The sequence below is a fragment of the Odocoileus virginianus genome, unplaced genomic scaffold, assembly GCF_023699985.2.
Source record: "Odocoileus virginianus isolate 20LAN1187 ecotype Illinois unplaced genomic scaffold, Ovbor_1.2 Unplaced_Scaffold_1, whole genome shotgun sequence".
NCBI classification, from domain to species: domain Eukaryota; kingdom Metazoa; phylum Chordata; class Mammalia; order Artiodactyla; family Cervidae; genus Odocoileus; species Odocoileus virginianus.
In genome coordinates this window covers 10,702,984-10,982,068 of record NW_027224263.1, presented here as the reverse complement: position 1 = coordinate 10,982,068, position 279,085 = coordinate 10,702,984, and the positions used below count along the sequence as shown (strand labels likewise).

General features: G+C 38.8%; 3 protein-coding genes, 1 long non-coding RNA gene, 2 other non-coding genes and 1 pseudogene across 8 annotated transcripts in view; 5 read left to right on the top strand and 2 right to left on the bottom strand.

The window, feature by feature from the left end:
• DOCK11 (dedicator of cytokinesis 11) overlaps window positions 1–2,476 on the bottom strand; it is a 214,143-nt gene extending 211,667 nt beyond the window's left edge. Inside the window, 1 exon segment of the mRNA XM_070462215.1 lies at window positions 2,275–2,476. Coding sequence (XP_070318316.1) covers window positions 2,275–2,376 — 102 coding nt within the window. The 5' untranslated portion in view covers window positions 2,377–2,476.
• Window positions 2,477–11,541: 9,065 nt separating this feature from the next.
• TRNAG-UCC (transfer RNA glycine (anticodon UCC)) lies at window positions 11,542–11,614 on the top strand. The gene has a single exon. It is a non-coding gene; the product is annotated as a tRNA-Gly (tRNA).
• Window positions 11,615–59,821: 48,207 nt separating this feature from the next.
• Window positions 59,822–146,789, bottom strand: WDR44 (WD repeat domain 44). Its single transcript, XM_020881539.2, has 20 exons — window positions 146,299–146,789; window positions 118,866–118,899; window positions 111,226–111,300; window positions 102,312–102,948; window positions 101,688–101,818; window positions 99,190–99,285; window positions 97,777–97,913; window positions 96,037–96,120; window positions 90,905–91,011; window positions 89,759–89,910; window positions 87,452–87,590; window positions 86,100–86,164; window positions 73,525–73,638; window positions 69,760–69,882; window positions 67,029–67,220; window positions 66,722–66,823; window positions 66,390–66,505; window positions 65,171–65,298; window positions 64,638–64,772; window positions 59,822–60,969 (listed from the first exon to the last, which is right to left on the bottom strand). Exons 1-20 carry the CDS (start codon window positions 146,373–146,375, stop codon window positions 60,875–60,877), a joined length of 2,739 nt encoding a protein of 912 aa, XP_020737198.1. The 5' UTR covers window positions 146,376–146,789; the 3' UTR covers window positions 59,822–60,874.
• Window positions 114,521–114,736, top strand: LOC110129876 (large ribosomal subunit protein eL39). Its single transcript, XM_020881540.2, has one exon. It carries the CDS (start codon window positions 114,566–114,568, stop codon window positions 114,719–114,721), a length of 156 nt encoding a protein of 51 aa, XP_020737199.1. The 5' UTR covers window positions 114,521–114,565; the 3' UTR covers window positions 114,722–114,736.
• On the top strand, window positions 145,598–199,761 carry LOC139033286 (uncharacterized). 3 transcript variants are annotated; one of them, XR_011485891.1, is made up of 7 exons: window positions 145,598–145,998; window positions 148,601–148,746; window positions 151,323–151,409; window positions 171,407–171,543; window positions 180,645–180,736; window positions 191,784–192,122; window positions 199,404–199,761. It is a non-coding gene; the product is annotated as an uncharacterized lncRNA (long non-coding RNA). The 3 variants fall into 3 exon arrangements; XR_011485890.1 differs by lacking the exon at window positions 171,407–171,543 and adding an exon at window positions 153,076–153,174; XR_011485892.1 differs by lacking the exon at window positions 171,407–171,543.
• Window positions 199,762–224,195: 24,434 nt separating this feature from the next.
• On the top strand, window positions 224,196–224,967 carry LOC110129884 (BCL2/adenovirus E1B 19 kDa protein-interacting protein 3-like pseudogene; annotated as a pseudogene).
• A 50,238-nt stretch (window positions 224,968–275,205) lies between these two features.
• LOC139033300 (U6 spliceosomal RNA) lies at window positions 275,206–275,312 on the top strand. The gene has a single exon (XR_011485914.1). It is a non-coding gene; the product is annotated as a U6 spliceosomal RNA (small nuclear RNA).
• Window positions 275,313–279,085: the final 3,773 nt, after the last annotated feature.

The window sequence follows — 279,085 nt, the reverse complement described above, 5'->3', positions numbered from 1 at the left end:
TTCATTAATATGCTATGAATAATCTATAATTGACTTATGTATATAATCTGGGCATCCTCCTGACAAACACATATGTACACCCAATCCAGGCTGAAACTAATGAAACAAATGAAAATAAAGTCATCCACATTCACTCATCATTTTAAGGCATCTAGGATTGTGTCTTGCACACAGTAAGGACTCAACAGATATAGATTTAGATTCCTAGAATCAGTTCTCCCCACCTCTCAAAATTTCAGTGTGGACTACATACCAAAGGAGTAAATAAATATTTCTGTGCCTTGCCTGTTAAAGTCTGTGGCCTTGGTCCCAAGTAACCTAGGTTGGCAGCATCTCTCATTGGAGGCTCCTCCCGCTAACAGCTTTTTGAGCTTTGCCAAAGAGTCAGTGGTTAGAAGGGACCTGTGTTACCCCAAATCTTTTTTCAAACCCGAAAACCTGAGCAAGAATGCTACTGTTAACTTTATGCTGCTGAGGGTGGCAGGTCAAATGCTGGTCAAATCCCAGTGGAGGTTTGCTGAGGCCCATTTATTCTCTTGAGACCATCTGTCCGCTTCACAGGGTGTGGTAGAGGGCCAGCCATCCTGCTTAAGTGAGATTTTTCTTTCTTCCTGAATTTAGAAAAGGGTTTCCTGTGCTAGGGAGATTGAATCACTTGTTAACAATCACCCGAGATAAGAGCCCTGGTACAAATTCCCTACACACAGCTTGCCTTCCAATCTTAACGGGCTGTGCTGACAATCGAGGTTCCAATCTGACCCCAACAGGACCTCATTCTACAATCAGTGAGACACACAATAAGCCAAGTCCATTAAAACAACATTAAAGGTCTGGGTTTTTAGCTCTGCTAAACAGCAGGATTAAACTTTCAAGGTTCCAGCCAGGATAAAGAGATTTCTTTAAAGTCACTTGGCTTTGCACAGTTGTAGCTATTAGGGATCAGATCTTTATCTCAAAGGTACATATTTTGCTTTTGATCCTCCTCCAGAACTCCCACTAATGTCAACTTTCTCCACAGTTGGGATCAGGTCCCTGGCCTCCTTTTTTCTTTTTTTTTTTTTGGCCTCCCTTTTATGTTGGTTTTATCACAGATACTACAAGATCAACAGAAAAATTACAAGGAAAAGCTGTGAAGTTCCCTTCCGATGATAAGTTGTTTTAACAAAAAGAAGCTCACTCTTAAATGGTGAAATTAAAACACAGCAGATAACTTGCTGTAAGGTAGAGGGACTGCAGAGAGACGAAAACGACCAACCAACCAAAGCAACAAAACAAACAGTAATTAACCAGTCTGATTATTTAGGTTTTGATCGCTGGTCCAGGAAATTGGAAACAAGCGTCTTGAAAACAGAAGGGACCCGTTAGTACCCGTCCGCTGAGCTCCAGAGTCTGACAACCCGAGGGTGCAACGGAAGGGTTCCCAAGGGGTCAGCGTGCTTTCCAACCCCCATCCCCCAGCCCTGAGCGGTGGGGCTCTGAGCCCAGGTTCTCCATCTCCGCACTAGCGCACACCATCTTCTCCTAAAACCCGTGGGGCCCATCTCCTCGCCTCTGGAGCACTCCCGAGTCCCTGGCCCTGCGGCTGCCGAGCCCGCGCCCACTCGCCCCGGAACCCCGTTGTCTCCAATCCGCTCCCTTCTGGGCGGCAGCGCCAGCGCCAGCAGCACCCCTTCTACACCCATCACCACCCTCTCCCCAGGAGCAGGAGGAAGTCGCTACGCTTCCTCTGTTCTAACCGCCCGCCAGAGCTTGGGCGCCCGGGGCTTTTTGGGTGGGGTTCTTTTTTTGTGTGTACACGGTGTGTGAGTGTGAGTGTGTGCGCGCGCGCGCGTGTGTGTGTGCAAAACGCTCATCGCATCCTTCCGCCTAGGCTGCCTCAGGTGCGGCCAGGAGGGAATCGAGATCTCGCCGCGCCCGGGTCGCAGGCTCTTTGTGCCGGGTCTCGGGGAGCGGGGTCCGCTCTCCAGCTCACGCTCCCCTCCCGGGCCCCGGTTCCGAGCCCCCGACGGCCCGTCGGCGTCCAGCCGGGCGCACGCCTCCTCCGCCGTGCGGGGCAGCCGGGCAACCGCGGCGCTGTCAGCGGGCGCCTGGGACTCGGACCCCCAGCGAGGGGTGACCGCGGCAAAAACTTACTGAAGCGGAGAAAGAAGCGCGGAGCGCACCGGGCGGCCACAGGCTGCGCCGTCCCCGTACCGGCCCCGCGCGCGCGCGGGGGGGAAGCCGCCCGGTCGTCCTCGCCTAGAGCGTGTCCCCCGGCACCCCTCGGTCACTCACCAGCACCACGGAGCTCCGCACGGCCTCCGACACGCTCTGACGGAGCTCGGCCGCCGTGCCAGGCTTGCTGAGCCGCTTGGTGAATTTGCGCACTTCGGCCATGGCAGCGGCGGGCAGGTCTCGGCGGGCGTGCTCAGTGCCCCGGGCCGGGGCGGCCGCGGCTGCTCCCCGTGTTTACACGCCGGCTGGCCGGCCACATCGCAGCTCGGCGGTGGCGCGGCCCCCGCGGCTCCGCCCCCCGCCCCCCGCGGCCCCGCCCTCCCTCGCTCGCTCGCAGCCCTGCCCCGCGGCAGCGGCCGCTCCCTCCCCTAGAGAGCCCGAGCTCCGCGCGCGAGCCGCGGGAGGAGGAGGGTGTGTCTGGCGGGGAAGGGTGCGCGGAGGGGGGGAGCGCGGGAGGGGGGCCCGGGGTCACGAGGGAAGAGGGGGGAAGTGGCAACCGCTCGGGCTCCGCCCGCAGCTGATGTTGCTAGTGCAGCCGCATCCGGGAGGGGAGATCTGGCTGCTTCATTTTTCATGTATATTTGGGGGGTGGCGGGGGCGGGGGGACACGGAAAGTCGCCAAGTGTGCAGTACGCTCTACTCCAGCGCGTCTTTCCCGCCCGTTAGGCTGCAGTGCCCGCAGAAGGGCTGGGGAACTCTATCCTCCCCCCCCACACCCCTCAAGCCCCCAGGGCAGGGGCGCCGGAGCGGCTGGGGGAGGACGTGGAGCGGCCGCCTATTGTGTGCTTCGCCCGGGAGGGATCGCGCCGATGTCAGAGGTCGAAGGAGGGAGAATGGTTTTCCGGCCGGAGCGATGTGCCTGAGTCACCTCCTGCTCACACCGTTTTCTTATCCATCGGTCCTCCTCACGTTTGAGCGAGGGGGGAAGGCAACCTCGGAGAGGAAAGTTACTGTAGCGAACCCACCCCCCCCCAGGGCAGGGAACAGCTGGGTGGTGGGGGCCTGAACCTCTGGCCGGGGCGCGGGGAGTGGGGGGGGGGATAGGAGGGTGGTATTGGGAAGGCAATTACCTGGAGTCCTGAGGATTCACTGATCTTCTAGAAGCATTTACACACCCTCCTATCACCTCTCCATTTCCCACTCCTTTCCTTATTCTCTTCACCTTCCAAGAAATTGTTTCCTAAGAACCAAAGAACATATTTTGAACCGAGATGTAAAATAAAGATGCTTAAGACAGAAATAAATCACAAGCTGGAATCAAGATTGCAGGGAGAAATACCAACAACCTCAGATGCAGATGGCACTGCCACTCTAGTGGCAGAAAGAGAAGAGGAACTAAAGAACCTCTTGATGAGGGTGAAAGAGGAGAGTGAAAAAGCTGGCTTAAAACTCAGCATTCAAAAAATGAAGATCATGGCATCCGGTTCCATCACTTCGTACCAAGTAAAGGGAAAAAAGTAGAAGCAGTGACAGATTTTATTTTCTTGGGCTCCAAAATCACTGTGGATGGTGACTACAGTCATGAAATTAAAAGATGCTTGCTCCTTGGGAAAAAAGCTTTAACAAAACTAGACATCGTATCACTTTGCCAACAAAGGTCCATATAGTCAAAGCTATGGTTTTCCCAGTAGTCATGTACAGATGTGAGAGTTGGACCATAAAGAAGGCTGAGCACTGAAGAATTGATGCTTTCAAACTGTGGTGCTGGAGAAGACTCTTGAGAGTCCCTTGGACAGCAAGGAGATCAAACCAGTCAATCCTAAAGGAAATCAACCTGAATATTCATTGGAAGGACTGAAGCTGAAGCTCCAATACTTCAGCCACCTGATGCGAAGAGTCAACTCATTTCTCATTGCAAAGAGTCACCTGATGCTGGGAAAGATTGAAGGCAAAAGGAAAAGGGGGTGGCAGAGGATGAGATGGTTAGATGGCATCACTGACTCAATGGACATGAATTTGAGCAAATTCCAGGAGATAGTGAAGGACAGGAGCCTGGCATGCTGCAGTCCGTGGGGTCACAAAGAGTCAGACACAACTTAGCAACTGAACAAGACAGAAATAAGGATGTGAATCTTGAAGTACTTGTGACCCTGTAAAGCCTCCTCAAGTGCAAAGTGAGGTTCTGCTAACTGCAGCAATTTTGTCTGGTTACTTAATGTGTTGAGAGTTTGCAAATGGCCAGTCATTTCTGTGGAGCCATGCAGCGCTTCTAAGTGGATCCTACTACCGCCATAAGGGCACAGTCCCCACTTTTCCCATCTTCAAAGACCAAGCAGTCACACCTACGTATAGGGCATGCATGGTTGATGGCTTCTGTGAGTCCAGGGAAGGCCAGATCTCTTAGCAGCATGTCTATTTCAGCAGCCATCACATTAGTCCCAATAAAGCATAAACAAAGTTTCCAGAGAGTTGGGACCTGGAAGTCCTTTAAAGGTAAAAGCCTTTTATCACTGATCTTGGCTTTGCATAGTGCATGTGTGTACAAAATTTGTTAATCACTGAATGTTGGTAGATCAGCCTGAATTCACGCCTCTGTTCCACGAGTACCTGTGTGTTCCATACTGTTGGTTACCTCCACAACAGCCATAACACTTTTTCCTTGCTAAGGGAGCCCAGATTTATTTCTGGTATCAGCAGAGCCACGGGGCTTAAGAAATGCAGACCCAGCTCCAGGTGATGAATTATGACTGGTTAAAAAGAAAATCATGATAACCTTACTCTCCTTTACCAGTTGTCGTTGTTCAGTCACTAAGTTGTGTCTGACCCTTTGACACTCCATGGACTCTAGCACATCAGGCTCCTCTGTCTTTTGCTAACTACCAGAGTTTGCTCAAACTCATGTCCATTGAGTTGATGCCATCCAACCATCTCATCTTCTGTCGTCCCTTCTCCTTCCTTCAATCCTTCCCAGTATCAGGGTCTTTTCTAATGAGTCAGCTCTTTGCATCAGGTGGCCAAAGTATTGGAGCTTCAGCTTCAGCCTCAGCCCTTCCAATGAATACTCAAGGTTGAATATTTATCCTTTACTAGAGTAATGGTCTTAGCTCCCATTCAGTCTGGGCCAATGGAATATAAAAGAGAAGTGTGAGAGGAAAGCTCCCACCTTTCTCCCCTGAGAAGATATCCCCTTTCTCCCTGAGAGGTATCTTTTCTGGCGATGCATCTGCTCTTGGCAGCCATTTTCCAACCACAAGGGAAGTCCAAGACCATCAAAGAGGAGCAGATCCAGAATCCAGACAGCATTGAATGGTTGAACCAAACTTACCTAGTACTGCCTACCTCTGAGAAAAGTAAATCTTTATGGTTTATGCAACCTTTAGTTGAAAATTCTCTTTCCTTCAGCCAAAAGCATTGTTACTACTACAGACTCTGTTGTAGCCATTAGAAGTATATATTGTAAAGTAATTAGCCTCAAACTAATAAAAATAATTGGGAAAAAAAGAAGTATACAGGGTTGAACAAGACAGGCAATGTTCTTCTGGTGTAGCTTACCTGCTAGTACTAGCAGATGACCATGTTAATTTCAGAAAGTGAAAAATACTATGTGGAAGATTAAGTTAAGATGATAGAATAGGGAGTAACTGGAGTTGAAGACCTACTTTATTTTGTTTATTAGCTTCTTATTTTGTATTGGGGTATAGCTGATTAGGGCTTTCCCGGTGGCTCAGACAGTAAAGAATCTGCCTGCAATGCCGGAGACCCAGGTTTGATCCCTGGGTTGGGAAGATCCCCTGGAGAAAGAAATGGCAACCCACTCCAGTATTCTTGTTTGGAGAATCTCGTGGACAGAGGAGCCTGGCAGGCTACAGTCCGTGGGGTCACAAAGAATTGGACACGACTAAGAGACACACTTTCACATAGCCATAAACAATGTTGTGATAGCTTTGGGTGACTAGCGAAGGGACTCAGCCATACATATACATGTATCCATTCTCCCCTCAAACTCCCCTTCCATCCAGGCTGCCACATAACATTGAGTAGAGTTCCCTGTGCTATACAGTAGGTCCTTGTTGGTTATCCATTTTAAATATAGTAGTGTGTACATGTCCATCCCAAACTCTCTCCATTTTAAATATAGCAGTGAATACCTGTCCATCCTGAACTCCCTAACGGTCCCTTCCCTCCCCCCGCCCCCAGCAACCATAAGTTCATTGTCTAAGTGAAGACCTACTTTAGAATAGATGGTCAAGGAGTCCTATTGGAGGAGGTAAAAATTGTTAGATTCTTGAAGGAAAAGAAGCAGCCAGTAGAGATCTAGAGGTAGAGCACTCCGGGTAGAAGGAATGACAGATACAAAGGCATGGAGATGGGGGCAGACTTAGTGTGTTCACAGCCAGAAGGCAAAAAAAGGCCAGCGTGGTTGAAGCATAGAAAGAAATGGTGTGGTAGGAGATGGAATCGGAGAAGTAGGCAATTTCTACAGAGCTTTGTGAGCCATGGAAAGCATATGTCACACGGATGGTATGCAAACACCATCTGGTCATTATGTAGGATCCTCACTTATTCTTAAGACTGTAGGTTTCACTCTCTTGCTTTAGGGCTTCTGTTTAATTACACAAACATTGAACATTGTACTATGCACTGAGAGAGGATGCCAGATGAATTAAATATACTGTCCATTCTCTTTAGGGGAAAAAAAAAGCCTTTTGGAGAATGTATTTATGATACAAGGAAGTATGTGATAAGGATCATACTCGATGTGAAAAGGAAGATCACAAGATCACATGTGATTAGGAGTATTGAAGGCTTTCTGTAGAAGTTAGACCTTGAGTTAGACCTTTGAGTTAGATGCTGAAGATGAATAGGATTTGGGCATGACTCAGTTCAGTTCAGTTCAGTCGCTCAGTCGTGTCCGACTCTGTGACCCCATGAATCGCAGCACGCCAGGCCTCCCTGTCCATCACAAACTCCTGGAGTTTACTCAAACTCATGCCCATTGAGTCAGTGATGCCATCCAGCCATCTCATCCTCTGTCGTCCCCTTCTCCTCCTGCCCCCAATCCCTCCCAGCATCAGGGTCTTTTTCAATGAGTCAACTCTTCGCATGAGGTGGCCAAAGTATTGGAGTTTCAGCTTCAGCATCAGTCCTTCCAATGAACACCCAGGACTTATCTCCTTCAGGATGGACTGGTTGGATCTCCTTGCAGTCCAAGAGACTCTCAAGAGTCTTCTCCAACACCATAGTTCAAAAGCATCAATTTTTTGGTGCTCAGCTTTCTTCACAGTCCAACTCTCACATCCATACATGCTGCTGCTAAGTCACTTCAGTCGTGTCCGACTCTGTGCGACCCCATAGACGGCAGCCCACCAGGCTTCCCTGTCCCTGGGATTCTTTAGGCAAGAACACTGGAGTGGGTTGCCATTTCCTTCTCCAATGCATGAAAGTGAATAGTGAAAGTGAAGTCACTCAGTCGTGTCCAACTCTTAGCGACCCTGTGGACCGCAGCCTACCAGGCTCCTCCGTCCATGGGATTTTCCAGGCAAGAGTACTGGAGTGGGGTGCCAGTGCCTTCTCCAATCCATACATGACCACTGGAAAAACCATAGCCTTGATCAGACGGACCTTTGTTGGCAAAGTAATGTCTCTGCTTTTTAATATGCTGTCTAGGTTGGTCATAACTTTCCTTCCAAGGAGTAAGCATCTTTTAATTCCATGGCTGCAGTCACCATCTACAGTGATCTTGGAGCCCAAAAAAAAAAACTCTGACACTGTTTCCACTGTTTCCCCATCTATTTGCCATGAAGTGATGGGACCAGATGCCATGATCTTAGTTTTCTGAATGTTAAGCTTTAAGCCAACTTTTTCACTCTCCTCTTTCACTTTCATCAAGAGGCTCTTTAGTTCTTCCTCACTTTCTGCCATAAGGGTGGTGTCATCTGCATATCTGAGGTGATTGATATTTCTCCCAGCAATCTTGATTCCAGCTTGTGCTTCCTCCAGCCCAGCATTTCTCATGATGTACTCTGCATATAAGTTAAATAAGCAGGGTGACAATATATAGCCTTGATGTACTCCTTTCCCGATTTGGAACCAGTCTGTTGTTCCATGTCCAGTTCTAACTGTTGCTTCCTGATCTGCATACAGATTTCTCAGGAGGCAGGTCAGGTGGTCTGGTATTCCCATCTCTTTCAGAATTTTCCACAGTTTGTGGTGATCCACACAGTCAAAGGCTTTGGCATAGTCAATAAAGCAGAAATAGATGTTTTTCTGGAACTCTCTTGCTTTTTTGATGATCCAGCGGATGTTGGCAATTTGATCTCTGGTTCCTCTGCCTTTTCTAAAACCAGCTTGAACATCTGGAAGTTCACGGTTCACATATTGCTGAAGCCTGGCTTGGAGAATTTTGAGCATTACTTTACTTAGCATGTGAGATGAGTGCAATTGTGCGGTAGTTTGAGCATTCTTTGGCATTGCCTTTCTTTGGGATTGGAATAAAAACTGACCTTTTCCAGTCCTGTGGCCACTGCTGAGTTTTCCAAATTTGCTGGCATATTGAGTGCAGCACTTTCACAGCATCATCTTTCAGGATTTGAAATAGCTCAACTGGAATTCCATCACATCCACTAGCTTTGTTCATAGTGATGCTTTCTAAGGCCCATTTGACTTCACATTCCAGGATGTCTGGCTCTAGGTGAGTGATCACACCATTGTGATTATCTGGGTCGTGAAGATCTTTTTTGTACAGTTCTTCTGTGTATTCTTGCCACCTTTTCTTAATATCTTCTGCTTCTGCTAGGTCCATACCATTTCTGCCCTTTATTGAGCCCATTTTTGCATGAAATGTTCCCTTTGGTATCTCTAATTTTCTTGAAGAGATCTCTAGTCTTCCCCATTCTGTTGTTTTCCTCTATTTCTTTGCATTGATCACTGAGGAAGGCTTTCTTTTTTATCTCTCCTGGCTCTTCTTTGGAACTCTGCATTCAAATGGGAATATCTTTCCTTTTCTCCTTTGCTTTTGGCTTCTCTTCTTTCACAGCTATTTGTAAGGCCTTCTCAGACAACCATTTTGCCTTTTTGCATTTCTTTTCCATGGGGATGGTCTTGATCCCTGTCTCCTGTACAATGTCACAAACCTCCATCCATAGTTCATCAGGCTCTCTGTCTATCAGATCTAGTCCCTTAAATCTATTTCTCACTTCCACTGTATATTCATAAGGGATTTGATTTAGGTCATACCTGAATGGTCTAGTGGTTTTCCCTACTTTCTTCAGTTTAAGTCTGAATTTGACAATAAGGAGTTCATGATCTGAGCCATGATCTGAGCCACAGTCAGCTCCCAGTCTTGTTTTTGCTGACTGTATAGAGCTTCTCCATCTTTGGCTGCAAAGAATATAATCAGTCTGATTTCGGTATTGACCATCTGGTGATGTGTCATGTGTAGAGAGTCTTCTCTTGTGTTGTTGGAAGAGGGTGTTTGCTATGACCAGTGCATTCTCTTGGCAAAACTCTATTAGCCTTTGCCCTGCTTCATTCCATACTACACTCTCGTAATAGGCTTCCCCAGTGGTTCAGTGGTAAAAGAATTTGTCTGCAGTGCAGGGAGACAATAGGAGATGTGGGTCTGACGTTGGGTCTGGAAACCCTGGGTTGGGAAGATCCCCTGGAGGAGGGCATGGCACCCCACTCCAACAGAGAAGCCTGGTAGGCTACAGTCCATAAGGTCGCAAAGAGTCAGACATGACAAGCAACTGAGCACACATGCACGCACACTCTCATAATAAAGGGAAATTGTAGAGGCAATCCTACAGCTTCCAGCAGAGCATTTTACTGGGTGATTTCCACATTTGTTAAGTATCTTTGATTTCATCACAAATTTACCTATCCTAATGTTTAATTTAATGTTAGTCCTATCCTAATTGAACTTGAGATTCAAGTATTAGAAATGCCATTGAGCCTTTTGACCTAGATGTTCCACTTCTATGAATCAGTGCCAAATAAAAACTCTCTCATGTGAACTGAGATACCTGCATAACATACGCATTGTATCAATGTTAATAATAGCCAAGTATTAGAAACTATCTAAATATCCATCCATAATGGACTACTTTATCCTCAATCCCTAGATCAGTGCTTCAGTTCAGTTCAGTCGCTCAGTCGTGTCCGACTCTTTGCGACCCCATGAATCGCAGCACGCCAGGCCTCCCTGTCCATCACCAACTCCCAGAGTTTACTCAAACTCATGTCCATTGAGTCGGTGATGCCATCCAGATCAGTGCTTAGGTGCTCAAAAAATATTTGTTGAGTGAATGAATGAATACATGGACATAACATGATTTATTCATACTAAGGAATTCTCTACAGCTATTTTTTTAAATGAGATGTATATGTATATATACACACACACACACACACATATATATATATATATATGTATATGTATATAGCATGCATGTTAAGTTGCTTCAGTTGTGCCCGACTCTTTACAACCCTAAGGAGCCCACTAGGCTCCTCTGTCCATGGGATTCTCCAGGCAAGAATACTGGAATGGGTTGCCATGCCCTCCTCCAGGGGATCTTCCTGACTGAGGGACTGAACCGGCGTTTCTTACGTCTCAAGCATTGCAGACAGGTTCTTCACCACTAGCGTCACCTGGGAAGCCCCATATATGTATGTGCATGCATGCTAAGTCACTTCAATCATGTCAGACTCTTTGTGACCCTATGGACTGCAGCTTGCCAGGCTCCTCTGTCCATGGGATTCTCCAGGCAAGAATACTGGAGTGGGTTGCCATGCCCTCCTCCAGGGGAATCTTCCCGACTCAGGGATTGAACCATGTCTCTCTTATGTCTCCTGCATTGGCAGGTGGGTTCTTTACCACTAGTGCCACCTTGGAAGCCCATATATGCATGTACTTACATGGAAAAACTTCAAAAGCAAGTTGCAGAACAATTCTAACTGTGAAAAAAAATTATATTTGTGTATGTATCTCTTTACCCCTATACATGAGACAGTGGGGGCCTCATGGTGGGGTCCTGGGAGTGGAGAGCAAGAGGAATTTAACATTTTATCACCTAAATGCTGCAGATTCTCAAATTTATATTTCTAGCTTCAACCACCAGACTTATATGTCCAATTCATCATCCCTATGTGGATATCTAATAGACACCTCAAATTAAGAATGCCCAAAGCCTAAGCCTAACTCCTATTCTTTCTCCACAAATCTACTTATTCTATAATTTCCTGTATCTCAGTGCATATGACAGTTCTTTTCTAGCTGCTCAAGCCAAAAACCTTAGAGTCATCCATCTCTTATTTCTTGCACAGCCTTCATCTAATCTAACAGTGAGTCCTGTTGACTCTGCCTTCAAAATACATTCAAGAGGGACTTCCCTGGCAGTCCAGTGGTTAGGACTCTGCACTTCCACTGCAGGGGGCATGGGTTCGATCCCTGGTCAGGGAACTAAGATCCTGCATGCCATAGTGGTATGGCTGAACAAACAAACACAAAAATACCTTCGAGATCCAAACACTTCTCACCATCTCTACCGATACCACACCCTAGTCTCAGCTACCAGCATCTCTTGCCTAGATTATCTCAGAGGCCTCTCGACTGACACCCCATCCCCCACCCCCGCTTTCCACTGTGCCCGGCTACAATCTATTTGTAAAATACCAGCCAATCTTTCTAATCAGTCCTTATGCCCTGCCCAGTTTGTACTTTGAGTGACCTGCAAGATCCAATGTATTAGTACTTTCTTGCCATGCAACAAATTACCTCCAAATTTAGCAGCTTAAAAGAACACACATTTATAATGTCACAGTTTCTGTGGATCAGAAATCTGAGCATGGCTCAGCTGGGTCACCTGGATGAGGATTTCTCACTAGGCTATGATCAGGGCATTGGTTGAGGTCTCACTCATCTCAAGGTTCAACTGGTGGGTTAAGATCTCCAGCTAAGGTGGCTCAGTGGTTGTTGGCAGGATCTGGATCCTCACAAGTTGCTTGGCTGAAGGCCTCAGTTCCTCACTGGCAGTTGGCCATAGGCTACCTTCAGCTGTTGTCCACATGGGCTTCTCCATAGGGCATTTAGAACATGGCACCTGGCTTCATCAAAGTGAGCTACTGAGAGAACGAGAGACTACCAGAAAGTGGAAGCTTCAGCCTTTAAGAACCTAATCTTGGAAGTGACACCCCTTCAGTTTTGCCATCTTCTATGCATTAGATTGGACATGACTGAGCGACTGAACTGAACTGAACTGAATTCATTAGATCCAGTCCCCAGCCAGGGGGAGGGTTAGGGTTACGCAAGGGTTTTTGCACCAGGAGGTGGGGGCCATCGCGGACCATGTCAGAAGCTGCCTGTCACAGACTACTACATATCCTTTCCCGTAACTCTCTGATCTCATCTCCTATTGACTCTCCCTCTTGTACTCTGTGCTGGAGCCACACAGGCATCCTTATGGTTTCTTGAAATGGCAGGCATTGCCCATCATCAGAACACTTGCTGTTCCCTCTCCCTGGAAGGCTCCTCACCACATAGCTTCATTGCTTTATTCCCTCACCTACTTTGGGTCGTGCCCAATGTCAGCTTCTATTAGGTCTTCCTTGACCTCTCTCCCTCCTAACTAAATTACCCTTCTTTACTTTTCTCCAAAGGGCATGTCACCATTTTATGTGCTGTATATGTATTTATGTAGTTATTCTGTTTAGCATCTGTCTTTCACACTAAAATTTAAGTTCCATGCATGCATGCTGTCACTTCAGTCATGTCCGAGTCTTTGTGACTCCATGGACTATAGCCCGCCAGGCTCCTCTGTCCATGGGATTCTGCAGGCAAGAATACTGAAGGGTTGTATTCAGGATGGGGTTGTCATGCCCTTCTCCAGGGGAATCTTTCCAGCCTGGAGAGGGAATCCACGTCTCCTGCAACTTCTGCATTGCAGGCAGATTCTTGACCCACTGAGCCACCTGGGAAGATCCAGGCTCTGTGAGGGCAGGACATTTTGTCTGCTTTGTTCACTATTCTGTCTTCAATGCTTAGGGCTGTGCTGTCCAATAGAAATAAGATGCAATTACATACGTAATTTTAAAGTAGCCACATTAAACTTCAGTAAAAAGAAAGTGGTGAAATCTATTAAGAGTGTATTTTCTTTGACCCAATATATCCAAAATGCTGTCATTTCAACATGAAATCAATATATAGGCAGACCTCGTTTTATTGCACTTTGCAGATACTGCGTTTTTAAGTCAATTGGCAGTTTGCATTAAAGGAATACGCTGTTGTTATTTTTCCAACATTTGTTCACTTCATGTCTCTGTGTCACGCTTGGGTAATTCTCACAATATTTCAAATTTTTTCTATTTGTTATGATGATCTGTAATCAGTATCTTTGATGTTACTGTTGCAAAAACATTACAACCTGCTCTGGGCTCAGATGATGGTTGGTATCTTTTGACTATAAATTACTTTTTAATTAAAGTGTGTACATTGTTTTAGACATAATGTTATGGCACACTATATATAAACAGCAGTATGGTATAAACATGACTTTTTTGCCCACACCAAGTGACATGTGGGATCTTAGCTCTCCCGCTAGGGATCGAACCCATCCATGTCCTTTGCATTGGGAGCATGGAGTCTTAACCACTGGACCACCGGGGAAGTCCCTAAACTTGACTTTTATATGCATTGGAAAACCAGAAAACTCAAGTGATATTTGCTTTATTGCAGTGGTCTGGAACAAAACCCACAATATCTCTAAGGCATGCCTGTAAAAATTGTTACTGAGATTTTTGTTTTTACTTTGTTTTATAGTAAGTCTTCAAAATCTAGGCTTTACCTTACATTGTTCAGATACTAAGTTTTCATCAGAAATCCATGACCTGTATTTAGATTCATAGCACTAGTTGAAAGAGTAGATTCACACATCCAAGTTGTTTAAAAGTTTTCCAGTAACTGTATCATATATTTAGTTTTATATATTTAAATATACATTAAGTAAAATTATAAATTCAGTTCTTCACTTGCACAAGCTTCATTCCATGTGTGGCTAGTGACTACTACATTGGACAAAACTGGCTTAGAACAGTGCCCAGTACATCAGGGTCACTCAATAATTAATTAAAATATGCAAATTTATTGTGTGAGGCTTTTCCAAAGAGAAGATATTCATGGTTAGTTAGATGAGACAAATAAAGCAAAATGAAAACAATCATGATGCCATGCCCACTTCTTTGTATTGAGGCATTTGTAGCAAGCACACTGTAATTGTGGAGAGCTGTAGAAACTCCAAAGCACATTTATAACCATTAGCTCTTGCAGTCCTCAACACAGTCTTGAGCGGTATATAGAGCCAAGACTGTTTTTCCCATTTTACAGATGAAGAAACTGAGAAAACTAAGTCCTATGTTATTTGGCAGAGCAAGAAAGAGAACCCGGGTCTTCTAGTTCTTTGCAGTACACCAGATAGTGTCAGGTAACCAGAATGGCCTTGAGAGGAACTCCATCTTACTTCATCTCATTATGGATCCATCATCCATGAATTTGTAGTGATGGTGTGTGATTGGATACAATAATACATGCAATATAGGGGTATCTGAAAATGTTAAGAGCCCTATTACAAGTATGAGACATTCTAAATTATATAAACGTTATTGTGTGTACACTGACAGCCTATTGCACCACTTGGAATAATAGGAGGTTTCTTATTCCTCGGTCAAAGCCACAAACCTCACCCTCTTTGTTACTTTTTCTGAATCCACCTCCTTCAAAGAGTGTAATAAAAATCTTCTACCCATAAATTGTTTGTGAATTTAAGGATAACCTTTTCCCCTACTGGAGGCTAATGATATGTCTCTGAAAATGCAAATGTAGGGGTCTTGAGTATTTCAAAGGTTGTAGAAAGTACTAGGTGTTACTTTGTACTGTAAATGCATGTTTCTGAATGGGAAACTCGTGAGAGACTGAATGGTCCAGGCTAGGGCAGGAAGATGAGGGTTTGACGCTGGGCAAGATGAGTGGAAACCATCTCTGGTACAGAGTTGAAAAGAGCAAAGGACGACTTTCAGAGGCCTTTAGGAGCAGATAGATTGTATCATAAAACTGCAGGGACTAGGATCAGAGCAGGGACAAGGATAGGGAAGGCAGACACTTGGAGCTGGAGCAGATTTTAGAAATCACCTAGTGACTAGATTCTAGTTCAAACTGCTTCTCTGTATAGGAGGCAAGACGGGGTTAAATTCAGACACAGGAAAAGAAACCACTTAGGAGAAGGGGCCACGTTACAGGCCAGAGAAAGCACCTGGCTTGACACCTAGTAGGAGTACAGTCAACATTTATCGAACAGAGACTTTGCTGGTGGTCCAATGGCCAAGACTCTGTACTCCTAATTCAGGGGGCTGGGTTTGATCCCTGGTCAGGGAACTAGATCCTGCATGCTGCAACTAAGACTCCAGCACAGCCAAATAAATAAATAAATACATTTTTTTTAAGTTTACTGAACAAAAAGAACCTTACTTCTGCTGATGCCAAAAATGGCTCTTCATGGTAATAAATGCAACCAAGCCTGGAGGGCACACTAAGGGGAGAGGAGAAGAGTGAACTTTTACTGAGCTCCTACCATATTCCAGGCATCATGATGATCACTGTGATCTGATCACCCTGGAGAATTCACAGGAACACAACAACCCAAATGGTCAGGGCCGGTGAGAGGGTCTATAATCAACATGAACAGAATAGCATAGTGGGTATGCAGTAGGGCACAAGAGTCTAATCGAACTAGTTCAACTTCTGGTTTTCTACTCTCTAGCAAAGTAAGCATAAGCAGCTCCCTTTCCCCCATCGGAAAAAATGGGAATAACAATTAGTATTTGACTTTCATGTTTATGGAAATTTAATGAAAGAAAGTGTCTGGCACACAGTAAGCCGTCAAATAAACACTGGTTGTCTGTGGCAGAAGTTATGTTTCCCAAAGATGCTAGAGCGTGATCTCCCATCCCATGTGCTCTTTTATATATATATATTATATATATATATATATATATAATATATATATATATATAGCTTATTTATTTTTTTATTTTTGTCTGTGCTGGGTCTTCATTGTTGCCCCAGGGTGTTCTCTAGTTGTGGTGTGAGGGCTTCTCATTGCGGTGGCTTCTCTTGTTGTGGAGCACAGGCTCTAGGGTGTGAGGGCTTCAGTAGTTGTGGCACATGGCTCAGTAGTTGCAGCTCCTGGGCTCTAGAGCACAGGCTCAATAGTTGTGGCCCACAGGCTTAGCTGCTCCAAGGCATGTGGGATTCCTGGACCAGGGATCAAACCCATGTCCCCTGCATTGGCAGGCAGATTCTTTACCACTGAGCCACCAGGGAAGCCCCAACATGCTCTTTTTACAACAGGACTTTGATGCTTTGGCCTCAAGGTGAGACCAGCTACATAATTTTATGGGCTCAGTGTGAACTGCAAATGCAGGGTCCCTTACTTGAAATGTATTCAAAATTTTACTTTTACACTTACAATGACAGGAGAACATTAAACCAAGCATGGGGTCCTTCTGAGGGTGGGGCCCTGTGAGACTGTCTGAATAGTACACCCATGAGGCCACAGGTCTGTGTTGCCTCTCCCAGAATTCCAGTGGGCTTGTGACCATGGCAGAATGACACAATGTGACTTCGGAGGAGAGATCATAAAAAGTGATACACTGTCTATCTGGTTCTTTGTTGATACCCTTTTGGAGCCCTGAGCTGACTTTATAAGCAATCTATCTGTCTCCAGGATACCATGCATGGAGGAAGCCTAGAATGACCCCTGTGGAGAGGTCACCTGGAGAGACCCTGAGGCTACATGAAGTGAAAAGAATGCCTGAGCAATCTCCTTCTACTATGGTGCCCCTGCAATTCCAGCTTCAATCACCATGGGGGACCACAATCACATGTGAAATTCAGCAAGAACCATCCAGCTGAGCCCTTCCTGAAATTCTTGACCCACGAAAACCATGAACAATAATAAAATAAGTGTTGTTTTTCTAAGTTACTAAGTTTTGGGGTGATGTGTTATGTAGCTATGGATAACTGGAACACTATCATTAAAACAAGGAATTAAAACAGCCAGTAACAGGAGCAGAAGTGATATAGCAGAATGAAAGGAACTGTGTCTGAATGTGTGAAACTTCTTTGGCTCCTGTCTCAATCAAACTAGCTTTAAGAGAATTTTGAGACAATAGGAAATATTTGAATCTGGACTGGGTATTAAATTATATTAAGGAATAATTGTTCATCTTGTTAGATATGACCTTAGCATGATGACTATGTTAAAAACAGTCTTCAGAGATTTGAGATGCATACTGAAGTATTTACAAATGAAATGACATGACCTGGGATTTACTTTAAAATGTTTCTGAAAGTGCCAAGATCATTCAATGGAGGAAAATGTAGTTTCTTAAGCAAATGGTGCTGGGACAATCAGATTTCCACATACATAAGAATAAATTTGGAACCTTTTTTCACTCCATAGATGAAAATTAACTCAAAATAGATCAATAATCTAGTTATAAGCAGTAAATCTGTAAAACTACTAGAAAAAAACATAGACATATATCTTTATGACCTTGAATTTGGTGATGGACTCTTGATTTGACACCAAAACCAAAAGCACCAGAAGAAGAAGATAGATAACTTGGACTTTATCAAAATTAAAAATGTTTGTGCATCAAAGTACATTATCAAGAAGGTGAAGAGTGGGAAAAAATATTTGAAAAATCATATGTCTTTTAAAATTTAGTATCCAGTATAAAGAAATCTCACAACTCAACAAGAAAGAGACAAAAACTCAATCAAAAAATGGGCAAAAGACTTGAACAAACATTCCTCCAAAAACATACAAATGGCCAAGTAATACATGAAAGGATGCTCAACATCATTGGTCATTGAAGATATGCAAATTAAAACCACAATGAGATACCACTTCCCATCCACTAGGATGACTATAATGAAAATAATAATATTAAAGAAAAAATAATAATAATAAAAAAGAGACTGAGCTGCTGAATCTACTAGCCCTGCACTTCAAACTTCTGGTAGTTCAAGACCATATGTATTCTCATTGGTTAAGTAACCTTTTTAGAAATTGGGGTATAGTTTCTTTACAATGTTGTGTTAGTTTCTGCTGTACAATGAAGTGAATCAGCCATATATATACATATATCCCCTCCCTCTTGGACCTCCCTCTCACCTTTGATTCTACCCCTCTAGGTCATCAGAACAGTATGAAAAGGCAAAAAGATAGGACACTGAAAGATGAACTCCCCAGGTCGGTAGGTGCCCAATATGCTACTGGAGAAGAGTGGAGAAATAACTCCAGAAAGAATGAAGAGACAGAGCCAAAGCAAAAACAGCACCCAGTTGTGGATGTGACTGGTGATGGAAGCAAGGTCCGATGCTGTAAAGAGCAATATTGCATAGGAACCTGAAATGTAAGGTCCATAAATCAAGGCAAATTGGAAATTGTCAAACAGGAGACGACAAGAATGAATGTCAACATTCTAGGAATCAGCGAACTAAAATGGACTGGAATGGCTGAATTTAACTCAGATGACCATTATATCTACTACTGTGGGCAAGAATCCCTTGGAAGAAATGGAGTAGCCATGATAGTCAACAAAAGAGTCTGGAATGCAGTACTTGGATGCAATCTCAAAAATGACAGAATGATCTCTGTTCATTTTCAAGGCAAACCATTCAATATCACAGTAATCCAAGTCTATGCCCCAACTAGTAATGCTGAAGAAGTTGAAGTTGAATGGTTCTATGAAGACCTACAAGACCTTCTAGAACTAACACCCAAAAAAGATATCCTTTTCATTATAGGGGACTGGAATGCAAAAGTAGGAAGTCAAGAAACACCTGGAGTAACAGGCAAATTTGGCCTTGGAGTACAGAATGAAGCAGGACAAAGGCTAAGAGTTTTGCCAAGAGAACACACTGGTCATAGCAAATACCCTCTTCCAATAACACAAGAGAAGACTCTACACATGGACATTACCAGATGGTCAACACCGAAATCAGATTGATTATATTCTTTGCAGCCAAAAATGGAGAAGCTCTATACAGTCAGCAAAAATAAGACCAGAAGCTGACTGTGGCTCAGATCATGAACTCCTTATTGCCAAATTCAGACTTAAATTGAAGAAAGTAGGGAAAACCACTAACCATTCAGGTATGACCTAAATCAAATCCCTTATGATTATACAGTGGAAGTGAGAAATAGATTCAAGGGATTAGATCTGATAGAGTGCCTGATGAACTATGGATGGAGGTTCGTGACATTGTACAGGAGACAGGGATCAAGACCATTCCCAAGAAAAAGAAATACAAAAAAGCAAATGGCTGTCTGAGGAGGCCTTACAAATAGCTGTGAAACAAGAGAGAAGTGAAAAGCAAAGGAGAAAAGGAAAGATATTCCCATTTGAATGCAGAGTTCCAAAGAATAGCAAGCAAAGATAAGAAAGCCTTCCTCAGTGATCAGTGCAAAGAAACAGAGGAAAACAATAGAATGGGAAAGAATGGGAAAGACTAGAGATCTCTTTAAGAAAATTAGAGATACCAAGGGAACATTTCATGCAAAGATGGGCTCAATAAAGGACAGAAATGGTATGGACCTAGCAGAAGCAGAAGATATTAAGAAGAGGTGGCAAGAATACACAGAAGAACTATACAAAAAAGATCTTCATGACCCAGATAATCACAATGGTGTGATCACTCACCTAGAACCAGACATCCTGGAATGTGAAGTCAAGTGGGCCTTAGGAAGCATCACTACAAACAAAGCTAGTGGAGGTGATGGAATTCCAGTTGAGCTATTTCAAATCCTAAAAGATGATGCTGTGAAAGTTCTGCACTCAATATGCCAGCAAATGTGGAAAACTCACCAGTGGCCACAGGACTGGAAAATGTCAGTTTTCATTCCAACCCCAAAGAAAGGCAATGACAAAAATGCTCAAACTACTGCACAATTGCACTCATCTCACATGCTAATAAAGTAATGCTCAAAATTCTCCAAGCCAGGCTTCAATAGTATGTGAACTGTGAACTTCCAGATGTTCAAGCTGGTTTTAGAAAAGGCAGAAGAACCAGAGATCAAATTGCCAACATCCGTTGGATTATCAAAAAAGCAAGAGAGTTCCAGAAAAACATCTGTTTCTGCTTTATTGACTATGCCAAAGCCTTTGATTGTGTGGATCACACAAACTGTGGAAAATTCTTCAAGAGATGGGAATACCAGACCACCTGACCTGAGAAATCTGTATGCAGATCAAGAAGCAACAGTTAGAACTGGACATGGAACAACAGACTGGTTCCAAATCAGGAAAGGAGTACGTCAAGGCTGTGTATTCTCACCCTGCTTATTTAACTTATATGCAGAGTACATCATGAGAAACACTGGGCTGGATGAAGCACAAGCTGGAATCAAAATTTCCAGGAGAAATATCAGTAACCTCAGATATGCAGATGACATCACCCTTATGGCAGAAAGTGAAGAAGAACTAAAGAGCCTCTTGATGAAAGTGAAAGAGGAGAGTGAAAAAGTTGGCTTAAAACTCAACATTCAGAAAACTAAGATCATGGCATCTGGTCCCATCAGTTCATGGCAAATAGATGGGGAAACAGTGGAAACAGTGACAGATTTTATTTTGGGGGGCTCCAAAATCACTGTAGCCATGAAATTAAAAGATGCTTACTCCTTGGAAGAAAAGTTATGACCAACCTAGACAGAATATTAAAAAGCAGAGACATTACTTTGCCAACAAAGGTCCTTAGTCAAGGGTATGGTTTTTCCAGTGGTCATGTATGATGTGAGAGTTGGATTATAAAGAAAGCTGAGCACTGAAAAATTGATGCTTTTGAACTGTGGTGCTGGAGAAGACTCTTGAGAGTCCCTTGGACAGCAAGGAGATATCCAACCAGTCCATCCTAAAGGAAATCAGTCCTGAATATTCATTGGAAGGACTGATGCTGAAGCTGAAACTCCAATACTTTGGCCACCTGATGCGAAGAGCTGACTCATTTGAAAAGACCCTGATGCTGGGAAAGATTGAAGGCAGGAGGAGAAGGGGATGACAGAGTATGAGATGGTTGGATGGCATCACTGACTCAATGGACATGAGTTTGAGTAAACTCTGGGAGTTGGTGATGAACAGGGAGGCCTGGCGTGCTGCAGTCCATGGGGTCGCAAAGAGTCGGACATGACTGCGCGACTGAACTGAACTGAGGTCATCAGAGATCACCAAGCTGAGTTCCCTGTGCTATACAGCAGATTCCCACTAGCTATCTATTGTACACGTGGTAGTGCATATATGTAAATCTCATAAATAAATAGAAGGAAGGGAGAGAGAAAGAGGCGGGGGGAGAAGAAAAAGCAACCATTGGCCAGGATGTGCAGAAATTGGAATACTCATACATTGCTTGTGGGAATATAAAATGGTGCAGCTGCCATAGAAAAACATTTTGGCGATTCTTTGGAAAGTTAAACATCGAATTACCATATGATCAAGCAATTTGTTTCCTAGGTATTGATATATATCCAAGAGAAATGAAAGCATATGTCCATACAGAAACTTTACATGAATGTTTATAGCAGCATTATTCATAATAGCCAAAAGGTGGAAACAGCCCAAATGTTCATCAGTAGATGAATGGGTAAGGAAATTTTGGCCTAGCATATAATGAAATATCTTCATCCATAAAAAGAAGTACTGATAAATGTTATAATTTGGATGAACCTTGAAAACATTATGCTAAGTGAAATAAGCCAGACACAAAAAGTCAAATATTATATGATTCTATTTACATGAAATACCCAGAAAAGGCAAATCCATAGAGACAGAAAGCAAATTAATGGGTGCCAGGGATTGGCGGAGGGGGAAATGGGGAGTAATTGCTTAATGGACGTAGAGTGTTCTTCTAGGATGATAAATAAGTTCTGAAACTAACAGAGAGATCGTAGTTGCACAGCATTTTGACTGCACTAAATGTCACTGAATTGTACATTTTAAAGTTATTAACTATAGAATATTATTCCAGTTTTAAAAAGAAGGAAATCCTGTCATGTAATCCACATGGATGAACCTTGAGGACATTATGCTAAGTGAAATAAGCCAGTCACAAAAGGACAAATACTGTATGATTCCACTTACATGAGATACCTAGAGCGGTCAAAATTGCAGGAACAGAAATAGAATGGTGGTTGCCAGAGCCTGGGGAGAGGAGGAAATGGGGAGTTGTTCAATGGGTATACAGTTTCAGTTTTAGTAGAAGAAAAAGTTCTAGAAGTCTGTTAAACAGCAGTGTGATTGTAGTTTACACTACTGATAAACACATTTAAAAATTATGAAGAGAGTAGATTTTTAAAAATAATTTTATTTATTTTTGGCTGTGCTGAATCTTTGTTGCTGCACAGGCTTTTCTCTAGTTGCAGAGAGCAGGGGCTACTCTCTAGTTGTGGTGTGCAGGCTTCTTATTGCAGTGGCTTCTCTTGTTGCAGAGCATGGGCTCTAGGGTGTGCGGGCTTCAGTAGTTGCAGTTCCTGGTCTCTAGAGCACAGGCTCAATATTTGTGGCACATGGGCTTAGCTGCTCTGAGGCATGTCGGATCTTCCTGGATCAGGGATCTAACCCGTGTCTCCTGCATCGGCAGGCAGGTTCCTATTCACTGAGCCACCAGGGAAGCCCAAGAGTAAATTTTATATTATGTGTTTTATCACAAATAATTTTTAAATAAAAAACTGGTTAGCTGTATGTTATTCAAATTTAACCTTAAAAAGTACTACAGCAAAAAAAAAAAAAAATGGAGGCGTGGTGGTAGATGAAACTAGTTTAGCAAAAAACTGATAATTGTTGAAGTGGGTTAAGGGTATCTGAAGATTCATTACACTGGTCTCTCTTCTTTTGTGTATGTTGTATATAAAATTTTCCATAATGAAAAGTCAAGAGAGAAATGGTGCTTGTAAAACTATATAATACATATTGTCCGGATTCAGGAATTTCTCTAAAGTTACTCTAAAAGTCTAGAGTAAATCATGCCCTGACAAACTGCCTATGTCTACTGATTTGGCATGGATCAGGTGGCAAAAAAATAGACTACCAAGAAAAACAGAAAGTGTTTGGAACGCTGATGCCTAAGGGAACACACTCATATAATTGTTCTTATGTGATAATCTGCCTTTTAAAATGGCGTGCTATGCCCAACAGCTACTAAAAGCCCATAAAAGATCACCAAGAGAAGGAAAACATGACAGTCTGAGAATTAATGCATAGGCAGCATTTATCAATTAAACATCTTACTAAAATGTATTGTCCTCATCCGTGACTACAGTTTCTGTGACACTCAGAATTATGTGTTAAACAAATGTACTGCCAGGGCTGCCATACTAAATATTGAACAATTCTAGAGAACTCCAACCACATCCTAGGCTATGTGAGTGGCACCCCCTAGGGACGTGGATGGACAACTTGTTCAGTCCCATGCAAGTGGTCCGATGCTGTATTAACTCATTCTCCTCACTCCCCAGGGATATTTTGGTTGGGAAAAAAGTTATAAACAAATAAACAAAATAAACAAAACCCAGAGTCTTGGAGTGCTTCAAATGAAGTCTTTTTTAAAAATCTGTTATATTTCTTTAATTCATATAAGTGCTACTTTGTGGTTTTTAAAAAATATTTTATTTATTACTTAGTTTGGCTGTGTCAGATCTTCATAGCTACTCACAGATGTCTCACCATCTGTGTGAGACACAGGTGTGGGATCTTAGTTCCTGGACCAGGGATTGAACCTGCGTCCCCTGCATTGGAAGGCCATCCTTAACCACTGGACCACACGGGAAGTCTCTCAAATGGAGTCTTAATCTAACAAAAACAAAGTTAGAATTTCTAATTACAAGTGAATAATGTCCATCTATAGATGAATGTATAAAGAAGATGTGGTACATATGTATGGAACACTACTCAGCCATAAAAAGGAATGAAATAATGCCATTTGCAGTGACATGGATGGACCTAGAGATTGTCATACTAAGTGAAGTAAGTCAGAAAGAGATAGACAACGTATATCACTTATATGTGAAATCTAAAGAATGATACAAATGAACTTATTTACAAAACAGGAACAGACTCACAGACATAGAAAACAAACTATGGTTACCAAAGGGGAAAGGTATAGGGGAGGGATAAACTGGGAGTTTGGGATTGACAAGTATACACTGCACTGTGTACTTAGTCGCTCAGTCATGTACACCTCTTTGCAGTCCCATGGCTCCTCTGTCCATGGGGATTCTCCAGGCAAGAATACTGGAGTGGGTTGCCATGCCCTCCTCCAGGGGATCTTCCCAACCCAGAGACTGAACCCAGGTCTCCTACATTGCAGGTGGATTCTTTACCAACTGAGCCACCAGGGAAGCCCTACACACTACTATATTTAAAATAAATAACCAACCGGGATGGGGAATACATGTAAATCCATGGCTAATTCATTTCAATGTATGACAAAAACCACTGCAATGTTGTAAAGTAATTAGCCTCCAACTAATAAAAATAAATGGAAAAAAAATAACCAACAAGGACCTACTGTATAGCACAGGGAACTCTGCTCAATATTCTGTAATAACCTAAATGGGAAAAGAATTTGAAAAAGAATAGATATATGTATTGTTGTTGTTCAGTCACTAAGTCATGTCCGAGTCTTTGCAACACCATGGACTGCAGCACACCAGGCCTCTCTTTCCCTCACTATCTCCTGGAGTTTGCCCAGGTTCATGACTATGAATACTGCCTTCTCGTGGTGAAGGGGCTTGTGTAACTCAGTGAAGCTATGGGCAAGTTAGACCTCTTACCTGAGAGAAGTTAGACCTCTCTCCTGATCCAGAGACTTGTATAATACATCCAAGTGTCTACTCAACCAACCCTACCTGAATTTAGTAGAGGTGTGTTAAAATTAATCTGCCCCAAATAAACCTTCTCATCTCGCCCTACAATTGTTCCAGAGGCTTACACATCTCAGTGAATGGCAACTCTGTGTTTCCAGTTGTTCAGGCCCAAAACCTTGGAGCCAACCCTACATTTGTCTCACACCCTACATCTAGTCCATCAGCATATTCTGCTGTCTCTACCTTCTCTGTATAAGATCATTTCTCACCATCTCTGCTGCCAATACTCTGGTCCAAAGGGCCATCCTCTCTTACTTAGGTGCTCCTTGGGTCTTCTTGCTCGCAGTTACCACTCCTTCAGTTTGTTCACAGCATGAGAGCCAGTACAGTGCTGTTCAAAGGAAAGTCAGACCACAGCAGTCTGCTCAAGACTCCACTGACCCCTCATTTCTTTTTTTTTTCCCCATTTATTTTTATTAGTTGGAGGCTAATTACTTTACAATATTGTAAATGTATGGTTTTTGCCATACATTGACATGAATCAGCCATGGATTTACATGTGTTCCCCATCCTGAACCCCCCTCCCACCTCCCTCCCCATCCCATCCCTCTGGGTCATCCAGTGCACCAGCCCCGAGCATTTGTCTCATGCATCCAACCTGGACTGGCGATCTGTTTCACACTTGATAATATACATGTTTCGATGCTGTTCTCTCAGATCATCCCACCCTCGCCTTCTCCCATAGAGTCCAAAAGTCTGTTCTATACATCTGTGTCTCTTTTTCTGTCTTGCATATAGGGTTATCGTTACCATCTTTCTAAATTCCATATATATGCGTTAGTATACTGTATTGGTGTTTATCTTTCTGGCTTACTTCACTCTGTATGATGGCCTCCAGTTTCATCCATCTAATTAGAACTGATTCAAATGAATTCTTTTTAATGGCTGAGTAATATTCCATTGTGTATATGTACCACAGCTTTCTTATCCATTTGTCTGCTGATGGGCATCTAGGTTGCTTCCATGTCCTGGCTATTATAAACAGTGCTGCAATGAACATTGGGGTACACGTGTCTCTTTCAGTTCTGGTTTCCTCGGTGTGTATGCCCAGGAGTGGAATTGCTGGGTCATATGACAGTTCTATTTCCAGTTTTTTAAGGAATCTCCACACTGTTCTCCATAGTGGCTGTACTAGTTTGCATTCCCACCAACAGTGTAAGAGGGTCCCCTTTTCTCCACACCCTCTCCAGCATTTATTGTTTGTAGACTTTTGGATAGCAGCCATTCTGACTGGCGTGTAATGGTACCTCATTGTGGTTCTGACCTCTCATTTCACTCAGTGAAAGCCAAAATCCTGAGAGGGGTTTATGCCCTCCAGGGACCATTCTGCCCTTCTCACTATCCTCATGTGGGAACTTCCGGTTTGGCTTTCCTGCTGTTTCTCAAACAAGCCAGGCAGGCTCCAGCCTCCAGTCATTTGCCCTTGCTGTCCCTTCTGTCTGGAATGCTGTTACCTCAGACATCTTGGAGGCTCCCTCTCTGCCCACTTTCAACCATTGCTCAAATGCCACCTTCTCAGTGAGACCTTCCCTAAACAACCTATCTAAGCTTGCAACCCAGCTCTGCCCTCAGACTCCCTATTTTTTCTCTTCCCTGTTCTATTTTCTTCCCAAAGCACCCTATTACCTATATATTTTCTTTAGTGTTGATCTTTTCCCAGCTCTGTGTTAGAAGAATTTTCGTCCTTTTTTTCTTTTTTTTTTAATCGCTTATATTCACAGCACCTAGAACAGTGCTTGGCACATAGCAGGTGCTCAATAAATATTTGTCAAATGACTGAATAATGTCAAACTCCTATTCAGCACAATTGTTTATAATATGAAAAAAGTATGTGATCAGAAGACACAGAAGTATTGTTCTCATTCTTAAGTATTGCTTTTTATACCACATTTTATAATAAAACTTGAAAACACAAGATATCTGAGCTTAATATATTTTGTTCTTTTATACATATATTTTTACAAGTCTTTGTGGAATTTGTTTCAATTTTGCTTCTGTTTTATGTTTTGTGTTTTTTGGCCTGAGGCATGTGGGATCTTAGCTCTCCAACCAGAGATCAAACCTGCACCCCTGCATTGGAAGGCAAAGTTTTAACCAGTGGGCCACCAGGGAAGTCCCTGTATTTTGTTCTTAATGAAATAAAAATAATTTAATCTTCTAAATGTGTTATCGTAAGTATTTTGGTGTCTTATAAAATGTATAAAGCCTATGAATCAAATTGTAATCATTTCTTAGGGCAATTAATCTCCCAGTAAAATGCTTTTGTTGTTTGATTTTCTACTTTAATTCAAATGAGCATTATCTTGAGCTCTTGGTGAAGTTCCAGTCACACATGATAATTTTAATTTTGGTCAAATACACTCGGGAAATGCTGCTTAGTCTATTATCTTGTGTGAAACTACTCCATCTCCTTGGTCCTTTACCAGATTTTCTGGACTGCTACCAGCTGGGTGACTTCAATGGTCTCTTGTTCTTCTGTTTTGCAAGTCAGCCTGAATCTCTCATCAAGTGCTTGCTGTAGCATTTGCTTTTCTGCTAGTATTAATAGTTAGAGAGCAATTTTTCCCTCTTAGAAAATTTATTTTTTTGTATCTAAGACTTAATGGCTATTGACTTTAGTTTCATATTTCTCATGAAATGGCTGGAAATGTCTAAAGGGTCTATATACACTGGACTTCTTGTTCTCCCCACATGAAAAGTTTTCAAGATTTTATTTTTCTGCAATTATGACTGTTAGTCCATTTGAAACTTTGGGTCTGGTGTCAGCCTAAATGTTAAATTCTTTCTTCATGTCCTCTTTGCAAAAGCTAAAAATTTGAACAAATATAATATATACATATAATTATGTATATATCATATTTGTGCATGTATTTATATTTTTGTTCATTATAACAAGTTTTTAATAATCTGTTAATTAGTATCATGAATAATTAAAATATAGTCCATACACACACACACACATACACATGGGCTTCCCTGATGGCTCAGTGTTTAAAGGATCTGCCTCCATGCAGGAGACACAGGAGACCCTTGTATATGTGTGAATATGTATATATATATATATATATATATATATACAAAGTCCGTGTATATACTTCCCATGCATATTTTTCTACTTTTGCTGTATATATGTATTTTATTCATAAACAGTATGTAGTATCTCCCCCTCTTTCATGGCCCATCTTCTAAAGTAAATAAGCTTCTTCCTTTTTTCTTAGCTACTTGCCACCTAGACTCTCATCTCTGCATGACACAATCTTCTCATCTGAAAGTAATCACCATATTCAAAAACTTTTCCTCAGTCCTGATTACCTGACTCCACAGTGTTCCTCATCCCCTCCCTCTTAAATCTCTTCCCTGACGGCCTGGAGTCTGTGACATGATGAAAAGGTGGAACTCAGGGCAAATATCCTGCTTTGGCACTTCCTATTTGCAGGCTAGTTTTCTTCCCAATCTCTGGCTTCACGAATCCTAAGTGCATTTTTAGCTGGACGTTCTGCTGTTTCGTAAGGTGAACATGTCTGAAATATACAGCTCCTTATCTTCCACACAACCTGTTTCCCTAGCTTCTCTCTTTCTGTCAATGACAGCATCACCAGACATAAAACCTGAGTCATCTCTGACTCCTTTCTTGACTTCACACCCACACTCTGTCAATCACCCAGCCTTGTTGATTCTTTTTTTTAATATTTGAATTTATGAAATCTTTCAAACACATAGAATGGAGCATAGAATAAACACGTATTTAACCACTGCTCAGTCCAGTTCAGTTCAGTCGCTCAGTCGTGTCCGACTCTTTACGACCCCATGGACTGCAGCATGCCAGGCCTCCCTATCCATCACCAACTCCCAGAGTTTACCCAAACTCATGTCCATTGAGTCGGTGATGCCATCCAACCATCTCATCCTCTGTTGTCCCCTTTTCCTCCCACCTTCAATCCCTCCCAGCATCAGGGTCTTTTCAAATGAGTCAGCTCTTCCCATCAAGTGGCCAGAGTATTGGAGTTTCAGCTTCAGCATCAGTCCTTCCAATGAATATTCAGGACTGATTTCCTTTAGGATGGACTGGCTGAATCTCCTTGCAGTCCAAGGGACTCTCAAGAGTCTTCTCCAACACCACAGTTCAAAAGCATCAATTCTTCGGTGCTCAGCTTTCTTTACAGTTCAACTCTAATCCATATATGACTACTGGAAAAGCCATAGCTTTGACTATATGGATATTTTTTGGCAAAGTAATGTCTCTGTTGTTTTAATATGTTGTCTAGGTTGGTCATAACTTTTCTTCCAAGGAGTAAGCGTCTTTTAATTTCATGGCTGCAGTCAACATCTGCAGTGATTTTGGAGCCCATGACATATATTAATATTTTTCCATATGGGCTTCAGAGGTTTTCTTTTTAAAGTTTTTTCTAGTTTTATTGAGATATAATTGACATATATCTCTGTATAAGTTTAATGTGTACAGCATAATGACTTGATGCATACTTATATTGTGGAATAATTACCACAATAAGTTATCATCTCATATAGTTACAAATGTAACTCATATAGTTACAAATCTTTTTCAGAATTTTTCAAGAAATAAGATATTATTAATATATTTCAGATCTACTTTATACCTCTCTCCTCAATCCTATTCCTCACTCCCTTACAAGTAACCACTACGTAAATTCCAGGTATAACTTCCCATTCAAGGCTTTATATTTTTACTACATATGCATTGGGGTTGCAAAGAGTTGGACATGACTGAGTGACTGAGCATACCCCTATGCATTTTTCCATTAATAATATATGGTATTTTGTGTATTTTAAAATTTTTACATATATAGTGTATTGTACATACAACTTGGCTTTGTAATTCAACATAATGATTTTGAGTGTTATCCATATTAATACAGTTATACCTAGTTCATTCCTTTGAACTGCTATACCCTATTCCAGTGTATGAATATACTACAATTTATTTACCCATTTTCCTTTTGACTTGTAGGTTATTTCCAATTTTTCAGCATCAAGAATGAAACTGGATGAGCATTCTTATACACGTTTCCTTGGGTACCTATGTAAAGTTTCTCTGGAGTCTGTATAGCCAAGACTGTCCTCACCTTTCCCTTAAACTAGCAAATTGTCCTTCCAAGTAGTGGTACAGTATTGCACAAGCTATTTATGAAAATTTCCTTTTCTCTTCATTCTCATTACTATTTGGAATTTTCAGACTTTCTCCCAAAAGCATTAACGTTCTGTTTTCATATTTGTGTTCAGTCGCTGGGTCATGTCCGACTCTTTACAACCCCATGAACTATAGCCCACCAGGCTCCTCTGTCCATGGAATTTTCCAGGCAAGAAAACTGGAGTGGGTTGTCCTTTCCTCCTTTAGGGGATCTTGCCCACCCAGGGATCAAACCTGTGTCTCTTGTGTATCCTGCATTGGCAAGTTGATTCTTTACCTTTGGTGCCACCTGGTTTTCATATTTGAGTGTTTCATTAGCCTGGGATTTAATTTTGTGAATGGTGTGTGGTAGTGATATTGTAAATCTCTTTCAGTCTGGACAGCCAATTGTTCTAGTATCATTTAGTAAACAGTCCATCCTCTCTGTTCTTATATTTCAATTCACTTCTGTCATATACCAGTTTTCCATATATGAATGAGTCTTTTCTGGTTTCTCTGTTCCAATCCATTGAACATCTTATCTATCCTTCTGCCAATAGCACAATGTCTTCATTGTTATGTCTTTATAATGTCATCAAATCTCATAAGGGAAATACTCTCATATTTTTCTTCAAAATGTGCTGGTTATTGGCACTTTTACATATGAATTAGAGAATCAACCTATAAAATTTCACATAAACACAAAAACCTCTGGGGATTTTTATTGGAATTGTATTGAACTTATAGATCAATTGGAGAAAATTGATCTCTTTATGATATTGAGTCTTCCTATTACTGAACTTGATATACTTCTTCTCTCTTTAGTAATGTCATCTTGTCCTATTGTGAGTATGATTATTTTTTTTCTTTTTACATTGATCTTTTATCGAGTAATCTTGCTGAATTCTTATATGAAATCGAACAGTTTGTGGATTATCTTAGATTTTCAATAAGTAGACAATCTTATCTTTTGCCAGTAAGAATAGCTTTGTCTTGTCCTTTACAATTCTTATGCTCCTTTTGTTTCTTTCTTATTGGATTGACTAGATTGTCCAGTATAATGCTGGATAGCAGGTGCAATTTCTACATCAATAAGAAGATGGTAACGATAACCCTATATGCAAGACAGAAAGAGAGACACAGATGTATAGAACAGACTTTTGGACTCTATGGGAGAAGGCGAGGGTGGGATGATCTGAGAGAACAGCATCGAAACATGCATATTATCAAGTGTGAAACAGATCGCCAGCCCAGGTTGGATGCATGAGACAAATGCTCAGGGCTGGTGCACTGGGATGACCCAGAGGGATGGGATGGGGAGGGAGGTAGGAGGGGGGGTTCAGGATGGGGAACACATGTAAATCCATGGCTGATTCATGTCAATGTATGGCAAAAACCACTACAATATTGTAAAGTAATTAGCCTCCAACTAATAAAAATAAATGAAAAAAAAAAAAGAATGCTTCAAAAGTATTATGAACATGGAGGATGATATAAAAGATTTTTGGTAGATACCCTTTATCAATTTAAGAATGTTTCCTTCTATTCCCTGGTAGCTCAGTCAGTAAAGAATCTGCCTGCAGTGCAGGAGACCAGGGTTCGATCCCTGGGTTGGGAAGATCCCCTGGAGAAGGAAATGGCAACCCACTCCAGTATTCTTGCCTGGAGAATCTCATGGACAGAGGAGCCTGGCAGGGCTACAGTCCATGGGGTCGCAAGAGTTGGACACGACTTAGTGACTAAACCACCACCACCAGCTTCTATTCCAAGCTCACTAAAATATTTGTGTATCACCTCTTTCTAAACAGAGATTAAATTGTGTATTGCCTCTTTGTAAACAGATTAAATCATTATTAACGACATTTTATTGTAATGGAGAGCTTATTTTAGAGGCAGATCAAAATTACGAGAGAAACTATTCATATTCTCTGACTCAGCTATCTGTGTCTACATAGAGGCAGACCATTTGGATCCCAAAGACATAAGCCCCTCATCATTGGAGTCACCTGAATGTTACGTGTAATTCTTAGGAGTCAAGAGAGAACTTTTGAATGTCTTAAGAATCCAAATGTGTATAATGGGGGAAGAGAAGAGTCCAAATGACATTCCTGCCATTACTTGTGGGTGCTGGCTTTTAGTCACAGGAATATGCTGAAAGGAAGGCATTGAAAGGGCTCAGTGCTGTCAGGTAATGAAAGAGAGAAACTGACTATACTGACAAAGTGTTTGAGAAAGAAACTCCCAGTATTTTTCAACAAATCCTACTAGGAAAATGGGTTAACTATTTAGAAAAAAGTCTATAATCATTCCCACTCCATGCGCATTGAAAAATTAAAAAAAAAATCAATCTGTAAAAAACTTGAAGAAAAGGTAAATGAATATTGGTCATCTAGATAGGGGAAATTATTCTATGTATGAGGGTGAAAGCAAGAGACTGGATCATGTAAAACTTCTGTAAATAAAGGGATCATGACTTACAAGATCAACAATAAACTAGGCACAGAAATAATATATTTATTGTATGAAGAACTGATTCTCTCTTTGATAAGAAACAGAAAGATTGATCTGTTCACAAAGTGGGAGATAAAAATAATGAAGGATTGAAATCCTGTTCAGCCTCACTAAAAATCAAAGAGAGGCAAATTTAAAACAATTGTTAAATATCATTTATTGGTTATCAAATCAGCAAACTTTTTCTTGAAGTGTGACTATTGGTAAGTTAGAAACTCCTGTTCATTGTTGGTGCTTGAGTTTGCTATAGCAATGTGACAGTGTGGTGGGTGTTAGAAATATGCACTCATGGCTGCCCATCATCTTTTGAACACCATTTCTTTTAGGGTTGCCAAATTTAGCAAAGAAAAATATAGGATGCCTGGTTAAGTTCAAATTTCAGATAAACAACAAATAATTTTTAATATAAGTATATTCCAAACATTTATGAGATACACTGGTTCTTAAAGATTATTTGGTTATCTGAAATTCACACTTAACCATCTTGTATTTTATCTGGCAACGTTCTATACTTGTGGGAATTCCAGGTTTATAAGGCCCATCTCATATTCTCTGTGTCCTTTGCAGTTAGCCTGCAAGCATATGACCTCAGCTTTCTTTCAGAAGACTTAAACTCTACAGTAAGGATGATAATTAAATCCAGCTCTGCATGGAGCTTTCATTCTTGCTGACATTGGTGATGAAAACTGGGGTTCTCAAATTAACAAAATTAGAAACGAAAATGGAGAGATCACAACAGACAACACTGAAATACAAAGGATCATAAGAGACTACTACCAGCAGCTCTATGCCAATAAAATGGACAACTTGGAAGAAATGGACAAGTTCTTAGAGAAGTATAGCTTTCCAAAACTGAATCAGGAAGAAATAGAAGATCTTAACAAACCCATCACAAGCAAGGAAATCGAAACTGTAATCAGAAATCTTCCAGCAAACAAAAGCCCAGGACCAGATGGCTTCACAGCTGAATTCTACCAAAAATTCAGGCAAGAGCTAACACCTATCTTACTCAAACTCTTCCAGAAAATTGCAGAAGAAGGTAAACTTCCAAACTCATTCTATGAGGCCACCATCACCCTAATTCCAAAACCAGACAAAGATGCCACCAAAAAAGAGAACTACAGGCCAATATCACTGATGAACATAGATGAAAAAATCCTTAACAAAATTCTAGCAAACAGAATCCAACAACATATTAAAAAAATCATACACCATGACCAAGTGGGCTTTATCCCAGGAATGCAAGGATTCTTTAATATCCGCAAATCAATCAATGTAATACACCACATTAACAAATTGAAAGATAAAAACCATATGATTATCTCAATAGACGCAGAAAAAGCCTTTGACAAAATTCAACATCCATTTATGATTAAAACTCTCCAGAAAGCAGGAATAGAAGGAACATACCTCAACATAATAAAAGCTATATACGACAAACCCACAGCAAGCATCATCCTCAATGGTGAAAAATTGAAAGCATTTCCCCTGAAATCAGGAACAAGACAAGGGTGCCCACTCTCACCACTACTATTCAACATAGTTTTGGAAGTGTTGGCCACAGCAATCAGGGCAGAAGAAGAAGTAAAAGGAATCCATATAGGAAAAGAAGAAGTGAAACTCTCGCTGTTTGCAGATGACATGATCCTCTACATAGAAAACCCTAAAGACTCCACCAGAAAATTACTAGAGCTAATCAATGAATACAGTAAAGTTGCAGGATATAAAATTATCACACAGAAATCTCTTGCATTCCTATACACTAACAATGAGAAAACAGAAAGAGAAATTAAGGAATCGATATCATTCACCATTGCAACAAAAAGAATAAAATCCTTAGGAGTATATCTACCTAAAGAAACAAAAGACCTATACATAGAAAACTATAAAACACTGATGAAAGAAATCAAAGAGGACACAAACAGATGGAGAAATATACCGTGTTCATGGATTGGAAGAATCAATATTGTCAAAATGGCTATTCTACCCAAAGCAATCTATAGATTCAATGCAATCCCTATCGAACTACCAACGGTATTTTTCACAGAACTAGAACAAATAATTTCACAATTTGTATGGAAATACAAAAAACCTCGAATAGCCAAAGTAACCTTGAGAAAGAAGAATGGAACTGGAGGAATCAACCTGCCTGACTTTGGACTATACTACAAAGCCACAGTCATCAAGACAGTATGGTACTGGCACAAAGACAGAAATATAGATCAATGGAACAGAATAGAAAGCCCAGAGATAAATCCACGAACCTATGGTCACCTTATCTTCGACAAAGGAGGCAAGGATATACAATGGAAAAAAGACAACCTCTTTAACAAGTGGTGCTGGGAAAACTGGTCAACCACCTGTAAAAGAATGAAACTAGAACACTTTCTAACACCATACACAAAAATAAACTCAAAATGGATTAAAGATCTAAATGTAAGACCAGAAACTATCAAACTCCTAGAGGAGAACATAGGCAAAACACTCTCCGACATAAATCACAGCAGGATCCTCTATGACCCACATCCCAGAATTTTAGAAACAAAAGCAAAAATAAACAAATGGGACCTAATGAAACTTAAAAGCTTTTGCACAACAAAGGAAACTATAAGCAAGGTGAAAAGACAGCCCTCAGATTGGGAGAAAATAATAGCAAATGAAGCAACAGACAAAGGATTAATCTCAAAAATATACAAGCAACTCCTCCAGCTCAACTCCAGAAAAATAAATGACCCAATCAAAAAATGGGCCAAAGAACTAAAGAGACATTTCTCCAAGGAAGACATACGGATGGCCAAAAAACACATGAAAAGATGCTCAACATCACTCATTATCAGAGAAATGCAAATCAAAACCACAATGAGGTACCATTATACACCAGTCAGGATGGCTGCTATCCAAAAGTCTACAAGCAATAAATGCTGGAGAGGGTGTGGAGAAAAGGGAACCCTCTTACACTGTTGGTGGGAATGCAAATTAGTACAGCCACTATGGAAAACAGTGTGGAGATTCCTTAAAAAGCTGGAAATAGATCTGCCATATGACCCAGCAATACCACTTCTAGGCATACACACTGAGGAAACCAGATCCGAAAGAGACACGTGCACCCCAATGTTCATCGCAGCACTGTTTATAATAGCCAGGTCATGGAAGCAACCTAGATGCCCATCAGCAGACGAATGGATGAGGAAGCTGTGGTACATATACACCATGGAATATTACTCAGCCATTAAAAAGAATTCATTTGAATCAGTTCTAATGAGATGGGTGAAACTGGAACCCATTATACAGAGAGAAGTAAGCCAGAAAGATAAAGACCATTACAGTATACTAACACATATATATGGAATTTAGAAAGATGGTAACGATAACCTTATATTCAAAAAAAGAAAAAGAGACTCAGATGTATAGAACAGACTTGTGGACTCTGTGGGAGAAGGCGAGGGCGGGATGTTTCAAGAGAACAGCATCGAAACATGTATATCTAGGGTGAAACAGATCACCAGCCCAGGTTGGATGCATGAGACAAGTGCTCAGGCCTGGTGCTCTGGGAAGACCCAGAGGGATGGGGTGGAGAGGGAGGTGGGAGGGGGGACCGGGATGGGGAATACATGTAAATCCATGGCTAATTCATTTCAATGTATGACAAAAACCACTGCAATGTTGTAAAGTAATTAGCCTCCAACAAATAAAAATAGATGGAAGAAAAAAAAAATTAAATAAAATAAAAAAAAATAAAACTTTTGTTGAAGTAAAAAAAAAAAAAGAAAAGTGGGGTTCTGGTTTGTTTGTTTGTTTGTTTTTTGGTGCTGGTGACAGTGCAGGGCAGTGGGATTTTTTATAGTGATGTTCAAGGCCACCACATACCTACAACTCTAAAATGTGCTATTTACTTAGATTACGATATCTTTTTCATCAAGCTTGTTCTGTGACCTGGTTTGAAGCGTCATTTCTGGCCATTTATCCTTGATTATTCAGTCCTCCCAACAATTCTGTGAACGACTCAATATCTTTTAATAAATTCATTTTCTGCTTAATCTTCCAGAGTCAGCTTCTGTTGCTTTCAACTAAGAAACCTGACTGACAGATAATATGTATCAAGAGCCTCAAAAATGTGCATATACCTGAGTGAAATCAGCCAGTCACAAAAGGACAGATACTGTGTAAGTCCATTTATATAGGTTCTTAGAGGAAGTATATTCATAGAAAAAGTAGGGTGTTTGCCAGGGGCTGGAGAGAGCAGGGAGTAGAGAGTTAGTGTTTAATAGGGACAAAGTATCAGTTTGGGAAGATGAAAAATTCCTGGAGATGTATGGTGGTGATGGTTACACAACAATGTGTATTACTTAATGCCACTGAACTGGATGCTTAAAAATGGGTAAAACGGTGTACTTTACGTTATGTATACTTTACCTTGATAAGGAAAACCCCTACAATAACCTAAGCCAGTATAAATATATCCAATATATATCTAATATATTATTAATATATCTAAATATATACAAAATATATGAAAACTCACATTCCTGCAGGGAAAAAACTGTGCATGTCCTTTGAGTCCCCATTCTAAGATGTTTACTTAAGTGCAGTCTATACTGTGGAAAAAATTTGTATACAAAAGTGTTTAGCCAAGTGTTATTGAAGAAAACTAAAACTTTGGAAACAATCTAAACCTCTAATATTAAGAGAATGATTGAGTAAATGATGGCATATTTAGATAGCAGGACACTCTGCAATCGTTAAATAGAATCATTTAAGGAATACTTAGGGTCATGGGAAAATGCTATCATAGTAAGTGACAAAATTCAAGATAAAATTTACATGTGTGGTATGATCACTATTGTGTTAAAAAAAAAAAGTGAGGAAAAATAGCTGGAAGAAAACAAGTCAAAATGGAACAAAAATGCAGCCTTGGGGCAGGGTCCTGGTTCCCCCTCAAGGGATATACATAACAATATCTTTGAGCTGTTTTGCAGATACTGAAACCCCCCAGGTGGGAGAAGTTAACTGTGTGCTGCCCACAAACACAGTCTTAGATCCCAAACCAGTTGGAACCAGACAGTTGATGATGCTGACTCTCACTTATCTCACCACCAACCAACCAGAAGAATGTCCTTGAGCTGATCACGCCCTCTTTGAATCGTTACCTCTACCCCCTCCAGGTTTGGACACATAGTTTAGAGGGCATTATCCCTCTGTGGCCCACTTTGCCTGGCAAAGCAACAAAACTATCCTTTTCTACTTCAAAAAAAAAAAAAAAAGAAAGAAAGAAAAAGAAAATTTGCCAACTTGAGGTTGCGCTGGGTCATCAGCTTATTTTTCCCCTTACTTTTAAAATACTTTTCCATTTGTTACACAAATGAATAAGAATTGCTTTTGTAACCATAAAAAAGAAGCCTTTTCTCTAAACTTATTGGACAACCTATACCCCACCAGGCAGGCTCATGTCCATTGTGCAAACACACTGGATGATTTCTTTTGGGGCAAGGACTTCGCAGGCCCAGGATTTTAGAGTGACATCTCAAGGCAGGGCATGAGGGCAGAAATGCAAAAGCACTCACTGCTTCTCTCAATACCATTCACAACAGAGCTCCTGGAAAAACACCCCAAGTGCCTCAAGTAATAGCTCACTTGTTGATTCTGATTGTTTGGTTTTTACATGCTTGGGATTCGCTTCTGGTATTCCTTTTGGGGAATGCCTCCTGTATAAGGTGGCAAAGTCCAGCCAGGCAGATCTAGAGATTATAATTTGATGGACAGCTCCAACATAAGGATAAAGAGGCCTGTTTCTCACACAGAGACAGGTGAGCCTAGGAAAGAGGGGGCAGGGTGGAGAAGGGGTCGTATGCAAAGCAACAAAGTGCATCTTCTCAAGTATCCATTTGACTGTGTGCTGTGCTGTGTTTAGTCACTCAGTGCTCAGTCGTGTCTGACTCTTCGCGACTTCATGGACTAGAGTGCACCAGGCTCCTCTGTCCATGGGATTTCCCAGGCAAGAATACTGGAGTGTGTTGCCATGCCTTCCTCCAGGGTCCATTTGGCTAGATCAGGAGTAATTTTAAATAGCATTTTTATATAACAACAAATGAATATATTATGGAGCTAAAAGCAAAAATTGCCTGGATTTTTAAAGTAAAACCCAATACTTCAATGAAATCTTATGCTCACAGCATTTATATGCCCCTGCACAGAACATTTCTGTGCACTGAGCCCTCAGGTGGGGTTTAACTGACAATAAGGCCCATTTTATTTAACAACTCCAGACTTATTCAACGTGACTAAGTAAATGCATGGTAAGCATTTCTTTTCTCCCCTCACAGCTTGTGCAAGTTTTTCCTCCTTTGCCTACTTGGTTTATGTCCTGGAGTTTTTGCACAAAGCTGGCTAACGTGTTATTTCTGTTCAACTTCATCTGAATCCAGTGTCCTCAGAGGGATGTTCTTTATCAAAGCTTCCAGATATGTTCCATGATTACAGAGTCAGCCCTGAAGTCCAGCTTGTAGGTTCCTCTTTTAGAATCTCTTAAACAAACCATTGTCCTTTTGTAATAGTTCCTTTCAAGTCTTAACAGAGATCTCTGTTCTCTCAAGTGATCGCAGGACATTTCTGACTGAATTGTGAAACACTCTGATATTCTAGAAAGAGAAATGGGTCATGTAAAAACTCTAATGGAACACACAGAGATCCATTTATTCATCTATTATTTCAATGACATTTATTAAGCATCTACTATGTACTAGGCACTGTTCTAGATGCTGGAGTTTCAACGATGAGCCAAATTTGACACCATCTTACCCAGTGCAAGAGAGAGATCTGAGTTAAATAAGCACAAATACATGGATACTTATGATAAGAATAAATAAACAGGCCTTCTCAGCCACCTCAACTCTGCTCTGGTGTGTGGACAAGGATGTCTAGAATACTGGCCCATTATTCTCATCTTTCCAACCTCCTTATTATAGAATTATACATCCACACCCTTTGCCATGCAACTTTGCAGTGCATTCCACCCAGTAGAGTAGATGGAGTATATTTCTTCATTCTATCTACTTTGGGTTTGAGCATGCGACCTACTTTGATCAAGGGTTCCATTTGGCCCATATTTGTGGGCCAAAGTGGTAGTGTATCAGTTCTGAGCAGAGACTTTACCATCTTACAGAAAAACTGGAATGAACATTTTGGCCAACCCAATACTTTTGCTTCCATCTTGTACTCTTGCCAGCCACTAAAAGATAACTGTCTACAGGTAGCTGCTCCTCTTTGGCTTGGATCCTGAAAGGACAAGCAGACCTTGGAGGCCAGGCTAGTCAATCCCAATAGAACAAAACCAGCCTACAGAACCATGAACAAGAGATAAAGATTTGTTGTTGTATCTGGAATTTGAACGGTTGTTATTGTAGCAAAACCTGACCGGTCATCAGGTTATGGATAGTTATTTGAGGACCTACTGTATACAAGGCTCTGGGCTAGGGGTTGTGTTTAAGAGGTTAGCAAACCCAGACACTCTTCTCATGAAAATCACAGATTACCCCTTTTGTTTGGCTGCCATATTTTTTTCTCATTATTTTTTATTTTCTCTTTAAAGTGGGGCCAGTAAAATATGCTAAAAATATGTCTGAAACCCCAATGTTACTGATCTGGTCTTGAGTTTCTACCTTCCACTAACCCCTCAACTTAACTGGGCTCCTAGAATGGAGGTATTATCATCACATTTTCATTTCCAATGACATGAAAAATCTGTCTCCCTTGGGGGGAAAAAAAAGGTTTCCTTTCCAGTGTCTGGGAATTGAAAAAGAGTGGAAACTACTCTTATTTTAAAATTCAGTCTTAGTGCTCGGGCCTGGTGCACTGGGAAGACCCAGAGGAATCGGGTGGAGAGGGAGGTGGGAGGGGGGATCGGGATGGGGAATATATGTAACTCCATGGCTGATTCATGTCAATGTATGACAAAACCCACTGCAATGTTGTAAAGTAATTAGCCTCCAACTAATAAAAATAAATGAAAAAAAGAAAAGTAAAAAAAAATAAAATTCTGTCTTAAAAATAATAAAATAAAATTCTGTCTTAAGTTATGAATATCTTTCCAGTAATTTAGTGCCTTTAAGGTGTTTCTTAGATGTAAGCAGAGTATGCCTTACCTGGCTGTTTTCTATCCAAAAGCATGCAAGGTAGAGGTTTCCTAAGCTTAGCTCTATGAGGAGAGATTCGTCAATCACAAAGCTTTGATAGGAATGATAGGGCCCCTGCTAAAAAGTGACAAATTCATTTAAAACTTACAGCAAAGGGGGGATTCCATGGTGGTCCAGCAGTTAGGACTTCACGCTTCCACTGCAGAGGGCTCAGGTTTGACCCCTGGTCGGGGAACTAAGATCCCACAAGCAAGGGATACCCAAAGTGTTATTTACATCATCCTATTTAACCTTCCCAACACTCATAGGGTTTAAGTCTTCATTGAAAGCATTACTGAGCACCTACTATGTGCCAGATATTATTCCAGACCCTTCTGGGCATATCATTAAACAAAATAGATAACAATCCCTGATTTTGGGGGCAATGAGGGAAGACAGAAAAGAAACTATTACAATATTAAATAAATTAATTAAATAATATTCTTCAGTTCAGTTCAGTTTCTCAGTTGTGTCTGACTCTTTGCGACCCCATGAACCACAGCACGCCAGGCCTCCCTGTCCATCACCAACTGCCGGAGTCCACCCAAACCCATGTCCATTGAGTTGGTGATGCCATCCAGCCATCTCATCCTCTGTTGTCCCCTTCTCCTCCTGCCCTCAATCTTTCCCAGCATCAAGGTCTTTTCCAATGAGTCGAGCTCTTTGCATCAGGTGGCCAAAGTATTGGAGTTTCAGCTTCAGCATCAGTCCTTCCAATGAACACCCAGAACTGATTTCCTTTAGGATGGACTGGTTGGATCTCCTTGCAGTCCAAGGGACTCTCAAGAGTCTTCTCCAACACCACAGTTCAAAAGCATCAATTCTTCAATGCTCAGCTTTCTTTATAGTCCAACTCTCACATCCATACATGACCACTGGAAAAACCATAGCCTTGACTAGACGGACCTTTGTTGGCAAAGTAATGTCTCTGCTTTTTAATATGCTATCTAGGTTGGTCATAACTTTCCTTCCAAGGAGTAAGTGTCTTTTAATTTCATGGCTGCAATCACCATCTGCAGTGATTTTGGAGCCCAGAAAAATAAAGTCAGCCACTGTTTCCCCATCTATTTGCCATGAAGTGATGGGACTGGATGCCATGATCTTAGTTTTTTGAATGTTGAATTTTAAGCCAGTTTTTTCACTCTCCTCTTTCACTTTCATCAAGAGGCTCTTTAGTTCTTCTTCACTTTCTGCCATAAGGGTGGTGTCATCTATCTGAGATTATTGATATTTCTCCCAGAAATCTTGACTCCAGCTTGTGCTTCATCCAGCCCAGCGTTTCTCATGATGTACTCTGCATGTAAGTTAAATAAGCAGGGTGACAATATACAGCCTTGATGTACTCTTTTCCTATTTGGAACCAGTCTGTTGTTCCATGTCCAGTTCTAACTGTTGCTTCCTGATCTGCATACAGATTTCTCAGGAGGCAGGTCAGGTGGTCTGGTATTCCCATCTCTTTCAGAATTTTCCACAGTTTGTTGTGATCCACACAGTCAAAGGCTTTGGCATAGTCAATAAAGCAGAAATAGATGTTTTTCTGAATCTCTCTTGCTTTTTCAATGATCCAGCGGATGTTGGCAACTTGATCTCTGGTTCCTCTGCCTTTTCTAAAACCAGCTTGAACATCTGGAAGTTCACGGTTCACATATTGCTGAAAGCCTGGCTTGGAGAATTTTGAGCATTACTTTACTAGCGTGTGAGATGAGTGCAACTGTGCGGTAGTTTGAGCATTCTTTGGCATTGCCTTTCTTTGGGATTGGAATAAAAACTGACCTTTTCCAGTCCTGTGGCCACTGCTGAATTTTCCAAATTTGCTGGCATATTGAGTGCAGCACTTTCACAGCATCATCTTTTAGGATTTTTTTTTTTTTCCATTTATTTTTATTAGTTGGAGGCTAATTACATCATTGCAGTGGTTTTTGTCATACATTGAAATGAATTAGCCATGGATTTACATGTACTCCTCATCCCGATCCCCCCTCCCACCTCCCTCTCCACCCGATCCCTCTGGGTCTTCCCAGTGCATCAGGCCTGAGCACTTGTCTCATGCACCCAACCTGGGCTGGTGATCTGTTTCACCCTAGATAATATACATGTTTCAATGCTGTTCTCTTGAAACATCCCACCCTCATCTTCTCCCAGAGTCCACAAGTCTGTTCTATACATCTGAGTCTCTTTTTCTGTTTTGCATATAGGGTTATCATTACCATCTTTCTAAATTCCATATATAATATGTGTTAGTATACTGTAATGGTCTTTATCTTTCTGGCTTACTTCGCTCTGTATAATGGGCTCCAGTTTCATCCATCTCATTAGAACTGATTCAAATGAATTCTTTTTAATGGCTGAGTAATATTCCATGGTGTATATGTACCACAGCTTCCTCATCCATTCGTCTGCTGATGGGCATCTAGGTTGCTTCCATGTCCTGGCTATTATAAACAGTGCTGCGATGAACATTGGGGTGCACGTGTCTCTTTCAGATCTGGTTTCCTCGGTCTGTATGCCCAGAAGTGGGATTGCTGGGTCATATGGCAGTTCTATTTCCAGCTTTTTAAGAAATCTCCACACTGTTTTCCATAGTGGTTGTACTAATTTGCATTCCCACCAACAGTGTAAGAGGGTTCCCTTTTCTCCACACCCTCTCCAGCATTTATTGCTTGTAGACTTTTGGATAGCAGCCATCCTGACTGGCGTGTAATGGTACCTCATTGTGGTTTTGATTTGCATTTCTCTGATAATGAGTGATGTTGAGCATCTTTTCATGTGTTTTTTTTGCCATCTGTATGTCTTCCTTGGAGAAATGTCTGTTGAGTTCTTTGGCCCATTTTTTGATTGGGTCATTTATTTTTCTGGAGTTGAGCTGGAGGAGTTGCTTGTATATTTTTGAGATTAATCCTTTGTCTGTTGCTTCATTTGCTATTATTTTCTCCCAATCTGAGGGCTGTCTTTTCACCTTGCTTATAGTTTCCTTTGTTGTGCAAAAGCTTTTAAGTTTCATTAGGTCCCATTTGTTTATTTTTGCTTTTGTTTCTAAAATTCTGGGATGTGGGTCATAGAGGATCCTGCTGTGATTTATGTCGGAGAGTGTTTTGCCTATGTTCTCCTCTAGGAGTTTGATAGTTTCTGGTCTTACATTTAGATTTTTAATCCATTTTGAGTTTATTTTTGTGTATGGTGTTAGAAAGTGTTCTAGTTTCATTCTTTTACAGGTGGTTGACCAGTTTTCCCAGCACCACTTGTTAAAGAGGTTGTCTTTTTTCCATTGTATATCCTTGCCTCCTTTGTCGAAGATAAGGTGACCATAGGTTCGTGGATTTACCTCTGGGCTTTCTATTCTGTTCCATTGATCTATATTTCTGTCTTTGTGCCAGTACCATACTGTCTTGATGACTGTGGCTTTGTACTATAGTCTGAAGTCAGGCAGGTTGATTCCTCCAGTTCCATTCTTCTTTCTCAAGGTTACTTTGGCTATTCCAGGTTTTTTGTATTTCCATACAAATTGTTAAATTATTTGTTCTAGTTCTGTGAAAAATACCGTTGGTAGTTTGATAGGGATTGCATGGAATCTAGAGATTGCTTTGGGTAGAATAGCCATTTTGACAATACTGATTCTTCCAATCCATGAACACGGTATATTTCTCCATCTGTTTGTGTCCTCTTTGATTTCTTTCATCAGTGTTTTATAGTTTTCTATGTATAGGTCTTTTGTTTCTTTCAGGATTTGAAATAGCTCAGTTGGAATTCCATCACCTCCACTAGCTTTGTTGGTAGTGATGCTTCCTAAGGCCCACTTGACTTCACATTCCAGGATGTCTGGCTCTAGGTGAGTGATCACACCATCGTGATTATCTGGGTTGTGAAGATCTTTTTTGTACAGTTTTTCTGTGTATTCTTGCCACCTCTTCTTAATATCTTCTGCTTCTGTTAGGTCCCTACCATTTCTGTCTTTTATTGAGCCCATCTTTGCATAAAATGTTCCCTTGATATCTCTAATTTTCTTGAAGAGATCTCTAGTCTTTCCCATTCTAGGATATCATAATTACTGTGTAAAAAGAAAAATATGACTAAGTACGATTATCTTCGTTGGGAATGAGTTACTAGTATCAGACGTGGGTTCAAATCTCAGCTCTACCACTTAATAGCTAGGTGATCTTGGTCAAGTTACTTAACTTCTCTGAGCCTTAGTTTTCTCATTTATGCAGGCAGGGTAAAACTTCCCCTGGAATACCATTTTGAGGACTGAGATCACGCAGGTATAATGCTTCGCACTTTGACCCATGGTAAACATCAAGGATTGGTAGCTGCCCCTGCTGAGAAGTCATGTATGTTGCCTGAGATCTGAAGGGCATGATCAGGATTTGCAACCTTATTTTTTAAGCTTGTAAATTGAGAAATAATTTCAAAATTACAGAAAAGTTGCAAGAATGGTACAGAGAATACCTCTGATTACTATTATAACACATGCTCTCTCTGTGTATATGCATTCATTTTTTCTGAACCATTTGAGAATATTACATAATTTATGACCAATTGAAAGTGTCAGTTGCTTAGTCATGCCCAACTCTTTGCAACCCCCTGGACTGTAGCCCATCAGGCTCCTTTGACCATGGGACTCTCCAGGCAAGAATACTGGAGTGGGCTGCCATTCCCTTTCTCCAGGGAGATCTTCTGACCCAGGGACTGAACCCAGGTCTGCCGCATTGCAAGCAGATTATTTACTTTCTGAGCCATCAGAAAAGTTTATGACCAATTATCCCTAAATATTTCAGCATGTATTTCATAAGAATAAGGATATTCTTTTATATGACCACAGTATAGTTATCAACTTCAGTAAATTTAATATTGTTACAATTTTATGTGATCTACCATCTTATTCCAATTTTGTCAATTGACCAATAATGTCCTTTATAGCATGATCCTCCCATACAGGTTCCAGTCTAAGATCATGTATATATTTAATGGTCATGTCTCTTTAATCAGGAGACATTTCCATAGACTTTGTCTTTTACGATATTGATATTCTCAAGGAGTACAGTCCTCACTCTCCTCTTTATTTTTTCAATATAATGTTCCTTATTTGAGATTTGTTTGACATTCAGGTGATGCATTCTCAACTGAAATACTACAGAGGCGATGCTGGGTCCTTCTCAGGGTGTCACACCTGGAGGCACCTTGGCGATGTTAATTTTATCACTTGGTCAAGATGTTATTAAATTTCCTCACTGTATAGTTTTTTTTTTTTACTATGAAATTAACAAGCAATCTGTGGGGTAATACTTTAAGACCATGCAACTATCCTACTGCTAATCAGTCATTGATGACTCTGACCAATACTTAACATGATGTTGATTTTCCAACTCAAGTACTCCTTTTGCCTTCACCATTGCATACTCTAAACAAGATCCCTTCGTGTCCTCAATTTGTATATGTATGTATGTGTTTCTATTTATTATTGATATGGACTCATGGCTTTCTATTTTTTCAGGGTTTCATATTTCATTACCATACTTATTTTGCTTCTCAAGTTGTCAGAGATTTGACCTATGGCCCTTTCAATCTGGTTCCTGTTCTTGTAACATACCCCCATCATTTATTTTGAGCACTTCCTTAATTTCTGGAATAACAGCATGTTCCAGGACCATCTTGTGCCTACCTTGTCTAGCCCTGAAATCAACCGTCTCTCCAAGTTCTGTGTAATAAGATCTTTTGATTATAGCGTGGGACTCTTTCTGTCACCCCACAGCTAGGTCAGCCCTGCAAAGACCATGGCTACATTTGGGGGATTTGCATGGAAAGGCGCATCTCTGGGGTACAGGATAATTCCCGGGGAGTTATGGGAAACAAAGTTGTCCAGAGTGTAGAATTTTTTGTGGTAAGCAAATGGAAATCAATGAAGGTTTCTAATCAAAATTCTTGATTGGAAATCCCAGTAAAAAGAATGGGGAAGGAGTGAGCTTGAAGACTGATCTAGTCAAGATTGAATTTCTTAGCTGGGGATAGACAGTATGAACACGGCAAGTATATACTTGATTTCCTTATATTGAATAAAAAGAAAATTATGTAAATTACTTCTCTCAAAATTTCTTCGTGTAATATAGGAGCACAATCGCTAAGAGAAACGAAACCACCAGAAATCCCAATTTCATTTTTGTCCATGTAACATGTTCCTTCTGCCACCTCTTTTTTTTTTTTTTTTTTTTTTTTTGAGCACCATCTCCTTTCTCTGGCTGCCCTCTAGTGGAAGTGAACTGAAATTACACAATGGCCTAAAACCAGATTGCTAAAGGGAAAATACACTGATGTATAAACCAAGAGAAATAGGTGAGATCACCAGTTAGAGCAGGAAGGACTTGAAATATCTTTGTGTTCAGTCCGTTATTCTGCAGGTAGGCATAATGAAGCCCAGGGAGGGGGGAAGCTACTTGTCCAAAGTCAGAAAGCTAATGAAACAGTCAGAATACAAGCTGATCCTGGAACACACCATCATTTCAAAGAAACCCTTGACAACTTTCCTATTACAAACAGCCTATTTGGATGTAGAAGAGTTTACTTAAATTTTGTAGTACTTTGCCATCCAATATATATTTTTCAGAGCTTCATTTTTAAGAACAAGAGGGGAGCAATCAGTAGTTATTCCATTATACAAAACACCCCAACCCATTCTCAATTTTCTGGTTTTTATTTTTAATGTTTATTTATTTGGCTGCATTCAGGTCTTAGTTGTGACATGTGGGATCTAGTTCCCTGATCAGGGATTGAACCTACGTCCCCTGCATTGCAAGGTGGATTCTCAACCACTGGACCACCAGGGAAGTCTCTCAATTTTCTTTTTTTTTAAATAGTAGCTTTTAAAAGATATATTTTATAAACCATAGAATTCATACCATAACTACTTGACAGCTACCATCATTCCTTTCAGATACATGTAGACAAGCTCTTCTTTCACAGTTGAAAATTACTTATTATTCCCTTTCTCCTTGAATATATAGTTCTGTTCCTCTTCTCCCAGATTTGTATCCTAATATAATCTATTTTCATTCTTGGAAATGTTTGTATTCATCATCCTGCCCTACTTCTTTGCAGCAATATACAGATACATATGTTAAACTTGTATTTTTCATTTCGTGTGACCAAGATGCTCTAAATATTACCACTTTTCTTCTTAATTGAGTTAGCCTTACATTTATATTGCTGTAAGTCTCGATGGCGGAGAAGACAATGGCACCCCACTCCAGTCCTCTTGCCTGGAAAATCCCATGGGCAGAGGAGCCTGATAGGCTGCAGTCCATGGGGTCGCTAAGAGTCGGACACGACTGAGTGACTTCCCTTTCACTTTTCACTCTCATGCATTGGAGAAGGAAATGGCACCCCACTCCAGTGTTCTTGCCTGGAGAATCCCAGGGACGGAGGAGCCTGGTAGGCTGCCGTCTATGGGGTCGCACAGTCGGACATGACTGAAGCGACTTAGCAGCAGCAGCAGCAGCAGTACATTTTGATTGGAAATACAGCTCTAAATGAGGTGTATGAGGCAATTTTTGATTAGTTCATATTTCTGTGGCTGACTAGTTCTTACCGCTAAAACAACACAGGGTTCAGCTTCACTTTTTTCCGATTTCCCTTTCCAATTATAGACCTAAGCATTGAGGAAGATTATTCACAAATTTAAGTAGATGAGAATTTTGTTATAATATTGCCATTCAATTCTCTGAACCCTTTTCAAGTATATTAAAAAATACTGATCTATTATCAAAGTGATTTTTTAATGGTTAGCTGACAATTAGGTATTCATACAATTTTGTTCGAAGCAAAGAGTTGGAAACCAACACTACCCTATTGTTGTAGTCACTTGTGTCCTCAGCCCCAATAATAGTATTTCGAATTGTCCCTCTCTTTGTCTCTATGGAGGTTTTTACACCCTGGGGCCATTCCTTAGAGTAACTTTTGAGATGGGTGAGAAGCATGGTTTTTATTGTTCTGCCAAGGGAGATACAGGTGATCATGAATGGGGGAGGCAGGAAAGGAGATTCTTCAGGTTGCTTCTTTCTCAGGCAGGTGGATTTTAGGAAATCTGAAAACATGAAAATGGAGAGTCTGGAAATTGATTCCTATAAAACTATCTTTGCTTATCTATGCCTACAAAACTACCTTTTCCTACAAAACTATTTATGCCTTGGAAAATCTTCATGTACCCTCAGGGGTATGTGTACTTATCTCTAACAGCTGCTCCAACCAAGGAGTTCTAAAATGTTAGTGCTTATCAGAATTGATGGTGAGTTTGTAAATATGCACATTCTGGAGCCAGATTCCCTTTGATCCTGATTCAGGAAGCCTGGGGAGGCCTGGACTCTGCATTCTAAGCATACCTCCTTCCCTCTCCTCATCTGAGGCAAGCTGTCTGTGCCTGAAAAATATTGGGTTAGAGTATAAGGTGCAGAGGACAGTTTTTGGCCGTGGGCTGTAGCATATACACATACCTTCATTTTCTTAGCTCAGGCTCTAGGGCAAGCCTCTGAATGAAGCTAAAGTAGCTGACTCGTGGGTTCTGTTTGGCCACACAGGCCCCACAAGAGTGAATAAACCAATAGCAATTCATGGATGTTGGTTACTGACAAAATTAATCTCCATAAAGCCTTGCTCCCTCCCTTTCCCCTACCACCTACTTGCTCCTGCCTCACTGGGCAGATGGCAGATTTTCTTAAGATTGGTCATGTGCCATGATTAATCCACAGGAAAAAGGAGGGTGGTGCATCTTTCAGGAATAGTTGCAGGCAGAGTATGCTGGTGCCAGCTTATAATACCTATGAGAGATCATTAAATTTGCAAGCCATGTATTAGACAAAGGTCGGAATTGTCAAAGCTATGGTTTTTCCAGTAGTCATATATGGACGTGAGAGTTGAACCATAAAGAAAGCTGAGTGCGAAGAATTGATGCTTTTGAATTGTGGTGTTGGAGAAGACTCTTGAGAGTCCCTTGGACAGCAAGGAGATCAAACCAGTCAATCCTAAAGGAAATCAGTCCTGAATATTCATTGGAAGGACTGATGCTGAAGCTGAAGCTCCAATACTTTGGCCACCTGATGTGACCAATCTTGTTAAAAGACCCTGATGTTGGGAAAGATTGAAGGCAGGAGGAGAAGGGGACGACAGAGGATGAGATGGTTGGATGGCATCACTGACTTGATGGGCATGAGTTTGAGCAAGCTCTGGGAGTTGGTGATGGACAGGGAAGTCTGGCATGCTGCAGTCCATGGGGTCACAAAGAGTCAGACACGACTGAGTGACTGAACTGAATTGAACTGATGTATTAGACAGTCATACTTAAAATTTAAATTACAAGATAAATTATAGTGAAGACAAAGGAAATAAGTACTCAAAAACTCATCACTTCCTAATTATTTTCCTATCTTTTACTATTTTTTTTTTTTTTTTGGTTGCCCCAGCCATGCAGGATCTTAGTTCCCTGACCAGGGATTGAACCTGTGCCCCCTGCAATGGAAGTGCAGAGTCTTAATTGCTGGACCACCAGGGAAGTCCCCCTTTTACTATAATTTTTGATCTTAAGGTTATTTACATCTATTAGCTGCATGGTAGGACTACTATATAAACATGCAATACCGTGTATCCCTTCTCAAGTCCACACTAGGTGATGTCACACTGGTAGCTTGAAATCAGCTATAGTGAGAGTATTGACATGGCAGAAATGGCAAATGCTAGAAATGGAGGCTTTATTTTAGAGAGCTGACTGTTAAAACATTTACCAGCACACCACCACTGGTTGTTGGCCTTGGGAAAATCCATGGCCACACTTGACCGCCTCTTGACCTTGACCAAGTGAGTTAGCTGCTTGAACATCTATTCCTAGCTCAGGGACTTTTAAAGTTGAGGGTGCAAAGCAGTCTCTTAGAAAGATGTGAAAAAAGATTCCTGCCTCTCGCCTACAAGAGGTTATTGTTCCGTGTGACCCAGGAGTGTGCATGGTTAACAAGCTCCCAGGTGCTTCTGAGGAAGGTGGACAAATCAGATATCCCACAATTTAAGTGTTGCCCTGCCAGACTGAAGGGAGAAGGCCTTGAAAAAGGAGAAACAAAATGTTCTGTTCTTGACATTAATGCTTGAGAGCGAAATGCTTTCATGTAATTGTTTACATTTATAAGATGAAAATAAATCCTTTCCCTAATGGAGACGCACAAAAGCTTGACTGACCAAATCCAGTCTCTAATGGATTATTCCTTTGATTTAGCAAATGCCCACATCAAGGTAAAAATAGAGCCAGTGAAGTCACACATAATTTTCAATCTCTCTTCTATTACTGTAGCCTTTTTCACAGCGGGCAACTCAAGTTGGACATTTGTTGAGCATCTCATACTTGTAAGGCCCTGTGATCAACTTTCATATACATTCTAAGGGTCAGTTCATAATAATCGACCATGAAGTGGAATCATTCTCTTGTGTACCTGTTTCAACTTGTTTCCTGGAAGTTTTAAGCCTTTCTACCACACTCCACTCCCATTGCCATCTGGATCTGTTCCAGCCTTTGGTGCTTCTGTAGTCTGTCTGCACTCCCCTCACCTCATACTTAGGGATTTGCTCTTGCCACATACAGAACTTCATGAAGATCTTTGTTTTTTACCTCATCCCAAACTCATCTTTTGGAAGACACTCCTGATTATGGATTGTGAATTAACAAAAGCAAGATTCGATTTAAGTTCTCTTTGATCATTATTATAATGCTCAGCTTTTTTAAAAAGCAGGTTAGTTCTGGTTTGCTGTGCTTTAGCAAACACTTTTTTCTGTAGCTAACTTAGGTTAGTTTCGCGGTTCACTAAAATTCATGTGAAATTTCTTTGGGGGTTCAGCAGATTGATATGGTTCCTTCTTGCTTTTTGGTTCCCTGTTTGGTCTGGTCCCAGGAGAGGAAAATTACTGCCATCTGCTCCAATATTCCTCCTCACTCTTCCCAGCTAGGAACAGTGAAAAATCTAAGGCCTTTTGTTCTCCTAGCAATTTTAAGTTATGCTTTTGGTCTTCTTATCCAGATAATGAATAATATGTACTGCAATATTTTATTTCTTAAAGTTTATTTATGTAATTTTTTGGCTGCGATGGGTTTTTGTTGCTGCATGCAGGCTTTCTCTAGTTGCAGTGAACAGGGGCTAGTCTTCATTGCAATGCACAGGCTTCTCATTGTGGGTGCTTCTCTTGTTGTGGAGCACAGGCTCTAGGCACGTGGGCTTCAGTAGTTGTAGCATGTCAGCTCAGTAGTTGTGGTACTCGGGTTTAGTTGTTCTGTGGTGTGTGGGATCTTCCCAAACCAAGGATGGAATCTGTGCCCTTGCATTGCAAGGCAGATTCATAACCACTGTACCACCAGGGAAGCCCCAGCACTGCAGTATTTTAAATGTTGAGTATCAGCTAGAGGATACAATATTTACTGATTCAGCTGATGGATGTATTTGGAGGAAAAACATTAGGGAAATACACTGATATGGGGCCTGATCAGTTGTAATTAGAAATTCTAGGTGTAGAACTCAGACTGTGCCATCCTGGTGCCACAGGTCAGAAGTTCTAATGCCAGCATGAACATAAAGACATTAACAACACAAAGCCACACCTGTCCTGGCAGTTGGGTGAGAGAGGTGATGGGCTTGGCTTTATCGAGGTTCCTAGTTGCCATAAAATGCAGCCAGCTCTTGGAGCAGTTGAATTTACTGCAGTGAAGCTCTCAGGGATGCTCTGACTTGGGACTACCAGTGCCCCCTTCTGGTAGTTTTGGTTATTGTTAGTATTGTACTGGGCTGTGAGCCATCAATTTATTGTCATAAACGTGGTCCTACATTCCATATGGGGCTTCCCAGATGGCACTAGTGGTAAAGAACCCACCTGCCAATGCAGGAGACCTAAGAGACGCAGGTTTGATCCCTGGGTCAGGAAGATCCCTTGGAGGAGGGCATGGCAACCCACTCCAGTATTCTTGCCTGGAAAATCCCATGGATAGAGGAGCCTGGTGGGTTACAGTCCATAGGGTTGCAAAGAGTCGGACATGACTGAACCGATTTAACACAACATTCCATATTCCAGAAGTAAGTAACCTTGGTATGGCCTCTAACGGTGACGAAGCTTGGAATACCTTAGACAAAAATGTGAGGCCCATAGCATTTGTTTTGGAGTCTTCTTGTCTCCCATATGTTTCCCTTTCTTCCTTCCTGGTACCTTCCAACATTTTCTAGAGCCCTGTTTTTCTTTATTCTCAACTATTAGTTAATGCCAAGTGATAAGGAAAATTAACTGATACCACCTTAACTAGTTATTTCTTCCCAGGGGAAAAAAACCTTCAAGACCCAAACAAATGAAGCTATACTAAAGGAAGTATACTAAAGGCAGAGGAGTTGATATACCTGGATGTGGTGACTGGCCTTGTAGACAGGTAGGGCAAGGTGAGCCAACTCTGTTACCCACCCTCCTTTCTCCTACTAGTCAATTCCATAACCAGGAATTCCATCTCCAGAAATGAGCTCCCTGAGTTGACTTCAACAGACTTCACATGGCTATGACTTTGCAGGTGACATAAACTGTGATTGCCTTGCATATCACAGGTTATCTAGCTCTCTGCTGAGGAAACAAGAAAGTGAGAGAATTCTTAGCTATACTGCCTCTGAAGGAATGCTGACCAGGCATATGGACCACCAGAGTTAGAAGGAATCTTAATCTAAATATCCTATTTTGTTAGGCTCTCAGAGAGCCTTTTCCTAATTTCCTAATTTCTCAGAGAGCCTAATTCCTTAGCTTTCCTGAAGTCACAAGGCCACCAGAACCAAGGCTACAAACCCAGGCTCCCAATTCCTTTGCAGAAGACTTTTACAATCTATGATACTGCTTATCCTTAGAAGTTCAAGTTTTATACTTCCATTTTAAGGATTTATCATCTTAAGTCAGTAATTAGAAATTCTGACAAAGATATCTGCCTCTATATCTTTACTATTATTCATAGTAATAAAATACAGACAGGTACACCCTCAGTATCCATACATTGCTTACATTGTGTCCCTGTGATAGAACATTTATGCACCATGAAAAAATATGGAAACTGTCCATGATGTGTAGTATGAACAGTATTCAAATTATCTTGTATAATTATATAAGCTTTTAAAAATATACATGCATAAAAATAAAGCTAAATATTCTAAAATATTAATATCTATTATCTCTGACTTACAGTATTATGGGTGATTATTTCTTAAACTTTTTGATATAAATCACGTTTTCTACAATGTGTAAGTATTAAAGTAAAATAAATATTTTAAATTAGAAAGGATTTCTTATGAATTTGTGTCAGTTTATAGATAAGGTATATAGCTACTGAAGCCTTTCTTCTACCTAAGCCTTGCTACTAGTCCCTGCCAGCAATCAACATATATAACCCAACTCTGCCCTCACAAATGCTTCTTTGAGGGTAGTAATTTACATGGAAATAATCCGTAAGTCATGGTTTCTCTATAAATTTTTGTTAAATCCTCCTAAGATTTAGGTTTCCCACAAAATTCAAAATTGAAAAATGTGTAATGGATCTGCCATTATTTATTCTCTACTGCTAATCTGAAGAGGCTTTATTAACAAAGGGCTTCCCTGGTGGCTCAGTTGGTAAAGAATCTGCCTACCCAATGCAGGAGACCCAGGTTCAATCCCTGGGTGGGAAGATCCCTGGAGAAGGAAATGACAACCCACTCCAGTGTTCTTGCCTGGAAAATCCCATGGACAGAGAAGCCTGGTGAGCTACAGTCTATGGGGTCACAAAGAGTTGGACATGACTTAGCGACTAAACCACCAATAGTGGAAAAAAGTTTCTATCGTATTAATGAAGAGTGCTCTGATTGTGACCTTTGAAGGAAAAGGCCATACCTTATTATCTTTTATTCTTTACAGTACCTCAGAGTAGGAACTCAGAAAATATGCAATAAAATGATTGAAATCATAATTGTAACACCTTCATGAATTTCTGAGATCCAAAGCATATTAGACTCCCTCAAGGTCTTGACACAGATTAAGCGCTGGACGTTTGTTGAATGAGTGCAACTCCAGTGGAGCAACAGGACAGACTGTAAAATTGCTTTAGGATAATGCTAAGAAATGGCAACCCACTCCAGTGTTCTTGCCTGGAGAATCCCAGGGATGGGGTCACAGAGTCGGACACGACTGAAGTGACTTAGCAGGAGCAGTAAGCATCTGAAAGCAAGGCAGGAAGTTGTCTACAAAAGAATGCCATTGTTTATTTACTAAATAAGTATGGCTATCTATATGATCAAATCTTAATAGAGAACAGATAATATAGACGAATCTAATTTTAAAAGGTGATGTTGAGTAGCGAAAAAAGGCACTGACCTAAGTAACTAAAAATGGTGTTGTGACCAGATATTATGACATAAAAGACAAAGGACTTTATGTAAAAACTGTATTGTAGTTGGTAAATGTTTCTCCTGGGGATATGGGTTAGCAATTCTGAAACTGCTGAACATGTTGTGATTGAACAAATAAGTAAATGGATAGTGAATGGTGGGAACCAGGTGGCTCACTCTTGGAGAAAGAGGTTATTCATAAGCAAGAGGAGGAAACTAGAATAATCTATGCACTAATGGATCACTCAGAGACATCAGCAAGGATTCAAATCCAATTTAATATTGAGATACATAGAAAATTTTATAGATGTGGATATCAACAGAGATTTGTATGCATGCATATATTTCTTTGCTCTGTCAGCTGAGATGACCGAAAAGAAACAACGCCCCAGTAGCAATGAGCACATCTATCACCCAGATCTTCATTTTTAATACCAGTCTCTAATAAAAGGAACCTGGATAAGTGGTTGATTACAGAACTTGAAACATATGAAATGAACCTGGAGCATGTTAGGAGTGACATAAAGAAAGGAAGTGCTCAAAAAAAAAAAAAGTCAAAGGGACATAGAAGCCAACTTGAAAGAACAAGTTGAAAGACAAAATAATGCAGTGTTGGACTACAACTCAAAGTATAAAATAATTACCTGTAAGTCCAAGCTGACACAAACAAATGTTTGAAAAAATAAATAGGTGAGAAGAGACCTATCTCTTGTACTAAGCAGTTCCAAATTAAGTTATACAGACACTTGCTTCTCAAGGAGGTGGGCCTTTACTCTTTCCCACCCCAAGAGTTTGGGCTGTGCTTAGTGATTCACTTCCAAAGAACAGATTTATGGAAAGTGAGAAAAAAGTAACTTTGTAGTAGAGAAACCTGACAAACACTCCTCAGCCAAGTGATAAAGTCATGCTGGTACTATATATGCCTGATGCAATGTAATGAAGGAACAATCCACCTCCGTGAGCTTCCTCCCTAGAGGCTACAGCCTGTTGAAATCATGAGAAAAATACCAGACAAACCCAACTGAGGGACATTGAACAAAATACTTAACCAGTACTCCTCAAAACTGCTGAAGTCATCAGAAGCACGGGCAGTATGAGAGAACATCATGGCTAAGAGCCAAAGGAGACCTGACAACCACATATAATGTCACATCCTGGATGGGATTCCTGAACAGAAAAAGGACATAGGTAAAAACTAGTGAAATCCAAATAAAGCATGGAGCTAACAGTAATGTACCAGTGTTGGTTCCTTAATGTGAAAAATGTGCCACTGTAATGTCAGATGCTAACCACAGGGGAAGTTGGTGCAGGGGTTATGTGAACTATGCAAACTTTTCTGAAAAATATAAAACTATTCTAAAATAAAGTTTATTTAAATTAAGGAAGCACAATAAGCCTAAATGAAAGGTATTCTGGACTGGATCTTGGAACTGAAAAAGGACACTAGTGAAAAACTGGTGCAATATGAATAAAGTTTACTTAATAGTATTGCAGCAGTGTGGATTTTAGTTTTGATGAATGTACCATGGTAATGTAAGATACTAACATTAAGGGAAACTGGGTAATAAGTACATGGGAACGCCATATTTCCTTTGGAACTTTTCTGTAAATCTAGTTATTCCAAAATAAAATTTAAAAAATGTAGTGCAGAGTAGCTGGACATACAAGCTAGCTCGATCTGCTTGGGCCAGCCTAGATAACCTGTAATCTACATGATGACATTTGATTTGTTGGGGAATCTGCAGTGGATCCCTCCCCTCTATTCCATACCACCCTTCACACTGGCCCTGCTGTATCAACCTGAATGCATTTCATGTGCATGGATCTACACCAGCCATGTGGTTGTGGTTAACGGGGGAAACCTGGGCTCCCCAAGACTAGATGACTTACATCTAGAGAACAAAAGAAAATAGAATGGACCAAGCTTAAGAACTGAAGGGAACAGGAAAGCAGTTGCGGGGAGGAGTCTGATAATCAGGAGTTAGTTGGAAACAGAAGACAGGTTAAGATTTTGGGGGAAATAGACAACGATTTTAGGCTGGGAGGAGGGGTGCCAGAGATCAGTGAAAATGTTGCCTTGGTTAGGTACTTCGTTTTTTCTGCCTTACCTCTGGCTTACTCATAAGGTCTTTTACCCACATTATCTTTGCTACTTGTACTATTAGATGAACAAAGACTGGCCTAAAAGTCAAGTGGCTGTCATGAGTTACTAGGAAGCAAAAAAAACCAGAGATTGGGAATAGGATGAGAAGGGGCATTCCTAGGGCTACAGCCACGAGACAGTTCCAAGTCTCTTGCTTGTTTCTGTGGCCACCTTCTCCATCAGACTGGGAGCTCTTCTGGCACACAGATGCTGTCTTATTCTTCTTTAGTCCCAGCAATGGTCTGTACATAGGAGATGTTCAATAAACATACGCTAATGCAGAAGCAAGGCAGGAAGCTAGAAACTAGTGAAACTGGGCATGATTTTCTTTTGAAAACTTATGGGGAAATATTAAATCCCAAACATATTTTTATCCTGAATCCCCATAATAAAGACTTTAAAAAATTCCAAAAACTTGATTTTTTAATATCAGTAAGGAGAGCCGGCTCTCAAAACTTGAAATTGGAATTTGGGGAATGGATATATTAATGTTATACATGTATTTCAAAGAATAAAAAGCAACTGCTTAGCTGTATAATGTGAAAGACCAGAGAAAATGGCATGCTAAATTATGTTGAGTCATTCATATTTTAATTCCAATTAATGTAAACAAGATAAAGGCAAGGGAAGGCTTGTTATGACTCTCCAAAGAGTTTTCAATGAAATGTGGCTTTAAACTTATTTAGGCAGCCACACTAACTCGGTGATGAAATTTTCACCAGAGAAAGTGAAAATGAGAAAATATGGTTACTTTTTTCAAAAGCTAGGTTTATTCACTTTAATAGATTGTCTGTTGCCCTAAGATAAGATTGTGCTTGACTTTTTTTAGTATTAAAATGTTCTCTCTTTTATGATGGTGGCTTCCCAGGTGGCTCAGTGGTAAAGAATCCACCTGCTAAGCAGGAGATGCAGGTTCGATCCCTGGGTTGGGAAGATCCACTGGAGAAGGAAATGGCAACCCACTCCAGTATTCTTGCCTGGAAAATTTCATGGACAGAGGAGCCTGACGGGTTACAGTCTATTGGGTCACAAGTCAGACATGACTTAGCAACTAAATAACAAATAAATGGTGGAAGTTTTTTAAAGTGTTGAGTTGACAAAAAAGGGCTGGTGCCCTATGTCAATCCTTAAAATACTATTCATCAAAAAAAAATGCATTCATCCATGAAATATCAGTATCTGAAAAGTGCTTCCACATCCTCCCCTCCATTTTTTTTGGTCTAGAAGTGTACTGAGGGATTCGGGAAATGCAGTGAGAAATGTATGTCTATTGAGTACTAGCTAGGTACCAAGTTTTACATATACATGATTTTCACTAAATCCTTATGATTTCAGTGAGATATTCTCATATTACAGATAAGGACATGGAAATTAATATAAAATAACATGCCCAAGGAAGGTGCTCACAGAGGAAACCAAATCTAAGTTTATCTAATTCTAGAATCTGTGCTCGTTCCAATAATACCACACCACTTAGTACAGTGAGTTTCTAATACAGCTCATTTTAGGGAAAAATACTGTTCAATTTTTCTTTACATACATTTTGATGCTACCTTTTCAAACTCACTTTCTGACTTGCAACTTTGCAGCATATTTATATAATGATAAACCAACATTTTAAAAATTAAATTTAGAAGTATCAGTATTATTCTCTTAAGCTTGCATCCCAACTATTTTGCCTTTGCCTTTTTTTTTTTTTGCCTTTGCCTTTTTGTTCAAGAAACCACATAAAACCCATCAGGAAATATTCATATGGCAACACCCCGATTATATGCAGTTGAAACATCCAGCACCACAGCAAGACTACGAGGCATCAGGCAGAAGTCAGTGAAACCCAAGCAGCCTCAGAGAGTTGAATACACTGAGTTCTCTGAGACACTAGACCAATTCCACTGCCATCCAGACCTTGAGACTAAGAAAGAGACTGGTTAGAAAGCCAATGGCATAACAACTTGATCTGTCAGGCAGAGTACAAGAAAGTGAGCAGAGAGGTGGGGAGAGGATAGTGAGGGAGGTGGGAGGAGAGGAAGGAGAAAGCATGTCGCTGGGAAGAGGAAGAAAGCAGCATAGAAATAAAACCAAGATAAACAATACAGAATGAACTAGAAAATCCAGGACACTCAAGACTATGCTGATTAATAAGGATATGATCATGGCTCCTCAGGTTCTCACTTACATACTGAAAACCACTGCAGTAAAGAATGTATAAGCATAGAGATGAACTGGTAGCACTGTTCATTTTAGAACTAGAATTAAAAACTATTTTTCTTAAAGGTATGTAACTAATGCATTATAATTTAGGAGTCCAAAACTTGATCTCTGCTTGCTAAAAATCAAATTATATAACAAGACTTTTATTTTCTTACATTTCTCAAGTTACTGAAGTCATTGGAAAATAAAATCACATGTTTAACAACTTTTGGCCACCAACTTTTAATAATACATATTTAATTTTCAGAAACATATGCTAACCATCAACAACATTATTAGGGTTCCATCAACCCCAGATGTTATTTCATTGGTACATTATATCAATATTTACAAAGGCTTCCAAATTTAACAACACAAAACAAAACAGCTTAATTTTTAAAACTACAATGCTTTAAAAAAATGTAAACAGTTTATTTTTACATTATTGTAAAAAAGAAGACTCACTCCTTAATGCGGCTTAATTTTTTTTAAGTGAGCAAAGCCTGGTGCTCATGGATAAAGAATGAAAAGAATTCTTTACATAGAAACATTGTGCTCCAGTGTGGCAAAAAAAAAATTATATATACACATACAAAGAAAAGAATCTTAAGTCCACAATTTAGACCACACACACACAAAAAAAATCGTCCCCAAATTGAGAAATTTATAAAAACCATTTACACATGGTTGTTGACCTACTGAAAACCTATATAACATTTTTAAAACAATAACTCAGTCAAAAGATACCACTTCTCTTAAAAATGAAATTTTGTGCAAAAGAAATTATTTAAGCTAGAAACAAGACACTCCTCCTCAATAAGAGGCCAAAAGAGCCACTGAAATAATTTAACTCTGTTAGATTTAGTGCATGTAACCAAAAGGCACACACATGTGATTAATATATTAATATATTTTCATGCAGAAACCTGTGCATGTTCACAATTATATAACAAAAACACAAACGTAACAAAATGTAAAGCCTAATGTTTGGCAATGTTATTCTAGCTACATTCCTTTCTAGTCTATCAATCCAGGGTTTACTAGATCATTAACACTGCCTCTCAAAAAATATATTATATTTGAACAATTTCCAATAAAAATAAAAAAAAGGATGTTAACCTGAAACACTATGATTTTTTTCAGTCCTGGTACATACAGAAACTTACTGATATGTTTATTTTAAATGTCATTTCAAATTAAGATACATTTTTCCTTTTGTTAATAAACACTTTGATTGCTCCAGTGAAGTCAGCAGAGAGTAGAACTTCTGTGTTGTCTGTCTTCATAATACCTTAAAAGCATAAAAAAAAGTTTTTCACTGATTTTAAAGGAATATGAAGTCTGCTGCCACAAGCCTGTCACATGCCCATGACCCTCCACCTCTGGGGTGGGAAGAACCTCTCCCCGCCTTTTCAATCTATTTCCTGGCTTGCTCCCGTAATCCTTTCATCCTCTCTGAGGCTCAATTCCACTTTACCTTGTCTTAGCTGCTCTTTTCCTGGCATAGGGAGATTATGGTCCCTTGGGGCCTGGATGCCTGGATTTAGTCCCAGGCAGCCAAGGCCTCTAAATTGTCTAATTCTTCATTTCATGGCAAGAGTGTGTGTGTGTTAGTCACTTAGTTGTGTCCAACTCTTTGCAACCCCATGGACTACAGCTCACCAGGCTCCTCTGTCCATGGGATTCTCCAGGCAAGAATACTGGAATGGGTTGCTGTGCCTTCCTCCAGGGGATCTTCCTGACCAGAGATTGAACCTGGGTCTCCTGCATTGCAGGCAGATTCTTTACTGTCTGGCCATCAGAGAAGCCCTCACAGCAAGAGGCTGGTGTATTATTCAGCCCCAGGACTGGAGTGTTGGCAAGATGGGATCAGCTGGGCAAGTCTTTTGCTAACAGGGTTCACTAATGAGATTGACAGTAAGGTTTACTGTACAGCAGACATACTGGAACTGCCATGAAATGCAGTACACATGATTGCTCTGTGAATGCTGACAACACCTTTTGCCTTTCCAGTCCATACTGAAGAACTATGTAGCTATGCTGAATGGCAAAAATGCTTACCTCTTATGTTTGCCGGTAAAAACATTTAACAAACAAAATTCAGTGTTAACGATTATGCACAGGCAAGAATTGTAGACTTAAGAAGTGCTGATTTGTAAGGAAGCAGATAATCCAAACTTTAAACGGACAGTTGTGTACAGGATGAGTTAGACAAAATGGTTTCACTTAGATTTGCTAAAAACATATGCTAAACCTTTGAACATTCCTAATACACTTTTCATTTATCTCAAAGTACCATCATGCAGCAGAAGCAGCAGCAAACAACTGACAGATATCAGAGAGGCTGGAGAAGAAAAGAAATCATCATATATATAAATATAAAAATGTTTTATAAGATACTATATAATGAAGATGATAATATCTATTACACGCCAGGCATTTTGCTAGACGCATGTGTTATCTTTAATTCTTATCACAACCTTGTTTCTTTTTTTAGTTTTCAGCTGTATCTTTTTAAAAATTGGAGTATAGTTGATTTAAAATATTGTGTTAGTTTCAGTTGTACAGAAAAGTGATTGAGACATTCATATACTTGGAGGTACATAAATATGTACATGAGCTTCCCACGTGGCGCTAGTGGTACAGGACCCGCCTGCCAATGCAGGTAGATGTAAGAGACATGGGTTCGACCCCTGGGTTGGGAAGATCCCCTGGAAGAAGGTATGGCAACCTACACCAGTGTTCTTGCCCAGAAAACCCCATGGACAGAGAAGCCTGGCAGGCTGCAGTCCATAGGGTCACACAGAGTCGGGCGCAACTAAAATGACTGAGCATGCACACACATATATGTACATATATATTTTTTCCATTATAGGTTGTTACAAGATATTGAATATGTTCCCTGTGCTATATAGTAAATGCTTGTTATATATATTTTATATAAGGTAGTGTGCATCTGTTAATCCCATACTCCTAATTTATCCCTCTCCTTTTCCTTTTTGGTAACTGTAAGTTTGTTTTCTATGTCTGTGAGTCTGTTTCTGTTTTGTAAGTTCATTTGTACTATTTTTTAGATTTCATATATAAATGATGTCATACTTATCTTTGTCTGTCTGACTTACTTCACTTAATATAATCATTAGGTCCATCCATGTTGCTGCAAGTGGCATTATTTCATTCTTTTTAATGGCTGAGTAATATTCCTGTGTGTGTGTGTGTGTGTGTGTGTGTGTGTGTACTGTACCTTTGATTTGCATTTCTCTAATAATTAGTGATATGTTGAACATCTTTCATGTGCCTGTTGGCCATCTATATGTCTTCTTTGAAGAAATGTCATTTAGGTCTTCTGTCCATATCAAAACCTTATCAATGAGGTATTATCACCATTTTAAACATGATGAAAATGGAAGCTTAAATAGTCAAATATGTCAGGAATAAAGAGAAGGGCAATCAGATATACTTTATGATCTCATACCCCAGGTTTGAGAGTGTTCTTAGAATATACCTACACAGGTAGAAAATAGCAAACACAAATCTGAGTATGATCCAAAGTTCTGCCTCTTTAGAAAGGACCCAGCGAAGTGGTAACTGAACAATGTTAATACAGTGCGGTTTTGAGAAGTCTAAAAAAAGCACTTTCCATTTTTCCTCAAATAGTTTAAAAAACTAGAATTTTCTGTGCAATATGTAGGGGAATGTACAGAGTGTAAAAAGGAATCATTGGACAAAAAGAAAAGAAAAAACCCAACCAAATGACTTAATTTAGAAGACAGAAACAGGATTTGACTGTGAGGGAAAAAAATGAAAAGAAATATTTCCAAACAGGCATTTAGTAAAGGTGTAATAATTCTGAGTTGGTTTATTTTTAAATCATGTAATTGAAAGAAGTGCTAGACTGAAGCTTGTCTCTGGTATCAAAATTTTGCTTCACAGACAGAAGAAATAGTGTATTTAGTGCAGTGTAGAGTACAAACAATACCACAAGGGAAACTGCTTGAGATTAAATAAACATGCTTGAGAACTTTTAAATATTCAAATAATTTTAGAAGCACTCTTGGTACACTGTATGTATTGCTGTGTCTTTATAACACTCTTCAAGACCTGGTGTAGTCTCTAAAGTGAGAAAACGCATTTACTAAAATATTCTGCAATCGAGTATAACAATACAAACTGTTTTTGTTAACAACTGGTCCAAATTCACATGGCTTTATCTTGTTCTTATGAATTCACAGGGGAAAAAAAAGAATTAACAGGAAAATCATTTTTATATAATTGGCACTCACTACTACTTGATGGTTTCTTTTCACTTCCTAATCTGAGCATTTTATATAACTGAAAAGACTCCTCATTATTAAAACCTTATTACAGGCTTGGAGATATTGGGTTGACCAAAAACTTCATTCAGGTTTTTCCACTGGATATGAGGGAAAAACCCAAACAAACTTTTTGGTCAACCCAAGAGCTATCTATGAGAAGCTATAAATTTGTGGCAAGAGAAAATAATACTGCTTTCATTTTGGTTTAACTCACTTATTCAGTAATTATTTATTAAGCATCTACCATATGCAGGCAAGCACTGGGCTAGGCACTGGCAATACAACAATAAATAAAATACATAAAATCTGTGTCCTCACAGAGATGATACTGTAGTAGAAGAGAAAGGTGATATATTTTGTATATATTTATGTCTTGTTTGCATTTCTCTAAAGAGAACAACTGTTCATAAAAAAATTACAACCTTTCAAAATTTTCATTTTTAATTCCCAGGTGAATTTAAGAGAAGTAAAACCTCCAAGAATTATGTTACCAAAACGTTCATAAATGAATATCTGTCAACCATTATGTTGTATACAAGAAATATTCTTCATATTAATGAAGACCTCATAATACTCATAGATCAATGAAGCTACTAAAGGCTGATCAGAGAGCATGAAGGACAAATAAAACACAGGTACCTACCAGAGGGCATGGTTTCCAACACTTCGGCATCTTCACCTTTTTCATTTCCTTCTGATTTTTCAGATTGCACATCCAAAGACAACATCAAACTTGGGTTTGGAGCAAAGATAGCTGATGTAACAACTGCATTATGTGCTGTAAAAAAAAAAAATCGACTTTAGGATAACTAGTAAGCTTGATTCTAAACATCAAGATAAAAAGTATAATATGCAAAAAATATAATAGTGTATGTTCTATACAAATATCTTTAGAAATGAACAGATAAGTAACTCAGAACTATTTAAAACTCAAAAATATTTTCTTAAAAAAAAAAACCCCAAAACCACATACAAGTTCTGAGATTCCATGACATCTCAAATTTTACACAAGTATAAGTTCTTCCTTGGTATAGAAAAGTCAAACAAAGCCAATACAAACTGAAAGCAGTTAAAACTGCCAAACTCTCTCTCTGAAATAATGCCTATACAAATTTACCTATAATATATCTTAACTTTATTTATTTAAAAGACACACCAAACTGGGCATTTACTTACCTTTAATACCTTCCCAAAAGTCATTACGATCTCTCCTGACTGAAGTAAACTTGCTTAAGTCATGGTAAGTACTCCAGATATAAACATACTTATCTTCTGAGCCACTAACAAGGTAATTAAAATCATGGCTAAATTTAGGGAAGAAAGAAAAAGAATCAAAGTTGTGGGGCTTTTTAGGGGTTTCTCTCTATCAGAGCTTCCTAGTTTGAAACACCTAAGAAAACATCCAAGAGAACTTGCTGAAATACAGACTCCTAAGCCTCACTTCAGAGGCCCTAAACATGTAGGGTTGATATGGGTGGCCAGTGGCATTCATACGTTTATCAAGGTTCTAGGTAACCGGTGCTGGGTTAACCCACACTGGGAGGAATGCCTGTTGCTGCTGCTTTGTCTCTAAGTCATGTACGACTCTGTGACACCAGGCCCGCCAGGCTCCTGCCGTCCATGGGATTCTCCAGGCAAGAATACTGGAGTGGGTTGCCATTTCCTTCTCCAGGGGATCTTCCCCACCAGGGATGGAACCTGTGTCTCCTGCATTGCAGGCAGATTCTTTACCACTGAACCACCAGGGAAGCCCGCAGGAGGAATGTCTACTTAAGAGATAAAAGAGAGAAGCTGAATACTTTACTAATTAAATTACTGGGTAATTACTGGGTAGCTCAAGAAAAACAGAGAACTGGTAAGAAAAGGACTGAAATAAAGAGGGCTATAAAGAAAGAAGAGGTAGGTATTTCAGGAGAGCCTGCAGACCCTAAATTAAAAGTTCAAATAATAATGACATATAAAGGTATAAATACAGGACATTGTACCTTAGGGTCTCAAAATGCTTTATTAGTTTCTGTACTTAAAAGGCCAAGGGTGAGTGGTGGTGGGATAAATCTCCTCTTAGAAAGCATACATGAAAGTACAAAAGCACAAATTCTGGAGCTGGGAGTCTTCTAATCCTGGCTCTGCTACTACCAGTGTGATTTAAGGCAAATTACTTAATTTTCTGGATGTTGCTTCCTCATCAGCAGAGGAGGAGCAATTCTAACTCTACCAAACAGGTGGATAAGGTAAGTTGTGTATGATTGATAAAATGAGATACCAGTTGTAAAAATCCAAAGTAACTAACATCATTATACATAAACATATAAACATAAGGTATAGATCAATGGAAAAATGGGAGTAGGGGAGAAATATTGTGATCTCTATGGGGAATTCCTCATTGCCAATTTACCTGAAACTTGCTTTGATCTGGCTGCTGCTGTTGACATAACCTTTATACTTCATGGACAGTGACAAATCTCTAAGATCATATAGTCTGATTCTGGAGTCATTTGAGGTTACCAGTATCTAAAAACAAATCAAAGGAAAAGTTAAAAATACCACCATTTAATCTGTGTTAAGGTACAACCAAAAAAGGGTGTTACACAAATATAGAATATACCTCAAAACTAGAAAAAGCAATATTCCATAAGAAAGGAAATATATTCTTAGCCAAGATATGAAGAACTTACTTTCAGGAGTCTATATATAGTGTGGAGAGAGATGGTTTTGAATACTTAGTACCTTATTTTCTCCAGGTAAAGGCTCAATGCCAGTAATTTTTCTTCCAACCTTGTTGCGCCCTCTAGTAGATCGGACATGTATCTGTGTGTGGTATTTCAAATGCTAAAAAACCACAATTTAAAAAGATCAGAATTAGAAGCTCAAAGATCATCTGAGCCAACTCACAGACAAACATGGTATTAATATTATTTGTCCCAATTTACAGATAAGGCAGTTAAAGTCCAGGGAGGATACACCAACTTATTCCAAACCACAAAAGGGTCTTCTAAGTATTCAAGTATGTAATTTATACAAGATAGTCATTTACCTCTGTATCATAGAAAATACACCTTCCATCATATGTTCCAATCACTGCATATTTGCCATTCTGACAGAAATTTGCAGCTGTGATCAATTTTGTTTGACCATCTACTTCATTCCACAAAGCCACTTTTTTGTCAGGTATGTTCCAAAGGCGGAGCTTTCCATCCAATGACCCACTTAGAAAATACCTGTCATCCTAAAAAGGTGGCAAAAGAGGAAGCTTTCATTTTACCACATGAAGAAAAACTAATCAGCAAAATCAATACATCAAGTCTATTAGAAATAAATGTTAAAATATGTAAGATTTTATTTTAAAAGTATTAAAGTAAGTATTTTATTCATTAAAAATAACAATTAGAAACCTCAATATTCATTTTTGAGAAATGAGGTTCTAATCATTTATCATATCCTTAAACTGCTTTTCCCAAGGAATAGATGTTAACAGACAATAGAGTAAATATCGTGTAGAAGTGTTTTGTGATCAAATAAGTGAGAAATTCTGGGTTCTCTGTTAATATGCGTTCTGAATCTTTCTGCAGGGGGTTGGCAGGGGGTCAGGTAGGGACACCTAGCAGGGCTAGCACATTCAAGGAACATGCTTTGGGAAACACTCCCTATAATGGTACATTTGCCCATACCTTCCTTGCGATACATGTAATACATGGATAAAAAAGTAACTAATGTTAGTTAGCTCACAGAACCAGTTAATTTTTGGAACTCCAACACCCTGTCAGCAGAGAATCGCGTCACTATTTAAATTCTTAACCAAATTTTCAATTTCAAACCAAGGATTCTCAAATGGGGGCAAACAGGCCCCAAAGGGGACATCTAGCAATGTCTGGAGATATTTCTGATTGTCACAATTTAGGGGGTGGGCGCTACTGACATCTAGTGGGAAGAGCCCAGAAATGCTGTTAAACATACTACAATGCATAAGACAGCCTTCCCTCTCTCTACAAAAAAGAATTATCCAACCCAAAATGCCTTTAGTGCCAAGGTTTAGAAACCTTGCTCTAAACCAGGCCTATCAAAAAGTTGCTCTAATTTTTGGTAACATAAGAATTAAAGATAAGATAAAATAATTAGGACACAAAAACATGAAACAGATTTTCTTTTCCATTCAAGATTATTATTCTTACCTACTTCTGAAGCCTGTCAAGGATAACCTTCATAGAATAGGTATTTTTACAGATATGGTATAGTAGGCTCAACTCAATGTATACCACTAGAAGTGCTGAACAAGTAAAAATACTTTATCTTGGTCTTACAATTCATTATATACACATATACACGTGTATATGTGTATCTCTATTTTGCTATTTCTTTTATAACCCTGCTTCCTTCCAAGTTACATTATTTGATACAGTTATATTTCCAAGGAAAATGTCAACATCACTGCATTCTTCCCTAGCCCCTCTCATAAACTCTCCAGGTAAGTAGAAGTTTTAGAAATAAGGCTTTTCGGTTTCTAAAATAAAACCAAATAAAGGTATAGGGAAATTGCTGACTAGAACAGAAACCTTAATGATAAAGTACTACATGGATAACTATCATCATCTAATACCCCTCTCTTTCCACTCTGATACATTATAGTTAAAATAGAAGTGGGGGATTTTGTTCACAGTTGCTGACAGGGGTAAATCCATTCTTCTGTTGCATCCTTAGGTGACAGGATGGGGGTATTTTTCAGAAAGAAGCCTTGAGAGCTTGATGGTCAAACTGATATGCTGTTAACACAGATTAAACATCTTTAATTTTCAAAAGTTCTTAATAAAGTACTTTATTAATGCCTATGTTATAAGCCTGCCCAGGGAGGGAAATTATATTGAGAGACAAAAGTCATTCTTCTTTCTTAATCTGAGGAAAGAGAGAAAGAAATGTGAATATAATTGAAAGTCTGCATTAAAAAAGACAATGGGTATTAACATATAGAGATGAGGACATGATTGGAAATGTAATCATATACACCAACATAGGGGAGGGAAAGTCAACGAAGGTCAGCTCAAGCCTTCCACTTATTTCAACCTAGCTGGTGAAGCAGTGCCAACACATGACATCCCTGTGCTTACAGCTGCAAAGAACTAAAACTTCTCTAGCCTTATGCATTTAGTGGATCTATCTTACAAGGGCATCAGATAGGTCTGGAGTCCATGATAGTAGACTTTTCTCTTTTAGTTGAAATCATATGAAATTCCTTCTGGAAGAAAGATATTACAGGATTTTCTACACTGAAAATGAGTTAAGAGGAGATCTCAAGATTCACAATGTTTCCAGATATGAAACAGGAATTCAGTCTATCTTGTAATGAATTTTGGTCTTTGCCACTTTCAACCTTTTCTTTGTCTCTTCCCTTCCTGACTCTCCTGCAACTAATTATTCCTGCCTATTTGCTTCCCTTTCTTATTTACCTGCTGTATTTTCTTCTTCCACCATCTCCAACCTCTTTCCTCTTTAATAGGGTATCTTATTTATTTATACCCTGCAGGTTTTATTAAAGACTTGGGATGACTTTTCACTAGTATATTGATATTTAGACTATAATATTTCCAGCTCTTCTAATGCAGATTAGTACAATATTTAGTTCCTTTCTTATTTCTAAAGCAGAATGAAACATTAAGTTGCTGTAAACTATATGGCTATTAATAATTGTTTTTTCCTGTAGTCCAGATATCCTCCAGAGAAAACTGGTTCCCTCACCTTCCTCATAGTATAACAAAAAACATGTAAACACTTACTCTTGGATGGAAAGCTATGGCAGTGACAAAATCTATATGCTGAAAACAGCAAAGGCATTCTCTTCTGGAAATGTGCCATAATCTGACTGTTTTATCCATTGAAGAAGAAAGCAGAAAGTAGTTCTATGGAGAAATTGACATTGATTATTTTATCATCATATAAAAAAATATTTACACCATAAAAGTGAACTTTTAGTTTTAGTACCTCAATAATTTTATTATTATTAGTACTGTTATATGCAGGATCAGACAGCACAAAAGATATCCAATTCACTTGGACAACCCCATTTTCCCCCCAAATAGTTAAATATCATATTTCTTTGATTCTAAGACTTTTTCACATTACATATTATGAAATGAGGATGAATCTTATGACTTCTATTGAAAGAAATTTGCAAGATGCCAAGAGAGGACCAGGGTGTGCCTTAGTCGTTGGAGTCTGCACCTACTGGAAGTTAGCATCACTTCGGTTATTTTCACATTGATAACACTAGTGAATTTTAACTTACATGAGTTCCCTAACTGTCACTTAACATGCCTTCAAAAAGATCACCGTCCAAAGCAGCATGGAAATGAAAAGTTATTGTGCACCTGTCACACCTCAGGCAAGAAAATTAGAGAATAGAAATTGTTAAATGTCTCAGAATTTTCAAAGCTAGAAGAGGGTAGTGTAACTGACTCAGGCATTATGATGGCTCATCACCAGAAACCAAACATCTATTTGTCAAAAGGTTCCAGCTGGCAGAAGCTCTTTAATTTCTAAACACAAATCTATTTGAGGGAAGAACTATGAGTTATGCTGAACGAGGAAACTCAAATGAAATCTTAGTATTCTTTGGCATGAGTAAAGGTGCTAAACAAATTGAAATAATGATGATATTTACTGAGTACTTACAATATGCTAAACATTGTTCTCAGCACTATACAGCAACCCTATGAGGTATGTACATTATTACCTGCTTTTGCAAATGAGAACACTGAGGTAGAGAGGTTACATAATTTGTCTAAGACTATACAGCTTGTCAGTGGCAGAGCTGCAATTTGAACCCGAGTAGTCTGGCTCTAGGTTAGGCTCTAACCACTATACTACTGTGCAGAGTGCTTATGAAAAATGAGATGCTTTGTTATTTGCTTAAAGTAATAAAGACTCTTTAATCTTTGAATGTAAAAAGACTAAGCACAAATATGGATTCAGATATGTTACTGTACTGATACATATATGCTATCTGGGCTAGTGTAAAAAACTGTATATTTTATGTGGTATACCTATTTTAAAATAAAGATATATCTTACAACTAAAAATAAAACTTTGACAAGAGAAAAAAAAGAAAAAAAATTTTAAAAAAGAAAAAAAGGAAAAAAAGAAAAAGAAAAAAAGAGAAAAGAAAAAATTTAAAAACCCAAAAATAAAAATATAAAATAAAACCAAAATAATAGAAAAAATAGAATTTTGAAAGACTTATAATAACTTTTGAAACATCTAATAACAGTTCTTTTTATTTTCAAGGTCCACTCAGTTCCAGAAGTTTTGAAGAGTATATACAGTTTGCTTTATATTTCCTGATATTTAATAACAAGTGTATAAAAACTAAATCTATGGTCTGCTGTTCATTAAAACTGAATTTATTCAATTCTTTCAACAGTCCATTGGTTTAAGTATACAAAAGAAATACTAAGACATCCCTGAAAGTGAAGATGTCAAAGACGTGTTAAGACTGGTTCTATCATGCTAAGAGATTTTTGTTCAATAAATACTTATTAACTAAACAAAATTAAACAGTTTTCTTGAACTAAGCATGGTCTTATGAGTCAGAAAAATTAGATTCAGATCTAGGTTCTACCCATAACTAGTTTTGTGATCTGGGATGGGTCAGAGGCCCAGTCTTCTAATCCACAATATGAAATAGCATCCACCTCACAGCACTAAGAAGATAAATGTTTAAAAAAAAAAAAAAAAAAGAAAAAGAACTAACAAGGTAATTCTTGCTACCTGGCACAAAATAAATTTTCAACAAACAGAAAACCCCCTATAAATATCAACTGTGCTAGATACTGAAAGAAACAACAGTAAAGAAAGTCAGACCCCTACTCTTGAGGGGCTTAGAATCTCATTGCCAATAAGACCTAGAAATGTACATACATAAACAGTTAAGTAAAAAGAAAGTTTAAGGGAAGAGCACACAGACAGATGAAGGCCTTAAGAACAAAACTGAGGTTTTCTGGAGAAGAAATTCTGCCTTAAGACTCCAGTATGACACCTGCTGTGCTTTCAAAGTCTGCCCTGCAGATTTTAAACTTGCTTGGCCCCACAACCGTGTGAGCCAATTCCTTAAAATAAACTTCCTGATGTATGCATTTCCTCTTGATTCTGTTAATCTGGAGAACCCTGACTGATACAGCGGTCAATGGAGAATTAATTTCTTCAGTTAGTTTTGCATTTCACAAAAAATACTGGCTTGCTTTAAGACAGTAAAATGAGGGTAGGGTTCCCAATTAGGTGCTTTGTACTTCTTATTCTAGATGAATATGATTATCAGATTTAAGGATACTTTAAACTTCCATCTTCTGACAACACAGATTTCATACAGGGTAGGGTGAAGGGGGAAGTACAAAGGCACAACTGGGGCTCAATTTAGAATTAGACTACCAGGTGAGGCCCAAGCTTTTCCAGGAGGTTAGAGAAAGATGTTATGAAATGCACCCATAATATCTACACAAATATGATAGGTGCAGCAATTCAGAAGTGGAGTGACTCGAAGCTGGAGCTCAGGGAAGCCTGACTCGCTAGTATGTGTGCACACTCAGTCATGTCCAACTCTTTGGAAGCCCACCAGGCTCCTCTGTCCATGAGATTTTCCAGGCAAGAATACTAGAGTGGGTTGCCATTCTCTTCTCCAGGGGATCTTCCTGACCCAGGGGTTGAACCCACATCTCCTGCATCGGCAGTCAAGATTCTTAATCACTGAGCCACCTGGGAATCCGACTTGCCAATACATACCAGTGGGATCTCTGTGATACGTGAAGTTCTCCTGACATAGTTAAAATATACGGGCATTAACAGTATCCTTGCTAGTATTTTGTTAACTCAGATGACTTTTCTTAACTTAAGGCTTTTAAATATTACTTTCCCCCACAAATTCTTAATATATATTGGATTCTGATTACTGACAAATTTTAATACAAGGGAAGTATATTGAATAATGTAAAAATTAAAAAAAAATTCCAAAAATGCTTTCATGTTTCAGATATCTTAAATGAAATTTAAAATATCTCTTAAAATTTTTGCAAACTTCTAAGATATTTGATTGGTGGCAAAATATCCCGCTACTCCTAAAATAATCTTGCTCTAAGGAAAAAAAGCATAAAATGAAGACTTACCATTGATTTGTAGAATATAATTGTTAAACCTAAACTAATAATTTCATGAAGGTAGCAGACTAGCTCCAAAACAGTCTTGATTGGCTAGGTCAGACTTCATCTTTGTAGTTGAAGTCATATGCATTTTGCTGAGGATAGTTATTTTGCAAAACTACTTTATAAAAGAAGCAAGAAGTATAAGTATATAGACAGATTCAGATAGAAGTAACATAAACATTTTCTTATTAGCCTAATCTATCATTTCTCTTTTTTAATTTCAATTAATTTGTAACTCCCACAAAGTAGTTACAGACCTTCAGACTTGATGGTGACAATCATACAAATAAAACATTTGTTCTTATCCTAAAAAGTTATGCAGAATACAAAATTCAAATAAGAATTTCTTACTTTAGACCAGGAAAGATCAAGCAGATCAGCAGTATGTCCTTTATATTTGCAAAACGGCCGTTGTCGAAATGGTGCATTTTTATCATCAGGGTCTTCATCAGTTCCACTGCATACCTATTTAGACATGAAAACAAATGTTAAAACTAGAAAAACAAATGCTTTATACTCTTTCCTCCCTATTTGTTTTCTCATCATTTTGTATGATGTTTGACTAAAATCTTGACCCATTAAAACCCAACTCCTCTTTATGTTGAATCTGCTACTTATTACTTCCTTACCTCCTTGTCCTAATAAACCAGGATCATCTCTAAAGACATTGTGCTACTGCAATCTTTCACTCTCTAAGCTCCCACTTTGTCTTTTTTTTTTTAGCATCTGTTCCTTTAGGAGAGGTGGGAGCAAATACCAGGGGATGATCATGGGCTCAATTAAGGACAGAAATGGTAGGGACCTAACAGAAGCAGAAGATATTAAGAAGAGGTGGCAAGAAGACACAGAAGAACTGTACAAAAAAGATCTTCACGACCCAGATAATCACCTTGGTGTGATCACTCACCTATAGCCAGACATCCTGGAATGTGAAGTCAAGTGGGCCTTAGGAAGCATCACTAAAGCTAGTGGAGGTGATGGAATTCCAGTTGAGCTATTTCAAATCCTGAAAGACAATGCTATGAAAGTGCTGCACTCAATATGCCAGCAAATTTGGAAAACTCAGCAGTGGCCACAGGACTGGAAAAGGTCAGTTTTCATTCCAATCCCAAAGAAAGGCAATGCCAAAGAATGCTCAAACTACTGCACAGCTGCACTCATCTCACACGCTAGGAAAGTAATGCTCACAATTCTCCAAGCCAGGCTTCAGCAATATGTGAACCGTGAACTTCCAGATGTTCAAGCTGGTTTTAGAAAAGGCAGAGGAACCAGAGATCAAATTGGCAACATCTGTTGGATCATCGAAAAAGCAAGAGAGTTCCAGAAAAACATTTATTTCTGCTTTACTAACTATGTCAAAGCCTTCGACTGTGTAGATCACAATAAACTGTGGAAAATTCTGAAAGAGATGGGAATACCAGACCACCTGACCTGCCCCTTGAGAAACCTATATGCAGGTCAGGAAGCAACAGTTAGAACTGGACATGGAACAACAGACTGGTTCCAAGTAGGAAAAGGAATACGTCAAGGATGTATATACAGCCTTGTCACCTGTTTATTTAACTTACATGCAGAGTACATCATGAGAAACGCTGGGCTGGAGGAAGCACAAGCTGGAATCAAGATAGCTGGGAGAAATATCAATAACCTCATATATGCAGATGACACCACCCTTATGGCAGAAAGTGAAGAAGAACTAAAGAGCCTCTTGATGAAGGTGAAAGAGGAAAGTGGAAAAGTTGGCTTAAAACTCAACATTCAGAAAACTAAGATCATGGCATCCGGTCCCATCACTTCATGGCAAATAGATAGGGAAACAGTGGAAACAGTGGCTGACTTTATTTTTCTGGGCTCCAAAATCACTGCAGATGGTGATTGCAGCCATGAAATTAAAAGACACTTACTCCTTGGAAGGAAAGTTATGACCAATCTAGAGCAGCATATTAAAAAGCAGAGACATTACTTTGTCAACAAAGGTCTGTCTAGTCAAGGCTATGGTTTTTCCAGTGGTCATGTATGGATGTGAGAGTTGGACTATAAAGAAAGCTGAGCACCGAAGAATTGATGCTTTTGAATTGTGGTGTTGGAGAAGACTCTTGAGAGTCCCTTGGACTGCAAGGAGATCCAACCAGTCCATCCTAAAGGATATCAGTCCTGGGTGTTCACTGGAAGGACTGATGTTGAAGCTGAAACTCCAATACTCTGGCCACTTGATGCGAAGAGCTGACTCATTTGAAAAGACCCTGATGCTGGGAAAGATTGAGGGCAGGAGAAGGGGACGACAGAGGATGAGATGGCTGGATGGCATCACCGACTCAATGGACATGGGTTTGGGTGGAATCCAGGAGTTGGTGATGGAGAGGGAGGCCTGGCATGCTGCAGTTCATGAGGTCACAAAGAGTCAGACAGGACTGAGCGACTAAACTGAACTGATCATGATTGGTTTAAGCTAATTATGATGAGCTCACTCCCTTTTCCACTGATGAGTGGTTTAGGCATAAGCATATGCTAGAATTTTCATCAATAAAACATGAGGGCAGGTTGTTTGGGGATGAGGAAATAGGGAAGGCTTCTAGAAAGATTTCCTCACTCTTAAAAAGGAGTATTCTAAAGGGACCTTCCTCTTTTCTGCCTCTGAACACTGTTGTCTACATGTGACAGTAAGTCACCAAGACAGTAGCAGTCATCTTACTACCATGAGGGGACCAAGTTAAAGAGAACAACAGATAATGAATAGCAAAGCAGGAGGATGGAATGACTTTGTGTCTCTGATGACATAACTGAGCTGCTGAATTAACTAACTCTGGAGCTGCCTTACCTCCCGACTGGCTGCCTTATTGTTTAAGATATTTTCAGTTGAATTTCTGATATTTGAAGTCAAAAGCATACTGACAGGTAGAGGTGGGTAGAAAATAATGCCATGCATGTTTGCCATGCATTTATTTTACAATATGCTTTTGTATTCATTATCTGAATGAATCCTAACAACTCTGTGAGGTAGGTATTACCATTATGAAGATGAAGAAATTAAGAAAAAATTGAGGCTCAAAGATGTCAAAATAACATATTAAAGCCCACACAGCCACCTGTAAACAGCAGAACCAAAGCATCTTACAGAACCAAAGCATCTAACTGTAAGTCCAGAGGTTGGTCCTCATATGTTTTAGAGGATGTTGCTTGAGCAAAAATACAGAAGGTTAGCTAAGACTTGTATATTTAGGGAAGGGTAGGTAGAATGATGAGGAGGGAGAAAAACTTATATGGAAAAAAGCAGAGGATTGGGACAAAAAGGTACTTTGAGATCAGATCATAAAGACCCCTGGATTTGCAGTTTAAAATTTCAGACATTCTAAGGTAACGGAGAGCCAAGACAAGTTTCTGAAAAGAAAAAAATAACATGATCTGACTGGGACTTTAGAAAGAGAATGCTGGGTAATAACATAAAAGGTGGTTTGGAAAGAGAGTTGGGACAGGAAGAGCAGTCAGTAAGTTTAAGAGTAATGAGGGCTTAAATAAGATGGTGGCCATGAGGACAGAGAGAAACTACTCCTGTTAGCTGTTAACAATTTTACAGGTTATAAAAACATCTTCACATCCACTATGGAGAGAGACCAACAATATCAATGCCCTGACCCTTTGCCAAACACTCCTAATGCTGGATGACTACAGCTACTTCCTCTAATTTTACTGTCAGATTAGTGAGGACCATGGGAAGACACAAAACAAAACAGGCTTCTTGCCCTATTACATCAAATTCAACTTTATGTTTAATAATCCTTTTCATTTAATTAACTCCTTAGTGTATTGCCCCTAGCCATGATTCCAGGTCTCTTTTTTTCTCCTTACAACATCCATTTTCTTTCATGTATATCTGAATCACTTTGCTGTATACCTGAAACCTATCACAACACTGTTAATCAACTATACTCCAATATAAAGTTAAAAAAACATCCATTTTCTTCCCCTTGTATTCTACATATTTTTTTTATTTTTTCACTTATTTTTATTAGTTGGAGGCTAATTACAATATTGTAGTGGTTTTTGTCATACATTGACATGAATTAGCCATGGATTTACATGTATTCCCCATATTTTTAAAATACTTCATGTATTTTTTATTATAAAGTAATACATACTCAGTATAGACAAATCAGAAAGCATAGAAAGTAGAAAAACTAAATGATCTGAGAGAATAGTATTGAAACATATATATTATCAAGTGTGAAACAGATCGCCAGTCCAGGCTGGATACATGAGACAAGTGCTCAGGGCTGGTACACTGGGATGACCCAGAGGGATGGGATGGGGAGGGAGGTGGGAGGGGGGTTCAGGATGGGGAACACATGTAAATCCATGGCTGATTCATGTCAATGTATGGCAAAACCACTATAATATTGTAAAGTAACTAGTCTCCAAATAATAAAAATAAATGAAAAAAAAAAAGAATTACCAAATGAAATCTTATATATTTTATCTGTATCTCTCTGAATAGATATATATATATGTAGAGAGGCATTTTTATCTCTATGTAAATATAATGTATATATTAAACCTTATTATGACTATTTCAAATATACACAGTAGATAAAATAATATACAGTAAAATAAACTCCATGCATCCATCACCTTCTTTAATGATTATCAACATTTTATTCATCTTGTTTTATCAATTTTCCCACTTTTATGTATTTGCTTATATTTGCTGGAGCAGTAAAAGCAAGATCTAAACATTAGTCATTTTATCAGTAAATATTCTATATGGATATCTAACTAATAATCTCTCTTTTAAATATAACTACCATTACATTATCATACTTAAAAATACCATTTGTATCATCTAATATCTAATTTATATCTAAATATCCTGATTATATAAAAATGTCATTTTAAAGTTAGATTGCTTTGAAAATTTGTTAACCTTTTGATATTTATTAACAGTTACTATATACCAGGTATGGTATATAACTTGAATATATACCAAAATAATATTTCTTATCTAATTATAATCTATTCTCAGTATTTAAGTCAGAATAAGCCTTTTAAAATATGTCAGACTATGTCATTCTCTGTTCAAAAATTCTCTATCGGCTTCTTTCTCGGAGTAAAAGCCAAAGTCCTTGCAGTGGCCTACATATTATGGCTGCCCCATCTACACCTCCATGACTTCATTTTCTATTATTCTTCTCTTGCTCACTGGCTCCAACTACCCAGGCCTCAATGTTATTTACTGAACATACCAGAACTCCTGCCTTATCACTATTTCACATGCTACTGTTCCCTCTACCTGTAATGTTCTTCTCCTCCACATAGCCAGATAGATGATCCCTCTCTCACCTCCTTCAAGTTTTCCTCAAATGACAACTTCTCAATGAAGCTTTGCTTGTCCACTGTATTTACCTCCCATCACCCCATTTTTTTTTTCCCATGAAAATTTTCACCTTCTAATATATTACAGAATTTACTTGCTTTGTTTCTCTGTCTTTGACCACTAGAGTAAGTTTCATAAAAATAGATTTTTTGGTTTCTTTTATTCACTACTATATCCCCAGCCTTCATGGATCACAGCCTTGTCATGGCAAAGGGGCTTGCATAACTCAATGAAGCTCTGAGCCATGCTGTGCAGGGTCACCCAAGACAGATGGGTCACAGTGGAGAGTTCTGACAAAATGTGGTCCACTGGAGGAGGGAATGGCAAACCACTCCAGTGTTCTTGCTGTGAGAACCCCATTAACATAAACAGTATGAAAAGACAGATATGACACCGAAAGATGAGCGCCCCCCACCCCGGTCCCCTCAGGTCAGAAGGTGTCCAATATGCTACTGGGGAAGAGTGGAGGGCAATTACTAATAGCTCCAGAAAGAATGAAGTGGCTGGGCCAAAGTGGAAATGATGTTCAGTTGTGGATGTGCCTGGTGGTGAAAGTAAAATTCTATGCTGTAAAGAACAATAGTGTGTAAGAACCTAGAATGTTAGGTTCATGAATCAAGGTAAATTGGATGTGATCAAGCAGGAGACAGCAAGAGTGAACATCAATATCTTAGGAATCAGTGAACTAAAATGGATGGGAATGGGCAAATTTAATTCAGATGGCCATTATATCTACTACTGTAGGCAAGAATCCCTTAGAAGAAATGGAGTAGCCCTCATAGTCAACAAAGGAGTTTGAAATGCAGTATTTGGGTGCAATCTCAAAAATGACAGAATGATCTCAGTTCGTTTCTAAGGCAAACCATTCAACATCACAGTAATCCAAGTCTATGCCCCAACCACTGATGTTGAAGAAGCTGAAGTTGACCAGTTCTATGAAGACCTACAAGACCTTCTAGAACTAACATAAAAAAAAAAAAAATGTCCTTTTCATCATAGGGGATTGGAATGCAAAAGTAGGAAGTCAAGAGATACCTGGAGTAACAGGCAAGTTTGGCCTTGGAGTTGACAAAATGAAGCAGGGCAAAGGCTAACAGAGTTTTGTCAAGAGAACACACTGGTCATAGCAAACATCTCTTCCAACAACACAAGAGACAACTCTACACATGGACATCACCAAATGGTCAACACGATTGAAATCAGTCTGATTACACTCTTTGCAGCCAAAGATGGAGAAGCTCTATACAGTTAGCAAAAACAAGATTTGGAGCTGACCGTGGCTCAGATCATGAGCTCCTTATTGCAAAATTCAGGCTTAAATTGAAGAAAGTAGGGAAACCACTAGGCCATTCAGATATGATCTAAATCAAATCCCTTATGATTATACAGTGGAAGTGATGAATAGATTCAAGGGACTAGATCTGGTAGACAGAGTGCCTGAAGAACTATGGAACAGAGGTTCATAACACTGTACAGGAGGCAGTGACCAAAACCATCCCAAAGAAAAAGAAATGCAAGAAGGTAAAGTGGTTGTCTGAGGAGGCTTTACAGATAGCTGGGAGGTTAAAGGCAAGGGAGAAAAGGAAAAACATACCCAACTGAATGAAGCATTCCAGAGAATAGCAAAGAGAGATAACAGGCCTTTTTCAATGAAAGTGCAACGAAGTAGAGGAAAACAACAGAATGGGAAAGACTAGAGACCTCTTCAAGAAAACTGGAGATACCAAGGGAACATTTCATGCAAGGATGGGCACAATAAAAGATAAACGGTAAGGACCTAACAGAGGCAAAAGAGATTAAGAAGAGGTGGCAAGAATACACAGAACTATACAAAAAAGGTCTTAATGACCTGGATAACCATGATGGTGTGGTCACTCATCTAGAGCCAGACATCCTGGAGTGTGAAGTCAAGTGGGCCTTAGGAAGCATTACTATGAACAAAGCTAGTGGAGCTGATGGAATTCCAGCTGAGTTATTTAAAATCCTAAAAGATGATGCTGTTAAAAGTGTTGCATTCAAAATGCGAGCAAATTTGGAAAACTCGGCAATGGCCACAGGACTGGAAAAGGTCAATTTTCATTTCAATCCCAAAGAAGTGCAGTGCCAAACTACTGTACAATTGTGCTCATTTCACATGCTAGTAAGGTTATGCTCAAAATCCTTCAAGCTAGGCTTCAGCAGTATGTGAACCAAGAACTTCCAGATGTACAAGCTGGGTTTAGAAAAGGCAGAAGAACCAGAGATCAAATTGCCAACATTCACTGGATCATAGAGAAAGCAAGGGAATTCCAGAAAAACATCTGCTTCATTGACTATGTGAAAGCCTTTGACTGTGTGGATCACAACAAATTGTGGAAAATTCTTCAAGAGATGGGAATACCAGACCACCTTACCTGCCTCCTGAGAAACCTGTATGCAGGTCAAGAAGCAACAGTTAGAACTGGACATGGAACAACTGATTGGTTCCAAATTGGGAAAGGAGTATGACAAGGCTGTATATTGTCACCCTGCTTATTTAACTTATATGCAGAGTACATCATGTGAAATGCCAGGCTGGATGAATCACAAGCTTAGAATCAAGATTGCCAGGAGAAATATCAATAACCTCAGATATGCAGATGATACCACCCTTATGGCAGAAAGTGAAGAGGAACTAAAGAGCCTCTTGATGAAGGTGAAAGAGGAGAATGAAAAAGCTGGCTTAAAACTCAACATTCAAAAAACTAAGATCATGACATCTGGTCCCATCACTTCATGGCAAACAGAAGAGGAAAAAGTGGAAGCAGTGACAGATTTTATTTTCTTGGGTTCCAAAATCACTGCGGACAGTGACTGCAACCATGAAATTAAAAGATGCTTGCTCCTTGGAAGGAAAGCTATGACAAACCTAGACAGCATATTAAAAAGCAGAGACATCACTTTGCCAACAAAGGTCTGTATAGTCAAAGCTGTGGTTTTTCCAGTAGTCATGTACAGATGTGAGAGTTGGACTAAAGAAGGCTGAGCACCAAAGAATTAATGCTTTTGAATTGTGGTGTTAAGACTCTTGAGAGTCCCTTGGACAGCAAGGAGATCAAATCAGTCAATCCTAAAGAAATCAACCCTGAATATTCATTGGAAGGACTGATGCTGAAGCTGAAGCTCCAATACTTTGGCCACTTGATGCAAAGAGCTGACTCATTGGAAAAGAACTTGATGCTGGGAAAGACAGAAGACAAAAGAGGGCAGTAGGGGATGAGATGGTTAGATAGCACCAACTCAATGGACATGAATTTGAGCAAACTCTGGGAGATAGTGAAGGACAGGGGAGCCTGGTGTGCTGCAGTCCATGGGTTGCAAAGAGTCAGACACGACTTAGCAACTGAACAACAAAGACGCTCATTAAGTATTTGCTGACTAAATGAAGACACAGTACCAGACCTTCAGATGCCAACTAGTGGAGCATAATGGTTAAGAGCATTAGATCTAAAGACAGATCAGAAAAGTGAAAGTGTTAGTCTGAAGGACTAACATGTTGTTAGTCATGTCCAGCTCTTTTTGACCCCATGGAGTGTAGCTCTCCAAGTTCCTCTATCCATGTGATTCTCCAGGCAAGAATACTTGAGTGGGTAGCCATTCCCTACTCCAGGGGATCTTCCGACCCAGGGATTGAACCCAGATCTTCTCATTGCAGGCAGATTCTTTACAATCTGAGCCACCAGGGAAGCCCAAAAGACTGATTAGAGCTGGGTTCTAATTCTGGTACTGTATCTACCTAGTGTGTAAAACTGGTATATTACTCAATATCTCTAAGCCTTCTTTTCTTCATCTGTAAAACAGGGTTCTTAACAGTACTTCACAACAGTACCAGGATTGTTGTGAGGTGAAGACATAAAATGTACTTAGTGAAATACATGGCACAGAGTAAAGGCTCATAAAATGTTAGCTGGTGTTAGACAAATTGATATAGTATACAGTAAATGCTTTTAACAGAACTATGGGCAAAGTACCATGGGAACAGTGAGGGAGCACTGATTAAATTAGGTGAAGCAAGGAATGTTTCAGTGAGGAGAAAAGTCTTAAATGAATTTCCCAGGCAAAAGGAGAAAAGCATATGCAAATATATGGAATCAACAAAGGGTCTGACATTTTTGTTGGGGCATGAACAACCAAGTGGCTCAGAACATAAGGTTTGGGAGAGGGAAGGGTTGGAAATAACAGTGAGAGCTGAGGTCAGGCTGATCTCTGAAAGACTGAGTCATCTAAGGGATTTAGACTTAATTCTATAGGAAAAAAAGAGAGCCAAAAGGAGTGCTTAAACAGTAGAGTAACATGATCAGATTTGTTTTACAGGAATCTAATTCTGCTGGCAGTGCGGATCAAAGATTGGAATCTGGGAGAACAGCTATAATGGTCCAGGTAAGAGATAAAGGCCTGGATTGTAGCAGTGGAAACGAAAGGAATGGTCAGATTCCAAAGACATTTCTGAGACTAAGTGGACAGGATATGGTAAACGAGTAGACACTGAAAGAGATAAGAGAATGAAAAGTGATCACAGCTTCTAACTCAGGAGATGACATATTTATTAAACAATGACCTGATGTCAAATGACCATCAAAGGAATGATTTTCTCAGGAAAATGGTAATTCTGTTTTGGGCATATATTATCATTGTTGATATCTGTCTTCTTCCATGCATTGCTCGCTGGCATGAATTATCCATGGCAACTTTATATTTTCAGTGCCTAACACATTTTTGACACTTAATAACTGTTTGTTGACTGAACCAAATATAAACTAGTGTGCATTTTTAATAAAATACTGCATGTGCACAATTTCACAAAAATTTCGTCTCACTTTCTCACATTTAAGTCCTTTCATCCAAGTTTTAGACTCTAATGATTTTGAAGGAGATCAAATGTCACCCCAAAACATGCCCCTTTGCCTAAGGATTATTTTGAGCTGAAGGGAACTGAGAAGAAAGAGAGACAAGAAAAAACATCTGCCCTCCTCCTTTCTATCTGAAAGCAGAGCATAAAATGCCCTTTGTGAAGGTGTCTCCCCCTCACCTCACCCTTACCAGGAAGGAGAGAATCAATCTTATCTGCCTAAACAGAATCTTAGTAAATAACCGTTACCTTCCATTAGTTTCCTCAACAGATTTACCTTCTCACAATTTACTGCCCCTAAAAGACTAAACTCCTTTTTCTTTATCTTGTCACTTTTCCACTAACTTCTTGCTCTTTGTTAAAATGATACATAAGCTCCTGTGTATAACAAGCTTTTTGGGGTCTTCACTCTTTCCCTAGGAAGGCCTCTATATGCATACATAATAAACTGTTTCTCCTCTTAATCTGTCTTTTGTCAGATTATTTCATAGATCCCAGCCACAGAATGTAAGATGGTATAGGAAACTTTTTCCTCCCCTACAATCTATTCTCAAAAATTCTAAGCAGAAATTAAATGCTATAACACCCATATTGGTATTCCACTAATCAAACGCACCAAACACAAATAGATTTATCCATTTATCCATTGGATAGAATTTTTAAGTAATTTGACCTGTGAGTAAGAAAGAAAAAGTAACAGAATGTTTCTAACTGAGTTATAAAGGTAACTTATGGATGTTGATGTCATTAAAGATGGCTCAAAAGAGCAGAAGCAGGGTTGTGGGTAGATAATAATAAAAAACATTTTCATGAATGATCATTAATATCTAACCAGCTGCTCAAGCCAGACACATGGGAATCATCCTATGCTACTCATTTTTTGCCCCAGGTAGTGAGTTATCAATTCTTTCTTTTATATTTATCAAATTCAGCTCCTCTTTAAGGTGTCCAGACTCATTGCTATCATAATCTACCATAATTGAAGTACTCATTTCTTTATGAAGTTGAGAGCCTCTTAAACAGTCTCCCTGTCTCTAGCCTGGAACCTCCATCCAATCTGTCTTTTACACTGCTACCAGAATGCTCTTTCCAAAACAAAAATCTAAACATTTTAACTCTGCTTCTGATCTAAACCCCTCAAAGCCCATCCTTCCCCAGTACCTTGAGGATAAAGTTCATGTCTTGGTTTAACAAAAAGACACTTAACATCCCAATCCTGTCTACCTTTCCCACAACTCCCACACATGCAGCCTTTGGTCCAGCCAGGCAGTATCTTTAAAATGCCATGCTGTTTCAGCCTCCATGCTTTTGCACTTGCTATCTGCTCTGATACTCCCCTTCCTTCCTTGTCTTACATAATTGACTCCTCGTTCAAAAGCCTCCAGGGAGCTTTTCCTGACACCCTGATTCATAAGGCTAACTTGTATATTTGTGTAGTATCTTCGATAGAGTATTACCATCAAATACTGTAACTGCAGGCATATCTATTTCACTAGTCAGCAAGGTCCCTGAGGCCAGAAAATAAGTCTCCTTTGACTTTGCAGAATCTAGCAGTATGTGGAACATGTAACAGACACTCAAAAAACATCTGTTGAGGGAGTATAGTTAATTGATGTGCTTAAAGAACATGTAGGTGGAGAGAGCCTTTATATATTGTTATGTGAAAAGGGTAGCATGCACAATAAGATTTCACTGTTGTTTAAAAAACATAAAGCTCTTGAAAGAAAACAAGAATTTTGGAGCCAAAGCCAGTTGAGGATTGGAGGTAGTGAGTGAATATCTTAATTGAGAATGGACAAAGGACAAAACTCAAGAGAAACAGCAATACTTAAGGGGGTGGAAGAGGAAGAGACAGCAGGGGTACAGGCAGGGAACAAGGAAGAACAGAACCATGGAAAGCTGAGGGGAGTACGTTCAGAGTGAGGAAAACTAGTGTCAAATACTACAGAGCAAATGGAATCCCAGCAAAATACTACTGAGCAGGTGAACATTTTAGGTTCTCTTTGTTGATATCACCTTTGCCTCACTCAATACATCAGCACCACAGGGGACAGCTTAGAATAATATTTTGCATTCTGCTTTTTAGGTTTAAAACTGGTTATATTTAACTTTCCAGCTCTGAGACCAAATGAAAATCATTAAGATATTTTAAACTACCTGACACTGGGATAAAACATTTACTAAACCAAGAAGATGGAAAAATTAAGATATTTCAGTATCTTTTTTTCTTTTCTTAGTTACTTCTTATTCAGGTATCCATTACTTTTATTATTTTAAAAATATCTAGGGACTTCCCTGGTGGGCCAGTGGCTAAGACTCTGTGCTTCCACTGCAGGGGGCACAGGTTCAATCCCTGGTCAGGGAACTAAGATCTCACATGCTGTGTGGTATGGTCAAAAAATAGGAAAAAAATTTTAAATAAAATATCTCATGTGGATTTGAGGGGAGGGAATTTTTTTGGTTTAGATTTACATTAGTATGGTAGCTTGAGTAGTATTAGTTACTGTCTGACAACCTTTAACCATCACAATTTTTCATTTACTAATTCTAACAGAAGGAATTCTCATTTCTAATGCATCTCAATTTTAGGTGTTTTCATGAATCTGTAATATCTGATAAACAATAAGGTACTTTATGGTAAAAGAAAAATTATAGCATGTAACAATAGTAACCGTAAAATAATGAACATACCCCTGTATCTGTATCAGATTTTGATGAATTTAGACTTTCCTGAGAAGGTGATGGGGACACACGTCCTAAAATGACATAATAATTGTAAAAAGGCACGTATGTATATACAACTGTATACACACACACAGAGAAAACATCAATCACAAATAATACAGCAACACCTAATTAAAAGTCACAGAATGTATCATTCTAGAAAAATATATTTTTCTAAACAAGCGAAGCATTACCTCTTAGGCACCAAAGTATTTGTTTTTATTATTTTTATATAGCTCTTTATAAATTGGCTTAACCACATCTCCAATTTAATAAAATATTGTTATATCCTCATTATTCATTGTGAAGACATTCTTGTCAATCAGAACAATTAGCAACACGAACAATAAAGGGGCAAAAAGTGTCTGGGCTGGGTTAAATCTCAATGGCCACTGAAAATAGTCTTTCTGCTCTAGGCAGGACAATAAAAGAAATGTATAATAGACATAGCTTTACTTTCTGTCAACTCATTATCATCTCAAATTATGTTATTAGAACATATTGCAAACAACCTCATGGGGCTACTAAAGTATATGGGCCCCGCTGGCCAGTTTAGTGGCTCTCCCTAGATTTCCATGTTCCTCAAACTACTACTTCAACTATATTCTATACTCCTGCCCATGGTCACCTCTATTCTTCTTTTTCCCATATCTTAACTTCATGTATTCATCCTTGGATGATTGGATAGCAAGAGGTTTGTGGTGAAAATGTACTGCAGTTAAATAATAATGACAATAATTACAAGAAAAGAATCCTATAAACTTAAAGCTCCTAAAACATCAATTCTAAACACTTTGCTGCTAACATAATACAGAAATATTTTACATAGTTGTATTCGTGTGTACACACATCATATTCTGGGGTTTCTCTTTTCCATTTAACCTAGTTTCATAGACTCTTTGATGTACTGACAAATAACATTTACTTTCCATGGCTTTTGTTTCCTTAATCATTCTTTACTTATTAGATGTATGTATTATTCTTATTCTTTTTCTAGATTAATCACACATTTCATTTTAACCTAGGATAGAACTGAAAGTTACCAGGGGAAACCAAACAACCTTGTCCTCAATAGTTCATGAATTTAACTCTGCAGTATACCTGATAAGAAATAAAGTCAAAAACTTTGTGGTAGTTTTTTTCACTGGGTTTAGATGCTTTTTGCTGATGACTTCTGTCTTACTTTTAGGTTTGTGGCTTTTATGGAAAGTAGTGGTTGCTGCAAATGATTGCCAGATAAGAGGGCATTATTATACCTAAAATGTAAAAATGCCAGATGTCTCCAGATTTTTTAAACCCCACCAATAAAGGAAAAATACCTTCTGTATTGTATTTCATTCTCATATTGTTGAAATAGTCAAAAGCATTTTTTAAAGCCCATATTCTCACTACATTGTCTTGTCCAGCAGAGGCAAGTAATCTGCCACAGTGAGAAAATTTCATGGTCCACACAGCTCCCTGTGAAAACAAAGGAAGGTTCAAAGTTGAAAAACTGAGACATTATTTTTCAGCCAAAAAAAAATACTTATAAGTTGTATGCCAAATTGTACATACAGTAAAGTCCCTGCATATGAACAAATTCCATTCCAAAAGTGCCTTCATAAACCTAATTTGTTCTTAAGTCCAACAAAGTTAGCCTAGGTACCCAACTAACACAATCGGCTATATAGTACTGTAACAGACTTATGATACTTTCCAAACAAATAATACACAACACAAAAAATAAAGAAAACATTTTTAATCTTACAGTACAGTACCTTGAAAAGTACAGTAGTACCAGCTACATCACCACTGCTTTTATGCTTGCTTCCAGACATCCTGGGCTTGAAATAAAGATACTGTACTACTGTACTCTATACAGTACTGTACAGTAAAGTACACAAAAGCACAACCACTTGTAGAGGATGCATACATGTGACCATGTATGCCAGACACGTGAACTAACTTACGTGATTGGACATGTGAACGCTGGTTCGCATCTTTGAAAGTTCGCAGGTTGAAGGTTTATATGTAGGGGACTTATTGTATACTAAAATAATGCTCACATTACTAGCACCACTTAAAGCTAACAGTCCAGTGGTGCTATAATACCACAAAAGGGGCTTTTAGAAGACAGGGGAAAGACAGCTGAGCTGCAGTTTGCTATAATGTAAACTAACAACTTCAAGACCCATATATGGTCCACATATTAATGAAAATGGGAGATTTGAGGTAGCCAGAAACCTTCACTGCAAAAGTACAAATCCTAGTTTGTGGTCTTAGTCTCCTAGCTGAACATGACAGCAAGTGGGATAGGAGGGGGCACAGCCTTGAGAACAGCAATAACTCCTGACGAGGGCTGAGGGAAGAATAAGGTGCACCTTAGCAGTAACTCTCACAGCACTGGGCATTTGGAAATGTTGCAATGGTGTGGTCTCATTCTGTTTTTCTCCCCAGAAAAAAAAGTTTTGTAACATATTGCTAAAATTCCCAGACAGACAGTACTAAAAAGAATGGGGAGGTATGTGGGGGAAAGCATTAAAGAATGTGAATCCTTAAATTAGAAATGCCAAATCCCAAATAATCTTATAACCACTATTAAATTGATAACATACATCTATGCAGATCAAAAAGATCATCCAAGTTAGAGGTAACAATTTATTTATTGGAATATTCATTTCCACAAAATTCCCACAAAAATGTTAAGAAATTTGTCATTTGGAGCTTATTGCCATGAGATTTTAACTTAAAACTGGAAATACTGAAAGAGACTCAATACAGTACAAGGAAATTCATCAGATTCCTTAAGGAACTTACTATAAACAACTCAAGCTTTTTAAAAACTTTTATTTTACTGAAGTGTAGCTGATTTACAATGTTAATTTCTGCCATATAGCACAGTGATTCAGTTATAAATATAATACATATTTTTTCATATTCTTTTCCATTATAGTTTATCACAGGATATTGAATATAGTTCCCTATGCTCTACAACTCAAACGTTTTATGTGTAGATTATAAGCACCAAAGTAAATTCAAATCTGGTTGCCACCTGATATGTATAAGCCAACTTTTAGATTTAAAAATGTAAATAGATAAGGAGATCCCCTGGTCAAAGACTCACAGCATCACTTACCCAGTTCTGAGTTTATTACACTCTTCCTTGTGTTTCTAGCATTTTCAGGGGTAACTGTGATGTACTTTGTGAACTTGACATCTACTTTGGTACATTTTAAGACAACCTATACCTCTACCCTCTCTTTGCTCTTTCACTTCACAAAATATACCGAGCTTCTGAAACACTTGTATAAATTATTTAAAATATAACAGGGAACATTTTAAACATTGTTCAAAGTGACAGATCACCCTTAATTGCTTTTAAGTTTGGTACCTTTCTTTGGTAAAAGGAAGTTTACATAGCTTTCTTAATGATACAGGCCTAGAGTTTACTTATAAGTCACTTCTTGAACAACAATTCAGAGACGGACTCTGCATTACTTATTCATTAAATCATATTAATATCAATTCACTCTTCATGGCTCAGGCTAGCAAAACTATATACATAAGAAGACATCAGCTTTATAGAAGCCAAATTATTTCTCTCAATGAAAACAGAATCAATCCTAAAAAATGAAAAGGTTGCTTACCATATGTTCACCACTAAGATCTTGTACCACTTTGATCTGATCAAAATCGTAAGGTCCTTTGAAGCCATGTGCTGCTTTGAATTTAACTGGTCTTGTGTACGGCATTCCTTCATCATCACTTGATGAAGGATCATCTTGATCAGTATGAAAAACTGAATAGAAAAGCAATAGAAAGCATCACTAGCTAATGTAGATATTGCTACAGTCATATTATCATATCTACTGCTTACCAAGAATATTCATTAATTGGAAAAAGCAAAATCTGTCTACTACTAAATAGCATATTGATTCAGCAGCATGGAGTCTGGTAGTACCAGACTGCCTGGGTCCAAATTCCACTCTGTCATTTATTATCTATGTGACTATGGGCAAGGTATTCGACCTTTCTGTGCCTCAGTTTTCCATCTATAAAATGGGATAATAATGGTATCCCCACTGTACTCAGTCATGGGGGTTTCCCTGGTGGCTCAGTGGTAAAGAACCCACCTGCAATGCAGGAGACATGGGTTCAATCCCTGGGTCAGGAAGATCCCCTGGAGAAGGAAATGGCAACCCACTCCAGTATTCTTGCCTGGGAAAACCCATGGACAGAGGAGCCTGGTGGGCTACAGTCCACAGGGTCACAAAGAGTCAGATATGACTTAGTGACTAAACAACAACAATAATGGTACTTACTTCATAGACTTTTTAAGAGGAGTAAATGAGCTAATACAGGTGAAAGTGCTGAGAACAGTGTTTGGCACAGAATAAATGCTATATAAGTGCTTATTAAATAAAACAAATGAATACAGTTATAACAAGGGCACAGGAAGTTAAGGTACAGAAATTCAGGAAATTTACCTAATTTTGAGAATATTTATAAACACTAGTCTTACAAAACTAATTTACGACTGATTATTGAACAATCAACTCTTCCAAGTTGCCACAGTCGCAAAATATGTACAAATTCATGTTTAAGATAAGTAAATTTTTCTTTCCATTCATAAAGTTGATAGTGAGAGTAACATGATTTATTGAAATGCTAAGATAAAAGCTATAAAGATTTATTACTTTCAATAAAACAGAATGTTTCTTATAAACCTCAGGCTAAACTTAAATGACTACAAATCAATTAAATATTCAGTTGAAGGGTTCTATTTCCCTTACCTTCGTCTCTAACACTTTTAACTTTATTTACAGCACGTTCACCATATTCCTCAGCAAGGTGCTTCGCTCTCTTTACTGATTTTCCTAGGAACTTCTTTAGTTGAGTCCTTACCAAAAATGTAAAAAAAAAAAAAAAACCAACCCATATTACTTCTTATTAACTCAACTAACTGTAAAAGTTCAACAATTCACAGATAATCTCATGAGCTGTGACTGGTAAAGTGTATCATTTTGAAATAATTCCTTTTTTATATAAATAGTAGGTGTTTAACTCCCCAAATCCCTTGTTCTATGGAACAAATATACTCAAATCAATATGGCTACAAAGGAAATATAGGCAGTTCTCCCCAATGACAGTATCATATCCTCTACAGCATTATGTCACTAGAGGAAAACATAGGTATAACACTCTTTGGCATAAACTGCAGCACTATCTTTTTGGATCTAACTCCTGGAGCAGTGAAAATAAAAACAAAAAAAAGGGATCTAATTAAACTTAAAAGCTTTTGCACAGCAAAGGAAATCATAAACAAAACAAAAGACAACCCACAGAATGGGAGAAAATATTTGCAAATGAAGTGACCAACAAGGGATTAATCTCCAAAATAAAAAAAACAGCTCCTGCCAGCTGAACATCAAAAAAAAAACAAAAACCATACAATCCAATTAAAAATGAGCAGAAGATCTAAATAGACATTTCTCCAAAGAAGACATATAGATGGCCAAAAAAGCACATGAAAGATGCTCAACATCACTAATTATTAGAGAAATGCAAATCAAAACTACAATGAGGTATCACCTCACACCAGTCAGAATGGCCATCATCAAAAAGTCTACAAACAATAAATGCTGGAGAGGGTAGGGCAAAAACGGAAACCTCCCACATGTTGGTGGGAATATAAATTGGTAAAACCACTATGGAGAACAGTATGGAGATTCCTTAAAAAAAAAAAAAAAAAGAACTACCATGTGGTCCAGCAATCCCACTCCTCTGGGCATATATCTGGAGAAAAGCACACTTTGAAAAGATACATGTATCCCCAATGTACATTACTCACAATAGCCAAGACACGGAAGCAATCTAAATGTCCATCAACAGAGGAATGAATAAAGAAGATGTGGTACATATATACAATGGAATATTACTCAGCCATAAAAAGAATGAAATAATGCCATTTGTAGCAACATGGATGGACCTAGAGATTATCATACTAAGTGAAGTAAGTCAGACAAAGACAAATATCATATGATATCACTTACATGTGGAATCTAAAAAAATGATACAAATGAACTTATTTACAAAACAGAAACAGACTCACAGACATAGAAAACAAACTTACAGTTACCAAAGGGGAAAGGTGGAGGGGGGAGGGATAAATTAGGAGTTTGGGATTAACATATACATACTACTATATATAAAATAGATAATCAACAAGGATCTACTGTATAGCACAGGAACTCTACTCAATATTCTGTAATAACCTATATGGGAAAAGAATCTGAAAAAGAATGGATATATGTGTAACTGAATCACTTTGCTGTACACCAGTCAAGCTAATATGATATTGTAAGTCAACTATACTCCAATATAAAATAAAAATTAACTAAAGTTATTATAAAATATTGGCTATTTCCTCCATGCTGTACAATATATTCTTGTAGCTTATTTTATACATAGCAGTGTGTATCTCTTAATCCCCTACCCCTATCTTGCCTCTTCCTTTTTCCTGCTCCCCACTGGTAACCACTAGTTTATACCTGTGATACAGAGATTAAATAAATATGAGATTAAAAACAGATAAACCATTTTTATTTATTTTTTTTTAAACAGATAAACCACTTTTAAAATCACAATAAGGTCCCTGTTATTTATAACTGAAGTTATATTTTTCTGGTTAACTATAGGTTTACTACTACTATAAGCAAGAAAGCAGATATTTTAGCCAGTTTGTATGAGACCATCTCTAAAATACATACATTTGTGCCTTCTTCAATGGTACTTAATGCTCAATAAGTTTCTTTAATAAATAGGGTCAGTTACCATCTTTACTATTCTTTAATACACCTGATGCTGGGAGGGATTGGGGGCAGGAGGAGAAGGGGACGACAGATGGCTGGATGGCATCACCGACTCAATGGACATGAGTTTGAGCAAACTCCGGGAGTTGGTGATGGACAGGAAGGCCTGGCGTGCTGCGATTCATAGGAGTCACAAAGAGTCAGACATGACTGAGCAACTGAATTGAACTGAACTGAACTGAATACACCAAGGCTTCTCAAATGATTGCAAGTGGGCCATAATAATGGTTCCCCTCTCAGCCTTCAAGGCAACAGGGGAGGGCCCAGAGAAGCCAGAACCCTGGGTCAGTCTCTTCTGGCCATCAGCTGCCTCATCAGCTTACCCCAGGATTCAGTGCAAATAATACCATGTTCTGAACATGATGATGTGAGAAAAAGTTGAAAGCACTGCCATGTGGAATGGCTGAGCAATATGAGTCCTTTTTATCATTTTCCTGATTCTTCTCTTGCAATCAGAGTATTCTCTGACATTCTTATGTGCTAACTTCTATCTGTCACGGTTTGATGCTTCTATTTTGCTCTGAGATCAAATATCAGATGACCAGACTTTTTAAAATTATGTAAGAAGTAAGTATAAAGGTTTTCAATAAACCTGAGGAGCTTTTCTTTTTAAAAAATAATGAGCTTTACTGCATGGAGCACTCTTTCCTAAATGTCTATACGCCTCCTGAACAATTCTAATTATACGGTCCTTAATAGTTGCCACTGCTAGACAGCCAGGGTCCAGATGGCTGAGGTGTTATCATATACCTCCACTGTGGGCATACCTTTTCTAAAAAAATCTCAATGTTTTCTTTGCTATACTTTCCACATGAGGAAAAGATCAGACTTGAGTGGAGAACTCACTTTGGCCTTAGACTAAATTATTGCCAATTAAAGGACTTCCAGATGTACAAGCTAGATTAAGAAAAGGCAAAGGAACCAGAGATCAAATTGCCAAGATCCACTGGATCATAGAAAAAGCAAAAGAATTCCAGAAAAACATCTATTTCTGCTTCATTGACTACACTAAAGCCTTTGACTGTGTGGATCACAACAAATTGTGGAAAATTCTTAAAGAGATGGAAATACTAAACTACCTTACCTGTTTCCTGAGAAACCTACATGCAGGTCAAATGCAACAGTTAGAACTGGACATGGAACAAAGGACAGTTCAAAACTGGGAAACGAGTATGGCAAGGCTGTATATTATCACCCTGCTTATTTAACTTGCATGCAGAGTACATCATGAAAAATGCCTGCCAATCTGGATGAATCACAAGCTGGAATCAAAATTGCGAGGAGAAATATCGATAGTCTCAGATATGCAGATGACACCACCCTCATGGCAGAAAGTGAGGAAGAACTAAAGAGCCTCTTTGATGAAGGTGAAAGAGGAGAGTGAAAAAGTTGGCTTTAAACTCAACATTCAAAAAACGAAGATCACAGCATCCAGTCCCATCACTTCATGGCAAACAGATGGGGAAACAATGGAAACAGTGACAGACTTTATTTTCTTGGGCTCCAAAAATCACTGCAGACAGTGACTGCAGCCATGAAATTAAAAGACGCTTGCTCCTTGGAAGAAAAGCTGTGACAAACCTAGACAGCATATTAAAAAGCAGAGACATCATTTTGCTGACAAAGGTCCATATAGTCAAAGCTATGGTTTTTCCAGTAGTCACATATGGATGTGAGAGTTGGACCATAAAGAAGGCTGAGTGCCAAAGAACTGATGCTTTCCAACTGTGGTGCTGGAGAAGACTCTTGAGAGTCCCTTGGACAGCAAGGAGATCAAACCAGTCAATCCTAAAGGAAATCAGTCCTGAATATTCACTGGAAGGACTGATGCTGAAGCTGAAGCCACCAACTCATTTGAAAAGACCCTGATGCTGGGAAAGATTGAGGGCAGAAGAAGGGGTGACAGAGGATGAGATGGTTGGATGGCATCATTGACTCAATGGACATGAATCTGAGCAAACTCTGGGAGATAGTGAAGGACAGGGAAGCCTGGCATGCTGCAGTCCATGGGGTCGCAAAGAGTCAGACACAACTGAGTGACTGAACAACAAGGGACTTGTGTATAATCAAGGAAATCCTACATGTCTACCACTGTGCTAGATTTTTATACAGGGAAAAAGAATGGTATGATCAAAATCCTTTTGGAACATATTGTTGTTGTTCAGTCATTCAGTCACGTCTGACTCTTTGTGATCCCACGGACTGCAGCATGCCAGGCTTCCCTGTCTTTCACCATCTCCTGGAGCCTGCTCAAACTCATGTCCACTGAGTCGGTGATGCCATCCAAACATCTCATCCTCTGTCGTCCCCTTCTCCTGCCTTCAATCTTTCCCAGCATCAGGGTCTTTTCAGATGAGTCAGTTCTTCGCATCAGGTGGCCAAAGTACTGGAGCAGCTTCAGCATTAGTCCTTTCAATGAATATTCAGGATTGATTTCCTTTACAACTGACTGGTTTGTTCTCCTTACAGTCCAAAGAACTCTCAAGAATCTTCTTCAACACCACAGTTCAAAAGCATCAGTTCTTATGGTCTAGTTGTTTAACATGTATTTATTTTTTAAATCAGAAAACAACTTAAGATAATATAAATAGCAAATGTATGGTATATAGACTATGGCTGTCATTGAAATTGAGAACAGGAAAATCTTTACTATGAACTGGAGTGGTCAGGAAGAGTCTCATGTAGTTGAGTTTAGAAAGACAAGTAGGATCTGAAGCAATGATGTGAAATGGAAAAAGCAACTTCAAGAACAATCATGTTCTTCTACCAACACTTCTGGTACCTATCTACCATTAGAAAAATAATACAAGCATGAAGCAAAACGTATTGATCATTTACTGTATGTCAGATGCTATAAAAATGACCAAGACAGCCTCAAGGAACTCATAATCCATTGCCTGAGGGCAGGAAGTGGTGGTGGTAGATGGACAAACAAACTGGCCAGAGCATAGATTTAAAACAGTATGACAGTTCTCATATATAAAATACACACACACACACACACACACACATAGTAACAGAAGCCTGAAATGAAGAAATTGGATGTAACTCACGTTTTCTGTTTTAACCGTCCACCATCAGTATCTGTTTGTTGAGACTGTAACTTCTCTTCATCGTCTGACTGTGCTGCATCATTACTACAAGAAGAAGTCATTTTAAAAGAAGCCATTTCTCAAAACTTCTCAAAACTCTCTATGTATACTTACTATACAATTAACTAATCAGTGTTAAGAAAAAAAATGTTTACATGCTTTATGTTAAGTTTAATTTAAATGACCCTGAGAATTAAAAGACTTGAAAGATGGTACAATGCATAAAACATAAACAAATGCAATTCAGGAATTTATGAAAAAACTAACACAAAAAAGGCATTGTGCTGGGTAAAACATGCTGCACAGAAATGACAAATTAACTTGTAAATATCTTCCTCCTTACTTATCAGGCACATCATGTGAAAGCTTTGGTTTCACAGAAATTACTTCTTGGGTCTACATATTTCTCACAGTTAAGTCAATCATTTCACTCTAAAGACACTGTCTGACCCTAAAAAGACAATACAATTATTTATAAAATTTCTGATCCTTAAAGCAAGGCTTCAGAAGACCAGGTATTTATCCCACATAGCTTTTTAGCCTCTTATGTTTTAATATTCTCTCTAGAATAATAAAAATCATCTTAAAAGAAGACAAACCAAATACTATGATATTTAAGATATATCATGGAATCCGGTCCCATTACTTCATGGCAAATAGATGGGGAAACAGTGGAAACAGTGACTGACTTTATTTTTGGGGCTCCAAAATCACTGCATATGGTGACTGTAGCCATGAAATTAAAAGATGCTTACTCCTTGGAAGGAAAGTTATGACCAACCTAGACAGCATATTAAAAAGCAGAGACATTACTTTGCCAACAAAGGTCCATCTAGTCAAGGCTATGGTTTTTCCAGTGGTCACATATGGATGTGAGAGTTGGACTATAAAGAAAGCTGAGCACCGAAGAATTGATGCTTTTGAACTGTGGTGTTGGAGAAGACTCTTGAGAGTCCCTTGGACTGCAAGGAGATCCAACCAGTCCATCCTAAAGGAGATCAGTCCTGGGTGTTCATTGGAAAGACTGATGTTGAAGCTGAAACTCCAATACTTTGGCCACCTCATGCAAAGAGCTGACTCATTGGAAAAGACCCTGATGCTGGGAAAGATTGAAGGCAGAAGGAGAAGGGGACGACAGAGGATGAGATGGCTGGATGGCATCACTGACTCAATGGACATGAATTTGGGTAAACTCCGGGAGTTGGTGATGGACAGGGAGGCCTGGCATGCTGCAGTCCATGGGGTTGCAAAGAGTCAGACACAACTGAGCCACTGAACTGAACTGAACTGAACTAAGATATATATTTCCCCCCAAGTAACTGCACAGTTATAAGAAAGAACAAAGTTAAACGAAGAAAATGTGACACACATAGGAATATTATTCAGCCATTAAAAGGAAATCTAGCCATTTGTGACAATATGGGTAGACCTTGGGAACATAAAACTAAATGAAATAAATCAGACAGAAAAAGACAAATACTTTATGATATCACTTACATGTGGAATCTAAAAAAAAGAACTCATTTTTAAAAAGAGAGGACAAAGTTTAAGAATACATACATTAACTGACTATTTTAATTCTAACTTTAAAAAAAGAACACTGAATGAAACCAAATTAGGGACTCTCACAGTTCATAAACAGAACTCTTCACCACTTTGAATGAAATACTACAAATGATGAATAATAACATTAGGCCATACCTTACATATTCCTTAGTCCTTCTCATGATGTGTAGAGTGAGAGGATTAATACCCGTTGGCAGTTTCTCTTCTGCAAGACTCAAAGGTATTTCTTCTCCAGTATCTAGGTTCTTAATCATTACACTGGCTAAAATTTCCTGAAGTAAAAAATAACACCAAGAGTACCTATAATTTAATTATCTTTTTGAGTCCACAAAATCCTAAAAAATTTAAGCTAAGAACTCTCTAGATACATTCAGTACTGTGTGCAATAATTTTGTAAACATTTTTAGTGAGATACAATTCCCACACCACATAATGTACACATTTAATATATAATTCAACAGTTTTTAGTACACTCAGAAATGTACAATTACCACCATTATCTAAGTTTGGAACATTTCTGCCTCCCCCAAGAGAAACTCTATATCCATTAGCTGTCATGCCTTATTCCCTTTTCCTCCCAGTTCCTGGCAACCACTAATCTACTTTTTTCCTCTATGTAATTGCCTATTCTGGGCATTTCATTTAAATTATATTATATAGTATGTAGTCTTTTGTGATTGGCTTCTTCCAGTTAGCATCAAGCTTTCAAGGTTCATTCATGTTATGGCATGTAACAGAATCTCATTCCTTTTAATTGCCAAAAAATAGTCCACATGGATGATACACTACATTTTATTTATCAGACATTTGCATTGTTTCCACACTTTAGCTAGTTATGAACACCTATGTACATTTTTTGTGTGGACATATGTTTTCATTTCACTTTGCTGTATACATAGGAGTGGCATTGCTGGGTCATGGTAAGTCAATGTTTACTATTTTGAGGAACTACAAAACTGTTTTCCAAAGTACAATAATTTTTAAAAAATGTATTGTTTAAAAGAAACAGAAACTAAGATTTTGCTTCAAAGCTTCATTCTGAATAAATTAGCCATCAGATATATACTAAATTTTAAGTTAAGAATCAAGCATTGAGCTTGTATATACTGTACATCATCTAACATGTATAGAGACACATGTATATCATATCAAGTTCCTTTTAAGCCTACTTCCTATAAAACATAGGCCTTGGCTTTCAATACATTTATTCTACCATATAATTGTGTGAAAGGGCAAGTTTAAGTCAGAGTTAAAATTCCAGCACATTAAAAAAACAAAAACTAAGACAATCTTCAATTTTTATTTTTTCTTTTACAATATGATTTTTTACCTAATAGCAATAAACTTATTTTTTTGATCATAGTAAAATATATATAATACAAAATTTATCATTATAACCACTTTTAATTGTATAGTTCAGTGGCATCAACTACATTTACATTGCCATGCAACCACCATCACCATTCATCTCTGGAATTTTTTAATCTTCTCACTATGACCTTTATATTTTATATTTTCAAGAACAAACAAAAAAAAATTTAATTATACCTCATCAGTAAGCTCTCTCCCAGAGTTGGATCTAGGTCTCTGAGGGCCCATCACTTCACCTGCTATTGTCTGCCCATCAGGTGCTTTTCCATTTTCCTGAAATTATAATTTTATAAACAGAAAGTAGACTGAGTCAGTTTTTATAAATATTCAATTATTCATTACCACACACAGTTCTAAAGAATTCCATAATACAGATAATGGAGCCTACTGAAAATTTAAACAGAACATTCCATTTCAGTCTTTTATTATTCCCATCATGCTAAAAAACATTAGGTACCCAAAGTGTCGCTGCTCATGAAATAATGTCTGAGTAGTCTTGAAAGCAAATAAATGTTCTATTTGAACTTAGTCCAAAATCAGTTCTCTGCTAGTAAAATGTGCCATTAATCAGGACTATACACATGGATGTCTTGAGGGCAGGGGTTGGCAAACTTTTTCCTGTACAGCCAGATAGTAAAGATTTTAAGCTTTTTGCTTCACATATAGTGTCTGTTGAATATTCTTTTTTAAAAAAAACAATGCTTTAAAAATACAAAGACCATTTTTAGCTTGAGGACCCTATAAAATCAGGCCACTATTGACCTCTGCTCTAAGGCTATGAAAACACCATTGTGTCTTTTTGTGTGTATGCATTATTTTGAATTTTATTCCAAGTCCAGTGGCCACAGAATCCTTGATTTTCTAAAAAAAAAAAAATTAAACATTTTTATTTTATATTGAAGTATAGTTGATTAACAATGTTGTGTTAGTTTCAGGTGTATAGCAAAGTGATTCAGTTATACATATACACATAGCTCTTCTTTTTCTTTTTTTTTCATTTATTAGTTGGAGGCTAATTACTTTACAATACTGTAGTGGTTTTTGCCATACATTGACATGAATCAGCCATGGATTTACATGTGTTCCCCATCCTGAACCCCACCTCCCACCTCCCTTCCCATCCCATCCCTCTGGGTCACCCCAGTGCACCAGCCCTGAGCACTTGTCTCATGCATCCAACCTGGACTGGCGATCTGTTTCACACTTGATAATATACATGTTTCAATGCTATTCTCTCAGATCATCCCACCCTTGCCTTCTCCCACAGAGTCCAAAAGTCTGTTCTATACATCTGTGTCTCTTTTTCTGTCCTGCATATAGGGTTATCATTACCATCTTTTTAAATTCCATATATATGCATTAGTATACTGTATTGGTGTTTATCTTTCTGGCTTACTTCACTCTGTATAATGGGCTCCAGTTTCATCCATCTCATTAGAACTGATTCAAATGTATTCTTTTTAATGGCTGAGTAATATTCCATTGTGTATATGTACCATAGCTTTCTTATCCATTTGTCTGCTGATGGGCATTTACGTTGCTTCCATGTCCTGGCTATTATAAACAGTGTAGCTCTTCTTTTTCAAATTCTTTTCCCATTTAGGTTATTACAGAATATTGAGCAGAGTTCCCTGTGCTATACAGTAGGTCCTTGTTGATTATCTATTTTAAATATAGCAGTGTGTATATGTCAATTCCAAGCTCTCAATCTACCTCACCTGCTCACCCCCCCCCCCCCCCCCCCGGTAATCATAAGTTCAATTCTCTGAGTCTGTTTCTGTTCTGTAAATAAGTTCATTTGTATAATTTTTTAAGATTCTGCATATAAGCAATATCATATGATATTTGTCTTTCTCTATTTGATACTTCACTTAGTATAATATCTCCCAGTCTGCCAACCTGCCCCATCAGAGCTACCACGTAAGTAACCCTTGAATTCCAGAATTTTGCAGAGGCAGAAATTCATGTTATCAAGTTCTTTCTATATTGCCTCATATATGGATGTATAGTCTACTGTATGAAGGCTTTTTTTTTTCATGATTAGGAAAAGGAAATTGTAAAATATAAAAGTTCCCAATTTGACCACTATGTGTGCGTGTGTGTTAAGTCGCTTCAGTTGTGTACGACTCTCTGTAATCCTACACTCCTCTGTTCATGGGATTCTCCAGACAAGAATACTGGAGTGGGTTGCCATACCCTCCTCCAGGAGATCTTTCCCACCTAGGGATTGTAGGCTCATCCCTTATGTCTCCTGCATTGGCAGGCAGGTTCTTCACCACTAGAGCCACCTGGGAAGTCCTTTGACCATTATAGGTCAGATAAATGAAGATGGTAGTTGGTATTTTTAATAAATACTATATATAGCAGCATCTGTCACTTTTTGAACACACATACCAGGTACCTGGCATATTTTAGCTCATTTCAATCTTGCAATAAACCTTCAAGGAAGGTTTTCCCCTCATTTTATCAATGAGCCATTTCAGACTCAGATGTTAAAAAGGTTGCTAGAATCAGTCAGCTACTTAGTAGCAGAGCTGGACAAGGGATGTGGTAGCCAGGTTTTGGAGACAAGGAAATATTTGGCCTGGAGAAGAAAGAAGGTTCAACAATCAACAAACCAGTTAGTTGCAGAAAGTTGAGACAGCCTGTATCAAATATAACACATATTCACCAACCTGGGCAGTAACTATTTTATCTCCACTGGTAGCACTTGCCAAATCAAGAGAAGGCTGAGAATCTTTGACTGTACTCTCTGAAGCCATGTTCGTAGTTAGGAGAGTATCAGATGTAATACTCTCTTTGGGAACTGCAATAATAATAATATAATAATAACAACAACAACCAATACTTATATGACCTTATTCATAGCTTAAAAGTACTTAAACCTTTATCTGATTCTTAGAACAATCCTATGAGAAAAGTGGTTTCATTACTCTCTTTTTATATTAGGGGAAACCAGGGTTCAAATAAGTTATTTAAATTCCTCAAGGCTAAACACCTTATACATGAAGAGATCTGGGGCTTGAATTCAAATCCTAAGTCTCCAAATCCTCTGTTCTTTTCACTGTGCCACTCTGGCTCTCCAACGGTAACAGATTTGAAAGCCTGCTGAAATGTTTAATTACAATAATGCAACAATACCAATGTAAACATTTTGGCTTTCTGTTAGTAAAATACATTTTATAACTTGGTCATCAATGTGGTTAAATACAGCATAAATTGAAAAAAAAAATCAGAAAGGTCAAGTTTCAATTCCCCAAACTCCCCACAAAGATCCTTATTTCTCAATTAATACTTACCATCTAGATCAGGTGTCTTAAGAGCCTCAAACTCCAATTCACTCTTCTTTTTTCTTGGTGGTGGAGCAGGTCGAGATGGAGGTGGGGGCCTAGGAGGTGGGAAGTTAGCTGGAGGGGGTGGGCGTGCTGGAACAGGCTTCTTTGTACTAGCTACTATATCAGGTTCTGGAGTAAGCTGTCTTGGCGGTTTGGCAGGTGCAACTTCTTCCACTACGGCAAAATCTTTCATAGATAAGGAGTGCGAGGATACAGATTCTAGAACATCACTTTCTTTGACTTCCACTTCTTCCTTGTTCAACACTTCTGTTACAGTTTCAGGAATATTAAGCTGAGCAGTTGAACTTATTTCAGTTAACTTTGTGGTTTCATCTACTGGCTTCTCACATGTGTCATCAGAAGGAAAACACTGTTTTGATTCTAATTCAGTTTCTTCAGATACATCCTGACTCTCTGCCTTCTGAGAATCTTCCTGCAGTACTTGATCTATGGCTAACAGTCCAGGTATATTGCTAAGATCTCTTCCAGCTGTGACAGGACTGGCAATAGCCTGATCAGACTGTCCTTTTCCTTTGGAATCCAAAGAATCATCTTCAAGCTGTAGTACTTTCTGACTCTCCTCAATAATACTTTCAATAATCTGATGAAAGGTTAAAAAGCAGTTTAAAAAAACAGTGAAGTGATTTTCAAGAACATAATATTAGCTAATCATTTATATTTTACTTACTATGTGCCAGGCAATGTTCTTAACACTTCATGTATTTTAATCTTTATAACAACCTTATAAGATAGCACTCTTACTATCGTCAATATACAAATGAGGGAACTAAGTCACAGAGATTTATTCAAGGTTACAAAGCTAGTAAGTGATGAAACTGGTATAAATGTAGGGAGCTTGGTTCCAGAAACTGTACTCTTAATCATTATAACAAGGAATCCGTGTTAGTCTGTATAATCACAAAAGTTCAATCAACCCTGTAAAAAAAAAAGTTTAAACCTAAATTTACATTCAGATGCTTCATGTCATAGTTTATTTACATATTTATGCCAAGTTAGTTGCAGTAATAGCCTGCTGGTTTGAGTCTAGTTAACAAAACTATGAGAATGAAAACCACCTTGTACAAGAATTCAAGCTGTTTAGCTCTGAACTCAGGCCTGAACATGAAAAGCTAGCAGATCCAGAGAGATTAAAGTTCTTAAACAGGCTACATCTAACCCCCCGCTCTGCAAAGAAATGTCAGGAGCATCAACAGTTCAAATACCCAGCTCATCTTGCCTCTTTCCCCTTTTATGTCTTATCTATAGTTGAAAAATACAGGCAGGCTTTCTGTTACTTCTACAAACATTTACAAGAAAATGTATTTTCTACTCAGTCTTGTCATCATTAACACATTAAATCTCCCAGCCACTCACTTATCTTTCTACCACAGAGCCATAGATGACTTCTGCTTTCTCAATTCTTTGGCTCCAGAAAATTAACAGACTGTCTCATGAAACTATCCTGATGTGATTTACTACAAATTTGTGCCAAGTTGAACTGGACAGTATGACATTCAATAATATTCATCCCTGATTTTGCAGCATATTCTATATATGATTTTTTGTCAATCTTCACATTTTTATCCTAGATCTACCTCACTTTCACCAGAGAAATATTAACTAGACTCCAACTAATTTGTGAATTAGGTAGTTACTGAGCACTGAGTCCTTTAGCAGGAATGGAAGCCAGATTATAGTAGGTTCAAGAAGGAATAAGAGGTGAAGGGCATCCCGGGTGGTCTAGTGGTTGGGAGTCTGCCTGCCAATGCAGGGGACGCGTGGTTCAGTCCTTGGCCTGGGAGGATCCCATATGCCGTGGAGCAAGTGGGCCTGTGCAGTACACAACAACTACTGAGCTCACATGCCACAACCACTGAAGTCCACGCACCCTAGAGGCTGTGCTCCACAACAAGAGAAGCAACTGCAATGCGCATATAATGAAGAGTAGTTCCTGCTCTCCAGAACTAGAGAAAGCCAGTGTGCAGGGACAAAGATCCAGCACAACCAAAAACAAACAAATAAATCTTTTAAAAAAAGAGGTGAAGACACAGGGACAGCCAGTACAGTCTATGTTCTCAAAAAGCTTGGCTACACATGGAAGAGGGTTCAAGAAAGTGCTCCAGCATTTTTATAAGCTGAGGGGAAGGTGCCAAAGGAAAGGAAGATAAGTTCTGGAGAAGAGAAAGGGTCTGCTGTGTATTAGATCCAGTACACACATTTTCTAGTCAATCTTTACACAGCTTTTCTGAGGTAACTAGATTATCTCCCTTCTACAAAAGCAGCCCCACCCATCAGCAGAAAATTGGATTAAAGATTTACTGAGCATGGCCCTGCCCACCAGAGCAAGACCCAGTTTTCCCCACAGCCAGTCCCTCCCATCAGGAAGCTTGCACAAGCCTCTTATCCTCATCCATCAGAGGGCAGACAGAAGAAGCAAGAACTACAATCCCACAGCCTCCAGAACAAAAACAATCACAGAAAGCTAACCAAAATGATCACATGGATCACAGCCTTGTGTAACTCAATGAAGCTATGAGCCATGTGTGCAGGGCCACCCAAGACGGATGGGTCATGGTGGAGAGTTCTGACAAAACGTGGTCCACTGGAAAAGGGAATGGCAAACCACTTCAGTATTCTTGCCTCAAGAACCCCATGTACAGTATGAAGAGGCAAAAAGATATGACACTGAAAGATGAGCCCCTTATCATCAGGTCAGTGTCTAATATGCTACTAGATAAGGGTAGAGAAATAGCTCCAGAAAGAATGAAGAGGCTGAGCCAAAGCAGAAATGATGCCAGTTGTAGACGTGTGTTGTGATGAAAGTTACAGATTGATGTTGTCAAGAACAATATTGCATAGGAATCTGGAATGTTAGGTTCATGAATCAAGGTAAATTGGACATGGTCAAGCAGGAGATGGCAAGAGTAAACATCAACATTTTAGGAATCAGTGAACTAAAATGGATAGGAATGGGAGAATTTAACTCAGATGACCATTATATCTACTACTGTGAGCAAGAATCCCTTAGAAGAAATGGAGTAGCCCTCATAGTCAACAGAAAGAGTCAGAAATGCAGTACTTGGGTGCAATCTCAAAAACAACAGAATTATCTCTGTTTGTTTCCAAGGCAAATCATTCAATATCACAGTAATCCAAGTCTATGCCCCAACCACTAATGCTGAAGAAGCTGGCGATGAACTGTTCTATGATGACCCATAAGACCTTCTAGAACTAACACCAAAAAAAAAGATGTCCTTATCATCACAGGGGATAGGAACGCAGAAGTCAAGAGATACCTGGAGTAATAGGCAAGTTTGGCCTTGGAGTACAAAATGAAGCAGGGCAAAGGCTAACAGAGTTTTGTCAAGAGAACACATTGGTCATAACAAACACCCTTTTCCAACAACACAAGAGATGACTCTATACATGGACATCACCAGATGGTCAATACCAAAATCAGATTGATTATATTCTTTGCAGTCAAAGATGGAGAAGCTCTATACAGTCAGCAAAAATAAGACCTGGAGCTGACTGTGGCTCAGATCATGAGCTCCTTATTGCAAAATTCAGGCTTAAATTGAAGAAAGTAGAGAAAACCACTAGGCCATTCAGGTATGACCTAAATCAAATCCCTTATGATTATACAGTGGAGGTGACAAATAGATTCAAGGGATTAGATCTGGTAGACAGAGTGCCTGAAGAACTATGGATGGAGGTTTGTAACACTGTACAGGAGGTGGTGACCAAAACCATCCCAAAGAAAAAGAAATGCAAAGAAGCAAAGTGGTTGTCTGAGGAGGTCTTACAAATAGCTGAGAAAAGAAGAGAAGCAAAAGGCAAAGGAGAAAGGGAAAGATATACCCAACTGAATGCAGAGTTCCAGAGAACAGCAAGGAGAGATAAGAAAGCCTTCTTAAGTGAACAATGCAAAGAAACAGAGGAAAACAACAGAATGGGAAAGACTAGAGATCTCTTCAAGAAAACTGGAGATATCAAGGGAACATTTCATACAAAGATGGGCACAATAAAGGACAGAAACAGCAAGGATCTAACAGAACAAGAGACTGAGACGAGGTGGCAATAATACACAGAAGAACTATACAAAAAAGGTCTTAATGACCCAGATAACCACAGTGGTGTAGTCACTCACCTAGAGCCAGACATCCTGGAGTGTGAAGTCAAGTGGGCCTTAGGAAGCATCACTACAAACAAAGTTAGTGACTGTGATGGAACTCCAGCTGAACTATTTCAAATCCTAAAAGATGATACTGTTAAAGTGCGGCACTCAACATGTCAGCAAATTTGGAAAACTCATCAACGGCCACAGGACTGGAAAAGGCGTTTTCATTCTAATCCCAAAGAAAGGCGATACCAAAGAATGTTCAAACTACTGCACAATTGCACCCATTCCACATGTTAGCAAGGTAATGTTCAAAATCCTTAAACAGTATGTGAACCAAGAAATCTCAGATGTATGAGATGGATTTAGAAAAGGCAGAGGAACCAGAGATCAAATTGCCAACATCCATTGGATCATAGAAAAAGCAAGGGAATTCCAGAAAAACATCTACTTCTGTTTCATTGACTATGCTAAAGCCTTTGACTGTGTGGATCACAACAAACTGTGGAAAATTCTTCAAGAGATGGGAATATCAGACCACCTTACCTGCCTCCTGAGAAACCTATATGCAGGTCAAGAAGCAACAGTTAGAACCAGACATGGAACAATAGACTGGTTCAAAATTGGGAAAGGAGTATGTCAAGGCTGTTATATTGTCACCCTGCTTATTTAACTTACATGCAGAGTACATCATGAGAAATGCCAGGCTGGATGAATCACAAGCTGGAATCAAGACTGCCAGGAGAAATATCAACAACCTCAGATATGCAGATGATACCACTCTAATGGCAGAAAGTGAAGAGGAACTAAAGAGCCTCTTGATGAGGGTGAAAGAGAGTGAAAAAGCTGGCTTAAAACTCAACATTCAAAAAACTAAGATCATGGCATCTGGTCCCATCACTTCATGGCAAATAGATGGGGGAAAAGTGGAAACAGTGGCAAATTTTATTTTCTTGGGCTCCAAAATCACTGTGGATGGTGACTGCAGCCATGAAATTAAAAGACACTTGCTCCTTGGAAGAAAAGCTATGACAAACCTAGACAGAGACTTCATTTTGCTGACAAAGTTCTGCAGAGTCAAAGCTATGGTTTTCCAGTAGTCATGTATGGATGTGAGAATTGGACCATTTATGGCTGACTGTGGAAGAATTGATGCTTTCAAACTGTGGTGTTGGAGATGACTCTGGAGAGTCCCTTAGACTGTAATGAGATCAAACCAGTCAATCCTAAAGGAAATCAACCCTGGGTATTCATTGGAGGACTGATAAGTGAAGCTGAAGCTCTAATACTTTGGTCACCTGATGTGAAGAGCCAACTCACTGGAAAAGACCCTGATGCTGAGAAAGACTGAGGGTGGGAAGGAGAAGGGGGCAACAGATGAGATGGTTGAATGGCATCACTGACTCAATGGACATGAGTATGAGCAAATTACAGGAGACAGTGAAGGACAGGGAAGCCTGGCGTGCTGCAGCCCATGGGGTCACAAAGAGATGGACATGACTTAGCAACTGAACAACAACCATACAAAAGCAGGAATCTGAGACAGAGGCATTAAGAATTTCGCCCAAGGTCCCACAGCTAGTAAACTACAAAGTCAAAACTGAAATCCAGGTTTTTCTCCAAAAGTCCAGGGTTCTTTATACCATTCTACTTTGGACAGGAAAAAAAAGAATACTAAATTCTCAGGAATTACATGAAGAAGAGGTAAAAGATGAAAATTTGCAGAGAGGGAAATTCGAGATGATGGAAAGGAGTGAATTTAGGCTTCTTAGCCTCTGATGGGCTTCCCTGGTGGCTCAGCAGTAAATAATCCACCTGCAATGCAGGAGCTGCCAGTTCTATCCCTGGATTGGGAAGATCCCCTGGAGGAGGGCATGGCAACCCACTCCAGTATTCTTGCCTGGAGAATCCCCATGGACAGAGGAGCCTGGTGGGCTACAGTCCATAGGGTCGCAAAGAATCAGACATGACTGAAGCAACTTAGCATGCCACAGCACAGCCTCTGATACCCACATGCAATGGAAAGCAAGGTTATCTGCTAAAAGTGAGCAGACCCAAGTGGGCACCGTGAGATGAGGTGAATGTAAAGGTTTCAAATGATAACTATGCAAAGTGAAAAGGCCTACGCCATCAGAGGGGTTAAAAAAAGGTTGAAAGTCTTAAGCCTTCCCTCATCCCTTACCTGAAGACAATCTCTTCCTTTGCTGAACTCCTATCAGTCTTACTGTTCATTATAATGTGAACTAGAATATAATAAATGCAGAGTAGTACATGAGCTAACTCTGTATAAATATTTTCTCTACACCTGGAAAGCAAGGCCCATGTTTTCTACCTCTTGATATGCTCCCATAGCACCTATTTATAGTACCTAGCTCTGTTTTTTTCCCCCTGGGTTTCAGGAGGCAGAAGCAGGGAAAGAACAAGAGAACAGAGAGAATCAAAACTTTGTTTCCTATCACCTCTCTGCTTCAAAAAACTCATTCCTTTCGCAGCGACTGTAAAATAAAAACCAGATGTTTTAGCATAACATAAGAGGTATTCCAGTAATCTGGCCCTAAATTTGGTTTCTAGACTCATCATCAAACATTCCGCACATTCCGCATCTCCACGCCTTTGTTTATGCCTCTCCTTTTCCACCTCTGCCTGCCCAAATCTTATCCATCCATCAAGAACACCAGTTCAGATGCTACTTCCTCCTTCCCCATTCCTATCCTCAAGCAGAAAGGAAAGTCTCCCTTGTTTTTTTGTAACAGCTTGAGAGTTTATTTGAATACTTACTACATTCAGTTTTGTGTTGATCTAATTTATTCTACTAAAATGTAAATTACTGAGAACAGGGATTGTGTCCTGATCCAGCACATAACTCCATACCCTGTATCATTAATGTTGGATACTTAATTTACTTGAATGGCCTAGAACTTAAAAACTAATACCTAGAGTCTTAAGACTCACTCTATAGCCCTATGTGCATGCATTGTCAATCAGTCGTGTCTCTTTGCAGCCCCATGGACTGTAGCCTGCCAGGTTCCTCTGTTCATGGAATTCTCCAGGCAAGAATTATTGGAGCAGGTTTCTATTTCTTCCTCCAGGGGATCTTCCCAACCCAGGAATCAAACCCACATCTCCTGCATTAGCAGGCAGATTCTTTACCACTGAGCCAACTGGGAAGCCCTATTGCCCCATAGTGTTTACTATTTTTTCAGCTTCTAAACGCTCCTTAAAACGCCACTTTTGAGGGTGGTGGTAGTGGTTTAGTTGCTAAGCTGTGTCTGACTCTTGTGACCCCATGGACTGTAGCTTTTGAGGGTGGGGGGCTATTAACTATACTTTGTTATAGTCACTCAGTCGTGTTGTGTCTGCAATCTCATGGACTGTAGCCCACCAGACTCCTCTGACCATGGGGATTCTCCAGGCAAGAATACTGGAGTGGGTTGCCATTTCCTTCTCCAAGGGATCTTCCAAACCAGGGATCAAACTTGCATCTCCTGCACTGGCAGGCAGATTCTTTACCACTGAGCCACCTGGGAAGCCCTATTGCCCCATAGTGTTTACTACTTTTTCAGCTTTTAAACTCTCCTTAAAAAGTCACTTTTGGGGGTGGGGGGCTACTAACTATAGTTAGCTAGTTATAGTCACTCAGTTGTGTTGTATCTGACTCTTTGTAACTCCATGGACTGTAGCCCACCAGGCTCCTCTGACCATGGAATTCTCCAGGCAAGAATACTGGAGTGGGTTGCCATGCCCTTCTCCAGGAGATCTTCCCGACCCAGGGATCAAACCCAAGTCTCCTGCACTTGCAGGCAGATTCTTTACTGCTGAGCCACCAGGGAAGCCCAAAGGAAAAAGTAGGATCAATATTAAAATCTGTAGTCCATTAATTTTCTAAATTCCATAAGGGTATGACAATGAATCTTCAGGGGTGGTGATTTTGCCCAGTACCATTCCCCTAGACATTTGGTGATGTCTGGAGACATTTTGGTTGTCAAGATGGGTAGGGGTGGGTGGGGGTTGGGATCTGACATCCAATGAGTCAAAGCCAGGAATGCTGCTAAACATTCACAGAACAGTCTCCCTTTCCCTCCACAACAAACAATTATTCATCCCAAAGTGTTGCTGTTGAGAAACTCTGGGGTAGATGTGTCATCTCATTGGTCTCTGGCAATCTACTGACTAGAACAGTGCCTGGGGCACAGAAAACACTCAAAACTTATATAAATGAATGAACACACACCATTCTTTCTCCTTGGTTTTTATCCCAATACTGTTAACAACCCATTTTCAACATTTTTATCTTATACTCAATCTCTTTTAGTAAATCAAACTCTGAAGGTTCATATCATCAATTCCTTAAAAATTATCAAATGTATTACAAAAGTAATGACTTCCTGTAACCTCTAACTCCTCAAGACATCAGAATTTGCTGCACTAAGCTTTTCAATACCTTTACCTCTTGGTACTAACCTTAAGAGTAGCTATAGCTTACTTTAACAAAAATACAAGTATGAAAAATAAAAAAATATTATAAAACATTTTTCAAAATACTGATTCAAAGATAAATTACCAATTAGTTGGATTACAAAATGACTTCTAAAAAGTCTTATGTGCTTTCAATCAAATTCAACAGATTCAAGGAACATTTACTGAACATTCAGCATGTACAAGGTATTACGCTAAAATAATATAAAAAAACTTCCACTTTAAATATACAATATAAATATGACATCTGCTAAATTAATACTGACATTTTATCTTACCAACCTTTTTAGATACATCTTGTTTCAGTTCTTGTACAGTGGACTCATTTCCAACTTTGCATGCAGAGTTCTCTGTTTCCTATTTTCAAAAGAAAAGAACAAACCAAATGATGACATCTTTTTTTAAAACTCTGTTTAAAATGGGTACAAATTAGAAATTATAGCATTAATAAATCAACGGCCCATAAAGGGCTTAGATATTTGGGTACTGATAGATTCCCAGAGATTTTATGCCAATTGGGACAATTTAATTTTCATAAGAAGGTTACCAACCAGCAATTTTCTATTTTTCTACTGTAATAGGATATTTTCTTTTAAAGTGTACCTAACTTTTTAACAATAAAAAACTGTACAGTAATATAAGAACTACTAAGTACTTTTGCAGCTCAGAAAGATTACCAATTTAGGCAAAGGGTTGAATCAGAATTGTTATTTTTCCCAAAGTATTGCTCCATAAATATGGAAAATGTGGAAAACCATATTCAGAGAGATGTTTTCTTGGAACTCTATATGCTTTAGATAAAAGGAATCAAAATTTAACTGGTATTAAATGAAGTTCCCAAGATAGTAACAGATGAAGAAAATTAAACCCACCAAAAATACATATATATCTACGTATACATTCATATACACATACGTACATATATATATATATTTGAGAGGTTAAAGAAGGTAGAAATGGATGCTGCATTTCTGCTGGAAAAAAATTTGGGTAAAATAAGACAATCATACATTTGCAAATTGTAACACAGTATTCTTTTCCATCTTAAATTTTCTTTCCATTTATAAAAGTACAGAAATTTGAATGCTACTACTGACACTGAGAAAAAAATTTTCCTAATTCTTGGTGTCCATCACAGAGTTTGTCAGAAAGTCACTATACAACCATTTTTAACTGACCTAAGATATATAAGGATGTATGTACATATTAAGGTAGCAATTACAAAGTATCAGGATAGGCTCCAACAATCTCTCTACTCCAGAGATTATTATACTGCTAAAGATTTAATGTGCTAGATGTATTTCTGTAGGACTGTGGGATTTCCAATATCTTCAAGCTGAAAAGTTGTTTCATTGAATTCCTCTCAGCATTTGGGAAATACTACCAATCTTATATAGATTATTCTAGAGAAAAGTTGTTTTAGGGGATTTGAAGTATTAGATAAAATCTAATCTCTACCATAGTCCATGAGCACCTAATATGATCTGGATCCTGCCTGCATCTTTCACATTCAACATTCAGAAAACTAAGATCATGGCATCCAGTCCCATCACTTCATGGCAAATAGATGGGGAAACAATGGAAACAGTGACAGACTTTATTTTGGGGGGCTCCAAAATCACTGCAGATGGTGACTGCAGCCATGAAATTAAAAGACACTTGTTCCTTGGAAGAATAAGTTATGACCAACCTAGACAGCATATTAAAAAGCAGAGACATTACTTTGCCAACAAAGGTCCATCTAGTCAAAGCTATGGTTTTTCCAGTAGTCATGTATGGATGGCTTCCCTGGTGGCTCAGCTGGTAAAGAATCCGTCTGCAATGTGGGAGACCTGGGTTCAATCCCTGGGTTGGGAAGATCCCCTGGAGAAAGGAACAGCTGCCCACCCCAGTATTCTGGCCTGGAGAATTTCATGGACTATTCCATGGGATGGTAAAGAGTCAGACGCGACTGAGTGACTTTCACTTTCGCTTTCCTTTCACTTTCATGTATGGATGTGAGAGTTGGACTATAAAGAAACCTCAGCACCGAAGAATTGATGCTTTTGAACTGTGGTGTTGGAGAAGACTCTTGAGAGTCCCTTGGACTGCAAGGAAATCAGTCCTGAATATTCATTGGAAGGACTGATGCTGAAGCTGAAACTCCAATACTTTGGCCACCTGATGCGAAGAAACTGACTCATCTGAAAAGACCCTGATGCTGGGAAAGATTGAAGGCAGGAGGAGAAGGGGATGACAGAGGATGAGATGGTTGGATGACATCACTGACTCGATGGACATGAGTTTGAGCAGGCTCCAGGAGTTGGTGACGGACAGGGAAGCCTGGTGTACTGCAGTCCATGGGGTTGCAAAGACTGAGCAACTGAATTGAACTGAACTGCATCTTTCACAACTATATTGATCACCTCCCTTTCCCATCATAACCCCAGAATTATACTTTGGCCAACTGGATGGTTCCTTAACATCCTTAGTGTCATAGCTCAAGCGTTATTATATTATAAAAGTCTTCCTTGATCACTTTAAAATAGCCATGTTGACAAGATGAGAGCAAATTTTTGAAAGCTGATGATCGTTAAGAACAGTTCATGCATATTAGAGAAAAACCTTCAACTGTTCTACAAATTAACTGCATGCATGTGTTCCAAGTCCCTTCAGTTGTGTCTCACTCTTTGTGACCCCCTGGACTGTAGTCAGTCAGGCTCCTGTGTCCATGGGATTCCCCAGGCAAGAATACTGGAGTAGGTTGCCATGTCCTCCTCCAATTACCTTCTAATAACTGTTCATTATTAGTAGGGAAATCAGAAGCACTGTACTACCTTAATTCCATAGATATTTTCCCTAAGTTAACCTAAGAAAAATACATACCAATAATTCTTGTACCTCAATTTAATTTGATTTAATTAAGTACTTACAAAGATCACAGACCAAAACTGCCAAGCAGTGATTAGGTTTCTATTTTATTTGGCTTTAAAAACTCTCTTAGACTTTGAACTTTTGAAAGATATCAACTCCTATAAGGTAAACTGCTGCTAAGTCCTAGTTTTAAGGAGTGATACTGTACCTACCAGATGATCTAATCTCTAAAGAGGTTAACTAGATTTCTTAGTATAATCTGATTTGGTATATAGTCATCTATGATTCTCTCCATGGTAAGGTCTAAGGTCCAGGCCCTTCCCCCAGCACTTCAATCAGGCTGAGGACAAAGCAATGGAAGCCAAGCATGTGCCTGCAGACAACCAACATCAACTTAGCTAGACTTGAGACAGTCCTCAGTTATTACCTTCTTCTGGAGATGGGCTGCCCCATTACAAAAGCACAGTACCAACTAAATCCCGGTTCCCACCATCAGGCCATGTCTCTTAATTCCTATCAGAACCTAAGAAACATGCTTTCTTAAAAGGTATGGTTTTTCTATCCAATTTTCATTCAATTTCCAGCAATTCACACCATTGTTTCCCTCCATCTATATTTCCCTCCATCTATATTGGACTCTTTAATAGAGTCATTTGTACACTCCTCGTAGTATTGAGTTGTAAGATTTGAGCTTTTTAATTTTAAAAAGCACACCACCACTCTTTTCTCTTCTCCGCCATCCTATGTGCGGTTGAGGTCTGTCCTCACCATGTCTTCTCACAAGACTTTCAGGATCAAGCGATTCCTGGCCAAGAAGCAAAAGCAGAATCGTCCCATTCCTCAATGGATTCGAATGAAAACTGGCAATAAAATTAGGTACAACTCCAAGAGAAGACACTGGAGAAGAACCAAGCTGGGTCTATAAGAAGCCTCACATAAAAAGTGGCACACGTGTTAAGACCACTTATTTAAGCAGCCAAATCACAGTGAGAACATCACTACTGTAATGCTTGGCTCCTGATGTTTCTTATTTCCTCACTATCAGTCTGAGACCAGTAATAAATATGATATGTTACGTTGGAACTGTTATTGTATTAGATGGTTTGTGATGACGTACTGAATAAATACTCCTGTCAGGACACAGGGCTGTCCAATGAGAGAAATGTTCTCTAGCTACCAAGTACTTAGAAGTACTAGTAAGTACTAGAAGCTAGTAAATTAGGAACTGGCTTTTTTAAAGTTTTGTTGTCTTATTGTTCCCTATAAGTAGCAGCTCTTAAACCTACTGTTACAGGAAGTACACATATGTGTCATCCTTTTACCTGAACGCAGCACCTTTTTAAAATAAACTGTTGGGGGGGATGCCTTGCCACAAGACATGCAGGATCTTAGTTCCCCAACCAGGGATTGAACCCACTTGGTTGCCAGGAAAGTCCCATAAAAAGCATGTTTATATGCTATTCTATGATGTGAACCAGGGTTTGGCAAACTGGTCTCCCACCTGTTTTTGTATGGTCTGTGAACTAAAGTTATGCATTTTTAAATGGTTGAAAAAATAAAATATTTTCGACATTTAATAAATTCAAGTTTACCTACCAGGGAAAAAAAATAAAAATAAAAAGCATACCACCAAAGGACCTAGTTTCACAAATCATTTGTACAAAGGTGATCTATACTCAAAGAAATCTTCATTATTATCTACTAAAGAACATTAAGTTAAAAATGTTAGTTACTAAAAAATTCAGGTCACTTCTGTTTTAGTAGTGAGGAAGGGGAAGTTATTAACTGTGACTAAAGTGAAATTAAAAAAAAATGCTTGAGAGATGAGATTGCTGTTCTTTTTTCAGAGGAGAGGAAAAAAAAACCCAGGAAACTCAAATAGATGTCATATGCATCCATACATTCCTATCAACCCCATCTCTCCATCAGAGTCTTTTGCTTTAAAATTTTAAAGTCCAGATTAAAAAAATTTTTTTAATTTATTTTTAATTGGAGGATAATTGCTTTACAATGTTGTGTTGGTCTCTGCCATACATCAACATGAATCAGCCACAGTTATACATATATCCCCTCCCTCTTGACCCTCCCTCCCACTGCAGACCCCATCTCATCCCTCTAGGTTGTCATAGAGCACTAGTTTGAGCTCCCTGAGTCATATAGCAAATTCCCACTGGCTAACTTTTACATATGGTAGTATGTATGTTTCTATGCTACTCTCTCCATTTGTCCCACCCTCTCCTTCCCCTCTGTGTCCACAAGTCTGTTCTCTATGTCTGCGTCTCCACTGCTGCCCTGCAAATAGGTTCATCAGTACCATCTTTTCTAGATTCCACATACATGCATTAATATACAATATTTGTTTTTCTCTTTTTGACTTACTTCACTCTGTATAATAGGCTCTAGGTTCATCCAACTCATTAGAACTGACTCAAATGTGTTCCTTTTTATGGCTGAGGAATATTCCATAATATATATGTGCCACAGCTTATCCATTCACACGTCGATGGATATCTAGGTTGCTTCCATGTCCTAGCTATTGTAAATAGTGCTGCAGTGAACACTGGGGTACATGTGTCTTTTTCAATTATGGTTTTCTCAGGGTATATGCCCAGTAGTGGGATTGTTGGGTCATATGGTAGTTTTATTCCTAGTTTTTTAAGGAATCTCCATACTGTTTTTCATAGTGTAAAGGCCAGATTTCTTAACCTGACATTCAAGACTCATGGAAATATGGCCCCAATTTATTTTTCCAACATTCCACCACTGAAATGTTTACATTGGTCACACCAGTCTTTCAACACTCCCATCAAATTCTCTCCTTTGCATACTATTTAGTTCATACTATTACCGAACATATAATGCTTTCCCATTTTTTCTCTATCTACCTATGTAAATATCTCCCAATTTTCAAAGCCTAACACAAGTTCTATCTCCTCCCAAAAACTTTTCTCTGCTATTCCAGGTAACACTGCCCTCACCATTGTTCTATCTTCCCATTCCTCCTCCAAACTCCTTGTGTAGTACTTAAGATCTATTCAGTCTACAAATATCAATACCTCATCTATCATCCCTTCTTATATATAGCTCTCTTCTGTGAGCTTGTAAAGTCATCAAAAGCTGGGACTATATCAAACTTTTCTTTAGATTGCTTAAGATATCAACAGATATGCTGTTATACATAATAAGCACTCAATAACCCACGTACATCCACATCATAGGATATTACTCAACAACAAAAAGGAATAAACCACTGATACAGGCAACAACTTGGATGGATCAACTAAGCCAATCTCAAAAGGTTACATACTATATGATTCAATTTTTAGGACATTCTCAAGTGACAAAATTATAGAGATGGAAAACAGATTAGTGTCTGCCTAGGATTAGGGATACTGTGGGGGAGGTGGTGGGTATGACTTTATAAAGGAAGATCTCTGTGGTGATAAAATCTCATCTTGATTGTGGTGGTGGTTACACAAATATACACAAGTAACAAACTGACACAGAACTATACACTTACACTGTACTGATGTCAAATTCTTGGTTTTGATATACTATAATTAAGACATAACCACTAGGAAAAATAGGTGAAGGATAAACAGGACTTATCTGTACTATCTTTGCAGCTTTCTGTGACTCTATAATTATTTCAATATAAAAAGTAAAAAAAAAAAAAAAACCAAATATCTAACTTCATCTTTATTTACTAAATATGTACATTTTCTACCTAATTTTATTCAAGCTAAGGACAATCTATAATTACTGAGATAAAATAAATTCCCCAAACCTATTTGTGATAACCTAAAAACATCTTACAATCTAAATGGCTTTTAAAATCTACAAGAATAACCAGCAACAGTCTGTGGATAGGGGGACTGGGAAATGGAGGGTGAGGAATGGGAGGGAAGCTACAATTTCAACCATCTTATTTTCACACTGAGTGAACTTTAACCATGTCCATGTATTATTTTTTAAATGGTTTTATTAAATAGTTCATATAAAGGATTTTTATAAAATATAAGGACTAAAGAATTATGATATAACCTTTCTTAAGTACTCAGTTTAATAAAAAGAAGTCTTATTATTTGCTTTCAAGTCTCCTGTATATCCTTCTCCATTTCCATTATATTCTTTACCCCCTCAGAGATGACTGATATCCTAAACTCTGTGCTTATCATTTCTTGCTGTTCTTTAGTTTTACTCTGCTTATAACTCTAAACAATATATTCTTTAATTTTGCATGTTTTGAGACTTAATATAAATGGAATCTTACTGCACATATTTTTCTGTGACTTGTTTCCCCCCAACTCGACACCATGGTACTGAAATTCATCCATGTTATTGTATATAACTAATTCATTCATAACGACTGTATAGAATATTATATAGAATATGAATATGAATACAGAATATAGAATATGAATATCCCATAATTTATCAAAGATTATCAGTATCCAATATATATAAATAGAAGGTAGAGACAGTGGAACTGAAAAAAATATATGGCATGTTTGAGATTATACATACATGTGTACAGACATACACACAAACACCACCATACACAAACATACACATACAGTATATATTCTATTTGATGTAAATAGTTCTGTTTGGTGATATTCCTGTATTTAAAATGGTTCTCATTGGCATAATTTCTCAGTATTAAATTTCTTTGCTTGAATATAAGGCTAGGATTGATTTTTATATGTAGTTATGATACCCATACATGTGCCCATAATAAATATACAAGTGTTTTGGTTACTTTATAAAATACACACATACACAAATACAAGTGTTCCTTTATTCTAAAAATTATAAACCAAATAAAAATTAGTAGAAATCTACAAAAGACTTATAGTCCCTTTCTTACAGTACAGTATTTAACTAGGTTACTTCTAGAATACTTAATCACACCTCAAATAAGATACAATGATAATATTACTTAGCAAAAAATAAGTAGTAGAAAGCAAAAGCAGAAAATGAAGAATTACATAAAAAAGAGAAAAATGAATGAAAAGTGTATGCGATTTGTAGAAATACACTTATGACTTTCACAAACCACAACTTACCTTTAATGCTGAAGTCCCAACTTTTCCTGGATACCTGTTCAGAAATAAAAGCAAGAAGGTGTTGAATAGTGGCTATGAGAAGGGAAATCCTATACACTCATTAAAGGCAAGCCCATATTTTTAAAAACATTTATATATTTTGCCATTTAAAAAACTCTTCTGAAAATAAAATAAAAAACTCTTCTGTACATACAGAAGATGTAGAGAACATAAAAAAGTAAAGAAAATTAAAGTGACCCATAGTCTTACCACCAAGAGATTTGAGTTTGCATCTTTGGTTTTCCTAGATATATAACACTATAATTAGCATTAATGTGAATATAACTTTGTACTCTTCCACAAATTTCTTTAGAAGTGGAAATGCAGCTTAAAAGTATACATGCTTTTCAGCATTTGGAGAAACTCTCAAATTGCTCTCTAGAACAGCTGTGCCAATTTACACTCCCATTGCTCTTCATATCTGTTTCTTAATAACCTTGCCAAAAATGAGTGTTATTTTTTTTCATTTATTTTTATTAGTTGGAGGCTAATTACTTTACAATATTGTAGTGGTTTTTGTCATACATTGACATAAATCAGCCATGGATTTACAAGTATTCCCCATCCCGATCCCCCCCCCACCTCCCTCTCCACCTGATTCCTCTGGGTCTTCCCCATGCACCAGGCCCGAGCACTTGTCTCATGCATCCAGCCTGGGCTGGTGATCTGTTTCACCCTAGATAATATACATGTTTCGATGCTGTTCTCTCGAAACATCCCACCCTCGCTTTCTCCCACAGAGTCCAAAATTCTGTTCTGTACATCTGTGTCTCTTTTTCTGTTTTGCATATAGGGTTATTGTTACCATCTTTCTAAATTCCATATATATGTGTTAGTATACTGTAATGGTCTTTATCTTTCTGGCTTACTTCAGTCTGTATAACGGGCTCCAGTTTCATCCATCTCTTTAGAACTGATTCAAATGAATTCTTTTTAATGGCTGAGTAATATTCCATGGTGTATATGTACCACAGCTTCCTTATCCATTCATCTGCTGATGGGCACCTAGGTTGCTCCCATGTCCTGGCTATTATAAACAGTGCTGCGATGAACATTGGGGTGCATGTGTCTCTTTCAGATCTGGTTTCTTCAGTGTGTATGCCCAGAAGTGGGATTGCTGGGTCATATGGCAGTTCTATTTCCAGTTTTTTAAGAAATCTCCACACTGTTCTCCATAGTGGCTGTACTAGTTTGCATTCCCACCAACAGTGTAAGAGGGTTCCCTTTTCTCCACACCCCCTCCAGCATTTATTGCTTCTAGACTTTTGGATAGCAGCCATCCTGACTGGCATGTAATGGTACCTCATTGTGGTTTTGATTTGCATTTCTCTGATAATGAGTGATGTTGAGCATCTTTTCATGTGTTTGTTAGCCATCTGTATGTCTTCTTTGGAGAAATGTCTGTTTAGTTTGTTGGCCCATTTTTTGATTGGGTCATTTATTTTTCTGGAATTGAGCTGCAGGAGTTGCTCAAAAATGAGTGTTATTTTTAAATGTTTAGAAAATTCAATAGGCAAAAGTATATTTCACTGCAGTCTTAATTTGTGCTTCCTTGATTTATAGTGACGTGAAGTGAAGTGAAAGTCACTCAAATAAAAACCTGACACATTACTTTGGGGAAAAAAAAAAAGTCTCTTAGTTACGTCCTATTCTTTGTGACCCCACAGACTATACAGCCCATGGAATTCTCCAGGCCAGAATACTGGAGTGGGTAGCCTTTCCCTTCTCCAGGGGATCTTCCCAACCCAGGGATCAAACCCAGGTCTCCTGCATTGCAGGTGGATTCTTTACCAGCTGAGCCACAAAGGGAAGCCCAATGGATGAAAAGCTTCATATACATTAGACATTTACGTTACTTTTAAAGAGAGAGAAACCATTTTTGTTCATAGCTCTTTTTTGCTTTGCTTTTTACTACAACAAAACTCAATTCTTAAATACAGGCTACTTTAGATATGATAATTTTAAAAAGTAACTTTTCACTAATTATTTTCACCCCCCATGTTTTTCTTCAAATCGGAACAACTTGATACCTGCTTCAAAACATAAAAGAGTGACATACCCTTACAGCTGCTTATTATATTTCAGGGTTACACACTAAGAAGATTTTAAATCATAAATATTAATAAGCCATTTCTAAATTTTTTAAATGCAGTGATCACAGATGATACAATTTTGTGTAGAAAGGTGCCTTCAAGATCTATCTAGCCATAGAGCCTCTTTTTATAGGTAAAGAAACTGAGGAGCTGAGAAACTAAATGGCTTTCCCCAATGTCACACATTTAGTTAGGGGCAGAATCAAGAGAAGCATCAAGTCCTACTACCAAGCTTCTCATGTGCCAAATTGAGTAATCTTTGACCTCTAATTTAAAAAAAGTGTGATTAAAAAGTTACTTTTGCCACTCAATAGAAAATCAACCCCTTTATTCAATGAACATTTATGAAACACTTACTATATATCAGAGACTAAGGGAAGGAAGATGATTAAGACACAATCCTAGTTTAGGGGTTTTTTAGAGCTTGTTTTAAAAAAAAAGGTGGCTGTATAAAATAGTACCTGCCTATTGCAGAGCCTGGACAATATAATCTTAATAAAGGATAATTTCCAGGAACGAAAAAATTTTATCCCCAATTACTTGTTTTCCCTGGCAAACATATACTGCTCTGTAACAAAATCTTCTTTATCCAGAGGTGATTAGGACCAAGGCTATTCCAATTTTTAAATAAGGAATCAAGATTCTACACAAAGAATGTATAAAATAATACACGTGCAATCAAATCAATAACAAAAGGTTAAAAAGCAAAAACAAAAAACCTTGAAGAGGCTCAAATTCCCATGTAGCACATATTCTGAATTCCAACCAAGAAGAAAATCACCTGCCACAGAGGTATAGAGACAAGAGGAAGTAAGATTTTTTTTCAAAAAAGTTAAGCCCCATATGAGGTAGAGAAGGAAAGAAAAAGAAAATTTGCCTTCCTCATGACTTCCATTTTGAGAAATCTGATCAGGTTTTTTAGCTGTCAAAAAAAAAAAAATAGAATAGGGCACATTTTTCTCTCTTGTATGTAACTGGTTTCATAAAGAGCTCTAAGTTATAGATCAGTTGTTGACATACAAGGAAACAGTTCTGATTGGTTATGGTGGAGCTTTACATATAACTATGTACAAACCATAAAAAATAATTTATTACTTCCTTTTGAGAGCCAAGGGAATGTAGTGAAAAGAACATGTGCAGATAGATGTTGCTTGAATATTGTTTCTGCCGTTTACCTTATGTGTGATCTTGATCAATTCATTTAATTTCTCCAAGCCTCAATCTCCTCCTTTGGAAAAGGGTAAAACCATTTACACTTCATAGGATTAAGTGAGAGAGCACATGGGGCACACACAATAAGCTGTAGTTTCCTCAGCAGCTTTGAATTGCTCCATTGAAACTCACAAATAATGAGTGTCACCAAGTTTCTCCAAGGGACTTTGGCAGTCTGTCAGTAGTGAGCAGCCTGAGACCAATTTCTGGATACAGAAAAGATACCCTACAGCCCATAAAGCTCCAGCCTATTTAACAACAGGGAACATGAAAAACACCAGATTATACTGAGCTGGGGATTAAAATGGGATCCTGCTTGCATTTTGTGATGTCATTAAACAAAAAACTAATAAGAAAAGCCACTCATATTTGAAACATAATGTAAATATTAAAAGGTTGTTAAGGTTTTGGTAGGTAGTAAAATACTTTGTAGCTTCTTCCAGTCTGATTAAGCCTAAATTTGTTTTTAACAGGTAGTCTGTAAGACCAGAATTTTTTGTGATAAATTTTTTCATCCATTTATAGAACATTCAGTTCAGTTCAGTCACTCAGTCGTGTCCAACTCTGCGACCCCATGAATTGCAGCACGCCAGGCCTCCCTGTCTATCACCAACTCCCGGAGTTTACTCAAACTCATGTCCATCGAGTCAGTGATGCCATCCAGCCATCTCATCCTCTGTCGTCCCCTTCTCCTCCTGCCCCCAGTCCCTCCCAGCATCAGGGTCTTTTCCAATAGAACATTAGCACCTAGTAAAAACTGAAAGCATATTTATAATTTGCAAAGTTAGCTAAAATGATTTGTATCATGTGCCAAAATGTGAAAACAACAATTTATTTCACTATAAGAAACAGTAAATCATTATTTAGTATTCCCACATGAAAAATTCTTAATAGGGGCCTTGTAATAACAATTACACAATGGCCATCAGTTACTAAGCATGTGCCAAAAACTGTGCTAAGACTTGATTGCTTTAGCTTTAGTCCTCACAACTTTCCAATGAGGTATAAGTTATATATCTTCCCTATTTTATACAACAAAAAAACCCTGAAGCTTGGGTCAGATGGGGTAACTGCACTGCTAGTAAATAACTGGGCCAGAATTTGACCCTAGGCAGTCTGACTCTAGGGTCCACTGTCTCAACTACATTGCAATGTTGCCTTTTTTCTGTGTAAGGCCTTAAAGGATGAAAGTTATGAGAATATTCTAAGCAGTGCTGTGAATGAACACCAAAGTAAAGGTAATTAGCGTTGCTTCTTGGGTTGGACTAAACTAATTAAGTCAAAGGCTTGAATCCTGATCTGCCTTTAACAACTACAATTAACATCTAATTGATCTGGCACTGCTAGGAAATAAAATAATGAAATGTTCCATATAGAAAACTGCCAGAGAAATGAAGCTTCTCTTTTCAGTGCCAAACTTCTGAAAGTGTTTTAATTATTTTTGAATTTCAAATTTCAAAAGCAGCTTGTAAATAAGTACATTATAGGCTAAGCCTTGCCATTTCAGTAATCTTGCTCTAGAAAATACCTTCTTAAAGGATATACATTTTCCCTTTGCTATTGACTCAGAATAATTATGCTCAAATACTACACTATATGTTAATACAGTAATGCCACAGAGGATTTATGTGCCCTCACACTACAGGACCGTAGGCTACCATGCTTGGAATGTCTGGGTTTTATAGCTTTATATCTCCCTCCTCAGTGGAAGTGGTCACTTTATACAGTTGGCCATGTGCCTGCCTTTAAAAGCTCTCCTCCCCCTCCCCTTCTAGCTTTTGCTTTTAGTCTGGGAAACCGGGTTTTTAAAAATGTAATTGTAGTGGTAAAGAAAGAATCCAGATATTATGAGGATCTCCCCAGACAACCATTCAACTCTTCTTTGTAACTCAGTCTATACATTCAAAGTAGAGATAATATTATTATACTATTTCAGAGTGATTATGTGCCTAAAGGCAATTTATTCATGTTCGAGTTTGGGGACAAGAGAAATAAGGGACTAGATCAAGTAAATTTAGTTCTACTCTTGGCTTTCCCAACCAACTAGCTGCAAGACCTTTAAGCAAGGGTTTTTAGAATTCCATAATGTTAGGAAAGTTTATTTTGAGACCCTTCATTACTTTGGGAGTGAAGATGTAATTTTTATACCATGATTAATGATCTAAATTTTATACCCTCTGACTTCCCTTAAATTTGAGATACATCATAGAAAACATGGACATAATCCAGCACACACACACAGACATCCAGAAATGTCTGGTAAATATTGATACATCTAGTTAACTAAAAAATACTCCTTCAAAATTTTCTGTAGATACTAAATATTAGATTCCTCCTTATTTAAATGTTAAGGTTAGTAATTCTTCCCATAAAAAGCCCCAATTTTCCCATAAAAAAGTAAATACTTTTTATTACACCCCATACATATGGGAAATTTTTAAGAAAACCAAAGTAACAGGTAGATATATTTAAGTACTGGTAGTTTACCACACATTTAAACAAAACTTTTATAAACCAAAATGAGAACTTCAAAAGTTCAAAAGTTTTTACTATAGGTTATTTTTAAATCAAATATTTTTGATGCATTTAAATATATGATTAACAAAGCTTCATGGAAATAAGAAATGTGCTTCTTACAAAGCTGAACAAAAATATGACTTTAATGGGCGAAACTACCTTCATCACCTAATAGTATAAAAAGAATCTTCCAACATATTCTAATTACAAATGCAGTAAATCTTTGATTTTGCAGCACAGTTTCTGAAATTAAAGACAATGTCTATCAATTATACTATTAAACATGAAAACAAACAATTTCTGAAACAGCTCCAAAATAGAGTCTAAGTTAAAAAAATATTGGTATTCTACTAAACAAAAAAACAACAACAAAAAACCCACATGGCTTACAGATCAAATACTAATTTTTAGTGTAGCTTGCACTCAGGTTTGAATATAAAAACAATTTTAAGGTTAGCATTTCAGCAACTTATGATACAGATAGAATATTTTAATTCGTTATATCCTGTTTTCTGTAAAAAGTTAATTTCATGCATTCACTACATTGAGTTTATACTAATGAAGCTCATGTTTGAATATAAATCAATGTGTGACAGATGCTTTCTCCCATTCCTATCCATTTAGCATTTTAATTCTAGAGTTTTCCTTTTGCAGCTACAGTATTTGTGTTCAATACCAAACAGTAAGGATGTAACAGAAGCAGAAGAGATTAAGAAAAGGTGAAAAGAATACACAGAAGAACTATACAGAAAAGATCTTAATGACCTGGATAACTATGATGGGGTGGTTACTCACCTAGAGACAGAGACATGGAGTATGAAGTCAAGTAGGCCTTATGAAGCATTACTATGAACAAAGCTAGTGAAGGTAATAGAATTCCAGCTGAATTATTTAAAATCCTAAAAGATGACACTGTTGAAGTGCTGCACTCAATATGTCAGCAAATTCAGAAAACAGCAGTGGGCACAGAACTGGAAAAGGTCAGTTTTTCATCCAATCCCAAAGAAGGGCAATGCCAAAGAATGTTCAAACTACCATACAATTGCACTCATTTCACATGCTAGTAAGGTTATGCTCAAAATCCTTCAAGCTAGGCTTCAGCAGTATGTGAACTGAGAACTTCCAGATGTACAAGCTGGATTTAGAAAAGGCAGAGAAACCAGAGATCAAATTGCCAACATTCATTGGATCATAGAGAAAGCAAGGGAATTCCAGAAAAACATCTACTTCTGCTTCATTGACTCTTAGAGAGATAGGAATAGCAGACCACCTTATCTGTCTCCAGAGAAATCTGTATGCAGGTCAAGAAACAACTGTTAGAACTGGACATGGAACAACATACTGGGTCCAAATCAGGAAAGGAGTACGTCAAGGCTGTATATTGTCACTCTGCTTATTTAACTTATATGCAGAGAACATCATGCAAAATGCTGGGCTGGATGAAGCTCAAGCTGGAATCAAGATTTCTGGGAGAAATATCAATAACCTCAGATATGCAAATGATACCACTCTAATGGCAGAAAGTGAAGAGGAACTGAAGAGCCTCTTGAGGGCAAAAGAAGAAGGTGAAAAAGCTGGCTTAAAACTCAACATTTAAAGGCTTCTGCACAACAAAGGAAACTATAAGCAAGGTGAAAAGACAGCCTTCAGAATGGGAGAAAATAATAGCAAACGAAGCAACGGATGAAGAATTAATCTCAAAAATATACAAGCAACTCCTGCAGCTCAATTCCAGAAAAATAAAAGACCCAATCAAAAAGTGGGCCAAAGAACTAAACAGACATTTCTCCAAAGAAGACATACAGATGGCTAACAAACACATGAAAAGATGCTCAACATCACTCATTATCAGAGAAATGCAAATCAAAACCACAATGAGGTACCATTACACGCCAGTTCAGAATAGCTGCTATCCAAAAGTCTACAAGCAATAAATGCTGGAGAGGGTGTGGTGGGAATGCAAACTAGTACAGCCACTATGGAGAACAGTGTGGAGATTCCTTAAAAAACTGGAAATAGAACTGCCATATGACCCAGCAATCCCGCTGCTGGGCATACACACCGAGGAAACCAGATCTGAAAGAGACACATGTACCCCAATGTTCATCGCAGCACTGTTTATAATAGCCAGGACATGGAAGCAACCTAGATGTCCATCGGCAGACAAATGGATAAGAAAGCTGTGGTACATATACACAATGGAATATTGCTCAGCCATTAAAAAGAGTACATTTGAATCAGTTCTAAAGAGGTGGATGATTAGCCTCCAACCAATAAAAATAAATGGAAAAAAAATAAAATAGAACTAAAATAACTATAAAAAAAAAGAGGTGGATGAAACTGGAGCCTATTATACAGAGTGAAGTAAGCCAGAAAGAAAAACAATACAGTATACTAACGCATATATATGGAATTTAGAAAGATGGTAACAATAACCCTGTATGCGAGACAGCAAAAGAGACACAGATGTATTGAACAGTCTTTTGGACTCTGTGGGAGAGGGCAAGGGTGGGATGATATGGGAGAATGGCATTGAAACATGTAAATTATCATATGTGAAACGAATCGCCAGTCCAGGTTCAATGCATGATACAGGGTGCTCAGGGCTGGTGCACTGGGATGACCCAGAGGGATGGGATGGAAAGGGAGGTGAGAGGGGGGTTCAAGATGGGGAACACTTGTACATCCGTGGCGGATTCAAGTCAATGTATGGCAAAACTAATACAATATTGTAAAGCAAAATTAATTAATTAATTAATTAAAAAATAAAATAAAATTGACTGCAGCCATGAAATTAAAAGACGCTTGCTCCTTGGAAGGAAAGTTATGACAAACCTAGACAGTGTGTTAAAAAGCAGAGACATTACTTTGCCAACAAAGGTCCGTCTAGTCAAAGCTATGGTTTTTCCAGTAGTCATGTATGGATGTGAGAGTTGGACCATAAAGAAGGCTGAGTGCCAAAGAACTGATGCTTTCAAATTGTGGTGTTGGAGAAGACTCTTGAGAGTCCCTTGGACTGCAAGGAGATCAAACCAGTCAATCATAAAGGAAATCAGTCCTGAATATTTACTGGAAGGACTGATGCTGAAGCTCCAATACTTTGGTCACCTGATGCAAAGAGCTGACTCACTGGAAAAGACCCTGATGCTGGGAAAGATTGAAGGCAAAAGGAGAAGGGGTAGCAGAGGATGAGATGGTTAGATAGCATCACCAACTCAATGGACATGAATCTGAGCAAACTCTGGGAGATAGTGGAGGACAGAGGAGCCTGGCGTACTGCAGTCCACAGGGTTACAAAGAGTTGGAAATGAATTAGCAACTGAACAACCACCACCAATGCAGTTTAGTATCTACACAACATTATTTTTAAAATGTTACATGGCATCAAAACATTGCTCTGGTCATTTTGCAGAGCAGTATAGGAATTATTTTTTCTTTTATTAACTCTGACCTGATCCAGTGATAACTTTCAGACACCTTAGGTGAAATTTTATTAGAATAATAAGGTCATTACTTCCAAAGGTAGGTGCTAATCACTGGGATTTGGATCTGACGACAATAATTACAACTTATCTAAAAGCTGCTCACTAAGTTTCCATAGAAAGCAAAATGTCAAATCCTTTCAATAATAACTGCATTCAATTCAAAATATGCAAGCAATGCAATATTTTATTTATAACTCTCTTAGCTTGATTTTGTTGTTGTTTTTGAGTCACTAAGTTGTGTCCTACTCTTTGCAACTCGATGGACTGTATCCCCCTGGTTCGTCTGTTCATGGGATTTCCCAGGCAAGGATACTGGAGTGGGTTGCCATTTCCTTCTCTAAGGATCTTCCCGACTCAGGGATTGAACCCGTGTCTCCTGCATTGGCAGGTGGATTCCTTACTACTGAGCCACTGGGAAGCCTGAGCTTGATTTTGCAAATTGCTAATAAACCTGACTCTTTAATTTACTGATGGTGAGAACATCAGTGGGCTTCCCTCATAGCTCAGCTGGTAAAGAATCTGCCTGCAATGCAGGAGACCATGGTTCGTATTCATTCACTTAATAGAAACAAAATCAATCCATCAGAAAATGCATAGCAGGAGACTACATTTAAGGGATTTCGATACAACATAATAACTGTGAGTTTTCTGTCCCAGGTGTTAAAAGTGAGCATACTACCTATAGACATTACCCAGTGTTAAAAAGAAATTTACAGTAATTCTTTTCAAAGTCCTAAAGGGATTTTTTTTTTAAATCAGTAAAAATTTTTTCAGTGTTTGAAGGAAGACTCATTTAGACCACTGTCTCATTTCACATGTGAGGAAAACAAGGCTGAAGAAGGTTAAATTAATACCTTCATTCAACATTTACCTACTGCTTACCTCATACCAGCACAGTGCTAGACACTGGCTGGAAAATAGTGAACAAGGCAGACAAGGTCATGCCCTCCTAGAGCTACGCGAAGATGAGGGTCTGATTAGGACCCGGGTCTCTTTACTGATTCAAACAACACATGCAGCCTGTCAGTTTACCCTAAGAGGTCTAAAATCCCTTCCTACTTTCATATGGGCAGGTAGCCAGTCAAGTGAAACTGGTCATTTATCAAAGTCTTAATTATCTAGGAGTGCCACCACAAATTCTCCAGCGAAGGTTTGGGGGTTCCCAAAGACTGAAAGGGCACCATGACACCAACCTCAAAGTAGAAAGGCTGTAAGTTTAGCTACCCAGTAAAAGAACATGAACTGGAATCAGGACACCTGAGTTTTAGTTGTGAATCTGCCAGTAACAATGTATGTGACCATAAAAAAATATTTTGGGGCAGTTTTTCCAACCTTTAGTTATGGCTATTTCAAGCATGCACAAAACTGGGATAATACTATGAACCCACATGTATAAAATGTTGACCATGGTCAATAGTGATCAATATCAACATGCCTCCCTCCACTCCCTTGCCAGATTATTTTGAAGCACATCTCAGAAATTATTTAATCTTCATCCATAAAAATTTCAATACGTATCTAAAATATAACACTATTATCAAATTTAGCAATTCCTTATTATAAACAGTAAACATTCAGATTTCCCAGATCGTCTCAAATTTTTTTTTACAGTTGGTCCATTTCAATCAATATCCAAATAAGCTTCATGTGCCATAATCAGTTGCTATGTCTCTTTCAATCAGTAGGTTTCCTTTCATTTTTTTATTTCTTGCAGTTCACGTATTGAGGAACTAGGCTGTTCATCCTAAAGATGATTTTTCTCAGGCGGTGAAACTATTGTGAACGATACTATGATGGCTACATGCTATTATGCAGTTATCCAAAACCATAGAACCTACACCACCAAAACTAAACCATAAGGGAAACTTTGGACTTTAGGTGATTCTGATGTGTCAGTGGAGGTTCATCAGTTGTAACAAATGTACCACTCTGGCGAGGGAATGCTGATAATGGGAGAGACTATACATGTGTTGGGGGATGGGGTGTGTGGGAAATCTCTGTACCTTCCCCTCAGTTTTGCTGTGAATCTAAAACTGCTCTTTAAATAAGTCTTAAACAAACAAACAAAAACACTAGGTTGTTCATCCTGTAGAATTTCTCATTGTCTGAATTTTGTTGACTGCATCTCCACGGCGATATGTCGTAAGGAATATTTTAAAGGAGACCATACAGAAGAGATTGGAGGGATGGAATGGACACACATCCGAGGAAAAGTACAAAAACCTATAAGAACAGTATCAGAGAGACTGTTGCTCAGAATGTGAGAAGATTTAAAAAATACCAGAGACAGTTTTTTATTATTTTAATTTATATTAACAAGAATAACAAAAATAAACTGCAGTCTGCTTATACGTGGATAAATTATATAATGTAATAGGCTGGGCTTCCCTGGTGATTCAGACAGCAAAGAATCCACCTGCCAATGCAGGAGACGTGGGTTTGATCCCTGGGTCAGGAGGATTCCCTGGAGAAGGAAATGGCAGCCCACTGCCTGGAGAATCCCATGGACAGAGGAGTCTGGCAGGCTGTCAAATCATACACGATTTGACTGAATGTACATATGTGAAAAATATAGATTCTTTTTTTTTCCAATTAAAGATTGCTGATAGTCAAACCAGAAAGGGAAAAATAAATTATAGAATGAGGAAATTGAATTCCAAAGCATTCAAAGAGATAAAAATACCTGGCTACTCTAAATGAGTTCAGGTCTTCTATCCCAGACAAATTATATCTTAGCAAAAGCTGAGAATTTATAGAGTTCAATCTCTAAAACCTCTGAAGAATCAGAGTATGGAAGAGGATAGTAGGTAAAACTTTGGTAGTCAACACTGGAAAGCAAGTAGTGCTACAAACAGATTCACTTGATGTCAATGTCAAGCAAAATACTTAAACACATGATGAAATGGTTTAAGGGCCTTAGGTATAAGGAAAAGATACTCTTATTTAAGAATAAGCATTCACAGAAAGCCAAACATGCAAAATTAGCCTAATTTTCTTTTTTGATAGGGCTACTGGCCTAGAACATAAAGAGCATATTGTACACACAAAAAAAATCTGGATATTTTTGTATACAAATTTGTACTAAATTTTATAATTCTCTTAAGATACCTTTTAAACAACAAAGGGATGTAGGCTAGAATACACTTAGGTGGGTTTGTAACTGGCTAAACATTACTCAAGGTGTAAATGGATCAATGAAAAACCATTAGGAAGTATTAATTTTTATTGTGCTCTATCCTTGATATTCTATCCACTTGATGTTCTAATGTCTTACACGAAGAAACTGATGGCATATCTACCAAATTTACAGATGGCACAAAGTTGGAGGGCTTAGGGAATATACTAGCAGACAGTATCCAAAATATATTTCAACAGGTCAGAACCATCAGCCAAATCTTAACAGAATACAATGTAGTAGGGATAAATGCAAAATGCATGACTGGGGAGATGTGACTTAACAAATCACATGAAAACATTCAGGTACTTTTGTTGATTTCTCAGACAGAGTAAAGGCTGTGATGTGACTGCTGAAAGAGTCATAAAAGACTGCTATGACTTCAGCATACGACTGCTGAAAGAGCTAGTGTGATCTTAGGCTGAATTGCATGCATTCTAAGTCACTTCAGTCATGTCCGCCTCTTCACGACCCCATGGACTGTAGTCCTCCAGGTTCCTCTGTCCATGGGATTTTCCAGGCAAGAATACTGGAGTGGGTTGTCATTTCCTTCTCCAGGGGATCTTCCTGACCCAGGGATTGAACCTGCGTCTCTTATGTCTCCTGCATTGGCAGGCATAACAAAACTATTATGTCCTGAACAAGGCGGGGGGTAAATTCTACTCTACTTCCCACTAATAACAACACACTTTAGAATATCATGTGTCATTGGGATACCATATTTTAAAAGAAACACTGATAAAAGAGAACATATCCAAAAGAGAAACCAATTTGCTGAATGTTTCAGAAACTGAGTAGGATGATACAAAGTACTAAGGATGGCTAATCCAGAGAAGATAAGACAGAAACGACTGCCTCTTGACTTTTTTGACTTCGGTTTTATTTTGGAAAGTATAAGCAGTGAAACTTTGCATATAGGCTAATTTTCTTACTGAAGTCTGTCTTAATTTAACTTTTAAACTGTTATTCTATATTTGATATGTACAAGAGTATAATGTAGCTCGCACATGTAATTATGAAGCACAACCAATAAACTAAACTGTGACACATGAGGTTACCCGAGAATGAGAACAGCATCAAGATGAGAGCAGCACCGCGTGCCGGACTCCGATGCCTTTGTCTTAGAGGGAACCACTAGCCCAGACCTGACTTACTGTGCCCTTACTTCTTTTTAAAATGCCATGTATCTCTGAACAATATATTAAGTTTTGTTATTTCTGAGGCCTGTTTTCAGGAATGCACTTACAAAGACAAAAAGAGTTGGACTCTTAAAATTAACATTGCGAAAATCTTGGTATTCACATCAGAGTAAATAAAGGCGACCCTTGTCACTACATGCTCAGTTGTGTTTAAGTCTCACAACTGTGCCCATACCTACTGGTCTCCTCCTGCTTCTCCCCCACCTAGGGTTACCACATTTAGCAATGATAAATATAGGCAGCTAAGTTAAATCCAGTTTAAGTATGTTTATCTGAAATTGGGATTTAACTGGGAGGCCTGTATTTTATCTGGCAACTCTACCCTATCCCTAAATTAATTAGGTGGACAATTAATTCTATGCTCTGTTCGTGTGTGATAAAGGAACAAAGTGGGAGGATTTGTATGGCCAATGTCATTGTATAAATATTAATCTAAGTATTAAACAGCATTTACTGACTAAGGAAAAAAATAGAACATCTGTGAATTTAGTCAAAGCTCTTCCAGACAATGCATTCAGTAGACCTGCCCAAATGCAAATCTTGTATATACGCTATTATATACATTTATCAAAAACACTCTGTGAAGAATAGGAACGTGTATTATTAACAGCTTCATTATTTTGACTTGGATCAAATCCCTCAAAAAAACAAGATGGCTACTCTAACAAACTGATAAATCTCTTGATATGTAAATTGACTTATAACCATTATTTATAAAGATATATCATTTGAAACTGTCCTCATGTTAAAAATGAACTTAACCTATATAGGTCAAATAAAGATCAGCAGTCAACTTTCTGGATAAGTATCAATTAAAATTATGTTGTCATTAAAAAGGGATTAGGTTACTGTATTTACAAAGTCATTTTAAGGACAGGCTTCACTTTATAAAGGGGATATTAGAAATATTTTAGATATTTTTCAATATTTTTCAATCAAGAAAACTAATGAACCTTCTACGATATGAGGTAGAACCTGCTTTTCAAATCTGTCTCAACATCTTCCCACAACCTGAAGCACAAATAGCTCCTAGATTTGAATGGCAATCAATACGAGTGTGCGTTAAGAACACATACAGATTAGATTCCCCAAATAGAAGCCAGCTGCATTCCCTTCACTGTCTTACCGCAAAATCCGCATTTTGAAATCAGATATAGACATGGCTGACTACTGCAGGAGTCTAACTTGTTTTTCACAGCTTCAGCAAGTTGTTTCTCTCTAGGCAATCACTGGATCACCTTTTCCAATTTTTAAACTCAAATCTTCATCACTCATGCACTAAGGCTTTAGGATAATCAGTGCTTAAGTCCACTTTAAAAAAGAACATGGAATTTCTGTAATTTCAAAGAGGCAGATCCCATAAGCCATTCTACCTCTAGTTTCTCACCCTTTATCTATAGACAGATCCTTCTGCCTTTGGGGTTTGGTGTTTCTCTTACCTCTTACCTGAGAGTTATCTGAAAACAAAACAAAACAAAACCTGTAAGCCTGAGAATAGGGCGGAAGGAATGTGCAGACTAAACCTGGCACCTGCTTCAGAGTCAACTAAATAACTAGGAACTCAAAGACCCACTACACAAAATCTAAGAATGATCTCACATTTAACATCCCCATTTCTAGACTTCTGGATGAAATTGGGCAACACAGAAAAATGGTCTAACAAGGTCTTCTTTTCTTTTTCTGTCAGTAAAAGGACTCGTTTTTTATTTTAGGTTCTGAGGAAAAAAAGTAGTTGGCTCTGAAGAAGCCTCTTGTCAGGCTGCAAAATTCCTGACAGACTCTTAAGGAGGTTAAAAAGAGTAATGACACGGAAGGAAGGAGTATAGAGTGAGTCAGTGAAAATAAAGCTGGTGGCTTGGCAAACACTTTTCTTATAAGAAGGTGACTACCAAGGGCTTTGTGGAGAATTGCCCCATAGCTTGATTTTGTTTTTATCCACCTTTTTTGCCTTTGCCATCAGGAAAATATAAAAGTAGGATAAGCTTAAGCAGTACATCAACGAACTGAATCAAGCAGAGCAAAGAACAGCTCACCTGTACAAAGGCTTGGGATTCTAAGGTCCTTGAGGTGAAAAGGAGATAAGCATAGATAAGGCCCTAGCTAGCCATTAAAATAAGCAGGTAATTAAAGGGTTTTGATTTCCAAAGCCTAGCAAGCTGAAATACGAAGATCTGATGGCAAACTAAGACCAACACAAAAGTGCTCAGTCTAGACTAGTAATCGGAAAGGTTCTGGTGCTCACAAAACACTGACATGAGGATTTTCTTCCCACTTAGGCCAGGAAAGAGAAAAACAAAAACAAAGTAAAAATCAAAATAAAAAACAAAACCAAACTTCAAGTTGAACAAGAACAGTTCAAATTTAGAGAATAATATACTGGGTTTTATTTTTTTTTAAATCTTGCTCTAAGTGCATAGTTTTTAAAAATTTGTTCACTGGAATGAAAATGTATACACTGATGCATATACATCATTAATAAGTGTATTTATTAGTTACATTCTTATGGCAAATTTTACTAGATTATATGCTAAGCATAAAAGTCCCCATAGAAGGTTTTCCTTCATACATGGTAATACTGGCTTATTAACAAGATTAATAAAAAATGGAGAATATACTTATGACAGTTATCTAATAGGGAATTAACCAAATCCTCAAGATGTGAATTAATACTTTTAATATTCTTTGAAATGCCATTTTAAAGTACTATGAAAGTCAAGAAGCAGAATATGTCTAAAATACCTAATGATTATTTTATCACTGATATTAACAGAAAGAGATGGTGAGAAAGTGTGGCACAATGGTTCTATGTTTTCTGAAAGTGGGTTTTGTGGCAACATTTGTATGATCTATAATGAAATCAAAGGAAACTTTATAATGAAATATAATTCCAGCCATAGATAAAGTATTAACAAACTTGAAGTGGACCTTAAGCAACTAAATATTGTCTAAAATGACAAGCTGATTTTTCAAAACTGATTTATGTAATTTATGTAGTTTTATGTCATATTTCTGAAAGAACAGCTTGATAATCTATTTATTGATAAAATAACAGAATAATCACTTCTCTAGGCCTACTCAATAATTCTAAACTAAAAACATTCTATCCTGCACATTTACAACCATTCAATAAATACTCACATTCAAACAGTAACTCCAGGGTAGGGCAGCTATATCAACATTCCAAATTGTCAAACTGGGTTAGATAGAAGTCACATCTATTAATGATTTAAAATAATTTCTAGAAAATTGCAACAGAAACAGATGGCTAAATTTACGACTGTATGGAAAAAATCAATATTAATGCAATCGTGCTAAATCACTTTGTAACTTGGTTCTTAGAAAGTAAACAAGATTTTTGTCTACAGGCCACTTTACAGAAGCTTTATCAAGTTAATGTGTTAATATGATTTTTAAGTTATCTAAAACATTCATTGGTGTACTAATCTTTTTTTTTTTGGTATACTAATCTTAAAAAGTAAATGCCAGAGGGAGGTGGGAGGGGGGACCGGGATGGGGAATACATGTAAATCCATGGCTAATTCATTTCAATGTATGACAAAAACTACTGTAATGATGTAAAGTAATTAGCCTCCAACTAATAAAAATAAATGGAAAAAAAAAAAAGTAAATGCCAGTAACTTCTAAGGTCACCCCACATAAAAATTAAGAGCACTAAAGAACCTGTCACAACTCCCCTTTTTAAAAAATGTAAATAAATCAATTATATTATCAATGAACTGATTATTCAGACTTTGATATTCTTTTTCTCCTTCTGAGTTCACTAGTTATCACCAAAGATTGGCAGAGGAACAAAAAAAATCAAACTAAATCACACACAAAACATTACTGTCATCTCTGATAAAAGATTTGATGGGAAAGGAAGTTATAAACTAACGACTGAACTGAGGGTTTGGTGTAACTGGTAACATTTAATTATTCATATTCTCCCTCAATATTAGGAATAATAGAAAACTGGACATACTTCAGTAATTAAGCATTTTAGTTTATAAATTCTACTTTTATGATTTATCTGAATTTCTACTTCTGCATTCTTTAATGAAGATGTATTTAAAACTTGATAAAATATTCTAGAAAAATCTCAAATTACCTAGAATGCTTACCTATATAAAACAATCTGTAGGCCAAGTTTATTATTAAAAATATTACTCATCCTTATTTCCACTTTAAATAGTAATTACTGACAATGTAATTTTTCTAATTAGCTACTGGAATGCATTTTTCCCATTAATTTGATAGCCAAAATGTTTGACCAGCTGGAAAATATTAAAAACCACCATATGCATTCATTGTGACTGCTAGAAAACACCTCTTAAGAGGAAGGGGGCGGGGGCGGGGAGAAACATTGTGTTTCCAATTAGTGACTTGTAGCTAAAAATATGAACCAGAGTTATACTGCAAAAAAAGAAAAAAGGAAAAAAAATGTGGTCTAAACAACTAACAACAACCTACAAAACAATTACAGAAAAGAAAAATCTGAGATCAAGACTTTCTGATGAAGCATAGAAGTCCAAATCAGCAGTGTCTCACATCTTGAGGAGTTTTCCCTTAGAACATAGAAATATAGAAAGAACAAAGAACATACCCTTTGAAGTGTAGTAGCAGTGTCTGGGATTCCAGCTTTTTGAGGAGCAAGGTCATTTTCTGACCTAGCTACCATAGCATAATCAATTTCTTTAAAGCATAAAAAGAAAAGCATTTAAAATACTGCTTTTTGATGTTTTCAAGAGTGAATTATATATACCCAACTGGCAGGAGAATCAGCCTCATCATTTTAATAATTCACATTTAAAACATATCATCGAAAAATGTTTATAGCTTAGAAAAGTGAAGTGGGAGGGACCTAATGTTTTACATCTTCATTCAAAATCATCATCTAAGGGTCACAAACTAGTGAAATTCCACTTTTGCTAGCTGATCCCTGTTCACCCTGAGCTGTTTTTTATTTGCAAAATTAACATAATAACTGTCCTGTCTCACAAAAATTGTCCTATCTTACAGAATTGCAAGACAGTCAAAGAGATAATGTAAATAAAAATACTTTGAAAATTAATGTCCAACATTAATTGACAGTATGGCATTACCATTCTTAGCACGTTTAACAACATGCAGGACTATAATACTTCTTTATTATTGGGAATACATTCAATCCTGGGGGGGAAAAAAGTTGGTAACAAGAAATCGATATGATTGCAGGATAACTGGCAACACTTCCCAAGGCTTCACTGTTAACACAATATTTACTGAATACAGAATGTCCCCAAGTTACAAAGGTCCTATAAATCTAAACCATCGTCTTTGCCTTAGTCCCCTCCATTTCTTCCCTTCACTCTTACAGGAACCAGTGTGTATAGGAATGGGAAGTGGGAGTGAAGATTTGAGAGAAACTAGGAAGTTCAAAAGTACTGCTAGAAGAAATTGTGAAGGAAGTGGAAAACCACAGAGCATCCCTATTGCCACCTAGGATAGGTGATGCTTTTGAACTGTGGTGTTGGAGAAGACTCTTGAGAGTCCCTTTGACTGCAAGGAGATCAAACCAGTCAATCCTAAAGAAAATCAGTCCTGAATATTCATTGGAAGGACTGATGCTGAAGCTCCAATACTTTGGCCACCTGATACGAAGAGCCGACTCGTTGGAAAAGACCCTGATGCTGAGAAAGATTGAGGGCAGGAGGAAAGGGGACAACAGAGGATGAGATGGTTGGATGGCATCACCGACTCGATGGACATGAGTTTGAGCAAGCTCTGGGAGATGGTGAAGGACAGGGAAGCCTGGTGTGCTGCAGTCCATGGGGTCGCAAAGAGTCAGACACGACTGAGCGACTGAACAACAACAGCAACACATCAACTGCAGACGTCTCTCTACCCAGGAAAATATGGCAAAGGTTAAAAGTTAACAAACAGGAGCTTTGACCTGGGATACAATAGGTATAGCAAAGTTCACTTAAAGGAAAAAAGACTGATCTCGGGTAACTAGCTTTAATCTCTAAAGCCAATCCAATAAAGATAAAATGCCAATTGCATAATACTGACAAACCCACTCACTTTCACTCACAAAGGTATTAGTTTTATCAAGCTACCTATTCCTTCTGCTCACCTATCTTCCACTAATCCAGTGCTCCACTCTACCTGTGACACTAACCAATCCCACTTACCAATGCATCTGCTATAACCAATCTTTCCCTTATTCATCCCCAAAGACCCACCCATTCATTATATTTCATCCACCACTGATTCTTCTCAGTTGTTAAAGAAGAATAAATTATTACGCTGGGGAATCTCGGTACTAATGACCTTGAGGTAAGCTAGGAAGGAGAAAGCTAAGGGTGAATAGGGTGGAACTGGGGCTGAGTAGAAATGTTCAAACCACCTGTCATTTGAGTAGATAAGCATATTTTAAAAGAGTGATTTTTTTAAAACCACACAAATTGTTAATAGTACTGCTAATAACTAGAAAAATAATTTCCTCACTCTCCCAATTTAAATAAAGACGTTCAGAAACAAATTTAAAAGAGGACTATGGATATTAAGTTCATCCATGGCTAGTCTTTCCAGTTCAAGAGTGATCCAGAATGAACACTTTTACCTCTTCTCTTGAGCCTACTTAGTAACCAGGATGCCTGCTTCTGAGAAAATGGGTTTGAATACAGCTCTACATTCTATTTATTGGTTCTCTAAAGAGTTTGACCTGTGGTTCATAAGAATGCCCACGGTTCAGTGAGTTTGTACTGGAGCAGTCTATTACAATTAGTAGTGGTCAAGTACATTTTATACAAGTATGCCTGGCTCTGTACAGGCTGCCTACTGGAAAACATTAAAGTTTTCTGTCAGTAGTTTCCAAAATCTTTATGGTTCATCCTTGGCCTTTAAAAAAAAATTATTATCCTCCCCTCCCCCTTTATTTAAAAAATTTTAAGGATTAGGGTCCTGTGGATAAAGTAAAACCTTTTTGCTCTGTAGCCTATTTGTGCAATTAAAATAAAGTTCTCCTTGGGGCATCATCAGAATTTAGTAACCAGAGTTTTGAATAGGATAAACTAATCTTAAAAGGCTTTAAACTCTTAAACCATTCAAATAATTTAAAAATAAAAATTCAAGCCAGGAAATTTTAATTTAATCATTTCACAAACTCACAAGCTTACTACATAATATTCTAATTCAGAAAGATAAACATTTCTTGAAAAGTACACAAAGTATCTTAAGAGAAATTCTACTCTGATTTTTAAAAACACATTACTTATGTTATTGTTATATATTGAAACACATGCCAAAATTGGCTAAAGCATTAAAAGATTAACCACCTCAGTTAAACTGAAAGATTAATTAGGCATATTTAGAAAGACTAATCAGGCATATATTTATTATTACACCATATAATATTAACAAGCATGAGCACCAAAAACAAACATTAACATAAACATTATATAAACTACTATATGAACTACCAGTTAATATATCCTAAATATTTCTTCAACATTCTTATTTTTAGCAAGACAAACATGTTTGTAACTTAACTATTTTAGTTATTTGAATTCTGAGGTTTTTACGAGATTTTAAAAAATAGAACATAATAAAGATCCGTACAACTATTCAATCTTTACGTTTCTTTTCCCATTTATCAAAGGCTGCAAAAGAAAGATAACCTTTCCTACTAAACTTTTAAATTGTTTTCCCAAGTTAGAATGAAAAGTCCAAACATTCTTTCTACTATCTACAGAAATAATTTTAGGTAGAGGCCAGATTATTTATTTGTGAGTTGATGAACCAAGGTACTTTTAAGTCACTTCAGCTAGCTGGTGATGACATAGAGTCTAAAATCATATTTGTATATATTTCTTTTTTTTTTTCTTCAGGTTTTTTTTTTCATTTATTTTTATTAGTTGGAGGCTAAATACTTTACCATTTAAGAAATATATACAAATATGTATTTTATATATTTCTTAAATTTCAAGACCATTTCTTAAATGGTCACTCGATCTTGAAATTTATTCTAGCTGATATGACAAATGGATGGCCATTGGATGCCAGTGATGTAATGCATTCAATCTTCAAGACAATGACTAACAATGGAACTGATAAAATTAGTATGAGAGAAATATTGCCTAAACATGTTCCTGTTAAATTCTGTATGTTTAAAATGTTTGGAGACAAAAAGGTTTTGTGAACTTAAAACCAATTGACCCTAATGGAATGCCAAGCTGAAACTGTCAGACAGCTGCAGCTGGTAATAAAATGCTAAGATCTGAAGGGCTTTAGCAGAACCTGATTATATGGTAATCCTAGTATCTGAGAAGGCAAAAGAGCTAGAAAAATAACTGATAGGCTGGTTGCTATAGTAACCAAGATAAATTTGTATACGGACTGGGGAAAAACATTGGGGTTGCCATCAGGTACGAGGCCCACATTATGTCTTATGCAGTTTTTCCACAATTTTGAATCATGAGATGACAGACTAATACAAACGCTGCTCAGTCTGAAATAAGAGAACAGATAAGACTCCACTCTGAAGAGTAAGGAAAGCACCCAATTAAAGGTTTAGCTTGTTAGCAGAGTAATATCTGACAGCAAAGGTGGAACAAACCTTGTGAAAGTTTGTAGAAATTAGCTTAGCTATGGGTAGAAAACAAAAATGTAGGTTAATTATCAATTCAAGTTAAATATCAGTAGGGCATCATAAAGCACCTACAATTTTTATTACTTTAAATTTTGTTTGAGTTAATTCTTATAGACTATTAATCTCTCACAGAAAGGGCTGTTTAATTCACTGTGTAGGTGCGTATCTAAAACAATACTAAATACTGTGATTTGTCTGATCTCAGTTATCCATGTCCCAGTAAGCAGTCTGAGAACCTGGTCTCTCTCTCTTGGCTTGGGGGGCTACCTTCACCACCTACTCCCTCACCATCACCACCATCACCACCACCCTGTCGACCACCTACATACCCCAGGAAGTAATACCAGAATTGCAGGCCGAGTTTGAGGAGGAAACAGCCTCTTCAAGATGTTTGCCTGGCAAATTCACCTGACTTTGTCAAAATCTAAACAATGAACTGAAAAGAACACAAGGACTGTCATGTACTGTGAAGGTTATACAGGTCTCAAATAACAACAATTAGAAGTTACTTTTTGTTCTGTAGGACCATCACTGAACTGTCAACATCCTACAACTATCTAGGCTTTTAACATTTTTAAAGATCAAATTTTATCTACCCTATTTTTTGAAGTAGGTTATCCCAAGAACAGAATAAAGTTTTCAGTTTATAAGAGTTTGTACAGATTCAAATTGAGTCCCCAAACTGCAGTGCTGCTTCGGACTGTCCTACTTCCCTGAGTCACCAAACTGACAACTGGAGGCCACTAAATTTAGAGCCTGAATCCACTAATTAATATGTAAAAGGTCCCCTCCTACCTCTACATGATGGTACATGGTGTGACAAAAAAGCATATGTAAATATACTTCTATCAATCCACAAAGCCAATGGCAATCAAATATAATCCATAATTCATCTATGCTTCCAGCCCAACCCATGAACAGCCATTTTTAATAAGGCTGTTAAATAACAGTTTATTTTTAATAGGGCTGTTAAATAACCCATATCACACAAATAATTTTTAACTGAAATGCATCAATTTTCAATTCAGAGAGAAATGTTTCTGAAGTCTAAGTGAATAACTGAGTTTTCAACAAAGGCAGTTAGGCAACTTTTTATTTTTTAGACCAAACAACTCTTTGGGACAGTTTGATCTCAGTTCTTATGACTTAAAAATCAAGATTTGGGTTATTACTCCAATCTAAAATAACAGACTGCAACTGACTCTAAACTAACAAAACAAATAACCATCCCTGTTCTTATAATAGCTGTTCTGTCACCGTTTTTTCATCCAGACTTGGAGAAAATTAGTGGGCAAAAGTGAGGATCCTAGAACATTCCATGTTCTCTGACAGCAAGACATGAAAGAAACAGAATCATGGTAGATGTAGTTGACTACCTCAGGAGTCCCACTAACAGAGTATGTGCCAGAAACCTACAGCAGGGATAACTGCCAATACTTTCCTTCCTTCTACAGACAAGGCATCATGGTATAAATGAGGAATCAGGAGACTTGGGTTCTAGTTCTGAGTCTGCCGCTAATCAGCAATGTGTCACTTCCCCTCTCTGAGCATAGTTTCTCTTTCAGTTAAATGGAAGGGCTGGGCCAAATGATCTTCTGTCCCTTCCTACTCTAAAAATTTTACCATTTCTTCCAATAAAAAAATAAAGAATGCTCAAAACATCACGTTTGTTTTTACAACATGTTCTCAGTGCCAGCCTTTAGTATGTGTATGCATAATCCACACAAAATAGCACAAATATTCATTTCACATATAATTTATCCAGTAAATATCTAATTTCAAATCTACAGGTCTTAAATCATGTACTAAATACCATCAAGTCTGTTAAACTCTCCTCAAATTAAAGATGAGGAAATGAAATGACTCATAGTCCAGGGCCTTTTTGTACTATACCAAACTTCCTCCTCCCTTTCCTGCTTTATCAAAAGATAGCATGATAGCAAAAGATAATTCTAGACAGTGAAACTGATCTGGATTCAAGTCCTAACTTTGCCATTAGTCTGCTGTGGCACCTTGGACAAGCCACTTTCCTTTCTCTGGGCTTTGACTTTCACATTTTACATGAAGGAGTTAAACTAGATGTCCCTTCCAGCTGTAACATGCTATGATCTTATAACAGCCCTATATGACAAAACAAAATACACATTCTTGAAAGAGAAAGTGGGAATTTCTAGTCAAGAGAACTGAAGTTTGGGCTGCTAGTTTTAAATATATGCATCAGTTCAATTTAGCAAGTTGGTCCTAAAGCATTTGACTCAAGTATCTCTTGGAGGAAGTCACCTTGAATACACACACACACACACACACACACACACACACACACAGAGCACACACCCAGTATGGGGCAGCTATGATGTACTAGAAAAAAATACTGGAGTAGGAGTCCAAAGAAATGGTTTCAAATCCCAGCTGTCACTTACAAGCTGTGTCCCCTAGGCCAATTTATTAACCTCTCTGAGCCTAAGGTTCCTCATTAAAACGGAGAAAAGAATAAGGAAATCTGACCTAAAATATCAATCAAATAAAGCATTGTAACTGTGATGTATATGCAAAGCTGGACAAGTGGAGATGATCTGCCACTGTGGAAAAGTAGCTGCATTCAAATCAAGTCTTCCTATAAAAAACTGGACTGATTTTTAACTTTATTTATTAACTCTGATGCCAAAGAGTAGAATAACAAAGCTGAAGACACCATTGGAAAAGAAGAAAGAAATCAGTTTTAGGAAATGGATTGTTTATCTGGATTCTGCTAATTAACAAAACATATGAGATAACTCCCAACAGCCTACTCAGTTTACTACACTCTGGTGAAATGTTCTGTGTACTCTAGAACATGCAATGCAAGGAACATTTCTTAAAGTGCCCAAACCGGGTCGGTTAACCTCTTAGACTGCATATGGTGTAAATCTCCGAGTGTATCTCAAGGGAGAGAAGATACTTCTAATAACTGATATCTGATGATACCATATGTTTTCGCAAATCAAGATTTCTCACTCATTTCTAGGTTGTTAGTTACCCAGCCAAGTTTCCTCACAGTACCTTATGCAAATAACAAAAACTGTCACAAAGAACAGAGGGCAAGTTAATAATGCCAACCTTATGCAGTCCTCTCAGTACTGCTAGTTTTTTTCAGATTAAATTCTCCAGTTGAGTTTAATTTCCTTTGAAATCCCCTCAATAATGCAGGATGGAGCCTTGAAATTCACAGACTGACAGTAGTTTTACCCATAGAGCTCAACATCCTCAATATTTGGGCAGATTAGAGTTAAAATCAGAAGGCTGGGTCCTAAGAGATGTTTTTACTTTTCACCTAGCATATCAAAGGATCAAAGTGCTTGAGAAGTTTATTATCCCAGGAGGGAAGAAGTGACTAGCAATTCTATCAAATGACTCATTCAGTTTAGATAAGTTAAATAAATCCAAAGTTGTGCATACTTCCTCCCAAAGTAAGCACCCTGTGAAGTTAAATTTGCTAATTACAAGAAAGGAAGGAGAAGGGAATGAACACTGGAGTTCTTTCTGCCAGGTACTGGACTATTAGGCAGTTTACACAGGTCCTGATGTAGCTGCTCTTCACAATTAAATATTACATTCATTGAAAAGAAACAATATTCATACAGCTCTAAATTTATTAAATCATATGATTACTTTAAGGGGAATACCACGAAGGCAAAATTTAATTTCAGAGGACTCCAATATACTTGGAAATCCAAGTCAATTTTCTATCCTCTACCATCTAGCTGTGAATTTGTTTCATATATTGAACTTGAAGGAGATTCAATGCCATCTCAAGACTGGCCATTGCCACCTTCAAATCCCATACTAGTGATTTGAAGGTTGGTGGAAACACTCATTAATGACCTATCAACGTACATGTTCTCTGCTTTTGTTGCTGTAACTTTTGGGGTACATATTATATATATATGGGGTACATATTATATATTATATATGTATATGTATATATGGGGTACATATATATATAATACTTATTCAGTTTTAGAACGACTTCTAGAACGTACAAATAACATTAATTTGCATTAAGGTATTTCTTCCACGGGTAAGCTTGCAAATTGAAGGCAGCTGACTTCTGGAACCATATTAATGACTTTTACTGTAACATGACAAATTTTACCCATTTTCAAGTTCTTATAGCACGAAAATGTATTTCACTGCCTCTAGTGCCACACAAGACCAGTAGAAGAGTTCGGTGAACTCGCTTTAAACATTATTCCAACTTGGAAGCGTCGGGAGTGGGTCAGTAGAAGTCCCAGGCAAGCGAAGCATTCCAACTACTGTAGTTCCTACTCAGAATCTCCCTATTAATCACCACTAAAACATTTTGCAGAAATAGATAAAGAGCACAAAGCTGTGGCTCTCCTTCCAACCACAGATTACTCAGCACTTGTTTGTATCGCTGTAGTCGGTTGTACACATTTCTGTATGGCAACTCTCTCAAGACCGCAGTCTCGCTAATGGTAAAGGACCTCGTCTTCGATTTCCTCTGCCTCACGGCAAGGTGCTATTTTAATAAAACACCGTGGATCTAGAGTACATCAGCTAGAGGACTTTCCTAAGTAAACATCCAGTCTTCCCCTCCCCGCGCTCCGCTCCTTTTCTTTTTGTACAACCAAGAGACGGCAAAGAGGGAGAAGTAGAGACACCTCTGAATCGGATAGGTAAGTTAGCGGCAAAAGAAGAAGAAAACAACAACCAGCACTGCAATTTCTCCTGTTACCGCTCCTTTCATCTATGGCCCCCAAGGCCAAAACGGATGTTTCAAGGTAAGCTCTGAAACCCTCAAATACACATCTCCGGCTCTCGAGCTCATAAACTGTCCCACCTCGCAGAAAGCTGGACAAGAGAAAGAGGCTCCGAGAGAAGCCCGGGGGCCGTTTACCAGGGCCAAGAGGGGGGTTTGCCCGAGGTGGGCGATCGCCCTCCCCCGAACTCACTCTGAAGTAGCCAAGGGAGACGCAGAGGGGCTGCGGCGGCGGGACCTGGAAGGGGTGTAGGGGGGAAGGCACAGGGGAAGCCGGGAGACGGGGACGCCTGGCTTCTGGGCCAGGGCTCCGGTTACTTACCCGATAGGGTCGCCGCCCTCTAGGTGCACATCTTCAGGGGCGTCAAAGAATTCCTCCGTGTCGCTTTCCGACGCCATTTATAGGACACACCCGCGGGTGAGGGGGCCGGCGCCGCCTGGAGGGAGGGTGACTCTCGTCTCCTCCACGTCGTCCTCCACCCCGGCGAACCGTGGGGAGGTGGGTCCCGGGGAGGATGAGGAGGCAGCAGACGATCTGAAGAGAGGAGCTGGACAGGGGGCCGCCGGCAACTGCCGGACTGAGGCAATAACCAGCAGAGCGGCCGTCTGAGGAGGCGGCGGTGGACCCAGGGACTGTTGCTGCCGCCGCTCCCGGCGGTAGGTGTGTGAGGAGAGCGAAAGAGGCGGTGGCTCGCCTCAGTGGGGGAGGGCGGGCGCGCGGACGACTGCACCTCAGATATCTCCCGCAGCAGCAATTACAGCTGCTGGGAGAGCTAGTTGCCCGCAAAACACGGACGCGCACCTACCCTCGCGAGATTTCGGGAGGGGCCGGTGAGGCGTGGGCGGGGCGAAGAGGAGGCGGGGGCGGTTCCTGAGAGGCAGAGCTCAGATTTTTTGCACTCGAGAAGCCTATCAAAACGGCGCAAGCGCCGTTGAGGGCGTTCGGTGAGGGCCGGAAGTAGCGGAGAAGGGTGGGGATGCTTGTTCTGAGGGGAGGAGTCTAGAGCTTACGCTTGACCGGCGCGGTCCCCCGACTTTGTGGGAGCGCGCCCGATGTAGGTGGGGTCCGGCACAGTGTCCCATCCACTAACTCTGCAATTCTAAGGAGAGGCATTTTTAGAGGGGTGATTTGGAGTCTGCTTTTTTTCTGAGGAAATGGTGTCGGGATAAGTTGGCATTGTGGTTTAAATTTTCGTCGATTTAATTTATCCAAGCCCAGATTCCCAAACCCTAGGGAGTAGGCGGGTCCACCTCCTCTAGCGTTATGGGGCATAACCTGTGCTATTTAGTACAAGATCTCTAATTGAGATCTCTAGATAGGATCCTGCCGGCCTGAGGGTGGGGTCCAAGAGAGAGAGTGGGGAGTGTGCCAGTTCAATGGAATAATGATGAATTTGTTGCTGGAGCTGAGCCACTGTAGGGCCTCTGGTTACTTTCTCTTTACAGATACCTATTGTTGCCGACACTTAACGGGAGAGAAATTCTTACATACTGGCTAAAATGTGCATCAGTCAAATGGTAAATATATTGAGCAGATTCCGTTGCAAGGCTAAGAGCTTGTAACTTAACTCTCATCCTCTACTGCTCAGTGTCCAGTGATGAAAATAGAAAGGTGCTTATAAAAGACCAAGATGTTCTTTGTTAACGCGTCATTGACCATCAAAGTGATAATGCTGACTTTATATATAATCGGGAAGCACATATATTTTTCCAACTGCCGTAACAGGAAGACACTAAGCTGTTTGCACTACAATTGTTGCTCAAGATGGCGGCAGAAAAGCAACTGGGACCGGGGGCATGGCCTCAGAGAGGCTGGAATGGGACTCTAGATTCCTATGTGGAAAGCAACAGGGAAAAGATCTGGGGTTGTCTGGCGAGTTTGTGTAAAACCGAATGCGATATACTAAGTATTCCTTAACACCCTAGGGAGTTGAGGGAAAACGCTGCGTAATCAAATAGGGTAATATTTCTTGCAGCAAACCTTATGATTATTCATAAGGGGTAGATAAACACCAGTAAGTAGCCACCTTCAGTTCAGGTCAGCTACTACTGTCAGGTAAGTTTAGATTAGACTAAATTGACTGTCAAATAAGTCACTAAAAATACAAAACAAAAATGTTGGACTTCCAGAGCTTTTTGTGTTTAAGAAGTGCACATAAGGGATTTGTGGACCAATTATTAGCTTTTATGTGTTTTAAACATGCTAATTTTCTAGGTTTAAAAATATATCTCAAAGTACAAATTTTTTATTTTGTTGCTCACTATATGCGGCTTCCCAGGTGGTGCTAATGGTAAAGAACCCGCCTGCCAATGCAGGAGACCCAGGGTTCAATCCCTGAGTCAGGAAGATCCCTTGGAAGAGGGCATGGCAACCCACTCCAGTATTCTTGCCTGGAGAATCCCATGGACAGAGGAGCCTGGGGCTACAGTCCATAGGGCTGCACAAGAGTTGGACGTGACTGAAGCAACTTAGCATACAATCAGGAAAGATATGCTTTTTTTCCTTACAGATTATGGAAAGATATAAGTAAATAAACTACCTGAATTTATTTTCTTCCTGGCTATGTAATAGTTAATTTGCATTTGCTTTAAAAATTAAAACTTGGTGTCATGTTCTGATCTAGGTGCTGAGCATAATTCAAAGACGAGGAAGACAACTTACTTCCTGTTTCCCAGGAGCTCACAATCTAGTTTACAATGGAGGAAACTACAGTCTCCTAAATTGGTGTTTTTTCCATTATTTCTTACCACCTCTCTTGGACCTTTTAAGGTACCTTAAACATTATGTTTAGAAAAAGCTGAAATGAAATAGGAATGATAAGCCAATAACATTTTTAGAGCTGTTCAAGTTATCTATTTAAATGCTTTTATCAATTTTACGAGAAAGTGAATTTCTGGGAACATCAAAACAAATGTGTACCACCTATGATCATTTTAAAAGATGTCAAACGATGTATTTGTTTTGCCTTAAACATCTGTTCTTGAGTTTTAAGGCAGCAGATTTTAGGCTTAGTCCAAGGCTGTGGTTTTAAAGCTTTTCTCCTTATTAGAAATGAAACTCTTTAGTCAAACCTGATTTCATACAAGGGTCCACATATCATAAAAATAAAAACTATTTTATTTGAAGCAGAGATAATTCAGGTTCCTGCCTGCTTGGCCTTCCTTGAGTCTCAAGAGACTGCTGCAAGGCTCCATTAAAAAAAAGTGAAAACTATTGGTCCAAAGCAGGCGTTGCAAATTATGGTACCGGAACTCTGGACAAATCTGTCCTGCTGTCTGTTTTTGTAAAGAAGATTTTATTGGGACATAACCAGCCGTACTTGTTTATGTATTGTTTATGTCTGCTTTCAGAGCAGAGTTAAGTGGCTCATTTCCAATGACTATAAAAACTACACAGATCTAAGGCTGATGGGTTTAAGGAAACTTTTTATGCCTCCTTATCTGCACAGCATAAACCCACTTAGGGATTTCAAATGCTAAAGTCACAGCCAGTATATGGAAGAACTTGTCTGTGGTGTGAAATACCCGCTCTCTCCTCTTGTCAAGAATAATACAAAATGGCAGTATCTTTGGGGCCAATTTTGCTCCAACCCCAAGAGTAATTACCTAGAACATCAGTGATAAAACTGTAATGCATGTAGGCCTTTGCATAAACAAGAGCTAAAGGGAAAAACTTTTTTATGTACAAGGTTTGGTGATTTGAGATATAATATTTACATGAAAAGATTTAATATTACAATCACCATGAGAGTTTTTATGGATTTTAAAGTAGCAGAATCCATGGGAAAAATCATTCTGAAAATGGCCAAAACTTGTCAGGGCCAAGATTAAATTCTGTAATCATCAACTTTCAATCATCTGTTTGAAAAGTCAGTTGTGTTACAGATTATAATAACAAAATTTTTTAAATCTTTTGACTTTGAATTTTTATGCCTTTTTCAGGTCCATTCTACCTTATTTTTTAAAAGTCTTTATTGAATTTGTTACAATATTGCTTCTGTTTTATGTTTTTGACTGTGAGGCATGTGGGGTCTTAGCTCCCTGACCAGGGATTGAACCCGCATCCCCTGTATTGGCAGGCAAAGTCTTAATGCCACTGGACCACCAAGGAAGTTCCCATTTCACCTTCTTAATGATGGGTTATGTTAATATTAAAATGAATTTTCAATCTCTGAGCACACAGGAACTGAAAGTAGAGAGAGTCTAGAAATGTGTCAAGAGACACAGAGAAGCCAGACTGGAACTTAAAATGTGTTACTGATGTGTAATGAAATATTTTTTAGCTACATATTACTATTCAGGACCCTGGAAGAAAGCTAACTAGAATTATGTTAAACCAATAAAGGGAATTTATTCACTTACATAGTCAAGTACAGACTGCTCTAACACTTGTCTGTTCCTTTGTGACTAATGTATTAGAGAACAGTTTAAGTGTAAGAGGAATTTTGCATTTTCTTATGTGCAATTTTGTCAGCCAGAAACATCAGGTGAAAACAGAAAACTAAACCCAGATGAATCAAGTTGCAGAGGAGAACATGAAATACACACGTAGACCTCAGACATCTACCAGTTGCTTCACTTCTTTGTATCTTTTGAGTCATACCCATCCACATCTAGTGTTTCAGCATTCCACCTGATTTCAGATAACCATCCATCTGTCACCTCACAGTAACTCATAACTTGCAATCCTTCTGATACCCATTTCCACAAGCAAGCTTCGGGTCTTTTTCAAACTAAAGCACCATGTTCATTGTAGTATTTTTGTATTTCATCACCAGCTAGTGTGTAAAACTGTGCTACCATTTTCATTAAGTTCATATCTTTTTTGTATATGTGTCAGTGACAAAGTTTTTAAATCTTGTACTCCTAGTCCCATTTCCCCCATAAGCCCTGTGATTTTTACTGAACAACTTTGCATAGTGCAGTAATTTTGGGGAAAGCCTATATTGTATTATAGCAGCACTGACTGTAGTCCAGATGAAGTAGTTTCAGGCTACTGAAGTGGGATCCAGGGTCTAAGATATCTCAAAACTTTCTTTTTCATCTTTGCTTATCTCTGCTTCTTTTGTGCTTCGGCTTCAATTTTCCTGTCACAGACAGATTCCTTTTTGTTGTCAGCAAAGATGACTGTAGGCAATTGGTTTATACTGTCTTAATAATTCTCAATCCTAAAGGAAGTAAGACTCTCTCCTAGTGTTGATATATTAAATCTCAGGGCCTATGTTCTTTGGTCTTAGGAAACCCCTGTAGCTAAGGGAATAGAGACTGAGTTTTCAGGTATGGGTCAACTGATTCCCTGCCACACACCATGTAGGGAGAGACTGCTCTGATCATCTTTCTTCCTAGGACCACGTGGAGTGTGCAATGGATGTTTTTTCCAAGAAAGGGTTACTAGCAGACAAGAACAACGTGCTAACCACCAGTTGTTAAGGGGTAAGTCTCTATATTCATTGACATGACGGGAGCTGATAATGTATTAAATGAAAACAGATGTTATGAAATAATTGCATGAAGAATAATTCCATTTACAAAAGTTATTTATCTATGTATCTATATGTGTATATAGGCATAGAGAGTTCTGGAAGAGTGTTCCCAAATGATTAATGGTGATTGTCTTTGGTTGTTGATTAAAATAATAATGAAACTTAGGATTATTTGTACCTTTATAAAATGACTCAGTTTTCTACAGTGAATATGTGTTACTTTGTAAACGAGGGGAAAATATTAAAAGAAAATACATAACCAATCATATACAAGGTAGATTTACACATTAAATGAAAATCTGAGATTCATTTCCAATATAAGGTATTACTTGTGTCACACTTAGCTTCTGGAACAGTTTAATAAGTGCCACTAAGAAAATGAACTTGGAAAAAATACCCACAAAGAAAATATTGGAATGTAATTATTCTACTGGTAAAAATCATGTTTTCTACACTGCAGGCCTGACAAACAAAGAGAATGGTAATGATAATTTCTAAAGCAACTGTGAAATGATGCACTGATGTGGAGCTTCTAGAAGCAAAGTATAATGTTAGAGGTTCACTTCTAAATAATATGGACTAAGAATAATTTTGTTTTTCAAAAGAGTAAGCAGTAATATATGACCTAATCTAAAGAGAGAGAAACTTAAGACATATGAACTTTATGCTTCAAAAATTCACTCCAGGTCAAAATCTGAGGAAGAAATCTTTTATTTTTCTTTCATGGAAGAAAAAGAATATATGCATTCATACATATATACATATATATATATTTTTTAATTGGTGAAATAATCTGGTGGCAAACAATTACATAGATATATCAGTCAGGCTAATGTGTGCACATGTGTGTGTGCATGTACAGTTTGAGTTTACTATCTTATAGGAAATGAGCCATGTTAATGAGAGAAGTGTCTGAAATAGTAATATTACTACAAAACTTAAAGCAACTGGTTGATATTTCTTTTTTCCCATTTTTATGGTATTTATCTAAATAGAAACATCCCAACATTGGGGTTTATGGTAGGCAGAATTTTAAGCTAGACCTCCAAGACTGCCTCACTCCTATACACACATCTTCTCCCAGTTACTTAATTCAGTGCTAATCCAGCTGCTGTTGTGATGGGATTGTGCAGATGTAATTAAAGTTCCAAATCAGTTGACTTTAAGATAGAAAGATGATACTTGTGAATCTGACCTAATCACATGAGCCCCTTAAAAGCAGAGTTTTCTCTAACTAGTGGGAAAAGGAAGTCAGAGAAATACTCTCTGGCAGGCTTGGGAGAAAGCAGACATCTAAAAAAAAAGAAAGAAAGCAAACATCGATGCTATGTGCTGACGTTGGGGGCCAAGACATGCGAAATGTGGCCTCTAGGAATCAAGAGTAGCTCCCTGCTGACAGTAAGGAAATGGGAGCCTCAGTCCTCTGGCTGCAGGGTATGAATTCTGCTGATAACCTGAATGGGGTGGGAAGAGGACCCCAAACTCCATATGAGAAAGCAGCCTCGCTGACACCTTGATTTCAGCCCTGCTTGACCCTGAGCAGAGAGTCCAGCTACACTGTACCCAGACTTCTGATTTACAGAACTATAAGCTAACAAATTTGTCTATTTTTTTAGGCCATTCAGTTTGTGGTAATTTGTTATGAAACAGTAGAAAACTACTCCAGGGATAAATATCCTTATCTTCCCTCTGCCAGTTGAGAACCACGAATCTAGGTGGGTCCTGGAAAAACAAGTGTAACACATCAGTAGGTGCTGTTTGCTCTCTGAAGTCCTTGAATGCCCTTGGGAATAAATATCACCCTGGAAACGAACATTATGGTATGATATAACAGAAGAAAAAACAGTGAGTTCAGAAAAAAGAAAAAGCTGTAACATGAATTTAAAATATGAAAGAAGTATCTTGCTTCACATACACTCACACACAGTATACCTAAAATTCAACCCCATTTGTAAATATTCCCTAGAACCTCAGCAATCTTACTGCCCACGTGATGTTAGGGACTGTCTGGTTCCCTTTCTTCTGTGGTCTTTAACCACTGAGTGAACCTGCTTGCCTTTAGAATTTAACCTTAGTTTCAATGTTAATCTTACTACTGACCTTCCAGTACTTTTATCTGGCTTTACTGTGGTTGCTTGATTAGTCATTCACTCAACAGAGGGCTTGCTATGTGCTAGGCATTGTATTATTAGTAGGTTAACAGTGGTATAGTTTAGTCCTTCTGTGATGAGCTTTTCATCTCTGTCACCTAAACTTGAACTCTGACACATGTAACCCAGATGATCTGGGAATTGAGCTTCTAGTGGTCATTGCCCAGTCCCTGAATAATTAAATCCCTAGCTTTTCATTTATGGCTCTTGCCTATGTTCCTCATCTTTGAAGCCTAAACTTCTGGTTACCAGCCTTCTCCAGTCTGCCTTGACCATGATCTTCCAATACTCCCTGGTTAGTGCTAAGTTATGGGCTTGAAATCTTTTTGCCAGATCTTTTTTCCTACTTCAGTCATCCTATTCACCTGGGTCACATTGGCTGGCCATTCTGGTTGGTCAATATCTCTTCAATCTTTAGACCCAGCCTGTCCATATACATCTTGAAGTTGAGAAATAGTGGACATAATTTTAGTTTTTCAAAAGTTTAACAAAGTTTTATAACTGAAATGACTATTTTGTCAAAAGTAGGCAATTTGTTTAAAAATTAATCATGGAGCTGACCTCAGTCTTGGACAAAAGTCTGAAAGTTGTGATGTAAATAGAGGGGTGGGGGATGAAAAGGAAATAATCATTTGTTCTGTACCAGTGACCTGGCTGGCATTTTACATGTTATCTCAGTGATTCAATTCTCTAACCTTCCCCCACTGTGTGTTTTTTTTTTAATTTTTTATAGGAAGGGACCTGAAGCATGGTAGCAGGGTCAGAATTTGAACTTAGATGTACCTGGCCCTCAGATTTATGCTTTTCCTAGTATTCTGCATCAAAATGCATACTTTTCTCTTTTTTTCTTTTGGAGATTGCAGAATGGTCACGCTAGGATTTAGGATTAACAGAGCTCACCTACCACTTCAGACTCTGAAGGAAAGATCAGTGTTGACTATACGTAATCTTACTTCTGGTATTCTGAAAGATAAACCATAAGGCTTATTCAAGCAACTGTACTCAATCGCCTTTGCTCCTTTTGAAGGTGGCATGAATGGACACTAATTGTCTATCCAGGATTTCCATGTGGGCAAATGAAGGGTTGATATTAGCCTAATAAGTTTAGTGGAGTGAGTAAGTTCATTAAGGGTGGCCTGAATGTAAAGATTTGTATATTTCACTAACTTTGGAAAATGCTTAGCCATTCTCTCTTTCTTATTATTTTTAGTATTTCCTTCTAGGACTTCCATTAGATGCTTGTTGATCCTTCTCATTATATCCTCCATATATCTTTACCTGTCTTTCATATTTTCCCTTGTGTATATTATGATATTTATTTGTGAACATGTGTTCCTTGGAACTTTCTCTTTGGAGACTGAGACCTGGGTTTAAAGTGAATTCTTCTAGAGGAGAATTGCATTTGCTCCTACTAGTCACCTGGGAATATTGCCAGTCCACAACCTTTTTAAGCTAAATTTCTCATATGAGATGTTTTGGCCATAGATTTCTGGACCCATAGACTTCTGGACCCAGAGCTGCCTGGGGTTATGATGTCTGAAGGGAATTTCTCTCTGTCTGTCTCTTATACTCAGAGCCAAAACCAGCGCAAGCTCCTGTCTCTACCATCTGCCTCTGGGTGGTAGTTTTGCCCCCATTCATCCATTAAGAGCATCACCCTTTGGGAGTCTGACTGAAAGCAGAGAAGGAAAGCACCTGATCTAACTGCTAACCTTGCTTGTCTCCCAGGATTTGTCTTCTTTGTCCCTTGCACTTGACTGGCCCTTTAAAACTACTAGGAACCAGTAGCGATCCAAAGGTAGATACCATCTTCAGAGCTTCCTTTTTTATTCTGAATCAGTGCTGACATATCCTTACTGACTGATATTTTCCCACTATCTCAACCATCAGCCCTGAATTTAAAAGAATATATTCTATCATACCTGTCTATCATTATCTGTCTATATATCTATCTACTTATTTTAAGATGTGCTAAACTAGAGGTACTTCTTTGGCCATCTCTTCTGCCATATTACCTCAATTCAATTCTATTCCACAGAAAGATGTTTGGATAGGTGGATTAAGAGCTGTACAGTTATCATGGAGGCAGTCCTCCAGGCAAAAAGTAAAACTGATGATACAGAAGCTCTGCTTCTAGGTTTATATCAATTAGGCCATTGCTTAGTTCTGGTGGATGTGTTTTTACCAGATTTATCGTATCTTCAAAAAAATAAAGAAGTTTGAGGCCCTGGATCAGGTAGTGTGATATAATTACTTCTACCAGCAGCAGATCCTAAAGCAGACACTTTCTGGACTAGAGAATTGCAGAAAGTAGATCAAAAACTGGGTAGGAGGTGAGACTCCTTTCTTTCCAGAAGAGCATAAGGATAGCTAGTCTGCCTAGGAAGTATGGAGATTCAATTTATTTGAAACTGAGCTACTTTCTTACTGAGGAGCCATAACCTTTGTCTAAGAAGGGGTCAATCGTTTCTTTGATTGGAATCTAAGTCTTCCTCCTTTGACTATACATTGGTTAGTGAACAGCTATTCAATGTCCATCATTTTGGTTGAGGGATGAATGTTAGTGAGGCTAGTAACAGAAACCCATTTCCTCTGGCCATACACCATATGTGGGAAACTCAGAGTCTAAGTCATATTTCATACCACCCTGGGAAAAACTCTAGATCCCGTCAATTTCTGAGGATGCCCATTGTAAATCTAAAAGTCATTCTGTAGACCAAAGGATAGAAGGGAAGAAGTGATTAAGTAGTAATACCTGAGCTGATGCCACCCGAGGACTAAGGGTTGGGATGGTCGTGGAGAGTGTTTATGGTGTTATAAAGGAAGAGTTACATAGTGAGAGAAATAGGAGAACTTGTTTTCAGCTTAGATTCAAAACCATAAGTGGCTTTTCCAGCGAAATGTATTGAAAGTGCATCTCCTATTGTCTTACCTTGAAAAACACTGATTTAAAGAAATAAGGGAGTCCTACTATTCCAGAGAATATAGGTGCAGAATGCTGTTTAGCCTGGTAATTCTCAACCTGAATTTACTATCCTGTCCACAAAAATGAGTCTTGCCAAAAGCTCAGCCATCTTGGATAGAAAATCAGTTGATTTTCATATATCCCCTTGCCTCCTCACTGACTCTCTTTTGGAACAATCAGATTAGACATTTACTGAAAGTATTGCAGAATCTGGGATTTCACCAATGGCTCAGAGGTAAAGAATCTGCCTGCAATGCAGGAGATGCAGGTTCAATCCCTGGGTCGGGAAGATCCTCCAGAGGAGGAAATGGCAACTCACTCCAGGATTCTTGCCTGGAAAAAAATCCCATGGACAGAGGAGCCTAGTGGGCTACAGTCCATGGGGTCGCAGAGAGTAGGACATGACTGAATGACTAAACACACACCCATTGCCAATTCCAGTTAACTAATACACTAGGTAGTCAGCTATTCACTGAACACTTTGGAAGGATGTAAAGCTTAACATAGAAATCGTTTAATTTTCCATATTTAGAGCAAGTACACATGATTCCTAAGAAGCACCCTGAAGCTAGAATTGGATCTCCCAGGTCAGTCAGCATGGGAAAATAACTTGGCAGATAGACAGTGATCCTTGGATCCTAGAAGGAAAATATACACAATTCCTTAGAAAGGAGAATATGGAGATTGATATCAAAACCTGCCATAGACCCTTATAGTTTGTTTTATCTAAATATAGGTAGTAAATAAACAGGCAGAGGGTGTGTGTGTATGTGTGTGTATTGTGTATGAATGAGTAGGTATATGGTTCTTGTTAGGGTTCAGTTCAACTTCAGTTATTCTCAACAGATATTTTTGCTGTCTTTATAAAGCCCCAAGTTAAAGAACTCTACATACTGTTATAGGTATATGACCTGATGACCATGGTCAAGATTGTAACACCTAAAGTAAAGAAAGCTGGAAATTCCCTGGTGGTCCAGTGGTTAAGACTGTGTTTTTCACTGCCATTGGCATGGATTCATTACCTGGTTAGGGAACTAAGATTCTGCGAGCTGTGTGGTGTGGCCAAAATAAAATATATAAATAAAGTAAGTAAGGAAAGTTATGTAAGCAGCATGTCTTACTGTAATGGTTTTCAAACTATATACTCTTCTAGGGAGCTGCTTAAAATATAGATCCTGGAACTTCATCCTAGGCCTATTGAATTCTGATTTCTGGGAAGCCCCTGAAATTAGCATTTTAAGAAGCTTCCCTCAAGTGACTGCGATGCAGCTAGTCCTTAGATAACACCTTAAACAAGATCTATTTGAGGGAGTGTCACATTATATTTGCTTATTTGGTCATCAGACTGAGGATTCTAGCCATAAACACTCAGAGACATCTATAGAAAAAAATGCCTCCCTTCTTAAAAGTGACTGTGAAATTGAGGAAGGGAGGTCTAAAAGTGGGACTATTAAAGTATAAATGTAAGAATCTTAAGTATATGGAAATGTTTAATAGCAATTAATGTGTGTAGGGCAGTGCTTTTTTAAAAACAAAATTATTTTTGGCTGTGTTGGCTCTTCAGTGGGGTGTACAATCTTCTCTTTCTAGTTGTGGCCCTAGAGTACATGGGCTCAGTAGTTGCTACGCTCAGGCTTAGTTGCCCTGTGTCATGTGGGATCTTAGTTCCCTGACCAGGGATGAAACCTGTGTCCCCCACATTGCAAGGTGGATTCTCAACCACTGGACCACCAGAGAAATCTCCTGGGAGGTACTTTTGAAGAGGTGTATTGTTCAAGCCTGAATGAGGGAAAGATTGAACTACAGGAAGGTAAGGAAATGGAACCTCACATAGTGGGTGGGTGGTACCTAGGGGTAAACTTGTGAAGAACAAATCCAAAATCCAAAAGTATATGTTTTGGAAAGACAGAGAAGAAATGGAAAGTGTAGGATGGCCAGAGTCAAAAAGAAGCTCAAGAGCACTGGATACAGAATATATGATGAATGCCAGAAAGTACAGCAGCCGGGGAGAATCTGAAGAGAAGCAATAGAGAGAAATGGCAGACCACTCAGGATGCTCTAGTCCTGGGGATAGGGACCAGGAACAGTGTGGGAGCAGGGCTTCTGTCACAAGCCGGGAGGAAGAGATAGAAAGAGGACATCCTGGGAGCAGCCAGAGGGAAGCTAACCAAGTGGGTGATGAGAAGTGGTCAGGAAGTTAATGCTGTTTCAAGCTGAAGTCAAAACTCATGTCTGTTGAAGGCCAGATAACAAAGGACTTTAACTCCTTAAAGACCAAAAAGGAAGTTAAAGCTTATATTGTAATCTGGGTCTGGAAGGTGGAAGTAGGGAAAATTAATTAGAAAAACTAGACTTTGTGGTCGGGGTCTAGGGACTGTTCTCACTCCCCTGTTTTATAGGGAGTATTAGCAGTGAATACTGAAAGGACCTACTTACTGGTTCAACCTGTGCAAAGTTGAGCAACACTTTGTGAAAAAGTGAAAGTGTTAGTCGCTCAGTCATGTCTGACTCTTTGAGACCCATGGACTATAGTCCACCAGGCTCCTCTGTCCATGATATTTCCTAGGCAAGAATACTGGAGTGAGTTGCCATTTCCTTCTCCAGGGGATCTTTCTGACAGAGGGATCAAACCTGTGTCTCTTATATCTGCATTGGCAGGTGGGTTCTTTCCCACCTGAGCCATCAAGGAAGCCTGAGCAATACTTTGCCATCACCACAAATGTAAATAACTTTTCCTCAAATTTTCCTCTCAATGCTTTAAATTTACTTCTGTCTGAAATAGACCAAGAGAGTTGGTCAATAGAGAAAAAATGAGGAGCCCATTAGAGGCTGTCCAGATCCATTTCATCCTATCTGCAACCACAAACAAGATGCTTACTCTTTAAGTCCTGAAAATAGGAAGAATATTTGCCATTTTTATTGTCAGACAGTCCTCCTTAGGGGCTTCCCAAGTGGCTCAGTGGTAAAGAACCTGCCTGCCAATGCTGGAGATGTGGGAGACATCAATTCTGCTCTCTGCTTTCTCTATGGTCCAACTCTCACATCCACACATGACTACTGGAAAAACCATAGCTTTGACTAGATGGACCTTTGTTGACAAAGTAATGTCTCTACTTTTTAATATGCTGTCTAGGTTGGTCATAGCTTTTCTTCCAAGAAGCAAGCATCTTTTAATTTCATGGCTGCAGTCACCATCTACAGTGATTTTGGAGCCCAAGAAAATAAATCTGTCACTGTTTCCATTGTTTCCCCATCTATTTGCCATGAAATGATGGGACTGGATGCCATGATCTTAGTTTTTTGAATGTTGAATTTTAAGCCAGCTTTTTCACTCTCCTCTTTCACTTTCATCAAGAGGCTCTTTAGTTCCTCTTCACTTTCTGCTGTAAGAGTGGTGTCATCTGCATATCTGAGGTTATTGATATTTTTCCCGGCAATCTTGATTCCAGCTTGTGCTTCATCCAGCCCGGCATTTCACATGATGTACTCTGCATATAAGTTAAATAAGCAGGGTGACAATATACAGCCTTGACGTACTCCTTTCCCAATTTGGAACCAGTCCATTGTTCCATGTCCAGTTCTAACTGTTGCTTCTTGACCTGCATACAGATTTCTCAGGAGACAGGTAAGGTGGTCTGGTATTCCCATCTCTTGAAGAATTTTCCACAGTTTGTTGTGATCCACACAGTCAAAGGCTTTAGCATAGTCAATGAAGCAGAAGTAGGTGTTTTTCTGGAATTCTCTTGCTTTTTCTATGATCCAATGGATGTTGGCAATTTGATTTCTGGTTCCTCTGCCTTTTCTAAATCCAGCTTGAACATCTGGAAATTCTCGGTTCATACTGTTGAAGCCTCGCTTGGAGAATTTTGAGCATCACTTTGCTAGCGTGTGAGGTGAGTGCAATTGTGTGATAGTTTGAAAATTCTTTGCCATTGCCTTTCTTTGGGATGAAAACTGACCTTTTCTAGTCCTGTGGCCACTGCTGAGTTTTCCAAATTTGCTGGCATATTGAGTGCAGCACTTTCACAGCATCATCTTTTAGGGTTTGAAATAGCTCAACTGGAATTCCATCACCTCCACTAGCTTTATTTGTAGTGATGCTTCCTAAGGCCCACTTGACTTCACATTCCAGAATGTCTGGCTCTAGGTGAGTGATCACACCATCGTGGTTATCTGGGTCATTAAGATCTTTTTTGTATAGTTCTTCTGTGTATTCTTGCCACCTTTTCTTAATCTCTTCTGCTTCTGTTAGGTCCTTACCATTTCTGTCCTTTATTGTGCCCATCTTTGCATGAAATGTTCCCTTGGTATCTCTAATTTTCTTTTTTTTCCCATTTATTTTTATTAGTTGGAGGCTAATTACTTTACAATATTGTAGTGGTTTTTGCCATACATTGACATGAATCAGCCATGGATTTACATGTGTTCCCCATCCCCATCCCCCCTCCCGCCTCCCTCCCCATCCCATCCCTCTGGGTCTTCCCAGTGCACCAGCCCTGAGCACTTGTCTCATGCATCCAACCTGGGCTGGTGATCTGTTTCACTCTTGATAATATATTTGTTTCAATGCTGTTCTCTCTGAACATCCCACCCTCGCCTTCTCCCACAGAGTCCCAAAGTCTGTTCTGTACATCTGTGTCTCTTTTTCTGTTTTGCATATAGGGTTATCGTTACCATCTTTTTAAATTCCATATATATGCATTAGTATACTGTATTGGTCTTTATCTTTCTGGCTTACTTCACTCTGTATAATGGACTCCAGTTTCATCCATCTCATTAGAACTGATTCAAATGAATTCTTTTTAATGGCTGAGTAATATTCCATAGTGTATATGTACCACAGCTTCCTTATCCATTCGTCTGCTGATGGGCATCTAGGTTGCTTCCATGTCCTGGCTATTATAAACAGTGCTGCAATGAACATTGGGGTGCACGTGTCTCTTTCAGATCTGGTTTTCTCAGTGTGTATGCCCAGGGGTGGGATTGCTGGGTCATATGGCAGTCCTATTTCCAGTTTTTTAAGGAATCTCCACACTGTTCTCTATAGTGGCTGTACTAGTTTGCATTCCCACCTCTTCTTAATCTCTTCTGCTTCTGTTAGGTCCTTACCTTTTCTGTCCTTTATTGTGCCCATCTTTGCATGAAATGTTCCCTTGGTATCTCTAATTTTCTTGAAGAGATCTCTAGTCTTTCCCATTCTATTGTTTTCTTCTATTTCTTCACATTGATCACTTAGGAAGGCTTTCTTATCTCTCCTTGCTAGTCTTTGGAACTCTGCATTCAGATGAGTATATCTTTCCTTTTCTCCTTTGCCTTTTGCTTTCTCTTCTCAGCTATTTGTAAGGCCTCCTCAGACAACCATTTTGCCTTTTTGCATTTCTTTTTCTTGGGGATGCTCTTGGTCAAAGCCTCCTGTACAATGTCATGAATGTCTGTCCATAGTTCTTCAGGCACTCTGTCTATCAGATATAATCCCTTGAATCTATTTGTCACTTCCACTGTATAATCATAAGGGATTTGATTTAGGTCATACCTGAATGGTCTAGTGGTTTTCCCTACTTTCTTCAATTTAAGTCTGAATTTTGCAATAAAGAGTTCATGATCTGAGCTACAGTCAGCTCAACTCAGTTAGACCTTCACATTCCCTCATGGGCCAGAAATCTCCAAATTGTGTTTAGGCACTTGTACCCAGGATGAAGGTCCAAGTTGTTTGGTGTCTTCTTTACTGTGGAAGGACAACAACAGATGTCCTCTATTTCCATGGTCTCTGAACTCTCTCTCCTAATCACAGAAATATCTTCAAGTTTTGGGGTTGGGCTTGATGAGCTGTCCTCAGGACTTTTTAGCTAAGCAGCTGTTGATAAGAATGTGATGGTGTAATGGAGGCATCTAGGGAAGCTGCTGTGGGGATAAATTGTCCTTGGTCATAGGATTGAGTTCTATCTAAAAAAGAAAATTTTAGGTGGCTTCATTGTACGCTGTGTCTCCTACCAGGCCCCGGAATGCTGCTGCATGCCAATAGTAAATGTATCCCTACAAAATAGGGCTAGCTGAAATTATAAATAGCTTCTAAAGAGACTTATTAATTCTTCTATAATGTTTTTTAATAATCAATTAGTTTAGGAAGCTAAAATTACTATAGGTATATCTTTGAGCAGATTAAAGTAGTTGTTAGTAACAATCATGTTCTTTTACACTATTGGTGACAATATTTAGTCTAAATTGGCAATACAATTTTTATGTTCTTTTTTTGGGAGGGTGAAGTGGGTATTGTGTGGCATGCCAGATCTTAACTCCCCAGTCAAGTATTAAACCTTTGCCCCCTGCAATGGAAGTACAGAGTCTTAACTGCTGGACTGCCAGGGAAGCCCCAATTCCTATGTTCTTATAATGTAATACTTCCTCATATTTTTACAGAAGAGACTCATATGACACAAAAATATTAGTGGAAACTTGTATTTTTATATCATTGGGAGGGTTTATTCACTTGTTCCTTCATTTCTTCTCCGCAGGTACTAGGATTGTAAAATTGAATAAAACATAGCTTATTCCCTCAAAGACCTTAGAGTTTAGAAAGAAGGACAGATATACCTAAAACTGGTTGAAATACAGTGGCGTTTTAGAGATATGTGGTGGCAGTGGTTCTCAGTCTCGGTACATGTCAGAATCACCAGATGAGCTTTGACAAATCCTGATGTCCAGGCAGTTCCAGAGTGACTGTCTTTCCCTGAAAAGAGAAGGAAACTCCATAGCTGAATTTTGAAAGATGAGTAGCTTACCAAGTTATAAAGAGGAGGAAGGACATGGTAGACAGGAAATACACAGGTGGGGAAACTTCAAGATTGTAGACATCAAATCTTAGCATGCTAGAAAAAACAGGCTGAGAAAGATGTGTTTGGAGAAGTAGGCAAAGAGCTAGATCTTAAAGGGCCCTAAAGGGATATTTATACTTTATTATGTATGGAGCTGCTGAAGGGTTTTAAGCAGGGGACTGCCATGATCACAGTCAGCTTTGGGGTTTTGAAAGCTCATTCTGGTGGCAATGTTAAGGAAGGAGTAGACAACCCCAGACTGGGTCAGAGAGACCTGTTAGGAGGTTACTATAAAATTCCAAATGAGAAGTCCTATGGGTCTGGTCTAAGGCCATGGCAGTAGGGATGAAGTAGAAGAAATGGGGACTTCCCTGGTGGCTCAGTGGTAAAGAAATTGCCTGCAATGCAGGAGACTCGGGTTCGATCTCTGGGTTGGAAAGATCCCCTGGAGGAGGAAATGGCAACCCAGTCTAGTATTCTTGCCTGGGAAATCCCATGAACAGAGGATCCTGGCAGGCTACAGTCCTTGAGATTGTGAAGAGTTGGACACAATTTATTGACTAAAACAAAAGAAAACAAACAGAAGAAATGGATGTGAGAAATATTTAGGAGGTAAATCAGTTTGGAGCTTGGAGGGGACACATGGGAAAAGAAAGCGTGGGGTTGTGGAGTTTCTCATTATGTGCCTGGGAGAATCCATCTCCCAGAATAATGGAAATAAAAATAAACAAATGGGACCTACTTAAACTCAAAAGCTTTTGCACAGCAAAGGAAACAATAAACAAAATAAAAATGCAGCCTACAGATTGGAAGAAAATACTTGCAAACGATGTGATCTATAAGGGGTTAGTCTCCGAAATTTACAAACAGCATCAAAACAAACAACCCACTCAAAAAATGGGCAGAAGACCTGAATAGACATTTCTCCAAAGAGGACATACAGATGGCCAATAGGCACATGAAAAGATGTTCAGTATCGCTAGTTATTAGAGAAATGCAAATCAAACTACAATGAGATATCATCTCACACCAGTCAGAATGGCCATCATCAAAAAACCCACAAACAGTAAATGCTGGAGAGGGTGTGGAGAGGAGGGAACCCTCCTACAGTTGTTGGTGGGAATGTAAATTGGTACAGCCACTATGGAGAACAGTATGGAGGTTTTTCAAAAACCTTAAAATAGAGCTACCATGTGACCCTGCAATCCCACTCTTGGGCATATATCCAGAGAAAAACATGGCCCCAAAAGATACATGCACCCCAGTGTTCATTGCAGCACTGTTTACAATAGCCAAGACATGGAAGCAACCTAAATGTCCATCAACAGAGGAATGGATAAAGAAGATGTGGTACATACATACAATGGAATATTACTCAGCCATTAAAAAAATGAAATAATGCCATTTGCAGCAACATGGATGGACCTAGAGAGTGTCATACTGAGTGAAGTTAAGTCAGACAGAGAAGGAGAAATATCATATGACATCCCTTATATGTGGAATCTAAAAAGAAATGATACAAATGAACTTACTTACAAAACAGAAAGAGACTCACAGACTTAGAAAACAAACTTATGGTTGCCAGGGGAAGGGATAGTTAGGGACTTTGGGAAGGTCATGTACACACTGCTATATTTAAAATGGATAACCAACAAGGACCTACTGTATAGCACATGGAACTCTGCTCAATGTTATGTGCCAGCCTGGATGGGAGGGGGTTTGGGGGAGAATGGATACATGTATATGTATGGCTGAGTCCCTTTGCTATTCACCTGAAACTACCACAACATTGTTAATTGGCTATACCCCAACACAAAATAAAAAGTTTAAAGTTTGGGGGAAAAAAAAGAAAAACATCACGGACAGGAACAGAAGTCAGAGGGGAAGTCAGTTTGGGGAGGCATGTGTTTGATTTTAGTGTTGAGTTGAATGTGAGGTGGTGAATAATCATGAAGAAATTGCAAGGCTGCACTTGAATACACAGCACTGGACATTTGAAAAGTGATCAGAGCAAGTGATAGAAAGCTTAGATTCGTACTCATCAAAATGATAGGAACTGTGGGAGTAAATGGATTCTCTGAATTTTGAGTTTTGTTTCTTCCTTCTTTCTTCCTTACCTTACCTGACGGCCCTCTAGTGACAAAGAGCACACACTACATTTTTTTTAAGTGCCTCAACTCAGTTAATGTGATCATGAAAGGTATCTTCAGAACCCTGATTTGGTCAAAATATTATTGTATTACTATTTCAGTATGAGTGTATGGCAGCACATCTATGCAGCAGGGGCCTCGGGTCTCAGATTGAGCCTAAAGATGTCATTCGTTGTAATTCTGGGAGATTCAAGAGGATTTGAAATTGACCTCCCAGGAATCTAATTTCTATGAGGACTCAAGGAGGCTCCTGTCAAAGGCTTTATTCCAAAGCAGTGGTTATCACATCAGAATCACCTGGGGAGCTTAAAAAACCATCCCTTTGCCTACGATGCATCTCAGACCAATTAATCAGAACCTCTGAGGGTGGAACCTGGCGAGGCATCAGACTTCCTCGGGTAATTCTTTGCACAGCCAAGATGGAGAACTGTAGCTCTAGAAGATGAGAGCATAGAGATACACAGGATTGAGTCAAGGATACTGACAAATGAAACAGGGGAAGAGGGGTTCTGGGTACAACATGTTTCTATCAATCAAGTTGCCCCTGGATTCAGCCCCCAGGGAGTCATACCCATGGCTATCCCTGGATTGCCATACTTGAGATTAGGTCTAAAGAGCAGCAAAAGAGTAAAAGCTAAAATAACAGTGTCCTCTAAAACTCAGTAGGATAGTAAGAGCACAAGGGGTTACCAGCTTTGACAGCAACACTGGCAGTATTGGTTGTGGTGATTCCTTCATTCAGCAAAATTTTACTGAAAGCTATACTGTGTGCTAGGCACTAGTCTAGGTGCTAAGGGTACAGTGGCAAACAGGATTGACAAGGTCCTTTCTCTCTTGGATCATGGATTCTCATAGTTTTTTTGGTGGAAATGAGCTAAAAAAAAAAAGTGTCCGTTATTGAGAAATGGACTAACAAAAGAGGGTGCAGAATATTAAATGGAGTGATATGATAGAGAATGAGTGGGCATTTGTATTGGTAGGTCAGGGAAGGTTGCTCTCTGCAGAGGAGACATTTAAGGTAAAGTATGAATGACAAGGAGGAGGCAGCCACATAAAATGCAGGGGGATGAATATTCTAGGCACAGAGAACGGCAAGTATAATGACTTGAAGGCTTTCAAGAAGCTTGGCATGTTTGAGGAACAGAAAGGAGGCCAGTTTTCATTTATTTTTTATTTTTTGGCTGTGGTGTTTTCGTTGCTGCACACGGACTTTCTCTAGTTGCAGTGCTCGGGTTTCTCATTGTGGTGGCTTCTCTTGTTGCAGAGCACAGGCTCTAGGGTGCCTGGGCTTCAGTAGTTGCAGTACATGGGCTCAGTAGTTACGGCTTTAGAGCACAGGCTCAATAGTTGCGGGCTTAGTTGCTCCGTGGCATGTGGGATCTTCCCGGACCAGGGATTGAACCCATGTCCCTTGCATTGCAAAGTGGATTCTTAACCACTGGACAACCATGGAAGCCCGGGAGGCTGGTTTGATTGAGGAGAGAGTAGCACAAGATGAGGTTCTAGAGGTAGTCAGGGGTCAGATGATGTCCAGTGCAGTGAGTCATGGTTAAGAGTCTGAATTTTTATCTGAATGTGATGAAGAGTCACTGAATAGTTTTCAGCAGGGAAATGAGAAGACCTAATTTATATTTTAAATGATCATTCTTACTACTGTAGTGGAAAATGGATCATATTGATGTAAGAATGGAAACAGGGAGAGTACTTAGGGTGTTTGCAATAGCACAAGTATGATGGTGGCTTGGGCCAGGGTGATAACAGTGGAAGGCATATTTGAGATATGTTTTGGAGCTTGAATCCATTGGACTTATACATAAATAGGATGTGGGGGTAAGGGAAAGAGAGCTATCCAGGTGATGGTGATGGTGGCAGCACATTAGCAGAGGCATTGTTGAAGGCAGTAGCTCTGTTGGCAGTGGTATCTTCAGTGTCTCTGACAAACAGCATTGGCACCTTCAGCTCAGGCATCAGCTTACATGCCTTTCACAGGCATTGTTGGCATACTAGCCACTCTTGGTGGTGAAAGGAATGGAGACATCATTACTGGAGGAAAATGGCAGGCACCACATGGCAGCAAGCAGATTCATTTACAGAGCATATGTGAGATAGCCTCTGGGGACTTAATGCCAGAAATATTTGGGAAAAATTTAAGAAGAGTTATTTTTAACTTCCGCAGAGCAGATGGGAGTGAAGTCAGAGATATACTATTTTGTGATTGCGCTTGTGAGCCCATATTATCCATAAGCTGCTTTGACAAAAGTAATCTGGTTTACTTTAAGGGAAGTCCCAATCAAAGCTATACTAAATTAAACATTATCAAATATATTTTTGTAAACATTTCCCCACCAACTATGTAAGCATTAGCATTTTTATATTATAGTTGTGCAAGCAATCTTCAGGTACATGCTGATAAAGATTCAAACAATACAGAAGTTAAATGTTATGATTGCTAATCTTTCTCCAGCTGCCACCCAGTTACATTACCCAACAAGAGGTAACCATAATGAACAGTTTAGTGGTTTCTTTCAAAAAACTTTCTATGCTTATATATATATACACACATATATATATGCTTTTTGATATACTTTTTTTTTGCTTTTTGACATACTTTTATATACCATGTGTAAATTGTTAAAAAGCATATAGAAAAAAGAATATATAAGCAGACAAAAACATATAGACAAAGGCATATATATTTTAATATTTATTTATAATATATGTAAATACACATATAGAGTTTTTGATAAATTAAATCATTGATCTGCATATCGCTTTTCTGAAAATATAACTATAAACCAGAGGCATTTTTCTGTGTCAGTGAATCTTCTTTTTTCAACACATGCATATATTCCATTATATGATCCATTATGAGTATCTTGTGATATGTTTAATCTGTCCTCTATGGATGGGAATTTATTTTTATTTTTACATTTTTACTTTGTATACCTATCTAAGTGTGTCTGAAGACTAGGTCTCTAGAAGAGGGATTGCAGGGTTGAAGAATGCATTTAATATTTTGTTAGATGTATAACCAGATTGTCCTCTAAGAAGAATGTACATTCTCACCAATAGTATTTGAGAGGCTGTCTTCCTTACACCCTCACCAACACTGGATATCTATCATCAATCTTTTTTATCTTTGCCAACAAAGTGGGTGAGAATTGGCATTTTATTATTGTTTAATTTGTTGTTTCTCCAGTATTAGCAATATGAAATATTTTTCATCTGTTTAATATTTACAGTTTTTTCTATGAGTTATCTGTTGACAACAGATAATTCTTTACTGTTCTCTGATGTGTTATTTGTTTTTTTCTCACCAATTTGTAGGGACCCTTCATATATATTAAGTATTAATCCTTTCCTTACATAATAGAAAAACTTCCTTCCTACTCTGTTACTTGTTTTTTAACTTTGTTTCTTTTGTTGCACAGAAATTTAAAATTTTTTTGTAATCAAACCTGTAAATCTTTTGAATTTGGAGTTTGGAGTCTTGCTAAGAAAGGCCCTCCCAACTGAAGATTATGTAAAAATATTCTACTGTATTTTATTTTACTACATAATTTTTCTTTTGTGTTTTCTTTCTTTTTTCTACTTTATTATTACTTAAATATTTAAACTATTAAATACATATTATATATATGATGATAATTATATATATTACATTTTAAAAAACCATAGCCATAACAATAAAATAAACCTAGATATATGTCATCTGACTTAAGAATAGAACATCATCAATACCTTAGAAGGCCCCCGTGTGGATCCTCCTCACTTGTGTCCCCTTCCCTCACCACCAGAGATAATCACTATCTTGCTTTTTGTTTTAAACATTTGGTTTTTCCTATGTATATTAAACACATATGTGTAATGAATTTTGTTTAATTTTGAAAAATTGAGTAGTAAGCACTAATCTCACTGTATTAAGAATGGGCAATATTGCCATTATTAAATAAACTTCATAGGAAGTCTCTGGGGCATAGCCTGTCTTCAGCTTTCCTGAGAGTTTATAGGAATCCTTTCTAAGGGAATTCTTGGGCAAAATCTTATGTGAGTTTTGTTGTGTTACACAATGGTGTGCTAGAGCTAGCTTGTACTGGCTGATGATTACATTTTCAGGAAATTGATCTTATGTGGACAGCTTGAAATTGGCCCTAAGGAAAATATTTATATCATGAAAATTGACAGACTTTAAACTCAAAGCTTTTTCTTTTGTTTAAAAAATATTTTGGAGAGCCAGCAAACCACTTGTCCTAAGAAACACAGGACTCACAACAGAAAGGGTATTTGGCGATGATAGAATAGTATGGATCAGGTTTTGAACATTCTGCAAAAAGATGACCAGAGGGAATGGCTGCCCTATATTTTTAAAACTCACCATGGCTAATTCTCAGTTCTCAGGGTCAAAGCATTTAGACAATACTACAAAGCTACAGTATTCAAAACAGTATGGTATTGGCACTAAAAACAGACATAGATCAATGAAACAGAATAGAGAGCCCAGAAATAAACCCACACACCTACTGTCAATTAATCTTTGACAAAGGAGGCAAGAATATACAATGGGAAAAAGACAGTCTCTTCAGCAAATGGTGTTGGGAAAGTTGGACAGCCACATGTAAATCAATGAAGTTAGAACACTCCCTCACACCATAAACAAAAATAAACTCAAAATGGCTTAAAGAATTCAATATAAGACATGACACCGTAAAACTCCTAGAATAGGCGAAACATTCTCTGACATAAGTCATAGCAATATTTTCTTAGTATGCCAAAGCAATAGAAATAAAAGCAGAAATAAACAATGGGATCTAGTCAAACTTATAAGCTTTAACACAGTAAAAGAAACCATCAACACAATGAAATGACAACCCATGGACTGGGAGAAAATATTTGCAAACAATGCAACCAACAAGGGGTTAATTTCCAAAATATACAAACAGCTCATACAACTCAATAACAGAAAAACAGAACTACAATACCAGAAATCAAAGCTACAATGAGGTATCACCTCACACTGGTCAGAATGGCCATCATTAAAAAGTCTACAAATAATAAATGCTGGAGAGAGTGTGGAGAAAATGGTGGGAATGTATACTGATGGTGGGAACATAAATAGGTACAGCTGCTGTGGAGAACAGTATCAGTTCAGTTCAGTCACTCAGTTGTGTCCAACTCTTTGTGACCCCATGGACTGCAGCACGCTAGGCTTCCCTGTCCATCACCAACTCCTGGAGTTTACTCAAACTCATGTCCATTGAGTTGGTGATGCCATCCAACCATCTCATCCTCTGTCGTCCCCTTCTCCTCCCACCTTCAATCTTTCCCAGCATCAGGGTCTTTTCAGATGGGTCAGTTCTTCGCATCAGGTGGCCAAAGTATTGGAGTTTCAGCTTCAGCATCAGTCCTTCCAATGAATATTCAGGACTGATTTCCTTTAGGATGGACTGGTTGGATCACCTTGCTGTCCGAGGGACTCTCAAGAGTCTTCTATAACACCACAGAAAAAAAGTATCAATTCTTTGGCGCTCAGCTTTCTTTAGAGTCCAACTCTCACATCCATACGTGACTACTGGAAAAACCATACCTTTGACTAGATGGACCTTTGTTGGCAAAGTAATGTCTCTGCTTTTTAATATGCTGTCTAGGTTGGTCATAACTTTTCTTCTAAGGAGTAAGTGTCTTTTAATTTCATGGCTGCAGTCACCATCTGCAGTGATTTTGGAGCCCCCCAAAATAAAGTCTGTCACTGTTTCCATTGTTTCCCCATCTATTTGCCATGAAGTGATGGGACCAGATGCCATGATCTTAGTTTTCTGAATGTTGAGTTTTAAGCCAACTTTTTCACTCTCCTCTTTCACTTTCATCAAGAGGCTCTTTAGTTCCTCTTCGCTTTCTGCTGTAAGAGTGGTGTCATCTCCCCAATGTTCATCGCAGCACTGTTTGTAATAGCCAGGACATGGAAGCAACCTAGATGCCCATCAGCAGACGAATGGATAAGAAAGCTATGGTACATACACACAATGGAATATTACTCAGCCATTAAAAAGAATTCATTTGAATCAGTTCTAATGAGATGGATGAAACTGGAACCCATTATACAGAGTGAAGTAAGCCAGAAAGATAAACACCAATACAGTATACTAATGCATATATATGGAATTTTAAAAGATGGTAATGATAACCCTATATGCAAAACAGAAAAAGAGACACAGATGTACAGAACAGACTTTTGGACTCTGTGGGAGAAGGCGAGGGTGGGATGTTCTGAGAGAATAGCATTGAAACAAGTATACTATCAAGGGTGAAACAGATCACCAGCCCAGGTTGGATGCATGAGACAAGTGCTCAGGGCTGGTACACTGGGAAGACCCAGAGGGGTGGGATGAGGAGGGAGGCGGGAGGGGGGATTGGGATGGGGAACTCATGTAAATCCATGGCTGCTTCATGTCAATGTATGGCAAAAACCACTACAATATTGTAAAGTTTAAAAAGAAATGAAAAAAAAGAGTGGTGTCATCTGCATATCTGAGGTTATTGATATTTCTCCCGGCAATCTTGATTCCAGCTTGTGCTTCATCCAGCCCAGCGTTTCTCATGATGTACTCTGCATATAAGTTAAATAAGCAGGGTGACAATATACAGCCTTGACGTACTCCTTTCCCATTTGGAACCAGTCTGTTGTTCCATGTCCAGTTCTAACTGTTGCTTCTTGACCTGCATACAGATTTCTCAGGAGGCAGGTCAGGTGGTCTGGTATTCCCATCTCTTTTAAGAATTTTCCACAGTTTGTTGTGATCCACACAGTCAAAGGCTTTGGCATAGTCAATAAAGCAGAAGTAGATGTTTTTCTGGAACTCTCTTGCTTTTTTGATGATCCAACGGATGTTGGCAATTTGATCTCTGGTTCCTCTGCCTTTTCTAAATCCAGCTTGAACATCTGGAAGTTCATGGTTCACATACTGTTGAAGCCTGGCTTGGAGAATTTTGAGCATTACTTTGCTAGTGTGTGAGATGAGTGCAACTGTGCGGTAGTTTGAGCATTCTTTGGGATTGCCTTTCTTTGGGATTGGAATGAAAACTGACCTTTTCCAGTCCTGTGGCCACTGCTGAGTTTTCCAAATTTGCTGGCATATTGAGTGCAGCACTTTCACAGCATCATCTTTTAGGATTTGAAATAGCTCAACTGGAATTCCATCACCTCCACTAGCTTTGTTTGTAGTGATGCTTCCTAAGGCCCACTTGACTTCGCATTCCAGGATGTCTGGCTCTAGGTGAGTGATCACACCATCGTGGTTATCTGGTCATGAAGATCTTTTTTGTATAGTTCTTCTGTGTATTCTTGCCACCTTTTCTTAATCTCTTCTGCTTCTGTTAGGTCCTTACCATTTTCTGTCCTTTATTGTGCCCATCTTTGCTAAGATGTTCCCTTGGTATCTCTAATTTTCTTGAAGAGAAAATTCTTCAAGAGAGAAATTTTCTCAAAAGAGAAAATTCTTTTCTTTCCCATTCTATTGTTTTCCTCTATTTCTTTGCACTGATCACTGAGAAAGGCTTTCTTATCTCTCCTTGCTATTCTTTGGAACTCTGCATTCAGATGGGTCTATCTTTCTTTTCTCCTTTGCCTTTTGCTTCTCTTCTTTTCACAGCTATTTGTAAGGTCTCCTCAGACAACCATTTTGCCTTTTTGCATTTCTTTTTCTTGGGGATGGTCTTGATCACTGCCTCCTGTACAATGTCACAAACCTCTGTCCATAGTTCTTCAGGTGCTCTGTCTATCAGATCTAATCCCTTGAATCTATTTGTCACTTCCACTGTATAATCATAAGGGATTTGATTTAGGTCATACCTGAATGGTCTAGTGGTTTTCTTTACTTTCTTCAGTTTAAGTCTGAATTTGGCAATAAGGAGTTCATGATCTGAGCCACAGTCAGCTCCTGGTCTTGTTTTTGCTGACTGTATAGGAGCTTCTCCATCTTTGACTGCAAAGAATATAATCAATTTGATTTTGGTATTGACCATCTGGTGATTCCATGTGTAGGGAATCTTCTCTTGTGTTGTTGGAAGAGGGTATTTGCTATGACCCAATGTGTTCCCTTGGCAAAACTCTTATTAGACTTTGCCCTGCTTCATTCTGTGCTCCTAGGTCAAATTGGCCTGTTACTCCAGGTGTTTCTTGACTTCCTTCTTTTGCATTCCAGTCTCCTATAATGAAAAGGACATCTTTTTTTGGGTGTTAGTTCTAGAAGGTCTTGTAGGTCTTCACAGAACTGTTCAACTTCAACTTCTTCAGCATTACTGGTTGGGGCATAGACTTGGATTACTGTGATGTTGAATGGTTTGCCTTGGAAATGAACAGAGATCATTCTGTTGTTTTTGAGATTGCATCCAAGTACTGCATTTTGGACTCTTTTGTTGACTATGATGGCTACTCCATTTCTTCTAAGGGATTCTTGCCCACAGTAGTAGATATGATGGCCATCTGAGTTAAATTCACCCATTCCAGTCCATTTTAGTTTGCTGATTCCTAAAATGTTGATGTTTACTCTTGCCATCTCCTGTTTGACCACTTCCAATTTGCCTTGATTCATGGACCTAACATTCCAGGTTCCTATGCAATATTGCTCTTTACAGCATCAGACTTTACTTCCATCACCAGTCACATCCACAACTGGGTGTTGTTTTTGCTTTGGCTCCGTCTCTTCATTCTTTCTGGAGTTATTTCTCCACTGATCTCCAGTAGCATATTGGGCACCTACTGACCTGGGGAGTTCATCTTTCAGTGTCCTATCTTTTTGTCTTTTCATACTGTTCATGGGGTTCTCAAGGCAAGAATACTGAAGTGGTTGCCATTCCCTTCTCCAGTGGACCATGTTTTGTCAGAACTCTCCACCATGACCCGTCTGTCTTGGGTGGCCCTACATGGCATGGCTCATAGTTTCATTGAGTTAGACAAGGCTGTGGTCCATGTGATCAGATTGGTTAGTTTTCTGTGATTGTTTTCATTCTGTCTGCCCTCTGATGGAGAAGGATAAGAGGCTTATGGAAGCTTCCTGATGGGAGAGACTGACTGAGGGGGAAACTGGGTCTTGTTCTGATGGGCGGGGCCATGCTCAGTAAATCTTTAATCCAATTTTCTGTTGATGGGTGGGGCTGTGTTCCCTCCCTGTTGTTTGACCTGAGGCCAAACTATGGTGGAGGTAATGAAGATAATGGTGACCTCCTTCAAAAGGTCCCATGCATGCACTGCTACACTCAGTGCCCCCAACCCTGCAGCAGGCCACCACCGACCCACGCCTCCACCAGAGACTCCTGGACACTCACAGGCAAGTCTGGGTCAGTCTCTTGTGGGGTCACTGCTCCTTTCTCCTGGGTCCTGGTGCACACAAGGTTCTGTTTGTGCCCTCCAAGAGTCTGTTTCCCCAGTCCTGTGTAAGTTCTGGTGGTTCTGTGCAAGTTCTGGTGGCTCTATGGTGGGGTTAATGGCGACCTCCTCCAAGAGGGCTTATGCCATACCCAGGTCTACTGCACCCAGAGCCCCTGCCCCTGCAGCAGTCCACTGCTGACCCATACCTCCACAGGAGACACTCAAACACAGTTCTGTCTCAGTCTCTGTGGGGTCTCTGGGTCCTGGTGCACACAAGGTTTGTTTGAGCCCTCTGAGTGTCTCTGGCGGGTATCAGGGCTTCCCTGATAGCTCAGTTGGTAAAGAATCCGCCTGCAATGCAGGAGACCCTGGTTCGATTCCTGGGTCGGGAAGATCCACTGGAGAAGGGATAGGCTACCCACTCCAGTATTCTTGGGCTTCCCTTGTGGCTCAGCTGGTAAAGAATCCACCTGCAATGTGGGAGACCTGGGTTTGATCCCTGGGTTGGGAAGATCCCCTGGAGAAGGGAAAGGCTACCCACTCCAGTATTCTGGCCTGGAGAATTCCATGGACTGTATAGTCCATGGGGTCACAAAGAGTCAGAGAATAGTATGGAAGTTCCTTAAAAAACTAAAAGTAGGACTCTCATATGATGATCCAGCAATACTGTTCCTGGGCATATATCCAGAGAAAATTAACTCAAAAAGATATGCACCCCAGTGTTCATAGCAGCACTATTTACAATAGCCAAAACTTGGAAACACCTATGTCTATCAGCAGATGAATGGATAAAGATGTAGTATATCTATATATATAATGAAGTATTAGTCATAAAAAGACTGAAATAGTGCCATTTGCAGCAAGAAGGATGGACCTTAGAGATTATCATATGAAATGAAATAAGTCAGATAAAGACAAATATTATATGGTATCACTTATATGTGGAATCTAAAAAATAGTACAAATGAACTTATTTATAAAACAGACTTTGAAAACAAACTTATGGTTCCCAAAGGGAAATGGGGGGTAGAGATAAATTGGGAGTATGAAATTAATAGAAACACACCACCATATATAAAATAGATAAACAACAAGGACCTACTGTATAGCACAGGGAACTACATTCAATATCTTGTAGTAATCTATAATGGAAAGAATTAAAATGAATATATTTGCATATATATGTATAATGGAATCACTCTGCTGTACACCTGAAACTAACACTATTATAAATCACTATTATAAACACTATTTTTTTAAGATTTATTTATTATTTTTATTTATTGCTGCACTGTGAGGCATGTGGGATCTTAGTTCTCTGACCAGGGATCAAACCCACGCCCCCTGCATCCAGAAGGCAGATTCTTAACCACTGGACCACCAGGGAAGTCCCTATAAACACTATTATAAATCAACTATACTTCAAAAAAAAGAATAGGTCAAATCATAACATTTCTGTGTGCACACGCACATGTGTGTGTGTGTGTGTGTGTGTGTGTGTGCGCGCGTGTTGGGCATGGGGAGATGAGAATCTCAAGCATTATTTGAGCTCTTACCTGTTTGAAATGTCTTTACTCTTCACTTGATTTTTGGCTGAATATAGAATTTCAGTTTGGAAATAATTCTCCTTCAGAATTTTGAAGGCATTGTTCTATTGTCCTTGAATTGCCAGTTTTACATTGAGAGGTGATTCAGTGATAGTGATTACAGATTTAGGTTATGGCAGTGAAGTGGGCAGCTGAGGCAGCCTGGAGAAAAGCACCATTGGATGTGACGTAGATCAAGGAACTGATTGACTAGAGGGGGTTCAGTGATCATCCATGTGAATACCAAAGTCACCAAGAACAACAGCAGTAGATCTGGAGAGCAAGATTAAGACTGATGGCAAAGTCATCACTGTTGGGGCTAGATGACAGCAGCAAGGTGTGAAGCTGGTGATTTTTAAGCAGGAATGGATTAGAAATGGCTGTGAGAGCAGGGGCAACATGGAGGGCACTTTATCTCCAACTCTAGTGGTGTGATTTGTGTAAAACAGGTGCACCCTCCACTTGAGAGGGCTGTAGGGAAAGCAGTGTGCTCAGGGGAGTGTGAGGTTTTAGTGAGAACAGGAGGGTGAAGGGAACATTTTAAGGAAGAGACTGAGAATATGACAGAGCTTAAGACTGACACAAACGGAGTTCCAGAGGACACAGAAGAAGAACTAGGGAGGTTGTAAAAGATAGTGAGAGATTTGGTTATTTTAGAAAAGGAAGAGAGCTGTTATGAGAATTAACATAAAAGTTATAATAAAGGAGAGGTTTGGATTGGTGTGACAGAAGGAAATAGGGTATGTCAGGCACACTATACAATTACTGGATGTTGGGGTATGTAAATGTAAAATTCTAATATAAACTTGAATATGTAATTGACATTTTTATAGATTTTAATGTAGAGCTTTAATAGTCAATAACAATTTGCCTTCTGAAAAGCTCAAAGCAATTTATAATCACTGTCACCAGTAGGATTTAAGAGAGTCCACTTCTCCATACTTTCATCAGTGGCATTGCATGCATGCTAAGTTGCTTCAGTTGTGTCCGACTCTGTGCGACCCTATGGACAGCAGCCCACCAGGCTCCTCTGTCCACGGGATTCTCTAGGCAAGAATACTGGAGTGGGTTGCCATTTCCTCCTCCATCAGTGGCACTGGATATGCATTAACAAGTGTTTGATTGTTTTCATTTTTGCCAACCTGAGTAAAAAGAAAAGATCTCATTGTTTTTATTTGCGTAAATTGATTACTGGTGAGGTTGAACGTTTTGAAAATGTGTACTTCTTATCTTTGAATTGCCTGTTTATACCTATTTTTCAAAATTCTCTTCTCCTATTGATTTTTTGGAATTCTTTATCCTTTACATATATTAATCCTTTAATTTGTTAGTGTATTTTATCCAAATAGTACTTATTAGTATCTTATTAAAACACTTGATTTTTATTTATGCAGTCATTTGTTGTACAATTTTAAATTTATCTGCAGTCAGATCTATAATTTTTTCATTTTATAATTTCTGTGTTTTGTGAGTTGCTTAGAAAACTTTTCCTATTTCAGTGTTTTCATGAGTCTTGTTTTTTCTTCTATATTTTCTTTTAGATCTTCAATCCACCTGGAATTTTTTTTTAATTTTTAAAAGTTTATTTATTTTTAATTGGAGGATAATTGCTTTACAATGTTGTGTTGGTTTCTGCCATACAACAACATGAATCAGCCATAGGTATACATATGTCCTCTCTCTCTTGAATCTCCCTCCCACCTCCCACCCTGTCCCACCCCTGAAACTTATTTTTGTATGTGGTATAAGGTAGAGATTCTAATTCCACCCCCCCCAAAGAATAGAAAACTGTACTAACCTTATTTGCTGAATAATCATTTTCTTCCTCTCTGATTTGAAATTTCACTGTTACCACATACTAAATCCCCGTAAAAAAATAAAAATACAAAAATAAAAATAAATCCCCAGATGTGCATAATATGCTTTGAAATTGCATTCATCACTGTTCCTTTATATAAATTTTGCTTTCTTGTGAAGCAAGTCCATTATCATTATTCCTCTTTTTCAAAACTTTCTGGGATATGTTCTTCCAGAGGAATTTTGGAATTAACTTTTAACATTTCCAAACATTTCTTTATGTTTTTGATTAAAATTGTGTTAATTTATATATTAATTATAGAAAGAATTAGGTTTTTGATTCAAATTGTGTTAGATTTATATATTAATTTTAGGAAAAATTGTTTTATTTAGACTGCTTATTCTAAATAATACAAGTTCCTCCAGGAACTTGGTATATTTTTCCGTTTTTAAAAATTTTCTTTTATGTGCATCAGTGAAGTTTTATGATTTTCTTCATATAGATTTTACACATTTTTTCCTAAGTATTTTATAGTTTTGCTATTATTATGAATAGGTTTTTTTAAATTGTATTTTTGATTAATTATTTTCATTATATTGAAAGCAGTTGATTTTGTGTGTTCATCTTTTATCCTGGTGTCTATAATTTTATTGACTTTTATTCTTTCCCAGTTAGACCATCATATCATCAGCAAATAATGTCAGTATTTAGCACTCACTTCTTCTTCTTCTTCTTTGTTTTTTACTAAGACTAGTGTGGGGAAAATGGGTATCTTTTTCTTGTCACTTAATCCTGATAGCCTCAATGATAGATGAATGCTAAGTCTGCATCTCTTGCAGTTTAAATTCAGATTTGGGTTTGAAATGTTGGATAGATGTATTCTAATCATTCAGGTTCAAAATCTTAATCATCCTTGATTTTCTCCTTATGTCTTTCCTCTCTCCCACTATTTTGTTCAGAAAATTCTCTCAATTTGGTCTCTATTCATTGTTGTAACACACATCTCCTCCTCTCTATTCTTACTGTTACCTCCTTCCATCTAATTTACAAACTATTATTTAGGACCTTCAGTTTTTAAGTACAGGATATAGAGGTGCAAATGTAAATAACACAAAGTTCCTGCTCTTGAGTTCACAAGAAATGGATGATGGTTCTTAAACTTAACTAACTGTAATACAATGCAGTAGATGCTATAAGAACTTTTGGTTTTGTTGTTTGGTTGCTAAGTCATGTCCGACTCTTGCAACCCCATGAACTGTAGCCTGCCAGGCTCCTCTGTCCATGGGATTCTCCAGGCAAGAATACTGGAGTGGGTTGCCATTCCTTTCTCCAGGGGATCTTCCCGACTCAGGAATTGAACCAGGGTCTCCTGCATTGCAGGCATATTCTTTACCAACAGAACCGTGAGGGAAGTCTGTGGGCTTCCCTTGTGGCTCAGTTGGTAAAGAATCCGCCTGCAATGTGGGAGACCTGGGTTTGATCCCTGGGTTGGGAAGATCCCTGGAGAAGGGAAAGGCTACCCACTCCAGTATTCTGGCCTAGAGAATTCCATGGACTGTATAGTCCATGGGATCACAAAGAGTCAGACATGACTGAGTGACTATAAGAACTACACGTATACTAACTACAGTAGCCCAGAGGAGGAAATGATTATTTCTGCTTTATGCTAAATCAGAAAGGGTTGACATTTGAGCTGAATCCTGAAGAATAAGTATAAATTTTTTTTCAAGTGCAAAAGGAGAGGGAGAAGAGGCATTTCTGGTAGAGGAAATAGTATGAATATATGTTATATATTATTCAACAAGCATCTACTGAGTGTTGACTATGTGTCAAGCATTGTACTGGGTATGCAGCTTTGAGAAGCTCTTACTCTTGTAGGAGATACACAAATAATCACAATAAGAAATTATGGGGGATATAGGTTATTCATTTTTAGAACTGTCAGTTCACTCAATGAAGATTTCCTTTTGGCCAATAATTTGCAGATAGAAGCAATATATACACAATACTAAACAGTCTTAGCCAAATTTGACAAATTTCTCAAAATGTACTTATGACTGGGTTCGGACCAGATTTTTTTCTTCCTCAAGGCATTACTTCATTTCTGGATTGGGGCAGGGGGATTTGTTTAGCAATGAAATGACAGGACTGAGTTCATTTATTTGTTTATTTAACCAGCAATAATTTATTGAGGGCCTGTTGTGTACCACATATTGTTAGACTTTGGGGATACACAGAGAGATAAGAGAGAGCCCTTCCCTAAGAGAGTGCTGCCATCAAATGGGTTCAGTAGCACACTAAAATATAATTAAAAAACAGTGAATTAAAAACTGTAATAAATTTCATATTCTGTATTATAGGAGGATGTATGCAAGATATTTAACCCAGTCTTTGGGGAGAAGCTACCTGGGACCAGGGAAGATTTCCTGGAGGTGATGACACTTGAACTGAGGTTGGTTTTAATAACTTAGGAGCACGTTGATGTAGGGTAGGCAAGGCTAAAGGCAAAGGACAATAGGGATTTCAGTTGCCGGCATGTTGTGGCTGCAGCCAGGGACTAGGTAAAAGCCTGCTGTCTTCTTGAGAAGGTTTGTTGGTAGGGTTACTAGGGTGGAGGTGGAAAACTGGGGGAACTCCAGTGATTGGTTGATGCCCTTAATAATAGTTCAGGGGGGTTTCCACTCCAAGATAACTGATACTTTGTCCAGCATCCTGAAGATGTCTCAGCCAAAGGGAATTTGTCCTTTGCATGTCTAAGTTTTTTTAAAACAAACATCTCTAGGTTGGCTGAAGAATGTTACTGTGACAGCTAAGATGCAGGTAGTTCTACAGACTAGTGACACCCTGTACTGCTGAGACTCAAAGGACAGCCAGTGGCCGGGGGCCCAGCCTTGACTACCATGAGGACATCTTGGGAAGGAGAAGGGAGTGAAACTTTGAAAACTAGGCATTTACCCAAAGGAGATTATTTGAAATAGAAAAATATTATTTTTTAAACTTAATGAGTTACAGATATCTTTAATTGACAAATTTATATCTGTATGCCTCCTGTATCATCTGGAAGAATAAGGATATTAAAGAAACTTTAGATATAAAAAAATAAAGTGGCTACACATATTTGCTCAATATGAACTGTAAAGTATAAATTTCTTGTTCATATCCTTTAATCTAGTAGTTTATTCCAAAGAAATTATTTTAATGGGTCCAAACATATACACTCATATACACACATATACACAACTAAATGTTCATCACAGTATTGCCTTAAAAATTGAAAATTGAAAACAAGCTAAATGTTTCATCATCTGAGGAATGGTTACAGTATAATAAATCTACACAGTGAGTATTAATAAGCCTTAGTTTAGTAACTCTTCAGTCATTACAAAGAATAAGAGAAGTCAATGTGTATCAGGATGGGAAAGACATTTGAATCATATTGTTAGGAGATAAAGTCAGGATGAAGAATATTATATATAGGATAATCTCATTTATATAAAAGTGTATAGTGATCAGGGGCTTCCCTGGTGGCTCAGTGATGAAGAATCTGCTTGCCAATGCAGGAGACACAAGAGATGTGGGTTCAGTCCCTGGGTTGGGAAGATCCCCTGGAGAAGGGCATGGCAACCCACTCCAGTATTCTTGCCTGGAGAACTCCATGGACAGAGGAGCCTAGTGGGCTACAGTCCATGGGGTCACAGAAGAGTCAGACATGACTTAGCAACTAAACCACCACCACCACATATAGTGATCTATATTCTCATAGAAAGATACCCATATTCTACAGGAAAATTAAAAAGATTTTATCACTAAACATAGAGTGTGATCCCTTATTTGTTTAAACTGTATATAATATAAAACTTGTATGTGTGTATTTACACATACACACAGAAGAAGGTTTCCAAGTATTTACAGCAAATTGTTAGCAGTGATTATCAATGGATGGTGAGATTAAGTAAGAATTTCATTCTTATTTATATGTTTCTCTATTTCCTGATGCTTTCCCCCAGTGAGCTAATATTATTTTTATAATTAGAAAAATTAACATGTTTATTTCCTTTTGAAAACAAAAATGTATATATTTAGTGACATAAAAATGTTTTTAATGTATTAATATAGTGCATGCATGCATGCTTAGTCACTCAGTTGTGTACCAATCTTTGCGACTCCATGGATGGTAGCCCACCAGGCTCCCCTGTTCATGGGATTCTCCAGGCACAGAATACTGGAGTGGGTTGCCATGCCCTTCTCCAGGGGATCTTCCCAACCCAGGGATCAAACCCAGGTCTTGCATTGCAGGTGGCGGATACTTTACCACCTGAGCCACCAGGGAATAAAAGAACAGATTACTAAAAAGTTGTGATTTAACATTTGTTCTTATAGAAATGTTATAAAAATTAGTACATGTGCACATAAGTAGGATATATACCAAAATATCTAGAGTGGTTATCTATGGATCTTGGGATTAGCAACGATTTTTATATATTTTTATTTTTGATTAATCTATTTTCTAATTTTCCTCTAATATATTTCATGAAATTAAGGGGGAAAACCCCCCATAAAGTACCATCAAGTTCCAGCCTGCTTGAAGGAGAGCTAGAGTACCTAGTTGGTAGATTTGAGGTGGTTGATGTGTCTTGCGGGGAAAATGTGCTCATGCTGGACTAGCTGCCTGATGCAAGGCCCATTGCAAAATGAAAATGCTTCTTTTCAAAAGCAAGGGGAAAATTGCTGTTAAAGGTACTAAAATACAAAGCTTTTTTTCTTTGTTCCACATACCTTCTCTCCTCATGAACATGATCTATTGTCCCATTGGACTTCACTTACAAAACATAATTCAAAGATAAAATCATGAAGAATTTCAAGATGGTTCTGGATACAGTTGGCTAGGAACACCCATGAAACTGTGGCAGTGTCTTTTCCTATCAGCTGCAGAACAACTTGGAGTGCCATGCTTAGGATTCAGATCAGGCTTCTCTAGTCCAGGCTCCACTTTGCAAAGCTAATAGTTACTTTTCCAAAGTGTGTCTTTGGAATCCATTTCTATCTATCCTTATCTCCACTAAAGACTCATGTTTATTAGGGGTAGTGCTGACCCAACCAATTGTCCCTTTATTTGTGGGCTATGTGGTTTCCAAACAGTGACTGTGGTTCTGTTTTGAACAAAGGAACCTGGCCCATCAATGTTTAGTGAGAACTTTACCCAACTCTATCAACTTTTTCTTCCTTACTTTGGAGGTAGTTTCTAAGCTTTGACTTCAGCCTCATACAAAAGTCTATTCTGTCTTGCTGCCTTTTAACTCAGTACTCCTTACCCCAATTCTAGAGCATTCCCTGCTATTTCCTGACAGCAGGACTGGAGATTCCCCAGGTCCAAGCAGCTAGTGGCAGCTTTCCTGGTCTGCCATTCTGGCTCAATAAGATGGATGCAGGCTGAGTATGGAAAGGAGACAGAAATGAAAGGATCTTGAGTTGAGGAACCCTAGGGAGAGGATTCTGTAGAAAGAAATGGGATGGGGACAATAGAAAAGTGAAGAAATAGAACATAGTTTGAGGTAAGGGAAAGGTGGTTGAAAAAGAGGAGCAAGGACTCTAGAGGTCTGGAGAAATGTGGCAAGGTTTAATCTTGGGGATATATTAAAAATAAATGCCAAGCGAAGGATTCAAATTGTGGTATATTTAAAGTATTTACTTACATTTAAAGAACTGATGCTTTCAAATTGTGGTGCTGGAGAAGACTCTTGAGAGTCCCTTGGACAGCAAGAGATCAAACCAGTCAATCCTAAAGGAAATCAACCCTGAATATTCACTGGAAGGACTGATGCTGAAGCTGAAGCTCCAATACTTTGGTCACCTGATATGAAGAGCTGACTCACTGGAAAAGACCCTGATGCTGGGAAAGATTGAGGGCAGGAGGAGAAGAAGGGATTGAGATGAGATAATTGGATGGCGTCACCAACTCAAAGGACATGAATTTCAGCAGACTCAGGGAGATGGTGAAGGATAGGGAAGCCTTGTGTGCTGCAGTCCTTGGGGGCGCAAAGAGTCAGACAAAACTTAGCAACAGAACAACAACAACACATTTAAGAAGTTGTTTTTTCTTAACATGGACAATATTGTGCATGGACAATAATATTCTGAAATATTATTCAGAATAATTCCTGGGTTTATACAAAATAAGGGTTTATAGTATGTTACATAGGCACATATTGGAGATGAAACACAAGGTTAAACTTACATGATGAATATTTTTTTTTAAAGTTTTAATTGTGGTAAAATATGCGTAGCAAAATTTACCACCTTAACCAGTGTTATGTGTACAGTTCAGGCATGTTAAGTACATTCACATTCTTGTGCAACCAATCTCCAGAACTCTTCATCTTGTGAAACGGAAACTTTATACCCACTAAACAACAGCTCACCATTTCCCCCACCCCCACAAGTCCCTAATTAACCACCATCCTACTTTCTGTTTCTATGAATTTGACTACTTTAGATACCTCATATAAGTGGAGTCATATGGTATTTGTCTTCTGTAACTGGCTTATTTTATTTATCATAATGTCCTTAAGCTTAATCCATGCTGTAGTATGTGCCACAATTTCCTTCCTTTTTTTAAAGGCTGAATAATATGCCACTGTATGTATATAGGGTTTCCCTGGTGGCTCAGATAGTAAAGAATCTGCCTGCAATGCAGGAGACCCAGGTTTGATCCCTGATGGTTGGGAAGATTCCCTGGAGAAGAGAATGGCTACCCATTCCAGTATTCTTGCCTGGAGAGCTCCAGGGATGAAGGAACCTGGTGGGCTGTCACATTTTGTTTATTCATTTGTCTATCGATGGACATTTGGGTTGCTTCCATCTGCTGCTGTGAACATGGGTGTGTAAATACCTCTTTGAGACTCTGCTTTCAATTCTTTTAGATATATATCAAAGTGAGATTGCTAGATTATTTGGCAGTTTTAGTTTTAAATTTTTGAGAAATTTCCACATTGTTTTCCATAGTGGTTGCACCATTTTACAATACTGTAAACATGTACTATGGTTCCAGTTTCTCCACATCCTCACCAACATTTCTGTTTTTCTTATAGTAGCCATGCTAATGGATATGAGGTGACATTCATTCCAGTTTGCTGCTGAGTATTATTCCATAGTATGAGTGTAACACGATTTAGCTATCTACCTGTTGAAGGACATCTGAGTTATTTCTAGTTTTTGACTATTATGAATAAAACTGCTATAAACATTCTTGCATAGGTTTTTGTGTGAACATAACTTTTCATTTCCCTGGGATAGATGCCCGGGAGTGCAATTGCCGAGTCATATAATGGTTGCATGTTTAGTTTTTTCAGAAATTACCAAACTGTTTTCCAGAGCAGCTGTACCATTTTACATCCCCACCAGCAATGTCTGAATAATAGTCTTTTTACATCCTTGCTAGTATTTGGATGTTGCCATTATTTTTTATTTTTGCCCTTCTTATAGTAGTAATATCTCACCCTTTTGATTTTCATCTCCCTAGTGGCTAATGATTTTATTTTAAAAATTTATTTATCTACTTTTGGTTGAGCTGGGTCTTCGTTGCTGCTCAGGGGCTTTCTCTAGTTGCGGTGAGCGGGGACTAATCTTTGTTACAGTACTCAGGCTTCTCATTATGGTGGCTTCTCGTTGCTGAGCTCTAGATGCACGGGCTTCAGTAGTTACAGCATGCAGGCTCAGCAGTTGAGGCTTGCAAGGCCTAGAGCATCAGTAATTGTGGCACATGGGCTTAGTTGCTCTGCAGCATGTGGAATCTTCCTGGATCAGGGATTGAATCTGTGTCCCCTGAAGTGACAGGTGAATTCCTATCCACTGTATTACCAGGAAAATCCAGCTAATGACTTTTAACATATTTTCATGTACTTCTTTGTGATATGTTTATCCTCTTTGGTGAAATGCCTCTTCAATGTCTTTTGCCCATTTTTCTAATACTGTTGAGTTTTCAGAGTTTTTAAAAAAATCTATGCCGTATATTAGTCCTTTGGAATATCTTCTTCCATTCTGTAGCTTCTCTTTTCATGTTCTTAATTGGAACTTTCACAGGGCAAAAGGTTTTCATTTTGGTGAAGCCCAACTTACCAATTTTTTCTTTTATGGATCCTGCTTTTGATGTCAAATCTAAGAATGTCTTGCCTACCCCAGATTCCGATGATTTTCTCATAAAAGTTTTATAGTTTTATTTTTAAATACCTGATATATTTTTAGTTAATATTTGTATAAGGCATGAGACTTAGATTGAGTTTCATTTTTTGCTGATGGATGACCAGTTGCTCTATCATCATTTGTTAAAAAGTCTATGTTTCTTCCATTGGGTTGCCTTTGCACCTCTATCAAAACTCAGTTGGGCATATTTGTGTGGAGCTAGTTCTGGGTTCTCTATTTTATTTCATTGGTCTATGTGTTCTATCCCTCCACCAATATTACACAGTCCTGATTACTATAGCATTATAATAAGTTTTAAAATCATGTAGACTGATTCTCCCCACTTTACTCTTGTTCAAAGTTGTTTTAGCTATTCTAGTTACTTTGTTTTTCTATGTAATTATGGAATAATCTTGTTTAGATCTATAAGAAATTTTGTTTAGATTTTGATAAGTTAGGTAGGTTTAGTTGTTCAGTCATGTCCAACTCTTGCAACCCCATGGACTGTAGCCTGCCAGACTCTTCTGTCCATAGGATTTCACCAGGCAAGAATACTGGAGTGCATTGCCATTTCCTTCTACATTAAAACTGTATATCAGTTTGGGAGAGGTTTGACTTCTTTACTATGTTGAGTCTTCTAAGCCATGAACGTATGTTTAGATATGTAATTTATTTTATAAGCATTTTGTAATTTTTAGCATTTAAGTCCTATATATGTTTTGTTAGATTTGTTGTTAGTTAGTTGCTAAGTCGTGTCCGACTCTTTTGTGACCCTGTGGACTGTAGCCCACCAGGCTCCTCTGTCCATGAGATTTCCCAGGCAAGAATACTGGAGTGGATTGCCATTTCCTTCTCCAGGGGATCTTCTTGATCCAGGGATCAACCTGCATCTCCTGCACTGGCAGGCAAATTCTCTACTGCTGAGCCACTAGGGAAGCCCTTATTAGAATTACACCTACACGTTTAATTAATTTTTGAGCAATTGTAAATTGTATTTTATTTAAATTTTGTACTTTGGTGTAGATGTTTTCATTGCTATTAGATTGGTACAAGTTTAATTGCAGTTTTGGACCATGAATTTTAAATCATTATAACTAGGCTCAAACACATCTTTATTAATCAAAATAGGAACCATTACAATCAACACATTTTTTGCCAACAAGAAATAAATTTGCTTTTTCCTGTAGCATAAAAATCCATGTTTCGGGATTTGATTAACTCTTGGAAAGCATTTTTTGCCTCCTGCTGGTTGTGGAAGTATTTTCCCTGCAAAAAGTTGTCAAGATGCTTGAAGAAGTGGTAGTCAGTTGGCGAGAGGTCAGGTGAATATGGAGGATGAGGCAAAACTTTGTAGCCCAATTTGTTCAACTTTTGAAGCATTGGTTGTGTGACATGTGCAGTCAGGCATTGTTGTGGAGAAGAATTGGGCCCTTTCTGTTGACCAATGCTGGCTGCAGGCATTGCAGTTTTCAGTGCATCTCATCGATTTGCTGAACATACTTCTCAGATATAATGGTTTCACTGGGATTCAGAAAGCTGTAGTGGATCAGACAGGCAGCAGACCACCAAAGAGTAATGATGACCTTTTTTTTTTGGTGAAGTGTGGCTTTGGGAAGTGCTTTGAAGTTTCTTCTCAGTCCAACCACTGAGCTGGTCATCGCCATTGTCATATAAAATCCACTTTTCATCACACATCACAATCTGATTGAGAAATGGTTTGTTGTTGTTGCATAGAATAAGAGAAGATGACACTTCAAAATGATGATTTTTTTGATTTGTGGTCAGCTCATGAGGCACCCACTTATTGAGCTTTTTCACCTTTCCAATTTGCTTCAAATGCCAAATGACCATAGAATGGTTGACATTGAGTTCTTCTAGAACTTATTGTATATTAATATTATATAGAAATTCAGTGGATTTTTATGTATTTATCTTGTATACTTAAATTTTGCTGAACTTCTAAGGCTTCTATGGCAGATCCCTTGGAATCATGTTGTCTGCAAACAGGGACATTTTTATTTCCTCTTTTCCTATCTGTATACCTTTTATTTCTTTCTTTTTTTTTTTTTTTTTGTCTTATTGCACTGGCTAGAATTTCCAGCACCATGATAAGTAAGAGTGGTTCAGAGTAGATAACCTTGCCTTGTTCCTGATCTTAGGAGGAAACCATCTAGTTTCTTACCATTAAGTATGATGACAGCTGTAGGGTTTTTGTAGATTTCTTTATCAAGTTGAGGAAGTTCCTCTATATTCTTAGTTTTTCTGAGATTTTTTTCTTATGAATAGTGTTGGATTTTGTCAAATTCTTTTTCTGCATCTATTGATATAATTATGTGGTTTTTCTTCTTTAGTTTGTTTGTATGGATGATGTTTGACTGCTGCAGAGCAGTTGTTGTCTAAAAGTTTTCTGTCTTACTAGGCTATCCCTTTCCTAGTCTTTTAGATAGAGGGTGCAGTCTTTTCTAATGGATTTTTGTGTTTGTGCCCACTGTAGTTTTGGGGATGCCAGTTTACTCAGATTTAAGCCTTTTTTCTTTGGCTGAAAGAACTTTTAAGATGCATTTTGACTAAACAAACTATCTTTACTAATAAAATGAATATCTCTACCCTCTTCCAAATCAAAACAAGAACTTCAGAATGCTTTAATTCCACTGAAACCCCACACCTCTGCATTTGTACTTGTTACTGTTGTCCATTATTATACTTCCCCCTTATCCAAATCATATATTGTTAATATTATTTCATACAGCCAATGCTTGTTTGACTTTGACCATGTATTTTCTGATTTCCTTCCCAGTCATCTTTTCTTTAATATCAGCTCTTCCTTTTGGGTTCCTTTTTCTTCTTTCTTCAGTTTGTTGTTGTTTAGTTGCTAATTTGTGTCCAACTGTTTGTGACCCCATGGACTATATAACCCTCCAGGCTGCTATGTCCATAGGATTTTCCAGGCAAGAATGCTGAAGTGGGTTGCCATTTCCTTCTTTAGGCGATCTTCCCAACCCAGGGATAGAACCCATATCTCCTACATTTGCAGGCAGTTTCTTAAGTTTATTCATTAGAATTTCCTTTGGTGAAGGTCTTTTGGTAAAACTTCTAATGTTTTTTAATTTAAATTTTTTCTGTTATTTTAGCCACACTAGGTCTTTGTGGCAGTGTGTGGACTCTTCATTGTGGTGCATAGGCTGTCTCTAGTTGCAGTGCTCTGGCTTCCCTTGTTGCGGAGCACGGGCTCTAGAGTACGTGGGCTCAGTAGTTGTGGTGCACGGGCTTCTTTAGTTGTTGGGCAACGGGCTTAGTTGCCCCACAGCATGTGGGATCTTAGTTTCCCGACCAGGGATCAAACCCATGTGTCCCCTGCATTGGAAGGTAGATTCTTAATCACTGGACCACCAGGGAAGTCCCTCTAATTTTCATTTGTCTGAAAAGGTTTTTATTTTGCTGTATGTAGTTTTTTGATAGCTAGTTTTGCTGGTTACATAATTCCAAGTTGACAATTATTTTCTCTCAGCACTCTGAAAATATTATTTTATTTTCTTCTGGCTTTTATTGTTGCTTTTGAGATGCCTGCTGTCAGTTTTTTTTTTTATGATAATCTATCTTTTCTCTGAGGCTGATTTAAGTGTTTTTTTGTTTTTGATATTTGACAGCAATGTATTTAGATTTGTGTGAGGTAATAAAAAATATATATTGATCTCTGTCTCAATTCCTGGCACAGAGCTCCTGAATCCCTTGTAATTTCCTAAGTGATAAGAATACTAGAAGCACCTTTTGTTCTAATTCTGTCTTTGATGACATCCCTGACACAGGGCTCCTAAAACCCTGGTAAATTCTTAAGTGATCAGAGCACAGAGGAGCATCTTTCATTCTGCTGAGGTGATTCTGGGTGGGTTCTTGTATATGGCTCCTGCATGGGAGTGATCTCAGGAAGACCAAGCCATAATAAAAAATCTTAGGATTTTCAACTCCCTCCATATTCTCCAGAGAGGGAAGAAGGGCTGGCAATGGAGTTAATGATAGATCATGCCCATAAAATTTATGGAGGCCTCCATAAAATCTCAACAGTAGGGGGTTCAGAGAGCTCCAAGGTTGGTAAAACACATCCATACTGGGAGGATGACATATCCCAGCTCCACAGGAACAGATGTTCCCGCATTTAGGACCCTCCCAGACCTTGCCCTATGTATCTCTTTTGTCTGGCTGTTCATCTGTAGCCTTTATATCCTTTAATAAACTGGTAAATATAAGTGTTTCCCTGATTCTGTGAATTGCTATAGCTAATAAACAAGCCTAAGAAGGGGGGTTGTAGGAACCTCTGATTTGTATCAGTAACTAAATTGGATGGAAGTTGTGGGTAACCTGGAGACTTACTACTTATAATTGGCATCTGAAGTGGGGTAGGAGCAGTCTTGTGGGACTGAGCCCTTAACTTACGGAACTTGACACTATCTCCAGGTAGATAGTATTAGAATCGAGTTTGAAATTATAGGATATACAGCTGGTGTTACAGAGAATTGCTTGACGTCACATTTGGTGATTGGGGTGTCAGGAGTGAAGTGTTCTTTGTGAGTAGGGTGTCTATGTAAAGGAAAGGAGAAACAGGAGGGAAGAAAGAGGTTTTTCCCAACATGGGAGGTAGACTTAACTGAGGTTCAATAAGAAGGAAAAATCTTGAGTTTTCCTTTACAGTTTGGAATTTCTTTTTTTAAAAATCCTGTTTATGGTTTATGCTTTTAGAATTTGAGGCTTTATAACTTCCATAATTTCTGAAAATTTGTCTTTTTTTAATATCTCTTTGAATGTTCATTACTGACAACTGCAGAAACACCCAGGGCTGTTGAAGCATCAACATTTGATTAGTGTTCTGCTATCAACTTCTTTTCGTTTTTGACCTCTGGAGATTTACTCTTTTCTCTTGCGGGCTGAATTTTGTTACACATCAGAAAGATTAGATAAACCTACAGAGGGCTTTCCTCGTGATTCAGTGGTAAAGAACCTGCCTGCCAGTGCAGGAGACAGGAGTTTGATTCCTGGGTCAGGAAGATACCCTGGAGAAGGAAATGGCAACCCACTCCAGTATTCTTACCTGGGAAATCCCATGGACAGAGGAGTCTGGTAGGCTACAGTCCATGGGGTCACAAAGAATTGGACACAACTTAGTGGCTAAGCAGCAATAACAACAAAACCTACAGAATTTCTAGTTATTATGTAGCAGGAGATTTTTAAAAGAGACCTAGTCCCCCAGATTCCTGGAAATGAAATTTCACAAAGTTCTTTCCATCCCTTTATTTGTCTCTAAAATTGTATATGTGACTTTATTGTAGGTAACATTTAAGCGTTAAAATAAAGACCCTGATGCTGGGAAAGATTGAAGGCAGCAGGAGAAGGAGACGACAGAGGATGAGATGGTTGGATGATATCACCGACTCGATGGACATGAGTTTGAGCAAGCTCCAGGAGTTGGTGATGAACAGGGAAGCCTGGCATGCTGCAGTCCATGGGGTCACAAAGAGTCAGAGACGACTGAGCAACTGAACTGAACTGAACAGTGAGGGTTACAGTTGAAGACTATTCAGAATATGGGGCTGGAGGCCATTGACCTGCATGGTCCCATGAAGCTGAGCCATGAGGTTGAGGACTTCAGAGAGGTGGAAAGGAGTAAGGTGAGTAAAGTTTGCTTTCTGTCTTTTCTCTCTCTCTCTTTTTTTAACCTTTGCTAGCTGCCTAAGTATTGAGCACATTTTAAAAGGTTTTAGCCTCAATTTCATTATCTATCCATTGAGAATAATAGCTCCAATTCTGTAAGACTGTTGTAGAATTAAGTAACATGACATGTATAAAATATTTGGCTCAGTGCATGGCACAGAAGTATGTTCAAGGAAACCTAGTTCCTCTCTTTCTCATCAGTAACATCATTTTCTTTTTCCGGATCTCCATTTGCCAACCAGCACTTAGGCAAAATGGGACTAGAACTGAGTGGAAGAGATACTAGGCAGTGTTTGGCAAAGTAACAATGGAGGAAGTGTAACTAGGAGAAGAGGAAAGCCCCAGTGATATGGGAAAGAAAATGGAAATATTGACTTCCACCCCAATGACTCAGCCATTCATATATAATTTGGAAACATAGAATCAAAGACCACCTCCTTCTGCATCACCTGCAATAGTTTTGTCATTCTGTTTATAAACAATGTTTCAATCTCATGCAGTTGTAGCTTATCCATGATTCTTAGAAAAGAGGCATCAAAGGGAAAAAGGAGAGAATGGGAAAGAAGAGTATAGACTTAAATCACAACTAAGAAGAAATAGGATGTAATTCCTGTTGCTAAGAATAATGGAGTGTAGATTTGATGGTGTAAAAGTGCTTCTGGAATTTTATTAATTGGGAAAATATGTTTTCAAAGGAATAACTTGTCATCTGCAAATTACTGACTTTTAGTTTAGATAAAAGGCCCTAACCTAAGTAACAGACAAAATAAATGAAGACAAAATATATATCTATTTAGCATGATATGTGCTATAGTTTTAATACTCAGGATTAGAAGTAGAGTTTCAATCTCAATTCTTAATTTATGAGTTATCACTCTAGAGCTTATCACTCTAGGTGATAGAGTTAGATTTTATGGTAATTTATATAGGCTTGCTTCATGGTTTAATCTTAACTGTATATTACTGATCCTAATTCAAATGTCAGAGTCTTAGATTAAGAACCCAAAGAGGATTTAAATTATGGGCTTCTGATATATATATATGTATATATATATATATATATATATATATACACACATATATATATGTTATTCAAGGGAAACTTTGAGAGAAGAGCAATTATTTTGGAAACTATCAGACTGATGTGGGGAGCTGTATGTAATTCAGAGGAAGTCAGAATGTAGCTCAGATGGCTAGTTTATATCTTTTTAGTACATCACTCAAAAAAGTCAGGATCATTGTTTTAAAATCTGTATTTACTAATATGACTTCTTAACTATAAAACAATTATCTGAAATATCAGCATTAGGAGTATTAATATATTTAGTTAGAGTTGTGATCTGTTGAATATAGTATAGAATGAAGATTGTTATTCTTAACTGTGTGAGAACTGTTAATAATTTATTATGCAAAAGAGAGTTGAGTCTTAAGAGCATTGGACTAATGTGCTCCTAGTCCATGAACCTCTAGGCCTTTCCTGCCATATACCTTAGTCAAGCCTCAGGAAAAAAAAATTTTTTCCATTTCTCTTCCTAGCCCTTCTTTTAGCAAGGCACTCTGTCACTTTTCCTAAAGGTGTCAAAGCTGAATATTGGCGGGGCCAAGGGTGGAATTCCTTTGTAACCTAATTAAAAGCCATTTGCAGATACATAGACTAATTGACAGAGTCCAGCCTGAGTGGATAGGTGTCTTTTTCATCAGTGACTGATTTACAGAAACTGAAATCAAGAAATTCATTTAGTGTGATACAAACAGCAACCTCATTCTCTATGTTTAAATTGTTATTTTATTATTATTATTATTTTTAGTAAGTAAGTGTTAGTCGCTCAGTCGTGCCTGACTCTTTGTGACCCCATGGACTGCAGCCCACCAGGCTCCTCTGTCCATGAGATTTTCCAGGCAAGGATACTGGAGTGGGTTGCCATTTCCTTCTCCAGGGGATCTTCCCAACCCAGGGATCGAACCCGGGTCTCCTGCACTGCAGGCAGATTCTTTACTGACTGAGCTACAAGGGAAGCCCCTTTTATTATTTTTAAATAGTTATATATTTATTCATTTGATTGTGCTGAGTCTTATTTATGGTACACAGGATCTTGGATCTTCGTTGCTTTGTACCTTAGGGTGGCTGTCAGCCTTAAATGTGATAACACATGTAAGACATTTATCACAGTGTCTTGGTTTATAGTGAATACTCTGTCAGTCAGTTCAGTCACTCAGTCATGTCTGACTCTTTGCAATCCCATGAATCGCAGCACTCCAGGCCTCCCTGTCCATCACAAACTCCCGGAATTTACTCAAACTCATGTCCATCGAGTCGGTGATGCCATCCAGCCATCTCATCCTCTATTGTCCCCTTCTCCTCCTGCCCCCAATCCCTCCCAGCATCAGGGTCTTTTCCAGTGAGTCAACTCTTCGCATGAGGTGGCCAAAGTATTGGAGTTTCAGCTTCAGCATCAGTCCTTCCAGTGAACACCCAGGACTGATCTCCTTTAGGATGGACTGGTTGGATCTCCTTGCAGTCCAAGAGACTCTCAAGAGTCTTCTCCAACACCATAGTTCAAAAGCATCAATTTTTTGGCGCTCAGCTTTCTTCACAGTCCAACTCTCACATCCAAGTTAGCTATTATTGTTCTATGCTGGAGTGATAAATGACATCAAAGAGTTAATAAGCTAATATCTATGATCAGCATTTTGTTGATCTCAACAAACACTATTTTGATAAAATGACATACCTCAATAAGAACAGTACCACCATTTTAACCAGTAAGTTGGGAATAGTATGTGAAGTCATTCAGTCATGTCCGACTCTTTGCGACCCCATGGACTGTAGCCTACCAGGCTCCTCCATCCATGGAATTTTCCAGGCAAGAGTACTGGAGTGGGTTGCCATTTCCTTCTCCAGTGGATCTTCCCAACCCAGGGATCAAACCCAGGTCTCCCGCATTAGGCAGATGCTTTACTATCTGATAATTTAATTTATTAATCATTTTGTGGACATTAACCAGCTAGCTGCCAGTCAGTGGCATATCTGAACATACCCTACTTTGTGCATTGTTCTTCTTCTAACAAAACAATTCCTTTAATGAGCCATACAGACTCCATCAGAGAGGTCTGAAGGGGGGATGGTGCATCTAGGAAAATACTAGTAATGGTGCACAACTGAGCTTTCATAGTGGAACAATATGTGAGGCAGTATTAGCTAAGTAATCCTATTACCAGAATCTCTAGCATTCTACTGTTTTTTATTTAGTCATTCTATCTGTGACATTTTCAGTAAAACATGTTATTTATTATTTTAGTGTTAATCACATTTTCCTCTAAGATATATAATTGAAAATTCTATAGCATTTATTTTCTTGGGCTCCAAAATCACTGTGGACAGTGACTGCAGCCATGAAATTAAAAGACACTTGCTCCTTGGAAGAAAAGCTATGACAAACCTAGACAGTGTATTAAAAAGCAGAGACATCACTTTGCTGACAAAGGTCCATCTAGTCAAAGCTATGGTTTTTCCAGTAGTCATGTACAGATGTGAGAGTTGGACCATAAAGAAGGCTGAGCACCAAAGAATTGATGCTTTCAAACTGTGGTGTTGGAGAAGACTCTTGAGAGTCTCTTGGACAGCAAGGAGATCAAACCAGTCAATCCTAAAGGAAATCAACTCTGAATATTCATTGGAAGGACTGATGCTGAAGCTGAAGCTCCAATACTTTGGCCACCTGATGTGAAGAGCCAACTCACTGGGAAAGACCCTGATGCTGGGAAAGATTGAGGGCAGGAGGAGAAGGGGACAACAGAGGATGAAATGGTTGGATGGCATCACCAACTCGATGGACATGAGTTTGAGCAAGCTCTGGGAGTTGGTGATGGACAGGGAAGCCTGGTGTGCTGCAGTCCACGGGGTCACAAAGAGTTGGACACAACTGAGAGACTGAACAACAAAATAGCATTTATAATTTGCAATTTAAAAAAAATAACCAGGGAACAAAATTCTTTGCAGGGCAATGTGGCTCCTAATTTGGTAGGGCAAATCAGTGAAAAAAAAATGAATTCCTTGTTTACTGCTTTATAGTAAACCTTTCAGAAACTTAGCAAGTGTGTTCCGTTAGGATTACCTATATAAACATTTAATGCCATAGTGTGTCATTATAGAGGAAACCAGAAAATATATTCTTCTTCCAATACTTATAGCTTGTGTGTTGTAGCCAGAAATAGAGTAAGGGGTTGTTACGGAGAGTGCTTCTTTGGAAATTCCCGGAGGCATACATTTAGCTTCCTTCTCCCCAGGGCTAGAGACATCTGTCCTTTTGCCAGCTGCTCTGTTCAGTTGTCAGGGCTATTTTGGGCGGCAGTGGGTTGATTCCAGTGGGGAAACGGCTGTATATCTCTGCTTTTTGAAATGTCCTGTTCAAATGTATTATGAAAACCTTGGGGGTGGAAATCTTAGTCTTTCTGAAACAGCTTTTATTTGAATTCTGGGGAGTCGGCCAGGTTGTAAACCTGCAGAACTTAGTAAAGAAACCAATTGTTTATTAATTTTGAACACCTATCGTGAAAGGGGTGTCAGAGCAGCTTAGCCAACAAGGGAATGGTATGGACAATTTGCAGAAAACATTGGGAATCTCCAGATAATCTGATGGGTGAGGGGAGATTAGGGGGTGTGAGTGGAATGATAGATAGTACAGTCCATTGGATTGGTAGCTCATTACCGAGAGAGATTGATTAATGTGATTCTAGAGGGATCCCTGTTCTCACCAACAGGGCTCTACTTAAGCTCCATCATGTGTTAAACATTTTCATCAACAACCTAGATGGAAACAGAAAGCATGCTTGCCTCATTTAAGTATTTCATAAAGATGAATGCCATGCATTCAGAATCATGTTACAAAAAGAGCTTGGCCCACTGGGTTAAAATGATGAAATCTGGCAGGAATGCATTGACAGGTCTATACTTAGGAATGGCAGTGTATTATTAATTGGTAGAATAGTTATTCATACTTATATGTTATTATTTTTCCTTTTTTAATATCTGTATGATTTTGGGCAAGTGACTTAACCCTGTTTGAGTTTCAGTTTCCTCATCTGTAAATATATGCTCATGATAAAAAAACAAACAAAATCCAGTAGTGCAAAGAGATACACAATGACAAGGAAGTTTTCCAGACCTCCAGCTCCCCAGTCCCTTTCTCTATACATTAAAAAACAGAGATAGCATGTGTGTGTGTATGTAAAACTTCCTTTTTAAAAATTGCATAATATGTATAGTATTTTCTCCCATGATTTTCCCACTTAATGTATCTTGCAGGTAGTCTCAGCACATTATATAACTACACAATTTTCCCCCTGTGATTTATTTATCTAGCATACAGATTAAAAGCATAGATTCTGAAGCCACACTGCCTGGGTTCCATTCCCAGCTCTTCTACTTACTGGCTGTGTGACCTTGGGCAATTTACATAACCTTTCTGTGCCTGCAGGAAACACAGTACCTAGAACCTATTCTAGTTTTAGGAGTCAATGAAAATGTTTTAAATTTAATCTAAAATCAGAAGAAAAGTGATTATAAAACTAATGAATATATAATAATGAATCCAGGCTGGATTATATTTGTCACAGCAGTTGGAAAATATAATTGTCAACACTTTCTTATGGTGGAAGTGTCCCACAATAGCCAAAGTGCTCAGGGCCCATAGAAATCATAATGTGACCCTGTGTGCCTTGGTTTCATCATATTGTGAAATACAGATAAAAAGAGTGCTTATTGTGCAGTGTTGTTATGAAAAACATTTGAACTAATATTTGGGAAGTCAGTAGTGTTTAGCACATACTGATTTCTACATATTCATAAATAAATTGATAAGTTTAAAAAAATAGGTAAATTATGGATATAGTAAAAAAAAAAACTCAAGAAATATTTTAAAATGTATGTGATGAGGGAATTCCCTGGAAGTCTAGTGGTTAGGACTCCTTGCTTCCACTGTCCCAGAGCACAGGTTCAATCCCTGGTTGGGGAACTGAAATCCCATATGCCACATGGTGTGGCCAAACAATCAAAAATGTATGCAATGAAAAGCAAATCTCTTTCTAATCACTGATTCTCAGTATCCTTTCTCAGAAAAAGCCACTTTTAACATTTTTCATGTATCCTGTAGAGATTACTTGTATAATCATATAGTTTTTTAAAATTTATTTAAACTGTCTCCTATTTGATGGACATTTGGTTGTTTACAACCCTTGCTGTTGCAATCAATGCTGTAATAAATACCCCTGTACATATGTCATTTTGCAAATGTGGGAGTATAACAAGATAAATTCTCTGAAATAAAATTGCTGTATCAACTACTTTAAATTTGGATAGATACTGTTAAATTGATCTCTGTGCTGGTAGCACCAATGTACACTCTTATCAGAAATGTAAGGGTGCATGTTCTCTTGCACCTGCATCAAAAATTCTGTTATCCAACTTTTGGGTGCTTGATAATTTAGTAGGTGAAAATTATATCTCTTTGTAAGTGTGCATCTCTTTAATTAAGAGTGAACTTCAGTAATCTTGACATTCTAAAACCAATTACCTTTTTTTGTTGTTAACTCTGTCCATATTCTTTGCCTATTTTTCCATTGTTTTTTTCCCCCTTTTTGAGTTGTAGGAGCTCTTTATCAAGAAAACTAGGTCTGTTTTATGAATTGCCTATAATTATCCAGCTTGTCTTTTGACTTTTGTTATAGTGTTTTTCCCGTGCAGACCTCACAAATTTTTATGCATTTAAGTTTGTCAGTATTTTCTTTATGGCCTCTAGATTTTATGTCCTGTTTAGGAAAAGTCTTTTCTTCACTTTGGGATAATTAAAAAAAAAAACTCCCACTTTTTTTTGTCATTAAAAAAAATGTTTAAATCTTTGATCCATTTAGAATTATTTTGAGGTAAGGAGCAACCGATCCCATCACTTCATGGCAAATAGATGGGGGAAAAAATGGAAACAGTGATAGATTTTATTTTCTTGGGCTCCAAAATCACTGCAGACAGTGACTGCAGCCATGAAATTAAAAGATGCTTGCTCCTTGGAAGGAAAGCTATGACAAACCTAGACAACATATTAAAAAGCAGAGACATCACTTTGCCAACAAAGGTCTGTATAGTCAAAGCTATAGTTTTTCCAGTAGTCATTTACAGATGTGAGTTGGACCATAAAGAACACTGAGCGCCGAAGAATTGATGCTTTTGAACTGTTGTGTTGCAGAAGACTCTTGAGAGTCCCTTGGACTTCAAGGAGATCAAACAAGTCAATCCTAAAGGAAATCAATCCTGAATATTCATTGGAAGGACTGATGCTGAAGCTGAAGCTTTCTTAAAAACTAATTCTCTCTGCAATACCATAATGTTAAGCAAATATATACTAATCCCTAGTTTATTAAGAATATTTTAAATCAGCAGTGGATGTTGAATTTTGTCAAATGCCTTTTTGGAATGTGTGAAAATGATCATATTCTTTTTCTCCCTTGATCTGTCAACATAGTGAATTATACTGATGGATTTCCTAACATTAGTTTCCCCCCCAGAAATAAATCAACTTGGTCACTGGTGTGTTATTCTTTCAATGGGCTAATATTGTTTTTTTATATTTTGTATAGTATTTTTGCATTGAGATTCATAAGTGAGATTGAGCTCAAGCTTTCTTAAAATTTGAAGAAGATACTTTGGATTCTTTTCTATGCTATTAAACAGGTGAAATAACTTGGAGTTATTCAGTATTTATAGATTTGATAGAATTTATCGGAGATTTCTTGGCTTCATACATTGGACAACATTTTCAATTTCTTTTATAGTAATTGGTTTGTTTTCATTCTGTTCAAAGAGTTAATTTTGGTGATTCCTAGGAAATAGGCCATTGACTCAAGTTTTCAAGTCGATCTGTAGAGTTGAGTAAACTACTGTACAATAATTCTTTTTACTTCATCCATCTGTGGTTGCTTTTCTATTTTCAATTTTGTAACTTTTCTCTTTATTTGTATAAAATGGCTTTTTAAAAATGTCCTTCATGATATAATTCACATTACAATTCACCCATTTAAAGTGTACACTTTAGTAGGTTTAGTATGTTCACAGAGATCTACACCCAGCACCACAATCCATTTTAGGACACATTCTACATTTTCAGAAGAAACTTTGTGGCCATTAGTAGTCATTTCTAATTTCCCTCCAAGACCCTTAGGCCTAGGCAGTCACTTATCTCTTTCTATCTGTATAGATTTTCCTAATCTGGACATTTCATATAAATGGAATCATATGTATGTGGTCTTTTGTGACTGACTTATTTCACTTAGCATGTTTTCAAGGGTCATCCATGTTATTATAAAGTAAAATTTAAAATATAGATATATAGTGGTTTTACAATTTTTCTTATGAGTTTACTATTCTGTATTAATTAGCTGGGGCTGCCACAACAAAATATGACTTATTGGGTGGTATTTTAAACAATAGGAATTTATTTTCTCATAAATCTGGAAGATCAAGAATTTCAAGATAAAGGGTCAGCAGGATTGGTTTCTTCTGAGCATCTCTCCTTAGCTTGTACATATCCATCTTCTGTTGTTGTTAGTTGCTAAGTAATGTCTGACTCTTTGTGACCCCATGGACTGCAGCATGCCAGGCTTCCCTATCCTTCACCATCTCCCGGAGCTTGCTCAAACTCATATCCATTGAGTCGGTGATGCCATCCAACCATCTCATCCTCCATCACCCCCTTCTTTTCCTGCCACCTTCTGGCTGTATCTTAATATGGTCATTCTGTGTCTGTGTTCTAATCTCTTCTTATAAAGACACCAGTTACACAGGATTATGGTTTACCCTAATGACCTCATTTTAACTTAATTACCTCATTAAAGGCCCTATCTCATTCCTTAAAAAACTGGAAATAGAACTGCCATATGACCCAGCAATCCCACTCCTGGGCATACACACCGAGGAAACCAGATCTGAAAGAGACATGTGTACCCCAATGTTCATCACAGCACTGTTTATAATAGCCAGGACATGGAAGCAACCTAGATGCCCATCAGCAGACGAATGGATAAGAAAGCTGTGGTACATATACACAATGGAATATTACTCAGCCATTAAAAAGAATACATTTGAACCAGTTCTAATGAGATGGATGAAACTGGAGCCCATTATACAGAGTGAAGTAAGCCAGAAAGATAAAGACCATTACAGTATACTAACGCATATATATGGAATTTAGAAAGATGGTAACGATAACCCTATATGCAAGACAAAAAAAGAGACACAGATGTATAGAATAGACTTTTGGACTCTGTGGGAGAAGGCGAGGGTGGGATGATCTGAGAGAATGGCATTGAAACATGTATATTATCAAGTGTGAAACAGATCGCCAGTCCAGGTTGGATGCATGAGACAAGTGCTCAGGGCTGGTGCACTGGGATGACCCAGAGGGATGGGATGGGGAAGGAGGTGGGAGGGGGGTTCAGGATGGGGAACACATGTAAATCCATGGCTGATTCATGTCAATATATGGCAAAAACCACTACAATATTGTAAAGTAATTAGCCTCCAACTAATAAAAATTTTTTAAAAAATGAACTTAAAAAAAAAATAAAGGCCTTATCTCAAAACACAGTCTCATTCTGAATTACTGGGGATTAGGGTTTCAAAATATTAGTTTTGACAGGACACAATTTAGTGCATAACACTATCTTAAAGAAAAAAATCAAGTCTGTATAGCCTAGCCTGTTTCTATATCTATTTTTGATCAGTTTGACCTAAGTCAGTCAAAATGCTCAGTTTCTGTGTGTGTGTGCAAAATCTCACTGTCTTAAAAAATAATTTAAAAATCATTTTTTCTCATTATGAAATTAATATATGTACACTATATGAGATTCAAATGCTATAGAAATATGTAAACTGAAAAGTGAAAGTCTTCTTTAGCTTCCACTGTCACTAGTTTACAGCTTATTCCTCTAATTTTTTTCCTGACATACTGATACCAACTGTGAAAATAGATCATATTCAACATAGCATTTAAAAAAATTTTTATTGGAGTATAGTTGACTTACAATATTGTGTTAGTTTCAGGTATAGAGCAAAGTGAATCAGTCCAACTCTTTGCAACCCCATGAACTGCAGTATGCCAGGCTTCCCTATCCTTCACTGTCTCCCAGAGTTTGCTCAGACTCATGTCTATTGAGTTGATGATGCCATCCAACCATCTTATCTTCTGTTGTCCCCTTCTCCTCCTGCCCTCAATCTTTCCCAGCATCAGGGTCTTTTCCAGTGAGTCAGCTCTTTGCATCAGGTGGCCAAAGTATTGGAGCTTCAGCTTCAGCATCAGTCCTTCCAATGAATATTCAGGGATGATTTCCTTTAGGACTGACTGGTTTGATCTTGCAATCCAAGGGACTCTCAAGAGTCTTCTCCAACACCACAGTTCAAAAGCATCTATTCTTCGGTGCTCAGCATTCTTTATGGTCCAACTCTCACATCCGTATATGACTACTGGAAAAACCATAGCTTTGACCATACAGACCTTTGTTGACAAAGTGATGTCTCTGCTTTTTAATATGCTGTCTAAGGTTTGTCATAACTTTTCTTCCAAGGAGCAAACATCTTTTAATTTCATGGCTGCAGTCACCATCCATAGTGATTTTGGAGCCTAAGAAAATAAAATCTGTCACTGCTTCCACTTTTTCCCCTTCTATTTGCCATGAAATGATGGGACTGGATGCCATGATCTTAGTTTTTTAATGTTGAGTTTCAAGCCAGCTTTTTCACTCTCCTCTTTCACCCTCATCAAGAAGCTCTTTAGTTCCTCTTCACTTTCAGTTATACATATACATATATGTACTCTTTTTTTTAGATTCTTTTCCCATATAGTTCATTCCAGAGTATTGAGTCAAGTTTCCCATGCTATACAGTAGGTCCTTATTAGTTATCTGTGTTTATATGTAGCAGTGTGCAACACAGCATTTTACAGAATAGTTTTTTTTCACTTAATATCCATGCACATCTTCCCATGGTGGTACTGATGAATCTGTCATTAACACGCACACACACGTGTGTGTGTGTGTGTGTGTGTGTGTGTGTATAGCATTTTGTTGTGTTCATATAATGATTTATTTAAATACGTCTCTATTGTTGAACATTTGGATTGGTATCAACTTTTAGTTATTGCACAAATCATGAACAATAGTGCAATGAATATCCTTATACATTCATCTTTGTACTCTTACAGGATTCTGCAGAATAATTTTCTAGAATCTGAAAAACTATATTCAAAGATTATGAACATTTGTTCATAGCACTTTTTGACCTAGAGGCAATTCCTGTAGGAGGTGGAGGATGTTGGCAGAGACTACATTTCCTCTAGGAGAATCAAAAAGGTGTTTAGAGGTCCATGGTGAACCCTGTTCTGTCTGGTCTTTTTGAGGGGCCCATTTTGGGTAATTTCCACATCCATTTTTGGGAAATGCTGATATAAAATTATATTTTAAACTTTGGCCACTAGGCTTAAAATTTTTTTAAAAGAGAAGTGTACTTCCTTGAAAACCTATATATTTAACATTGCATTGTTTGATGGACGTTCTTTTTTTTTTTCCTTTTTAGTCTTCCAGCAACTAGCATATGACTCATTTCCATCTCAGTCATAGGATTATGAATTATGATTATGGCAATACTCCTTCTCCATTAAAGATAATGTACCCACTCGTGGGTACATTTTATAAAACATGTTCACAATGATGTTGCCACATAATGCTGGAAGAGTACAATTATTCTATATCTCTGTTATGTATGATATATATTGTTTAAAATATGTTCACATAGCTTACATCTCAGAACTCTGATTCATGTTTAAAATTAGCCTTCACACACAATATACATGTAGTCATATATTCATTCATGATCTATGCTAAGGTTTTTATCCTTGCAAATATACAATAAGTATATTAAATATGTGCATACTTGCAAACCAATGTATAGTAAATGATACCTGCCACTAGCATAAGACACAGGCAAGAGTACTATTCCAGTCTCTCATTACATTTTGTTTTTTTCTTTTCCTGTTACCATGCCAGCAATCTAACAGTTTTGTTGTCACTGTAAACTCCCTAGATTAGCCTTCTACTTCAAATCACCCAAGCCAGCATTATCCAATTACAGCCTAAGAATGGGCTAATCTTCCAGGCCAGCTGCCACAGGATGACATAGGCATCCCTTTCCTCGAAATTATAACATCTTATTCTTTTGTTTTTGCTCATTGCAGTAATGGAATTGCTGAGCAAGAATACACGAAAATATCTACATTTTGCATTGATTTGTTAATCATTTCTCCCAGCATTTCAGCACAATGAAGCATAACACTCCATTCAGAGAAGGCTTGCTTGAAAACAGCATTTTCTGTAGTATTCTTTTTCTTTTGTTTTAGTTCTCGTTGCATTGAGTTTTCCTAATGAAGACTAAAGGTGTGTTCAAATTCCCTTGATTGCTTTTTTTATTGTTTCTACTTTAAAAAATATTTCCACTGCTTACAGTAGTAATATCTGCTTATTGTAAAACAAAACAAAATAAACAATTGCAGTATATAACAGATAGTGAAAGTAGGTTGCAATCCTCTCCTCTAGAGACACTCTGAAGAGTTAAGCATATATTTTTTGCATGCTTCTTCCAACATATGTTATTTTAATTATTCATAAATATATACATATGAATGATTTTTAAACCATTTTAAAAAATTGAAGTATAGTTGATTTAGAATGTATTGTTAGCTTCAGGTATACAGCAAAGTGATTCAGAGATCGAATCTGCGTCTCCTAAATTGGCAAGCAGATTCTCTACCACTGAGCCACCTGGGAAGCCTGTATATGTTATTCCCAAAGTCCTAATTTATCTGTCTCCTCTCCGCTACTACCCCCTTTTGTAACCATAAGTTTTTTTTTTTACATATGTGTTTTTTTTTATGCCTTGCTCTTCTTTTTAAACCTATTTTTTAAGGTAGGAATTATTTCTAGCATAAAGACAAGAATAAATAATTAAATAATGAATGCCTGGGCACCCACCACCCACCTTCATAAAATCTTGATATTATGTTTTACTATGAAAAAGCATTTATAAAATAGAAATAAAAATGTAAAGAGTTGAGAGACCCTATATATCTATCCTTTCTTGATTTCATTCTCCTTTTTTTACAGAGATAATTGCTATCACAAATTTTGAATATATCATTTAAGTACCCAGAACAATAAGCAGTATTGTTTTCTGGGCTTTTAAAACTTCATATGAATTGTATTATTTTATATATATTATATATACTATATATATATGAATATATATTTTTTTGAAACTTGCTTCATTTCACTTAGTTTAGGTTCTGCTTACCAACAGTTTTTTTTTTCTTGCTTCTTTTATTCTTTCCACCTCCACTTTCCAACCTTCTGGTGGATTATTAAGTTTTCCTTGTTCCCTTTATTTCTTCTTCTGGTTTAAAAGCTACTATTATATTTTTGTCTCTTTAAGATATTTCAGCATTTTATGATGCATACTTAAATATACTTTTTAAAATAAAGTAAACAAATTATTATGTCTTTCTTACTATTAATACCACAAGGATCTTACTACACAATACCCTCTTCATTTACTATTTCCCCTATACTGTTACTGTTTCAACTACTTTCCCACGCATGCGTAGCCTCCTCCACTGTCAACATCTCCAACCAGAGTGGCATACTGTTACAACGGATGGACTTATACTGATGCCTCATAATCACCCAAAGTTCATAGTTTATCAGTACATTTGGGTTCACTCTTGGTGTTGTTCTGCGCTTTTGGCAAAATGCATAATGACATGTATCCATCATTATAGTATCATACAGAATATCTGTTTCACTGCCTTAGAAATTGTTCATGCTCTAACTGTTCATCCCACTCTCTCCCCCAACACCTGGAAATCACCGATCTTTTTACTGTCTCCGTAATTTTGCCTTTTCCAGAATGTCACATGGTTGGAAAGGTACAGTATGTTTCCTTTTCAGGTAAGCTTTCACTTAATGAATTTAAGGCTTATCTGTCTTTTCATGGCTTGTTATCTTTTTTTTTAAAGTGGTGAGTAATTTTTCATTGTCTGAATGTATGACAGTTTATCCATTCAACTACTGAAGGATATCTTGGCTACTTAAAAGTTTTAGCAATTATAAACAAAGCAGCTATAAACATCTGTGTGCAGGTTTGTGTGTGTGTAAGCTTTTGACTCCTTTGGGTAAATACTAAAGAGCACAACTGTTGGATCATTTGGTAAGAGTATGTTTAATTTTGTAGGAAACTGCCAAAAATTTTTACAAAGTACTATAGCTTTTTGCATTCCCACCAGCAATGAATGAGAATTCTTATTGCTCCATGTTCTAGCCAGCATTTAGTATTGTCAGTATTTTGGATTTTGACCCATTCTAAAGGTGTATAGTGAAATCTCATTGTTGTTTTAATTTGCAGTTCCCTAAGATATATGATGGGCTTCCCTGGTGGCCTATACAGTAAAGAATCTGCCTGTAATGCAGGAGGCCTGGGTTCGATCCCTGGGTTGGGAAGATCCCCTGGAGAAGGGAATGACAACTCACTCCAGTATTCTTGCCTGGAGAATCCCATGGACAGAGGAGCCTGGCAGGCTACTGTCCATGGGGTCGCAAAGAGTCAGACATGACATTACACTTTCACTTTCAAGATATATGGTATTGAGCATCTTTTCATATGATTATTTGGATATATATGGTACATCTTTGTTCCATTACTTTTTACCTATATGTATCCTTTTCTTGTTATTAATTTTATTTTAATTTTTTTGCCTGCACTGGGTCTTCTTGCTGCATGTGAGCTTTCTCTACTTGCAATGAGTGAGGGCCACTCTCTAGTTGCAGTGTGAAGGCATCTCATTGCAGTGGCTTCTTTTTGCAGAGCACAGCCTCTAGGCATGTGGGCTTCAGTAGTTGTGGCACACGGGCTTAGTTGCTCCATGGCATGTGGGATCTTCCCAGACCAGGGATGGAACCTGTGTCCCCTGCATTGGCAGGTGGATTCCTAACCACTGGACCACCAGGGAAATTCCCTGTATGTATCTTTATATGTAAAGTGGGTTTCTTGTAGACAACATATACTTAGGTCTTGTTTTTTATTCCCTTTCTGCCTTTTATTAATTATTTTGTCTTTAGACACTGATATTTAGGGTGATTATTGATATAGTTGGATTAATATCGACCATATTTATTCATGTTTCTCTTTTTCCCTGTCCTTGTTTTTGTCTCCTACATTTTATATGCCTTCTGTGGTTCTGAGAATTTTATATGATTCTGTTTTCTCTTCTTTTTTAGCATATTAGTTATACTTTCTTTATATTTTTCTTAGATATTTTCTTTTATAGTTTTTTTTATATTATCCTAGAGTTTGCAGTATACTTTTACAACTAATCCAAGTTCACTTTCAAATAATACTATACCACTTCATGGGTAATATGAGTACTTTCCAATAGCAAAATAATTAATTTCTAATTAGTAGGTTTTTAGTAATATGGTGGTAGGTGTAGGGGGATGACAAGTGTTCTATGGAACTATGATTAGGTCTCAGGCTTCTGGTGAGCCTGTATTATGGGCTGTGAACTTCACAAGCACTTCACAGTTTTGTTCCCCCTTAAGTGGTACAGGATGTCTAGAGTCAGCTGGAGTCCCATTGCTTTGAGCACTAAAATTTGGGGTTATTTACTAGGGCACTGCCAATAATAAAAGGATGACTATTTCCTAGATTGCCCGTTTCTTTTTTTTTAAAAAAATTTATTTATTTTACTTTACAACATTGTATTGGTTTTGCCATACATTGACTTGAATCCGCCATGGGTTTACATGTTTTCCCCATCCTGAACCCCCTCCCAACTCCCTCCCCATCCCATCCCTCTGGGTCATCCCAGTGCACCAGCCCCAAGCATCCTGTATCATGCATCGAACCTGGACTGGTGATTCGTTTCACATATGATAATTTACATGTTTCAATGCCATTCTCCCATATCATCCCACCCTCGCCCTCTCCCACAGAGTCCAAAAGACTGTTCAATATATCTGTGTCTCTTGCCCTTCATGAAGCTCTCATTTTAGAATCGAATTACAAGATTTTTTTTTCAAAATTCTCTTTAAAGGCTCATATAACTTTCACAGGTCTAGCCCTGGGGGTGGGGGTGGGAGTGGAAAGAGGGTGTTAATTAGCTATATCTCTAGTTCTGACAAAAGCTAGTATGAAACCTAGCTTGATATGTATATGGAACCTATACATATTGTTTTCCTTCCCCTGGATTGGTTAGACTCTTATTATCCAAGACTCCAGTAAGTTATGTGCTGGTGCTGAGTTGCTTCAGTTGTGTCCAACTCTGTGTGACCCCATGGACTGTAGCCCACCAGGCTCTCTGTCCATGGGATTTTCCAGGCACTGGAGAGGGTAGCCATTCCCTGCTCTAGCAGATCTTCCCAACCCAGGGATTGAACTTGTGTCTCTTGCATCTCCTGCATTGGCAGGCAGGTTCTTTACCACCAGTGCCACCTGGGAAGCCCTATGTGCTGGTGAAATAGTTTATTTTGAACGCAGGCCTTGTTAAGAACAGAGTTACCTTGGTATATTTCAAATGGTTACTTTTCTCCTCCTTCTCTAAGTCCTGGAGGATTTTTCTGAGATATTCACTGTGAGAACCTGCTAAAGTTTCTGGAAGTAAAACTCACAAAGTGTGGGGACTCCCCCTATGACCAGGCCCCTCTGGATTTTTAACTCTTAGACTAGTCCACACTTAGATTAGTGAAGTCGCTCAGTCGTGTCCGACTCTTTGCGACCCCATGGACTGTAGCCCACCAGGCTCCTCCATCCATGGAATTTTCTAGGCAAGAGTACTGGAGTGGGTTGCCATTTCCTTCTCCAGGGGATCTTCCCGACCCAGGGATCGAACCCGGGTCTCTTGCATTGCGGGCAGATGCTTTACCGTCTGAGCCACCAGGGCATAGCCTCCAGCAATTTGTCAGTTATAGTACAGGTTTTTATTCCCTGGCAATAGTTCCCATGGAGGTTTCTGCTTATAGGTTCTTGCCCCAGTAAGTTGTGATTCTCTGTATTCGCCTATTAGTCTCTAATTTGGGGGCAGCAGTTCGGCCTGTGACCTCATTTCTCTGATGGATCTAAAAGAGTTGCTGATTTTTTAGTTTGGTCAGCATTTTACTTAGAATGGAGTGATGCCTTCCAAGTTCCTTATGTGCCTGACTGGAAACTGGAAGTGTCTCATCCCATTTTAACATGGGATTATTTATCTTGATTATTCAGTAGAAGAGTTATCCATATATTATGGCTTTAAGTTCTAGTTTATTTTTTATTTTGTGGTTCTTTTAGCCTTGTAAATTGGTTTCTTTATTTGGGGATGGTCAAATTTATAATTCTTTTATGTTATGGCTTCATGTTTGGGGCCATGTTTAGAAAGACCTTTCCAACTTAAAAATATGAAAAATAATCACCCACATTTTCTTCTTGTACACATATTTTTTTATTTTTTATTATTTTTTAAATAAAATTTATTTATTTTAATTGGAGGCTAATTACTTTATAATATTGTAGTGGTTTTGCCATACATTGACATGAATCCACCTCGGGTGTACATGTGTTCCACATCTTGAACCCCCCTTCCACCTCCCTCCCTATCCCATCCCTCTGGATCATCCCAGTGCACCAGCCCTGAGCACCCTGTCTCATGCATTGAACCTGGACTGGCGATCCTTTTCACATATGATAATATACATGTTTCAATGCCATTCTCCCAAATCATCCCACCCTCGCCCTCTCCCACAGAGTCCAAAAGACTGTTCTATACATCTGTGTCTCTTTTGCTGTCTTGCATATAGGGTTATCATTACCATCTTTCTAAATTCCATATATATGTGTTAGTATACTGTATTGGTGTTTTCCTTTCTGGCTTACTTCACTCTGTATAATAGGCTCCAGTTTCATCCACCTCATTAGAACTGATTCAAATGTATTCTTTTTAATGGCTGAGTAATATTCCATTGTGTATATATACCACAGCTTTCTTTTTTAAAATTTTTTTTCCATTTATTTTTATTAGTTGGAGGCTAATTACTTTACAATATTGTAGTGGTTTTTGCCATACATTGACATGAATCAGCCATGGATTTACATGTGCTCCCCATCCCGATCCCCCCTCCCACCTCCCTCTCCATCCCATCCCTCTGGGTCTTCCCAGTGCACCAGCCCTGAGCACTTGTCTCATGCATCCAACCTGGGCTGGTGATCTGTTTCACCCTTGATAGTATACTTGTTTCAATGCTGTTCTCTCTGAACATCCCACCCTCGCCTTCTCCCACAGAGTCCAAAAGTCTGTTCTGTACATCTGTGTCTCTTTTTCTGTTTTGCATATAGGGTTATCATTACCATCTTTTTAAATTCCATATATATGTGTTAGTATACTGTATTGGTCTTTATCTTTCTGGCTTACTTCACTCTGTATAATGGGCTCCACTTTCATCCATCTCATTAGAACTGATTCAAATGTATTTACTTTTTAATGGCTGAGTAATATTCCATTGTATATATGTACCATAGCTTCCTTATCCATTCGTCTGCTGATGGGCATCTAGGTTGCTTCCATGTCCTGGCTATTATAAACAGTGCTGCGATGAACATTGGGGTGCACGTGTCTCTTTCAGTTCTGGTTTCCTCGGTGTGTATGCCCAGGAGTGGGATTGCTGGGTCATATGGCAGTTCTATTTCCAGTTTTTTAAGGAATCTCCACACTGTTCTCTATAGTGGCTGTACTAGTTTGCATTCCCACCAACAGTGTAAGAGGTTTCCCTTTTCTCCACACCATCTCCAGCATTTATTGCTTGTAGACTTTTGGATAGCAGCCATTCTGACTGGCGTGTAATGGTACCTCATTGAGGTTTTGATTTGCATTTCTCTGATAATGAGTGATGCTGAGCATCTTTTCATGTGTTTGTTAACCATCTGTATGTCTTCTTTGGAGAAATGTCTGTTTAGATCTTTGGCCCATTTTTTGAATTGGGTCATTTATTTTTCTGGAATTGAGCTGCAGGAGTTGCTTGTATATTTTTGAGATTAATCCTTTGTCTGTTTCTTCATTTGCTATTATTTCCTCCCATTCTGAAGGCTGTCTTTTCACCTTGCTTATAGTTTCCTTTGTTGTGCAAAAGCTTTTAAGTTTCATTAGGTCCCATTTGTTTATTTTTGCTTTTATTTCCAATATTCTGGGAGGTGGGCCATAGAGGATCTTGCTGTGATTTATGTCGGAGAGTGTTTTGCCTATGTTCTCCTCTAGGAGTTTTATAGTTTCTGGTCTTACGTTTAGATCTTTAATCCATTTTGAGTTTATTTTTGTGTATGGTGTTAGAAAGTGTTCTAGTTTCATTCTTTTACAAGTGGATGACCAGTTTTCCCAGCACCACTTGTTAAAGAGGTTGTCTTTTTTCCATTGTATATTCTTGCCTCCTTTAACGTGTCCGTATGTACGTGGATTTATCTCTGGGCTTTCTATTTTGTTCCATTAATCTATATTTCTGTCTTTGTACCACAGCTTTCTTATCCATTCATCTGCTGATGGACATCTAGGTTGTTTCCATGTCCTGGCTATTATAAACAGTGCTGCGATGAACACTGGGGTACACATGTCTCTTTCAGTTCTGGTTTCCTCGGTGTGTATGCCCAGCAGTGGGATATCTCCAATTGATATCTCCAATTTTCTTGAAGAGATCTCTAGTGTTTCCCATTCTATTATTTTCCTCCATTTCTTTGCATTGTTCACTTAGGAAGGCTTTCTTATCTCTCCTTGGTATTCTCTAGAACTCTGCATTCATTCATTTGGGTATATCTTTCCCTTTTTTGCTTGCCTTTTGTGTCTCTTCTTTTCTCAGCTATTTGTAAAGCCTCCTCAGACAACCACTTTGCCTTCTTGCATTTCTTTTTCTTTGGGATGGTTTTGGTCACTGCCTCCTGTACAATGTTATGAACCTCTGTCCATAGTTCTTCAGGCACTCTGTCTACCAGATCTAATCCCTTGAATCTATTTGTCACCTCCACTGTATAATCATAAGGGATTTGATTTAGGTCATACCTGAATGGCCAGCCTAGTGGTTTTCCCTGCTTTCTTCAAGCCTGAATTTTGCTATTTAGAGCTGATGATCTGAGCCAGTCGGCTCCAGATCTTATTTTTCCTGACTGATAGACCTTCCCCATTTTATAGGCTTGGCTATAGGCTTGATTATAGGCTGCAAAGACTATAATCAATCTGATATCAGTATTGACCATCTAGTGATGTCCATGTATAGAATCGTCTCTTGTGTTGTTGGAAGAGGGTGTTTGCTATGACCGTCCTTCCTTTATTCCTTTAATAGAATATATTGATGTACTCAAAAGTTTTTGTATTTTCAATGGCATGTCATGTTATTCTTCAAATAGCAGTCAGTGACTTCCATTGTGAAATCTAATGGAACTTTTTTTTTCCATTTATTTTTATTAGTTGGAGGCTAATTACTTTACAACATTGCAGTGGTTTTTGTCATACATTGAAATGAATTAGCCATGGATTTACATGTATTCCCCATCCCAGTCCCCCCTCCCACCTCCCTCTCCACCCGATCCCTCTGGGTCTAATGGAACTTTTACTTCTTATGGCACTTATTTTGTATTGTAGTCATCTGTGGAAATGGGAGAAGGGACTGTATTTTTTTCCCCTCAACTGCTAGCACTAAGCATAGTCTGGCCCCTCAGTACATTTTTTTAGTTGATGAAAAACAAAGATCAAAGAATTATTAAGAAACATCTGATCTTACTTTGCCCATTCTGACATCACCTATTATTTTGACTTTGTTTTGGTCACCCCAAAATGAAAGTCAAAAGACTGAGTTTCTTTTTTTTACAGGACACAAGCACATGAAATGGAAAGTTGCTTACCATGAGACAGAGGTATATGGTTTATCCACCACTCAAGTTATTTGTGACATCAGTTAGTTGACCTAAAAATTTCAAGCATTGAAAACTGTCAGCAACCTGAGATCAAAATGCACCACTGACCTCTTAGAGGCAGGATACATTTATATGCAGCCCATCTTGAAGAAATCTCATAAAACTGATAAGAAACAGATCCACTAGGGCTCAATGTTCAGAGATGCACCTTCCCTTACATTTAAGAAGAATAAAGTTTAAACTATTGGCTTGGCCAAAAAGTTCATTTGGGATTGTTCCATCTGATGTTATGGAAGAATGCATGCAATTTTTTTTGCCAGCCCAATAGTTGATAATATGAATTAGCATGGACAAAAAAAAATCATAGGTCATGCTTTGGATTTTGATATGCTCTCTAATCTTCTATTAATTTAATGAGTTTCTGATCATCCAAGACTCCATTTTCATAACTCTTTATTTTAAATAGCATTTGATTACAGACTTCTTTTGTTGGATTGGGCACAGCCTTATTCTATTGTGCAGTGTTGGGAAATGTGCTTGCTGATCCTAGGTTTTTAAAATTTGAATTGAAATTATTTCTATCCATATCCAGGTGTTATTAAACTGAATCTCATACTAATTTGTTACAGATAATATGAAGTATCTCTTAGGCTTTTGGATACCTTGTATAGTGTATACATTACAGCTGAAGTTAAAAAAAATGTGTTCCATTTAGTTTTGGTGTATTATGGGTATTTCTTTCCTAATTCTAATCATGTTCTCAGTCTTACTCGGTTTATTGAATTGATTTCCCTATTACTGTTAAAATAAAAGCTTATAATCTTGGCGGTGAGATTATCTATCACTCTTCCTTTGTACCACTACATGTTATATTTTTATTACAGTTACTTCAGTGGTAGGATTCAAATGAGAAAGTTATATATAGGGACAAACGAGTACAATTTCTTTCCTTGTTTAAGTAACTAAAGCTGGAGTTGATCGGCCAAAGATCATTACACACAGTTTTCATACTAGCTTTTGTCAGATCTAGAGATACAGCTAATTAACACCCTCTTCCCTACCCCCAACCCCCGGGCTAGACCTGTGAAAGCTATATGAACCTTTAAAGAGAATTTTGAAAAAAATCTTATAATTCGATTCTAAAATAAGAGCCTAATGAAGGGCAATTTGCAAAACAAGAAATGGGCAATCTAGGAAGTAGTCATCCTTTTATTATTGGCGGTGCCCTAGTAAATAACCCCAAATTTTAGTGCTCAAAGCAATGCGGACACTTTAGACACTTATGTTGAAGTGGCAAAGGACCTCTCTTTGAACATTTAAACCATCAAAAGAGTGACCTGTAGTGATACTGGTTTCATTACTAGTCATTGTGATGTTCTGAACTTATTCCAAATATGGCCATTGGTCCTCCAATGCTGGCTCAAGTTTCCCCCATTTAGATTTGATTTGACAAGGGATTAAATGTGAAGAGATGAGGCTGGTGTGGTTGACAGAGCTTGACTGATTACCTCATTTCTGGATTCCTGAAACATGCTTCTAATAGATTTCCATGCTTCCAGTGTTCCTCCTTAGTCAATTTTCCCTACTACTACTCTCATTCTACCAGAATCCACAACATAGCTTTTGTTTTCATCCTCTTGCTTTCCTGCTTAGAAACTTCACAGACTCCCCACTTTCTGTAAATTTGAGTCCCTAGTTCATAATCTGATATTCAAGGCCCTTCATCATCTTGCCTAACCACCCATTTCATGCACATGTTCTTGAGTGTCCACCATTGGGCCAGAACACCTGGGTCAGAACATTGCCAGAGCAGAGCAGAATTTTAACTGGGAAGTACCAAAACCATGACCTGGGATTCAACTATGTGTATCCAGTTCCAAGACAAACTTACAGACAAAGACTATTTGAAGTCTCTGTATGGAAGACTGAAGAGAGATAGAATGGGGTGGAAGGTGTGTGTCAGGCTGGGAAGGGAAGTTCAGAAAATAGTAACTGAACTAAAACTTTGATATTAATTATTGGCAACACATTTTATGTAGTGTGTGCTGTGTGCTCAGTTGGGTCTGTCTCTTTGTGACCCATGGACTGTAGCCCACCAGGCTTCTCTGTTCACAGGATATCCCAGACAAGAATGTTAGAGTGGGATGCCATTTCCTCCTCCAGTGGATCTTCCTGACCCAGAGATTGAACCCATGTCTCCTGCATCTCCTGCATTGGTAGGTGGATTCTTTGCCACTGAGCTACCTGGGAAGCCAATGATAGTAATTATTGGCAACACATTTTATGTAGCACCTAGTACCTATTGGTAGGAATAGGTAGAGCATGTTTTTTTGTCTTTTTAAATTAATTTTTATTGGAGTATAGTTGCTTTACAGTGTTGTGTTAGTTTCTGTGCTGTGCTAAGTCACTTCAGTCGTGACCGACTATTTGTGAACCCAAGAGCTGTAGCCCACCAGGCTCCTCTGTCCATGGGATTCTTTCCAGGCAAGAATATAAGAGTGGGTTGCCATGCCCTCCTCCAGGGGATCTTCCCAACCCAGGGATCGAACCCACGTCTCTTAAGTCTCCTGTATTGGCAGGCGGGCTCTGTACAGCAAAATGAATCAATCACACATATTCATATATCCCCTCCCTTTTGGCCTTCCTTCCTATTCAGGTCACCACAGTGCATTAAGTAGTAGGTAGAGCATGTTAAAGGAACCACATTGAGCGAGTCACTACTCCTTATCATCCCTCGTCTGCAACCGCCCCCCCCCCCCAATGCCCTGTGCTGCAGAGTGTGCAGGATGTTGCTCCTTGGGCTCTACCTCTGCTCAGGTCCAGATACTTCAACTGACCTTAGTAGTGGCAGGAAGAGTATCAGAGTTTTGGATAGGAACAATTGTGGTTTGGTGGATATAGGCAGCTACTTGGCAGGCATTTCCAAAATGAGTGTGGAGGGAGAGGTCTGGCTGGAGATGAACTGGGAAGTTACCCACATGTGCTTGTAATCCAGGGAATGGGTGATATCCTCCATGGGGAATGTGTGGGATAATAGGAGAAAAGAACTCTGGGGAATACCAACACTTAAGGGCTGGATAGAGGCTGAGAGAAAAAGAGGCCAGCAAGAGCAATAGGAGAAGTGGCCAATAACAGTGGTGTGGTGACTGGACTGAGAATGTGTTTCAGTAAGGAGGGAGGCATCCACAGATCCAACTGTTACAGAGAAACTAAGATAGATGTGGCTGGACTTGTGTCTACCAGATATGGCCATACAGAGGTCAATGGCAGCCTCGGAGAAGGTGTTTGGGTAGAGTGATGAGATCAGTGCAAGTGGTGAGCAAGTTGACAGAGGAAATCTGGATTATTCGTTTCAGGTATTTTCCAGAGAAGGAAGTGGCTAGAAGCCTGTGCGAGGCAAAGGAAGGATCTTTAAAGGAAAGGAAAGCCCTAAGCAGGTATATTGGTAGAGGGCGATGGATCAGAGGAGTGAAAGAATTGAAGGTTAAAAAAAAACCCAAAAACCCCAGGGTAGGTGGGCTGGAGGAGATAGGAGGGATGGAAATTTGAGCACAGGGTGGGTGGGGAGGCTGGGGGGCCTGGAGGGGTAGGCAATAGCCATGTCCCTTCCTCTGGCCAGAAGAAAGAGTGGGTTACAATTACAGGAAAGTTTGCACAGTGAAAGGAAATCGAGACTGGGCACATCTATCAGCCACCTCTTCCTCACCAGTTCAGATCCCCTGGGCCTGATTGTCTCAGGGGCCTTTGGCTATTGCTTGGTTTCAGCCCATTCTCTCGATGGGCTCAGACACACCGACAAGGTGCAACCCCGCAGCTTCTTAGCTCTGGGCCGTGGCACTTTTCCTGCAGACACCGAGGCTTAAGACAGGGCGGGACTGCCTGGGGCGCCCATGCATGGTGTAGCCTGGAAGAGCCTGGAAATGTGGAGGAGTTCATGCAGCCCAGGGGTGCAAACTTTTGACAAAGAAAACCTTTATATTGACTCTCTCATTCCTTTGTGCTAAGTTGCTTTAGTTGTGTCTGACTCTTGAGACCCCATGCACTGTAGCCCACCAGGCTCCTCTGTCCATGGGATTCTCTCCAGGCAAGAATATTGAAGTGGGTTGCCATGCCCTCCTCCAGGGATCTTCCTGACCCAGGGATTGAACCCACATCTCTTATGTCTCCTGCATTGGCAGGAAATTCTTTACCACTAGCACCACCCAGGAAGCCTCCCTGGGAGTGCTAATAACTTACGAGGCTGAGTCTTATGGTTTCTGTCTGTCAGAATGGCTGAATTTTAGCACTTTCTTATGATTCAGTCAAATAGCACATAAACCATTGTTCTGCCTTTTGGGGACCTCAGTTAAGAAACACTTAATGGTCTTATCAAAGTAGGAGGTATAGTCACCTACTGAATAGGAGCTATCATTTTGTTTTTTTAAAGGTCATGTTTAAGCATTTTTATATTCTATTTTTTGGCCATGCCATGTGGCATGCAGGATCTTAGTTCCATGACCAGGGATTGAACCCATGCCCTCTGCAGTGGAAGCATGGTGTCTTAACCACTGGACCACCAGGGAAGTTCCATAAGCTCTTATTAATAACTCTCATCTATTCAGCAATTCGTGGGTATCAGGCAGTATGTTAATTGTTTTACATACATAATCTTATTAAGATATAAAGTAGGTATTATTTTTCCCATTTTACTCATGATGAAACCAAGACAAAAAGAATTTAAATAACTTGTTCATGACCATACAGCTAGTAAATGGTGGAACCAGATATCAAGTCTGTCTGGATTCTAAGCCTGCAATCTCTTTACAGCATTATGTTGTCTTGCCTGATATAAATGTGATAGAGCATTACAGGAAGACTGTTAAAAGGGATAGACTAGAAGTTGTGAGGGCTCAGCTGGATTTAAAATTATGAGTTCATAGTGGCTCAAATATATATAGTGGTACAGGGTTTCCCTTGTAGCTCAGATGGTAAAGAATCTGCCTGCAGTGCAGGAGACCCAGGTTCAATCCCTGGGTTGGGAAGATCCCCTGGAGAAGGAAATGGCAACCCACTCCAGTATTCTTGCCTGGAGAATTCCACATAGACAGAGGAGCCTGGCGGGCTACAGTCCATGGGGTCGCAAAGAGTCAGACATGACTGAGCGACTAACACAGATAGACAGTGTTCTCCAGCTGTGTTCAGCCATTTGGCCATAGGATCAGAGAAGTCTGGTAATTAAATTTATTCAGAAATGGTGTATGGTTTTGATAGTGAACAATGTACAGTGGAAAGAAAAGGGAGCAAGGGGATTGAGGATATAAGAGAGTGCAGTGACTGACCATGGCATCCAGACTGGGTAAGCGAAAAGTGAGGCTCAGTGGAGGCAAACTAATAGGGAGGCAATGGAGGGGTTGTGAGCTTAAAGATCAGATTTATTGGGGAACAAAGAGTTGGAAAGTCTGCAGGATAAGAGTTGTGGGGAGAGTGGCAAATTGGTTTGAAGGTATTAAAGGTGGAGTGAAAATCATTGGGAATGAGGAAGTCAAGGCACTCTGAGGCCATGGCAGTGTATTGATCATCCTTATGGTCAAGTCTGGCCTTGCTGCCTGTTTTGTCAATAAAGTTTTATTAGAACACAACCATGTCTATTTGTTTGCATATTGTTGATGGCTGCTTTCAAGCTACAACAGTAGAGGCAGGTAATTGCAAAAGAGCCAGTATATCCTACAAAGCCTAAAATATTTACTGTATGGTACTTAAAAATGTTCGGTGACCATGGTTTCGAAAATGCAATGGGGGAGTAAGGTAAATGGTGACATAGCTCTCCCTAACCCTCACCTTTACCCCGCATGTAGGCTATGGAAGAGAATACAGCCTTGAGATGGCTTTATGGGACATGGTGCTGTAGGTGGGGAACTACCTTTCAATTAGCTCAGGGAAAAAGTGGACACATAAGAGTGGATTTTGTTTACCATGGAATTAGAGTTCCAGACTGTGCAGTGGAAATGTTGGGAGAGAGAAGAGGAGTTAAGAAATTGGATAGAAAAAGGAGAAAGAGAGGATTGGCATTGAGATAACTGTTGGATTGTTGACGTCTAGCCAGAGCTTATAATTTGGGTGGTGCCCAAGGATCACAGGCATAAAAAGGGAAGGAGGAATTTACCCAAGGTTCTCATTTGGGTCAGGCTGAGCTATTTCCAGATTGCCTCTAGTTTAGCGAGGAATTCCAAATTCCAAAGGCAAGCTGCCCATGGCATGGTGGCTTCCAGGACAGCCTTAGGCCTCTCTAATTTCCTTGTTTTGGCAGTCTGAGAGAAATGTCATCTGGTAATTTTTGAGTATAGAATAAAATCCTGTTTTTCCCCTAATGGAATATTCATGGATTTTGCTTTCTGTCAGTGGAATTAGAAAGATTGTAAACTTACTTTTTGGTTATCTAGTCAGAGAATGTGCATGCTGATAACTTTTGTTTTAAAGTAGTAAATTAAATATAAGTTAAATTATAAAATTAAATGATAAATTAAAGTAGTGAATTAAATATTAAAATATATCTTAAAGTTTAAAAATGTATATCTATATATATAGAAGGCATTTCTAGGTCAGAGTCATCTCCTTTCTCTTTTCTATCTTGAATAGTGTTCAGAACCATAAGTTCCATCAAGGCAGGGACCATATTTGGCTTTTTCATTGTTGTGTCCTTATAGCTTAGGAATAGTAAAAGCTCAATAAATTTTTGTTAGGTAAATAATAAATGGTTTTTCCCTTAATGGAATATGACTTAGGTGTTAATGCTGAAAATATTAGAAAATACCATTTATGATTTTCCATGAAACCCAGTGCTTGCTCAAACTGCACAGAAAAAATCTATAGATTCTACCAGGTTTTAAAAAAGTACCACAGGAGACCATTTTTAAAGAAATAAATGCTTTAGGAAAAATTCTGATTTGAGTTATATTAGCACTGGTAAATTTTTAGGTATGTATCCTTTAAAAAATGTTATAGTATAGTTGATTTACAGTGTGTTAATTTCTGCTGTACACCAAAGTGATTCAGTTATACATGTATATATTATTTCCCATTGTGTTTTATCACAGGATATTAAATATAGTCTCCTGTGCCCTATAGTAGGACCTTGTTGTTTATGGAAATATGTCATTTTCAACATGATTTTAAATGAATGATGTTTGAGGGGCCTGAGGTAAAATAGGGGGAAGAGACAGAAAATCTAAGTTCTCAGTGTCTCAGTCCTTTGGGGCTGCTATAATAGAAAAATCATAGACTGGGTGGCTTAAACAACAAACATTTATTTCTCACAGTCTGGGGGCTGGCAAGTCCAAGATCAGGTGCTGGAAGATTCAATATCTTCTGGGGACCTGCTTCCAGGTCCATAGATAGCCAACCTCTGGCTGTGTCTTCACACAGTGGAAGGGGCAAAGAGCTCCCGAGAGTGCATTTTATAAGTGCGCTAATCTGATTCATGAGGGCTCCACCCTTATGACCTAAGTACCTCCCAAAGTCCCCACTTCCTAATACCATCACATGGGAGACTAGGTTTCGACATGTGAATTTTGGAGGGATGTAAACGTTCAGTGTTTAGCTCTCTACTGCAATACTTTATACTTAAAATCACAAATAGAATCATTGTCAAAGTTGGGAAGGAACACAGGAGATAAACCAAAGATTTACAAATCTGGACCACCATGAGAGGAATAGAAATTGAACCAGGGATCTTGTCTTGCCTTCATGTATGAATATTTTGAGAAAGAATGGGTAAGAGCATGGCTTCAAGTTGTCTATTTTGAGAGAGACCTTACTGAATTTGAGCTTTAGAAAGAGGCAGTATGGCATGGTGGTTTAGAATCTGGGCTAGTGAGTCTTGGCTCTACCACTTAGTAGCTGTGTGGCCTTGAGAAATTTATGTACCTTCTCTAGGCCTCAGTTTCTTCATCTGGATAGTGGAGTTTATAATAGTACCTCTCTTATAGGGTTGTGTGAGTATTAAATTAGTGTATATATATATATATTGGAGAAGGGCATGGCAGCCCACTCCAGTATTCTTGCCTGGAGAATCCCATGGACAGAGGAGCCTGGTGGGCTACAGTCCCATGGGGTCACAAAGAGTTGAACATGACTGAAGCGACTTAGCGCATATATATATATATAATATTTATTATATATTTATAGTAAATGAAATTTAATATAATAAACATATATTTAATATTTAATAAATATTTGATATTTATTATATAAATTATATTATAAAATATAAATATTTGTATATTTAAAAAATTTTTTTAATTAACAAAATTTTATAAAAACTAAAAAACATTTTATAAATATACAATATATAAATATATTATTGTATATATATTTATTAATATGTATAATAAAATATTTAATAAATATTTAATATGATAGTGTATATTTATTATATGTTTATCAGTCAGTTCATTTCAGTTCAGTCACTCAGTCGTGTCTGACTCTTTGCAACCCCATGAATCGCAGCATGCCAGGCCTCCCTGTCCATCACAAACTCCCGGAGTTTACTCAAACTCATGCCCATCGAGTTGGTGATGCCATCCAGCCATCTCATCCTCTGTCGTCCCCCTTCTCCTCCTGCCCCCAATCCCTCCCAGCATCAGGGTCTTTTCCAATGAGTCAACTCTTCGCATGAGGTGGCCAAAGTATTGGAGTTTCAGCTTCAGCATCAGTCCTTCCAATGAACACCCAGGACTGATCTCCTTCAGGATGGACTGGTTGGATCTCCTTGCAGTCCAAGGGACTCTCAAGAGTCTTCTCCAACACCACAGTTCAAAAGCATCAATTTTTTGGTGCTCAGCTTTCTTCACAGTCCAACTCTCACATCCATACATGACCACTGGAAAAACCATAGCCTTGACCAGACGGACCTTTGTTGGCAAAGTAATGTCTCTGCTTTTTAATATGCTATCTAGGTTGGTCATAACTTTCCTCCCAAGGAGTAAGCGTCTTTTTAATTTCATGGCTGCAATCACCATCTGCAGTGATTTTGGAGCCCCCCAAAATATGTTTATAATATATCACATATATTACACACACACACACACACACACACACACACACACACACACACATATATATATATGCCATAATCTGGTTCATAATAGGAACTCAAGAATCATTAGTTATGATGATAATGTTTGGTATCAAGTAAAAAGGACTCTTGTTTTACCAATTTAGTACCCAGTTCAATAGCCGAGTGAAAGATTTTGCTTAATTTTTACTTAGCCTTGGCCATTTTGGCACTTTGAGCATATCATGGAAGAGGATTTACAATTTGTTGAGGGAGTGGTCTGTATTTTTTAATCCTTTTCCCCTTTGAGTTTCTAAGTGAAGCGAAGTGAAAGTCGTTCAGTCCGAGTCTTTGCGACCCCATGGACTATACAGTCCCTGGAATTCTCTAGGCCAGAATACTGGAGTGGGTAGCCTATCCCTTCTCCAGCGGATCTTCCCAACCCAGGAATGGAACCAGGGTCTCCTGCATTGCAGGGGGATTCTTTACCAACTGAGCTATCAGGGAAGCCCCTCTTGAGTTTCTAGAACAATTCTAAAAATCGTGGCCTTTTCTTGGTGTACTTCAAAACAGTACCATAAGGTGGAGCTCTTCCCTTACTCTAGAATCACGAATGCCTTGAATAAGACTTGACTATATAGAGAGTAATGAAAGCAGCTTAAAATTATGGTCTTGGTACACTAAAAGTAGTCCTGTATTTTAAAAGAATAACATTGTAAAAAGTTCAAGCTTTAACTATCTCACAATAGACAAGTACTTGCTTCTAGAAAAATCAAAACATCTATTTGAAGATTTTAGATTTGAATCAGAGACATGAGAAATTCTAAAATATTAGGCAATCTAAAATGAAATGCATAATATAAAGCACTTTACATAGTGAATGCTTAATGTATGTGAGTGTGTTACATATCTCAATCTCCTAAAGACTGTTAAAAGGTCTCAAATTGATGTCTGAATGTGCTTGTTTTTGGAAGGACTGGGTAAATCCAGGTCAGTTGTCTGAAATCATTTGCTTTCATATTGCAGGTGTCTATCCCAGGTGTCTAGCATGGCTGTAGGCCTTCAGTGCTGATGAGGATGATGGATCCACCTATACACCTTGTGACCAGCACATGGTGAGAGATAGAATGCCAAGTATTCTCACCCTGTTTATGACAAAAGTTCTGGATCCTCATGCATTGTCAAGCAAACCAAATCTAATCACAGGGAATATCAGCGGCTGGTACCACTTAGATGAATGGGGTTCCTCAGGGCTTAATCAGGAAATTCTTAGTTGAGTCAGAGAGGGTATCAACTGGGTAGTGGGACTGTGAATTTTTTGTATATATGCCAGTGCAGGAGATGCAAGAGACCTGGGTTCAATCCCTGGGTTGGGGAGATCCCCTGGAGGAGGAAATGGCAACCCACTCCAGTATTCTTGCTTAGGAAGTCCCATGAGGAGAGGAGCCTGGCATGCTACAGTCATGGGGTTGCAAAGAGTCAGGCACAACTGAGGACACACACAGTAGGTTTATCCTAGCTTTCCTTCCAAGGAGCAAGCGTCTTTTAATTTTATGGCTGCAGTCACCATCCACAGTGATTTTGGAGTCCAGGGAAATAAAGTCTGTCACTGTTTCCACTTTTTCCCCTTCTATTTGTCATGAAGTGATGGGACCAGATGCTGTGATCTTGGTTTTTGAATGTTGAGTTTCAACCAGCATTGTTACTCTCCTCTTTTACCCTCATCAAGAAGCTCTTTAGTTCCATATATATATTCTGATATGAATTGAAAATCTTTTATAACCAATCTCAATTGGCTGATATTTTAGAAAAATTCTTGGTGTTGATGCCGGGAATCGGAGATGGTCTTTGCTGCGGGGTCGCAGCTCTTCCAGCCACCTGACAATGTCGTCTCAGTAGAACAGCTGCCGCCCCCGCACAACAGCAATAACTGTGAGGAAGGTGAACGGTGAACGGTCTTTGCCACCACCTGCTGGCCTCAACAGTTCCTGGGTGGAGCTGCCCATGAACAGCAGCAATGGCAATGAGAAGAATGGGGGGTTAGAGTTTGTACCCTCCTCATCCTCCATCCACAATGGAGACATGGAGAAGATTCTTTTGGATGCACAGCATGAATCCAGACAGAGCAGTTCAAGAGGCAGTTCTCACTGCGACAGCCCTTCCCCACAAGAAGATGGGCAGATCATGTTTGATGTGGAAATGCACACAAGCAAGGACCATAGCTCTCAGTCAGAAGAAGTTGCAGAAGGAGAAGAAAGAAGTGGATGCTCTGAAGAAAAGTGTAGACTGGGTGTCCGATTGGTCCAGTAGACCTGAAAACATTCCACCCAAGGAGTTCCACTTCAGGCACCCTAAACGTTCCGTCTCCTTAAGCATGAGGAAAAGTGGAGCCATGAAGAAAGGGGGCATCTTCTCCGCAGAGTTTCTTAAGGTGTTCATTCCATCTCTCTTCCTCTCCCATGTTCTGGCTTTGGGGCTAGGCATCTACATTGGAAAACGACTGAGCACGCCTTCTGCCAGCACCTACTAAGGGAAGAGAAGAGTCCCTGGGCCAGCGTGTGACTTGTGAAGTGGTGTCTTGTCACAGTAGTTTATTTGAACTTGAGACCATTGTAAGCATGACCCAACCTCCACCCTCTTTTTACATATCCAAGTTCCAGTAACTCTCAAATCCAGTATTTTATTCCAACTCTGTTGAGGCATTTTACTAATAACCTCATTCCCCTTTTGGCCTGTAAAACACTTTAGAATTTCCTAATAAGAGTTTACTGTCATTTAGAAATTTGCAAGGGCTTCTTTTCCACAAACGCCACCAGCAGATTGTAATTTTGTCAAGAATGCCATTGTCTCCGTCTCAGTACCACCAGGCCTAGAACTGTACCCTTCATGGTATAAATCTTACTCTTGCAAGATAACTCCCACCTGTCTCTTCAAATGAGACCAGGTTGCAAATGATATGAAAGCTTTGTTGTTTTGTTTTCCAAGACAAAGGCAAGCTTGAATTTATAGTTATGAAAAAAGAAAACAAAAACAAATAAAACAGACAAAATACAACACAAGGGAAAAAAATATCCTGGGCAATAAAAAGTTATTTTAAACCAAAAAGAAAGAAAAAGAAAAATTCTTTACAATGAATGTATAGTATTTTCGTAATCAAAATAAAGTAAGCCAATCTCATTCTGGAAGAATGAACAAACAAAATAAACAAAGGTGAAAACTAGATGAGATCCAAAGCTCTGGTCTCGGAGGGGAGCCCATAGTATCACCAAAACTAAAATATGGACTAAATATGAGTGTTAACATTGGGGTATGGAGCCAAGAGTCCAGGTTCTACGTGATGAGAACAAACATAAATTGATTTGACAACAATGCATATAGTGGCGGTGGGTGATTCTGAATAAGTGCTTAGAGAGAAAGGAATCCACCCCTTTAGGATGAGCAAGGCCAAGCCTTCCCAAGGTTATCTGGGTGCCTGACAAGTTCTGTCATGTGCGTGAGGTGAGAGACAAGCTCCATGACTTGGGTCCTGGTTCATTACCCCTGAATTGTGGTTGGGAGGCCAGTAGAGTTAGCCTTCTACATCCTAACTGTGTATTGAAAATGTTTTGGGGAAAAAAATTCCAGAAAGTTCCAAAAAGCAAAATTTGAATTTACCATGCACTGGCAACTATTTACATAGCATTTACATTGTATTGTATATTATACTTAATCTAGAGATGATTTAAAGCATACAAGAGAATGTGCATAAGTTATATGCAAATACTATGCCATTTTATATAAGGGACTTGAGCATCCATTTGGTGGGGATGGGTTTGTCCTGGATCCAATCCCCACACAAGCTGAGGACATCTGTACTCAGTTTCCTGGTCTGAGGTTGTTGGGGTGGCTCAGGGTTGGGGAGTGGCAGGTTAGGTCTTGATGGGCCAAATGCAGGCCCCTTCCTTTTCTTGGATTACTGGACCATTCTCAACAGATGACACTCTAGAGTTATAAATGGATCGGCAACACTCCTGTCCTGGCATGCAGTGTTATATTCATGAAATATAACAGCTGGGAAGGCTGCATAGTGCTCCAGTGGGAAACTGGTTGGTGAAGAAGTATCACTTTGGTTAAAGGAGAACCTGAGAATATTCATCTGCCTCCTCAAGCCCAGACCAGCTGTGAGTCCTGTTAGTTTTGCCTTAAGTAAAGCTACTTGGTCTCATCACTGCCTTTTTCCTCACAGTGCTTTTGTCCCAGGAATAAGGAAAATGGTGCTTCTTCCATATTCTCCAGGTGCTTGATGGAAAGTGCTGGAGGCTGCCAAACCTACTGGAGTTCCTCCTTTTCCTCTGTGTGTGTGTGTGTGTGTGTGTGTGTGTATGAGAGAGAGAAAAAGAGGGAGAGAAAGAAAGAGTAATAAACACAAAAGTCAAAGGAGCCAGCAAAATTGATATGTAGGCCAGAAAGCCAAGATTCAAAAAGTTACTATGAATGAGACACCATGATTTATGGGATTAGAGGCAGCTATCAAAGCTGAAGTACACATTTAGGAATCTAAAGTTAAGGAAACAAGAGAAAATTTGTGGGGAACAATCTCAATGACCAGGAATCTAAAGGACAAATACTAGCAATTGTTATTTTAGACATCTGTTTTTGGTGTTAGTTATATGAACATATACCCCTTTGTTAATTAGTTGTATCTTTATAGCTGTGTTATATTAGGCAATTACTTGACCTGTTTGTTTTCCCATCCCCTGGAGAAGGAAATGGCAACCCACTCCAGTATTCTTGCCTGGAAAATCCCATGGAGGAGGAGCCTGGTAGGCTACAGTCCACGGGGTCGCAAAGAGTCAGACACGACTGAGCTACTTCACTTTCACTAATATTTTACAAGAAATGGAGTGTCATCAGATAAAAGAATTGACCATAAGGGTAGATCCATCATTTTGCCTTTCTCACCATTGAAAAGTGCCTCTGTGTATGCATCGGAAAAGAAAGATATTAAGGTCCCAGCTTGTTTTTCTGTTTAGATGAGAAATATCATGTCTTTGTGTAATTGGCTTTGTTTTGAAACACAGATTTTTTTCAGGCCAGATTTTTTCTCTGACCCAATTTTTCCCTCTCTTCTGTCACTTGGCTTACTTAAAATATGAAACTGGGAATCAGGCACTTGAGGCCTCATGATGACTGTGTCACTGATTTGGTATGTGATCTTGGCCAACATACTTAACAAATGAGGCACAGAAAGGTTAAATGGGGTTCGAAGGACTGTAAATACTGACCTGCCTCATTATGATATTGTTTAGGTCTAGGTTTTTTTAACCAAAAACCAAAGCAAAACAATTTAAAGCAAAGCACACAAGTTTTTTCTACATTTTTTTCTACTCCCTGTCCCTTTCTTACTCCCTGCTCCCCTCCTTCCTCATATCTGTTGATTGAGTCCAGAGTAGAGATGGTCCCTTTTCAGGATGTCTCTCATCCCTCTTTGTCTGGACTGTTAAGCAGTCCAGCAGCATCTTTTGGGTGTGCTTTTGGGTGTTTGGTCTTTGCACATGGGGAGAGAGTTCTATTTGGGGAAACATAAAAATTTGTTTTGAATCATATGGCCCATGAAGATCAATACTGGGTATGTTGAGGGATCTAGGCTTTTCTGGGTGCCTGATGTCCTCTGCTAGCGATCAGAAGTTGTTTTGTGGAGTTTGCTCAGCGTTCAAATGATCTTTCGATGAATTTGTGGGGGAGAAAGTGGTCTCCCTGTCCTATTCCTCCGCCATCTTAGCTCCTCCTGGGATCTAGGCTTAAGCTCCATCCATGATTAACTGTGCACTCAGGCCCCATTTGAGGGGTAACAGAAGGGAAAGCTGGGGTCACCAATCTGTCTGGGAAAAACAAGCTTACTTGCTAGAAAGCGCAATAGAGGACTTTGTGCTTAAAGCCATCTGAGAAACCCTATGACCATGAGCATCAATTTGTTCTTGACCCTATCAAAGGCTCAGTGGTAAAGAACCCAATTGCCAATGCAGGAGATATGGGTTCAATTCCTGGGTCAGGAAGATCCTCTGGAGGAGGAAATGGTAACCCACTATCCAGTATTCTTGCCTGTGAAATCCCATGGACAGAGGAACTGGTGGGCTACAGTCCATGGGGTTGCAAAAGTTGGACATGACTTAGCGACTAAACAACAGTCAATAAAATAACTACCAAGTTATTTGCCTACTGTATAGCTCATATGTATATCATGTATATTAGATTAAAAATGATAAGGACAGTCATGTATTTTAATTTCTTGGAAATATAATTTCAAAGCATAATCATAATAAAACAGGGCTTTATAACATCTCTTTGAGGATCTGGTGATATAGACTGTGATTCCTGCTATTGCAGTCTGTAATAGTCAGGACTCCAAATGGCTCTTTTCTAATTCTCATTTATATGTTTGCATGTGTGCATGCTAAGTTGCTTCAGTTGTGTCTGACTCTTTGCAATCCCATGGACTATAGCCTGCCAGGCTCCTCTGTCCATGGGATTCTCCAGGCAAGAATACTGGAGTGGGTTGCCATGCCCTCCTCCAGGGGATCTTCCATGACCCAGGGATCAAACCTGCATCTCTATGTCTCCTGCATTGGCAGGCAGGTTTTTTACCACTAGTGCCACTTTGGAAACCCCAATTTCTATGTGTAGCTATAACCAAATCTGCTAGTAGGACTATATTAGTATCTTCTGAATTGTACCAAATGGGTAAACTATTTTAAAATGCTTCTGGGTTCAATTCCTGGATTGGGAAGATTCCCCTGGAGAAGGAAATGGCAACCCACTCCAGTATTCTTGCCAGCAACAACTTAGAATGCATAAATCTACACTAGAGTATATTGGTTCAGTTGCAAATAAAAGAGTAATTCCTCTCTCAACCATATATTCTGGAAAACTTGCCCTTCTTGACACCTTTTCCTTTCCTTTGCTCTCCTTCTCAATCTTATGACTTTTTTTTTTTTTTTCTGGCGGCACCATGCAGTTTGTAGGATCTTAGTTCCCAGACCAGGGATCAAACCTGAGTCGTTGTCAGTGAGAGCATGAGTCCTAACCACTGGACAACCAGGGAATTTCCTCTCCTTTTCAGTCTTATAGATTTCACCTTCTGTGGTAGACCTTGCCAATTACCTCCCAAATCCATTCTTCCTTTTTTTTTTTTAAATAAGAGAAACTGGACTTTTGTTGGACACGTGTTCATTCAGTTTTCCTTGTATGTGTCCATGTGACTAAGTTCTGGCTGATGAGGTAAATGTGGGTGTGTTGTGTCATTTCAGGAAGTCTTCTTGAAAAGGTAGAGATCACACATTTCTTCTCTTCTTCCTCCAGCACACAGTCTGGAACAGGGATGTTATGGCTAGAATTCTAGCATTCATTTTCATACTCCTGGCAGAATGTATACACCTAGGAGTCTTGATTCCTGAAGATTTCATGGTGCTATCATACTAGTCCTGGCCTGCTTACTTCTGAAGTTCTTATTTAAGCCACCCTTGTTTTGTGGTGGTATGCACAGAAGAAATAGTTTTCAGGACAAAGATAATTGGTTTGATTTGGGGTATGTGAAACAGAAGCTTTGGCAGGTCACTCAGGGAGAAATGTACAAGAGTCAGGGCTGTGGAGAGATGATAGGACTGAAAGAAACTATGTAGCTTTCTTTGCTTCTGTTCTGCTATCTGGTATAGATGTTAAAATTCAGAGGAAATAGCATTAGTTCCGTAGAGCTACTTTGGAAAATGTTGGCTTATACTACAAGGCCAGTGAGCATGTAACTGGTCTTCCAGTCACTCCCAGTTCTTACCTTTTGAAAGCATTTTATACATTTTTTCCAAGGAACTTCTTTTTTAAAAAAAATTAGTGGTTTTTTTTTTTTTGGCCACACTGAATGGTGTGTGGAATCTTAGTTCCCTGACCAAGGATTGAATCCATACCCCCTGCATTGGAAGCATGGAGTCTTAACCCCTGGACCACCAGGGAAGTCCTCCAGGGTAACTTCTTGAAACCATTTTGACCTGTTCCTACTGACTAGAGTTTGATTTTCTTATGGTGACACTCACGGCCCTCCACAATCTGGACTGAATCTACTCTTCCAATTTGCTTTCATTGTGTCTTTTCATGCAACCCAAGCTTTTGTCAGACTAATGTTGACAGTCTGTCCAAATAGACTCTCTGTCCTATTTATGCTCCACAGTTTTCTTTATTATGCCTTTGTGCACACTCGGGATCATCTGTAGCCCATTTTGGTATGAAGTAGAAAAAGATGTCTCTTCCTCAGACCCTTACTTCCATCTGTCAAAAAAGTGTTGTTGTGTACTGATTGGTAGAAAATGACATTTCCCTGTGATCTAGTAGAAAATTTTTGTAATAAATGTACAAATCACTCACCTTTGAAGTAACAAGAAAGTTATTAAAATACGAACATTTTCAACTAATAGGGATGTTAACAAGGTGGACAGTGCCCTCTTAGGTGTAGCACTTTTGCAGCACGCAGACTGAAGAACCATGAGGGAGGCCCTACTTATATTATTCCCTCCACCTGAAATTCTACCCACCACCATCTTTGCATGTCCAAGGGCTATTCAAATGCCACTATCACAAAGCTTTTCCTGATTCTTCAAGGTGAAAATAAATCTCCTCTCATCCTGAATACCAGAGAAGGCAATGGCAATCCACTCCAGTACTCTTGCCTGGAAAATCCCATGGATGGAGGAGCCTGGTAGGCTGTAGTCCATGGGGTCGCTAAGAGTCGGACACGACTGAGCAACTTCACTTTCACTTTTCACTTTCATGCATTGGAGAAGGAAATGGCAACCCACTCCAGTGTTCTTGCCTGGAGAATCCCAGGGACCGGGGAGCCTGGTGGGCTGCCGTCTATGGGGTTGCAGAGTCAGACATGACTGAAGCGACTTAGCAGCAGCAGCAGCATCCTGAAAACGCAGTATATTTTATCTGGACCTCTCTTAGGGTATTTATCACTTTCTAATAGTATTCTGTTTATGTTGGTGTCTCCTCACTCTACTAGACTTAATGCTCTTTGGGGACAGGATGCATTTATGATTTATTTTATTTTATTTTATTTTTCATTTATTTTTGTTAGTTGGAGGCTAATTACTTTACAATATTGTAGTGGGTTTTGTCATACATTGACATGAATTAGCCATGGATTTACATGTATTCCCCATCCCGATCCCCCCCTCCCACCTCCCTCTCCACCCGATCCCTCTGGGTCTTCCCAGTGCACCAGGTCCGAGCACTTGTCTCATGCAAGGATTTATTTTAACTTCATAATACTTGGCAGAGTACCTTATACTTAGGGTTACCATATGTCTCAATTTGCTTGGCCAATCCGGTTTATATCTAGTGCTCTGACATAGCATTAATAGTGATCCCCTTTCATATTCAAAATGTCCCAGTTAGATTGACAAATTGTATAGTCACTCTGCATGCATGCTGAGTAGCTTCAGTCATGTCCAACTCTTTGCCACGCTATGGACTGCAGCCCAAAGGGCTCTGTCCCATGGGATTCTCCAGGCAAGAATACTGGAGTGGGTCGCCATTTCCTCCTCCAGGGGATCTTCCCAACTCAGGGATCGAACCCACATGTCCTATGACTCCTGTATTGCAGGCAGATTCTTTACCGCTGAACCGCCAGGGAAGCCCAAAGTTACTCTACGTATGTGGTATACATTCAGTAAGTAATTAATGAATGAAGACATGAATAAATGACAGTGATTAAGGAGCCATTCACATAGAGAAGATAAGTGAATATGTGCAATTGGTAAGTTCATCAAAACAGAGAGAATACGAAAGATAAGGGCCAAGGACAGGGCCAATGTGGAATGTTTACATTGAAGGCATAGAGGAAGAGTCAACCAAGGATTCAAAGCAAAAGAAGTTGGGACTTCCCTGGTAGTCCAGTGGCTAAGACTCCACACTCTCAATGCAGGAGAGCTGAGTTTGATCCCTGGTCAAGGCAATAGATCCCATGTGCTGCAAATAACACCATATATATTTAAAAAGGAGTAAAATAGGAGGAAAATCAGGGTCATGTAACAGAAGCCAGAAAGAGAGTTTTAGGAGGGATGAAGTGGTCAGCATTGGTAAAAAGTTGTGGCTAGATCAAGCAAGGTGAATTTTTAAAAAGTCAGCCAATCTGCCAGTTATTAGGCCATTGCTGACTTTCAATACAGCAGTTTCGATAGAGTGTCGTTGAAGTGGGGTGGAAGCTTGGTTGTAAGGAGTTAGTGGTGAGAAAGGAGTCAGTAAGCATTGACTACATTCAGTAGTTTGACTTGTGAAAGAAAGGTGATAGATAGGATGGTAACTTGTGTCCAAGTCAGAGGAGCCCTGAGTGGGTTTATAGACCGTGGGGAAGGAGCCATTAAAATAGTTGATGGAACAGTTTCTTCCTGGAGTGGAGAGGGAATGAGATCAAGTGTCCAAATAGATGGCATAGCCTAGGCAATAAAAAAAAAGAAAAATGTGGTTTTCTTTGAGACTCGAGCATTGTGGTGCAGGCAAAAGCGCCACACATCATGCAGTTTGAAGAAAACGGGAATGAAGGAGCCTACATGGCCAGTCTTTGTGGTGAAGTGGGAGGTGAGATCATCTTTGAGAGGACGGACAGCTGGGGTAGGACTGGGGACTGGGGAGCAGTGGGAACAGTTTGGATTTTGAACAACTGTTCTAAGAAATTCTCGAGGGAGTCAACAAGAGGCCTGCCAAGCTGCAGTGCAAGCCCAGCTGAGGTTCAACTTCCCAGAGTGAGTGAGATAATTTATTTCCACCGAATCCAGAGAAAATGTATTTCTCAAGCTTATTATCAAAATAGGCTTTTTGTTTCCACCAGGAAGAGAATAAACGAAAACACGCTGGCAGTTTACAATGTGACAGAGGGTTATGAGCATTTAGTCTTTCCCAAAAGTCTGTTGTTGCTCAGCCATCTGGAAGACTTATAGCACCCCAAGTGAAAGCGAACACTCCTACAGGTTGTTTGTGGATGGTTAAGAACAGAGACCTAAAGTCAAGCATCTTCTATTTTCAGAGCTACTCTGGGATAAACCTTCAGTTGCTATGCCCAGTTCTGAGCAAAGGCAAACACTGACATTTCTGTGAGATGGAGCATGAAGTTGCAAATAGCCTCTGCAATAAAACCCACTTTAACCAGGCAAAACCTTTAAGCTTACAAGCGGCCTGTTAAATCTACCAAAGACCAAATGTCAGGAGTTGCCCTTTAAAGACCAAGTAAATGACCACAGTACTGGTGGCTTAAAATGAGAAAAGTTAAACATCTCACATGCCCACAGGTAATCTTTCCAAATGTCATTTCATCATATATTCATAGTTATTACCGTGTTCTTGAAGGAGGTTAGCATTTGGAGACAACTGTTTGGCCAAAGTGTTAGGTGTTATTTTCTTGAAAACAGAGTTTGCTTCCTTTGTTTCAGTGGGGAATCAAGGTGGCACTGGTCCAACAGCACAGCTGCCCAAGTGCATAAACAAGTGACTCCAATTCTTTTTCATCCACCTCTCTAACCAAAGTGTGCGATCTACGCATATGCACTTGACTAAGGCTACTTTCATGTTTGTGTTGCCAGGCTCTTCCAGAGACACGCATCTGAGAGGTGAGCAGTAAACCAGAATACAGGTCTTAAGACATCTATGCATAAGGCACCATAAGCGATTTCACTTAGATGCCTGTAAATTACTCACAGTTTCCCTCTTTTGTTTACTCAATGAAAGGATTGTTTATTAAGCACCACCTGCATTAAATTATATGAGTATTCGTTTCCTTTGGAAATAATTAGCTTGTTGTTTATGCATCATTTTCTTTTCTCACCAATTGTGGTACCATTTCAGGGGCACTATGCGGGGTGGGGGAGGGTAATAGCGTCTCTCCATCTCAAGAGAAGTATGGCTTTCTCACTTCAGCCTGAAAGAGTTCCCTTTACTAGCTCTGCCACATACTTCTTTTTTTTTTATTTTAATTGGAGGCTAATTACTTTACAATATTTTTTCCCAATTATTTTTACTAGTTGGAGGCTAATTACTTTACAATATTGTGGTGGTTTTTGCCATACATTCACATGAATCAGCCACGGGTGTACATGTGTTCCCCATCCTGAACCCCCTCCCACCTCCCTCCCCATCCCATCCCTCAGGGTCATCCCAGTGCACCAGCCCTGAGCACCCTGTCTCATGCATCCAACCTGGACTGGTGATCTATTTCACATATGATAATATACATGTTTCAATGCTGTTCTCTCAAATCATCCCACCCTCACCTTCTCCCACAGAGTCCAAAAGTCTGTTCTTTACATCTGTGTCTCTTTTGCTGTCTTGCATATAGGGTCATTGTTACCGTCTTTCTAAATTCCATATATATGTGTTAATATACTGTATTGGTGTTTTTCTTTCTGACTTACTTCGCTCTGTATAATAGGCTCCAGTTTCATCCATCTCATTAGAACTGATTCAAATGAATTCTTTTTAATGGCTGAGTAATATTCCATTGTGTATATGTACCACAGCTTTCTTATCCATTCGTCTGCCGATGGACATCTAGGTTGCTTCCATGTCCTGGCTATTGTAAACAGTGCTGTGATGAACACTGGGGTACACGTGTCTCTTTCAATTCTGGTTTCCTCAGTGTGTATGCCCAGCAGTGGGATTGCTGGGTCGTATGGCAGTTCTATTTCCAGTTTTTTAAGGAATCTCCACACTAATGGGGCCTAATTAAACTTAAAAGCTTTTGCACAACGAAGGAAACTATAAGCAAGGTGAAAAGGTAGCCTTCAGAATGGGAGAAAATAATAGCAAACAAAGCAACTGACAAAGAATTAATCTCAAAAATATACAAGCAACTCCTGCAGCTCAATACCAGAAAAATAAGCAACCCAATCAAAAAATGGGCCAAAGAACTAAACAGACATTTCTCCAAAGAAGACATACAGATGCCACATACTGCCACATGTGTGGCACAACTGCCAATTGGCAGTTGGATGGGGATGACAGAGCCTGTAGGCAAAGGAATCACCCTTTACTCCTAGAGAGCCCAGACACCTACTTAACCTCAATAACAGGAATTATGATTTTTATTACCAAGCATTTATTAAATGCCATGACTACCAATGGTGGTGCTAAATGTTCTTTCTGTTATTTCATGTGATTTTCACTACAGCCATGTGGAGTGATTAGAAAGGTTTTTTTTTTTTAGTGAGAAACTTGATATTCACAGAGGTTAAATGATTTCTGTCCCTCATCTAATATTCTCAGTGGTTAATTGGGGGAACACATTTTAAAGTTTTGGTATTTCAAAATCAAAAGTGCCCCTGAAGGCGTGTCTTTTTTCCTCATGAAAGGTTACTGAGCAAGTGCATGCTTCTCTCTATGGTGGACTCTCCTTTTTCTGCCTGTGGCTAGAACTGTCTTCATTTTGCGCCTTTTTTACATTCACTGACAAATTTGCTTTTCCTTAACTATTACTAGTGCATCTCTGAGTTCTCATAGAAGTGTAAAAGGACAAGTTTACAGTCTAAAACTATTGAGGCACTTTACACAAATGGCTGCTAAATTCCAGAAGCGCTCTGATTTAACCAGCTAGTAATTATAGACTTAGCTATGCCCTGGGCCTAATCACAGTTGCTGAAACATAACTTCCTACTGCATAAGCCTGATCAAAGATAATTAGAGACGAGCACAGGTGGTAAGTCTGTCGCCTGGGAGAAGAATTAGAGCTAGTTTCCACCATACAGTACCCAGAAAAATTTATACGCTGGCATGCTCCAGGCCAAACTCACAAGGGCCCCAAGTCTCTTCCTAAGCATCGAGCTGCTGCTGTCTCTGCCTTACTTTTTAATTTTAGTTCTGCCATCATCTATGCAGTGGAGGGCAGTACTCCTCAGTGGGTTAGGGTGAGCCAACAGGCAAAGACTGGAGGGGTACCTGACACATTCCCCATCAGCTTGCTCGATTCTCCCCGTGGCTGACTCAGTGCCTCCGGCATTCTCCAGGTTGTTTCTGGACCCCTGGCCATGTTATTGATACAGAGGATGTATTGACGTGATTGCTCCCCATGTGCTCCTGCTGGATTGTATTTACCCATGTAGGTTGTTAAGCTTTTAGATCTCTGCATCCATTTGGTAGTTCCAAATCCTAATAGATTTCCCATGGAATATGGACCTAACATGTAGTCTGATCTATGGAAAAAAAAAAAACTTTGCTGGAGGCATGAATTCTAATAGCAAATCTGTGAACTCTAGACCTACATGTGATTGGCATACAGAGACCTTAAAGTGATGCGAGACCAAGCATAACAAACCAGTGCCATTTCTAAAATTATACTCTTACTTACAAATTGTGGAAAATTAACAAATGTGGGGCCAAGTCATTTAAACAAAGGGCAGCCTTGGAAAAGACTCTGTGGAACCAAAAAGTCACAGTTCTGGAGCACACATCTGGTCCTCAACAATTGAAACACAGAGCACAGGTTTCTCTTCCTTCTGATTCCCCATTCATCCACTAGAGATGGTTTCATTTTTTATTTTCCTCCATTGTAATGTATTAAATGAAAAGAATAACCATATTTTACACCTATCACGAAATATCGATTTTATGCTGATTTATACTGACATAAAGCCAGACAAAATGCAAAGACTAAAAGGGCCACTTCAAGTCTAATAATCACAATTACCTCGATATGGGAAAGTGTCTGAATTTACATCCTCATAAGTATTGAGACAACACAAATACTGGGGCTAAGTGTATGCATTTTAATTATGATCAATCAAAAGGAGCATTAGGAGTCCAATTCAAGTGTTACTTTACACATAATAGAGAATACAAACGTGCTTGGAAATGAATATGAGAGAAAAAAAATGCGCTAAAGTGAAGAATTGCAATTCGATACATGTACATCAATTACATTTATTTTGCAAAAAGCAATGTTCACCTAAAAAATCTCATTTAGTTCTAGTTGCTTCTATTTCTAGATAATATGGATACTTAATTGCTGAGAAGATCGATTATTTAAACATTGGATTTAAATAATATTTATGAAAATCCCATTGGTAATAATTTGATTGTGCTTTTTGTGTATTTTATTCCCCAAGTTGCAGCCCTTTTCCTACTTCTTTACATATATTTTAAGTTTTATTATTGGAATATTAATGCATGTGCAAAAGGAAAAAAAATCAGAGCAGGATTTCAAACAGATATTTACATCTCCATGTTCATTGCAGCATTATTGACAGTAGCCAAGAGGTAGAAACAACCCAATATCCATGGATGGATGAATGGATAAACCATATATGGTAATACATGCAATGGAATATTATTCAGCCTTAAAAAAAAGAAGGAAATCCTGTCACATGCTACAACATGGATGAACCCTGAGGACATTATGCCAAGTAAAACAAGCCAGTCATAAAAAAGACAAATACTATATGATTTCACTCATGAGAAAGGAGAAGTAGTCAAACTCATAGATACAGAAGGTAAAATGATAGTTTCCAAGGGCTGGGGGGAAGGGAAAATGAATATGGAGTTTCAATTTTATAAGATGGAAAGTTGTAAGGATCTGTTGCACAACAAGGTGGATATACTTAACACTGCTGAACAATATACTTAAAAGCGGGTAAGATGGCAAATTTTATGTTTTTTTAACCACAATTAAAATTTTTTTTAAGTTTAAAAATGAATACTAATACTAGAGTAGAGTGTGCCTGTAATCCAATATGACTGGTGTCCTTATGAGAAAATGGTCATGTGAAGACACAGGCATCAAGAGTCTGTGTGAGGATGGAAGCAAACCAAGGAACACCAAGTTGTCAGGCAACCACCATCGGAAGCTAGGAAGAGGCAAGAAAGGATTCCACTACAGGTTTCAGAAGGAACATGGCCCTGCCAGGATCTTGATTTTGGATTTCTAGCTTTTGGAACTGTGAAATAAATCTCTATTGTTTTAAGCTACCCAGTTCATGGTAGTTTGTTACAGAAGTTCTAGGAAATTAATACAAGCGGGGGTGATGTCTTTTTGTTCACTGCTGTATGTTCAGCATCTAACCCAGGGTCTGGAACATAGTAAGTGCTCAGTAAATATATTTGTTGAATTTAAAAAGCACATACAAAAGTAGAATAGCAGTGGTGTGCTCATAAACATTTTAACATCCAACTCTTGGGGGAGGGAGCTGATTTGTGGCATGTGCTGATTTTCATGATGGAAATACTTCCACCATGGCCAATTTCAAGCTACCAATGTGATGTCAGCATTCTTGAAAATTAAAAAATAGGCTGTCCTGAGTAGGTCTTAGGCAGTTTCAGCACACCACTACTAGTACAATAAGCCCTCATTACTCACTATCTGCTTCAACAATTATCAACTCATGGCCAATCTTGTTTCATTTCTACACTCACCCATTTCTCTCCACTTATATAATTTCAAGGCAAATAATATTTTGATGAGTTAAATTTGACTAAAGAAAGTTCATCAGTGACATCTCATTATATGTCTCTAAAAGATAAGGACACTTAAAAAGAATCACAATATCATTATTGTACCTACGGTGTTATAGTTTCTTAATCTAATATCAGGTTATTGTTCATATATCCAGTTGCCTCATAAGTACCCCTTTCTTGCATTGCTTGTCTCAGGATTTAAAAGAGGACCATACAGTGCGATTATTTCCTAGGTGTCTTCATTGACTTAATTTGTAGGTTTCCTCTTTATTTCTTAATTTATTGTTACTTATTTGTTGAAGAAACTGAATCCTTTGCTCTGAAGAGTTTCCCACTGTGTGATTTTGTTGATTTTTTTTTTTTTTTATCAGAAAGCACCTAAGATCTGGTTCTCTCTTTTAGAGTATTAGCCACCCACCACTTAGATAAATACCTAGATATATTAACTCACTAAGGGTTGCAAAATGATGATGTCCTAACATTCATTCTTCATTTATTAGCTGGAATATTTTTATAGAGAATACAAGTCCCTTCTATCTACTCTTTGGTTATGCTGAGGTTCAGTGTTTATGGGAAAAGCTGGATAAAACACATGAATTCTTCCTTTTGTTCACCGTTTTTCAAAATAATGAATTGGTTTACTAGCATCCTTCAACAATGACCAGTTGTTTTTCCTTTAACCTAATCATGAACCCTTGGATTTAAATATATTTGATGGATTTCAGTCTACTGCAGCTAATATTTTCACTGACTGTAATTATCTCATCTTTGTAGATGGAGACCATTCAATCTGACAAGATCCCAGTAATCTTTTTTTGTCCTTGTTTTTTTAAATTGGAGTGTAGCTGCTTTTCAATGATCCTAGTAGTCTTAGATAGATGCCTTAGTGTCTAGTAGGACAAGTTGTTCCATTCTCAAGCTTCTAGACAGGATGTTAATGTCTTCTATCTTCTATCTTTTTACTTTGCTTATGTGTTTTTTTTTGACATGCAAGTTTTAAAGGTTTCTGTGTCATTAAATTTATCTTCCCTTTTTGCTTTTGGATTTTGAGTCATAGGAGAGATTTCCTCACTCTTGGGTTTTAGAGGAAATCACCAATATTTTCTGTACTGATAAATGTTTGCTTGCTTGCTTCATTTAAATTTCTGATTCAGTTGGAATTTATCTTGTTTACGGCATGAAGAATAGATCCAATTTTATCTTTTTTCCTTATGGCTCTCTAGTTATCCCAATATAATTTATTAGTAAGCCCAGTAGTCATGTACAGATGTGAGAGTTAGACCACAAGAAGGCTGAGCACCGAAGAACTGATGCTTTCGAGTTGTGGTGCTGGAGAAGACTCCTGAGAGTCCCTTGGACTGCAAGGAGATCAAACTAATCAATCCTAAAGGAAATCAACCCTGAATATTCATTGGAAAGACTGATGCTGAAGCTGAAGCTCCAGTATTTTGGTCACCTGATGTGAAGAGCAGACTCATTGGAAAAGATCCTGATGCTGGGAAAGATTGAAGGTAAAAGGAGAAGGGGGTGGCAGAGGATGAGATGGTTAGATAGCACCACTGACTCAGTGGACATGAATTTGAGCAAATTCTGGGAGATAGTGGAAGACAGAGGAGTCCGGCGTGCTGCATGGACACGAAGAGTGTCCATGAGGTCACAAAGAGTCAGACATAACTTGGCAAGTGAACAACAAAGCCCATGTTTTCCTCTCTGATTTGAAGATTTACCACTTTTATCTTAAACTAAATTTGCAAATGAAATTGGGTCTCTTTCTGGATTTTATATTCTGTGATTGGTCTATCTTATCATTCTATTTTATTTATAGAGGCTTTATAGTAGATTTTATTATCAGGTGAGTCTAGTGGCTCCTCTCAGGAGCTCTTATTTTTCAGGTGTTTTTTTTTTAATATTCTTACTTGTTTGTTCTTCCTGATTAACTTTGTAACTATTAATTACAGTTTTTTAATAAAGCATGTTTAACCATCTTACAAGCAACCTAACATTTTTTATTAGAAAAAGAAGGTAAAGTTATAACACACTTTCAGCTAAAGGGGTGAGAAAGAATTCATTTTAAATAAATAATTTCAATTTTTACATTGCAATCTCCAATCTATTTAGAATTTTTCCTGGTTTGTGGTGTGAGGAATGAATCCAATTTTATCTTCTGTTTGGAATATTGAAAGGCAAGGTAGGCTGTAGGAAAGAGGCTTCAAACAATTGCTGGAGATATGAGTCAACAGAATCATTGTGAAATTTCATTCACAGAAAACACAACTAGACTTACTACTGCTATACCACCGTTACACCACTGCTATTTATGCTCTGTCCTCTACCCTCATTGACAGGAAATACTGTTCAACAGGAAGCCCTATAATCTAGTCACTTCTGGAGGTCAAGCTGAATGTATATTACCAAGGCAGGGCATGTTGACCCAAAGACTTCTTGGTAGTACTTTTACTGTGTGGTAATGCATTGGATATGCATATCTCCTGCTTTCTGGAGATACTGAGTAATAGTTATCCATTGAATCTTTATTGGACAACTAAGACTACTTATATAAGAAAAGTGTTAATAAGCAGAATTGTACTAACAGAAAAAGAACAGTTCTGGAGAACAGAGTCCTGGGGCACACACAGTCTTGACTTGGGAGATTCCAGCTTCTATTAACATTTTGGGCAAAATCACTAGTCTTGCTGTATAAGCAAAAAATATACATACATGTACACAAGTTGCCCCTTCCAACCAGCAGCATCAAGTGATAAAATGTAAATCGTATTCCTTAATTTTCATCACCCTGGCCCTCACCTTTCTTTTAGATAAAGCATACCATCATCCCCAACTCCATACCAATATTGTGTTTGAGGCCCTCGCCAGAGAACTCCATCTTGAAATGACTCCTAGTCAGCTTGTGTCAAAGAATAGTTTAAGATATTTAAGAGCTAGCCACTAAAATGTTAAGCATACATTCCCTCAGGTTCTCTAAATACAGTTAGATAAAGTACCTGTGACCTGCTTTTGAGAGATAGTATTAAGAAATGGTCACACGAAGCAATTCTGTATCTTCCAGAGAATTATTTGTTGAAAATTATTGCAATACTCATTGTCTTTTAACTAGGAACTCTTAAGAAAACTGCCGTCTAGAATGTAGTACCAGGCAAAAGCTTGTTTCTATGAAAGAAGTGGAGTTGAGATACTAGGAGCTATACATTTTTTTTTTTTTTACTTGATTTGGCTGGTCTTGGTCTCAGGATGCTCAGAAGAAAACTGAATGCTCAATTATGGTCATTATTTCACCCCTGGTTCCTAGTAAATTCTCTTTTCCTATCTCTAGAGTTTTAATATATGTAATTTATATCTTTATTTTCACCACCTGTGGTGCCTAAATCCTTACATCTATTTATTTTACTCTACATTATATCAAATTCTTTAGAAGATGGGGCTTCCCAAGTGGTGCAGTCATAAAAAATTCGGCTGCCAATGCAAGAGACTCCAGAGATGTGGGTTCGATCCCTGGGTTGGGAAAATCCCTGAGGAAATGGCAACCCATTCCAGTAATCTTGCCTGGGAAAGCCCATGGACAGAGGAGCCTGGTGGGCTACAGTTCATGGGGTCGAAAAGAGTCAGATATGACTGAGCACACACAGCATGCAAGGCTATAAATAGGAAATAAATAAATGTAAAATAAACAAACCAGACCTCTTCTAGTGTGACATGAAATTTGAAAGAAAGTGAAAGTCCCTCAGTTGTGTCTGACTCTTTGCGACCCCATAGACTATACAGTTCATGGAATTCTCCAGGCCAGAATACTGGAGTGGGTAGCCCATTCCCTTCTCCAGGGGATCTTCCCAACCCAGGGATCAAACCCAGGTCTCCTGCATTGCAGGCAGATTCTTTACCACCTGAGCCACCAGCGAACCAATTATCACATGTATTTGGTACTTGACTGGACTGCTACTCTTAAAATCTTGACTTGGGCATCTCAATCTGCAGAAGGATATTTTTATGCTTACTCAATTTACAGGCTTCTAAATCTAGAATGGAGCAAAGACTTTTCCTGGTTTTGGTGGGGGGATTGAGTGGGGTGGTAGATTGTTGTTGCATCTTTAAACTTGGGCTCATGATCAACTTACCTTTGGTTATAGAAAATTTGTATGATGCAAGAAGACTGGGATCATGTCAGAGGGAATTGTTGAGTGTTCCTATAAGCAGCTTGCATCATGTATCATTCTAATGTGGCAAAGAGTTAGTATTGCAACCGGTGATTTTAAGCATCAAGAAAAAGATAGGAAAGGTGTGAAGGAGGTGAGAGCAAGGACACTGGCAGTAATAGTTAGCAGGTGGGAACAGATTAAGAGGAGAATTGAAGGCCCTAAGCAGAGTGCATGATAGAGTGACCCAGGTGTGAGAACTATATGCACTGAAGTAAGCAAGTAAAATAACAAAAGAGCATTAATAAACCCTATTCACATAGAGTACTCCCACCTTTCATATTCCAGCTCCAAACAACCTCCTCCTGAGTTAAGCATCTCCTCCTCTCTTTCCACAGGCATTTAGAAATAATCTCTTCTTTGTCTGACGTTGTGTAGCACATCATTCATACTGATTTTATAGCTCTTAGCACTTTTTACTGTGTTTGTGGGTTCCTGTCCTTCCCTCCTTGAGGGCAATTTGTTCATCTTTACTACTTAGATGCCTGGCTATGCTCCTGGGCTGTATATAGAGTTGTTAGCAGTTTGTTGAATAATGAATGTCACGATGAGTAACAGTGCAGACTGAATCCATATTGCCTGTTCAGTGTTGGTTGGTGTCTTAAACACTAATGGACCCGACTGTTGGCCTATAAAAAAGTTGGACAATTTGAAACCACAGCTGTCTCATTTAAACTGAACTTCATGGAGCCCCTTTGGTGTAGTTAAAGATCTCTTGATGCTTTGAAAGCGGTGACCTTTATGTGTTGGTGAGCATCAGGCTTTGGGGAAGGAATATGGCTTTCCAGGCCGATGTCCCATATTTTAACTAACTGGTATGCCAGGGACAGACTGAAATGCCTTTCTCCCCACCTTCATGATGACCTCACTTCAGAAGAGGTGACAACTTTTGTGTTGATTATAACTTTTCTAAAAACTCCGTTCAGTGAAAGCCTCCTGTCAGGCTTTTCTTACAATGGGACCAGTAACTTGGTCTTCCTGATTGTCACTCTCCACTTTTGCCGTGAACTCTGACTGTCTCTATGTGGCCACTCTGGTGGCTGTGGATGAGCCTAGTCCACATTTCTTTCTCCTTTGGTGGAAGACAATTGTCTTCTTTTTAACCCCCAGTGGTGCTTCATTGGAAAGGTACAGAAGTGGAGGGTTACATAGCTGTAGTCTTGTGAAAGGGGCTTCCTCAAGAGGCGAGTGATTGTCTCCTCACATGACATTCTTCCCCAGAATCACTGTTTCAAAAACAATAATGTTTTTGTTTTTGTCATAATATTTCTGGAGATCTTCAGAAACCCCTATTTCTCATACTGGGCTAGCCATCTGGACCTAAATGAAACTGACTCAGTCATGTGTGTTGCTGGCCTCTCCCTCAGCAGAACTTTATGCCCCTAGTCCCTCAAGCATTCAGGCCGTTTCTTTTGGCTTACCAAGATATGCTTGCAGGATAGGCTCTTGTGTAAGTTATTTCTTATTTGCATTAAGGTATCAAGTGTCATCTTTTTTCAAAATTATTTTCATACTGTCATCTCCATTTGTTTAGTAAAATAGCATCCCACTCCCTGCTTTTATTATCTTTTTCTTCAAATTCACATGTCAAGAAATAATTAGGGGAGAAATTGGGAGGTAGGTGGTAATTCTCTGGGTATCTTTGACATATTAATTTGGCTATTTCATATTCCATCTAAATGCCCTGTTAAGATCTAGAATAGGAGCCAGATTTCCTGAACCTCAAGATAATGTCCTATATACCTCATAAACTACTGGGTAAAAATGAAAGTTTTGGGATACTAAAGATAATATTCTCTTACAGAGCATTGCCTGCCCCCTCCAGAATGTCCTTATAATTTAATTGATCACTCTAAGCTGGACATTCATTCAAGACAAGCAGATGCTGCCATGTCACTGAAGAAGGGATTAAGCCTCTGCTGACATCTTTATTTTAAGACTTCTGACCTCCAGTAGTATAAGATAATAAATGTTCAGTGCTTTAAGCCACTGTTTGTGATGATTTGTTACAGAAACCAAAGAAAATTAATACAGAGCTCATGCTTTTGACTACTTGGCCTTGGTGTCTTGGTGGTGGTTTAGTCACTTCAGTCATGTCCAACTCTTTGTGACCCCAAGGACAATAACCTGCCAGGCTCCTTTGTCCATGGTGTCTTAGTGAAAGTGAAAGTTGCTCAGTCCTGTCCAACTCTTTGCAACTATACAGTCCATGGGATTCTTGGATGCCTACAAAAGGAGAACCTATGGCATACCGGTCCATCCTAAGGAAAAAAAAAAAGCCTTTCAGTGGTCCCAAACCTAACCACTAAGTATATATGTGTAGCTCAGACTTACCAGTGGGAGATACTTAGTTTTGTTTTCACCTTGAATTATGATCAAAAGCTCTTAAATCATCTTTAGAAAGTATAAGAGGGAGAAAGATTCACTTTACCCCAAAATGATCCTTTGAAAATAATAGTTACTGTGGTATCTGGTCTCCATCCACTAGATGTCAGGAGAGACAATGTCAAGGCTCCTACTGACTGCTTCAACTTTCTACTGGGGTAGCGTTCCTGATGAAACTGAAAAGCAAACAGTTGCAGAAATTATATAGTAATGGACATGTAAAATTCAGACAGGATACAATAATACTCTAAATTGTTGTTTTGTAATATGTACAGCAAAATATACTAGTCTGTGTTCTCATGATGCCAAATGAAATATTGCCAGCTCTTTTAAAGTGTTTGTGATAGCCCACAGAGGATTTCCTGGGCATTTCCCACTGGCCTGAGGCTTAACCTGTCCTTTTTGCCCTTTCAAACAGCACTTTACCTAGGAAGTTTCTTAGCAGCTTAGCACAAGGGAATTTTATTTATTGGTTTGTGTAAGGTAGATCATTTCGTGCCTCTGAGTGTTCAAGTGAGGGAAGGCATTATGTTTTTAGGAACACTTGATTTGCTTTTTCAGAAGATCTAAGCAATTTGTTCTAGATCCTGTCTGCTCTCTGTTCTCAAACTGACCAGCTTGGTTCTGACTGACTACAATTTTCTCTTTAAGTTCCACTTGTTTTGATTTGCTCCTGGGTCAGACGGGGTGGGTATAGTAAGAGGGCACAGAAAGGTTAGACACAAATAAAGATCAGAAATAAGAAAGGTTAAAGGCACTAATGTCAAATGATTTATCAGCATGGCAACTGGGGTCAAGAGAGCAGAAGCAAAAACACCAAAAAAAAAAAAAAATGTACAGCACTTCTTGCTGACTGTGTGTGTGTGTGTGTGTGTGCGCGCGCATGCACATGGGTTGGGTGGATTCCTAGGGTAAAAAACAAGTCACAGATTTGTCCATGGGATACCTGATCACAAATCACCCAAAAACTGCCTGTTGGTTATAGAAACAGCCTGAATCAATAAATTGGACCAGAGCTCCTAAGCGAGTTATGTCTATTCTAAATACAGTGGAAAGCTGACCTTTTTATTAATCAGTCCTGTTATTCCACCTCAGTGTCCCTAAAATCATGTGGTCTTTTCAGACCCTGGTGGCTCAGACAGTAAAGAATCTACCTGCAATGCAGGAAGACAGGAGACCCAGGTTGGATCCCTGGGTTGGGAAGATCCCCTGGCGAAGGAAATGGCAACCCACTCCAGTATTCTTGCCTGAAGAATTCCATGAGCCTGGTGAGCTACAGTCCATGGGGTCATAAAGAGTGGAACACAACAGAGGGACTAGCACTTTCACTTTCTTTCACCATACTTTTTAGGCCTTCTAATGATATAGTATAGTTTTTTAAGCTTTCTTTCTATTCATGAATCTTGCTGAATATTTCTTGTTTTGTATCTGTAAAACTTTCTGGATTTTCTTTCTTCTTAACTTATGCATGCTCTCAGATCATCTTTGTTTAACTGTCTTGAGTCATCTATGATAGCTTAACGTTCTCTTCCTATATTTTTCCTATATTCAGTATCAGTATGCTAAAGCTTTACATTCACCCAAAGCTTGTTGAAAGAGGGATATTTTGAGCTATTATCCCCCTATATCTACACTTTTAGTGCTCTTTTAACTTTTATTCATTGTAAACTAATTAATTTTTGAATAAGTAATACATGCATGTGGTGAAAACTCAAACACTAAAAAGACATAAATAAATATGTTTTTTGGGAAAAAAAAAAACTCAAAAAGTGAGAAGTTTTCCTCCCATCATAACCCCAGCCATTTCATACCCTTCCCCAGAAGCAATAACTACTACCAGTTTCTTGTTTATTCTCCAAAGGTATTCTAAGCATTTATACAATATACACAGTAACATACTTTACATACTCTTCTACACCCAACATTTTTCATTTAACATTATTTTAGAGGTAGTTAATATCACTGCATGTAGAAATGCTTGATTCACTGTTTGAATTAACCATAATTTATTGATTAACATCTAGGTGGTTTCCAATCTTCTTATTATAGTATTAGTCATTCAGTTGTGTCCAGCTCTTTTGCGACCCCGTGGACTGTGGCCCGCCAGGCGCCTCTGTCCATGGAATTCTATAGGCAAGAATACTGGAGTGGGTTGCCATTCCCTTCTCTGGGGGAATCTTCCCGACCCAAGGATCAAACCTGGGTCTCCCATGTTGCTGGCAGATTCTTTACCGTTTGAGCCACCAGGGAAGCCCCTTGCTATTATAAACATTGTTTTAATATGTATCTTTGTAGTCTTTCTTTTTTAATTTGTTTTTTAATTGAAGGATAATTGCTTTACAGAATTTTGTTGTTTTCTGTCAAACCTCAACATGAATCAGCCATAGGTATACATATATCCCCTCCCTTTTGAACCTCCCTCCCATCTCCCTCCCCATCCCACCCCTCTAGGTTGATACAGAGCCCCTGTTTGAGTTTCCTGAGCCATACAGCAAATTCCCATTGGCTATCTATTTTACATATGGTAATGTAAGTTTCCATGTTACTCTTTCCATACATCTCACCCTCTCCTCCCCTCTCCCTGTGTCCATAAGTCTATTTTCCAAGTCTGTTTCTCCATGTTGCCCTGTAAATAAGTTCTTCAGTACCATTCTTCTAGATTCCATATATATGTTAGAATACAATATTTATCTTTCTCTTTCTGACTCACTTCACTCTGTATAATAGGTTCTAGGTTCATCCACCTCATCAGAACTGACTCAAATGTGTTCCTTTTTATGGCTGAGTAATATTCCATTGTGTATATGTACCACAACTTCTTTATCCATTCATCTGTCGATGGACATCTAGGTTGCTTCCATGTTCTAGCTATTGTAAATAGTGCTGCAATGAACAATGGGATACATGTGTCTTTTTCAATTTTGGTTTCCTCAGGGTATATGCCTAGGAGTGGGATTGCTGGGTCATATGGTGGTTTTATCCCTAGTTTTTTAAGGAATCTCCATACTGTTCTTCCATAGTGGCTGTATCAATTTACATTCCCACCAACAGTGCAAGAGTGTTCCCTTTTCTCCACACCCTCTCCAGCATTTATTGTTTGTAGACTTTTTGATGATGGCCATTCTGACCTGTGTGAGGTGATATCTCATTGTAGTTTTGATTTGCATTTCTCTAATAATGAGTGATGTTGAGCATCTTTTCATGTGTTTGTTAGCCATCTGTATGTCTTCTTTGGAGAAATGTCTGTTTAGGTCTTTTCCACTTTTTGATTGGGTTGTTTGTTTTTCTGGCATTGAGTTGTACAAGCTGCTTGTATATTTTGGAAATTAATCCTTTGTCAGTTGTTTCATTTGCTATTGTTTTCTCCCATTCTGAGAATTGTCTTTTCACCTTGCTTATAGTTTCCTTTGCTGTGCAAAAGCTTTTAAGTTTAATCAGGTCCCACTTGTTTACTTTTGTTTTTATTTCCATTACTCTAGGAGATGGATCATAGAGGATTTTGCTTTGATTTATGTCATCAAGTGTTCTGCCTGTTTTCCTCTAAGAGTTTTACAGTTTCTGGTCTTACATTTAGGTCTTTAATCCATTTTGAGTTTATCTTTGTGTATGGTATTAGGAAGTGTTCTAATTTCATTCTTTTACATGTAGCTGTCCAGTTTTCCCAGCACCATTTATTGAAGAGGCTGTCTTTGCCCCATTGTATATTCTTGCCTCCTTTGTCAAAAATAAGGTGCCCATAGGTGCATGGGTTTATTTCTGGGTTTTCTATCTTGTTCCATTGGTCTATATTTCTGTTTTTGTGCCAGTACCATACTGTCTTGATGACTGTAGCTTTGTAGTATAATCTGAAGTCAGGAAGGTTGATTCCTCCAGCTCCATTCTTCTTTCTCAAGACTGCTTTGGCTATTCAGGGTCTTTTGTGTTTCCATATGAATTGTGAAACTTTTTGTTCTAGTTCTGTGAAAAATGTCATTGGTAATTTGATAGGATCACATTGAATCTGTAGGACTGCATTTGGTAGTATAGTCATTTTTACAATATTGATTCTTCCTACCCAGGAACATGGAATATCTCTCCATCTGTTTATGTCATCTTTGATTTCTTTCATTAGTGTCTTATACTTTTCTGTGTCTTTGTCTCCTTAGGTAAGTTTATTCCTAGATATTTAATTCTTTTTGTTGCAATGGTGAATGGGATTGATTCTTTAATTTCTCTTTCTGATTTTCATTGTTAGTATATAGAAATGCAAGTGATTTCTGTGTATTGATTTTGTATCCTGCAACTTTGCTAAATTCACTGATTAACTCTAGTAATTTTCTGATACTATCTTTAGGGTTTTCTATGTACAGTATCATGTCATCTGCAAACAGTGAGAGCTTTACTTCTTCTTTTCCAATCTGGATTCCTTTTATTTCTTTTTCTTCTCTGATTGCTGTAGCTAGGACTTCCAAAACTATGTTGAATAATAGTGGTGAAAGTGGACACCCTTGTCTTGTTCCTGATCTTAGGGGGAATGCTTTCAGTTTTTCACCATTGAGAATAATGTTTGCTGTAGGCTTATCATATATGGCCTTTACTATGTTGAGGTAGGTTCCTTCTATGCCCATTTTTTGAAGAGTTTTAATCATAAATGGGTGCTGAATTTTGTCAAAGGCTTTTTCTGCATCTATTGAGATTATCATATGATTTTTATCTTTCAATTTGTTAATACAGTGTATCACATTGATTGATTTGCATAAACTGAAGAATACTTACATTCTTGGAATAAACCCATCTTGATCATGGTGTATGAGCTTTTTGATGTGCTGCTGAATTCTGTTTGCTAAAATTTTGTTGAGGAGTTTTGCATCTATGTTCATCAGTGATACCTTCACCTTCTCCCAGAGTCCAAAAGTCTGTTCTTTAAAATATGCTTACTCTTGAAATATGAGTACTTTTGTTCTCTGTCTGAGCCTGTCCCATCTACATCTATTTTGAGGCTTAGATTAAAAGCTCTGGAGTAATAGAAACCATTTTTGTACAAATGGAAGTCTCATTTTTTGATGGGCATCTAGAAAATGCTCACTGATAATATCATGTTTTTCCTTTCATTATGTTAATTCTTGACTAGAAGTTAGGTGAAAGCATATTTAATATGGGACCAACTTCTATTTTCCATATAATGCTCCAAAAATGAATTTCAGAGCTATATGTCAGGTAACTAACTATTCAATGATATTTTGATACTGAATCACACCAAATCTTTATTTTCTGTGAACAATTTACTGTTAAGTATGTATTACTTAATGGGGTAATCATCTAATAATTACTTTAACCAACAGTACAAAGGGAATAGAGTAGGGAAAGATTTGATTTCTGGTGAGTAATAAAAGTCTTTGTGGAACAACTGCTATTTATAGGGCTGGATGGAATTTGACAGAGATAGAGGCAGGAAGGGCAAGACATTTCTGTCAAAGGGGATAAAATATGCTAAAATCTAGAAGTGGTAAGGTACCAGGTATGTTCACTGAATTGTCAGTCCAGTTTGGTTGGGGTGTGGGTTACATGAATAAAAATAGCAGGCAATTGGGTTTAAAAATTAACCTCGCAAATGCAAAGCTTAATGAAGGTTTTGAAAGACAGACTGAGGAGTTGCTACTTCTCTAGGCATTAGGATGATAAAAGGTTTTGACATTATGAAAAATGTTAAACATATACAGTAAATAGAACTATTGCTGATTCCTTATGTAGCCATCAGCCTACTGTAGCAGTTGTGATCTTTTAACTACTCTTGTTTCATCTACATGTCCCATTTTCACCATATAATTTTGAAGGAAATCCCAGATGTCCTATCCTTTCATATACAAATATTTCAGTATATGTCTCTAAAATATAAGGATTTTTTTACAAAAACATAATCATGATGTCAAGATATAACCACACCTAAGAGAACTGATGATACATATTTCCTTAGAATGATTAAAGAAAGGCATGCCATCACCAGTGCAGTGCTCAACCCAGAAAAAAAATCATGGTTGCTCCCCCAAGTATAAAATATTGTGTTATTTAATTGAATGAACTTGATGTTGTGTAGAGAGTTACCTAAATGCAGATAACAGAAATGAACCATTTTTTATGAGTGGTGAATGCGATAAGTCACTTCACTGACACAGAGTCATTTAAAGATTTTTTTTAAAAGCATGCAATTACATCAGAAGCAGAGCTTGGAAATGATGCTTCTCAGAAGGGAAAATGGCATCGTCAATTTTCATTAAAATCAAACCGACAAAATAATTTTCTCAACCTTTTAAAGTCTTTCATAGAAATAACAGAGCTTTCTTTCTTTCAGTCTTTGGTACCTTTGCCTGGAACTGCCCAAGAAAGAGAGTGATTTTTTTTTTAAAAGACTAAGGTTAAAGAGACATAATTAAAAGAAAAGAAAAAATTAAATAGCTCAGTGTCCCAATAAATTGTGTCCTCCTAAGGAAACTACATTATATTAGAATAGATTATTATCTGGGGGTTCATTGGGAAAGTGCTGCTATCATGGTGGAAATGCAATTACATTGTGTTGGATGTTGATGAAGAGAAGGCCATTGAAGCCCAAAAGCCTCCTTATTCCCCTGTGTGCCTTTATCCCTGTGACATTAGCCACCTGGAGCCCTGTTTGTTCAGTTGCCCATCTGATAAAATATCCAATCTCCTCATTTCCTGTGCGGTGGAAAATTATTTTATTCGGCAAGTGATTGAACCCTTCTTTGGAATGGAAATCACTGATGTGTTTGAGACAATGTATTTGGTGCAAAGCACAGACGAGTTCTTATATTCCTTTTTCTAGCAGACCTTGCCCAAAGCCTGCTGTGTTTTTTTTTTTTTTTAAAGACAATAGAAGTTCTAAATGGGTTAGGTAGAGCAGAGATTGCTTTAGAATGTAAATGGTTTCTTTATTTAACTTTATTTTCTGAAGACTTACTCTTCTTTAATGGGAGAAAGATGGGAGAGAGGGAAAAAAAAGCATCCCTTAGAACATCTCAGTTTTAAGTGTGATTCAGCCCTTCTGTGAGGTCACAAAGCCATTCAAATCTAAGGGGACAGTTGCACATTATAGCGCAATGCTGATGCTTGTGCTGAATGACTTTGCATTCAAGATGGTTAAAAATGGGATATGTGCACTCTAAGAAAATTTGCCCTTTCTTTGAAATATAGTAATCCCAATGAGAAATAGAGACTTCTGAGTGTAGGAGGCTGAACTCAGCATATATTTTATCTTTCCTCATTTTCTTGTTCTAACAGGCCTTGCTTTTGCTCTTTGTGTTGAATGGGTTATGGCTTGTTCTCTATTATTCTGTCGCTAACTTTCAGTTTATGCAAACTCAGTTCCTTTAGATGATAAGGCTCACTCATCCTTCTGCCTAGCATGGAGATGAGCAAAATTTGACCAGATCAGACTAAATAGATGTCAACTCTGGTCACAGCCCCTTTATCTATAGTTTGGACTTCCAGCAATTTAACTGGGCCTCTGGAAGATGGCCAGAACCTGGAAAGAAATAAAGAAGGCCTTTGAGAGTTGGAAAGAACTATCACAGAGGCCATGGACTTTACCCTGTAGGAGAAGCACCAGGAGAGGCAGGCAGATCCTTCTTTAATCAGTAACCTTATTTGGTACACAGTTCTAATAGACTTCAACACCTGGCCTGCTGGCCCACAGCAAATTAGATGAGAGGCTATTAGCAGCAGGTCCACTGAGAGCCAGAAGAAATAATAGCCAAAGCTTGGAATGCAAGGGAGGAGTAGAATTTTAAAAGACATATACAAATACCCCAAAAAGCTCAGCAGTCTGAGGCCATTGAATGAAAAGGAAAACAGCTGTGTGGGCCATCAAAGCCCCAAGCAGATCTTCTCCTTTAAGACTAGGAGCTATCTTTCCTCTCTGTCTATATGTGTTCCCAGCACTTAAGTCCATTAAGTTGTATAAGATAGATTCTATTCACTCTATTCTGATTAAGAAAGCAGGAAAAAAAATTTCATCCTTAAAAAATGTAATTAAAGGACACGTGAGTAAATCCCTGACCACAGGATTACTGGATCTTATGGTCTGTTTATATTTAACTTTATTAGAAACTGCTAAACTTTTCCGAAGTGACTGTACCATTTTGCATTGCCATCAGCAATGTTTCAGTTTCCATTGCTCTGAAGCCTCATCAGCATTTGGTATTATTATTAGGCTTTAGGCATTTTAATACTCTAATAGATACATAGTGGCATATTATTTTGGTTTTAATTTATATTTATCTAACCACTTATGATATGGAGTATCTTTTCATGTGCTTATTTGCTATCGGTATATCTCCTTTGGTGAAGTATTTGTTCAAATGTTTTGCTTTTTTAAGAATTGGGTTACTTTTTTCTCCTTATTATTGAATTTTCAGAGTTCTTTATACATTCTGGGTACAAACCTTTTATCAGATCAGTATTTACTCAAGTGAAGTGAAAGTTTATATTCACATAAAAACCTGTATATAAATGTTTCTAGTGGCTTTATTCATAATTGCTGAAAACTGGAAACAATCCAAATATCTTGCAACTGGTGAATAGTTAAAAAAAACTGTAGTACCTCTGTAAAATGGACTACTACTACTCAGCAATAAAAATGAGCAAACTCCTGATTCACACAACAATATGGATGAAACTCCAGTGCCTTATGTGAAGTAAAAGAAGTCGGGTTCAAATTGCTATATATTGTCTGATTCCACTTATGTGACAGTCTAGAAGAGGCCAAACTATAAGGTCAGAAAACAGATCAGTGGTTACCAGGAGCTGTGGGATGGGAACAGGGGTTGACTACAAAAGGGCAAGTAGGAAGGACATTTGAAAGGTGACAGAACTATTTTTTATTAACATATTGATTTTGTTGGTGCTTTGTCAACACTCATAGATCTAACATGACAGAATGTGAATTTTATTCTGTATAAATCATGCCTCAGATTTTAAAAAGGACAAAAGGAAGAATTGAAGGTATCAAAAGGAAGTAAGCTTTAAAGTCACTTGTTTGACTAAGTATGAATAGAATGCTAGATTTCTAATTTATATTCACTCAAAACTTTGATATAGTTCCATTTATTCTGGCATCTAGTATTACTGCTAAAAGTCTAGAAAGCTTATTATCTTAGTGATTTTTTTTTTTAATTTTCTTGAATGAGGCTTGAAACTTCTAATTCAATTCTGAGAATATGAAGAAATACTATGTCATTAAAAAAACCCAGGAAATTAACATGTGATACAGTATTATTAACTAAAGTACAGATTTTGTTCAAATTTCACAAAATTTTATGCTAGTGTCCATTATTTGTTTTCATACCTTATTCAAGATTCCACATTGTATTTAGTTGCATTGAGCAGCTTCAGCTGCATGCAACAAATTCTGATAAATTCTCTTTTCATTTTTATTCTGTTACAAATATTTTCTAATTTTCCTTGTTATGGCTTCTTAGATACACCCATCATTTAAAAGTGGACATTTAATTTCCAAAATACATGGGATTTTTAAAAGTATCTTTGATATTAATTTCTCATTTTGATATTAATTTCTCATTTAAATGCTTTCTTCTCTGCAATCACCCTCTGTGTTTTTTCAGTCTTTTAACTTTATTGAGGCTTTCAATGGCTAAGTCAAAGATCTCTCTTGGTAAATGTCACATTGCACTTGAAAATATGTGGGTTATTTTCAAATATCTTTTGATATTGATTTCTAACATAATTCCACAGTGATAAGAGAACAGACTCTGTATGATTTCAATACCTTTAGACCATGAAATTTTTGCACCTTGTTTTATGTCCCTGGATATGTTCCAGTGTCCTCCTGTTTATAGTCTATGGGAACTTGAATAGAATTTGTATCCTGCTGTTGTGTGAAAATTGTATAAAATCTTAATTATGTTGAATTGGTTCATAGTGCTTTTCAGGTCTACTATATCTTTCTACTTTTCTGTCTATTCATTCTATTAATTTTTGAGAGTTTAATCTGATACTTTAATATTGAAAATCCAACTAAAAATCTTAATTTATCTACTTAAAAAATAATTGTAATATATAGTGGAACTATATGTAACTTTGTTCTGTATTTTCCAAGTCTTCTGTAAATGTGTTATCATACTTTCATAATTTAAAAAATAAAAAAGAAATAGAAACTTGTGAAAGATACACTATGGCTACCTTTCAAGGGGCATTCAGTAAGCTAGAGTATTAAACTAGTCATTAGAATTCTATAAAATGTTTAATCCTGTTTTGAGGGGAACAAAAAATGTTAATTACTTGATTTGAACTTGCAGGGAATTGTAAATGCAGCAGCATCAGGCCTTTGTTTAGCAGTGAGTTATTCATGTGATAGAGACACAGTTATGGTGGAAGAAGGGAGGAGAGAAAACTGGTCATCAAAAATAATCATGGGCTTCTCTGATTTTTCCTTAGGTCATATGTATACAAACACAGACATGAATTACACTCTATTTTCCCCTTTTCTTTCTTATCCTCCTCTTCTTCCTAGACCCATCAGTCCATCCTTCACTTTGGAGCCACATCTCTGTGAACCAATAGCTCAGTCTCACAGTTTTACTTATTTCCTATGAATATTCCTACCTGTGTGAATTTGCTCATATTGGTCCCTTTGCCTAATATACCCTACCCCGGTGACTCCCCTAATCTCTGATAGGCAAAATATATCTTTCAAGATCCAACTCAAAACCTGCCTCCTGCATGATCAATCACCCCATTTATAAGTGAATTTTCCCTCTGTGTACTTAGTAGAGTGGCAGAGAATGCTTATTGCTTTGACTCCAAAGGCAGGAAGTAAAATAAAAGAACAAATATGTGCACATTACAGATGCTGGAGAAATGTTGAATGATGAATGCGGATCATTTGTTTGAAGCAGTAGAGTGTAGTGGTTAATAGCATGGAGGTGCCACTTTGCTTAAGTTTGAATATAAATACTACCAGCTCTGTGGTATACTGCAAGAATACACAGAAGAACTGTACAAAAAGATCTTCACAACCCAGATAATCATGATGGTGTGATCACTCACCTAGAACCAGACATCCTGGAATGTGAAGTCAAGTGGACCTTAGGAAGCATCACTACAAACAAAGCTAGTGGAGGTGATAGAATTCTAGTTGAGCTATTTCAAATCCTGAAAGATGATGCTGGGAAAGTGCTGCACTCAATATGCCAGCAAATATGGAAAAATCAGCAGTGGCCACAGGACTGGAAAAGGTCAGTTTTCATTCCAATCCCAAAGAATGGAAATGCCAAAGAATGCTCAAACTACCGCACAATTGTATTCATCTCACACGCTAGTAAAGTAATGCTCAAAATTCTCCAAGTCAGGCTTCAGCAACACGTGAACTGTGAACTTCCAGATGTTGAAGCTGGTTTTAGAAAAGGCAGAGGAACCAGAGATCAAATTGCCAACATCCGCTGGATCATCGAAAAAGCAAGAGAGTTCCAGAAAAACATCTGTTTCTGCTTTATTGACTATGCCAAAGCCTTTTGACTGTGTGGATCACAATAAACTGTGGAAAATTCTGAAAGAGATGGGAATACCAGACCACCTGACCCACCTCTTGAGAAACCTGTATGCAGGTCAGGAAGCAACAGTTAGAACTGGACATGGAACAGACTGGTTTCAAATAGGAAAAGGAGTACATCAGGGCTGTATATTGTCACCCTGCTTATTTAACTTATATTCAGAGTATATCATGAGAAACGTTGGGCTGGATGAAGCACAGGCTGGAATCAAGATTGCTGGGAGAAATATCAATAACCTCAGATATGCAGATGACACCACCCTTATGGCAGAAAATGAAGAGGAACTAAAAAGCCTCTTGATGAAAGTGAAAGAGGAGAGTGAAAAAGTTGGCTTAAACTCAACATTCAGAAAACTAAGATCATGGCATCCAGTCCCATCACTTCATGGGAAATAGATGGGGAAACAGTGGCTGACTTTATTTTGGGGGGTTCCAAAATCACTGCAGATGGTGATTGCAGCCAATGAAATTAAAAGATGCTTGCTCCTTGGAAGGAAAGTTATGACCAACCTAGACAGCATATTAAAAAGCAGAGACATTACTTTGCCAACAAAGGTCTGTCTAGTCAAGGCTATGATTTTTCCAGTAGTCATGTATGGATGTGAGAATTGGACTACAAAGAAGGCTGAGTGCTCAAGAATTGATATGTTTGAACTGTGGTGTTGGAGAAGACTCTTGAGAGTCCCTTGGACTGCAAGGAGATCCAACCAGTCCATCCTAAAGGAGATCAGTCTTGGGTGTTCATTGGAAGGACTGATGTTGAAGCTGAAACTCCAATACTTTGGCCACCTGATGCAAAGAGCTGACTCATTTGAAAAGACCCTGATGTTGGGAAAGATTGAGGGCAGGAGGAGAAGGGGACAGAGGATGAGATGGTTGGATGGCATCATCGACTCAATGGACATGAGTTTGGGCTGGCTCCTGGAGTTGGTGATGGACAGGGAGGCCTTGGCGTGCTACGTTTCAAGGGTTGCAAATAGTCCGACATGACTGAGCGCCTGAACTGAACTGAACTGAACTGAACTGAACTGAACTACCAGCTCTGTGGTATACTGGCTATATGGGGCAAATTAACCTTGAAGTCTCAATTTTCTTATCCATAAACTGGCATTAATAACAGCACCTACCTGGAGTTGTGAATTAATCCAGGTGGCTCAGAGGGTAAAGAATCTGCCTGCAACGCAGGAGACTCTGGATCAGTCCCTGAGTCGGGAAGATTCCCTGGAGGAGGGCATGGCATCCCACTCCAGTGTTCTTGCTGGAGAATCCCATGGACAGAGGAGCCAGGCGGGCTACAGTCCATGGGGTCGCAAAGAGCTGGACACGACTGAAACAACTGAGCACACAGGCACTGTGTTACGTAGCTGGCGTATCGGTAGCCCCATGTGAGTGTCGGTTTTATTATTTTGAAGGCAACCTTAGTACCTACAACTAATTCTAATCAGGCTAAATTGTCAATTCAAAGGATGTGTTGGTTTTCAAGGGGATATTGCCATTAGGAGATGTAGAAATATAAGATGGCATTTATATTCATCCCATCCAGGTGTGTCAGAAGGATCATCACCACTGGTTCCATTATGGATTCTGACCTAGTTGCTCAGTCATGTCCAACTCTTTGTGACCCCATGGACTGTAGCCGGCCAGGCTCCTCTGTCCATGGGGATTCTCCATGCAAGAATACTGGAGTGGGTTGCCATTTCCTTCTCCAGGGGATCTTCCTGACCCAGGGAATGAACCCGGGTCTCCAGCATTGCAGGCAGATTCTTTACCATCTGAGCCGTTAGGGAAGCCCAAGGATTCTAACCTAACTTGATGGCAATATATCATTGCAGCCCTTCATAATAGAACTTTAAAGGGGGTTGCACTGGTGAAGGCAGAGGCAGGGGTAAACCAGCTGCTATACCGATCTCTCTGAAGAGAGCCCTTAGAGCTGAACTGTTAAACTTGCAGCCATTTGATATTCTAGGCAGCTGCCTGACACTGAACTTTGGTGCCCCACAGTGTAATTAACAGGCATACACACAGCTGTCTTGTCAGACAGTTGGCCAGACTTGGCAGCGCCCGCTGCAGTGGCGGGGTAGTGGCAGGGAGCACCCAAGATATGTTCACCACCTTGGGCATGGAGTTTTCCCATCAGCTCCATAAATCACACTGCAGCTGCACCCTGAGCACTTCTCAAGGCAGTGTGCCTGTTAATTTCTTAGAGTGGACCACCTACATTCCTCAATTCATAATGGGTTTCCATTCTCTAGCTTATCCAACAACAATCCCACTAGCTTGAACGCCTCCTCGATGCTATCAGTGTCAGCTGTGACTGGCTCATTAGCTTTTTTTGTTTTTAATTCCCCTCTAAACCACACAAAGACAAGACTTTTCATCCCTGTTACCACAGGCCAGATAAATCTTGCTCGGGGAAGGAAGTGTAAGAGGAAGGGTGATGTCAGGAAAAAAGCACGGGACTTGGAATCAGGAGACCTCCCTTTTTCTTTTAGCTCATTAGTTATGTGACCTTGAGAAAGTTGTTTGTTCTCTCTGGAACTTTGTACCTTAATGTGTACAATTAAGAAAGTTAAGGTTAGAGAGGGCTTTCTGGGATATTTGTGGCTTTGGGTTTCCACTACCCTTAAACCGTTTCAGCAACTCTGGATCTTGAATGCAATGAAACCCTGTATAAGAATCTCAGAACTGTCCCTACCCTGAAACTGCTCCTTGCTAAATAACCAACTCTTTTGCAAACTAGGATTCATGTCTATGAAACTTCCAGTCTACTTTGCTTTCTAGCCTTTCTTAAGGGTGCTGCATAATCCTAACATGGGGCTGTATTCAGAATGCTCCAGCAGCTTTTGCTGAAACGTTCAAGAATGACCAGATCAATTCTAAGCCCAGTTTTGCTACTCCGTTTAGGGTATACTCCTACCCTGGTCTTGCTCATCTATGTTATGGTTTTGACTTTTTATCTGTGTCAGCCATCCGGCTTCTAGTTTGAGAAACACTCTATTGATTTTAGCTAGGCTCATTTAGCTCATTTCCCTTGTGGGGAAATGTTGTCTCACACTAGGGGCCTCCCCTAGAGCCAGAGGAACTGGCCCCTCCCTGACAGCCTCACTCAGTGACCTCTGCACATCCTTACCCAATTGAAATCAGGTTGGGAGTGCCTGAAAAGATCAACAGCCTTAGGGTGTGTGTGGTCAGAAGGCTGAGACTCAGTAGACTCTAGTACTGCTGATTTTGCCTTGGGGGGTGAGAGATGTTTGTGGGTAAGAGTCAATTATGTGCATCTCTCCCCAGCTGCATTCAGTCATACCTGAATTGATACCTGTATGTTGGCTAGGGTGGGAGTATTTTCAATCTGTTTTCTTTCTTTTGTTCAGATTAGATAATTTCTGTTGATCTGTCTTTTAAGATCATTGGCTCTTTCCTCTGTCATCTCCAATCCGCTATTGCTCCCTTGGAGTGAGTTTCTAATTTTGGTTATTGTGTTTTTCAATTCTAAACTTTACATTTTCTTCTTTGTCTTTCTTTTCTTTTTTTTTTTTTTTTGAGACTTTCCCTTTTTCCAGTTGTCTCAAAAATATTCATGGCTGCTTCCAAGACCATTTTTATAATAGCTGTTTCAAAGTTACTATCAGATAATTACATCTGTGTTATTTTGACGCTGGCATCTGTTGATTGTTTATTCTCGTGTGAATTGAAGTTTCCCTGGTTCTTTGTATGCCTAGGATTTTTGGATTGCATATTGGACATTTTGACTATTACAAAATGCTATGACAGATGTTAATATTTTAGCAATCAGCCTGGTTAGGTTTGGGATACAATTTCCAATCCACCTCTGTAGGCTAGTAGTTCCAATTTCAGTTTGATTTTCAAAGCCTTTGTATTGCTATTTGGATCTGTCCCAATTATGTAGCACCCAGTGGTCAGTGTAGGACCTCAACAATAATTTCTCTTGTGGTTCAGTTCTCAGAGTTTTTGGCATGGTCATTGAGTTAAAGGTGATTAGGATCGGATCCACACATGCTCCCCTAGTGGGTGAGCCCAGGAGCTTATAAAACAATCTCATGGGGTCACATTCCTGGGGTTTGCCCTCTATCTCCTCAATACTTTCTGGCTTCCAGGACTCTATTTTTGGTCTTCAAGACAGGAATTAGAGACTTTAGTTCTCCCTCTGCTATGCACATCTATACTTATGTCCACTTCCCAGGCCAAGCTGTAGGAACAGAGAAGAGCACAGCAACAAAAGAGGAATGGGAGTTTGCCCAAGGGGGTCAAGCTGTACTGATCAAAATCTATTTTGGTTCATGCAGGTTGCTCTGCCACCACTGCCCCTGGGTTGCTTGGGGTCTGGGCCATGAGATAGTCGAGAGAGATATAAGAAAACTACTTTGATCATCAGGAGTTTCTTTCCCTGGTCTTAAAGTCAGGATTAGAGTTTCTCCTACAACTTTCTATGTTCGTACTGATGCCTACTTTTGGGTTTTAGGCTATGTTGTGTTTAGCGTGGGGGATACCACAGGGGGACAATGGTTGGTAAACTTGCCGTCACTGGGATGATACTTCAGATTTTGGTTTCCTTCCTCAATCTGCCTGCTACTATTCACTTTTCCTGGCCCTCCCAGGTGGCTCAGTGGTCAAGAATCCACCTGCCAATGCAGGAGACGCAAGAGATGTGGGTTCAGTCCCTGGGTCAGGAAGATGCCCTGGAGGAGGAAATGGCAACCCACTCCAGTATTCTTGCCTGAAAAATTCCATGGACAGAGAAGCCTGGTGGGCTACAGTCCATGGGGTTGCAAAGAGTTGGACATGACTGAGCACACATGCACACATTTATTTTCAGCAACTTCAAATAGCTGCTTCATGAATGTGTCTAGGTTTTATAGCTGCATTAAGTGGGAGAGACAGGCTGGATTGCACTTACTCTTGCCTGCCTGGAGCTGAGGGCCCTTTGTTTTTTCCCTGAGATCCAGTGGTTAAACATTAGCACACTACCGGCTGATTGTACAAAATGCGACTCTAAGTAAGGTCACTCCTTATGCAATCTCTCACCTTTCAGACAGGCCTACCATTTTCTCTCTGTGTGACTCTGAACAATTAGTTACTCTGCCACTCTAGGCTTCAATATTCTCGTTGTAACTTGAGGATAATAATAGTATATGCCTCATTGGTTTGTCATGAAATAATGCAGTACCTGACATATAGTACATGCTCAATATTCTCATTTGTAACTTGAGGATAATAATAGTATATGCCTCATTGGTTTGTCATGAGATAATGTAGCACCTGGCATATAATACATGCTCAATAAATGGAAGTGATACCATTAAGAAATTAAGAAAGAACTTGTGTTTCCATCTCTTTCAGAAGAAGAGAGGTATGTATTTGGCCAGAAGCAAAACCTAGACATGGAGAGGCCTTCTAGCATAAAGGTTTAGAGCTTGGACTTTGGAGCCAGCAGGCAAGTCTCCAACTAAGCTCTTTACGAGCTCTGTGACATTGGGCAAGTCATTTCACCTTTCTGTGCCATCAGTAAAGTGAGTACAATGATAATGCATACTTTACAGAGTTATTGGAAGGATTAAAGGAGATAATACATGAAAAATTCTCATTAAATATTGGGCTTATTAATATTGTATCAACTGAATTTAGTGTCTACTGTGATATAAGCCCTGTAGGGCTATTTAATGGGTAGCTTATAGATGAAATGCCTATAGGCAATTTTATAAAGGTGTATGTGTGTGTGTATGCACATGCACAACACATATTGTGTATGTATAAACACAAATGAATTTCATGTCATATACTGTATTATATGTGTGAAAAGTGAAAGTGAAAGTGAAGTCATTCAGTCATGTCCGACTCTTTGCGACCCCATGGACTGTAGCCTACCAGGCTCCTCAGTCCATGGGATTTTCCAGGCAAGAATACTGGAGTGGGCTGCCATTTCCTTCTCCAGGGGATCTTCCCGACCACCAGGGATCAAACCCGGGTCTCCCGCATTGTAGGCAGATGCTTTACCGTCTGAGCTACCAGGGATACACATATAATATATATCTATGTATATATATACATAGATATATATATACACACACACAGAGTCATCTCTACAAACACACATACAATCATCTACATATTTATAAAATATCCATGAAATGGCCCTGTAGGGCCTAGCTCACAGTAGACTCTACATTCTCTCTCTCTCTCTCTCTCTCTCTCACACACACACACACACACGCATGTTATGGTGGCATTTTAGAACTTGCTGTCAGCCCTCCTTTCTCTTCCTAAGACATTTCCCAGTCACCTGGTCTCTGCAGGACCCTATTCTCTGTGTCTCCAGCATCTGCCACCTTTGGGGGGAGAGCGTGGTACAGTAGATAGAATTCTGCACTGGCAGTCCAGAAGAAACTGATGCCCAGTCCTGGATCTGACCTTCACTGCCTCGGAGTCATAGGGCAAGTCATATCACTGCTCCGAGTGTCATTTTCTGTCATCTGAATACAGGCCGGCTCGGGACGGCAGCCGCAGAGCTCAGCTAAGGCCACACGTGGAGCAGATGGAGACCAGCAAGAGCACATGGTGCCCCGGGGGCCCCGCTGGGGAGAGCGAAGCATTTAAGGAGCTGATCTCCAGCCAGTCTCCTTTGCTCTTCCTCCCTCAGGCTGATAAAAGCTCTGGAAAGATGCATTCTCTATGAGACATGGAGACTTGAGCCAGATCATTTTGGAGTACTTTTAGTTCCCAAATTGGGGGATTATCATGGGAGAGACTAGGTTTTAAAGCAGGTAGGGGAATATTGCTGAAACCGCTGCTGTCATGCTTGGGGGGTCCCAAGCAGGAAGAGAGAAAAATCTAGTCATTTAACGTTGTGGTTTTTGTTTCCTCATTTCTGAAAGGGGGATAATAATATCTCCTCTGCTAAGTGCTCAGGGCAGCTGTGAAGAGCAAAGGCAACGATGCTGTGGCTGTGGTCCTGGGAGCACTCTCAAGCAGAAATCAGCTGCATTCAGGCCCCATGTGGGAAAACGTGTTCCTTCCCTGGCCTTCCCATGCTGGGCACCAAAATCTAACTGCATCTGCCAGGTGGCATCCACGCAGTCCAGTCAACAGTCCTTGAAGACCCCAGAAAGGCTCTACCAAAAGAATTCAATGTAGGTAAGGATTACATAGAATTTAGTGTAATTTAAACTGAGGTGTAAAATTTCTATATCAAATTATAGGCTTCCCCGGTGGCTCAGTGGTAAAGAATGCCTGCAATGCAGGACAGGAGACACATGTTCGATCCCTGGGTCAGAAGATCCCCTGGAGAAGGGCATGGCAACCCACTCCAGTGTTCTTGCCTGGAGAATCCCACGGACAGAGGAGCCTGGTGGGCTACAGTCCATAGGGTTGCAAAGAGTCGGACACAACTGAAGCGACTTAGCATGCAGTGTTAATTTCCAGTTTCCTCTTCACTAAGGAATTGGGGGAAGCGTTTAGCTCAGTGTAGTTTCGAAACTGTTGAGGTTCTGGGTTTCTATACTATTCTCCTCGTCTAAGTCCTCCAGATCCTTTTCTTTGTGTCTTAGGCTATTTTGTCTCCTGCTGAGGTGCTCTGGGAAGAGTGCTTCCTTTGTATCAGGACCTTCAGGAATCGACGCAGGAAATTCACAATCACTTGGCAAATATTTATAAAGTGTTGAATCTACGTCATGTAATGCACTAAACTGGAGAGTGGGGACACAGAGTTTTAAAAATAAATTCCTATCCTTTAGAAACTCAGAGTTTGGAGCAGAGGAGCCAAACTATTCAAGAAGTGAGATAAGCACTCGGATAGTTTCATAGAGGAGGCCAGGGGAGCCTCACCCAGCATGGTTGAGGGTGTAGGTAGGGCTGGTTCAAGGAAGACTGCCATGTGAGCTGAGGGTCACAGGGGTAGTTGGAGCTTCCCTAGAGAAGGCGGTTGGAAGTAGGATTTTCCAGACAGAGGAAGTAGTGTGCATCAAGGCAATGGGGGCATAGGCAAGCATGGCATTTGTAGAGAGCTGCAATAGCTTGGTTGACTCAGGAAAAGGGATTAAGGGGTGGAGTGATGGGAGATGAGGCTGGAGAGATAGGCAGAGGCTGGATCAGGGAGGACCTTGGACACCATGCTGAAAGAAAGCTAGAAACCCGTGAAGGGTTTTAAGTAGGGAATCAACACAATTGGAGCTGTGTTTTTAAGAATACAGTATTGAAAGAGAATTCAAGATTCTCAAGCATGATGCAGGGAGACCAGTTAGGACATATGGCAGAAACCCAAAATTTCCAATATGACAGGCAGTTGAATTAAGGCAGTAGTAGTGCAGATAGAGATTCAAACTTGCCTCTGCTGAAGCAGTAGTAACTTGGGTCTAAAGGTGGTGGTGGCTAAATGCTCTAAAGGTCAAGGCATTTAAGGACTGGGGAAAAAGCCCTGGATCTGTCTCAAAGGAAGTCACTGGTACCAGGACCAAGAATTAGGATAGCAGGAAGTGATGATGGCAGTGCTTTCACGTGCAGAGTCCAAAAGAGCTTTAGCGGTACTGTATATTGAGGTCAAGTGCAGGTCAGTGGATATTTTTATGTTGCTTTGCTTGTATCAATATTAAAAACTAGTATTTGTGTCTTGTTTGGCCTATACAACATTCTAAGCATTTTGAGTAGACAATTAAAAACCAGGAGATTGGGACTTCCCTGGGGGTCCAGTGGTTAAGACACTGTGCTTCCAATGCAGGGGGTGCAGGTTCGATCCCTGGTTAGGAAACTAAGATCCCTCCTGCTGCGTGGTGTGCACCCCTGTCCCCCGCACCAAAAACAAACCAGGAGGTTTTCCATTTTGATAATCCAGATTTCTGGTTTCTCTGGAGAATCCAGAAGCTCTGGCTGCACTGGGCCTGCATTTGTTCATGGTCATGATCAGCTCAAGCTGAGTAGCTGCCTTTAGAGGTAGTACTGCTTTTCAATCTGCCATGAACCTGCCCTCACCCTCTCTCGTGGCCCAACTGGCCAGTATAAACTTTCAACTTGTGATCCCCAGGTTATCTCCGGCTTGGATTTAAAGGGAGATCAATGCAGCTGGATTGCTCATACAGGGCAGTCTTTATCTTCATACTGAAAAGAGGAGGCATTTCAAAAAAATCCAGTGACTAGACTTTTAAATGTTGTCTTGATAACAAACATATTAGGCTTTTAAAAAGATTCCTTAAGTGTGGAATCTTTTCAAAGGCCTTTTATGAAATATTTTTGTATTGCTCTGTATTGTGATTATTTACATGGATATCGTTCCCACATATCTTGTGATTCTGTGCCTTTTCCTTAATGGTGGGTGTGAAATTTTAAAAGGTGCTGAATATACACATTTGTTGAAAGGAACAAATGGGGGCAGGTAAGACTGCTCCTCCTTCTTACTGGGAGCACCAGATGAGACTATGTATGTAAAAATACATAGCACAAAGCCTAGCACATAGTACATGAGCAAATCAATTTTTCCTCCCTGTATAAAAAAGAGTTTAAGGATCAGACCTTTGGCAAAAGCTGGTTTCCTTCCTTCCTTCTTCCTCTTCTCTGGTATCTATGTTCCTCTGACCGTAATAGCAGGGCTCTTACATGCAATCTCTCCCACTCAGAATGGCACTTGTCTATATATTCAATTCATTGATTGTATATTATAAGCCTATGACGTATACAGCTCTGTAGTAGGGACTGCAGGGTTACCAGGGTCATTAGATCCAGTTCCTCCCACTTGCTCTTGCTTGGGAAGGGAAACTGGACATATAATCAAGGAGCTGAATATACACAAAGCAAACTGTTCTGTGTTCCACAAGAGATGACAGACAGAATGCCCCCACCATTTTTGAGGGAGTTTGGAGGAATCAGAAGAGGCTTCCTGAAGGAGGGGAGACCAAAGATGGCACTGAAAAGAAAAAGATTTCAGCACATGGAGGTGGACTGGCTGCAGAGGCAGCTCTCCACCTACAGGAAATGTTTCCCTTGGAATCGTGCCTGGTTGTCAAAGGCCTTTTGAAAGTCTAAATAAAGTAGACAGACTGGTTCCTTTCTTGCCAAGAAGTATATTTACCCTCTGAGAATTCTGTAGATGAGTGATGCAAAAGCAAACGAAAACCCCAAAGTATCACACTTAACTAGGTCATGATACCATGATAGTTGAACTATTGAACTGATATTTCTTTGCTTATAGCTGAAACTCATCCTGCAAATATTTAGTGAGCATCTATTATGTGCCAGGCACTGGCCCTGTTGCAAGATATTGGGACATGTTAAAGTGAATATGGTACAGGCTATGCCCTCAAAAAGCCTCTAATCTATTGAGACAGATATGAAAACTATGCAATGTGATAAGTAGTCTAAAAGGGGTCTGATCAGAGTGCTGTGAATGTGTAGAGGCGGCAATAATTAATTCTGTAGAGAAGATGAGGCAAAGTGTCACAAAAGAGGTGATTTTGTATGTGTGTGTGTGTGGGCCTTGATGAATAAGTAGGATTTCTCAAGATAGAGAAGGAGGAAAAGAAAGATTTAATATTAATCAGAGCCAAGAGCAATGAAATTTGTGATCCAGGTATTACTGTTTCCATTTTGCAGATGAGGAGACTGAGGCCTCAAGAGACTAATTGACTCATTTGAGGCCACACAGCTAATCAGTGTCTAGTCAGGGTCAGAGACAGGCTTTGAATTCAAGCCTCTGTGGCTCCACTATACCAAGCTGCCTTCATGAGGAAGAAGCTGGTGCCAGTGGGGATATGGAATGGTACGCTAGGCAGAAACAAAAGTTTTGCTGGAAATTGACACAATTTGGGTCAGTATGGTCTCACTTCAGCTGTGATAGTGATTGCCTGACTTGAGAGCGCTTTAGGAATGATTATCTTCTTTTAGACCTGTTTTTGAAATGGGGGTTGTTCAGTGACGTAACGTTCAGTTCAACAAGCACTTATTGACTGAACTGCAGCACAAGGGGTTTGGGGCCGTTTGACCATCTTCACGATCATTTGTACAGTGATAGATTGGAACGATTCTTAGAAGACTCTTTGTAGCCAAAGTCACCAGATGGATGATGCTATTTCCTGGTCCTTAGAGACAGAGAGACATGGCCTGAAAGTAAAGGTTGCAAGAACTTATTTTTCAAGATGTCACTCTCTTGAAAGTACAAAATGTTATCTATTTAATAGCCATTTAAAATCCTTTCTTCAATAAGGGATGGTTTAAGTAAATAGGTATCTATTTAAATATTAAGGTATTTAAATGGGTATCTAAATAAATATTCATGCATTTAAATAAATATTTATCTATACAGATATTTATTTATTTATTTAAATATATATCTGTACAGAGGATAGAAAAAGCATGTATCTATAAACCTGCACACATGCATATATGCATGTGTGCTGTGCTTAGTCACTGAGTCATGTCCAGCTCTTTGTGACCCCATGGACTGTAACCCTCCAGGCTCCTCTGTCCACGGGGATTCTCCAGGTAAGAATACTGGAGTGGGTTGCCATGCCCTCCTCCAGGGGAATCTTCCCAACCCAGGGATCAAACCCAGGTCTCCCGCATTGCAGGCAGATTCTTTACCATCTGAGCCACCAGGGATGCATATGTGAGTCCTAACTCATTAGAATTTATATAGTAGCTTAACTGATAAAAATGACCTAAAAACAAAGTCTCCTGTAGTAGTTCCCCACCCCTCTTAACAAAAACAAAAAATCTTCCCCCTTTTCTCCCTTGAGCAGACAAAATGTTTGACTCAGGACTGAAGAGGTTGTTAGTGAAGAGAAAAATGACAGAACCCTGCCTACTTTGCTGATGTGAAAAAACTTAGCAAATATTAGGAGACAGAAACCTCATGGCTACCAACAACAGCAGCATAGAGCATGCAGCTAAAGAATTTCCCTACATCTCTCCATGGGGTGATCTTGGCCAAAGAATACGAAGTTTCAGTAATGTAAGATGAATGAGTTATGGAGATTTAACATACAGCATGGTGACTATTGTTTAACTGTAGAATGACAGTTGTGTTAATTAGCTTGATTGTGGTCATCATTTCACAATATATGTATATATCAAACATTAAGTTGTACACCTTAAATGCATACAATTTTTTGTTGATTATACCTCAATAAGGCTCCCTTGGTGGCTTAGAGGGTAAAGCGTCCGCCTGCAATGCAGGAGACCCGGGTTCAATCCCTGAGTCAGGAAGATCCCCTGGAGAAGGAAATGGCAACCCACTCCAGTACTCTTGCCTGGAAAATCCCATGGACAGAGGAGCCCATGGGGTCGCAAAGAGTCGGACACGACTGAACGACTTCACTTCTTCATACCTTAATAAAGTTGAAAAAACTCCCACTGGTTAAAAGCTTTAAAGTGGTATGTGTATGCACACGTATGGACCTCCAAATTGTCAAGTCCTCTCAGTCCTTTATCTAAAATAATTTTAAACTGTATCCCCTCCTATTATTCTCTGTTTCTAACTGGTTTCGAATCTATTCTTGCATAGCTGTTCAAAACTGAACACTACTTTCTTCTTTCCAATTGTCTTTTAGAAAATAGATTTATTCTTTTTCTGATTAGATAACTTACATGTTTATTTTTCAAAGTGCAAAAATAAAGTACAGAAAAATACAAGAAATAAAAGTAAAACATCACCTGAAATCCCACCACCCTGAGGTAGCCAGTGTTATATGTTGGTTACCATCCTTTCATTCATCTCTCGTATGTATTTACATACAAATACAATTTTGGTCATTTGCATGTCACCCTCCACTGTACTAACAACCAGTACTAACAAAAGGATGTGTATATCCTTCATCTCCTTCTTCAGGTCCATACAACTATGTTAAAAATAAATGCTCATATATACACATAGGGGTTTAAAAACCATTATTCATTTTTGAAGAAGCGTCATATTATATACTTTCCTCTGCCTCTTGCTCTTCTTACCCAACAGTGGAATCTCCAAGTTTACTAGAACAGATTTAGTTAATTCCTCTGAATGTCTGCACAGTATTCCATGGTATGGATATATAATTTATTTACTTATTTCTCTGTTTAGGGGCATTCTTTTTGCTACTAGCTTTTTGCCATGGTAGAAACAATGCTGCTGTAAACATCCTTGTGTATGGATTTGTGTCAGTCACTTCAGTTCAGTCGCTCAGTCGTGTCTGACTCTTTGCGACCCATGGACTTTAGCATGCCAGGCTTCCCTGTCCATCACCTACTCCTGGAGCTTGCTCAAACTCATGTCCATCGAATCGGTGATGCCATCCTACCATCTCTTCATGGATTTGTGTAAATCTTCTTATACTGCTATTTTTAATTCTTTGAGATACATTCATACCAGTGGAATTGTTGGAACCAAAGGTATGTGTGGTTTTCATTTTTATAGATATTCCCAGATTGCTTTCCCAAAAAACTATGAACAGTCACAGTACTATAAGCAGTGTGATGAATGCTTCCTTCCCATCCTGCCAACAATAGTTGTGAATACTTAAATATTGGCCAATATAATGGGTAAGAAAGAACTTAAGTATTTTTTAAAATTTACATATTCTCAAACTGCTATTGTTAAAGACCATTTGGATTTTCACTTCATATTCTTCATTTTCCTACCGTGTATTTTTGTCTTATCAGTTTGAAGGAGCTAGTTGAGTATTATACATTTTAACCTTTTATCTGGAATATGTATTTGTAAGTTGTATTTCTCAATGGATCATCTGTCTTTTGAACTTGTTTATGGAATTTTTCTATAGAAATGTTTAAAAAGAAAATTACATTGTCAGTATGTTTAAGTTTTCCTTTATAGTTTCTGGGTGTTCTAACTCAGATAAAAGATCTCAAAACCACTAAGTTACACATATGTTTGTCTAAAAGTTCTTGGGATTTTTCTTGTTTCATTATTGAAACTTATGTTTCTAAGTTTAAATAAAATTACCCTTAACAGTGGGGTATTATAGAGAGTTAAAATTAATTTTATTGTGGATGGGTAAACAATTGTGCCAGACTTTTTGTTAAATAAATTGCCCCTTTCTTACTGAATTGAATTACCACTTTTGTCACATATCAAAGTCTCTGTAATAGTCCCACTGACCTATTTGTCTATTCGTATGTCAATTTCATACTATTTTCTTTATAGTGGCTTCAAGATATATTTAAATTTTGGCATATGCAGATTCACATACTATTTTTTTTATAACTTTATTAGTTTAGACTTAGAGTTTTGTTTTTCTATCTAAAGCTCATGTGTGTGTGTGTGTATGTGTGTTAGTCGCTCAGTCGTGTCCGACTCTTTGTGACCCATGGACTGTAGCCTGCCAGGCTCCTCTGTCCATGGAGTTCTCCAGGCAAGAATACTGGAGTAGGTAGCCATTCCCTCCTCCAGGGGATCTTCCCAACCCAGGGATTGAACCTGGGTTTCCTGCATTGCAGGCAGATTCTTTACCGTCTGCGCCACCAGGGAAGCCTTAAGCTCATGTACTCTGTTATAAAACAAAGTAGTACAAAAAATTATGGGATTCTAATTGTAATTGTTTTGAATTTATATATTCATTTGGGGAGAATTACCATTTTTATTATAGTTAGGATTTCCATCCAAAAATATGGTGTGTTTTTATTTTTTCAAGAAAGGTAAGTTTAACATGGCTTACATTCTGGTCAATGTTATAAGCCGAGTCAGAATAAACCATCTAGTTGTTGAACAAAGTGAATACAAAAGTGGTCATTATTTGCTGATAACTTTGATTTCTGTCTGTAAGCTATAAGAGAACGAACTGAAAGTCAATTAGCACTAGTTATAGATACTAGAAATGTGGTAAGCACAAAATAAATATAGGTAGTTCTCACTCTCACTATCCAAATAGTTGTTAGATTGACAGGAAAACATTACAACCAAATTTTGCTATGTGTTTCTTACACCTGCTATAAGATTAGAGACCCATATGTGGCAGCATTAAAATCCTTTGTTGCTAGATTTATTTTTATTCTTCTAAATGTCATTGTAACAATTACAAATCTTTAATATATTATTTACATTAATGTATGTGATTGTTGCTGTATAGAAGGAAAATAATTGCATGTGATATTGTATAGTTTCATTGTGTATTACATGCAAACATATCCATTAATGAGGTCCTTAAGGGTTAAATTATTCAGTAATTGTTTTATTTTTTTAATATTTTAACATTTTAATTAATTTCTTGTCTGTGCTGGGTCTTCGTTGCTGCAGGCTTTTCTCTAATTGTGACGAGCAGGGGCTACTCTCTAGTTGCGGCACTTGGGCTTCTCCTTATGGTGGCTTCTCTTGTTGTGGAGAAGGGCTCTAGAGTGTGCGGGCTTAGTTATCTTGTGGCATGTAGAATCTTCCCGGACCAGGGATCGAACCCGTGTCCCTTTCAACGACAGGAGGATTCTTAACCAGTGGACCACCAGGGAAGTTCTGTAATTACTGTTTTAAATGCTTTTTATTATGTTGAAATATTTGGTGAATGGTTATATAGATATATATCTAAGAGTGCCTTAGTGATATTTGTGGAAATTGATTGGAATTACTGGCAGGGCTAGGGGACATTTTTTTTTTCTTTTAAAAATGTACTGTAGAGAGGGAAGTGGGAGGGGGGACCGGGATGGGGAATACATGTAAATCCATGGCTAATTCATTTCAATGTATGACAAAAACCACTGCAATGTTGTAAAGTGATTAGCCTCCAACTAATAAAAATAAATAGAAAAAATAAAAATAAAAATGTACTGTAGGCGCCTGCTTTTACAAAATTTCTTAATCAGCATGTTTTCAGGTATTGAATAGATTCTGATAATGAATGATACCTGTCCACCCCACCCCCCAAATAAATTTCCTCTTTTATACCAGAAAAAGCTATTTGGGGATAAAATGAGGAAGAATGCCCTCACAAAGGTCAGTGATATGGGGAGAGACCCTACCTATGATTGACTGCCTCTGAGATGACTCCCAATGATCCCAGCTTCCAGGTATTAGCACCCTTTTGTGACCACCTACCATTGCATGTGGCTCAACCTAATGACTTGCTTCTAATGAGCAGAATCTCACAAAAGTGGTGAACATAACTTTTGAGATTAGGTTACAAAAAGACCATGACTTCCTTCCTGCTTCAGCCCTCCCTCTGGGGGAAGCCAGCTGCTGACTTCTGAGTTGCCCTGTGGAGAGATCTGTGTGGCAAGGGACTGTTGTCTCTGGCCATCAGCCAAGGAGGATCTGAAGCCTTGCCAGTAGCCACGCGAGAGAGCTTGGAAGTCGATCCTTCCCTAGTCAAGCCTTGAGGTGACTGCAGCCCTGGCTGACAGCCTGGCTCTTGCTTCGGGCAAGACCTGAGACAGAGACATCCAGCTAAGTCATAATCAGACTTCTGATCCACACAAACTATGAGATATTAAATGTTCACTGTTTTAAACCACTAGGTTTTTTTTCAGTTTTGTAAATTAAAAAAATTTTTTAATTGAAGGATAATTGCTTTATAGAATTTTGTGGTTTTCTGTCATACATCAACAAGAATCAGCCATAGGTACACCCATGTCCCCTCCCTCCCAAACCTCCCTCCCATCTCCCTCCCCATCCCACCCTTCTAGATTGTCACAGAGCCCCTGTTTGAGTTCCCTGAGTCATACAGCAAATTCCCATTGGCTATCTATTTTACATATGGTATTGTAAGTTTCCATGTTACTCTCTCCATACATCTCACCCTCTCCCTCCTCCCCTCCCCCTGTGTCCATAAGTCTGTTCTCTATTTATTTTTAATAAATTATTAAAAATTTACTCCCCAATGTTCATTGCAACACTATTTACAATAGCTAGAACATGGAAGCAACCTAGATGTCCATCAACAGATGAATGGATAAAGAAGCTGTGGTACATATATACAATGGAATACTACTCAGCCATAAAAAGGAATGCATTTGAGTCAGTTCTAATGAGGTGGATGAACTCTAGAGCCTATTATACAGAGTGAAGTAAGTCAGAAAGAGAAATATAAATATCATATACTGATGCATATATATATGGAATCTAGAAAGATGGTACTGATGAATTTATTTTCAGGGCAGCAATGGAGAAACCACTAAGTTTTGAGGTAATTTGTTAGGCAGCAGTGATGAATAATACAAAAGCAGAATGTAAGAGATGTGAAGCGAGGCACTGAGAGTGTCTGGTTCACCACTCTCTCCTCCAGCATGTAGCACAGAGTGCAATGCAAAGCGGGCTTTCAATAAATGTTTTTTGATGTGGACCATTTTAAAGTCTTTATTGAATTTGTTACAATATTGTTTCTGTTTATGTTTTGGTTTTTTGGCCATGAGGCATGTGGGATCTTAGTTCCCTGACCAGGGATTGAACCCACACCCCCTGCACTGGAAGGTGAAGTCTTAACCACTGGACCACCAGGGAAGTCCCTCAATAAACATTTTTTGAACGAATGAATCAACAAATGAAAAGGCCAAGAGAACTGTCCTTTCCTCAACTCTCTTACATTTTTGTCATCGGGGTCTTAAGCATAGAATCTTATAAACTCTTTTCTGAAAAGAGTTGCAGTATACTTCTGACTTGCTCCTCTAAGCACAAGACCAAAAATGAGTTCAGAGAACCAGGCAGGGAACTGGAATGGTGTCACCTCTCCCTCTTCCTCCAGAAACACATTTTCTCCCAAATTATCTTTGTTTCATGTCTACTTAAAGGGTCCAATTGGGTTTTTTCCCCCCAGAACAAAGGGAGAGTTTGCTTTAAAGGAACATTGGCATCTCTACCAATTAATTACTAGAAAGACTTTGCTTGGAGTGCAGAAATGACATTTTGTTGTTGCCATTTTTCTTTTTCCTTAGTTTTATCTACCAATGTTTAAAAATATATCTCAAAGGTACACAGTGCTCTGTGACATGCTAGAGGGGTGGGATTGGGTAGGGGGTGGGAGGGAGGGGATATATGTATACTTATGGCTGATTCGTGTTGATATATGGCAGAAACCAACACAATATTGTAAAGTAATCATCCTCCAATTAAAAATTTTAAAATGTCAAGAAATATATCTCAAGGATTTGGATGTTCACATGGGCCCCTTTGGAACACTGTAGCCCATAGACCCCATGCTACCTACTACTGATCAACTGCACTGGCTGTTTCTCCCCTGGGTTGTATGTACCATTATATCATAAACACTTTTTTGCTCTTAAAGCCCTGTGAGAGGGCAGGTGCATTCACAATGCCAAATGTTAAAAAAAAAAAAAAAAAAGGACGTTAAAAATGGAGGCTAATTCACGTTACTACATCTGGCCACAGATCCCTTGGAAAAGACTTAAAATTACAAGTGATCGTATTTTCTTCTGGCTATGAAAATGAAGCTTGAATAAAAGAACCCAGCAAGTGCTTGCTTCGGCAGCACATATACTAAAATTGGAATGATACAGAGAAGATTAGCATGGCCCCTGGCAAAGGATGACATGCAAATTTGTGAAACATTAAAAAAAAAAAAAAGAAGCCAGTGAATTGTTTATTTGGTACTTTTCATTATTTTATTAGTTTTCCACATGAATAGCAAAAAATGACCTTGAACAATGCCAACTCTTATTTGTTAACGACCTAGTATTGTAGCTTAGACTTATTTATATCTAAAAAATTGTACTTTTCTGTTCTAATTTCATATAGACAGAAACATGGTCTCTTTCAAGATAAATGTGGATATAAGCATTTTAGGTCTATTTACATCAAAATTCAAAATTTTCTTTGATAAACTTTTATAGAGTCTATGTACACATATTTCCTGTCTCACGGAGTTTATAATCTATTAAGAATTACAAGAGATGTGATGATAATGACATCTTTTATTGAGAGCTCGGTAGTGCCAAACACCTTTTCTCCAGATGACTTCTTTTGGTCCTTACAGGAAACTATTAAAGTAGTAGTATTAGTATCTTAATTGTATACATAAGTAAAGTGAGTCTTGGGGGAGAGGATCAAATAAAATGGCCAGTCACAGAACTTACAACAGTGGCATGGGGGATAAAGGCCAGGTCTGTCTGATGCTGGAGTTCTTAACTGACAAAACATCATAATGCAAAGTTTATTAAAGTGACTCTGGTGTGAAAACCTGCTGGTTAGCCTCCAAGAAACCAAAGTCTGTGGGTCCCTTGGGATGGGGGAATAGAGAATAGGGTTGCAGAGTTGACACAGCAAAGAACTGCTGAAAGGGCATCACCAGGTGCGGAGCCTGAGGCTGAATTTTACTCATGGGTGGAGACCTCACCTGGTTCAGATATAGCAAGGACTGACAGATTGATAGCTCTCTTGTGATTCTGCAGGATATGGTGAATGATTGTTTTAAGTCAGTAGTGATTTAATTGATTAATCCCACTAACAAATAAGATAAGACAGAACAGGGTAAATAGCATAAAGGAGCTTTGCATAAAATGCCATTGGGATTCAGATAATACAAAATAAGAAAAAAAAGCTTGCATTTCCAGAATGCTTTCTCTATGCCAAGCATTGTGCTAAGTGCCTTACATGCAATCACTTAATCCTCACAATGCTTATCTTATGAAGTGGTATCTTTTCATACCCATGGATACCTTTGAGAAGTTGTGTTTTGTCAAGGCCACACAGTTAGTAAGCAGTGGAGCTAGATTCAAGCCCAGATCTGTCTGGTTGACCTCAAAGAGTATCTCGATGCATGACTCAGGACAGTCATTATGAAGCAGGTGACACTTGAGATGGACCCTAAAGGAAAGGTAGGTGGTCACAGGCAGAGATTGTCCTAAGTAAGAGGACAGAGCCAAAACAAAGGTGCACATGTGGGAGGGTGTGGAGCTGAGTGCAGAAACAGCAAGTAGTACAGTTTGCCTAGAGCTTCATTTGGTTGAAGAGCTACAGGGGAAGAGAAGATTGAAGAGAGCAGTTGAGACCACATTTTGGATGTCTCTGAATTCCAAGCTGAAGAATTTGTACTATGTAGTTGTGTTAGTTTGCTAGGGCTGCCACAAAGTACCACACACTGGATGGCTTAAAGAACAGAAATTTATTATCTCAAAGTTCAGGATGCTAGGAGTCTAAGATCAAGGTGCTCATGGCAGGGTCATTTCCTTCTGACAGCTGTGAGAACGATCTGTACCAAGCTTCTCTCTTGGCCTGTAGGTGATCTTTTCTCTGTGTCTTCATGTTGTCTTTCTTTTGTCTGCGTCTGTGTCCAATATCTCCTCTTCTTATAAGGATACCAGTCAGATTGAATTACAGCCCATCTTAATGACCTCCCTAAAGACCCTGTTTCCAAAAGGGAACCCTCCTAAACTGTTGGTAAGGATGTAGATTGGTATAGTCACTATGGAAAACAGTTTGGAGGTTCCTCAAAAAACTAAAAATAAAGTTACCATATGATTCAGCAATCCCACTCCTGGGTCCTGGGTGTATATCTGGACAAAACCATATTCAAAAAGATACATGCACCCCAATGTTCATTGCAACACTATTTATAATAGCCAAGATATGGAAACAAACTAAATGTCCATTGACAGATGAATGGTTAAAGATGTGGTACATATATACAATGGAATATTACTCAGCCATAAAAAGAATGAAATATTGCCATTTGCAGCAATGTGGATGGACCTAGTGATTATCATACTAAGTGAAGTAAGTCATAAAGAGAAAGACAAGTACTATATGATATCACTTATATGTGGAATCTAAAATATGACACAAATGAACTTATTTACAAAACAGAAACAGACATAGAGATCAGACTTGTGGTTGCCAAGGAGGGGGTGAGGGGGGGGTTGGATTGGAAATTTGGGACTAGAAGATACAAACCATTATATAGAGAATGGATAAACAACAAGGTCCTACTGTATAGCATAGAGAACTATATTCAATATCCTGTGATAAACCATAATGGAAAAGAATATGAAAAAGAATGTATATATATATATATATATATAACTGAATCACTTTGCTGTACAGTAGAAATTAACACAACATTGTAAATCAACTATATTTCAATAAAATAAATTTTTAATAAAAGACCTTGTCTCATTAAATAAGTACCTTATATACTGAGGTACTAAGGGTTGAGAAAAGGAAAGATTCCCATCTGAATGCAGAGTTCCAAAGAATAGCAAGGAGAGATTAAAAAAAAGCCTTCCTCAGTGATCAATGCAAAGAAATAGAGGAAAACAACAGAATGGGAAAGACTAGAGATCTCTTCAAGAAAATTAGAGATACCAAGGGAACATTTCATGCAAAGATGGGTTCCATAAAGGACAGAAATGGTATGGACCTAACAGAAGCAGAAGATATTAAGAAGAGGTGGCAAGAATACACAGAAGAACTGTACAAAAAAGATCTTCATGACCCAGATGATCACGATGGTGTGATCACTCACCTAGAGCCAAACATCCTGGAATGTGAAGTCAAGTGGGCCTTAGAAAGCATCACTACGAACAAAAGCTAGTGGAGGTGATGGAATTCCAGTTGAGCTATTTCAAATCCTGAAAGATGATGCTGTGGAAGTGCTGCACTCAATATGCCAGCAAATTTGGAAAACTCAGCAGTGGCCACAGGACTGGAAAAGGTCAGTTTTCATTCCAATCCCTAAGAAAGGCAATGCCAAAGAATGCTCAAACTACCACACAATTGCACTTATCTCACACTCTAGTAAAGTAATGCTCAAAATTCTCCAAGCCAGGCTTCAGACAGTACATGAACCGTGAACTTCTAGATGTTCAAGCTGATTTTAGAAAAGGAACCAGAGATCAAATTGCCAACATCTGCTGGATCATCAAAAAAGCAAGAGAGTTCCAGGAAAACATCTATTTCTGCTTTATTGACTATGCCAAAGCCTTTGACTGTATGGATCACAACAAACTGTGGAAAATTCTGAAAGAGATACCAGACCATCTGAGCTGTCTCTTGAGAAACCTGTATGCAGGTCAGGAAGAAACAGTTAGAACTGGACATGGAACAACAAATAGGAAAAGGAGTACGTCAAAGCTGTATATTGTCACCCTGCTTATTTAACTTATATGCAGAGTACATCATGAGAAACGCTGGGCTAGAAGAAGCACAAGCTGGAATCAAGATTGCCGGGAGAAATATCAATAACCTCAGATATGCAGACGACACCACCCTTATGGCAGAAAGTGAAGAGGAACTAAAAAGCCTCTTGATGAAAGTGAAGGAGGAGAGTGAAAAAGTTGGCTTAAAACTCAACATTCAGAAAACTAAGATCATGACATCTGGTCCCATCACCTCATGG

Coding starts and splice junctions, on each gene's coding strand:
- LOC110129876 (XM_020881540.2), top strand. CDS start 114,566: ATGTCTTCTCACAAGACTTTCAGGATCAAGCGATTCCTGGCCAAGAAG.
- WDR44 (XM_020881539.2), bottom strand. CDS start 146,375: ATGGCGTCGGAAAGCGACACGGAGGAATTCTTTGACGCCCCTGAAGAT. Junction 101,819..102,311: donor TAAGACACCTGATCTAGATG/GTAAGTATTAAT, acceptor TTATTATTGCAG/TTCCCAAAGAGAGTATTACA. Junction 87,591..89,758: donor ATCTTAGTGGTGAACATATG/GTAAGCAACCTT, acceptor TTGTTTTCACAG/GGAGCTGTGTGGACCATGAA.